The 212,818-nt window shown below is 35.1% G+C and overlaps 4 protein-coding genes across 9 annotated transcripts; 3 read left to right on the top strand and 1 right to left on the bottom strand.

Moving 5' to 3' along the window:
* Positions 1–68,671: 68,671 nt before the first annotated feature.
* ednraa (endothelin receptor type Aa) lies at positions 68,672–91,084 on the top strand. 3 transcript variants are annotated; one of them, XM_051110859.1, is made up of 10 exons: positions 68,672–68,846; positions 68,928–68,983; positions 70,085–70,324; positions 74,654–75,131; positions 79,769–79,896; positions 83,152–83,350; positions 84,508–84,660; positions 85,657–85,790; positions 86,175–86,283; positions 88,387–91,084. In XM_051110859.1, exons 4-10 carry the CDS (start codon positions 74,724–74,726, stop codon positions 88,522–88,524), a joined length of 1,269 nt encoding a protein of 422 aa, XP_050966816.1. In that variant the 5' UTR covers positions 68,672–68,846; positions 68,928–68,983; positions 70,085–70,324; positions 74,654–74,723; the 3' UTR covers positions 88,525–91,084. The 3 variants fall into 3 exon arrangements, with proteins under 3 accessions (XP_050966816.1, XP_050966825.1, XP_050966809.1); XM_051110868.1 differs by lacking the exon at positions 70,085–70,324; XM_051110852.1 differs by lacking the exons at positions 68,672–68,846; positions 68,928–68,983; positions 70,085–70,324 and adding an exon at positions 73,016–73,259.
* Positions 91,085–98,392: 7,308 nt separating this feature from the next.
* On the top strand, positions 98,393–109,105 carry tmem184c (transmembrane protein 184C). The gene is made up of 10 exons (XM_051119160.1): positions 98,393–98,928; positions 100,357–100,487; positions 100,610–100,646; positions 100,909–101,114; positions 101,665–101,739; positions 102,390–102,483; positions 102,837–102,949; positions 103,239–103,338; positions 105,730–105,901; positions 107,609–109,105. Exons 1-10 carry the CDS (start codon positions 98,812–98,814, stop codon positions 107,905–107,907), a joined length of 1,344 nt encoding a protein of 447 aa, XP_050975117.1. The 5' UTR covers positions 98,393–98,811; the 3' UTR covers positions 107,908–109,105.
* Positions 109,106–109,754: 649 nt separating this feature from the next.
* prmt9 (protein arginine methyltransferase 9) lies at positions 109,755–120,508 on the bottom strand. Of its 3 annotated transcripts, none has more exons than XM_051117258.1 (13): positions 120,410–120,508; positions 119,150–119,352; positions 118,835–118,983; positions 118,411–118,647; positions 118,140–118,307; positions 117,100–117,202; positions 116,449–116,558; positions 116,112–116,304; positions 115,417–115,600; positions 112,955–113,627; positions 112,721–112,874; positions 112,484–112,606; positions 109,756–110,186 (listed from the first exon to the last, which is right to left on the bottom strand). In XM_051117258.1, the coding sequence occupies exons 2-13, from the start codon at positions 119,345–119,347 to the stop codon at positions 109,911–109,913; spliced, it is 2,568 nt and encodes an 855-aa protein (XP_050973215.1). In that variant the 5' UTR covers positions 119,348–119,352; positions 120,410–120,508; the 3' UTR covers positions 109,756–109,910. The 3 variants fall into 3 exon arrangements, with proteins under 3 accessions (XP_050973225.1, XP_050973215.1, XP_050973207.1); XM_051117250.1 differs by lacking the exon at positions 120,410–120,508 and adding an exon at positions 120,103–120,298; XM_051117268.1 differs by lacking the exons at positions 118,835–118,983; positions 119,150–119,352; positions 120,410–120,508 and having other exon boundaries at positions 109,755–110,186; positions 118,140–118,341; positions 118,411–118,641.
* On the top strand, positions 120,508–200,436 carry arhgap10 (Rho GTPase activating protein 10). Of its 2 annotated transcripts, XM_051117332.1 has the most exons (24): positions 120,508–121,094; positions 145,267–145,362; positions 145,586–145,647; positions 150,027–150,098; positions 150,269–150,370; positions 151,811–151,921; positions 155,725–155,829; positions 156,435–156,564; positions 156,671–156,777; positions 156,884–156,978; positions 160,022–160,103; positions 161,620–161,659; positions 161,782–161,850; positions 162,148–162,222; positions 167,519–167,603; positions 168,633–168,691; positions 172,349–172,454; positions 176,078–176,237; positions 182,462–182,600; positions 185,261–185,420; positions 194,419–194,523; positions 197,930–198,021; positions 198,424–198,493; positions 199,345–200,436. In XM_051117332.1, the coding sequence occupies exons 1-23, from the start codon at positions 120,941–120,943 to the stop codon at positions 198,450–198,452; spliced, it is 2,235 nt and encodes a 744-aa protein (XP_050973289.1). In that variant the 5' UTR covers positions 120,508–120,940; the 3' UTR covers positions 198,453–198,493; positions 199,345–200,436. The 2 variants fall into 2 exon arrangements, with proteins under 2 accessions (XP_050973289.1, XP_050973279.1); XM_051117322.1 differs by lacking the exon at positions 198,424–198,493.
* The last annotated feature ends 12,382 nt before the right edge of the window (positions 200,437–212,818 follow it).

Here is a 212,818-nt window from a genome sequence, read left to right as displayed (position 1 = left end):
CCTTTTTCAAATCGAGCCATTCTCAGAGGCCTGTCTGTGTGGCGTCACATCGACAGAGGCCGTTCCCACAATAGTTGATTGACATGAGCATCTTACTTCAGACCCGCCTTAAATTAGCTGTCCAACCTCCATTGTTTCGATGCCGGAGCAGGGAGGTAAGTTAGATAAGAATATCTCAGATTGAGGTGTTGTGTTGCTGGATGTTATAATGAACCTAGCGGTCGTCATTTACTCCCGACATCTAAACCACTGAAGATGCAGTGGATTACGTTTGTTTGTGAATGGAATGTGCCTCCCGATCTACATATATCCGTCTATGTTTTCGCAAATCATTTGTGATCCAGCTTCACTTACAGCAGAAGTGAGTATAAGGGTTTTTTTTATGAATCTTTGCGATCGCCTTTCCTAATAATGTGCTAGTTAGCAAGTTTAGTGGCTAAACGCGGCTAAATGTGACTAAAGTAAACAGGCTCGTCACTCCACAAAGAGAAGAGAGGGGCGGGGCGAGCAGAGATCATTAACATTTAAAGCAACCTCGACCAGAACAGGATGATTTTTGCAGAGCTGATTTTGGCAAGGTAAAAAAGGTGTTTTTTTTACACTACCATTTAGAAATTTGAACCAAAGCATGTTATAGACTTTTCATTAAAACTCTAAAGAATCACATCAACTTGTGGAAATGGGCATCCGATGACCCCTTTAAAATAAAGTGTTACCGAAAGTACTTGTAATATAAAGTAACTACGTGGGGTAGGGTTAGGTGTACGGGTAGGTTTAGGGTTAGTACCTAGTAATAATCTAGTTATTGTAATTGCTTTAATAAGTACATAGTATGTACATGAGAAACAGGACTGTAAAATAAAGTGCTATCGAAAATTCAGCTTTGCCAGCACAGGAATTAATTACATTTAAAAAAAAAAAACATTTAAATAGAAAAACAGTCATTTCACAATATTACTGTTTTTACTGCATTTTTAAATGCAGTCTTGGTGATCACAAGAGACTTCTTTCAAAAAAAAATCTTACCAACCCCAAATTTTGAACAGTAGTGTATGCATATAATTATATAATTTATAAATGACATGTATCTAACTAAAAAAAGGACTGCTGTATTATGAGGCTGAAGAATAAAAGCTAAAGGCATTGTTAAGAATATACACATGCGTCACAAAAAGGCCTTAAATAGACTAGCTGCAAAATTAATATTACTTGGGGTGCTGCAGTTAAACTGCTTCACTGAAAAATGAGGAGTGTGATTAGGCACAGGAAGAGACAGAGAACAAGCTACTTGTATTTACCAGCAAAAGAGACGCTAACAGCAGCTGAGCTGATAGCAAGACTGACATGAAAACAGGCTGAGAATTATAGCTGAATTTCAGCATTTTTGCATCATTTGCTGCTGGCCTGCTAGTAAGACAAAGGCCTTTCATAACATGACGATGGTGGCATTGACAAGCTGCCTGTGTTGCTGTGAAGAACGTCTCACTCTATCACTTTAAACCTTTTTAAAAGATAAATAAAACTGGAGAGGAATGCCAGAATTACACAAGGAGTTCAAATGTAAACAAGGGAGCCAGACACAGGAGGTGAGAGAGAAAGACAAAGAGGGAGAGTGAAACATAGCAAATGTATTTCTCCTCCACCCCTATTTTGATGCCCGTTTTTTGAGCGCATAAATATTTGATGAAATGGGCCGAAACCGAAGCCATATAACATTCCTGCATTCCTGATGCTCGCTACCCCCGTAAGCCATAAACATTAAAGGCATGATTGAGTGCATTAAAATGAACTCATTGGAACAGCACATTGATTACTTGATGGAGAGTCCCCCTACTCTGATACAATGAATAGGGCCAACGGAATATTGCCTATTGCGTTTGCATATGGGAAAGGACGCGGTGTGGTACGTGCGGGTGGGGAGGGGGGTGGGGGTTTAGGCCCGGGACACATGCTTTTTCCCCGGCGCGTGCCCTGGCATCATGCTTTGTCCCCTCAAATCTATCTTTTTAAATGATGTGTACATTTGGTCTCAGTGGGAAGTTAATTAGGTCCAGAGATTGCTTCAGGTATTGTTCAGGTAATTTAAAATGTCAGAATACGCAGGATGCCTGGTCTGACCCAGGCGCTCTCGGTACCTCTGCAATATCAGGAGTAGCTAATTATTTTCCTTCTTTTGGTCGGCAGATTTGCTGGTAGAAAGAGAACAGAAAAGGAATAATAATTGGAAATATTAATGAGGTGGGTTTGTTGGACCCAAAAGACTTTTGTAATATCTCACTGCCAGTAGAATGTTTGCACTCATGGTGAACCTGCAGATATTTCGCCTAGAATTAACTGCGGTTGCTGTAAAAGTGTCACACTACCGCTACAATAGTCGTCAATTCTACCGTCACTTGTGGAGTGAGAGTACGGCTACTATTGCACCACTTCACCCAAAAATGAAAATTCTGTCATACCTGCATGCTGTTATTTCTTCCATGTAACAAAATGAAAAAAACTTTACTTAGTTTTTCTTTATTTCCATACAATGACACTGAACAGTCCCATACAGTTCATACACGCAACCACCCGCAACAACTTTTTTTTTTTATTTATTTAATTTATAATGCAAAGTTGAATTTTCAGCAGAACAAAGCATGCTAACTGTTCTGTCTTTGGCTGCACAGACGAGCACAGAGCACTATTTAGAATCCCAGCCTCAGATGAGACAAGAGAGCAGTGGATTTATTGATTTATTTACTGTTTATTACACTGCTGCCACACAGATCTAATACAAACGTGATTTCTTTCCCAGCTGTTTACCTTCATAGACATAATTATCTGTTTTTGTAACCCATGTGAGTTTTTAACACAAACTTTGAGTGTATTTGAGAGTTTAAGCGCAATAAGACAAGAAAGAGAACTAGTACTTACATGCTGTGTGACAGCCACTTTCTGTGCGTGTGCTTTGGATTTGTGTGCTCAGAAAACCGTATATCAGAAGTATAAACTATACACTTTAAAAAATGACTGTGAATTTAATTGTAAAAGACTGTAGAAATGCTACAGTAAAAAAACAAACAAACATATGCATATACTTTTAAAAAGAATGTATAATTTACGGTGAATAACTGTAAACTGACATTTCCAAAATTCCCAGCGTTACATGTCAAATTTGATGTTTTTGCTAAAATAACAATGTGTCGTCAATTTTTCTTATCAGTTTTGTACATTAGGGTTGTATGTTACATCTAATGTTTTAAAATGAATATTTATTGCATTATTTGAGTTTCATGTGTGTTACCATGATGGCATTTAGTGTTTTTGTGAATGACACTGTGCACCTTCTATATATATTTTAATATTTAAAAGCTGCTTGTGATGGGCTTTGGTTCATCATTTGACTTTCTCATCATCACCTGTTTTTGGTGGTTATCAGTGTATTACAAAGGTACAAAACAGATTTCAGTACTTCAATAGGTTGGTATATTAACATCAGAATTATGAAATTACGGTATTTAAATGTAAAATCTAAGTTAAAACCGTAAAACCAAAATAAAACCACAAACATTGCTAATGTATTTTTTTACAGTAAAATTCTGGCAACCACAGCTGCCAATTTTATGTTGTTTTTTTTTGTTTTTGTTTTTTTATAGTGAATATGGTTTAAAACATATGCTTTCAGTGCGATATACATGACAATCAAAACCAAACAGATGTTTTTGGCAGAGTATCTGAGCTATGAGCCATAAAGGCACAGCCTTCTTTTGGAAAAGTGGGCGGGGAGTAGCAGCTAATTTGCATTTAAAGAGACATGCATGGAAATAGCATGTTTCTGCCTCCACTCAGAATAGCCCCTGGTCACTATCTGTTGTCCTTGTATATCAATTTTAGGTGAACTTTAGCTTAGCTGTTTCTTGCTTGCCTCTCTATCAGTAGCTGTTTATAACATCCAGCTACATGCTACATGCTAATAGGAGGTTCACACTGAGGACTTGTGTTCTTTCAAGACCACAGTTTTGCTTCCTCTGGTGTTGCTTATTTACATTATGTCTCAGAGATAATTATCAAGGCACTGGCCTCTGTCAGCTGTAAGGTGCCTGTTCTGTGTGTAGCCACCAGAAGCAGACATGAAGCTGTGGCTGGAGGACGAGCCTGAGGCAGTGGATGCTCTCAAAGACACAACAGCTCCTGCAGTTCAGCTCTTACTATAGATCTGCACTTACAGAAGTACAGATACTAGAACAGCTCAGATATACTAAAATATCTCAGCCTTTAAGATAAAATAGCCTTCTATGTAACACTTTATAATAAGGTGCCATTCATTAACTTTAGTTAACTGCATTATTTAACATCAACTAACAAGTAAGGATTTAAGGATTATTAGAAACTAAGTAGTATTGGTAACACTTTAGTACAGGGACCAATTCACACTGTTAACTAGCTACTTATTAGTATGCATATTACTAGCATATTGGCTGTTTATTAGTACTTATAAAGCACATATTCTGCATGACCATATTCTACATCCCTAACCCTACCCAATACCTGAATTTAACAACTACCTCACTAACTATTAACAAGCAGCAAATCAGGAGTTTATTAACGCAAAAGTCATAGTTAATGGTTTGTTAATACAGAGAATTGGACTTAAAGTGCGACCGAAGTATTGACTAAGGATTTATTCAAATTAGTTAATAATAATTGTATCATTTATTAATAAATTCAATTTCATTTCATTTCATTAATAAATAATATAAATGTAATTAATAAATTAATAAATTATTTAACAATTAATTTAATAAATGTACCAATTAAATAATTAAATTTTATTTAAAATTATTTTATCCAGTTTAAAAAAAAACGTAGAGAAAACATATATATTAGGTAACACTTTAGATTAGGAAACACTATTCACTATTAACTAGTTGTTTATTAACATGCATGATCATATTCCAGATCCCTTAACTACTACAACTACTTTACTTACTACTTATAAGCAGCAAATTAAGAGTTTATTGAGGGAAAACATCTAGTTAATAGTGAATGTAAATTTTATTTTAATATATTATTTAATTTTAATTTTAATTTTAATTTTGAATCCAGCCTCTATGCCCAGCAAAATTAATTACTGAGGGAAAAATTCTAGTTAATAGTGAATGTAAATTTTATTTTAATTTACTATTTTATTTTATTTTATTTTATTTTATTTTATTTTATTTTATTTTATTTTATTTTATTTTTGAATCTAGCCTCTATAAGCAACAAATTAAGAGTTTATTGAGGGGAAAATGTAAATTTTATTTTAATTTTTTATTTTATTTTATTTTATTATTTTATTATTTTATTTTATATCTGATTTAATTTAATTTAATTTAATTTAATTTAATTTAATTTAATTTAATTTAGAATCTAGCCTCTATAAGCAGAGAATTAATTATTGAGGGAAAAATTCTAGTTATTAAAATATTAATTTTATTTTATTTTATTTTATTTTATTTTATTTTATTTTATTTTATTTTATTTTATTTTATTTTATTTTATTTTATTTATTTTATTTTTGAATCTAGCCTCTATAATTTAATTTAAAATCTAGCCTCTATACGCAGCAAATTAAGATTTATTGAGGGGAAAATTCTAGTTAATAGTGAATGTAAATTTTATTTTAATTCATTATTTTATTTTATTTTATTTTGCTTTATTTTATTTTATTTTTTATTCCAGTCTTGGAGACAATGGACAAACAAAAACAAACATTTCTTATGAGCTATATTATTTCCATAGCGTTGTGTTAATAAGTGCAGTACGCTAAGTTTCAACCTCGTTACTGAATTATAGATCCACTGTGTGGAGTAATATACATTAAGATATTAACAGAACTATCTTTGAACACCACAACAGATTTACTACCCAACTGTCCATAACCATAACTTCTCAAGTACAGCAGTTTATACACACTAAGGCTCCCTAATGTGGCTTCACAAAAGCTGCCCATTTACTGTAACAGAACCCACACCATCATACAGTATGTAATAGGTGGATGTCATTACAACAATCTCCTCGTTTTAACCCTCTTTGAGTGCCTGTACAAGAATTCCATCGGCATAACAAACAAAAGAGCAGCAGATGGTTAACTCTCCCATTGTCTTCTCTGTTTAGCGAGGGGAACACCTATTCAAGCTGCACATTTTTGATCTTCAGGGAGAAAATGGCAACGATTCTTTTATATTCAAATGAGAACATTATCATAAGGCGCCCGACAATAGCAAAGTCCCCTTCTGTTAGTGTCTCATTTGAATAGCTTATATCTTCAAGACACCTCTTCAGGAGATTCATTTGGGCTTTCGTCCCCGGCACGGGACACCTCTGTAGCTGGGAAGTGTCACGCATCCAACTCTGTAATTCATCATGAAAGAGTCCCGTTCAAAGATGAGCGAAATAACTGTCAATGCGGTAATGAGTGATGCAAGCACGGAAGATTAATTAGGTTAAGTAGCCACATACTTGTGAGTCAAATCACATCTTCGGGTGTATATGGGCACCAAAACACTGATAGGGGAAAACTATCCATCTTTTGTCAAATGTTTCAAAATGGGGCTGATCTGAGGGAAGTCTTTTTGTGGCACCTGTGGCAGTCTCGTACGTTGGAGACAGAGACAGAGAAGCCGCCCCCGATTAGAGATGGAGACCAAAAGAGGATCAGACGCAAACATGTCAGCATCTTTTAATGTGTGTATCAAGTCTTTCAGGCATCTCAAGGAAGCCAAACAAAACAGAAATGACAAGCTGGTGTTTGGCAACTCGGAGAGTGAGAAGGCAGGGGTGGGGGGCTACAGAGAAAACTTTTATTTCTCCAATCATTCTCCGCAGGGAATACATTCACTCTACTGTCATCTTCTCAGTGAATTACAATTAACCTGTCTTTCTTTTACTTTTTTTTGTCTTGTACGTCCCCTCCTCCCTTCCGTACGGCAGGGGAATCGTTGAGGTGTTTCCGTTCAACCGTTTGCTAATTTCATTTAAACGCTATAATTAATGTACATGATTTAAAATCACTAATTATAGTTAAATGACTACAGCATCTTCACAGCGTGCCTGACACGAATACTTGACCTGCAGATTGATCGTGCAATCAGTGTAAGGAAGAGCCAGGGAAAAAAAACTCTAATAATGAACCAACTGAGCAGCCGCATAAAATATCTAGGCATAGATACAGCCTAAATTAAAATACGTATTAATAATGGGTTTAGGGTACACTTATGCAAATAATTGAATCAAAAATAATGCTTACATGCTCAGTACAGCATATAGCATATATATACACACACAGTATACAGCACACATATGTACTTTGAGTGGTAAATGTCAGTGATTAATGCAAATTAATAGTTAATAGTTCAAAATTTATTTAAAAGTAGGGTAACACTTTATTTTACGGTTTCTGAACTAGTTGCTTATTAGCATGCATATTACTAGAATATTAGCCATTTATTAGTACTAATTAAGCACATATTAATGCCTTATTCTGCATGACCTTATTCTACATCCCTAATCCTACCCAATACCCAACTATTAATAAGCAGCAAAGTATGAATTTATTGAGGGAAAAATCGTAGTTACTAGTGAATAAGTGTTCCCTATTCTAAAGTGTTACCAAAATTAGATTTTTCATTAACAAAATCCAGTCTATTCTAATTGTATTCATATACATACATATACATGTATTCATATACATTTTATTTTAAACATTTTTTTAATGTTTATTTTTCACCCGGTTTTATACATGAATTTTAATGTGAACAATGTGAATTTTAACATGTACAATGTGGATTTCCAATGTGAATTTTCAAAATGTTTCAACAATGTAATTTTTGGGGGAATTTTGTAAGTAATTTTCATTTATTTATCAGTCTATTTTTTTTTTTTTATTTTTTTTATCAGTTTATCAGTATTTTTTTTATGCTTATTTATTCAATAACTGTGTGGGTGTGTAGGTGTGTGTGCTATTAAGTCATTAACTCAAAGGCATTCATTGACTCAATAACTAACAATAAATAAATAAATAAATAAATAGGTATTTCTACTTCCAAAACTCAAATAAAAAAAAAATAAAATAAAATAAAATTAAAATTATTATTATTATTATTATTATTATTATTATTATTATTATTATTATTGTTAAATTAATTAAGGAAAAATTATTAAATTTATAAATAGAAATATAAATCATTTATAAAACCAAATCAAAAAAGTCTCTAACATGCTATTGACTCAATAACAATCAATCGATCAATCTATCAATCAATAAAAATGACTATTATTAATAAACATTATTAATAACATTAATAATTAAAATAATGAATAATATTAAGAAAATATTAATAATATTATTAATTATGAAAAATAATAAATAATAATAAACAATATTAATAATTAAAATGTCCCTACATTTGAAAAAGGTATTTTTCCTTCCAAGATTCTAACATGCTAATGACTCAATAACAAACAAACAAACAGACAACAACAACAATAATAGTAATAATAATAACAACTACTTTTATAATAATAATAATAATAATTATTATTATTATTATTATTATTATTATTATTATTTATTAATTAATTAAAATAAAAATATCATCTATAAAACTAAATGAAAATGTCTCTACATTGTGACTGGGTATTTTTCCTTCCAAGAATCGAACATGCTATTAAATAAATAAATATATTTATTACTATTTATTTATTGCTTAAAATGATTAAATATCATCTATAAAACTAAATGAAAATGTCTCTACATTGTGACTGGGTATTTTTCCTTCCAAGAATCAAACCAGCTATTGAATAAATAAATAAATAAATGTATTACTATTATTATTAATTAACTAATTAATTAATAATTAGTTACAATGATTATATATCATCTATAACATATAATCTTAACTCCAGTACTCAGGGCCCACTGATCTGCACATGTTTCTAAATCTGACACACTCAGTTCAGTTCATGGATCTTTCTTCTAATGAGCTGATGATCCGAATCAGGTGCGTTAAATGAGGGAGACATACAAAATGTGCAGAAGACTGGAGTTAAGAACCAATAATCTATAAAACCAAATGAAAATGTCATCTATATTGTGATTAGGTATTTTTTTTTCTAGGTAATTATTATTATTATTACATTTTTATTATTTATTTATTACTTAAAATGATTAAATATCATCTATAAGTCCAAATGAGAATGTTGCTACATTGTGACATACACACTGTAACATACACAAACGGCCCTTTATTTGATCGGTTCCCTTTATTCCTGTTCCTTCGGTTAAGCCCACCTTATCACCCTTGTCTCCCTCTTCCTAACCTGGCTGTCTCTGGCCTGTGTTCGGTCTGGGCTGTCCTCTCCATCAGGAAGCAGTGGGTCTGATCCAGCCTCATCAGGCCGCTCCTCCAGGGCTGTCACTGAGGGCGGGGCAGGGGACTCACACCATATGGCTGACCGAAGCCCCGCAGCCTCCCCAGGGGCGATGAGAAAGCTCACTCCTGATCAGAGCTCAGAGAGGGAATCAGGAAGAGAAAACAAGACAGAAAGAGAAAAAGAAAAATGTACAGACAAAAACTATATCACTATTTGGAAAGCAAACTTCAAATGTTATGTTAAAAAATTTCAGTTCAGTTTCGTAAATGCATTTATTTATTACAAATAAACTTTACTTTCAGAAAAATCAGGAAATTCTCACTGGAAATCGTTTTCGAATGATACAAATGGACCTGTCTGCACCCGTTCCGACAACAAGCTGTTCCCTCAGAGAGCCATTACGAGTAAAGTTAGGGAGCCCTCATCGTCTGGGAGCCACTCAACAGGCAGCGGCCCATCCCACTGAATCCAGCTGTTCAGAGATGAGCCACCTTGCCAGAAAATAACCACCCTGACATTTTGAATATGCTTCTGTGGGGCTTAGCAGCACCCCAAATATTTGCATGCCTTTTGTCTCCAAAGGCAAAGGAGATAGGGGAGAGTCAACAGCGTTCTCCTCCTGAGATAGACACGTCTAAATGGAGCTCACATCCCCACACCCCCGACAGGTCTCTCATCGCCCCGTGAAGCTCACCTCCTGGAGGGCCCAGTGATTGAGAGGAGCCCTTAGCCCAGCTCTTTTATCCTGGGAACGCTGCTCTGACCCCCCTTTTTACTGCTGCCACTGAGAGAGAGAAAGAAAAAGAAAGAAAGAGAGAGGAAAGAGATGGGCAGGAAAACACATTGGATCATTTGATCAGGATGTTATGAGCACATACAACAGCAGACTCTTACGAGTTTATTATCATGATAATTATAATTATTATTTAATAATATTAGTAGTATTAATAGTAAATTGTTATAAAATAAAACTAAAACAAAGTAACACTAATACAGATAGATTGTGGCTAATTAAATATGGCATAATCAAACTGAATAATAAGTAAAATAACTTATTGTTGTGGTTAATATTACATTACAATAATAACAATCATAATCGTAATAATAATAAACTAATACTAATACTAAAATGAATACTAATACTATATCATTATAGTATTATTTACTAATAAATAATCATTATTATTATTTAATATTAGTAGTAGCTGTAGTAATGTTGTTGTTTTGTTGTTGTTGCATTCAGTTTAATTAGTTAATAATAATAGTAACATTGTGCTTAATTAAATAATACCTAATTATTGGCTAATTAAATATGGCATAATCAAAATGAATAATAAGTAAAATAACTATTATTGTTGTGGTTAATATTATATTACTATAATAATAATAACAATAATTAAAAACTATTTCTAATACTAATACTATAGATTGAGACTAATTAAACATGGCCTAATTGAATTATTATTATTATTATTATTATTATTATTATTATTATTATTTTTATTATTATATTTTTATTTACTATTATTATTATTAATATTATTATTAAAAATGATAAGTTTGCCTAAATAGGTAGGTACCTAAATAAATAATGTCTTATTAAACTGAATAATAATAATAATAATAATAACAATAATAATAATAATAATAATAATAATAATAAAATAATAAATAAATAAATTATTAGGAATACTAATAATAGGATTAATAAATTAATAGGAATACTAATACTTTGAGTATTTAATACTAATACTATAGATTCTGGTTAATTAAACATGGCTTCATTGAACTAATAATAAGATTATAATAATAATTATAATTAATTAATTATATGAATTAATTAATTTATTATTATAATTCTGTGTAGTTGATAATATATATATATATATATATATAAAAATAATAATAATAATAATAATAATAATAATAATAATAAATTGCTGTAAATAATAATAATAATAAAACAAAGTATTTAATACTAAAACTATAGATTATGGCTAATTAAACATGGCCTAATTTAACTAAATAATAAAAAAGTGACAAAAAAAAAGTGACAAAAATCAAAAATGACAAAGGACGCTTATGTTATCTAAAGTAGCAACCTGTACCTAACAGTCATCTTTGTCACTAGAGATGGCTGTATCATTATCGGTATGAATGGAATCAGTGCTGGCAGTGAGCATTAGTAGGACTGAGATTGGGTGCTAGTATTTATATGGTTTACAGGGACACCTATTGGCCGGGCTGTAGAAAAATATGACAGAGCAGATCGCATGTCTGTGTCACGAGGGACCGGGGGAGACAGTATAACACCAGTGTGAGAATGCAGGACTGGATTTCATTCAGTTTAATATGCAGCATTAGACCATCTTAATCCTCATTCACAAACACTGAATGTAATAAACCGACTTTCACAACCTTTCATCACTTCAGAAATACTTCAAATTTGTGTCTTTGTATTGAATCAAAATGCCTTCTTTAATTTGATACAACAATTCTAATTATTTCTGTAAAATGTTTGATTCCCCTCTATATTTGTATTAAAAGGTATTAAAAATAATACTATTCAAAATGAAAATAATAAAATAAAATGCCATTTTGCATAATTTATATTTTTAGATTAATATATTAATCTGGGAATATAATAGTACACCATAAATACTTCAAAAACTGTTATTAAGAATGACAGAAATCTTTTTTTTATCTAAAGAATTAAATAAATTCATATGATTTACGTCTAATCATGTCAGCCCAGTGACATGTACATATCACCCTAGGACATGAACAAATGGTATTAAAGATTGATATCTTACAACTGTAAATGTATTAATTAAATCATAGGGGGGAAAATCATGAAGCACCAGAATCATTAATTAACCTCTTTAAGGAACGAATGCTTAAGAGAACCTACTCACACACCAAAAATGCTTGCCAAACATTAATCAGTTAATTCATATTCTATTTCTTAATACTGCTATTTACTATTATCACTAGATTTGAATGTGTCACTATAGTGAAAATAAAAATGTTACAAAATAGAATTTAATATGGAGCAATGATGCTCACTGAATTTTTAATCGTTTAATTTAATTTAATTTAATTTCTCCTTATTTTCATTTCATTTTTAACTGCTTTCATTAGATTTGTACAATATTTATTTGTTATACATACATTTTTCATTTTATTTTATTCAAAATTTCATTATAATTGTTATTGTCAGTTTTGCTTTTGGTAACATTTGTTTGCTCTTATATCTGATGATGTAGAAACATTGTTTCTGAATCTGGGTCTTTGTATTATTGAATCACAAAGATTTTCATTGAGTATGCATAACCATTGTTTACAGGGGATATCGGGACTAGCTTTAGATCAGTTCCCTGACCCTTTCTTTCTTTATTTATTTTTTCACTCCAGAGACTGAGAAATTGGAGCAAAAGAAGCTTTCGGAGAGAGAGAAAACAGAATGTCTCCCAAACGGGGCGTTTTTTTGGGATCGTTCTTGTTTTGCTCAACAGGTGTCATTGGCACCTTATCGTCCAACTAAATGACAGAGGCTTCTCTACACGCTTCATCTTCACCTTTCTTGGACGTGCTACCTCAGAAAACACAGTGTATACAATAAATGGAATAATTCATGAGCTGTCATTAAAAATGAAACTTTCTCTCACTTTCTCTCCTTAGACTGGAGATGAGGTTTGGAATTCAACATAATGGACTCAAGATGCTCTGAAGTTTCCTTTCCTGTACCTTCTCACCCCCACTAGCGATGATGGAAGCCTCCAATTCCCGTTTGCCTTTCCCCAGAAAAAAAAAAAAAAAAAAAAAAAAAGAGCCACCTTCACATTAATTGCAGCAAGACATTCTCTGTTTCCCTCTCTAACTTTTTTTCTTGTCTTTTTAGTTTGACACTGTTTCTTGCTCTTACTTCTCTCTTTCCTTTTGATATTAACTGACACACAAGTTGTCCAGTTTTTAAGGCATCAATGATAATCCAAAGGCATTACTAACATATTAATAAATGCTTCAGAAGTGTTTATCATTGTTCATGTTAAATAATGCAGTTAACTAATGTTAACAAATGGAACCTTATAGTGAAGTTTTACCAAAAAAGTCCTCCTGTCAGTCCCAAGGACACAAATGCTATGCATTTATTGACAATCAAGGCTTTGTAACACAACAGTGATTTAACATCACCTATTTATTTTAAGAACAATTTCCAGCTGAATGCATGATTTCAGTACACCTTATGAGTGAAGCCCGACGATTCAAGGCGCCTCTATCAGCATAATTAGAAAAAGCAAACATGGGATAGAAGCTCCCAGCCCTGTCGGATATTTCTGCGACTCAATTATTCATTAATGTGAAATTGTGCTTGTCTCAAGTGCAGCTTTGTCATTTCCTCTAGTGACACAGATCCTGGTCGATGTCTGCCGAACCCCCACCCCCCACCCCTCAACTCCTGTGCCAATTTCCTCAGCAGACAAAAGTTGTTTAGGAATCTATTTCCGCCTTGGTAGCATGGAAATTCTTGATTTGTCTTTATCCTAAGACCATTTGTATTACACAAGACTGCAATAAATAATAAATTGTGTATGACAGAGCATGGGAAAAAATACATGCCAAAAATACATGCCATAAGAACAAATGGCTCTGTGCTACAAAATATGTTGTGCTCTGGCTTTCACAAAGTGTGACTAATAATAATAATAATAATAAGTATTTAAGTATTTATTTATTATTAAGAATTTACAGATAACAAATGTATTAAATTATTATTATTATTATTATTATTATTATTATTATTATTATTATTAAAATTGCTATCATTATTATTGTTGTTATTATAAGTACTGTATCCATTATTGTGTATATTTTATTATTGTTATAATTAGTAGTAGTATTAGCAATGTTGTTAAAGTAACATAATAATGTTAATGATAATGATAATGTTATATATGTAAATAATAATAATAATAAAAATAATAATAGTAACAGTAATAATATTAGTATTATTATTCTTTGCAGATAACAAATATATAACATTATTATTATTATTATTATTATTATTATTATTATTATTATTATTATTATTATTAATTATCATTATTATTTGTATTATAAGTACTTCATCCATTATTGTGTATTGCTATTATTATTATTATTATTATTATTATTATTATTATTAAGTAGTATTATTAGTAGTATTAAGTAGTACTGGCAATGTTGTTAAAGTAACACGTAATAATAAAAACATTATTATTATTGTTGTTGTTGTTAATATTAATATTATTATTATTTATCAGACACACTTTGTAAAAACTAAACCATAATATATCTCTGCTGCACAGAACCATTTTTTTAATGGCATGTATTTTTTTTTTCCCCCATGTTCTATCATATATTTGTATTATAAGTTATTATAAGTAGTAGTAGCAATGTGGTTAAAGTAACATGTAATAATAATAATACTAATAATAATTATAGTAAGTATTGAACCAATTATTGTACATTGCTATTATTGTTATTAAAAGTGATATGTAGCCTAGTAGTAGAAATGTTGTTAAAGTAACGTGATAATAACATAATAATAATAATAATAATAATAATTATTATTATTATTATTATTATTATTATTATTATTATTATTATTTAGTCACACTTTGTGAAAACCAAACCACATTATATTTTTGTACAGCAGAACAATCTCTTAAAAAATATTAAAAATAATTTTTTCCATGCTCTATCATGCATTTATATTACTGTTAATATAAGTAGTAGTAGCAATACTGTTACAGTAACATTTAATAATAATAATAATAATAATAATAATAACAAAAATGTTATTATTGTTATTATTATTATTATTATTATTATTATTATTATTATTATTATTATTATTATATATTAACTGTACTACATTTATTTCATAAATGACAAAATCATCTAGACTATAACTTAAATCTATTATCCGTTGTTCCTTGGACTAATGTGGTTGAGCCTAATTATAATCTGGTCTGCAGACATTATTAACAGAGAATATGCCTTTTTGGTGTCTTCTAAGATGGCCACTAGGAGAGGCAAATGTGATGTAAAAGATATTTCATGTAAGAGTCAATGAATAAAATAATAGGGGTATGAAAGGCTCTGCAAATGACCCTCAGTGGAAGAAATTTTCTACATGTTTTAACCTCTCATTTTAGCTGGCATACTTTAATAAGCTCTTATTTAAATGTATTCATTAAACATGGTCTGAGGACTTTAATGTATTTTAAATATAGCCTTCAGTTTCTCAGATAAATGACTATTTAGACAAGAGAGTGACATAGAACAATGTTTTTCAGCAACATATTTAAAATCTGATAAAACTCCTAATTTTTGTTGGCACCTCTCCATAACACTAACACGGTTTTATGTTTGAATATAACTGGAATGAATATGCTATTGAAGGTAACAGTGTTTGTGAGTAATTGCCATTGTTTTACAGTAAGTTGCAAATTTGCATGACATGCAACCCACAACAATAAAAGACAGTTTAATTGCAAACCCCTAATGATGTTCTTCGTGGTTCCTCATGTACATGAAACATCGTTGAGTGTTGAGTGAAAATGCTGCACAGTGTCAGTTCATGCATAATTTGTGCCGCATATGTTAAAGGTGCAGGTGAGTGTCTTTTAATGAGAATTCAGCAATACTCAAGGATGGCTACAAAAATAGCGCTTACACATTTTGAAAGAAAATGCCTTGTCAGATATTATTTATAATTAGCCAGCAGACAATTCTGTTAAAAGTTTATGGCAAATATTTCTGATGGCAATCTATCAATCTACTGTAAAAAAATAAAAATAAAAATAAAAAATGTGGCTTCAACTTAAAATTGTATCTATCATAAAAAAAAAAAAAAAAATAGATAGATAGATAGATAGATAGATAGATAGATAGATAGATAGATAGATAGATAGATAGATAGATAGATAGATAGATAAACTGTGAAAAAAATGTTGATTCAACTTAAAATAGTTTGTTACCTGGCTGCTTTAAATTTTTAAGTTTAGTCAACACAAATATCTAAGTTGTCACTTAGTACAACTTAACATTTCAAGTTGACTAAACTTAAAATTTAAAGGCAGCCAGGTAACAAATTATTTTAGGTTGAATCAACATTTTTTTTACAGTCTATCTATCTATCTATCTATCTATGTATTCTATATTTCTATATTATTAACTTGTCAGTTCTACAAGGCCACTCTGTAAAGATGTAATTAATTAACAGTTAAGGACAATCAAATTCTCTGTAAATTAAGACTGCACTGCAAGTTCCATGCTTTTTTTAAATTTAATAATAATAATAAAAGTTTGCTTGGATGTCATTTGGAGCATAAAACTGTAAACAACAAAACTGATTATACTAGCAACAATTTCTATAAACTGATTAAAAGTACAAATTAAAGATAAAATGATGCCATCTGGTAGCCTTGTGTTGACCGAAACAGTCATTTTCTTTCTCTCTCTTTTTTTTCTGGCATCAGCGGGAGCCAAAGAAAAGAGATCTGGGGAAGATAGGTTAAGATACGTTGATGAATAGGGATAAAAGAAGGGCATAATCGTATTCCAGTATATTTAAGAGCGTATCTTGGGGTTTTTAAGGAGCTGGCAAACCTCGTCCCCAACGTTTATCAATTATTACTTATCTTGGAGGTTTCTATGCCCAGGGATCTAAGACAGTTCTAAAGGTTTTTTTTTTTTTTTTCCACACTAAGCACAGCCCATTAGAGGCGCATACAGAGTCTCTGAGGAAATGATTGTTTCTGTGACACTTCCAACTGCTCCATCTCCACTGGAAAGTGACCCAAGCATTCAGAAACAGCCAACAGAATTTTTACGTTTTTTAAAAAATTGGCTCAAACCCCCTAATCGTCTAGTAGGTCAGATGAAAACAATGTATGTTCATATTTCAAATATTTTAAGTTTTCTAGCAATAGAGTTAAAATGTTGAGAGTCTTTCTGTTATTCAAGTGGAATCCTTCCAAAATAAGACAAGCTTCATAAGCATCATAAATGCATTGAGAACTGTAAAACAACCACTTATCTATGATTAAGACTCTATTTTTAAATGAACCTAATTGTCATTTAATTACACATGCACACATTAATTTTGCAATTTTTTGTTCGATATGGATCCACTTTCTTTTTCAATTAGGCAACGAACAGCGTATTTACATAAGTACAAGGGTCGTTCATTATTCATCATAATTAAACCATTTCCCTGTGTTGCACTCTTGACCACCTGTTGGCATTCGCGCTAAATATTTAACGGCATATTTTTCTGCCCCCTTTTTCTTAGTTCTAGCTCTTTGATGTTTTGCTCCACATTCATCCACTTTTTTGCATGTACTCAGCGGATAAGCCAAGAAAGAATCTGAGTCGTCTCTTACAGACTCGAAACTTTGCATTTTAACTTTTGTCTGGAGATCCCTTTTTCCCCCTCAATATGAAATATCATCTTTAATAAAAGTGGAAGCGGGGAGAGAAACACGATAAATCGGCTCTAACCACACAGAGGCGCAGGTCTCTGGGAGACTGATTATCATCGTACCTCAATGCTAGACTTCTCAATAATTAGAGGATGTGCTGCTTTGCTGCTTTGGCCTTGATTGTTCTCCCAGGCTAGGCGTCAATTACCACGGCCCTTGTCTCTCCCTGTGCTCTTTGCCTTCCGGCTGCCGGAGAGCTTTGCACATGAAAGGTCCATTAACGTCCTGCAATTGCGTCATGGGAACGGACACAGAGCAGATTTGGTGAACGAGACACTGGGCTCGAGCTTGTGTCATCTGCCTAGCTGGGGGTACTGGAGGTGATAGAATATAGGGATATGTAAAGGGGAATAAGGAGTTTATGGGTTAGAAAAGATTTACGTGTTTCTGGTTTTGCTGCTGTTGCACATTCATTAAAATCCTGCTATAATGGTTTTTTTAATCCTGCGCTTCAGTTACTAATTTACAACATCAAAGCCATCCACTGTCAAATGATCTGCCAAGACTATACCTAATTACTGTATGGCACAAACATAAACACAAAACGCTTGCATCATGTATGCTACTGTTCAAAAGTTTAAAGTCAGTAAGAGTTCGAAAGAAATGAATGCTTATATTTAGCATATATTTATTTATAAGGAAAGTGATCAAAAGTGACAGTAATGGCAGCTATAAAGTTAAAAAACAATTTCAATTTCAAATAAATCCATCACGGTTTCCACAAAAATATTAGCACTATTTTTAACATTAATAAAAAAATAGAGCTGCAAGTTAAAGGAGGAGTCCACTTCCAGAACAACAATTTACAAATTATTTATTCACCTCCTTGTCATCCAAGATGTTAATGTCTTTCTTTCTTCAGTCATAAAGAAATCATGTTTTTTGAGGAAAACATTTCAGCATTTTTCTTCATATAATGGACTGCTACGGTGCCCCAATTTTGAGCTTCCAAAATGCAGTTTTAATGGGGCTTCAAACGATCCCAAATGCGGTTGTAAACGATTCCAGCTAAGAAAGAAGGGTCTTATCTAGCGAAATGATTGGTTATTTTCATAAAAAACAAACAAAAAAAAATGTATATACTTTTTAATGCCAAACGCTCGTGTTGTCTTACTCTGCTTGGACTGTTTTTATTCCAGTTTGTGACAGTTAGGGTATGTCAAAAAACTCCCATCTCATGTTCTCCCTCAACTTCAAAATCGCCCTATATCGCTGTTTTACCGTTTTTTGTTAAGGGTGTTTTGATCTTCTTTGCATGTTCACGTTCCAAAGACTGGGTTGGTACTTTTGCAGCAATGTAGGATGATTTTGAAATTATTTTTGAAGTTGAGGGAGAAAATACGATTGGAGTTTTTTGACATACCCTAACTGTTTTGAGGCAGAATACACAAAAATACACAAAAAACGTGTATTATACCCCCCCCAGGATGGACACAGGATTGGGTGGGTTTTGATATAAAAACTTGGCAACCCTGATACATTGCTAACTGTGTTTAAAGTAAACTTATTTAAGCCTTGCCAGATGAAACATTCAAGAGACAGAAGACGTGAATGAGAACTCGTGCACGCAGTGAGAAGATTTGTGTGTGTGCTCGTCCGAATCTTGTGTTCAGGTCTCAGGTCCCAGACAACGTCATGTGCTTGAATAGACAAATTCACACAAAAAAACTGAAAAGCCCTGTTTATTTTATATGTATGTTTTCTCTACTGTATTTTCCTGTGCTGTTGCTTAGTTAGATTCTTTGTTCTTATTTTCTTTATTTTTTCCCTAAACATAGCACATACCGAACCGTACCAAAACCGTGACTCTAAAACAGTGATATAAAGCAAACCCTGAGTAATTTGAACCGTTAACACCCCTAATATTATGATTTCTGAAGGATCATGTGACAGTGAAGACTGAAGTAATAGCTGCCTAAAATCCACCCTCAGAGGAATAAATTACATTTTAAAATTTACATTAAAATACATTTTAACATTACATTACATTTAATATTACATTTGTAATATTATTTTTTCCAAACACTAAAAATTCCAAATAATTCCTAATAGATTGTTACTTTATAACACACAGTTATCAAAAATCCTGACTGAAAGAAGCAGAGATGAGAAAGAAAAGAAAACACTCAACTGTTTAAAATGGGGAAGTGGCTTTCCAGTTGTACATGACTGATGTTTCTATAAAATAAAAATTACCAAAATGTCTATGAAGCTGTACCCACATTCTAAAGACCTTGTGAGACCAGTCTTGAAACAATGGTTATTCTCATCCATTCAGTCACAGTCAAATACGGCCAGATTTCCAACTAATTCCAGATAATAACATTGTGTTTAATTAACATTAGACAATTAAAGCAGTAATTATTAATCATAGCTAGCTCCCCACAGGCACAAGACACAAAGACGTTTTTAACTCATTATTGGAGTTCCTCCAGCGCTCATTTTGAAGACAATTGTCCTCACAGGCATTGAGTTCAATTACATAATAGCACTCTTGTTTATATCTCCATTGTAGAACCTGTAGCGGTCAGAGTTCAAATAGGATTCTGTACAATAGTGAAACATTTAAGTCCCGAGAGAAACTCAGAATATCTCCATTACTTTCTTTTCAATTTTGAGATGATTTCACACCGCAAGTTGTGTACATATAATACCTGCTATGTGATTGCCATCTTCTCTTTGGCTGTCTCTGGATTGCTCTATATATAAATAGAAATCATTGATTGGTCCGATGATAGCTTTGATTCTTATTAGGGGCTATTCTTTCTTTTTTGTCATGGGAATAAGCTGTGAAATGCCACAGTGACAGCTCTTATTTGCCTCAGAGGCTCAATGGGTCTGGCTGGTCCAAGGTTATGTGACCTTCCTCCACACAGCAGAGAAAAAGAGAAAGAGAGAGCCTGCGAAAGCCAGTGTGAATAGAGGATCTGAGTTCATAACTCTACCACACCACCTGCTGTAGATCAGGATTACTGAATGGGCTTGTCAATCATTTGTCTGGAAGCAACATTGGTTACGAGATGATGACATTATTAAGAAAATTTCACGTCAGCATTCACAGAAGCTGTAAATTTGCTCGGATGGATTGGCATTAAGGGCTTTTAAAAACATAGAAAAATTGTCAAATATTTCACTGCTTGTTGAAGATTTTCTAAATCAAATTAACTTCATATACACAAAGCAATTTGTTCATATGATGTAAACAAGAAATGTACTATTCCTCTGAGATAAAAGTTAGTTAAGTTCCAAGAGTCCTGATATAACAGTCCAACAGTTCTTGGAACTTTCATCCGCTTTGAAAATTATTTTTTGTATCACTCCTCTTGTCAGACACAATAGTAGGTGGCAACAATGACTGTTGTTATGAGTGAGTATTCTGAATCATTCATTTAACTGATTTGCTTAAACATGCTGATTTAGGAACAAAACAAGTAACTCAATGCAGCCGAATACTTTCCTACATCCAGTATACCTACAGTAGGTTTAAAAAAAAAATGTACATGACATAAGTTGTACATTTGGATTTTATAGTATTCGTTAAACAGTAAGTGAAAATTACCCAAATGAAGTAGCATGGATGTAACTGACAACATACAATGAGTTTGTTTACATGCACTCTCATAATGTGATTATAATGGGATTTTGGCAACAACTTTACCTCATGTAAACACAATACTTTGATCAAAATAATGCAATTAAGCTCATAACTGTAGCAACCACAATCACATCAAACTATGTTTTGATCACAATTTTAATCACAAATAACAGCCATGTAAATGCCTTAGGCCTGGGACACACTAGACGATTTTCAAATCTTAACCGAATTTAAAACTTTGGGAGACCACAGACATAATGACAGTGTCTACCGATTTTTAGCCGTATAATCCTGAATGCACACACTAGAGGATCCAGCTGGACCACGAGACCACACACCTGTCTGTCGATTATAGGAACAATTTCACAGGACAACTGACGTGGTCAAGTGGCTCTCCTGACACGCATTCTGTTTTAGAGTGAAAAACAAAGGAGAAAAAAATATATATTGGTGATGTTCTTTCTCAGTACTCTGCTTTCATGGCATCTTTGTTTCTGCTAAGTTTCAGCTATAGAAGCACTCAACATCCGGTAGGACAGGTGACGCTTGCTTGCTCTCATTGGCTATCGCGGTTATGCATCAGAGGCAGCCCGATCAAGGGTCGTAAATTTCAAACATATTCACCATTTGAGTTTGGGGACGCTCCATCTCAATCGGAAGCAGTTAAATAATTGTAAAGACACCACACAATAGAGGATTCTTTGGACAAAATTAGGCTTAAAATCAGATTTAAAAATCTTCAAGTGTTTGGCCAGCCTTAAACGCAAAATTACAGCTCTGGCCAAAATACACAGACGGATGTACACGGATGCCATGTATTTTTCACACAACTTCATGAATGAACTCCGTGACATTATTCTGAAGTAGTCCTGGTTCTACAGGGGAGATAGAGGTGCTAAGCATCCTCAAACGAAAGCAAGAGCACCTGCAGTTGAGGCTGCAAAAATAGGATATTGGTGAATAGGGTTGTGCCGATAGACCAGCTTTTCCCAACTCCAGTCCTCGCGCCCCCCATATTTTGCATGTCTCTCTCCGTTAACACACCTAATTCAGATTACCAGCTCGTTAGAAGAGAGCTGCGTGCATGAACTGTGTTCCGACTGACATGATCCCTACACAGTGTTCATTGCTGAGCAGGGGAAATCCATTGAAGTTTACTTCATTTCGGAACGTTCCTTCATGGATTTGCGCTGCACCGCTGCCTGTAGCGTCTTCACACACAGACAAAACTTACTAGAGAAGTGTGAAATGTGACATCATATACCTCTGTAAATAAATACAATTTAAATTCATGTCTCGCAGTCTTTAATGCCCTTTGAATGGAACATATACACTCGAACTGGAATCATGGCAGAATATCCGGTGATGTCGAAGTGCAGGGCACTTCACGGACGAATAAAACAATTGCCATACATGATAAAGAGATACATACAAAATATGCCATTGGGAAACGCTGCTATCGACGATAGTATCGCGTATTGGCGATGGATATCGCTCGATAACAAGACAATTATTATTATTATTATTATCCATCAAAAAGAGGCTAGGTGCGATGGAGAGACGCTTCTGGGACGCTTCAGGAACTTGCTGCGGGGTGGCTGGTATAAACACAAGCATTGACTAAAGTGGCCACGATCAGCTCTGGTGGCTGTGTCAGAGCCATAACGCGCTGCAGACGTGTGCAGTATAGGTGGTCTGCTAAGCTGGTATAAACACAAGAATTGACTACTAAAGTGGCCGTGTCAGAGTCATAATGCGTCACAGACGTGTGCAGTGTGGTAAGAGATTTATTCATCATACAGTGTAGATAGCTTAACTTATAATGCAAGTGTTTTTTAAAATGCATAAACTTGCACTAGACTAGGCTAGGCTAGTCAGTAATGGTGTTTTTGATAATGTAAATATTCTTTGCTCGTTTTCTGTAGCAGCTTTTTGAATAACTAAGGAAATGTAAGCATTAAAACTGACAACTTCTATTCAACTGCTATCATTTTAAATACAAATTAGGTTATATTAAAAACATTAGTCTGCTTTTAGCCTTATGCTGGTGCCAGTTTCAGGCAATGAAACTAAGTAAGTAAATAATTAGTAATAAATTAGCATGATAACATTGCGTATCGACGATCTCACAGGTTGACGATAAGACGATATGAAAATTGAGCATATTGCCCAATACTATCGGTGAAACAGATCTAGTTTCAAATGCTCTAATGCGTATATACGCTTGCGCTCAGAGGTTTCTCTTTACAACATGTCTTTGCAGCGTTGAGCAATGTAGCCAATCACTGACATATTTGTCTTATACTATTTGTTCAAGTACACATTACTTGAATGCAATGGCCAGTCAGAGGTGTTTAAGTTCAAGCATCCCCTCAACACTCAAAACATTTTTGGTCAGTGCTAAGTTACACACTTCTTAGCGAATAATCATAAAAATGAAATGAACTGGAGTAAAGAGGTTTGCATGTGTCATGCAAAAATCTTACTGTGATTAAGTCCTTGCTTTGATTATTGGAAATAAAATCATTATTGGCGCACATATAAATGTAGTCAGTGACAGTTAATCTGGATTTCATTCACACTACACTCATTCATACTATATAGAGCATTCTTTTTAAATGGCCACATAAGTATAGGGAACAATTCTCACTATTAACTACTTATTAGCATGCTCATTATTTACATATTTGGCTGTTTATTAGCACATATAAAGCACCTGTTTTGCATGACCATACTGTACATCCCTAATCCTACCCAATACCTGAATCTGCTAACGAGCAGCAAGTTAAGAGTTTATTGAGGCAAAAGCATAGTTAATGGTTTGTTAATAGTGAGGAATGGACCTTAAAATAAAGTGTGACCAAAACAATTATAACTCATGTGATTTTTCAATCATGTGCTTTTTTCCAAATATGGCCACATCTGTGATTACCTACCGAATTACAAAATACTCTTGCTCGTAAGATATTGCTTAAATATACCAACATTTTCATTAATGTAAGATGAATTTAATAAATATTTATTCCAAGCTCAGAGTTTAAACAATTCAAGCTCACCCCTGTAATGAAACATCAGCCATATCTACAGAATACAAGAATTACCCATATCCTACATCAAAATTAATAATCGTCAGCATCAATAATTTAGATTTAATTCTTTAAGTACATGCCAAGTTGAAGCTCCATTAATATGAAAACCCAATAACCATGCACGGTGTTTAATACACTCCCCAATTAAAGCCCAGTCTTATCAGCAACATGACAGCCCATCAATGCAGAAGCCCAAGAGCACGAATCCTTCCAGTGTATCAGAACACCATAGCCTCGTTCTATCCCTCCCCCACCTTTTTTTTTAAGGTGATCAATTTCATGGCCACTGAGCTGTTGAGAGCACCCCGCCTGAATATTTTCCCCGCACTAATAGATGATGATGATGCTGTCCGTCAGGGCGCTAATGAGGATCGTGCTAATCTTAATGCATGTTTGGGTCTTGGCCTAGCAAGAGGGCTCTTGTTGCCATCTGCATGCTCCGTGGAACTGCCATAAAGCTGTACAGATGAACCTGAAATCAAGGCCTTTTTAGTCAGAATGAGTGTTTGGAATATCAAAAGCTGTTGCGGGTAATTAAATCCTTTTTAAACATCTGAATGCATTGTTTTAAATATTCAGCATGATTTATTTGCTTGTTTTGTAAAAAGTGAAAACGTATGGATTGATTCAGTGCATTTTTCTCTTGGCTTGTTGGTATAAGAACATGATTTAATGATCAACTGTAAAATTAGGCAACACGTCTCCATGTACTCAAGTGTCCTCCTGTCACGATACGCGCCTGATGCCCACCGACTGACAAAAGCACAGCCGTCCGTCTGAAACAGCAGCGCCCCAGTACACCGTCTGAGCCATACAAGACGAACTACTCTCAGTTTCCATAACATTTCTTGTTTCATTATCCTCTCCGGAGCTTGTCAGGGGGAAAAAAAGAGAAAAGATCTGAACCTTTTCCTTTCTGCATTCGAATTTACATCTTTTGCTCATTTCTCAGAGTCTGCCCCTCACCAGGAGGATTCTAATGAAGGGGAGAGTGAGGGCTCTGCTGGGATCCCGGAGAACCTGGAGACAGGAGAGAATGCAGGCCGGTGACGGCACGGCAGCCACGATTTCCATATGAGTACAATCAGTTTGCCGACTTTTAAAGTGAATGTTTAAGTAGCCTAAGAGATAGGGCTTTGATTTGCCCTCTGATCAAGCCCGAGACGTCTCATTCAGAGAATAATGATTTTCCCCCCTAATTTCACTGTGTTTCCTTCTTATCTCTGAGCTTACAGGTAGTGTAAAACCCAGTGGTATTGTCTTCCCAGAGTTCTGCGGGTGAGAAGGGCCTTTCTTCTACCAGATTAGAGATGGATGTGCGTGGAGGGGAGGGAGATGAGAGAAAGAATTGCAAATGGAGATTGGGCTAGTCATTAGATGCTGGACAGGTTGTCGGGGAGGAGGGCCAAAACCTTTACTTGCGTGCGTTTCAACCGCACGGATAAGAAAGACCTATTTTCACAGGTTTCTGACAGTTGATATTTACGTTAAATCAATCCAAAAAAGCAACTGATTCAAAGAGGATGAAGAAAAATTGAAGTGAGCCTTGAATGACTGAATGTGGTGCGAGGAAGAAAAGCAACAGAAAAATTTTATCAGATGAACTAGATTAAGAATGAGGTTGACAAAGACAGGAATGGTGTCTAAATTTCTCTGTTTTAGCACAGGCCAAGGACCCTAAAATCATGTTTTATGGTTTAGGCCTGTCCTACAATATTATATTTTCATATTTTTATACTGTCACAATGTGCACTACAAAGCAGAGTCATTAGAATAAGCATTATTGATGTATGTGGAAACAAAAATAATACACTTTCATGTGGGAGAGACAATGAAAGCTGAACTTTAGTTAATATTTATAATATATTAGTTAATATTTTATTGTGTGTAAGGTATATTTTACATTTTTTTAATGAAATTTGCTGGAAATCCCTGATTTAGCATGTACCCAACAAGATAACACTTTAGTATCTGGAACAATCCTCACTATTAACATACTAGCTAGTTAACTAGTAACGTATCAACTAGTTATTGGACCTTAAATAAAGTGTGACCAACAAAACTTATAGAAGTCAGACAATTAATGGTTTAAAGGTAATGTTTTACAAAGATCTATTTCACTAAAATTAATGCATTAATTAACATAAAGTAACAATGTATAACATTTTCATCAGAACTGATCAATCTAGGCCAGTGTTCATTTATAAATATACTTCTAGTCATTTATTATTAGTTCATCTATAAAACTGAATTAATGAATGAACTAATGATTATACCACTTAAATTGTCTTAAAATGTATTAATATATGTAGAAATTAATGTTTATCAAAAACTCAACATTACTTTGGAAGTGTAATAGGTTACAGATTACAAGTTACACTATTTAAAATGTAATAAGTACACTGTAAAAAAACAATTTGTTGAGTCAACTTAAAATAATTTGTTACCTGGCTGCCTTTTTAAGTTCAGACAACTCAAAAAAAGTTTATTCAGCTTGAAATGTTAAATTATACTATAGATATTTGAGTTGATTCAACTTAAAATTTTAAGGCAGCTGGTTTACTTACCCATCTGTTAAGTTTAGCAAACACAAATATCTAAGTTGTTACTTAGTACAACTTACCATTTCAAGTTGACTAAACTTATTTGAGTCGACTGAACTTAAAATTTTAAGGCAGCAGGGTAACAAATTATTTTAAGCTGACTCAACAAATTGTGTTTTTTATTTTTTTACAGTGTAGTGTAATGATTACATTTGATTACTTTGCTATATTTTTTATAAACTTAACAAATAATTTATTAATTATTTTCAAACATTTAAAGCAGGCAGGTTTAACCGTACAGTGGTACTCAACACTGATTACTGTCAGACTTTCAAAATCCTTCATCACTTGAATTAAGATTATAATAATTTAATTTTAAACCACAGCCACCACGAAAATAGACCTTAGCACCTCATTTTACTTTGAGATCATGTTGAGGTTGAACACATATCATAACAAGATAAGTTTAATAGCTATGATACTGTTTTTGAAATCAATTCTTTGCATAGCTATGACAGGAAACACTGGAATCTAACAGTGCCTTGGAGGAAAAACAGTTAATTTAAAAAAAACAAAAACCATATACATAAATGCAAATAGAAAATAACTTATCAAATAATCATGTGTCCTATTCTTAGTCCTAAACTCCTGAAACATTGGCGTCTCATATTTTAGAGCAGTCAATGCAATTTTGGAAAGAAAGCAATCAAATCTGTATGTGTAAATACATTTATGCTGTAATTAAATTACGCAACTCTGTAAAAAATGACAAATAAGAACAATCTATTGTGCACAAGAAGACCTTCCATTTCTGAGATCCACAGTTAATCATTTAAGTCACACGGAACTTTTTCCAAACTTTCCGCTGGAGAAACAACCTTCACCGACTCAGTGTATCAGAGTTGAACCAACAGACCTGTGCAGTTTTGCTGCAAGCTATTACTCTTTCATACCCCCTCTCTGTTTCTGTGGAAAGGTGCCTCACCAATTATTTTGAGATGGATGCAGGGATGCAGAATGACTAGAAGCATCAGGTTCTCTTATATTTTTTTCCAGCGGTCCATGCCTTAGGTAAGGGCAGAATGGCCAGAGGCTACGGTAGCTCTCAGGGGACACGTGGGGCTCATAAACTGTGAAACTGACAACTCTCATCTATTACCTCTGCTAACTAGACCTTTAAGAACCTTGACAGTCTGTGCTACGTGCCTCTTCCACCCTACCTGATATTTTTCCGCAAATATGGATCTTAGAAAGTTGTTCGCTTTCCAGTACAGACTCATAATCATGCATATCGCCTTAATCAAATCCTCCATCAAGGACGTGTCTGCTTAAATGCATTTTTTTGAACTTAAAACTCTCTTTTTAAACATCCGACGCAATTTTCTTTCTATACACATTTATATTTACAGCTTAATGCAATGTAAATGCTGTAAATGATGACAAATTTTATTGTGCGCATCCTGTAGCTGCAGTTTCTAATTGAACTTCTGTCTCTGCCAGGTCACTTCCAGCGTGCCGGTGGCTGTTCGCTATAGGCTAACACCTTAAAGCCTGGGGTAGCCGCGGCTGCCGTTCCCCTGGTGACGGTGCTCTGAATCCTACAAGCCTTGCAGGATGCCTGCAGGAATGTTCCTTCAATCACAGGGAGTCTCATCACTCTCCTGTGCGAGAGGAAGCTGCTCAGAAACACTGTCACCTTCACTTAGCCCCACGCACAGACAAGTCCCTCTGCGGTCTCTGCTTGTAGATTCTCAGACAGCAGACACAAACACACATAATCACACATACACACACTCTGTCACACAACTGTCTTTTCACTGGAACGGCAGTAGTAGGATATAATGAAATAACCTGACACACATGCACACACATTGTTAAGAGACTTTTTGTGCAAAAACAATTGGCGTTAAATCAAGATAATTTACTGGAGATTAAATATATACACAGCACAGTTAGACTGAGACAACACAATTAAAGTCAATTCAAACTGCCGTTTGCAGCACTTTGCTTACAACAAATGTGACAAGTGAAACTAGATAATAAATGAGAAAAAAATGTAGGGATTTTATGAATCACAGACTGACTGGGTTGTGTAAAGTGGGTGTTACATACCATAATGTTATGTGAATTTACTAAACAATTAGTTATTATTAAAACATTATTAGCTACACGGTTGCAAAAGATATATCGTTTAGCCTTTTTTTTCCTGTAATAACAAATTAATTGTTCACAGCAGAACCAAAAATATGCATTAAGAAAGTAAAAAGGGTCATATGTGATTTTATACTGACGTTATGCTTTTATAACTGTATTTACAACAAAACAGTAAGCAGTGGTTTTGTTCTTATTCAGTATGACTTTTTATAGAGTCATTCTAGTAACTAAACATAGTTAAGAGTGTTGGGGAGTAACTAGTTACATGTAATGGAATTACGTAATTTAATCACAAAATAAATGCAACTGTAAGCAGAGTTACTAAGAAAAAAAAAATGAAATTACAGTTATTTATGAAAATGTTAATGATTACAAAGAGGGTTGCATCTGAATATTTCACACACATACAGATTTGATTGATTTCTTTCCAAAATTGCACTGACTGACTGATCTAAAATATAAGATGCCAATGTTTCAGGTGTTTAGGAAACAGAATAGGACACATGTTTATTTGATAACTGTTTAATTTTCTGTTGGGGTTTGTGTATATGCTTTATTGTTTAAATTAACAGTTTTTTCCCCAAGGCATCATACCAGTGTTTCCTGTCATAGCTATGCAAAGATTTGATTTAAAAAAACAGTATCATGGATAATTAAACTATATCTTATGATTCTGTATTCAACCTCAGAAACGATCTCAAAGTAAAAAGAGTTGTTAAAGTGTGATTTTGTGGTGGCTGTGGTTAATTAAATTATTAATTATCTTAATTCAAGTGATGATGGATTTTGAAAGTCTGACAGTAATTAGTGTTGAGTACTACTGTAAGGTTAACCCTGCCTGCTTTACATTAATACAATAACTGAAATAGTTACACTACTTATTATATTTTTAATAAGTAACTTGTAATCTGTAGCCTATTACATTTCCAAAGTAACTTTTCCAAAACTGATAGTTAAACCAAAAATGAAAATTTGCTAAATATTTACACACCCTCAGGCCAAGATGTAGATGCGTTTGTTTCTTTGGAACAGATTTGGAGAAATTTAGCATTACATCAGTTGCTCATCAATGAAATTGGTGCTGTCAGAATGAAGGTTCAAACAGCTGATTAACAATAAATAAATAAATCCATCACAGTCCACACGACTCCAGTCCAACAGTTAACATCTCATGAAGCCAAAAGTTGTCTGTAATGCACAAATCCATTATTGAACCCTTGCTTCCAGCTTAAATAAGAGTCCTCTATCCATAATTTTACTTTCTCTCTCTAAATCAGGAAAGAAATCAAGGACTGTTTACAAGAAAAAACAATCTAAAACTGTTCTAAACAAAAATGTTGGTGGATTTTGATGTGAGAAAACAGCGGAATGGATTTTTTTTTTTTTTTTTTAACTCATATTTTGGCCAGCAGTGATGGTTTAAACTTAAATACATATCAGATGTTTGGATTCTGACGGCACCCATTCACTGCAGAGGATCTTTATTGGTGAGCAAATTATGTACTGCTAAATTACTTCAAATCTGTTCCAACGTAGAAACAAATTCATCTACATTTTGAATGGGAGTAAATTTTCAACAACAGTAAATTTTCGCTTTTTTGGCTAAACAATGCACTACTTCATTTTTGAGTTGTACTGAATTTGTTGAACTATTCCTTAAAAGCTGACATGAAATGAAATTTACCCCATTTAGTTTTTAAATGCAACTTACTGTGAACAATTCATCTATGCAAGTTTTTTTTTTTTTTTTTAAGAATCATTCACTATAATACAGAAAGAAAGATGTTGCTTATTTCGTTCCAATGCTTTAAATCTAGAGTCCTACAAAAAACAAAACTTAACTGTCACCATCCCGCTAGCGGGGCGCCATCACTATATTATAATTAAATCTAATCATGACAAACTGTATATCGTTGGAAAGGTCTAAGACTTCTAAATAGATATTTTGCCACTGTTTTTTGTTACAAATTATGTAGGAACAGTACTAAATTAATTTATAACAAGAGTGCACCTCAAAAATCTTAATCTTAACAGTAGTTCTGACCTTTGTCACCAAAAGTCTTTTTTGTTGTCTTTTTCCCTATCATGTTTGAGAAAATATCATAAATGATATATCAACTGAAAGTTTAAAACTTCAAAATTCATCCTTTGAAACCCATTTTAAAATCTGATGTTACATTACAATGGAAATGGTATTTAAAATCATACTAGAAAATGTATTTGGATAAGTTTGGATAGTGCACTTTCACATCTATGTTCAAAAATGGGGGTGACGGTTGAAGGGTTAAAGCAATTTTGGATTAAAAACTATTTAGTCAAATATGTATTTTATATAAAAATAAAAAACAGAGTACATTTTCTTTACAGCAGATTTAAACTTCTGTAACTTTTTTCTGTTTAATTTTTTAAATATTTCACTTAATAATCAACTTTAGGTCCGTATTCAAAAGCGTTTATGAATTATAACAATTTAAGTTTGGATAGTGCACTTTCATGTCTATGTTCAAAAGTGGGGGGTGACAGTTAAGGGGTTAAAGTAGCTACTCATTACAATAACATTATTTACATTAGACATGCATTTTATTATCACTTACAAGGCAGAATATGCAGCATTGAACCATAATGATACTTGCGCAAGATTATGTTGCATGTTGTCAGCAGTAATTCTGCAACTCAAACAACAGCATGAAATCAATGAGGCCGAGTGGAATGAAAAGGCGCAGAATAATTGGCTGACAATCAATGGCGTTTTGAATATAAGTCTAGATTTGGCCATATCAAGAGCATCCAAATTAGACTTTATTGGTGTATCTCAGGAGATCAATGCTTACAAGGTCATGGTTTTATCTGGCACTACTCATGTCATTAGAGGCATTTTAATAATTCATGCTGCCCAGAGGTACCGACAAGAAAAAACAAATGAAGATTCACCAAACCAGGACAATGTTAATCCCTGAAATACTGCCACTGCGGGACAAATCTGTTTGTCATGTCAACTCGGACGGAGCCAAATCAATATCAGGAGTGTACATCACTGTCTACACTTTTCATTTTATAAAGCTCTGTTATGTTAAGGTATTCTGAGAGGTTGTGACCCACACAACTTAAAAAAAAATACAACTACTCTTGCCTTAGGAGAGATTATAGCGAGGATTAAATGTGGATGGGCTCTCTGCACTTCATTAGAAAACATATTGACCTCCGTAAGTATCTAATTAGTTGAGCTAATCCACAAAATCAATACAAATTTAGACCAAAAAGTTTAGTATTTCTATTGGCAGGGAATAAGACGGACAACAGGGGACGCGTCGGGAACGTTGATAATACGCCGCTCCATGAGCACAGGGAGCAAGGAGTGAAAATAAAAATGGATGTGAGAGATGAAAAGACGGAGAACTAGGAAAAATACAGATTGCCGTTTCAGAAAGCCGCACATTAGAAAGTGACAAAATGACACAGATAATGAATAAAGAAATAGTCTTACAATTGAATGTGAAGACTAAGAGATAGAGTAACATTGAGCTTTATTGATAAAAGGCTGAATTATTTAATAGAGCAAGAATTTATTAAAGACGAGAGCTGTGACAAGTGCTCTGAAAATGGGGACAAGTAGGAACTGGATACAAGCCTCATGTTTCCATTCATTGTAATTACATGCGCAGTCCTTGCATATAAGACTTCGGATATACAAATAGTTATCATTTGAATTACACAGTACGTCTTATTAAATATGATATAATTTTTATACGCTCACCAGTGTTGAATCTAAGAGCTTTGGATAGAATGAACAATGTATTTTGTATAAAGCATTTATACGAATAGCTTCTGTGTTTGGTTTAAAAAGAACTCTCACTACGGCGCATTCAGTCACAAATGGCGGGATGCAAAAAGGACGGCATGCTTTAAGAAACCAGGATGGCACATGGTCAAAATCTGGGGTGCGTGTTAAAAATTCATCGTAAAGCAGATGTACAAAGCACTTTTCTGTGTCGCACTCCCTTTCTTTTAATACGTTCACGGCGATTAACAATCAAGGCAGAAGCCTCATTAAAAAAACGTCATTTCAAATAAAATATTTGCGTGAATAATGTGCCGTTTAATTGGCCTGAACCATATTAAAAGAAATGAAGGTTTTTTGTAATTAACGCTCTTTTGAGGAACGAGACTGGAGATAAAGGAATGGTGGGATTACACCAGAGACCTGCAAAGTGAGGTCCCACGTGACACACGAGGCGATGGCAGGATGTTACATTTTATATGAAGACAAACACACCGCTCTCAACAGGAAGCTCTGTCATGTTCCGCAGCGTTGCTACTGTAAGAAGCGTGTGTTGTGTAATGCATCTTTTTTGCTTGAAAAATGGACATTTGTGCTTTCGCTTTGACTTCCCGTGCTTTCATCAGTTTTTCCAAGATTTACGAGTCAAAAAAGTAAGGAAAGTCGTGAAGAATAGTACATGAGAAAATACGACTAATGTTTCTTTAATGGGCTGCTACTTGGTTTCACCTTATTGCAAATTCCGCTCATAATTTTATAAGGATTTTATGATGTAATTCAACTTTTTTTTTCATTTGAATTTATTTGACACCTTAAAAAATACTGTTATGCAGTTAATTTTCAATTAAATCTCCACAAGAAGTTATCAAAGAAGTGCCAACTCTTTTTCATACTTCAACTGCTAAGGGAAACACTACTTTTTCTTATTGAGAAAAAAAAAATGATGATATATATATGAATGTTTTCAACATATTTTAATCTTATTAGAACACAGTGCTCCCATAATGTAATATATGACATATATTGCCCGAAATGAAGGTTATATTGCCATATATGTTACCTATAAGGCGATATATAATTTTCAAATATGTACAGTTAAAAGTCCAAAGTTTCCATACACCTTGCAGAATCTGCAAATGTTAAATCTTTTACTAAAACAAGAGGGATCATACAAAATGCATGTTATTTTTTATTTAGTACTGACCTGGATAAGATATTTAACATAAAAGACATTTACATACAGTCCACAAGAGAAAATAATAGTTGAATTTATAAAAATAACCCCGTTCAAAAGTTTACATACACTTGATTCTTAATACTGTGTTGTTAGTTGTTCATGAGTCCCTTGTTTGTCCTGAACAGTTAAACTGCCTGCTGTTCTTCAGAAAAATCCTTCAGGACCCTCAAATTCTCTGGTTTTTCAGCATTTTTGTGTATTTGAACCCTTTCCAACAACGACTGTGTGATTTTGAGATCCATCTTTTCACACTGAGGACAACTGAGGGACTCATATGCAACTATTACAAAAGGTTTAAACGCTCACTGATGCTCCAGAAGGAAAGGAGGAAGGAAGCCCAGGGGTGAAAACCTTTGAACAGAATGAAGATGTGTACATTTTTCTAATTTTGCCTAAATATCATATTGTTTTTTCATTTAGTACTGCCCTCCAGAAGCTACAAAAAATACTTGCTTCCCAGAAGACAAAATTAGTTCAATTTACCCTGATCTTCAAATTCAAAGATATTCAAAGATGTAGATATACGTTTATATGACATATATGTCTGAAAATTTGTTACACATATATAAACATCCATATTTGTATGGGATGGATATATATGTTAATATATGAAATTGTTCCAATTTCTGGTAGGTTTCATACATGTTTTTACTTCACATGACAATACATTTCATATATGGAAATTTAATATAAATGAGATAGTTAGAAATAGCTGAAATAGTTAGGATAGCTGGAGTGAAAGAGAAAGTGAGGAGTTCTGCACTCATGTTGAACCAGCTTGTCCTCAATTTGAGTTTCAGCAGCTTAGATTTGTACAAGTTAGTTGGCATACCATCTTTACGATAACCCCCGTGCTCTGCCAGTCCAGTACAACACTGTTTGTAGTTTTCACCATGTGCTTTGGCAACTCTATCAATATTTAGGCCCACACCTCTCTGCACACACACATAAAAGTCAGTGGATGGAGTCTGAGTTGTTGCCACCACTCCCACTGTTGCTAATTACCACAGTTTGCTTTGTGCAAAGCCCGGCTGCTATTCTGATTGGATTTGCTTGACAAATAAATAAATGATCATCATGAAAATATAATGGCCACCCCGTAACCTTTTCCTGAAGTTTGGTCTGAAAGCAACGAAGGACCCAGCGGACATTCCCACAATCCTTTTGTTCTTCCTTTTGCGTTTAACCTGGCTTGGCTCTCACGCCAGATCCCATCGTGACATCACCTATGCTCTCCAGCCAACTCCCTGCCTTCCCATTTCTTCACATTGTATTTATTGAACTTTAAAGCATTTTTTTCCTCAACTTTCCTAATCTAATGTCCATATGTACATCAGATTAGTCTGTTTTCATTTGCTTTAAAAGTTATTAAATTCCATTGCAAACTTTTTTTTTTTTACCGTTTTGAGGTTTGTTGTAATACAAAAAACAAACAAAAAAAAAAAAAATCAAGAAGTGGACTGTAGATCATTGCTTTTAATACCAACTTCAATAACTAATAATGTATATATACCAAAAAAAAAAAAAAAATGGACCACAAAACTAGTCATAAGTAGCACTTCAAAATTATAAATTTTTATTTTATGCCAAAAATCATTAGGATATTAAGTAAAGATCATGTTCTGTGAAGATATTTTGTAAATTTCCTACCATAAATATCAAAAATTGATTTTTGATTAGTACTATTGCTAAGAACTTCATTTGGACAATATGGCGATTTTCTCAATATTTTGATTTTTTTTTTTCACACCCCTAGAGTTCAAATTTTCAAATAATTGTATCTCGGCCAAATATTGTCCTATATTAGCAAACCATACATCAGTGGAAAGCTTATTTATTCAGCTTTTAGATGCATGCAAAAATTGAGCCTTATGGCTGGTTTTGTGGTCCAGGGTCACAAACTCTCACCTTAAAGAGAAAATTAAAATCATGGCATCATTTACTCACCCTCATGTTCATTCTAAACCTTAATAACTTTCTTTTTTCCTGCAAAACAAAAAGGACGATATTTTGGATGACAGTCTTTTTTCCATACAATAAAAGTCAGTTGCAACTAAAATGGTTTGGTTACCAACATTCTGCAAAATATCACTGGCAGAAGAAAGTCCGTTTGGGACGACATGATGAGACAAAAATTCTGTTTATGCATTTATTTTTACTTGATCTAAGTAATAAAAATGACTTTTGAAAAAAATAATAATAATATGACCTTTAGTGTAACCAAATATCAGATTGATTTAGTCAGAGCAAATATTGTTTTTGAGCTTAATAAAACCAGTTAAAAGAAAAATTCCCTCAAAATGAAAATTGTCGTCATCTATTAACCCTCATGGCTGTTTTAAACCTATATTACTTATTCTTCTGTGGATAAAAAATAAAATAATTTATTTTTATTTTATTTATTTCTTTTTTGAGGAACGTTGATCAAAGCGATCCAACAACACTGGACCCCAGTTTTTTTTTTTCATTATAAAGATTTTATTTTTGTAAAATATTCTATTAATTAATATTATGTTGTAAACATATTACCAGATTTATTTTTTGCAGTTAGATTAGTTGTTACTATCAGACATTTTTTTTTAAATAATGCTGAGTATATAAGACATAACTGAGCTCTGCCTTTGGTCACTGAGTGAATATTTTGGATAGCGTTTTATTTTTATTTCTTATGCCCCTGGCTTCCTCTAAGTATGTCAGCTCTCTCTCCCTTCCTGTCAAGTGTGAGCGATATGGAACAGCCTGTGTTAGCATGTCGTTAGCATCGGCGCTTCTGTACTTTCAGGTACTTTGAGCCTGTCCCTCTCTAAGCCATTTGGACTCTTGAAGGAAACCTCCTGTCAGTGGCTCATCACTCTCAGAAGCTCCCTCAATTGTCTGTGTCGGTCTTGCCTGCCACTAGTTACTGCCGGTTACTCCGGTGACCCCTTTGCAGGACCCTGACCGTTAGCCGACGAGCGTGTGGGCGAGCGAGCGAGGCACGAGTCTCTTCCTTCAGCTCCACCATGACTTTCTGGACTCGCTCGCTGCACTAATTAGCTCTTTGGAGAGTTCTCCTCATGGAAGCGGGGAAGGAAAGAGCGAGCGAAGAGCGAGGGAGGGCAGGGGGGAAAGAGGGAACTGTGGCAGCCGTGATGGAGGTACTCCATGTCAGAGAAGAAGGGAAGAGATGAAAAACTTTCAGCCCGATAGATGTAACTCGGCCCGTTTTTTTCTCGAGTGCTCGCAAAGAGCGGTTCAATTATAAACGGGTAGGTTTAGGCAAATCAAGACGGGAACAAAGTCTTCCGACTCGCCAGGCGGCTCGGGATCGGAACGGCGCCCGACGACCGTGCGGCGCGGCCCGAGGTTACCTGTCCCTGATATCTCAAAAGCCTGGCCAGGTAACGAAGCCGAAACGTGGCCGGATGATTGGTTCGTTCTGAAGGGCCCTGGCCAGCATGAAAGATTCACCCCGGCTTTGTCTTCTGGAGTGTAAATATTGTGCTAGCGGAATATGAAAGTAGCGCAACACTAAGGTACAAAAAACATAGGGAAAAAGATCAAGAGCGGGTCTTACATCAAGGAGGACCCCGAGGATGTCTTTGTTGTCAACTTCAGAAGGGAAGAGAGGAGCAGAGGAGGAAGCTGGCAGAAGGGGAAAAGATGCCAGAGAAAGGCTCAAAGGAGCATCTCTGGCCAAGGTGATCGGTATTCCTCGGCAGTCTGCCTCCTGGCTCTGAAGTGGGGGAAAGAAGCTGGCAGCCAAGCCAGAGGGCATAACAGCACAAACACCTTCAGCTCTGCGAACTCACATACATACACACAAACGCATTAGCTCTCGTAACGCTCGCACACATTAGGGCTAGATGTACCTCTGTACTGACTCTGCATATTCATAACGCTCCCTCGAATGCACCGTAGACCCAGACCGGGCCACAAACGGCACTTTTAGAGTTGACATATAGTTTCATATTCATGTTGTAATCTTCCACCGCTCTCTTCTTTTTCTTAAACAGTTACTCTGAGAATAATTTTCCTGATTCACACTCTTTGTGTGCATATCAAAGCAGATTTCATCGCTTTGAACGGTAGAAACCAAGCAAGTTTGTTCTGTCGATATTTACTCAACTTTAAAATAAAAAATGCAAACATGTTGTCTTAGAAAATGTGTTTGAAATAGAGCAAAAAGGATGAATATTCACCTGTGCAACGGTAGCCTTGAGTTTCTGAATAGGTATAGGAATCGATGCAACTAATTAAAGTGTTGTTTTTAATTCAAATCTCTCTCTCTCTCTTTTTTTTTAACGCTACATAAAATCTTCATTATTATTCAGTCTCTTTCTTTAATGCGGATTCGAGATTTGTCAATAGAATTGCATCTTGTGCCGTCTTCAACGAGCACCTGTGAGACCACTCAGAAAACTTGGAAACATTCAAGGCTGGGACGAAATTCAATACCTCAACAACGTCAAGAAAGAATCGTTACGGCAACTCAAATTTGGCTTCAATTGACATTCAGTTTAAGCAGCCGAGCCTCAAAGTGCGGACGGCACAAAATCTCTGCCATTTTAAAGTAGAATCCAAATGCCGACATCCCCGCATCTGCATCCCAAACTCTGCCCAAGTCCTCGACTCAAGGTTAACACACACGGAAATGAATTCAATAAATAAAAAGCGCCGCAAACAATTAGCAATGCATCAATAGGCCGATCAATAGCGATGTGGGTAATTATCACTTCAGGGAGAAGGGATATGGCCTTTCCTTATTGATGCTTCAGAGGGTAGATTAGAAATACATGACGCAGATTTCAATACATTAAACCTGAAAAATAACAGCTTCTGTAGCGGAGCTGAAGTTTGGGTTCGCTTAACTTCACTGAAAACACCTATACAGTATTTATTTGAAGTGAGAAAAGTCTCACACTGATATTATACTCCACTATTGTATTGTAGTATTGTATATTGTACATTGACGTTGTTTATAAAAATGGCTATCAATATCAATACTGAAATTATAATACTTGCATTTTCAGTTCTTCAGAAGTCCTAACCTGTATCGTACATCATTAAAACACCTCGGCGTATCTAAGTAGAGTGGAAACTGCCATTATGTCTTTGCTCGGCCTATCCAAGATAAATTTTACATCCATTTTATGCTTGTTACAAGTTGTTGCACAAGCCTCTTTCACACTAATTGAAAAATAACAGGCATGGAAAATGTAAAAGACCATGTAGTCAAATCCCAAAGCACTTAACCATTCACTGGACTGCTGTCTGCATAGCCTTTAATTGGCAGTCTGTGTTATTGAGCTTCAATTAAACATTATGAGAGGATTGTCTAGAAGAACTGAGGATGTATAATTCATCTTTTTTGTTGTACAATGTAACCACCTTTTTTTTCTTTTTTTTTTTAGCTAAATGTCCATTTTTTCTGAGACTCAGTTGACTGTCACAACAATGCAAGACTACAGCATTAGAGCTTCTTAATACAGTTTCTTAGAGAGTCAAAATCAGGTTTCTTAATGCATGTATGTTTTATTGCACTGAAGTCTATTGTCATAGAATCGATACATAGTGTAACAAACATGTTAAATAAGTGAGACTGGAGAGTGCTGTAACATGGCGAGCTGTAACATCATCAGTTTAAAAATTAGAAATGACGTGGTTAAAAAAAAGATGTCGTTGTGTAAAAATATAGACTCTTTGTACTCGTGGACACTATTATAAACCAGTTTTGCAATCTCTAAATTAGTGTAATTTACTGGATTTCTAATAGACTTTAATTTGATGTCAGTAAATCTGGGGATATTATATGTGTAAATAAATTTAGCAACACTACCATAGAGAACAATTCTGACTATTAACTACACTAGTTGCTTATTAGCATGCTTATTATTAACATATTGGCTGTTTATTAGTACTTGTAAAGCATGTATATTTTGCATGTTGACCGTATTCTACATCCCACACAATAACTAACTTAACTACCTTACTAACTTTTAATAAGCAGCAAATAAGGTGTTCACTGAGGCAAAAGTTGTAGTTAATGGTTAATTAATTGTGAAAATTGGACCTTAAAATAAAGTGTGACCATAAATTTATGTGTATAAATGAATTTGATTACTTGCAGTTGTTACTTTAAAGAGATATTTCAATAAGACTTTACAATGAGGTGTCACGTGTTAACATTAGTTAATGTACTCATGAACAAACAATGAACAATACATTTATTACACTATCTATTAATCTTATAATGTTAGTTGAAAAATACAGTCATTCATTCTGTTCATGTTAGTTTACAGTGCATTAACTAATGTTAACAAACTTGTAAATTTAATAATGCATTAGTACATTCTGAAATTAACATTAAGTATGATTAATAAATTCTGTAGAAGTATTGTTTATTCTTAGTGCATGTTAACTAATGAACCTTGTTGTAAAGTGTTACTGATATTTTTACATGATTTACCCTATATAAAGAAATTTTGGGGGTATATATAAATGCGTTTAGGTTAATTCAGCAATATTAAATAACATTTTAACTTAGATGTTACCACTTAACATTAACATTAACATTTTTTTTTTCCTTTGGTAACACTTTACAACAATGCTCCATTACCTAATGTGGTCACACTTTAATTTAAGGTCCAATTCTTGCTATTAACAAACCATTAACTATGACTTTTGCATCAGTTAACTACAAATTTGCTGCTTATTAGTAGTTAGTAAGGTGGTTGTTAAGTTTAGGCATTGGGTACGATTAGGGATGTAGAATATGGAGATGCAGAATATGTGCTTTATAAATGTGAGCCTGGACCACAAAACCAGTCATAAGTAGCACAGGTATATTTGTAGCCATAGCTAAAAATACATTGTATGGGTCAAAATTTTTCTTTAATGCCAAAAATAATTCGCATTTTAAGTAAAGATCATGTTTCATGAAGATATTTTGTAAAATTCCTTCTGTAAATATATCAAAACCTAATTTTTGATTAGTAATAGGCATTGCTAACAATTTCATATGGACAACTTTAAAGGCAATTTTCTCAATATTTCGTTTTTTTCGCACCCTCAGATTCCAGGTATTCAAATAGTTGTTTCTCGGCCAAATATTGTCCTATTCTTACAAATCATACATCAATGGATGATACATACATCATGCATCTTTCAGATGATGTATAAATCTCAGTTTCACAAAACTGACACATATGACTGGTTTTGTGGTCCAGGGTCACAAATAGCCAATATGTTACGAACAGGCATGCTAATAAGCAACCAGTTAATAGTGATAATTGTTCCCTATACTAAAGTGTTATTGTTAATGTTTTAAACAAACAACGAACAGTGCATTTATTACAGTATTTATTCATCTTTGTTAATGTTAGTTAATGAGGAATCACTTTACAATAAGGTTAATTAAACATGAACTAAGAATGAACAATACTTCTACAGTATTTATTAATCTTAGTTAATGTGGTAATACTTTAGTATAGGGACCAATTCTCACTATTGCTTATTAGTATGCATATTAGTAGCATATTGGCTGTGTATTAGTACTTATAAAGCACATATTCTGCATGACCATATTCTACATCCCCAATCTTATCTAACACCTAAACTTAACTACCTTAATAACTATTAATAAACAGCAAATAAGTAATTTGAGGCAAAAGTTAATGGTTTGTCAATAGCGAGATTTGGACCTTAAAATAAAGTGTGACCATAAATGTATGTGTATAAATAAATTTAATGCGTATACATTAGTTTAGTGTTAATTACTTTACTAATTTGCTAATAGATCATTAAAATTTGTGTTTGTTACCATTAGTTAATGCACTGTAAACTAACATGAAAGTACGTAAACCTAAATGACTGTATTTTTAATAACTAACATTAACATAGATTGTGGTCATTGTTCGTTCATGTTAGTTAATACATTAACTAATGTTAACAAATGACACCTTATTGTAAAGTGTTGCCTTTAATGAAAACACAGTCGTTCATTGTAAGTTCATGTTAATTCACAGTGCATTAACTAATGTTAACAAGCACTACTTTTGATTTTAATAAAACATAAATGTTGAAATTAACATTGACTAAGATTTATAAAAGCTGTAGATGTATTGTTCACAGTTCATGTTAACTAAAGTAGTTATCTAATGTTAACTAATGAACTTTATTGTAACATGTTACCATTTTTTCAGTGTATTTTATCCACTCACAAAACAGACATAGGCTTATCATAAATCTCAGCTAAATTAGATGCTTTTATATGAAGTTAGATATTCAATATTGACCATTCTTTCCTCGATGAACCTAATTAAAATGACGGGAGGCAGACGGAGATCTTACACAGGATATCATCAATTGAGCTCATAATTTGCAGACTAGTTGATCAGGAAGCAAAGATTACCTTAATCCGCCAAAATGATGAAATCAAAGTGCAACGGGACGGACAGGAGTCTGAAATGAAGCACCACTTTGAATTTTAATACGTGCATGATCTTAGCCAGAGCTCAGAGTGCAGATTTAATTCATCTTCACCCTACCAAAAAGGTTCACTAGATGGAGCAAAGACACCTCTTTAAAAGCACACTTCCTTCTTTCGGTGGATTAGCACAACAGCGAAGGCTTTGCTTTCAAGGTATCTTTCAGTGTGCTGTGATTTTGAAATGTTTATTCTTCAGCGTGTTGTCTTCTGTATCTTGTAAAACTTCAAAGACGCACGGCGGGAGAAATACACATGTCCTCAAATGCTCAATAGACCTATTTTGAAGTGAATTTTTGATGTTGAAAAAGGCATATCACTTGGATTGAGAAAGCTGTCAAAAAAAGCAAGAGGTAACACAGACCATTTCAAATTGAACATTGGCTCCTAGAGACACTTTCAGCAAAATAACCGGACGGGAATAATTCAATACGCCGTGCAGGCCGTGCTGCCTTTTGATTGACATCGACTTTCTGATATTTGTTTGTACCTCATCGTGCAGATGTTGAGAAGTAAAAATGCATAAATGAATCAGGAGGAGGATCCTCATGAAGATAAGCAAAAAAGAGCAGCTCTTCTAATGTCCTGCCAGCTCATCTTAACTCTTTTCTGATGTGTCGTCGATTGGCCCACACTTCAGACACACTAATGGATAATCAAGATCAGGCTTTCTTTCTCATCTGTGATTAGTTTTATATCTCTCCCAGCCTTCGCATTTAAATTCTTTTATAAAATGGATGCCTCGTCTGGTCAAACTCGCAGAACTTAAATATACCTGTCAAGTGGTTGCGAGTGCTTCTGAAAATGCGCAATTCTCAAAGGCTTTAATTAAAGTGTGCGGCAGTGCGAGAGTGTGTGTGTGGGTCTTGCTCTGGGACCCCGTGAGTGACTTTCATCATGTCTACTCATAGTGCTCTTGATGATGCAGGAGAGAGACGGAGACAGAGAGATGTCATTCACTGCTGTTGATTTCCTACAGTCACATAAATTCTTATCTTGATTGACCACACAATCTGTTTCCCAGTAAAGAAACTATTTTTGTTATGAAAAATACACATTTTTAAAATGTAATTAGAAGAGACGCTCTTAAAAATGTCTTTTTTTATTTTTTACTACTACCAGTCAAAAGTTTTTGAACAGTAAGATTTTAATGTTTTTTAAAGAAGTCTCTTCTGCTCACCATCCTGCATTAATTTGATCCAAAATACAGCAAAAGCAGTAATATTGTGAAATGTTTTTACTAGTTTTCTATTTAAATATACATTTTAAAATGTAATTTATTCCTGTGATCAAAGCTAAATTGTCAGCATCATTACTCCAGTCTTCAGTGTCACACGACTCTTCAGAAATCATTCTAATATTGAACTTGCTGTTCAGGAAACTTATTATTATTGCTGTTGTTGTTGTTGTTATTATTATCAATATTTAAAACAGTCGAGTACATTTTTTTCAGGATTCTTTGATGAATAGAAAGATCTAAAGATCAGCATTTATCTGAAATAAAAAGCTTTTGTAACATTATACACTATTACCATTCAAAAGTTTGGAGTTGGTATATTTATTTAATTATTTTTGGGGGGGAAAGAAATTCTAGAAATTAATACTTTTATTTAGAAAGATGATAAAGACGTTTATAATGTTACAAAATACTTCTATGTTCTTCTGAACTTTCTATTTAAAGAAACTTGAAAAAATTCTACTCAGCTGTTTTCAACAAAATAATAATAATAATGAATGTTTTTTGAGCAGCAAATCAGAATATTAGAATGATTTTTGAAGGATAGTGTGACTAGAGTAACAATGCTAAAAAAATCAGCTTTGAAATCACAGGAATAAATTACATTTTAAAATATGTTCAAATAAAAAGCAGTTATTTTAAATAGTAAAAATATTTCAAAATTTTACTGTTTTTCTGTACCTTGGATTAAATAAAAGCAGGCTTGAGCAGAAGACACTTCTTTAAAAAACATTAAAAAATTTTACTGTTCAAAAACTTTTGACTGCTAGTTTATATTTCAGATTTTACCAAAAGGCAAGACCTCTAATTAACATTAAAAATACCATAATTATTACGATATATATGTAGTAAGGATTATAAATGATTAGGTATTAGGAATGATTACGATCACACATAAAATATGCAAAAATTAACATTTAGAATATGATCCTGTGTGCATTACTCACAAAGACTGTATCTGTGTTGTTATAATACTCACTACGTTAACAAAATAAATGAATAAAATAAAAATAAAAAAGAGAACTGCACAACACAGCTAAAACACAAACGAAATGTACTTATTCAGTTAGAAATTGTTAGAAATATTTTTAAAGGAGGCAACTCTGACACCAAGTGGTGAAGATGCCAAACTACATTATGTTTGAAAGAGTAAGTTGCATTATTTCCTCATGTTTTGGGTTACATTAAGCTTTTTGTCATGGAATATAATTAGTTAGATACTAGATATTAGAAATTTGAGGAAGGCTCTGCAAATATGTTTTTTTTTTGTTTTTTGTTTTTTTTTGGAGCTATGCAGATGAAAGTATGCAGGGCTTGAAACATCCAGGCAAACCGCCAAATGCAAATACAGACTTCAACCCCTCCATAAAGGTTAAGATGTTCACATGCTTCTCTCTTTTAGTTGGATTTCAGGAAAATTTGAATGTAGGTCATCATTTTCTCTTTTCCAAAACCTCTTCAGTTTTTACATAACAGAATATTATAAGGGTTTTTGTTCTCAATGGGTTTATGAGATTTTAAGTGATCCTAATTGTCAAAAACATGAACTTAGATTTACAATTCTAAACAATCATGCTTCTTTTGTTGATAGTGAACTTGATGCAGAAATTGCTTTAAAAAGAAACAAAGCAAAATTTATTTTTTTGCATATTTACATTCGTTCAGCTGGACATTCATTAATTCAGTTATTTGATAAATCTGGATTTTTTTTAATCAATTATTTCAGCAATATGCAATTGGGACATGTGAATCTAAAAAATAACGAAATACAGTGGTCTTGAAGATCTAAATCTGTTTTAAACATTATTTAATTCACTGATTTATTTAATATTCTTGTTTTACTTATTTTCTTTCTTTTTACTTAATAATATAATAATTCTCATTTTTTATTTACTATTACTTTTTCAAAATATGTAGTGAAATACAAACAAAGATATTTCAGTAAAATTTTACAGATATTTTCTGTGTGAACTGCAGTCCTAGAATTTAAGGCTAATGCTTTAAGGCTAATGCTTTTTTAAATGGTCTATTATTTTAAATAATTTATTAGCATATTCTTGAAATCATCTCATCAGTAATTTTCATGCTTTAAATAGCAGTGCCTCAAAGTGCCGTCTACTTGATGTAAAATTCAGCATATGGAATTTGTTTTAATAATCATCCACAGCCACATGTTTTTTCTAATACCAACAAAGAAAAACTTATTAAAAAAAAAAAAAAAAAAAAAGGAAAGTAGATTGCATAACCATTTTACTGCCTGTCCATCAGTGCCAGTTACACAATAATTTGTTTTGCTTTCAGGCTCTATAAAGAGCTTTGCCAGAGAATGCAAGCAACAAAGTTTTCCATGTACCTTTTACATTAGAGTCATCAAATACCCCAATAAAAAGATCTCTGCTGCTTAATGTCAATTGTTAAGAACCTTCTCCAATCCACCACTTACAACCATTACAAAGATTACATGGTGCAAATGCAGGTTTGAATAGTCATCAATAATGGATAGCAGGCAGATCATATAAAACACCTTCTCTAAGCTCCATCTGAATATGTCGGGTTGTTTAGAAAGGAATAATGCAGATTATAAAATGTCCATTGCTCTTCCACTGAAACAGACAATATGAGCCTTTTGAAATCGTTCAAGTGATTTAACACTGTTTGTCTATTTGAGTAAATTGCTATTCAGGTGAGGTTCCGTCTCGGACACTCTTGAATGTGGAGCAAGAGGATTTGTAAACAAGGCTTGTTGGACATTTATGGTAATGTTAGTAGTGATTTTGTGACATATTAACGCATACATGATTGCTTTGGGCCCGAATAACCCTATGAGGCTGCGTTTGTAATGACAGGCTGTACTTGAAAAAATCTAAACATTGGAAATATTTACATATCATCCAAAATTGATTACTATAATAAGTCTGCCACACAAACGGGTCACGTGTGAATGTTTTATCAAGAGGAGTGCAAATTAAGGAGCAATTACAGACATGTTAGCAATTTGTTTTTGTCTTGTATAAACATTGTGATTATAATTATTCCAATGCCTTTAAAACTCTCCCAGCCAATGTGAATAATTCCATTAATTCCACATTTTATTAGACTGGATAAGTGATTATAAATTAGAAGAATCAAAATATATGTTGCAACAATGAACAGTTTTACATATTGCATTTTACGAATTAAAATGTAATTTATTTCTGTGATGCAAAGCTGAATTGTCAGCATCATTACTCCAGTCTTTAGTGTCACATGTTCCTTTAGAAATCATTTTAATATGCTGATTTGCTGCTCAAGGAAAATTTCTTATTATTATCAGTGTTGAAACCCATGTTGAACATGTATTATTTAAAAAAGTAATTATAGTTACTAGTTACATTTTACAAATAGTAACTGAGTTACGTCATTATAAAAATAACTAATTGCCAGGAAAAGTAACTATTGTGTTCATTCAAAATTGTCAAACAACTTGGATGCCACCAATATTAAATATGGTAAATGAATAAAACATTATACACTAATCTACACTATTTTAATGTTGCTGTGGGACAATGTAAGAGACATCTTCCAGGGGCTAAATATCACATTATTGGGGCCGTTTCGACATGAAAAACATCATAATAACAAGAAAACAATGTGCTTTTGTAAAATAAATCAAATAAACAGGGTGCGCTCTCTCTGCCATCTCAGTCTCCATCACCTCTCTTCACAAACACATAAATAAAACAACCTGAATCTCCACGAATACGTGCCTCACAGACATGAGAAATATAAGTATCCACAAGTTTCCTACGCCCCATGTGGCCTTGCGTCAAAAGTGGGAGCGTCTTCCGGTTCAAAGTAAACAAGCGGGACGTGACACTCATTTATTCAACAGTTGACAGGAGTGACGTGCAAATGAAGCCTCTTGAAGCACCGAAACTTTCCTCTGACTGTTTTGGGAAAAGATTCAAAGATTCGAGAGTGTCAAAAACAGCTCAATTTGGTGGTTAGTAAAAAATAAAGCAGCCAAAAGCCTGTGAAGCTCCGTCAGAAGAAGCATTTACCACAATTTCCATAGATCGGTCCATGTTATATGCACAAATAAAAGCCTAACCATGTGTGTGTTTGTTTTGAATTTCTCACTCTGATAAATTAATTTACCCATTGAACAGTGCCATTAAATGCCAGCATGAATATCAATATGATATAATAGAAGAATAATGTGCACATACATTAATTGCATATGGAATATATTTAATTTTCCTGAAATAATTTGTATTCCTTATATTACTTGTACGACTGGGTATTTAAAAATGTAATCATTAAATGTACCCAATGAAAATGCACTCGCTAAGTAAGATCTGGGGGTCGAACATTAGGACACGCAAAGTGAATTGTGCACATGACTGGACAGAAAGTGAGGTTGTTGTATCCACGTTCTTTTTTACAGTAGCGCCCCCTGGAAACTTGTGGATAGAAAGCCTAAAATGTCTACTTTTAAATAAAGCAAGTCACGTCGAAAACAAATATTCTGTATAATACCAACGCGAGCTCCAGTTTTTACCATCTACCATGGTCTCTAATGTAATCATGAGTACAAGTGGCTCCGCTTTTCAAATTTTAAACATTTACGTGAGACACGTGGACATGTATATAAACACCCAAATCATCTCTGTAAACAAACATGAACATTCACTAAGCTAATTTCGGCTATTTTTTCGTTTCTGGAAGAAAACACGCTGAGAGGAATAAGCCACAATTTACTTCAGAAGAAGAACTCAAAGCAAAAATTATAGAAACGCCACATTTTATTGTCAGTAACGGTAACGGCGTTGTAATGGGGGAAACAGTAATTTGTCTGATTACTCGTTACTGAAAAAAGTAATGCCGTTAGTTGCGCCACTTATTTATAACGCCATTATTCCCATTACTGGTTGAAACACACTAATAATGATATTTAAAACAGTTGTGCTGCTTATTATTTTTGTACAAACCATGATGCATTAATGCATCCTTACTGAATTAAAGTATACATTTCTGTAAAAAAAAAAAAAAAACGTTTTAAACGTTTAGTGTATATTGAAAAAAAAAAAAGTATCATGTTTCTCTGTGGTGTCTATATTTTGGTAAGAACCACAAAAGCCCTCCTCAGGTTAATAAAAACCACACATGTGGCTTTTCATCATTCCCTTCTCAGAAGTCAAAGACAGAAGCGATGGGTTCTGCCTCGCTCCGTTGACTGTTTTCTTTTGTAACTCAGTCACCCGGTGGAGCTCTCCCGGGACCTGCGCTTGGCTCCAGAGCATTGCCCCTTGGCTTTGCTCGGGTCAGTGGGGCCACTGTTTTCCTTGGAAGTCTTTTGTGGGATTCTGCATCCACGCTGGGATTTCAGCCTTGCAGAAAACAACCCCAACCCTGTATACTTCATATAGATACTGTATGTCTCCAATTACTGAGTCGATTTGCCCAAAGTCATCCCATATACACATATATATGCATGAGCAGCTAAGGGTGGATGGCCATTTTAACAAGAACCTTTAGGCCACCATGGAGGGAACTTCTAACTAGAACAGAAAGGACTCTCAACTTGTGTTTATTATTAAAGGGCTTGCACCGGCCGCTCCCAAGTGCTTTAGCTTCTCCAAGAACTCAGTCTTCTGATGAAGGACTTTTTGATGTTTTCTTTCTCATTTCTTTGTTATAATAATGTGTGGGGTCTGATTAGTGTCTTGACCAGTGCTCTCTAAGGGGAGGACTTGGTACTGGTTGTTCGACTGGACAGAAAGGGTTAAGAAGTAGAGAACAAAAGGATAAAAATGTGACATGTAATAACTTTTTATGCAACATAGGCTCAATGCAAAAACGTGCCTCTACATACACTATTGAAAAAAACTCAAAAAACTCACCTTTACATACATTTATTTTCCAATTGCACTTTCCAGCTGAAATGAACACTAATGGCGGGAATACACTGACAACTTATATTTGTCACACAAATAATAATGTCTTATTTTCAAACAATTCACTGCAAAATGCTAACTGAAAGGGTTACTTGACCCAAAAATGAAAATCTTGTCATTAATTACTCACCCTCATGTTGTTCCAACCATGTAAGACCTTCATTTCAATTTTTAACATTTTAGATTTTAGACATTTTAAATCCGAGAGCTTTCTGACCCTGCTTAGACAGCAACACAACTACCACATTCAAGGCCCAGAAAGGAAGTAAGGACATCATTAAAATAGTCCACGTGACATCAGTGGTTCAACCTTAATTTTATAAAGCTACGAGTACACTTTTTTGCGCGCGAAGAAAACAAAAATAATGACTTTTATTCAACAATTTCTTCTCTTCTGTGTCAGTCTTCGATGGGCGTTCACAAGAGTTCCACAACGCATGCATGTGCTACTGCTGACGCAGGAGCCGGCGGAGGTTTGGAATGACATGAGGGTGAGTACTTTCATTTTTGGGTGAACTATACCTTTAAGACCTCAAAACACTTAATTTGTAAACTAACACATTTAGACATTTGCATCATATAACTAGCTCTTAAGCAACATAATATCATGTCACTCCAGGAACATTTTTTTTTCAGTGGGCCTGGGTTGGTTTTTATTAAAAAGCACTTTTAATTGGTATTTATGTTCTTTTAATGGTACAAGCATAATTTAATAAAATACAATCACTATCATAATAATTCTTATTCTTATTAGTGTTAATTTTCTCAGCCATTAGTGACAGGCTGAATGACGCTTTAATTTAAGCCAAACATCTCACATGGAGATCGTTAAACTTCAGCTTACTTGCTTCTGTACTGAAGAGAGAGGTTGCCAGATTGCAAAAATTAAGCAAAACATCAGACAGAAAGGCTATGTTCACATCGCTAGATTTTTGGGACTGACAACCATTTACTTTACAGTTTCGAAACGTCCAATTAACACGACAACTTACACTTGCGTCTCAAATACTGTCTGTATGAACCTACCTGATCTCATGATAAAAATATACCTGTGGGAATATTTTTGCGAGACGTGAAATACATACCAATAGGTACATATCACTGCAGTTTCCAATAGAAATGTCCACTAGAGGCGGTCAAACAGTGAGCACTTGTAATTGTTTTCATACACTATTATGATTACAGCTCCACATGTTTCATTTTCCAAACATAACAAGCTTGCTCTGTAGCTCAGCCGACATTGAATTAGACTTAGGATGAGGAATCCTTGGGTACGAATCCTGTGAAAAACATGACTCACGATGAAAGAGCTAAAGGATGAGAGATCAAAAAACAAGCCGAAAAACAATGCTTGTGATTGTGTTTTTACATCACAATTGCTTTTGTTCATACTATTGGGTAGGTTTAGGTGTAGTGCAGATGGTACGTTATTTTAAAACTTCACATCGCATTAGAGTTACAGCGCCACTCAACGGACATTTTAAGTCAGAACTGCAGTGACACGTACAAAACCAACATCACATAAAACTTACCATATGTACATTCATCTGTTCTGGGGAAAAAAGCAAACACTCTTTTAGCGCCACTCAATGGATATTTCTGTTGGAAACTGCAGTGATATGTACTTATTGGTTCCCATGGGTAAGTTTTCATCATGAGACCAGGTTGGTATGAAAGTGCAACAGGAGTCCAGCCTGTATTCCTTACCAGTAATCATAGTGACAGTGACTAAAGTAATATCAAAAATGGTGACATCCATGAAACTGAAAGTCTTATCACTTTCTGTCAAAACAAGAGTCCAATCGAGCCATGAGTTCAAATCTTCATTAACCGACAACAGTTTTTACATTTGAGTGTGGAGCAGCACATTTTGGTTGCGCCCAGAACACAAAACAGACAAGAGCAGCTATGGTGGAGAAAAACTGACTGAATCTAAAACTATTTAGATGACAAACATCTCGCATCTCTGTCACTTTAAGTTACCGAAACCACACATGAAAACACACAGTAGACACACGTTTGTGCAGCAGACACAGTGCGTGTTTTCTGAGAATGAGGTTGAGTCCTGAAAATTTACGGGTGTGAGTCTGGTTACAGAATGCGCTTGTCATGCCGTAAAATAACCATATTGTGTGTATTTAAGGGCTCAAATACAGAACTGACAACCTCATTCTGCTGCTGTGTGAATGTGGCCAAAATGAATCCTTTTAACACAGAAGCTCTGATTTGGAAATTTAAACTTTTGATATCTGGCACGCATGAAAGCTCGCATAGTAGAGGAATGTAGCAGTATAGAATAATCCCGTCTCCTTTTTTTTAACAATAATGAAAATAATATGAGATTTTGATATAGTTTTTTTTTTTTTTTTTAATTACATTTTAGTCTTGACCTTAGTATTGACCTTATTGTCATCACTGTCTCATTTTAGTCATGGAAAAAACATTTTAACAAACTTTTTGTCATAGTTTTTGTTAACGAAATGAAACACTATTTCTTTAAGTCTGAATATAGGGTCATGTGGAAAAAAAAAAAAAAAAAAAAAAAAAAAAAAGAGGAAAAAAAGGAAAAAGCTTGTTACAACTTCCACCCCACTGTGAAGAAATCCCAGGGCTCATTTTATGTGACAGGTTCCCATGCTCAGTTCGGCCCTACTTAGCAAGAGATGACGATGGTGCCCCATTGAACAATACACACAGGAAGAGAAGCTTTGCTCTTTCGTCACACAGACAGAAACGAAGAGAGAGACTTATTGTTCCAATTTAACATAAATCTAATACAGACGAGAAACTCCGGACAGGCAGACGCACACACTGTCGATTCTATTTCCTTTTCTGCCCATTATAAACCAACCACAGACACACATCCAGAGTCTACACTAACTTATCAGTGAAAGCAAACTGCACATTTCAACAGCTCTGACGTCGATCGTTATTTGTTTTACAAACAGACTCCTGTCAGTCCGGCGTGTCTTGTATATGGTCACTTATCACCCCAGCTTTCTGAAAAAGGGTTATCCGCTACGGAGAGTGAATTACTGCTATGTGTGATCCGTTCAGCCTGACTGTGTCCAGCCCTCACTGAACTGGCTGTTGGGTTGAGGGCCAAAATAAATAGCACATGCTATATTGCAGCAGAGAGGCATGTAGACTGATTTGGATCTACACGTTAAGGGAGTGTGAAGTCCATATCGGCGTAGATCAGCTGGATTATTAGAACAGCTGGAATGGCCACGGTGAGAGACGAAGCAGCGGCCAACATTTAAGGCCATCCAGAGGTCAACGACAGAGGTCTGATAGCGTAACGGCGCCCGTTACTCGTGTCTGTATCTGAGAGAACACGCTCAGACAACCTGCCACAACTGTGTAAATACATTTATTCATGTTGGCCAGGAAGCTGTGATATAGAGTACGGAAGAAACTGGGGTTTTGATTTTGAATCAAACAGTTCAGCAAAAGAGGAAAGCAATGAGAGCTGGTAAAAATAACTCGTGAGTTGCTGTTGTAGCGTACTGTAGCTGTTCTGACCGATTTATTTTCCACAGTCAAATCAGATAGCAATAAAATGGCTTATATGAGTTTAGTAATGAATAAAATTGCTGCTTTAATCATTTTCTTTCTTTCATAGTAAGGTCAATTTTGCAATTTTGCAAGATATTAACTTATTTACTTAATCTTGGAATATTTTAGTATTTTAAATATTACACCACTGTTCAAAAGTTTGGAGTTAGTAAGATTTTTTATGTTTTTGGAAGAAGAGTGTTATATTCACCAAAGCTGCATTCATTTAATGAATAAATAAATAAGTAAGTAAAAAAAAAACAGTAATATTTAAATTAGAATTTAATTAAAAGTTTAATGTAATTTAATTTAATTCTGTGATGCAAAGTTAAAATTTCAACAGCTATTAGTCTAGTCTTCAGTGTCACATGATCCTTCAGAAATCATTAAATTATGCTGATTTGGTGTTTAAAGGAGAAGTCCACTTCCAGAACAACAATTCACAGATAATTTACTCACCCCCTTGTCATCCAAGATGTTCATGTCTTTCTTTCTTCAGTTGTGAAGATATTATGGTTTTTGAGGAAAGCATTTCAGGATTTTTCTCCATATAATGGACTTCATTGGTGCCCCAATTTTGAACTTCCAAAATGTAGTTTAAACGCAGCTTCAAAGGGCTCTAAATGATCCCAGCCGAGGAAGAAGGGTCTTATCTAGTGAAACGATCGGCCATTTTTTTCGGGAAATAAACATTTGTATACATTTTAAGCACAAAAGCTCATGTAGCACAGGCTCTGCGATCCACGTTCACATACTTTTAAATCATGTCGAAAGGTCATGCGGAATGTAGGCGGAACCACAGACCCAGTGTTTACAAAGCAAACGTGCAAAGACAAAGAAAGTGCAAGTAAGTCAAACGCTGTTTTACAAACAAAAAGGTACGATGTCGGACGATTCTGAAGTTGTAGGAGAAAATAACATGGAGTTTTTTGACATGCTCTACCTTTTTGAGCCGGAGTACACAGACGATGAACTTGTGGTGATTCGAAGACATGATTCGTAGTAGTGATGGGAAGTTCAGATCATTTTACCGACTCAGACCTTTGAGTCTCGTTCAGCAAAATAAACAAATCTTTTTTCGAGTCATTTTGTTCATTTTAGCAAAATCAGCATCACATGACAGCCCCATAAGATGAAAGAACGACTCAAAAAACCCGAAGACTCGAAACAGGTGAACTAATTCCAGTACAGAACCTAATAAGATGTTGTGCATGCGTGACTGAACGAATCACTCCCCGAGACGATTCGTTCTTCCCGAGTCACATTAAAGATTCGTTCAAAATGAACGAATCGGTCAAGAACGACCCGTGGACGTGCATCCTAGAGTCTGTGCTACACGAGCTTTTGTGCTTAAAAAGTATACAAATTTTTATTTTTCGAAAACAATGATCATTTCGCTAGATAAGACCCTTCTTCCTTGGCTGGGATCGTTTAGAGCCCTTTGAAGCTGCATTTAAACTGCATTTTGGAAGTTCAAATTCGGGGCACCAATGGAGTCCATTAAATCCAGAAAAATCCTGAAATGCTTTCCTCAAAAACCATAATTTCGTTACGACTGAAGACAGAAAGACACAAACATCTTGGATGACAAAGGGAGTGAGTACATTATTTGTGAATTGTTGTTCTGGAAGTGGACTTCTCCTTTAAGCACCAAATAAGCATATTTAAATGATTTCGAAAGGATCATGTGACACTGAAGACTAGACTCATAGCTGTTTAAAATTTTACTTTGCATCACAGAATTATATTAAAATACATTAAATTAAACTTTATATAACTTATATAATATATATATATATATATATATATATATATATATATATATATATATATATATATATACACACACACACACACATATGTTTTGTTTTCAGGACTTTTTTGATGAACAGAACAATTGAAGCATTTATTAAAAATAGACATTACGTCTTTACTCTCATTTTTGATCAACTTAATGAGTCCTTGCTGAATAGAAGTATTAAAAATAAATAAATAAACAAATAAATTGAGAGAGAGAGAGAGACCAAAATAAAAAATAAATAAATAAGTACAGTCAAAAACAGTTATATTGCAAAATATTATTACAATTAAAATAACTTTTTAGTTTCTATTTTATTTTAATTGTTTTATTTTATTTTAATAAATGTAACTTATTTCTGTGATACGAAGCTAATTATAGCAAATATTATTCCAGTCTTTAGTGTCACATGATCATTCCGAAATCATTCAAATATGCTGATTTGGTGTTTAAGAAATATTTCTTTCTGATTTTTTTAAAGAACGGAATGATTTAAGTATTTATCTGAATTAGACATTATGTCTTTACTGAAGTCCTTGCTGAATAAAATTATTAATTTCTTCTAAATAAATAAATAATAGAAAGACAGAGACAGAGAGAGAAATAAATAAAATACAGTCAAAAATTGTCATACTGCAAAATATTTATACTAATAAACCAATAAGTAAACATTTTCACTAGCTGTCTCCAATTACTGAACCCCGCTGTACAGAGCAAACTGCTTCTTTGAAAGTCCTCATACAGTCTTCCTTAGGCTGCTCTGAGGATTTAAACATTTAGTTCTTGATGTGAGATATTTGTGCAATCAAAACAACACTTCTGAAGAATGAATGTTCACATGTACATAATAAACAGTTTCAGACGAAAGAGTAATTCGACTTATGCACGCAAACACGTAACAGAACTCAATGACTTCCAGACACTAAACAACAAAGAGAGAATTCATAAAACTTGTTTTTCTTGGAGGAAATGCCAGCTACTCATTTTTTGCTTTGTTTGACAACCATTATTTTAATCTCAGAAACTAAAGAACCAAATCAACCAATTTTCACAACCACTAAACATTTTGTGCTTTTTTTTTCAGAACATGTGAAGGAGTGAAAGTTCTCAGAGAAAAGAAAAAAATATATAATCTTTTAAAGGGTGATTAACAAGAAAGCGATTCATTTTAGATGCCTGACTATCATTCCTTCAGGAACTGAATGATTTAGTGGTGAAAGTAATGGCTATTGCTGAAGCGACATCTGGATTCAATTGAGCTCGTAACGTGGGCTAAAGTCCTCGTATGGCCGAAGGGTTCAGCGGTTTGGAGGATGTGGCTCAGTTCAGCAGAACAATATAAGGAAAAATGAATTGCTTCTAAGATTTCTCCATTGAGTGTTTTGCATAACTGATCACACCATTCCTCTTGCATCTCCCATTTGCAGATAAGAAAAAAATGACTCAGTCACTCTTCTATTCGTACCCACAAAATAAGCTGCAATGCAGAGAAAACTGTTTGCTATTTAATCAAACGTTTGGCTACGTTAGACTTTCAGCTTAATAAAAGATTATTTGTCATTCAGCAGACACTTTCTTATCCAAAGCAACTCACAGCACACTTAAAGAGTAAACTGGGGTTAAGTGCCTAGCTTGACAGCACAATGGTTGTGACTCATGGATCACCACTTCCAGGTTTTGAACTTACAACCTTCGTTGAACCTTTTAGTTACTCTAGAACCTCCACTAAACGTTTGATCTAAATGTACAAAGTTGTATAAGTGAGAAAAATAGATAGCACTGCTGCAGAAATTTCATTTAAACCTAATAAATACACAAAAGCCTATTCTTTAGATTTCGTTCCTTAAAGGGATAGTTCATCCAAAAATAAAAATTCTGTTATTAATTACTCACTCTCATGAAGTTCCTTCGTTCATTTTTTGGACAAAAATTAAGATATTTTTTATGAAACTGGAGAGCTTTCTGACCCTGCATACACAGCAACGCAACTGACACATTCAAGGTCTAAAAAGGTAGTAAGCACATTGTTAAAATAGTCCACATGACATCAGTGCTTCAACTGTAATTTTATGAAGCTACGAAAATACTTTTTGTGTGCAAATAAAACAAAAATAACAACTTTATTGAAAGAGCAGGTCATATGGGTTTTCGAAAAAAAAATTGCAGTTTGTAACGTAGCTATCATTCAATGTAAACAAAAGAAAGAGACGATTCTGAAACGTCTTAATGAGTTGTCATATTTTTTAATCTTCTGCCTGTTACAGATATATGTCACTAGGTAACACATTTGCATAATCCCCACCTGCCCGCGAAATACGAACACAACACTCTGACTTGCCCACAGACACTTCCGCTACACTGTAAAAAACAATTTGTTGAGTCAACCTAAAATAATTTGTAACCTGGCTGCCTTAAAATTTTAAGTTCAGTCAACTTGAAATGTTAAATTATACTAAGTGACAACTTAGATATTTGAGTTGAATCAACTTCAAATTTTAAGGCAGCTGGGTTACTTACCCATCTGTTAAGTTTAGCAAACACAAATATCTAAGTTGTCACTTAGTACAACTAACCATTTCAAGTTGAATAAACTTATTTTAGTTGACTGAACTTAAAATTTTAAGGCAGCAGGGTAACAAATTATTTTAAGCTGACTCAACAAATTGTATTTTTTATTTTTTACAGTGTAGTTAATTTTTCACATCATGTCGAGAAGACTCTGTTCTGCACTGTCAAAGTGAGTTTGTTTTGTTTTCAATGCCAAAAGATGATGATGTAAAGAATGAGTGGTTCAAACTCGTTTTTTTCCACAATACCACAGCAATACAATCCGAACCTTTTGTTGTGCTCATTGTTTTATCAAGGACTGCTTCTCTAATCTTGGGTTTTATCTTCGTTGGCTTCTAATCGTCGTTATTTGGACTAACAAACGTCTCCGAACCACAACCTGTAAGTAAGATTGATACGTTAGCTGTACATTTTCAACTGAGTGCTCAAAATAGCAAATTGTTTGTGCTAATATGTGACGTATACCTAGTGCAGCTTTAGGTTTCCAGATAAACCACGACATTACTGTCTTACTGAAGTTGTTCTGATAATTCTCTGTGAACCCACTATTTCCCAAGAATGTTTCGTTTAATGTAGATTGTCGTTGTTCTAATTACTTCGTGTAATAATAATGTAGACATATTTTGGTTTACAAACTTGGAGTTGTTTCATCAGTTAGTCACGTTAGCACTCAGCTAACGTATCCATCATTATTGCTTTGTTATGTGTTTACAGTTTAGCAGCTAAACTTTAGCTGTGGGCATGATTCACTTGCAAAAGTGTTCAAATGTTTTTGTCATTATTTTAAGAACAGATTTGAGCACTATATTATTGTTTTGGTGCATGCTTTGTCAATGGTTTCCAGGGTTGCCAGGTTTTCACAACAAAGCCTGCCTAATTGCTACTCAATTTCGAAGGGGATCCCCGTTAAAAATCACATTCCGGGGTGTAAAATACACATTTTTTGTTGTGGTTCCCATGGTAAGGGGCTAAATATGACGTTATTTGAGGTTGCTTCAACACACAGACATCAAAAACAACCATGGACTTGGCAACACAGATGGTAGTGCTCGCAAACTTGCTTGAGTACTCCTCTTTGTACCAATAACAACAGGCTTGGCTTGCTGACCAATCAGAGCAGAGTAGGCTTATGAAGGGAAGGGTTTACAGACCTTGCACTCAAAACTGATTGAATGAATCGTTTCAAAATCATTGAGAAATGACTATGTATAAATGTATATTCTGAGAAAATTACAATGTTTTCTGCCCTTGGATGCATTTAAACTTCTTGTAGACTCCAACACAATATTAGGACACTTAAAATACCATATCACCTGCTCTTTAACAGTGTCTTCTCTTCCGTGTCAGTCTTTAAAGCGTGTTCACGACAATACCACTAAAGTTGTTATTCTTGTTGTCTTTGTGCACAAAAAGTATTCTCGTAGCGTCATAAAATTAATGTTGAACCACTGATGTCACATGGACTATTTCAATGATGTCCTTACTACGTTTCTGGGCCTTGAATGTGGTAGTTGTGTTGCTGTTTACGCACAATCACAAAGCTCTCGGATTTCATCAAAAATATCTTCATTTGTGTTCCAAAGATGAACAAAAGTCTTACTGGTTTGGAACGACATGAGGGTGAGTATTCAATGACAGAATTTTTATTTTTGTGTGCACTGTTCCTTTAAAAGGAACTGTATAGGAAAGGAACAAAAATGGTAAGGAAATTCTGAGATAAACCACAAAATATTTTAAATCTGTTTAACAGCTGCAGTATTGTAATATTTTGATTACGGTCCAGACAGAGGATTTCCCAGCACTTCATTTAAGCAATTCCTTGGGGACAGGCTCTTTAGTCATGTTGCCCTCCATGAAAAAGAACAAATAAATTAGAAGACAAGATGAGTAACAGAGCGACTAACTTCTCTCTCCTCTTTTCTCACCCTAACATTAAAACCGCAACAAACTGACACAACCACATTCAAACTTTGATACTTTCAAAATAAATTTCTCATAATGCTGCTGCTGATCATCGTTCATCTGATGACTTCTTGAGTAATTTGTTGTAAACAGCTACAGGAAATGATGACTGTAGTAAGATGCATGACATGTTTTCAGTGAGGTCAGTTCCAGGACGGGGTGTTTGTGTATGTTGTGTGTGTGTGTGTGTGTGTGTGTGTGTAAGCAACAGAAAATAAAAGAGCCACTGGAATTTAAAGTTTGAGAAACATTTGGGCACCACAGTCATGAAGACGTTTGTGCAGTTATGGGCATGATATCAATTATGACCATCAGGAAAAGCAAATAAAGTGTTTTGCAACACAGTGTCACCTTAACTTGAAAGCTCTACAGTGTTAGATTGGGTACATACACATCCTTTATAAAAGATACAACACTACAATGTTAACATATCATAAGCAGCAATTAAAATCAATCCACTTTACTTCTTGCTGTCCCAAATCAAACTGAAATTTATCTCAGCAAACCTTTCAAGTGCCCACCCAAGAACAGGAAGCACATCCATTTTTGTGAACACAGCGGACTATGTATAAAAACACAATCACTCAACCATATTCCTCTCTGTCAACATAGAACAAAGTGTGTGATGCCACTTTAACTTCTCTTACGCAGTTGATCGTAAAACATAGTGGAGGCTGTCTGATATTTGAACGCCTGTTTGGATGTTTTTGGTCATTATAAAGATGAAGGAAGAGATAGTGATGCTTCTGTGTATAGTTATTATACTGAGCTAAACAAAGTGGCACTGAGAGCAGCATGTCCCAGGACAAACTGACATTAAAGGAATAGTTTACACAAAATGAAAATTCTGTCATTAATTACTCACCCTCATGTGTCACTAGCAGTCGTTTCTATCTATGCAGGGTCAGAAAGCTAGTTGTAGTTTAGTGTAACAGTCTTTGGGCACATAAGAAGATATGCATTAAAAACTGTGTTTATAAATTAATTTTTATCTGATCTGTATCTGCAGTCACATCATCCTTCTTTTAGACAGACATCTGCTCATTAGTACCTTGGGATATGTGCTTGGAAAGGGTTATGAAGGGTCTTTGACATGCTAGTGCTGGGTCAGAGATTATTCCAATGCTGGAGGCTAACTGCTAATCACTGATTGCATTTGCATATGCTTTCAAACATTGTGGGCTGCCAACAGACTGCATTCATGCACCCATAATGCACTGCAGCAAGGTTAGAGAAACAAAGATAAATCCAAGATGGACAACAGAGTTTTCAGAGTAAAATCAGAGAAATATGTTTTTTGATTCCAAAAACTACTGAAAAGTGTCATGCAATAATAATAGCGCAATTAAATGTTGCTACCTCTCCAGATGTAGCTGTGGGAACTTTGTCTCAGGATGTGAAATACGTACCAGTAAGTACATTTCACTGCAGTTTCCAACAGAAACGAACACTAGAGGTAAAACAACAAGCACTTGTAATCATTTTCGCACACAGTTATGATTACAGCTCTATATGTTTCACTTTCCAAATGTAACAAGTAGAGGTCGACCGATATTGGATTTTACCAACAACAATAGCTAGGTTGGACCACACTGGCCAATACCGATTAATCGACCGATAGTTTTTTAAATGGCTACTGAATGGAAAATAAACAGTGGTCTACTATTTAAATAAAAAGTAGCCTACTGAACCATATTTTGTAAATGAATAAAAATATTAATATTAATTATATATTGACCATTACAGTTAATTCATAGTTCATTCATTTTTTAAGAAATTAACATACTCTAACATAGAACCATACTCTATTTTACAGCTTTTATCAATTTTAATGTTACAAATGGACTCATATTGTAAAGTGTTATCATTACATCTACAGTCAAGGTAAAGATCTAGATAAAGACCACAGTATTGAAATTAGATATATATGGATATTGTGTATTTCACAATTTAACTGCTTCTATTCTAGAACATTTGTGATTATCTAATCAAAATATCAAAATATGTTAGTCACATACCCGGCAAAAGCACAGCGCCACGTCTAGAAAAACTCGCAGCTATCCGGTTTTACCAAAGTCCCTTAAAGGCCCTTTAAGTAATTTCACTCGACAGCCATCTTCGAAACGCCTTTTGGGCAGGAAAGTGCAGCTCCTATTTATTTAAATGGGAAAACATCAAATTCTCCAAAACTGTTCACCAAGCTTACGACTAATTTCATATTTGAAATCACCAATGAAATCTAACAATAAACTGCCTCATAAATATCATTCCTTATGCTCCAATAGTGTTAAAAAAGCTTATTTCACAGGCGAAATCCTTTCTGGGCCTAGTCCTAAAGCGCATGTCTCAGAACGCTGACTGTTTCTACAAGCCGTGTCTCATTTCGAAGGATGCGCCCTCCGGAGGTCGTATCCTTTGGAGGTCACATCCTCTGTAGGATGCGTATGCGGAGTGTCCTCAAGCCTAGAATTAAATGAGATGGGCTTCGTATGATGGATGGAAAAGAGAAAAGGAAGTATCATGTTGCTATGACAACATATTAACAGTCTACACTGGACTCGACAATTGTTGTGTCACGCCGCGGCCGCCTAGTTGCGCTCTAACACTAAATAAATAACAGAAAATTATTTCTAAACTTGGAAAGTAATTTGAAAAGAAACTGTTTTTTATTTGTTTTATTTTATTGCATATTTAAGGAGCTGCAGCATAAGTGCAACTGACATTTGTTATAGAAAAAAGCAGAAGAAAAAAGGAGGACAAAAATGTATTAGTTTTACTTTTTATATGTAAACAGCACATCGTCGCTTGTGTTTACATCTGCATCGCAATGTATTTTCAAATAAACGACTGTTGGTTACGGCGACGCAACGAATTGTGGCGTATGTAGCCTTCGAATGCAGCCTCCAGAGACTTTACTAGTCAACGATTGGCTCTTTCATTAAGAAGGCGGGGCTTCGCGGCCATAATGAGCGTTGCATCTTTCTCCATTCAAAACTATATGAGTGACAAGTTTTGGGTATTCTATAGTCTTTGGTATCACACACCGGATGCATCGCGTTCAATTCAAGCGGCGGTCTAGAAGAGTTTTGATCACCAAACAGGCAAAAGTATACTGCTGTCCTTTCTCCACTAATGCAGTGTACACACTGTTTCAATGTTTTAAATCCACCTCTGAAGTGTCCCGCTCTGTGCAACGTGCAGTGTCACGTGTCTAAACAATCTACACGTGCTGTCAGTGATTTGCCCACTCTCGTGCTGTATAACAAGGGTTATAGGGACTTTGCTGTACAACAAGGATGTTCAGCCGCAACGGATTTAACCCGGAAAAACTATCGGCATGGATTTTTGCCGATAACTGATAGTTCCCTCAATCAACTATCAGTGCCGATTAATCGCCAAACCCGATACATTGGTCGACCTCTAGTAACAAGCTCGTTCGGTAGCTCAACCAGCATGGAATTTGACTTGGATACGAATCCCATGAAAAACATAACAACAAAAGAGCTGAAAGATGAAAGAACGAAAAACAAGCTAAAACGGCATGGTTGCAATTGTGTTTTTACCTCACATTCGCTTTTGTTCACACTATCGGATAGGTTGTAGTGCAGATGGTACGTTATTTTAAAAGGTCACAGAGCATTAAAGTTATAGCGCCCCTCAACGGATATTTCAAGTGAGAACTGTGGTGACATGTACAAAACCAACGTCACATAAAATGTACTAATGTACGTTGATCTGTTCCAGGGGGAAAAACCAAACACTCTTTCAGCGCCACTCAGTGGACATTTTACATTGAATATGTCACAATATGCTCATGGTGGTACGTATTTCACGTCTTGTGGAAAAAAGTTCCCACGTGTACGCTTTTGTCATGTTGGGGTTTTGTGTTTTCTCTCTATAAATGCTACATCAGTGCCTGTTTATCCCTGCCCACCGATTTGTTCATGTAGTGTATATTGAGAGGGAGAACCAAATGATAAGATGGTTGTACAAAAACACATTCTTTGCATTGCCTTCTTTTTGATCATAACAATAGGAAAGAGTGGATGAACTTTTTTTAATGCAGACAGTGTCAGTAAGAACTTGTACCTTTGTTCACTTCATTTTACAGTGGATTCATTTATAAACGCAATTACACACAGGATTTTCAGTATTTAGTTTTCTGAGTACTTATGCATTTTTAACCTAAATCACAGCAGCATCTGAGGAATGTAGGCTGTCAAACATACACAACTGTTCGCCAATCATAGCAGTGGGCTTTACTTCCAAGTCTACAGTCCTTCACACCTATTCAAACAGAGCGTTCCAATGAGAGGGGTCAAAACAGGACAGAAAACAGCCTATTACTTCTAATTTTTTTATTTAAAAATCTTGATAACATTATAAGTGCACCTCAGAGAACAGAGCAAAATAATAAAAAAGCGCAGTTCATGACCCCTTTAAATCTTCATTATTCTGCTAGAGATGCTAGAGGGATGACAGTTTAGTTCAGATATGTACGCACGTTGTACTCATAAAACAAAACTGAAGTCTTTTTGTATTGGGTTGCACTTCCTTCTGGTACCATCATTGGCTGAGGCATGCTGGGAAGTTGCCAACTGACGAATCATTGCCCAGAGCTGTGGTAAATCAGGCAGAGCAACAGAAGTAAAGCAGAGCCAATGTTGATTAACTCACATAAATGTTCTGCGCTCCTTTAAAAAAGCTGAAGGGGAGATAAAGTCATTGAGAATGCTTTCATAACAGCCCTCTAATGACTTTGTGGTAATCGTCCATGTGGTAAACATCAAAACTTAACGTTACGCTGTGTGCAATCAAGAAAAAAGGAAAACGAGACACACAGAGAGTGGGAGAACATTGAGAGTGAAGTGTATTTTTGTTTTTACATAAGAATGAGCTCCGAGGTCCATGTGTAATGGGAGAGAGGGAGAATTGCGAAGAATAAGAGAGTCTCTGTACTCGTTTCGTAGGTTGGGCCCCATTGACTGATTATGCTCATTTGCCACTTGTTTGGATCTGCGGCTCAAGTATGTTTGGGGTGTTGCTGATTTCTAAACAGCTGCAGGAAGTCATGTCCTACTTTATAAAGAGCAATTTGCACAACATGTATTAATTATTCTTAATATCAGATATGTCAAATATTGACGTTAAATCATTTTAGACACATGAGAGCAAAATGAACAATATTCAAAAGTTTGAGGTTGGTAACACAGTTTTTGAAAGAAGACTTACATGCTCAACAAAGCTGCATTTATTTGATCAAAAATAATGTTAAATAATTTTACAATTTAAAAGAAGTGTTTTTGTTTTAATATATTTTAAAAAGTAATTTATTCCTGTGATGGAAAGCTGAATTTTCAGTAACCATTATTCCAGTCTTCAGTGTCACATAATTCAGAAACCATTCTAAAATGCTGATTTGCTTCTCAAGAAACACACACACACACACACACATGTTGGGTTTACATGTTTTATGGGGACATTCCATAGGCGTAATGGTTTTTATACTGTACAAACTGTATTTTCTATCGCCCTACCCCTACCCTACACCTAAACCTAGCCCTCACAGGAGACTGTGCACACTTTTACTTTCTCAAAAAAACTCATTGTGCATGATTTATAAGCCTGTTTCCTCATGGGGACCTCACAAATGTCCCCACAAGGTCAAAATTTACTGGTATTACTATCCTTGTGGGGACACAACGTGATGAATACCAGGTGCACACAAACACACACACACACACATATATATATATATATATATTTTTTTTTTTTAGAACAATTGTGATACAACTTTTGTTTTTTCGGGAAGGTTTGATGAATAGGCATTTCAAAAGAAAAGCATTTTATTTGAAATAGAAATCTTTTGTAACATTATTAATGTCTTTACTGTCACCTTTGTTTAGTTTAATGCATCCTTGCTGAACAAAAAATATTACATTATTTTTTAAAAAAAGTAATAATATATCTTACTGACACCACACTTTTAAACGGTAGTGTACTCAAAGTGACAAAAAGCTGTAGGTTATACTAATTTCATCAGTTGACTATCTACACATATCTGATACTTGATACAAAAGCATACATAGACCACATGGATGCAATTACTGAATTAAAACTAAAACTTCCCCTTGAGTGATTATGCTGATCACTCAGGTTTTGCCAGCTGTGTTGATATTGTATCTCAGATGCTATTTCTATAACTGTTTGCAGATGCTTCAAGTCGACCTGTTCTTGCTGAGGTGACGTTTAAGAAGCACATAAAAATGCTCAGTAGTTTTTGAAGGTGGTTGAAATTTATTTGTTTAGAACTTAGGAATGAAACGGGAACTCGAAACATGCTGCTGAAATGTTGTTCAGGGTCAGCGGCTAATATTCAGTAAGTAGACATTTATTTATAGTGTCCCTAGTTTCCAAGAAATCATAAAACTAAAAAGTTTTGGTTCCCATACATACAAAGGGGAGTCATGAAACCATAAAACAAACAGTTTTCAAACTGTGGGTGCTATTTGGTCTGATTTACTGTAGTTATGAGCCAGTTCTTTCGATGAATTACTCAAAAAAGATTTACAAAACCAGGAGGCACCAGTTGGAATCAGTCTGATGAATGCTTAACTGAATTAAAGAGATCCAAAAATAAAAATTCTGTTATTAATTACTTACCCTCGTACTCGTTCCAAACCCGTAACTCTTTTTCATCTTCTGAACACAATTTAAGATATTTCTGATGAAATCCAAGAGCTTTCTGACCCTGCAGACGACAATGTAACTGACACGTTGAAGACCCAGAAAGACAGTAAGCACATTGTTAAAATAGTCCATGTGACATCAGTGGGTCAACCTTAATTTTATGAAGCTACGAGAATACTTTTTGTGCACACAGAAAACAAACATAACACCTTTATTTAACAATTTCCTCTCTTCTGTGTCAAATCTTTAGAAACACTGTGATCACTGTTATCACATTTTCACTCTAAGGAACATACTAAGGACAATACTGATAGACTGCATGTGGATTGTGGACTGTGTTGTTGGATCAGGTGGTCAGTATTACAGAAGCTCCCCAAGGGAATGTCCTGGGTCCTTTCCTGTTTACACTTCATACAACAGACATTAAATACAGCACTGGGTCATGTCACCTACAGAAATACTCAGAAGACACTTTGATGTGTGAGTCGAGGGTACACATGAGTCACTGAAAAGCTCAATGTGGAAAAAACAAAAGTGGTGGTTTTAGACTTTAATAGAAAGAGGAAACCTTTCACCCCAGTTTCCATCTGTTGGGAGGATGTTCAAACAGTGGATTACTCTTAAGTTCTTGGGAATGCACCTGAACAGCAGGGTTGACAGGTCTATTAACATCCAGTCAACATATATAAGAAAGGGCTTTCCGGGTCATTCAACATACGCAGAACAACAACACATTCTATGCAGTTTATGGGAGAAAGTGACACTTTAATGCAGTCGTGTGCTATTATTGGACAGAGAACTGCTAAGGAAGTCAGGGTCTTTCTTGGGAACTAACTCACTGATAGTGGTGAATGACAGAAGAATGCTGTCCAAACTTTTAAACATTATGGATACCTCCATAACAAGAGCACTTTCAGGTCTAGAATGATTATGCCCTGGTGCAGTTCTGAGAGATAGAAAATCCTTCCCGTCCACTGCCATTAGTCTGTACAATTTATCCTTATACTAATGCTAGTCATATATTTGCATTACAACCACTTCCTTTTAGAACTACATGCATCACATATACGTACATACAAAGACATACACTCATTTATTTGTGTGTGTGTGTGTGTGTCTGTCACTTATGACTAATGCTAATGAAAATTTAGCTTTGCATCGCAGGAATAAATTATAAAGTATATCAAAATAAAAACCATTATTTTATATTGTAATAACATGTCACAATATTACAGTTTATATATATATATATATTGATCAAATAAACGCAGCCTTGATGAGCACAAGAGACTTAAAAAAAAAACATTACTCTTACTGATCCCAAACTTTTGAACGGCAGTGTATATTTTTAAAATGTAACTTATTTCTATTTATTATCAATGCTGAAAACAGTTGTGCTTCATATTTTAGTGGAAACTGTGATGCATTTTTTAATGTCACTTTTAATGACATTAATTTCAAGTACCGGGTTCTTGTATAGAACTTTAACTTTCTTTTTATAAATTTGTTTAATTTATTTATTTTGGGACTTATACATTATTATTGTGTGGTTTGTGCTGCATTATGTATAAAACACTACATGTAGTTTACATTTTGCTATTGCAATACAATTCAATTTGAACCCCTCCAGGCTTACTGGAAAGACTTATAGTGTATAGCAATATTATAGTATATTTTTGTGCATGTCACTGTAAATTGTACACTGTTCTTTCTGTTTATATATGTTTAGATTTGCTTTTGTATGGGTTTTTACTTCAACTGGACAAACTTAAATTACTAGTCTTTCATTTATTTATCTGCAAAATAAATAAAGCCTCTGCTGGCACAGAGAGAGCGAAGCGTTTCGTTGCTTTGCTAGTTCATGTTCCACCTTTCCGACTCCTCCTAAAAGGAATAATTCATTCCTTTTCTCTAGGCTGTTTTGAATTTTCATTTCAAACAAATGAAAAGCTTGTGTTTTCCAAACTTTCGGAATTTTGGCAAACACGACTGAAGCCTCTGCTAAATAGAAGTTTAGAAAGAGTTTTTTGGAGGATGAGCGGTTATTAAGTCCAAGATGTCCCCCGAGTATTTTTTTAAGAGCTTGCGCAGCAAGCATGCCCCAGATATAGACGTGTGCTCAGACCTTATCGCTTCTCGCAATGAACATGTCTGACAAAAGGCAGATTAGGCAAGGGGTGCATCAGGAATGTGTCTCAAAGCCATACTGACTTTTCTTAGACTTGTGCTATCAGTTACCTCGTCATTTTCTGTGTTGGCTATACGGAGTTTGAGTTCAGCCAGCAACAACACAAAAGCTACAACCAGGTAAAATGCTAAAATGGCAGACCATAATATTTATTTTATTTTGATGTTGTGTGGACACAATGCTAACAAAGTTCTTCAAAGGTGACTCACGCGTCCAGCTCGTGACTCACTCCTGTCCAGCTGACCTACAAACACATGTAAGTAAATAAGAAAAAGCTATTTTTATACTGTTGAAGTTGTTGTAAACATATATTAAGCTATTATACGAAACCACAGCCATTCTGAAGACTAGATATATACAAGACGACTTACAAAAAGACATAAACTATCATCTAAAATGATTTATCTTTTTTTCAGCTCATTAAAACGGTTCTTGTTTAAAAAGTACTTCTTTTAAAAGCAGTAGCATAATCTAGAGCATGTGCTATTGTGTCTCTCCCTAGTAACACAGAGCAGATAATAAGAACACTTCTCATGACCTTAGACCTTCTGGTGTCATAGCCAAATGACTAATGTAAACGCTTTTGCAGATCCTCCATAAATCATGCCATTTCTAGAACAAAAGAAGGCTGAGTCGACAAAGTGATGATGTTGGAAACTTTAAATGTAACTACAAATTTTCTTCTGAAGTCTGAATAATTCTCTACTTTAAACAGCTGAAAGCAGAATGAATAGTCATGTTGTTCCATCTCTGTTTTTATTTTCTTTCTGTGGTGAAAAATGAAAATTCCGCCATTAATTACTCACCTTCCTGTCGTTCTAAACCCATAAGACCTTCGTACATCTTCAAAACACAAATTAAGATATTTTTAATGAAATCCGAGAGCTTTCTGACCCTTGCAAGGTAGTGAGGACATTGTTAAAATAGTCCATGTGACATCTGTGGTTCAACCATAAAGTTATGAAGCTATGAGAATACTTTTTGTGCACAAAGAAAACAAAAAGGACTTTATTCAACAATGTTATTTTTGTTTTCTTTGCACACAGAAGTTTTCTTGTAGCTTCATAAAATTGTGGTCATGTCACACAGACTGTTTAATGATTTTAAAGTATAAATCTACTTTACTTAACTATTTTATATACTATATGACTCTTTGCAATATTCTAATTCTCAGTACTTCAACACAAACTATTCTCAGTGGTTCTGCAGCCCATCATCATACACCCTGTGTCAGCATGTCAATCACAGTCACCGCACAGACAATCAATCTGGCCTTCTTTCCCAATCGCTCTTCCTCTCCCTCCCTCCCTCTCTCTCTCTCTCTCTCTCTCTCTCTCTCTTTTGTTTTTGGTGCAAGTGCCCCAGTTACGAAACCGCGTACATCCCACTCAGTCAGAGGTTTGAGCTCCTGCTCCCTCCCACAGGGTATGTACCAATATGCACGGAGCACATTTTCACAGATGCCATCAGAGAACAAGCATATGAATTACCAGGCAGCCTGCCATCTTTGAGTTCAGACAGAATGCCATTAATACCAGATGAAGAGCCCAAACAACAACAGCACAACAACATGAAAGCCCAAAACAACTGGGACCAGGTAAAGGTTTCATCATTTTATATATTAATGTCTTGATTAACAAAGACTCCAAACTCAACTCTCTCTCTCGCACGCATACTTTCGTTCTCGCTCTCCCTTTCCCCCAAAAGTTGTGACACCATTGAAACTACCGGCAGACTTGAGGGACTCGGCGAAAAAGGATCCTGTCAGCAAATCACGTTACGATTAATAAAATATATGCCACTGTTGACCATGACTTATTCAAGAGCTATTATAAATTCATGCCTACAATTAAAGAAAACACAATCGTTTTAAAATTGAATGGCAATAAATATTAGTATTACCCAATTAAGTCACAATTAATACTAAGCAGGCTGATTAGCTGCAAATGAACACTCCAATTAAAAGATGCACGTACAAACGGAATGAAAGGGGGATTATGCTGCCCATAGCATCTGGCCGCATAGAAACGTGAGGAGAATATCAGCTAGATGGACAAAGGGGAACTATAAAGAGATAATATATGGTGTCTCTGTGAAAATTTTAAACTATCACTGTTTAGTCTTTGTACACTCTAAAAAATGCTGGGTCATTTTTTTTTTTAACCAAAATGCTGGGTTCAGCCTGCTGAATCATTTTATTGGGTTGTTTTTAATATTTTTACCCAGGTGCTGAGTTATTTTTTTTTAAAGCCAAATGCTGGGTTCAACTTGTTGGGTCATTTTATTAGGTTATTTTTTATATTTTTACCCAGGTGCTGGGTTATTTTTTTAACCCAAATGCTGGGTTCAACTTTTTTTTCATTTTATTGGGTTATTTTTTAACCCAAATGCTTTTTTTTTTTTTATTAGGTTTTTTTTTTTTTTTACCCAGGTGCTGGGTTATTTTTTAACCCAAATGCTGGGTTCAACTTGTTGGGTCATTTTATTAGGTTATTTTTTATATTTTTACCCAGGTGCTGGGTTATTTTTTTTAACCCAAATGCTGGGTTCAACTTTTTGGGTCATTTTATTGGGTTATTTTTCTTTTTTTTTTTTTACCCAGGTGCTGGGTTATTTTTTAACCCAAATGCTGGGTTCAACTTGTTGGGTCATTTTATTAGGTTATTTTTTATATTTTTACCCAGGTGCTGGGTTATTTTTTTTTTAACCCAAATGCTGGGTTCAACGTGTTGGGTCATTTTATTGGGTTATTTAAAAAAAAATTATTTAGGTGCTGGGTAGATTTTCTGTAACTCTCTGTAAATTGCTGGATTATGTTTTCTACCCAACCGCTGGGTTAAGCCTGTCACTGACGAAACAACCCAGCTGCTGAGTTACAGTCAGAGCGCAGGATTTTTGAGTCCTCTACAGGAGAGAGCGGGTCTCAGCGTTGCTGATTTGGTGCACATATTAAAATAAAAAACAGTTATTTGAAATTGCAATAATATATCACAGTATTACTGTTTTTACAAACGTTTCGATCAAATAAATTCTTGGTGAACATAAGAGACTTCCTTTAAAAACATCTTAATAAAAAATCTTATACAGACCCCAAACTTTTGAACAGTAGCTTGTGTGTGCATGTAAAACCTCTAAATCTTGACATTTTTTAATTAATTAAATGTGATGAACATTAAATCATTGCTATCTGCCAAAATCTGTTTTTGACAGGTAATGATGCACATAATATATCAGCTGATTATATTAACATACACTTGATTTAATTAACATATATCATTAGATGAAGGCAACAAAACAATTAGTGCTTTGTAAATAAATGCCTACCAGTGAAACAGCCTACAAGCTGTCAGAGAGGGCCAATCAAACCTTGCATTCAATGTAAAAAGATGAGATAAACCTCTATCTTAACACAACTTGATGAAGCAGCTATAAGAGCAGGCATTAGCACTGCTATAAAAAACGTGACCACGACCCAGTGAGTTTCAATAATATTCAGGTCAGTGTTTTATTAGAAACAAATACAGTTGCTGTATCAGCTTATTTAGGTGCCTGTTTGCAGTGCTTGATAGCAGCCTTCCTGCACTTAGACCCCATATTGATAATGGCCCATTTTACTAGGCATCGCCGGTTGCATAATGGACAGTGATGCAGTCAGCCAACAACTTTGCTTTATATGAGCTTGTTGTCCCAATCGACCTTCTTGAAATCACGCTGCCAGGGCACATAATGAAAAAGTATCTGAAACAGCTTCAATTTATGTAAGGCTGGTAAAGCAGACTTGAACCCAAGACTTACTCAGGCTTTTATATTCAGATAAGCATCTGCATTTTTTCCCCTGAGTCCGACCACCCACATTGTGATATTTCGGGCATAGAAAGTTCAAGGGATATTTGGCTCTCGATCCCACTGCCACCGTCACCGTCCCCCATGCACCCCCTCCTCCTGCATAGCTGTCAGTGTCGCATCTAAAGGAAAGGACCGGTAGGTGAGTTTGTCAGATGCAAATATCGGCGCCGATCATTTGGGAGAAGGTTACGACACGGCGGCAGGAGTTCTGTCAGGGCGAGAGAAGGAAAACGACAAAGAACGGGGGAGAGAAACCTCAGGAGGGGATTCGTAATTCCTCCTGATGCTTCCCAAGCTTCGTTTGACTGTAGACAGTCAGGCAGGCTGTGCCTCACCAAGCGCTGGTGTTTCCTTTGGGGCCCCCCTCCCGGCCGAGGGGGGAGGTGGAGAATTGCAATCCCACCCCGTCAAAGTGCTCTCTCTTAAACACTCACGTACACACACGTACACACACACACATGCAGCAACTCTCCACAGGAAAAGCTAGAGACAGAATGCGCAGCCCCTTCACAGCAGCTTTGGTGCGTCGTGGCGTCCAAATGGGATCTTGCTACACTTTGATAGTTGGTTAATTACTCATATGATACCACACAGATGTCTGGGGGGCTCTAGCCGAATATTCGTCTCACTAACTCACTGACTGACTGACTGACGGGATCCTGGGGAAGGCAGACATTTAAGGAGCGGTAGGTGAAAAACCAGGAGGCATTTATAATTCATAAGTGTAGCAGTTTACGTGCCGTTAAGGATCCCTTTAGTGCCTAGCTGATGCTAAACTGAGATGCTACTTGAAGGGCTGTCTACTAAATAGTTCCTTGTGTACCAGGTGGTGGCAGGGACTTTGAACAGGAAACACATCTTGGCTCAGAAGTGTTCCTTTGCTGTCAAGATAATGAAAGGGGGTTTCAAATGATTCCAAACAAGATGAGAGTTGATTAACTTTTCTCACTTGCGACTCCTGTGTACCAGCAGGCTACGCTGGTTATAGATTTAACCTATTTGAAAGACATCCATATCATTTCTTTATTAAGAATTTTTGTAAAAAAGCATTTCTCAGCATATGTTTAAATTGAAAATATGAGCTCAGGGTTATTAGAAAATGTGATAACACTATAGAATAAGGTCCTATTAGTTCATGTTAGTTAACTAGTGCATTTGTTACAGTGTGTAGTCATCTTTGTTAATGTCACAACTGTTCAACGGTGAACAAAAAATGATGCATTAGAGTTTTTATTAATCTTTGATAATGTTAGTTAGTGAAAATACAGTTGTTCATTGTTAATTCATGTTAATTCACAGTGCATTAACTAATGATAACATTCACAACTTTTCATTTTAATAATGGATTAGTAAATGCTGAAATGAACATTAACTTTTTGTTAACTGTTAACATCAAACTTTTTGTTTCATGTTAACTAAAGTAGTTAACTAACGAACCTTATTGCAAAGTGTTACCAGAAATACAAACTTTTAGCATGAACTAATATTAATAATTTTCGTTTTTTTTTTTTTTTTTTTTTTTCATTGTTAGTTCATGTTAACTTTCAAGTGTTACTGTTACCATAAAATATATCTGAGTGATTTACAACCATGTAATTGTTGTTAAGACGTGGTCTTTGATTTTCATAATACTAAATCCCCTATTGTGAAATTCCAAGACATTTTTATTAAGTTCGGGGGAACTGCTCTTTTGAATGCCAAATGCAAACCAGAGCGGGAATGTTTTAAAAATTAGAAATGAATAAAAACAAAAGCTTGATGCTGTGCCACTAGCACCATGCCAGCACTGATGGGTACTTGCCGGGAATGACAGGAAAGGCAACGTCTTGTCCCCGTAGCGTGACAGTAACTCGTGCTGGCACTCTCCATCTGTGCTCCTCCACTAAATCCCTTTTGAAGTTGTGTTGAAGTTTTGCAGATCTAGTGTTATACTTTTAAGTAATTCTCTTTGATTTTGTTTTATTCTGAGGCCTGCGTCGTATGTCTCTTTATTTTGTGTGCTGGAGCTGCGACAAACTGAACTCCAGATTGCTTTACAACACAATGTGGTTTTGATGTCCTGTTGTTTCTTATCCCACAGCTGTGCTAAATAGCCGTAATCAGGCTCTTATCACCTCATCTGGAAATCAAAGAGCGAACTGTGTTCCGCCATGGGCATTACGACACTACAATTGTTTTTGCTAATGGCCGTCCTGGCCACCGTTGGAATATGTCACAATAATGGAACAGAGGAAGCCTTTCAAAACTCTACTACCTCCAAAATCATTGTGCATAAAGGTCTCCAGCCCACCACCAGAAAATCCCTTCTGGATAACAATACCAGTGCGAAGCGGCATCCACCCTGCAAGGAACCCACTTCCATCAAGCTCTGTTTTAAGTATATTAACACAATTATTTCCTGTGCCGTGTTTGTGGTGGGAATAGTGGGCAACGCCACCTTGCTGAGGATTATTTACCAAAACAAGTGTATGAGGAACGGGCCCAACGCCCTCATCGCCAGCCTGGCTCTTGGAGACCTCATCTACATCACCATAGACATCCCTATCATTGTCTACAAGGTAGGCACCGATCTGTTTCTGTATTATTTTTGATTGGTAGGAAGCATGACATCATGTTGTTCTTTTCACAAAGCAGACCAGCCTATAGAGTACAATACAAAAGAGAGTACTTCAGCGCAGGAAGGGAGAATAAGCTGGCAGAGGAAGTTGGGAGGGGGCTTAGATGCACAGGGCAGGGACGTACAATTATATACGGTCATCCAGAGTTTATCTCTAGGGCCGGCCTATTACGGTTACTGAGGTTTTTGTGATGAGTGCAGCCGGGATATGGCCTGATAAAATAAACAGAGGGTTTGAAGGGCCGTCATCCAAATGAACAGCCCTGTTCTGACTAGTGCTTCATCACTAGCCAAAGTCCCTTGTCTAATTCTCGGCTCATCAGTGAACACGGTACTTGACAGTGAACAGAGGCCTGTGTTAGCAGACGGGTCAATGATGTAACATTCTCTTCATTTAACCAAAAATAGATGAAATATGCAATGCAGACATACAATGATTTAAATACACTTCTTCAGTAAAGAGTAGTTTTGCAATTCTGTATTAAAAATATGCTTTGAGGTGTAAGTCAAAAAAATGTCGTGTTCTAATATCATAATAAAGAAAGAAAAAAATGTTAACACTTTACAATAAGACGTCACTTGTTAACATCAGTTAATGTATTAACTAACATGAACGAACAATAAACAATACATTTATTACACTGTTTATTAATTTTTGTTAATGTTAATTAAAAATACAGTTGGTAATTGTTAGTTCATGTTAGTTCACAGTGCATTACCTATGCATGTTAACTAACACAACTAGTGATTTTAATAATGCACTGGTAAATGCTGAAATTAGCATTAACTAAGATTTATAAATGTTGAATAATTGTTCATTCATAGTTTGTTAACTAAAGTAGTTAAACTAATAACTTATGAACCTTATTGTAAAGTGTTACCCAAAAAAAATTATTTTGGCAACGTCTCTTATTATTTCTTATGGGATGAAAGAGACTCATGTGGTGCAATCTTAAAACTATATGTGGTCCAAACAACAAGCAGATAAAAAAAACACATTAAACAGAAAATGATATCATAGAGGACCCCTGCGTATCCTTATGATTGTGTGACAAGGTCAATGTGTTGACCTTTTATGCACAGTTAGTTCATGTTGTAAAATGTCATGTGGTGTGACCCCCAAAATGTACTGACATTTTATATTAATTCATGATAATAAAAAAGATATTTAAAAGGAAAAGAAACAAGAAAATAATGATTGTGCAAACTCCTGTATTCAGTGTGTACAAAACATTATTTACTTTATGTACACTTTTTATGTAATTTTATTTTTGTTGACTATACATTTTACTTGATGGATACACCACAAGATATTTTAGTCATACTGGATCTTTTCTTGAAAATGCTATAAAAGTCTTTTTTTTTTTTTTCAAAACAAGCATGACTACAAAGAGTGCATTTCTAAAACTTGCCAATGTTTTAAAGGGGTCATGAACCAAGAAATCAAAATTCTCTTCATCTTTTGAAGAGGTCAGTGTACTATAAAAATGTCCTGTAAGTTTCAGAACTCAAAACTTTCTTGTTAGTCTAAAAAAAGCTTTTATTGAAGCCAATCTGCTGAAACAACAGGTTGTGGGATGTGCCACTTTATGACGTACTAGTGTGGCTAAACACCACCTCCATTAAAGAAGATAATTCACTTTATTTATAATTCACTTTAACACATTCTGTTGACTATAAGTAACGTTGCACCTACATATCTACTAACTCTCACTAGAGTACTAGTAGAGTATTAGTAGAGTGGTAGGGTTAGGGTTAGATTAAGTTGACATGTACTTGCAAAATTACTTATAAGCAGTAGAATATCTGTTGGGAGACCATCACAAAAAAGACTTACCAGATATTAAACAGACAGTCTACTAATACTCTAATGAGAGTTAGCTGACAGGTGCAGAATGTCCACAAGGGATCATCAAAATAAAGCGTTACCAAGAAATCAGTGCCTGCTTCTACAACACTTCCTGTTTAGCCCCGCCCCCCGATTAACACATGTGGTGTAAATAACAAGAGGCAAACGCAGGAAACCAAATGATAAAAATGGCTCAGAAGACAACAAGACGCTGTTCAGTGCCAAGTTGCGAAAAAAACAGTCTTTGCATTCCTTTCCTTCTGATTCTAACACTAGGAAAAAGTCAATAAACTTTATTTTTAATGAAGTTCCAGACCACTTCAGTAAGAACTTGGTCCTTTGTTTACTTCATTTTACCACAGACTCATTTTCAAACAAGGCACAATTCGACACAGGATTTTCAGAAAGATTGAAACTAAAAGACAATGTTGTGCCTGCTATATTGAATCTGACAGTTAGGGTTGGGCGATATGGCAAATAATTAAAATCTTGATTTTTGAATTTTTTATGATTTTTAACTAATCAACTTGAAAACGTAACTACAATATGATTCAAGTAACTTTTTCTTTATTAACCCTCTAGTTAAAGAACAGTCTATTCCAAGTGCACCCCACATGATGTAAATGTTAAACAAATCGCTTGTTAAATATCTTTGCAGAAACTATGTATGAACTACAACTACATCTTGTACGAACTTGTCTTATACATATTATGTGCTAAGAAATAATACAAGGAAAATGCTTTAAAAAAAAAACCCTCAAAGGTCAAGGTAATTCAAATTCAAAATTATTAACTATAATAGTCCAAATGCTCTGTAAAAACAATGAACAGCAGCTTTCAGCCTGTCATCATGATGCAACCATGAAATATCAGACATACATACAGGTTTTTTTATTCTATTGCACTGCTTTTCCATTGTTTTTCTGTGAACATGGACACTTTGACTGTTGCATCCACATCTCTTGCGGCGTCTAACGCACGTAACGGCATTCTAAAATGCGACACTCAAACTAAAAGAAGTTCACTCCCATCTTCTTGCATGCTTTTTCCTATTCCACTGCCCGTGTTGTATCTTTGTCAACACAAATGCACTTTCTGTGTGAATGGTGCCTAGAGATATGAGCACGTCACACATGAGCGGTTAATCACATGCGCCGACACATGGTTGGACTGTTTTTTTCTTTACGGTTATCATTGGCGTATTGTCAAAGTGTCTAATTCTAACATTTGGTAACATTTTCCTCGATTTATAAAAAATAAAAGCATGGCAAAACATTCAGTTCAAATTAATTGATAAAAACTGTTTTTATTACGTGGTGCTTTGTCTGTTATTACAAATCGTTTGATATGTACTGAGTACTTATGCTAAATCACAGCAGCGTCCATATGAAGGAAGTAGGCTGTCAAACATACACAACTGTTAGCCAATCACAGCAGTGGGCGTTTACTTCCGAGTCTATTCAAACGTTTAAGTGTTCAGATGAGGGTGGTCAAAACAGGACATAAAATAGCCTAATAATTCTGAATTATGATGTTTTTGGATCTAAAAATCTTGATAACATCATAAGTGAACCTCAGAGAACAGTACAAAATAATAAAAAGGCAGTTCATGACCCCTTTACACTATTTGTTTTTCATTAACTTGGATTCTCTTATACTTTCATCACTGACCCATGTCATATTTCCTATCTGTAGTCTGTCTTTAGAAATTATTAATTGTTAAAACACTCTGTGAAATGAGTTTAGCACTGAATGTTTGTCTTCCAGTTTTAAGAAGTCATAAAGTCAGCTATTATGTTTTGCAAAATTCATTTTGAGGGACTTTTCAACAGGATATTGGGTGGAGATGTAAGATGAACATAGTCTTAACAGTTTCGAGATCAGAGATCTCGAGTGCTGCTCTATTAGGTCGGAAGGTGACAAATGAAAGCTCATATGAAAAAACATCAATGTTTTAAAACGGAACTGTGACATTTAGCATGTCTTGTTTTGTGACGCACAGACTCATGTGTACTCCAGACCACAGCCTTTCAATATACATCAAATACACAGGCAAACACACTTCTCCAGCTGTGCCACTGATTAAACTCTGTACTCTCATACAAACAGGGCCAGGATACACCCACGAGGAGTTTCCTTTCTAAACCCGAGCGTAATCTGCATACTTTTCCTGTTTAACAAAAGGCAAGGTCCTCTTAGAGAACCTTGTCAAGGCCACTTAAATGATGTTACTTTAGAGGCCCAAACCAACAAAAAAACTTCTGATGACGCAAATGACATTACAAAAAGGGGTACACTTCAAAAAAAAGAGACAGGAGGTTTTTGTTTTCAACACTACTGGAGTCTCGCAAGGTGAAGACAAGCAAAAGTATACAATGACCAAGAAAGTGCCTGGGCTGATACACAAGCAACCATTGAAACGGCTCTAAAGCCATTTCATCAAGACAAGATGTGTGCCCCTAAGGCCAAAGACGGGAACAGAGAGTAAAAGCAAAAAAAAATCTGCTTCTTATTTAAGCAAATTCCGGAAATCTAGACTGCTTCAATTATGGTTAAACATCTCCATTTCTTTCTTTCCTTCTTTATAAATACATGTCCAGACATACAGTAAGCGCTTAAAATAAGTAAGAACATGTTCCTCGTCCACATTTAATTCATCTTAATGCACTGTGTTCTACTAGAGTGAACGGTTAGCTGAGGAATCATGAATGATTCTATTTTTCTTGCAGCTACTTCTCGCAAAATGGCCATTTGATGACAACCCATTTGGACTCTTCCTGTGTAAACTGGTGCCTTTCCTTCAGAAAGCGTCTGTTGGGATTACAGTACTCAATCTGTGTGCTTTGAGTGTGGACAGGTAAATCAAAACTTCACTATTTGGATATCAAAGTGTACACATTAAACATTGCTGACATATTATGTTCATAATCTTAAAAAGTGGTTCTTGACAGACCTGTTTCAGGTCTGAATCAGATGTGTTTGATTAGTGAGACGCTGAAAATGTTGGGGGATGTTGGGGGAGGTCAAGGACCAGGGTTGAGAAACAAAAAACAAAACAACACCAAAAAGTTAAAATACTGACCACTTTCAGTGTTTTGCTTCTTGCTTTTTCTAATTCACTATCATTGTGAGTTTTTCTCCAGAAAATCATATTTAATTAAGGAAATAAAGTTTGTAAACTCTTTGTCTACAAAATCTTTTCTAATTTGACCTTTAATCTTTGGGTCACCGTGAGGTTCAGGTTCAGATTTCACTGTTGAGGTCTTAAGGTCAGGGATAGACAAAGGTCAGAAGCTGGCTTTATGTTTTTAGACCACGTCACGTTTTAATCTTTCACTCCTCTACCTACTATAAAACCAAGTTATTTTGAATCGTTTAGTCAGTATAATGCAAAACAATGTGGAATCCATCTGCAATTACATTCATTTTTATTCTGACACCAAAATGCAAGTCATTTGTCAAGTAACTTATATTCTTTCTATTTAGTTTATCCACCATTATTTTATTACAATTTTCTGAGGCAAAAAAAAAAAAACACTTGTTTTCTCAGTTTTTATTTTTTGTTTGTTTTTTCTTTAATTAAGTTTTCTACGATAAGAGAAACGGCCGTATTTCCTGAATCATCTTGATCAGGGTGGTTTCCATCGAATCCAGCAGGAAACATTAGTGTATTTGATTGTGGTTTAGGGGAAAAGGCGGGGCGTTAGCCTGTCAAGTTTTTGTACTCTCCCCAGTTTATAAGGTCAACTCTAATGGGCACCTCTCATTAGAAAGTATTTTCCTCATCAAGAGGCAGAAGCCACCTGCCCACCTCTACCATAATTGTTACCATAAAGAAGAAGAACCGACGGCTAATACAGTCGAGGTCAAAAGTTTGCATCCCCCTTTCAGAATCATTAAAAATGTTAATTATTTTACCAAAATAAGAGGGATCATACAAAATGCATGTTATTTTTTATTTAGTACTAGCCTGAATAAGATATTTCACATAAAAGATGTTTACATATAGTCCACAAGAGAAAATAATAGCTGAATTTATAAAAAAAATGACCTGGTTCAAAAGTTTACATATGGTTAATTCTTATCACTGTGTTGTTACCTGAATGGTCCACAGCTGTGTTTTTTGTTTAGTGATAGTTGTTCATGAGTCCCTTGTTTGTCCTGAACAGTTAAACTGCTTGCTTTTCTAGTCCCACAAATTCTTTGGTTTTCCAGCGTTTTTTTGTGTATTTAAACCCTTTCCAACAACGACTCTATGACTTTGAGATCCGTCTTTTCACACTGAAGACAACTGAGGGACTCAAATGCAACTACTACAGAAGGTTCAAATGCTCACTGATGCTCCAGAAGGAAAAACCATGCATTAAGAGCCAGGGAGTGAAAACTTTTGAACAGAATGGGGATGTGCACATTTTTTCTTATTTTGCCTAAATATCGTATTTCTTTCATTTAGTACTGCCCTTTGGAGGCTACAGAAGATAGTTATATGTTTCCCAGAAGACAAAATAAGTTAAATTTACCCTGATCTTCAAATTGAAAAAGTTTTCACCCCCCCGGCTCTTAATGCATGGTTTTTTCCTTCTGGAGCATCAGTGAGCGTTTGATCCTTCTGTAATAGTTGCATATGAGTCCTTCAGTTGTCCTCAGTGTGAAAAGATGGATCTCAAAATCATACAGTCATTGTTGGAAAGGGTTCAAAAACACAAAAATGCTGGAAAACCAAAGAATTTGTGGGACTTGAAGGATTTTTCTAAAGAACAGCAGGCAGTTTAACTGTTCAGGACAAACAAGGGACTCGTGAACAACCATCACTAAATGAAAAAAAACACAGCTGCGGACCATTCAGGTACTAATACAGTATAAAGAATCGAGGGGATGTAAACTTTTGAACCGGGTCATTTTTATAAATTGAACTATTATTTTCTCTTGTGGACTATATGTAAACATCTTTTTATGTGAAATATCTTATTCAGGTCAGTACTAAACAAACAATAACATGCATTTTGTATGATCCCTCTTATTTTGGTAAAATAATGAACATTTTAATGATTCTGAAAGGGGATGCAAACTTTTGACCTCAACTATATCTTGTCGTATGATTATACAATAAAACTAAACTAAAATTCTATCCTTTGGCCAATTTAAGATATTGTGTAAGAAAAAAAAAAAAAAAAAAAAAAACAATAAAAAGAAATTAAATTACCTTTTGACACATTACCTCAACATAATTTCAGCAACTTTCGATATATAAAAAGAAAAGACTTTATATTTAAAAACATCAATATTATATCCTTATTATCTTTTAGACAATGTTATTTATTTATTTATTTGAATGAATGAAAGACGTTTCATTGTCATCCAGCACTATAAAAGCAACAAATGTCTAGCAGCTTGTCGCAATTTTTAAAGCGTGAATCACTTGAATCAAACGTCTGGCCTTTATTTCACAACCGCACAGCAGCTTTCAATTAGATCCTGAATCATGCCGAGGAAATGTTTAGCACATCTCGTCCGATTCGTGTTCCCCATGTTGCGTGAGCTCACATATCATGTCTCTCTCTTCCGTCTGAGTGTTGGCAAAGTGGATACATCTCCACTTATTAAAATATAAATGCCCCATTGTTGTTAAACAGGAATATTCAAATGGGTCATAAAAAAAAAATATAGTTACGTATAAAATCTTGATGCACCGTTTTACAGAAAAACCCACAAGAGAAAAGATATTAATGAAACAAACAAGCAAACATGACTTTGAGCAAAGGGAAACACACAGCCAGGCAAACCAGTGACTTTATCCAAACAAACAGCTGAAGTATATCTGTGAGCATTTTAGTAATATGAATATTAAAATGCAAAGCAGTCTTTTCATTAATCTTAGATCAACCTTTGCAGCTACAAACCAGTAGCTGAATGTTGCCACAGCTGCACAGCAATATTTTTACAAAAGCTTTCCCACACAATAGGAATCTGATCAGTTAAGCTTCACAGGTGTTGACATAAAAAAATGTTTAGTGCACATGGAGCTTCAATGTTATGTCTCGGTTTTGAAACGCTGAAACAGATGAGCAATCATCTGAGAGTTTTGTTAACGGTTGTACCTTTTGTGGTTCAGGTACAGGGCCGTAGCGTCCTGGAGCAGAGTGCAGGGGGTCGGAATTCCCCTCTTTACCGCAATTGAGATCTTCTCCATCTGGGTCCTGTCCATCATCTTGGCTGTGCCAGAGGCAGTGGCCTTCAACATGGTCACGTTCACCTACAAGAACCAAACCATCCACACTTGCATGCTCAAGTCTGACATTAACTTCATAAAGGTACGCTTCCGGATGGAAGTCTTGCAGACGTCTTTTCCCCTCATTCACATAAACACTCAAACACATTGTAATAAACAGTGCATCCTGTCCGGTTGACCCCGAACAGGATGCTATGCACTATTTCTGTGATCTTTTACAAACTTTGATCCTGTGAATAACAACATTTTTTTGCGTAAATAACAGACAATACAGGGGGATAAGAGTAAACTCTTTGAGTTTTCCTCAGTTCCCCATGCAGGAGATATCTGGAGATTTCTTTCCGTTTGTTCGAGTCCAAAGAAGTAAATTGATAGCAGACCACAAGTGCAATTACAAGCTGATGTATCTCTCTCAAGCAGAGCCATATGTGTAGATGAGAAACAGAGGTCATTGTCTCATACGAACCCTGCCATTAATCACAGAAACAAAAGGCAATTCAGACGAGACTCAATACAGCACAATTCAATTATAAATATTAAATTAACATCGTGTTCTGTTCACTTTATGTACTTTTTATGCATAACAGCTAGGGAAAATGTAAGGTCAGCTAATAATTATCACAAAACAAATCCAGCAGGGCCATCAGGATGTGACATAAAAAGACTTTCCTGTTTAAAAAAAGTAGTTTCCACTACTTTTCATGGACTATTTTGCTAACATACACCACAGTTCAAAAGTTTACTGACCTGGCAAAATTTTACACAGTAGTGTATAACATATTTAGCTAGAATTTAGTCTTTTTATTGTTAACATCTCTTTATTTTTCTTATCGGTTCATTGCTCTTCTGGCTTCTAATCAATGCTGAGATCTGCTGAGGCCATTTTTGCTACTTTTACCACAACAAATTAACAATTTTAAAGTGGTTATGAACTGACAAATAAAAAAATCAAACAGTAACGTTGCACCACGTAAGTGTGAGTAACTGTTTTTATTACGTGGTCACTACAGTCCACTAATCGTGGACTATTCAAGCATTCTGATGAGGGGCCTATTTTTTGTAAATGTATGTTTTTTGATGTAAAAATCTTGGTAACATTATAAGTGGACCTCAGAGAACAGTACAAAATTTTAAAAAAGGCAGTTCATGACCTCTTTTAAAATTGCTATTAAAAGAGTTGGTATTTTCATATAACAAGGATTTTAATGGATAGTGTATATTTGTTTTATCTTCTCTCAGCTCTATGCAGATTGGAAAGACTGGTGGTTATTTGGCTTTTACTTCTGCGTGCCACTGGCCTGCACAGCTGTTTTCTACACCCTCATGACATGTGAAATGCTCAACCACAGAAATGGAAGCATTCGGATTGCCCTCAGCGAACACCTTAAACAGGTAAGAAGCTACCCTTAATACTAATGATATGATAAAAACATACTAAAAATTACTGAACAGTAAAGGTTTTTGCATTTAGACTGTATTAATGTTTTTATGAACACTTACAGTTGAGGTCAAAAGTTTACATTCCAGAACGTTCAAACGCTCACTGATGCTCCAGAATTAAAAACCGGAGGGTGAAAACTTTTGAACACAATGAAGAACATTTTTCTTATTTTGCCTAAATATCTTTTTTTTTTTTCATTTAGCACTGCCCTTTAGAGACTACAGAAGATAGTTACATGTTTCCCAGAGGACAAAACAAGTTAAATTTACCCTGATCTTGAAATTCAAAAAGTTTTCACCCCCCTGGCTCTTGCATCATGTTTCCTTCTGAAGTAATCCGTGAGCATTTTAACCTTCTCTAACAGTTGCATATGAGTCCCTCAGTTGTCCTCAGTGTGAAAAGATGGATCTCAAAATCACACAGTCATTGTTGGAAAGGGTTCAAATACACAAAAATGCTGGAAAAGCAAAGAATTTGTGGGACCTGAAGGATTTTTCTGAAGAACAGCAGGCAGTTTAACTGTTTAGGACAAACAAGGGACTCATGAACAACTATCACTAAACAAAAAATAACACAGCTGTGGATCATTCAGGAAACAACACAGTATTAAGAATCGAGGGGATGTAAACTTTTGAACAGGGTCGTTTTTATAAAATCAACTATTATTCTCTCTTGTGGACTATATGTAAACATCTTTTATGTGAAGTATCTTATTCAGGTCAGTACTAAATAAACAATAACATGCATTTTGTATGATCCCTCTTATTTTGGTACAATAATTACAATTTTTAATGATTCTGACCTCAACTGTAGATGATATCATATTCTTTTTAGCCTGTCCTGTATGCACTATTGTAGTAAAGCGTTTGAAAGCTACATAGCAATATGTATGAGAGTATACAACACTGAAAATACTGCTGTTCTAATGGCTTGTTTATGCTCTGCAGCGGCGTGAAGTGGCTAAAGCAGTCTTCTGTTTAGTGCTGATCTTTGCTCTTTGCTGGTTCCCTCTTCATCTCAGTAGACTGTTGAAGAAAATGATTTATGTTTCAACTGATGAAAGACGTTGCGACCTATTCAAGTGAGTGAGCCTTTGCCGATTTTGACTCTTAATGGCAGACTGGTTTATTTTATACCTTACATACTTGTACTGCTTGTGCAAAAGGTATCTTTTTCCAACCTAAAAGTTATAGTTTGTACTCTAAAGTGTTTATACAGTTGCGCTCATAAGTTTACATACCCCTTGGACACTAAGATTTGTACCATTTCAAAAAATAAATAAATTAAAATATTAAAAAAAAATAAGTAAATAAAATCTTAAACAGTAAATCTTAGGTTTTTATGATCTTTCTTCGTATTTTTTTTTTTTTTTTAATTTAATTAATAGATAAAGCAAAGGGTATGTAAACAGAACTGAAGCAGAACTGGATATGCAACAAAATTAAACAAGTGTCCAAACTTTCAGCTTCCTGTTGATCATGGATTATTTTGGCATGAACTTGGCTACTGTGAACTCCTGCATCAACCCCATCATCCTCTACTTTGTGAGCAAGAAGTTTAAGAATTGCTTTAAGGTGAGTTTAAAACTGTTTGCTATGTATATTAAACTGTCACTGCAAACAGACTCACACAGAAGAGTGAGTTTCCTTGCGTCTTCAAAAAAAATGGCCAGAACAGAACAATCTATCAGCAAATGGTTGATTTACAAAGACAGATGTTTAGGGTACTGTGAGTCATTCTCAGAGAGAGATAAGCCATGCCCGGCCCTGGTTGTCTTCTTACTGAGCACAGTTTACCGACAATGATGTCAGACCCTAAGTGGGCTCCTTCTGAGTAATGAGGATGATCCCAAAGATACAGTGCAGCTCAAGTGTTTGTGAGACGAAGCAAAACAACAACAACTCAAAGTTCACAGACCTAAATACAAGCAAACTGATGATTTGTGCAAGAGATGGTATGGGTCCAAGAGAAATATGCAAAGTTGATTTACTATAGGCCAAACTTGGTGGTGCAGATAAGAAATACTGATCCATAAACGCATTCATCTCTAATACAATACAGTGTCCCTAGTTAAAAATAAATATACTTACTTTATGCTAAGTATACTACAAAGACATTTACATATTTATATACTTAATAAAAATACCTTGCAATTGTACTTAGTGTACTAGACTGGTATACTTAAAGTCTGCTAAATTGCAACAACTACAATTGCAAGAAGTTAATGCACTTTAATTGTGCGGAAGTATTGCTGAAGTATAACGAAAGATATACTTAAGTATATTAGATTGTACTAAACTGGAACTATTGCAAGTATACTTATACGTACTTAAATATCTTGCATTTAAAGACTGATATTATTCAAAGATCATACAATCCTCATTAATAGTGACATTAAAACACATTTTAGGCTTAATATTTAAAAAATATGCATTGTGTAGGTTGCATTGGGTTGCTGTGATTAACTTTACATTTCGCCATTATTTCAATGATATGAAATGGTTGCACTTGGTGAGCTACTGCTGCTATCTGTTGCTATTTTTACCGCAACACAACTTGGAACGCACAACTCGGAAAATAACATAGTGACGTCCACAGCTACCGAAAGAACATACAGGTGGCGATGGATATAAGCATAGGTTTAAACCAAATGTCGTATCATCAATTTTTCCCCACAGGGAGTCTAAACACCCCCGGATATCGAGTGAAATTCATGCTGAAAAACTTCTTTAGTGACTTCGGCATAATGACTAGTGTTTGCATGTTTACATCCTGCTAGGATGGCATCTAGCGTTTATTGTTTCTGCCATTTCTAACCTCTTCCAGTAGCTGTGGTCTCAAAGGCATCAGGGCTAAAGTAGAGAGAGTAAAGACATGGGTTTTATTTGTCCACAGGCATTCTCCCATTCTTTTCTCCTCTTCTTATTGCTAGGAAATCAGTGAAGACTAGGGCTGCACGATAAATCAAATGTGATTGTCATGCGTGTCCCGTCAGTAAAGCCGATTCTGTCATTAGCAGTACATTTCCATCACATGCTTTCAGTTGGAGCGGCATTTAATACACAGAGCCATAGATCACGTTCATAATCGCAGATGAATCGCATTCGATTATGAACACGATATTGCATCGCATGTCAGTGATCTACGGCTCTGTGTATTAAATGCCACTCCAGCTGAAAGCATGTGATGGAGATTTACTACTAATCAGAACCGGCTTTACTGACGAGATGCGCATGACAATCGCATGAGATTTATCGTGCAGCCTTCGTGAAGACTTACATTGCCCTTCGACTGCAAATTACAACTTATTTTTCGAGTTGTGTTGCAGTAAAAATAGCAACAGGTAGTTCTAGTAGCTCACCAAGTGCAACAATTTCACAATTTTCGAAATAATGGCACTCCCATAGTTCGTAACAATGTGGATTTTTAACATAAATCATGATTTATGTTATTTTAAGCCATACAAGTCTTAATACTCAGGGTTCCCTTTAAGCCTTTATAGCCTTAATATGCCACTGTAATCATAGTGAATGCATGAAATGGTGCTTTATTGTCTTTAGTGTTCATTTCAGTTGGAAACTAAGTACATTTTTGCCCAATCTAGGTAGGCATGTTTTCCAATGAGCCTATGTTGGTACAATCATATGATTTTTCTTTGTTCTTTATCATTATTTTAGTCCTGCTTGTGCTGTTGGTGTTACACCAGGAACCAGGTATCCAGCTCAGGACCAATGAACGGCACCAGCATTCAGTGCAAAAACCATGAGCCCGGCAACCTCAACACTGACCGGAGCCTCCGCAAATACAGTGACTGAGAAGTGAAGGACTCGCTCCAGACAATCTAGATGCTTAAAAGCGGACACCATCGTGTCAAACTTTGAGGTGGAAAACATTGTAACCATTCATATGAAACTAAAGTTCCTGTGCTCGGCGCAGCATCAGGTTGTTTTTATATATAGCTTCATGGACCTGATATATTTAAAGTCTCCCGCAGATCTCCAGCAGCTGTTCCCAGACTTTCAAAGGGTTGTTTTGTTGTGTGAGAAGTGGTGGGAGTGAAGACCAACAGCGACAGGATGCAGTTGAACCTAACAGCCACAAATTAACCCTCAACAGGAGTTTGACATGTTTTCCTTTTGTAAATGCTACACTATGAACATGCTCCGGATCGTCACTGTCCGACGTGAAAGGAAGTTGCAGAAAGGAAGAGTAAAGTGGCAAGGGTCAATCTGTGTTTGCTGTGTTCCTTCCTATAAGCTTTGCCAAAGAAACTCCCAGCTTGCTGCTGAGGAGGCACCTTATCTTTCAAATTCAATGTCCGGTTGTTATTGTTAGCACACTCAATGCAGATATGGAAGCAAGGCTAGTTTGTAAAACAGGAACTTTCAGGTTGCCTTAATCTTTATTTAGTTGTTAAATGAATCATATTGTGCGCTGGACGTCACCTCTGTTTTTTTAGTGAGGTAGGAAGATAATCAAAATAAGCCTTTGTGTTTGAATGCCAAATTAAGTTTACTGTATATATGCTTGTTTAAGATAAAAATGTAAGCTCAGAATTAAATTAAATATCAAAACATGAACCTAATACAGCAAATGTGAAATGAACCAGCTGGATTCAATTCTAGCAATAAGGAGGCAAAGGAAACTTTGACCTTGCTGGGATTTAAGAGTAATTTCTAGGAATGCATCCAACTGCAACAAATGCTGTGTTATAGTGTAAAGAAAAAAAAAATGAGCATAAGGGCGCGGGAAAAAGGGGCCTTTCTGTAATCAAAACAAAACGCCCAAGAGATACAAACATATCTTTGCTTTTTTTTTTTTTTTTGACACTGTGAATTTTCTGTGAAGAGAACTTATACATGCTATTAACCTTGCAAACATTAATATTATTACTATTTAATGGCCTCAGTATTTGTATATCATCTGTATTTTAAGTTGATGTATTTGCTGTTGTAGCAAAAACGTACAGTACTGCTCAAAAGTTTCGGGTCAGTAAGATTTTTTTATTTTTTTTTAATTAATATTTTTCTTCAGGAAATAAAGATGCATTAAATTGATCAAAAGAAATAGTATTAACTTCATTAAACATTACAGGAATATATTACATTTTAAAACATTTTCAAATAAACTGTTTATAACGATTACAAAATTACTATTATTTACAAATCTAACAAATGCAGCTTTTTCTAAAAAACAAACTTTAAAAATCCTACAGGCCCCAAATGTTTGATAGGTAGCGGATACAGAATTTTAAGAAATTCATTTTCTTCTCAGTGTTGAATCTAATATGAATGACATTATACACTTTCTGACAGAGACCTACACTGTAAAAAAACAATTTGTCGAGTCAACTTAAAATAATTTGTAACCTGGCTGCCTTAAAATTTTAAGTTCAGTCAACTCAAAAAAAAGTTTATTTAACTTGAAATGTTAAATTATACTAAGTGACAACTTATATATTTGAGTTGAATCAACTTCAAATTTTAAGGCAGCTGGGTTACTTACCCATCTGTTAAGTTTAGCAAACACAAATTACTAAGTTGTTACTTAGTACAACTTAACATTTCAAGTTGACTAAACTTATTTTAGTTGACTGAACTTAAAATTTTAAGGCAGCAGGGTAACAAATTATTTTAAGATGACTCAACAAATTGTGTTTTTTATTTTTTACAGTGTATGTAGGTCTTGTTAATTTGGCGTGTTGATAAATATAAAGAAAATGACATTTTGTAGTGGAATCTGATTTCACAGATTATCCTTATGTTAAACATGTACTGGTCTTCAATATCACCACTGAGTGAGGAATGTTGCACATTTATTATAAAAAAAAACAAAAAAACAATAGCTCTGTTTACTCTGTATGCTAGACTATAGATTGTTTTACATATCATGAATGACTGGTTAAACAAAACACATTTCTTCTCATAGACTGTTATAACTTCAGTTAAATTTTCTAGATAAGCTGCTAGTTATTTTAGAGTATTGGACCAGGCTATTGATTCAACCACTTAAAGCAATGTTATCTTATCTCTAAGTGTAATGAGGTTTCAGTCCTAAAAGGAGAAAGGTGCCTTGTGACAGCTGTCTGTTTTTGGCCTGGGAAGAAGCTCCAGCTTGGGAGTGATTTATGATGTACTTTGACTCACCGGGCAACACGGCCCCTCTAGGTCATCTGTGTCAACCCAGAGGATGTGAACCGGGCACACTAGAAGATTAGATGTAAACTATGGAGCTTATACCATCATCTGTCTGCAGTGTCAGTTTAGCAAGTGTTTATTTAGACAAAAGTACTCTATACTGGTTTGGACAAATAAATGTGTTTTTTATTTGCCTGTGTGGACTTTTCTAAGTAAATAAAGAAGTGCATATAATGGAGATGATTTTTTTTTTTTAAGCACAATAGACAAATTGTTGGTCTGGTCCCAGACATGATTCCTCTGTAATAGAACATTATTTGCTTAATGCAGAATTACATGCGCTAAGAGTTACAAATTTCTATTATTTATAATGTTAATCTTTTTTGACTGATGTAACATTGCAACACAATGTTCTAAGCTGAATATAAACCTACTCCACCAGCCAAAACTAACACGGACTTAATAATTTACTATGAAAATGTCTTTTTGCTTGTTTTAAGACATTCTTTTATCACACATGAAATTAGATATTGAATTTAGAGGACTGAGACAAGTCTGTTTTGAGACTCTTGCCAAATTATTGAACATGTGAAAATATGACTTATCCAAGGTTTGAAATACTCTTTCTCATGCTTATGAAACTGTCTTAGGGGAGAAGAAGGAATGGTTTTAGGTCCGAGGAATTTGGTGGGAACCTCTGAGCTTGCCAAGGAAGAAGCAAATGAAGCTCAAAGGCAAATGAAGCACAAAAAAACAACTAGAAATGATAAGCCGATGTGTCAAACGTCTACAAAAATTCAAACATCACTCTGCTGCTGTATGTAATTCAAAACGAAGGATTAAAAAAAAAGAAAAAGAAAAATTTCAGAATGTGTGTGCTCTTTTGTGCAAGCAGCTAAAATTTTGATTAAATGTTTGCTAAAAATTCTCCATAGCTCAGGATTTACTCTTTCAAAAAGTGCCATATAATATAATATACCATGGTCTGTCTAAATACCTGATTCTGATTTGGCTGGCAGGTATGCATTAAAACCGTTCAAAGGAGAAGTCCACTTCAAGAACAACAATTTACAAATAATTTACTCACCCCCTTGTCATCCAAGATGTTCATGTCTTTCTGTCTTCAGTCATGATGAAATTATGGTTTTTGAGGAAAGCATTTCAAGATTTTTCTCCATATAATGGACTTCATTGGTGCCCTAATTTTGAACTTCCAAAATGCAGTTTAAATGCAGCTTCATAGGGCTCTAAATGAGGAAGAAGGGTCTTATCTAGCGAAACGATTGGTAATTTTTTTTGGAAAATAAAAATTTGTAGGCACAAAAGCTAGTGTAGCACAGGCTCATGACTCTACGTACTATTGAACCACATCGAAAGGTCACGCGGAACGTAGGTGGAACTACAGACCCAGTGTTTACAAAGCGAACACGCAAAGACTAAGAAAGTGCAAGTAAGTCAAACGCTGTTTACAAACAAAAAGGTACAACGATGCTGGACGATTCCGAAATTGTTGGAGAAAATAAGATGGAGTTTTTCGCCATACTCTACCTTTTTGAGCCGGTGTACACAGACGATGTACTGATGTGATTCGTAGTAGTGATGGGAAGTTCGGATCATTTTACCGACTCGGACCTTTGAGTCTTGTTCAGCAAAATGAACTAATCTTTTTTTTGAGTAATTTCGTTCATTTTAGCAAAATATAATTAAAATGTTACGTGTTACTTCCCTAACACATCTACTGCTTACACAAACTTTGATCACACTACAAACAAGACAAAACTATAATGCTATAAGAAACAGAAAACATTAATTCATTGTTTACCTGGGTATTTAGTCTATGATTAGCTCACCTCACCTATCTTGGGTTTGAGTCGTTCATTCATCACGTGACAGCCCCATAAGATGAACGAACAACTCGAAAAACTCAAAGATTCAAAACAGGCAAACTAATTCCAGTACAGAACCTAACAGGCTGCGTGACTGAACGAATCACACCCCGAGATAATTCGTTCTTCCCGAGTCACATTAAAGATTCGTTCAAAATGAAGGATCATTCAAGAACGACCCATCACTAATTCGTAGCATCTTAGACACACATCCCAGAGCCTGTGCTACAGAAGTTTTTGTGCTTAAAAAGTATACAATTTTTTTTTTTTTTTGAAAAAAATGACCGATTGTTTCACTAGATAAGACCCTTCTTCCTCAGCTGGGATCGTTTAGAGCCCTTTGCAGCATTTAAACTACATTTTGGAAGTTCAAAATTGGGGCACCAATGAAGACAGAAAGACATGAACATTTTATATCATTCAGTATTAATGCGCTGCTTTAATTGATGCACACAAACCAACATCACTCGCATGCAAACACACACATTCACACACAACCTTCTTGGCCTCCACGCCGTGCATTAAAATCACTGAATGCACAGCTAGCTGTGCATTCATATATATATATATATATATATATATATATATATATATATATATATATATATAAAATCACACAATATCACGCGGGCAGCAAGGGGAATGTGACACAAGTGCTGATTTTGTCCCGATCTATTATAAGATAAAATGTGATTTTATACAACAGTTCAGTAAATAAGAAGTTTGATATTGTGTTATATTTTTTGCAGAGAACATATTACCTTTGAAGCCACAGCAGAAATGTCACAGAAATGTCGCAGAAATGTTTTGGTTACCAATGACTTACATGGTATGAACAAAAAATACTGAGATGTCTCTCAAATGATCTTCTTTTATGTTCCATAGTTTACATTAGGCTGTTGCAACCTAAATGTTTATTATGTGTAATAAATTTTATGCAGAATCAAATAAAATATTTATTTCTAAAGCTACAATTTGTAATGTCTACTTGATACTTAATACAAAAATAGCTTTAAAAAATCTTTTGTGGGTTTTTTCACAGTCAAATTTTGCGATGAATTAGATTAATTAATCAAAATATCATATAATTAATTAGATTAAAAACTTTTAATCGACTGACAGCCCTAAACATAATTATATATAATTATATTTCTGGCTTTCTGAGCCTTTGAGAGCTTTCTGAGGTTTCTGGGCTTTGAATGTGTCAGTTGCGTTGCCGTCGAGGTCAGAAAGCTCTCAGATTTCATCAAAAATATCTTAATTTGTGTTCTGAAGATGGACCAAGGTCTTACGGGTTTGGAACGACATGAAGGTGAGTAATTAATGACAGAATTTTCATTTTTTGGGAGAACTGTCTCTTTAAATTTATCCTGCCCTCAGTTAAGGTCTCTCAACAAAGCACATATGTTCTGAGGAAAAACAGCATTATATTGTAGCTCTCCAAGGCCAAACTCTCCCATACCAGCAAACATAGATAAGCTCTGACTTTATCCTAAGGTTTTTTCTTAAAACTGTGCTCTGCCATGGATTATATTAATAACATACTTCTAATATTACATACCACCACTGATATTATACTTAAAAAGGCAAGAAACCAACAGCATTTGGATCAAATCTGTGGACAAATTGGCCTTAACTGTGAGAGCATGCAGTGCAGTCACCTCTATTTATGAGAATGAGGTAACCTCAAACCAAAACCTTCCAGAAACGTATGCGATGAAAAAACTAATACAAAGTAGTAAGAGCGCAAATATGTATTAAGGTTTGTTCATTGCATATGAGCATATATGGTTATTTTCTAAGCGTATTTGATTTAATTGACTGCTAATGAGGATTGGAATCATTTGTGTACAATTTCTGTCATAAATCTGGGCAGATGTTTGAGATTAATAAATAATCAAATATTATTTTCTTTTTATTCTGTCCTGAGGGTATCTGGAATGACACCAACTCACGAAGATCAAAATTCACACATGTACAAAGACATAAAGCCATGAACCACGTTCCAATAACTCTCCTCATTTAGCCCAACGCGTACTGACGTTTAAATTACATCCAAACCAGCACAGAAGCAGAACTCTCATGCTGAGATGTTAACTATGGACGTCACTCAGTGTTTAAACTTTAAATGTGTATCCAATTTTCTCAAACACACCGCCTGTTTGTCTTCCCTGCCCCGACATGGCAGAGTCCCGCATGCCATTTTGCAGCGCTATCCCTCTAAGTCATCCAACAAGGCGCTCACATGAGTGTGGCAAGAGCGATTTCTAATTTATAAAAGCCAAAAGGATCGATTCAATATTCATGAACAATCTGTCCCATCACAATGAGCCATTTCTGTAACTGGGGGGGCAGTATGATGACAGTGCAGCGACATAAAGGAAAAGTTCTGCCTCCGCGTATTCAGGACTACTTTAGCCTACATCTTTCTCAATCCACAAACAATGCATTAACTCTTTTTTTTTTTTTTTTTTAGATATACCTTATTTTTGTGAATGGATGTTGACATGCTGTTGCATTTGTTCCTTCCCAGATAAAAAAAGAGCGAGGGAGGAAAAAATGAGTATTGAGTTTTACAAGTCAAGCTCCTGCCATTGCTTTCATCATGGAAAGTTCAAGCTGTAGTTGATTTTCTATGTAAAAGACCATTAAACTCGTCCTCCACATTTGGTGGGTAATTGAAACAAGCTAGTGAAACTGCACTCTTATGTCTTCTGCGGGACTGCTGGATCTGGCAATGGGAGACTGTTTGAGCTTAAATCAGCCTTACCTAATTATAAACTGTAGCTATTCTTCATTCCACATTCAATTTTGATTTGAAAATTGTTTGGATGAGCTCTCTGACTTCATAAATGTATCGTTTGCATAAACTAAACATGTTTTTTTGTACAAAGATGATGTATTAACAGGTCTTTTATATGCTTGCACATGTTTACTGATAAAGTAAAATAGTTGTTTAGCTAGTCCACTAAGAAAAAGGCATTTGCCCAGGGTTACAGTGTTACTCTTCAACACTGGATACAAACACAATGTACTGATACGTGCTGATACGGCATTTGTCGTAATTAGTTTAGCACAGAGAAGAAGAAAACAAAACTTTTTCCTCACACCCCAGGAATCTTAATTAGAAACAGTAATTTGACGACTGTTCTGTTGTTCAGAAAAACGAACATAAACATGTAGAGAATTCTTTCTGTTAAAAAAGAAAACAGATTTAGAGACTGTCTGGTTTTTGTTCAGGAACACTTCATACGGAACAGGCGAATGGATTACTGGGATACTCCTGCACCGAAAGTCTTGCCACACACTGCCATCTAGTGAACCACCTTGAGCCTGAGCAGTTTCACCTTTTGTTTCACACAGGACTTTGACGTGTTCTTAGGGCAGTCCTAAAGTAAGTTTAGCTCTATAGATTTGGTCAGTTACCCAGATGCACGGCCATATTGGCGATACTTGGATGTAAACAACAGCATGGATTGCATCGGTAATGTACTACTGGATATTCGTTCTGCTAATTCATGCTGTCTAAACCATGGAAAAAATGTGTGAAAGCTGCTAAATCATATAGAGAAGGACTTAGTAAGCAGGAAAGGGTGCAATATTTTGACAAACTAAAGTTAATAAGCTCATAAAGATGCGTGTGAGCAGTATTAATTAAGATATTAGCCTAATATTTCACCTACCCGACTGGAAATAATAAGAACAAACAGGAATGTTGTCAGTATTCTTCCCTGGAAATTCTGGTTTAGTTTGGCCAACCACATACGCATTTTGTTCCTCAGACAGTTTTTTGCACTCTTCTCCTTGATTTGTTATAACTTTTGGCGGTCTATAGTATTCCAAATGTTTATCCCGGTCCGACCAATTAGTACACCCCAAAACACGACAATATTTGACCGATTTTAGCAGCAATAATCAGCGAAATATGCAAATTTTGTTCGGTTCAGTGGCATTGTTTACACTCAGTGCTGCCAATATGGCCAACTGATGACGCATTTTGAAAACACTCTATATTAGCCTTTATTAATCTCAACATATTAATGTACTAATCTTTGCTTTTCACCGAAGGATCTTTCCTTTTTTTTCAAAGGATTTACCAAAATACCATGAAATATTCAATACACTTAAAGGCCGAAAAATCAAAATTAAAATTCTCATAATTTACTCACCTTTGTGTTGGTCCCATATGGCTTTCTATCTTTAATTTAACACCAGAGGAGATACAGTATTAGCAGAATGTTGGCAATACAGTGAAGTGAAGGCTGTCATTTTAGAAAAAGGACAAAAAACATCATGTAAGTATCCCATAAAGACCTGTTACATAAGGTACACAAATGCTAAGTGATGATGAATATAAATTTCCACAAAATAATCAGTCTTTATGTAAAAATCTAAAGGTGCCACAGGACAACTAACTAACTCAAACTAAATAAATAAATAAAAAGAAAAGAAAGTACTATAATTTCATGTCTGGTTAATAAATGTATTTTACAATCAGGTTAAATGACAAAAATTGTATTATTTGCGGTATAATTGGCAGGTTGTTTGGTTTAATTTTATAAAAGCCATCACAAGTTTTTGACCTTAATATTAATAAAATACTAAAAACTTTATGGCTGATAATATGAGGAGGATTGTTCACCCACAAAATGGGTCCATACTGTCTGATATGCGTACACTACCTGTCAAAAGTTTTTGGACAGTAAGATTCTTAATGTTTTAATTAGAAATTATTCTAATATGCTGATTTGCTGTTCAAGAAACATTTATTATTATTATTATTATTATTATTATTATTATTATTAACAATATTTAAAACAGTTGAGTACATTTTTTCAGGATTCTTAGAAAGATCCAAAGATCAGAATTTATCTAGGAAAAAAAAGAAAGAAAAGCTTTTGTAACATTATACACTATACCATTCAAAAGCTTGCAGTCAATATAATTTATTTATTTATTTATTTTCCTTGGGAAAGAAATGATAGAAATTAATACTTTTATTTAGCAAGGACACTTTAAATTGATCAAAAGTGATGATAAAGGCATTTATAATGTTACAAAAGATTTCTATTTAAAAAAAAATGCTGTTTTTCTTTCTATTCATTAAAGAAACCTGAAAAAATACCACTCAGCTGTTTTCAACATAATAATAATAATAATAATAATGAAGGATCGTGTGACTGAAGTAATGTTGCTAAAAATTCAGCTTTGAATCAGAGGAATAAATTACATTTTAAAATATATTAAAATAGAAAATAGTTATTTTAAATAGTAAAAAAAAAAGTTGTTAGTACGGTGGTATGTATATATGTATTTATTTTCCCTGAATTCGTTAACAATTATTTTCGTAGTTTTAAATTTATGTTATATTTACCATTTTGATTTACAATAGAGTGCTTGATTATAGATACGTTTATACTTATTTATAGGTTAGCTGACACATATGAAAACAAGTATGAGCCACTTACTGCAAAGCAACACTGAGTTACGCACGTCGAAACAAAATGTTTTAAAACATTCACCGTATCCTCCTTACTTAATTTTGTTTGTTAATTGTATACGGCGTCAAATACTCTTTTTTTCATGCCATAGTTCGCCTGTTCTCCGATTCAAGTGGTGGCGCTAAACGTTAAGAAATGTTTCTTAAAACAGACGAAGAACCCATAGTGACGACAAGATCAACAGGAAGTTCTAACCAGCTTTGTTTATTAACTTCTCGCTGTAGTTCACTTCTTATGGAAGTCTTAGAATTTTTAAATGCGTTTTATAACTTGTTTTCTGCTTAAAGATAATAAAATATGATCGTGGGCTGACTTTATAGTGGACGCGATTGCGAGCGGCTGTTAGATGCAGTGATGTTTGTGGGAGCGGAAAGCATTGGGGGGAATCAGCTGATTGTTTGACGCGCTAACAACACTCATGATTCATCTAGATCATGTTTATACGAATCATATGCATCTAAACCAAACCGCAGCAGTAGAACTGTCTGCCAAGAGCTTAACTCGACTTTTATCGGTACCTGCCTGTGTATCAAACTCAATCGGAGTGTAATGTTAAGAGATCCGTGACAGCAGGAAAGATGCCGTGCACATGCGGGAACTGGAGGAGGTGGATTCGGCCTCTGGTGGTGCTGCTGTACATTCTGCTGCTCCTGGTTGTCCTTCCTCTCTGTGTGTGGGAACTTCAAAAATCAGGGGTCAGAAGTCTTTTTATAACTACATACATTAAAACATTTAGCAGCTGACTGTCAGATGTGTTTAGAAATACTGTTAACCATTTTGATTATAGAACAAGAGGTCTCAGTCATGAAAATATGTTTTAATCTGGTTTACAATGTATTGTTATAGCAAATAAATTGACATATTGATTGAATAGTTTAATATCAATAAGTAATGTTAAAAGACTCCACTCTATAAAGATTCTATTATGTATCATTATAATGTGATTCATAACATTTTGTTTTATAACACCTGTATTGTTCTGCTATCAATAATGTGAACTACATGATATGCTGAAAGGACAAAGCAGCTGTTATTGTTAACTAAAATAGAACTATTATAATTATTTATTACTGTTCATTAAGCTAAAATAAAATCCAATATACATATTAGATTAAAAACACTTGAAATAGAAACCTTTTGAAACATTATAAATGTCACATAAATGCTGATTTTTCTATTCATCAAACAACTCTAAAAAAAAAAAAAATGCACAGCTGTTTTAAATATTGATATTAATAATTATAATAACAATAGACTAGAAAGACTGGAGTAATGATGCTGAAAATGTAGCTTTGATCACAGTTACATTTTAAAATGTATTCAAATAGAAAAGTTATTTTAAGGAGTGAAAATATTTCAGAGTTTTACGGTTTTTGCTGTACTTTGGATTAGGGCTGTCAACGATTAATCGCATACAAAATAAAAGTTTGAGTTTGCCTAATATATGTGTGTGTACTGTGTATAATTATTATGTATATATAAATACAAACACTTTCATGTATATATTTAAGAAATATTTACAAGCGTATGTATTTATTATAATTTTTATATAATTTATATTATATATAAATAAAATCATTTTGTATATTAATAACATATTTCTCATATATATACACATTAATTTGTGTGTATTTATATATACATTATAATTACACACAGTACACACACATATATTAGGCAAACTTAAACTTTTATTTTGTATGCGATTAATCGCGATTAATCGTTGACAGCCCTACTTTGGATCAAATAAACAGGCTTGGTGAGCAGAACAGACTTATTTAAAAAACATTAAAATATCTTACTGTTCAAAAACTTTTGACTGGTAGTGTAGCTGAAATATAAAAAAAAATTAATTGAAGTACTAAAATTACTAAAACTAAAGCTATATATAAACTACTGAAACTTTAACTAAACTTAAACTGAAAATATGAATGAAAATGTAAATATTATGCAGATAATACTAAAATAACAAAAGCTATGATTGAGGGTTAGAGTTGCCCAATAAATGGAAAACGTACTATTTAATTTAAATCTTTATTTTATTGTTAAAATTAGGCATAATGGCGTTTTTATGGTAATTTTCACACACTGATGGTATTTGTTTTCTCCTTGTAATCTCATAGGTTAGTACTCCTAATAAGGCATGGTTCATCGCTGGGATATTTGTGTTTATGACTATACCCATCTCACTGTGGGGGATTTTGCAGCATCTAGTACACTACACCCAACCTGAGCTACAAAAACCTATTATCAGGTAGTGTTGAATAGATAATATTATTTTCAAGGAGTTTATTCTATGCAATATTAATTGACATTATCTTCTGTGTGATTGTTCTGTCAGATTCTCACATATTCATTCTGTTTTTTTCTCCTCAGAATATTATGGATGGTTCCTATATACAGCCTGGATAGTGTGAGTATCATGTGATCACAATGATAAATGTTGGTATTTGAATCACAAATAGCTTCTTTGATGTTTGGTCACCAATTAAGATTGCCTTGACTTGAACACTGGCCTTTTTCTGTTTGACAAATGGTTAATGTGAGGCCTGATGCTGCAGATGCTCATGACTTGGATTACTTTAGGAGCCGGACCAGAAAAGTCACTCCCTTTACCAAACTCATGTGCATCTAATCTTTCCTTATTTCTTTGGTCCCTTATTCTGTTTTCCCAGTGGATCGCATTGAAGTATCCCAACATTGCCATTTATGTAGACACATGTAGAGAGTGCTATGAGGCCTATGTCATCTACAACTTCATGATCTTCCTTCTCAACTATCTGGAAAACCAGTATCCCAGTCTGGTGCTGATGTTGGAGGTGCAAGAGCAACAAAAGCATCTCCCCCCTCTTTGCTGCTGCCCGCCATGGCCCATGGGAGAGTGAGTGTTTGCACAAACATTGATAGGATAAGAAAGTGGGGTAACTTAAGGCAGGATGTGGTATTTAATGCATATCTGTAGAAGGAGAAAGTCAAGACATTATGGCAGATGCTCTCATCACCTGTTTACCATCTTCTCCTTTGGAGCCTTCTTTAAAGTGGAAGATGGGAAATGAAAGTCTTTGTTTAGGTACAGCAGGAAGAAATTTCTTCTAAATTGCTTGCAGAGTGAACACTTTCTTGAGGTTGTTGGCTGCTTTTAGCTGTTGCTGCTGACGGCAGCAACTTTTAAATTTACGTTAGGCTGTGGTGGTAATGTGTGAAAAGTCTGTTGATTTAAACCAGCAGCGTTTTGAGCTAGAAAAATATGTTTGTGTTTAAAAAGAAGAAAAAAAAATCTCCTTTAGAGAACAGTAGAGCTCTGTTATATGCCTGTGAGGTTCACTTTAATTGATTTTATGCAATGCAAGGGAAACGTTATTTTTTTTTTCAGTATTTTTATACTGAGAACAGCACATTTACTTAACTGTTTTTTTTTCCTCCCCTAACAGAGTGCTTTTGCTAAGATGTAAACTGGGAGTTCTGCAGTACACAGTTGTGAGACCTGTCACCACAGTCATTGCTTTGTAAGTGTCATTCATTTTGTAGAGGTTAATCAAGCGTTTAATATCAGTGTTGTTATATTTCGTTCAAATGTTTGGGTTGGTAAGAATTTTTAATGTTTTTGAACTCTCTTATGCTCACCAAGGCTGCATTTATTTGATTAAAAATACAATTAAAAAAAGTCATATTGTGAAATAAGATTGCAATTTGAAATAGGAGTATTCTCTTTGAATATATTTTAAAAAATTAATTTATTCCTATGATGCAAAGCTGAATTTTCAGCAGCCATTACTCCAGCCTTCAGTGTCACATGATCCTTCAGACATCATTAATGTACTGATTTGTTTTTTTTTTTTATCTTTCACTTTCTATCAATGTAATGCTTCCTAACTGAAAAAAGTGTTAGTTTCTTTATAGTCTGTTGAATGTTAGTGTAATTTCTGTACACGAAAGTGCATCAGCAAACCCCTGTGGTCAACACTAATGGCTCCATGTGTTTCTGTGCTCTGATGCTTTTAAACGCAAGACTAAATTTAGTTTCCTGATGCTAAAATTACACCCTCTATTATAGACTCTGCTTTTAAATGTAGTCCTAAATTAAGCATGTAACAGTTCAGAATAAATCTTTGTCTGTTGGTCAGTGATTTGCATCATTTCTCTCTTGCCAAATTAGGATTTGCCAGCTTTGTAAGGTCTATGATGAAGGCAACTTCAGTTCAAAAAATGCCTGGACGTATCTGGTTATTTTCAACAATCTCTCCCAGCTTGTAAGTACCTGTTTTGTCCTGAGTATTATGCAAGACTGTCACATGATCTTATTTCATGAGAGCTGAGTGAGTCTGCAGTTCCACCCAGGAACCAGGCAGCAGTAAAAGGAAGATAAAATGTAACTAAAGCCCTATTTGCAGAGCCATTTTTTACCCCAGCTCATTCGTTGGGAAGTAAAACAAACCAGACCTTGTGACATCATTTGTGTTTATGTTTCTCATTAAAATGAAAAACTTCCAGAGCATGAACAATCAATAATCAATCAATAATTTTTCACTGTTGCGTTAAGGTAAACTGTAACCTGACAATCTAATGGTAATGTGGTAATGGTGCACTTTTTTTCTCTATATAGTTTGCCATGTACTGTCTTGTGCTGTTCTACAAGGCTCTGAGAGAAGAGCTGAGTCCCATCAAACCTGTGGGAAAATTCCTCTGTGTCAAACTGGTGGTGTTTGTGTCATTCTGGTAAGCTTAGGACAGTATATTTTAAAAATGTACTGTAATGTATTGTTTCTAATTTGGAAATTGATGTTAAAGTAAAAGAAATATCACGTAAAAAAGTAAAATGTAGACACATTACAGTAGAAATTTTGTAGAAAAAATATAGACATGATATATCATAATAGACAGTAAATATATATCAGTAATGTATGTTTTTGTTTTTTATGTATGACCCTTGACGTGATTTATTTAGTCATTTTATGATAATTATGCCATGCCGTAATGTTTTATTTAATTGTTTTATCTGTCTTAGGCAAGCTGTGGTCATTGCGCTTTTAGTGAAGGTTGGTGTGATCTCAGACTCACACACTTGGGACTGGGACAATGTGGAGGCTGTAGCCACTGGCCTACAGGTATGTACTGTACTTTGACCTCAACACTGAACACTAAACTCAGTTTTGTAAATAAGGCTTACAACTAGAAATGGGCAAGTGAGACTAAAAACTCATATAATATTGTTCCTATATCAGGGGCATTTTCTCTGAGGAGGCAAGAGAGGCAGTGCCTCCTCAAAATATTGGATGAGAAAAAATTTGTAGTACAAAAATAAACAACGTTGTTGGCGCTGATAGCCTAATGGGCAGCTAACCCAGCATACAGCACCGTTGTGCTCCGGGCATCCTGAGTTCGAGTCCCGGCTCATGGACCTTTCCCGATCCCGCCCCCCTCTCTCTCTCCCACTTCGGTTCCTGTCACTGCTCCTATCAATATAAAAGACGAAAACACCAAAAAGAAAAAAATAAATAAATAAAACAATGCCAGTATTACAAAAACTAAACTTAAAGGGGTCATATGATGTTGCTAAAATGAACATTATTATGACTATTTGGTGCAGTGTGTTTATGCGGTTTGAGGTTCAAAAAACACATTATCTTCCACTGTACATTATTGTTGCTCCTCTCTGCCCCACCTTTCTGAAACGCGTTGATTTTTAGAAAGCTCATCGTTCTTAAAAGCGTGGTATGCTCTGATTAGCCAGCTATACAGTGTGTTGTGATTGGCCGAATACCTCAAGCATGTGACGGAAATGTTACACCCTTTACCATGTTGTGATGTCGTGTCCCGGTGCAATTAGACAAAAACAATAAAACCCATTATAAATTAGGCATTTGTTGCATCCAGTGAGGACATAATTACTGATTATAATGACTTAAACCGCTTAACCGCTTAAACATAACACCATGTCTGCATTTGTGATCATAGAAATGACATACAACAGGCACTACCTCACATTGCTCAGAACTCGCGTTTGAATAGTCAGTAGCAAATTCTTTAAATATGAAAATGTACTTAGAGGCTGTGAGTCAGAAGTGTCAGACTGTTCTTGCAAAGTTGGAATCGCCCCACTTTATAGAAACAGCATTTGTGCACAGCCGGCCATGTAGGCTTCTCTCTCAGGTTCAGGAAACAGTCCTCCGTAAAATGCGTGGCACACACTCGAATATTTGCATTGTACTGTTCTAGAGCAGTGTTGTAAATATAACTTAACCACTTATTTTTAGTTGTGTACTCATTTGGAAGGCCAAACAAAGTATTTACGCTTTCGCAACGAAACACACAGCGTTTCCACAACATGGCAGTGGCTGCAACAATACTATAGCGAGAATAAAAGTTACGACGACTTTTTTGCGTATACATTTGGGCGGTGTTATGCAAATCTTCCCACACAGTGACGTAGATTTGTGGGGGTGTGTTTGAATGAGTCTTAACTTTTATACAGAATATCTCTTTGGATTTGAGACTTTACAGATCCTATATATGCATAAACAGCTTGTAACACTCTAAAGACAAAGGAACCATCATATGACTCCAACAGCGACACCAGCAGGTAAAGTTACAGCAGAAGTCTGCGTCTCTCTCACCTCCTGTGAGACCACTGAGTTTTAACAGACACCGTAAACATGCGTTGAGTTTGGTGGGGGGTAATTGAGAATGAATGGAGGAAAATCACGTGAGAGGAGGCAGTGCCTCCATAACAGTATGATTGGATATAACTGATTATGGTTGGTTGTGATTGGTTTGTGCGATAAATTCCACCTCTTGTGTTTGTGATCTGAACTTGTGTATCTGAATCAGTCTGAATGAACAGTATAATGGCGTTTATGGGAAGACTAATTCAAAAAAGTAGGTGAACAACTCACACACTTAGGTATAACCACTTTGTTGCATTAAAATAAGACTTGAAATGGCCTGAAAACATGATCTGTGGAAGTTTTTAGTGAGTAATCAGCTTGGTGAGGTTTAAAGTAAATCTGACCAATATTTACCAAGCTTTGATGACTGTTGATACAAAAAATTCAAAAATAGTTTAAAGTTAACTATTAAAAAGAATAGCTGAACATAAGTTAACAAATAAAATATAATGTTTAAATTGTTACTGCTTTGAAGTTATTATTTTGTAATAAATGTAAAATGCTAAAAAACACTAACTTGATGAGATTCATACTTGGCTTTTATAAATAGAATATTAAGTACATTTTTAATGTAAAATACTAAATTTTTTTCTTCTTTTTCGGGTAGTTTAAGTAATGTTTAACCAAGAAAATGTGACTGGGACATGAATTTAGATTTGATTTTAAAACAAAATAAAGACTTTCAGAACACCACCGCAAACCACTGGTATATATGTGTGTGTATCTTCAACTGGCTTACCATGTATACAATATACCATTGTTACTGCAGCACCATTAATGGACACATAGAAGTAACCTTAAGATTAAAGGTCTGTTTTTCTGTTCTCTCAGGACTTCATCATCTGCGTGGAAATGTTTTTGGCAGCCATTGCCCATCACTTCAGCTTCACTTACAAGCCCTACATACAGGAAGCAGAGGAAGGTTCTTGCTTTGATTCCTTCCTGGCCATGTGGGATGTCTCAGATATACGGGCTGACATCTCAGAACAAGTGCGCAATGTCGGTAAGTCATGACACAGTCTTTTCTTATTCGCAGTGAATGATTTCAGGGTCTAGGATCTTTTTTGGCAAAAAGATTCTTACAAAATACTTAACCTACATTAAGCAGTCATATCATACATTTTCCCCTTCAAATGTCTACTAGTAATGCTGGTCTAGGTTTTTTGCTAGGTTTATATTCCTAAACTTAAAGGAACACTCCACTTTTTTTGAAAATAGGCTCATTGTCCAACTCCCGTAGAGTTAAACAGTTGAGTTTTCCAATTTTCGAATCAATTCAGCCAATCTCTGGGTCTGGCGGTGGCACTTGTAGCATAGCTTAGCATAAATCATTGAATCTGATTAGACTGATAGCATCTCGCGCAAAAATGACCATATATAACAACAATATTTTTTCCTATTTAAAACTCGACTCTTCTGTAGTTACATGCGCCTGCTGCACCCATGGTACGGCAGCAAAGTTCCTTGATTATTACGCCGGAATGAGAGTATAGTTCCTAGTCATATCAGACTAGAAAATCACAACTTTTCATTTTCTGTCTGTCTTAGTCCACGATGTAACTACAGAAGAGTCGAGTTTTAAATAGAAAAAAAATATCGAAACTCTTTGGTCATTTTTGAGCGAGATGCTAACGGTCTAGTCGGATTCAATGATCTATGCTAAGCTATGCTAAAAGTGCTACCGCCAGACCCAGAGATCGGCTGAATGGATTTGAAAACGTTAAAATTAAACTGTTTAACTCTAGGGGGGTTGAAAAAAGAGCGTATTTTCAAAAAAGCAGAGTGTTTCTTTAAAAGATTAGTTCACTTCCAGAATAAAAATTTCCTTAATTTACTCACCCCCATGTCATCCAAGATGTTCATGTCTTCCTTTCTTCAGTCGAAAAGAAATTAAGGTTTTTGAGGAAAACTTTCTCCATATAGTGGACTTAAATGGTGGTCAACGGATTGAAGGTCCAAATTGCAGTTTCAATGCAGCTTCAAAGGGCTCTACACGATCCCAGCCGAGGAATAAGGGCCTTAACTAGTAAAATGATCTGTCATTTTCTAAAAAAAAAAAAAAAAAAAAAAAACTACAAATGTATATACTTTTTAACCACAAATGCTCATCTTGCACTAGCTCTACAATGGGCATCTGCTGCTTCACGCTTTATGTAATCACGTTGGAAAGAAAAGCTCCATCTCATTTCCGCCTCCAACTTCAAAATTGTCTGAAATCGTTGTTTTACCTTTTTTTTGTACAAGGCGTTTGACATTCTTTGCCTGTTCACTTTGCAAACACTGGGTCGGTATTGACTCAAGCTAGTGCAAAATGAGCATTTGTGGTTGAAAAGTATCTTTTTGTTTGTTTTTTTTTGTTAAAATGACAGATCATTTCACTAGATAAGACCCTTATTCCTTAGCTGGGATCATGTAGAGCCCTTTGAAGCTACAATTTGGACCTTTAACCCATTTGCTCCCATTGAAGTCTACTGATTTGAGAAAAATCCTGGAATGTTTTCCTCAAAATCCTTAATTTCTTTTCAACTGACGAAAGAACGTTATTACTATCTTGGATGACATGGGGTTGAGTAAATTATCAGGAAATTTTAATTCTAGAGGTGAACTAATCTTTTAATAACAGGAATCAATTTGTGAAATCTGTGTCAATACTCAGCCTTATTGCAAACAGTTATGCATCATATTTATGTGCCTTGTTTCATGTTTTCAGGGAGAACTGTCATGGGTCGGCCAAGGAAAACGTATTTCGGTGAAGAGGCTTCCCAGGACGAGAACACAGGACTGCTGTCAGCTGGTTCTCAGGACCCAGCCATTGAATCATCCTCCACCCCTCCATCACCCAAGGGCCGTTACCAGGGCATGGGCCACACCGTAACCCCCCACTCCATCTCAGCTCCTGCCAACCTTGGCTGCGTACCATGGGAAGGAGATGTGGATGACATCACGCCTGTTGTGCTATCTGGCGATCATACAGACCAACAAGGCTCAGACTATGCAGCAATCACCTAACAGTGAGCTTCAGCTACCAAATAGTTAAAGCACATCAACCTAATGTGCGTCAACTACCATTTTGAATATATGCAGCTGCCGTTAACTCTGGTAACTATTGATACTTCTGGTTAAAATGTGTTGGTAGCAAGAACCTATATAAAGGACTTGGGAAGAGCTGGTCCTCCGCTTTTATCTCGGTTTGGCATTATTTCGCTGAAAACATGACCAAATTATAAACTGACTTGAGAGCAAAGCACAACAATTCCCCAATACCGGTTTTAATTTTTCATATCATCAGATAATGGTTCTTTTAAGACAGCTTTATGAATGTTTATTCTAAGAAACACTATGTATTGTTATAATAATAATAATGCTACATCAAAATAACATTGACGTCCATTTCAACAAGTCATTTTTAACTTTTTTTTTTTTTTTTTCACATTTTTATCTGTTAATGCAAAAAGGTTTTTTGTTTTTTTTTTTGGAGCAGCACCTTGATCATGGACAGTAATATGAATTTGGCAGTATGCAATGGAGATTTGCAATATTTTCTCTTAGAAGAATATATGCATGTGGTAAAGCAACTATAGTTTGAACATTGGCTCTAAAGCACAAAATACTAAAGCACCCATATCTCTGCTTACTTCGCTTCAGAGCTAAGCAACCTCACCTGGACTGCTTGCCTTCAGAACAGCTTCATGTAATTGTCACAACATAAACGCAGATGTTGGTGTTTGTTCTTTTAAAAAAAAGAATTTGTTTTAATTGTTCTTAATTGTTTAGTTTATTTTTTGGTTGTTTTAATAATTAGACAAGGAAAATTAGGTTTAAACCCTAATTTAGTAAAGTAGCGAAAATGTAGAATACTGACTTTAAGTTTACCTCGGGAAATGATGCAATGTGTATATATCAGCCAAAGTTGTCTTATTGCTGTTAAGGTTTTTTTTTTTGGTTTGTTTAAACAATCTGTCAGTTTTTAACATCAGCTGCACATGAGATATAAATGTCAGATATGGTATAACAGTAAAGGCAGATTGTTTTACCATTACAGATGTGGACCTGTGGGAAATATTCCCATATATTTGTTTTCATGAACTGTTGTGTGTCTCTCTGGTCCATTCAGAGAGATGCATCTTCTGCAATGGTTTGTACAGCTGTTGCATTGCCTTATCTAACAGTGGTTGTCACAAATCATTAAACTTCACATGGAAATTTGTATTGAGTATTTCTGCCTAATTTCCTTCCATCCAAGTTCAAAGGCATAGTTCAACCAGAAATCATCGTTTACCCACTGTCGTGTCATTCCTAATCTGTATGGCTTTTTTTCCTCAGTTTTTCTAAATCTGTTCTCATGAAGAAACATACTCTACATCTTGGATGGCCCGAGGGTGAGGTAATTGTTACCACATTGTCATTTTTGGGTGAACTATTCCTTTAAAGGGACCCAAAAAAATTCTGTTATTAATCAGTCACGCTCATGTCATTCCAATCTTTGGAAGACAAATCAAGACATTTTTGATGAAAGATAAAAGAAGAAATAATTGAAGCAAGTTATTTTTGTTTTCTTTGTGCACAAGAGGTATTCTCGTAGCTTCATAATATTAAGGCTGAACCACTGATGTCACATGGACTATTTTAACAATGTCCTTCCTACCTTTCCTACCCATTGCTTTCTATGCAGGGTCAAAAAGCTCTTGGATTTCATCAAAAATATCTTATATTATTATATATATATATATATAATATATATAATATATTTGCATTCCAAAGATGAACGTAGGTCTTACAGGTTTGGAACGACATGAGGTGAGTAATTATTGACAATTTTCATTTTGGGGTGAACTATCTCTTTAAGTATACCTACAAGAAGCCACGCACAATCATGGTGAAATTATTTTAATGTAAAATGTGTGCTTAAAAATGATACATTTGTTTACCATACAGCAATTAAAAAATTGCCCAGTAGCAGCAATTCACTGATTTTGGAGTGTTTTATATCAGTACAGGATGTTCATCCCTCATCATGAGTTACTAGTCACAGGCTCTGCCTCCCTGATGACATCATCAGCCCCCACCCCATCTTCTTTAACAGCTGTAATGGAGATGCTGCTCTTGTGTAGCTGGATACTAAGCTTGACCCATTCTCCCCTGCTGACCATCAGGGGCTGCTGGAGGACCACCGCCGCCTGCTTCCAGTGAGAGTCTTCACTGAAGGAACTGACGCTCTGCTCAGAGTCCAGATGGATCTGGTACCAGAAGGGAATGGCAGTAAGCTTGCCTGAAGTGCTGACCTGTACCTGTCAAATGCAAAAGAATAAAAAGCGGTTTATTAGGAAGTCATGGGGCCACTTTGGGGCTTTAAGATAGCTCAAAAGGATTTAAAATAAAACAAAACAAGATTTAAAATAAGCTTTTTTTCCCCCTCTGTTTTTTTTTTTTTTGTTTTCTATTTTAATTTGTTCAATTTTATTTAGCTTAATTTATTTTTATTTCAGTTTTAGTCATTTTAGTAATTTAGCCTTTAGTAGGGCAACGTTTCTTAATTTTCTTTTATTTTTCTAAATGTCTAATTTTAAAGATTTAAAAAAAAATCCTATTTTGGGGGCAGCCGTGGCTTAATGGTTAGGGAGTCGGGCTTGTAACCGAAAGGTTGCAGGTTCGAGTCCCAGGTCCCGCCGGGATTGAAGGTGGTGGGAGTGAATAACCAGCGCTCTCTCCACCCTCAATACCACGACTGTTAAGTCAATGCAAAGACGCGATAGACATCCTGCGACGCGATTCGCGAATGATGCGTCACAAATTGAGCATTTCGAGCAAGCTGAAAAATCTGAACTTTGGCGAATATTCACGCTGCGTTAACCAATCAGGAGCATGCTCTAGTAGTGACGTGATTACGACGTGGCGAGCGGAGGCAGAAATCTGAAACAACAATGGAGGACAAAATTATCATCGCTGTATGTGCATACACAGAGATGTACGATACATCTTCGTACTTTTATAGAAACAGCAATAAAAAGGAGTGAGGAGGTCGGACAATCTGGTAAGAGATTCTACGCTGAGTCTACGCCGTTTTTCAACCCTCCATAGCACATAAAGCACAGCTACCCTCTCAACAAAATCCATGTCAGCCAAAATGTTCAACGTCCAACTACGCGCGAATTGTGCAAGTCGCGTAAGTTGTAGAGACTTGAAACTTGGAGGAATGGTAGTACTCAAAACACCTACATCGTAGGTCTGACGGGGGCGCTACAATGATCAAAAGTATGAAACCTCTCATAACCCATAAACCTTTTCAGATTCTATAGTGAGCCTGGCGAATTTTTCAGGTATTTTGCTTTTTTTGAAAAACCTACTTTTGCGAACTATTCCTAGGTTTCTCGCCCAATCGGAACCAAACCAGTGTAAAAAGATTTTCTGGAGAGTGAATATCAATAATTATTAAAAAATAAAAAAATAAGTGACTCATCGTCACAAATTGATGCCAAAACGTTTGAAAGGGGCAGGGCCACTTTTAGTAAAATGCCTATAACTCCTGAACGGAATGAGACATCTCTGCCAAACTCGATCTCAATGAAAAACAGGAAGATTGGCCACTTGGTGGTGCTATAAGTGGGAAAATGGCTATAACTGTACAACCATTTGTCCTATCAGCACGAAAGTCGGTTTGCACGGCCTTGGTCCGAAGCGCCACAGGTGTCTACAAGAACATTCGCTTATCTCAAAAAACATGGCCATTATTGGCCGATGAAGTTTGAGCACCTGCTAGACAAGGTTAACGGAGGCCGATTGGACCGAAACCGATCGGTGAGCCTGTTCAACTCACGGCCCCCACAGGTCTGAGAGAAACTTAAGAGAAATCGGCCACCGGGGGCAGCATCGCCTTTTTCAAGGGCGTAAATGATTGTGCGTTGCACCGTTTTTCGCACATACGCGCGATATTCCTATCTTGCGATAGAGCTCCTCATTCCGGACAACTTTGCCTCTAGAACCACTGCTGTCAGTCAAATTGTTTATTAAATAATTGAGATGTAAAAAACCTACTTTTGCAAACTTGTCCTAGCTAGTCCTAGGAAAAAAACACTACAGTACAATTCTCTGGACTCACTAGGCCAATAATTATTAACAAAAAGTTGAAATGTACCCTTTGAGAAGCTATAATGGGGTTGTTTAAAAAAGGGGCCTGTCCAAATTTACTCAAAATCCTATAAAGCCTAAAGGAAAACTCAAAACTTCATGAAACCTGCTGAACACTAGTGTCAGGTGATTCTAAACAAGCATGCAAAGTTTTATGGGGATCGGGCCACAGCTGGCACTATAACAGTCAAAAACATTAAAAAACATTATATTTCTATGGTAAATTACCTGAATTTGCCAAAAAATTTCTTTTTTTAATCATTGAATTAGGTTGGTACAGCCTTGCTAAATAATGTAAAAATGTATTTTTCCTTATATGCCTAAATGCCTTAAGCACTTGAACCCTGGTAATATTTCTTCTAATACACGATTATTGAATTTCTACTTTATTTCAGTTAACAAAAATTAAGTTAGTTAACAATAACAACACAAGCCTGAAAAAACATAATCCAAAACTCACTTTGACATCTTTGTTGGTGTAATTGGCAATGCTGTTCATGAGGTCCAGTGTGAAGAGTTCTACTGGTTCACTAAGATGTGTACATTCAAGTGTGGACAGGTCCAAAAACATATGAACAGGTACCTGAGAGAAGAAACAACCATTACCAAGACATTTTAATCCTGAAACACTTTAATTCTGTAATTTACTGAAAGCACAGATTAAGCAGAGTGTTGAAAGAGCCTTTGAAGAACTTACTGTGAATTGATTGATGAATGGAGCAATGTTGAATCCGAGAGTCGGTTCTGTTCCCTGAACAGCACTTTCCTGAAGCAGCGTGTCTGACTCAACAAGCATACCGTGGATTACAATGCGCTCTGGAAAAATCTGTCCACCGTCCTCCAACAAACACCTGAAATGTTCACAACAAAAACTACTGTTTACGAACCTAAAAAAAATAAGAAATATCCATACTATGTTTTACATTCTTACCTAGCTAAGGATGCTTTCTCCAACAGTTTCTGTCTTATAAGGCCACAGGTCTCTATGCAGTCAAGTATGATGGCGCTCCAGAGCTTCTCGATGGCTGGCCGCTGGAGAACCGCAGAATCGTCCTCCACATGACTTAACCAAAACTCCAGTGCGCTTTCAGGCACACCATTTCCTTTGGCCAGCAGTCTCAACAAAGTCTGATGATGCTCCTTCTCCACTGAGCTGTAGCCTTGAACCAATCCAGGGCTGATTTGTTCGTATTCAAAGCCTAACTGGGCTGCCATCAAAGAGAGCACAGAAAAGCCCTCGGAGACATCGAGCACATAGATCGGATCGAGAGACTGTTGTGACCTCCTAGTTGACTGAAGAGAAACCAGAAGTTTGCTCATGGCCCTCTGGAAGCTGTTATTATATGCTGTGTTGTTGAGGAGGGCGATCTCTGATGACTCCAGCATAAAAACGCAAGATGGTTTCTCATGGTTGGTTTGAAGGCCAGCCAGAGCACTGCACAGCTCAGCCTCAGGGTTTGCAGTGAGGGTCTTGGGAGGTCCGTCAGTTACATTGTCCATATGGAATTTGTGTCCATCTCTAATGATAGCAACGCAGCATAGCCTGAGATACGAGTCCTTACAGGAAACGTCCACCAGTATTTCATCACCACGTTTCACAGTGTCTGAGGGACAACATGAATTGAAGTCAATTATAATTGAACACACAACAACAAAAAAAGTGACGGATGAAAAAACAAATTTCTCTTTTTTTGTGATTATTGGGGTTAGGTCTGTTATTGCAGTCTCACCTACTCTAGGGCACTATGATTTCCGTGATGCGGAATCTGCCAATTTTTGGATGAATAAATCAAAAGAAGGTCAGTACACTTAAATCAAAGCACGATTCTATAGTGTCTGTGAATGTTAAGCTGCAAAAATGCTTTAAATATGAATCCTGCATGTTCTGTGTGTCTCTATGTGAATGAACGGCGCGGTTTTGTTTACTACACGCATACTGAAGCGCAAGTGACGATCGCAGTGGTTTTCAGCCTCTAATGCCTCAATATGAGTACATGAACTCAAATATAATCTCTAGAACTGCTCTCAGAGTCACTTCATAAGGATTTTACTGTTTCTTTTGAGAAAAACTAACTTTATATTGTACACAAACGGAAACTAAAGATCTTTACAGCAAGCTGTCAAAATAAAAGTTCGGTTTAACGTGAAGAAACTGTGATAGAAATATATTACTTAATGTAATGATAATACCACTACTAATAACAAAATTATTTTTAAAACATTATTTTTTTAAGGAATATTTACCAGAACTTATTTACCAGAAAAATGTAATGTATTTCTAAACAACAACAACAACAACAATAAAAAGATTATTTAAATCTTCATTTAAAATAAATTTATTTATTAGAGATGCTTTTGATTATTCAAATTTTATGAAAATGGAATCCAGACAAATAATGGAAAACACAGAATTTGGTTAAAAGAAACCCTGCATTTTAGAAAAAATAAATAAATAAAATAATAATAATATTTCACGTGGCCTTAAAGGTGTAATTTTTGTTAAACATTCAATAAATTGCTGTTGTGTTTTTGCTGTTGTGTTTTTTTTTTATTTAACCATTAAAACAGTCTAGAAAATTAAAATGAAAAAAAAAAATAATAATAATTTGGAAAAAATTAAAACTGAAATTGGAAAAAAATAAAATGGAATTTCAGAAAAATCTAAATGGATTTCTAAGCCCCAAGTATTATCCAGTACAGAAAAGCTACCCATAAACTGCAAAATCAATAAGTGGTTGGCCGGTTTATTTATTTATTTATTGCTGTATAAATGGACAGATAAAAAAAAAATAATAAAAACTATCTGCAATAAGGTCCACAGCTAATCCATTAAATCAAAATTCTGGCTATGATTGCTCCATAATAAACGGTAAATTGCTCCCATAAAAAGCTTCTGACAATAATGCATCAAAAAATTAATTGGCACAACTAGTTCTAGAGCAGTGGTTTTCAACCTTTTTGAGTCCAAGGCCCACAGTATCCACAACAATATTCAGAAACCCCAGACATAAAATATGATTGTCCACATATTAAAATAAATATGTACGTATGTATAATAAAAAATTTAAATAATTACTTTTTTATATTCAAGATATTTGAAGAATGAATGTTCAAAGTTCAGTTTCCATTACTTTTTTGGTTGATACTGGATATGGTTAATGAATAATATTATGTTTGTCTGTGCACAAATATTCTTAAAAAAAGGTAAATTCACATGCCCTCATAATCAAAAGCAACAGAACATGCTCTGATATACAAAAGTCCTGCCCTACATTTTTTTCCTCAATCGAAATGTTCTACATCAAAGCCTACTTCAAAGCCCCTAGCTGAGAACCACTGTTCTAGAGTCATGGTTATCTTTATACTTCACATTCTCTATATTTTGTAGCTTACTGAATTGACTTTGTATTGGATAGATGGCCTGCTCCCAGCATGTGTCTTCCTGTGGGCCAGTGGAAAGGTGGTTCTCCTGGTCAAGGTGTAGCTCAAACCATACTGCCAGAGCATCAAGAATACCATCCTGAATCACATGCAGTCGCATCTGCATCACCTCTCTGGAGCAAAGACCTTCCAGCTCCTACAAAACAGAGAGTGCTCAGCACCACTTATTCTAATCATGCCACTTTAGGTATTTCAGTCATGTCGTTTCTCTCCCACCTGCCCAATGTTCACTGTATGTCTGCATTACGCTACTGTTTGAAAGTTTGGGGTCGGATTTTTAAATGTTTTTGTTTCTTATGCTCACCCAGTGTGCATTTACTAGATCAAAAATACAGCAATATTGTGAAATATTATTACAATTTAAAATGACTGCTTTCTATTTGAATACATTTTAAAACGTAATTTATTCCTGATGACAAAACTGAATTTTCAGCAGCCAGTGTTTAATGCTGAATGATGCTTTAGAAAGCATTGTAATATGCTGATTTGGTACACAATAAACTTTTTTTTTCAGGATTCCTCAATGAATAGAAAGTTACATTTAAAAAACAGCATTTATTTAAAAATAATATTATAAATGTCTTTACTGTCACTTTTGATCAATTTTATTTCAACACTTCAGCACTACATACAACTGAGTTCCGTACCTGCACATTATTGAAGTCTATGTCCAGAGCTGTGAAAGGCTGTGTGAGTTGAATATATCCTCCACGCAGGCGGCTCAGTCTTTCAGTGGTGTAGGGCTCTGTGCTCTCCTCAGTGTCAGCGAGACAACTAACAGGACTATAGATCTGTCCTACTGCAGACAGATCCAAACCTCCCACTGAAGACACACACAGCCTGCAGAACGTTGATTCACTGTAATCTTTCTACTCAAGAGCCTGCTTCTTTGGTAACTGTGTTTACATTTTAACTTTTTAAAGAGAAGTGTGACATAAAATGTATCAATGTGTCACTTATACATAATTAGCTTTGGTGGCTCACCTGTGATGTCTACGGATCTCACGGCACTGCACAGCGACTCCAAACACAGTTGCACCAGCAGGTATTACCCGGCCTGTTTTTGAGGAACTGGACAAAGGTTCTCGAGTGTTCTGTTGAAATAATTCAATAATCAATCAGTCATGAAAATCAGTCATTTTTTTCTTTTAAATCCACATTATTTATATAAATTTATAGCTGATACATACAACTGTATACTTTCTAACCATTATGCTAAAACTGCTACTAAAAACTTATATTCTAAAAAAGAACTTTAGAACTGATTCACCAATGTGTCTCAAATGGCCACTAGGTGTCCCTGTTGCCCAAAAATGTTAGAACTTGAGGCTACTCTCTAATACTGATATGCGAAAAGCTTATAATATTTAATGTAAGGCTTTAGAAGAAAAGATCTGGTTGTAGTACGGCATAGTATTTAATCTTTTGCCAAGCATGCTATCAACGTTGGTGTAAGACAACTTACATTTTCAAAGACAAAAATCTCTTAGTCACTGACCACAGCCGGATAAACGTCGGATCAGGCAGGATAAAGTCATTTGTATAAAAGGATTACACTATAATCAGAGTTGAATTTGTGGCATCACGTGACTTCACTGTAGGTTTGCTGATCAAATCATTCAGAAAGTGACTTACAGGTGGAGGTAAAAGTAGATGCTTCCACGCATGGATCAGCGTCTCAATGATGCCCTCACCAAACAGCCCTGCATCTACTGTCTCTGTTACAACCAGTGACACTCTAAAGAATGGAACACAAATTTATGAAAACATCTGCAATTTAAGTTCACATTTTTTAGAAGCAATATTTTTACAGATAATACATAATTTAAAGTTTTGGATCAGTGTGATTTAAAAAAAAAAAAAACTAATAGAAATTAATAATTTTTAAACAAGGACCCATTAAATAGTACTGTTGTTCTTTCTATCAGTGAAAGAATCTTATAGCAGCTTCCAAAAAATATTAAGAAACACAACTGGTTTTAACATTAATAATAAGAAGAAATGTTTCTTGAGCAAAAAATAAGCAAATTACAATGATTCATGTAACGATCATGCTGCTGAAAACTCAACTTTCCTATCACTGTAATAACACTTATTAAAATAGTTACTAAATTCTAACAATTTGTCACAATATTGCTTGTTTTTTTACTGTATTTTTGATAAAATACAGCCTTGATTAGACTTTTAGAAACATTAAAGAGAACCCCGGATATTAAGACTTATATGGCTTAATATAACATAAATATGTAGTAGAAAAATCATCAAAGATTTATGTTATTTTAAAAAAATCTACATCACTTTATACACATTTTGGTCTATGGAAAGTGCTAGTAGCTCACCAAGTGCAACCATTTGACATAATCAAAATAATGGCACATCACCTAAGTCCAAAATATGTATAAAACAATGTGGATTTTTTAAATAACAGAAATTTTCATGGGTTTTCTACTACATATTTCAGTAAGAGACATCATTTATGTTATATTAAGCCATACAAGTCTTAATACCAGGGGTTCACTTTAAAAAAGAGTCTTGGTGGCATCCCAAACACTTTAAATGGTAGTGTAAATTACATTTAAGATTATCATCAGACCTATGCTTGGAACCAAGCACCAATTTTTTCAGTTTAAAAACATGTCAGTATGAATCTGGTTACTGTATAAATGAATATTAACCTCTTTGGAATGTCTTTTGGAATTTTCATTTCCAGAGACTTCAGGTGAACAATCTTGATGCTGTCTGCCATCCCATTGGCCGAGAGCACCTCGCACGCCAGCTCGTACATTGTCTTTGACAGCTCACAGGCGTAGACCTCAGCAGCGCCTGCCGTCTTCGCACACATACTGACACGGCAACCAAACAGCATCACCACACACACTATATATCAATTGAAGCAGACGTTTGTTTAATAACAATGTTATGTAATAAGTTTCTGAAAAATCTCACCCGAGGATGCCTGTGCCAGTTCCAATATCCAAAACCGAGCTGCATCCTTGCTCAACAGCTTTTTTAATAGCCAACTGATACTTGTGGTTCCGCCCATGGTCGTTGAGCATTAAGAAGTGCCAGCGTTCCACCAACCAATTGGCAACACGGTAAAAGTTCTCTTTTGCCTCCGGGAAGTCAGGTCGGAGTTTAAGAGCTTTGTAAAAATGGCCAGCAGCTTCATCCCGAAACCCCATTCTGAAACAAAACAAATCAACAGGATTATGTTTTCTTTGTTTTTTTTGTTTTTCGTCAGGATGCATTATTTTCTAAAATATCTGATTTTCTAAAGTTTTGTATACGTAATGTATCTTGAGATAAACATGACTTTATCACGTAACAAATACTAAACCACTGTAATAATTGTAATAATATAATAATAAACCTAAATAGATGCTCTCCCATGCTGTTCACTATAATCTCATCCACTGGAAACAACTCCATAGCTTGTTCATAGCAATTAAAGAGGTCCTGTATACGTCCAACAGAGTCCAGCTCATCGGCCCATTTAAACAGGGTAAATCTAAAGGACTCCTGTAAATATAAAAACACACATTTACTGGCTTTGCAATAAGGTTCTGAAGCTTTATCAACTATAGATACATAATTTAATTTCACTTTACATTGTTACAGCAAAAAGACTGATTAGGCAGACCGGTTAAAAAATTAAGGAAGCGTGGAGGGGAAAAAAACAGCTTACATTTGCAAAATCTTTTAGACCTGGGGCAAGGTTAAGAGCCAAAAGGTAGTGAACAAAAGCAGTGCCATAGTCCTGGCTGAACAGACACTGCTGGGCACTTTCCAGTGATCTTGACACCAGCTCATTTCTCGCAGCATCTTCTCTCTGAGCTCGTCTATGACGCCTCGTCCTCTTTGGTCTTGTAGTGGCATTAGGCATGTTTTCTGTGAATGACAGAAGTGATCATGATGTATGTCACTAGATATAGTTGAAAAAACTGAATTATAGACAAGGGATGTTTCTGGAAAAAAAAATATCTTAATAAAAAAATATTTCCACCATTGTCAAATGAAGAAATCATTTGCAAAAACAGATAACTAAATTTTCAAAAATCATGTTTTTTTCATTTTGCATTCCTAATAATCTCAATCAAACTGCAGTTGGGTTATTTTGATTAAGTAAAAATAACAAAATAAATACATAAATGCAGCTGACTAACACAACAAAACAATAAAAACATGATTTTTGGACATTTTTGTTATCAAAATAAACTCTTCAAATATAAACATACAAATGATTTAGTGTGAAATGTAATTTCAATTTATTTCAGATGATCTGTGTAAACTGGATATTTTGGAGCTAGTAGCTATATTTACGTATGTAATGATATAACATATAATGAATAATTATTAAACATTAATTCATATTTAATCCACCCAACGTTTTAGTTAAAAACTACACGCATTAGGTATAGCAAACGTGATGTGGCAATATGAAAAATAAGGTTTTACATATATAACATCACTAAACTTTATAGTTTTCCTCCACAGAAATAATAAACCAGAATAACCGCACGTTGATATTTAATATGCATAATTTAATATTCCATTTAACACTTTTCAAAAATATTTGTTTATAAAGTTTCCAATCTTTAGATTGAAGATGCTAAGGTTTATATATGGTTCTATATTTACCCGTCTCAGATTTGCTAGTTGAGATCGCTGCACTGTATATTTAACAATTTCCCTGTGGACTCCAGCCTGTCGTTGTCATTAAACCACAAACTGCGCTTTAAGCATTTTTTTTTATTGTTTTAACTCTACATTTATGAGCTATTTTCAGAGCTGCTCTGCTTCTGTACTGCAGGTCCGCTCTGCAGAATCAGGCGGACGGAAACAACTTCCGCTATTTTAGAGTTCCACGTAAGATTTAAACCCACTGCTGATAAGTCATTAGTATTATCGCATTTATGGAGTTTGTCGAGAAACAAAAAAATGATACTTATGCCGAATGATTTATTCAGCTGGAAAAGATGTATATTTCCATAACGACGCTGCCCGCGGGCCGTTATTCCCCCAGATATCCCGGTATTCCAGCCAAGCCAAGCGTGATGACGTGATAGATTGAAAAAAAGCTAGAGTCCTGCACGCGGGAGGAGACTCGCACTCCACTGTCATTCGCGGAGCAAAACCTGACCTGAAATTATTACCTTCATTTTAATAGATATCCGTTTAGCGTAGAGTTGTTTTAGCTAATTTTGCGAGAGTTTAAACCTGAGACATAGTTAACGTTAATCTACCCGAATCCAAGTTTACTTGTGCGACTTGGAAAGAGTTTTATTCCCAAGAGAACTTCCGACGCGTTTGGTCTCACTAAAATAGCCAAGGACGCGTTAGTAGAGGTTTTTTAGTACAGCTTTTCGTTCCTTTTTAATTTTGTGTCTTTATTCGACCAGTTTTGATTCATTCGCTGGTCGCTTTCTAACGGGATTTAAACGCTAGCTAGTCTGTAAACTAGCTGAGTCCAGTAAAAATGGGTTTACACCCGTTGGAGTTCAGTGAGTGTTACCTGGACAGTCCTGCTTTCAGGGACAAAATCAAAGCTCATGAAGCAGAACTGGACAAAACCGGCAGGTTTATCAAAGAGCTGTATAAAGACGGAAAGAATCTCATCAATGCCACAAAACGTAAGTGCCATGTCATTTGATCTCTGCTTTTAAACTTAATGTGTAGTCTATAATTGTGCTTTAAATGAAGATAACGCTTGCCATTCAGTCAACATGTGATCCAAAGTATGCAAATATCAGATAATATCAGCAACCCAAATTTAGTTAAACAGGTCTTGTATTTTTGTCAAGGTCACTGTGTCATTTCTGTTTACAGTTTTAACCCCAGACCTTGCTAGAGTAGTTTTGCTGGTCTGGAGAGTGTCATGGTTCTTCTGGTGTAGTGCAGGGAAAATGAGCTTGCGTGGCATAACGTTTGCTGACCTCATCCAGTTTTTGGGTTATGATTTATATGAACTGTGTGCAGATCATCAGGTGGCCTACAAGTCTGCTTTTTGCTCTGTTTACATTAGGGATTGTTGTAGCACTTATGTAAGTTATTTTGAAAGGACACATTACTGAGTCAGTTTTCTCAGTCTGGACAGTCATGCATCTTCTTTTGTGGCTTATCACCTCTGTCATGTGACCCTCCCCTTCACTTCCACGTGTAAAGTTTTATTGTAAACACGTTATGAATTTATTATGTCTTGCCTTTTTCCTAGCGTTTAGGACAGGGCAGAACAAATTGGCTAAAAATCAAGCTTGCGTATTACGCCTTGGATGTTCAGACCTTTTTTGGATATGTTTGAATTATTAGGATCTGCAGCGTCTGGGTAGAGTTATCTTTAATGTGAGTGTTTGTTCTGATGGCAGGACATTTTTTTGTGCAAATGAAAAGGGTTTTATGCTGAATGTTTCTTTTAGATTTTGTGGTTCATTCCTCTTTATTTTTTCAGTCCTGTGCATGATGCGCTAATAGTGTCACATCTTCTAGATAATTTAATATGGCTAAATTAAGATGTGCAGGACAGCAGGCTCATGGTACATAAGCCCACACAACCACTGCCCACATAATGATGATGGCTTGGCTAGCTTAGTTTAGTTGGCATAAAATATAGGAAACATAAAGCAATAACCAATAATAACATACATAATCATTGAACTGACCATTGGCAGGCCCTTAGGTTAATGCAGTTAACTCATGAGTTTCCTGCAGGAATAGGAAAAACAAGCAAAAACTTTATCCATCAACTTTTTTGTTTCATGTAATGTTACATAAACACATAAAATGCTGTCGTGCAGCAGGTATTGTGTTCGGTGACTGCAATTCACAATGCTTTAAGTAGTGGTATTTGTGTACCTATTTTTGAATTTAGTCATTCTGTTCATTCATTTTTGAATGCACACTTTATACTACAGACAGATAAATGATGTCCACTTGCCATTTTGTAATATTTTTACCATGGTAATTTTTTGCAGGTAATGATGCTGCATTTTATAATAATAATAATAATAATAACAAAAACAATAATTTTGCATAAAAACAATTAAAAAAATATTTTGTTTAACCAAAAAATTGTATCTTTATTTTTGACTCGTCAAAGTAGACACCTTTTGAAGATTGTTAGCATTCTTTCTACAATGGAAATCAAGTATTTCTATCGGTGGAGTTTGAATTAAGGTGTTCTAAAAATTCTGATCTGTAAATGTCTGTAATCTGTGTACAGAAGCCAGTTTGAGCATTGTTCAGTTCAGATCATTTGCTGTGGTACTTATGTGAACACACGTCAAAGATTGACATGGAAGAGAAGAAATTGCTGAATAAAGTTGTAAGTTTTGTTTTCTTTGCGTGCAAAAATATTCTCGCAGCTTCATAAAATTAAGGTTGAACCACTGATGTCACATGGACTATCGATTATCGATGTCCTTCTACCTTTCCTGGCCTTGAACGTGTCAGTTGTGTTGCTGCCTGTGCAGGGTCAGTAAGCTCTCAGATTTAATAAAAAAAAAAAATCTTAATTTGTGTTCTGAAGATGAATGAAGGTCCTGCAGGTTTGGAACGACATGTGGGTGAGTAATTAATAACAGAATTTTCATTTTTGGGTGAAATATCCCTTTAAGTCTTAGTCTTGGAAGTATTCGCGGTTGGTCCACATACAACAGAGCTGATGCAAAAACCAAACAAGTCTACTAGGTGGTACTGCTCGTGTGTCCAGCTCGTCCATGTGCGCCCATCCGCATTTGAAGATGTTTATTTTTAAAGTGAATCAGAAATGGAATCAGCCAAAAGTGATCTCAGTCCTTTTGGTGTTCACAGTATATTGGACTCAAAAGAGAACCTGGTTGTTTTCTTGGTCTGCTTCAGCATTAAAGTGATCTCCCAAGTTCTGTGCAGCATTGACATGCTGGAGTCTGACCAACTGGAAAATTTGAAAGATGAAGTGGACAGGGATAGGGAGTGAGGAAAAGCTGGCAATCCCTGATCCTGTCATGGTCAAGAGTCATAGCCAAGTCAGAGCTTTAACAACGCATTACAGTCAATTTTAACTAAAAGGGAACATTATGTAAAAGTTAATTCCTTTTTGTTCCTTTTTTTTTATAAGTTATTTTTCTGGGCTTTTTAAAGCACTGGGAGGAGAGAGGGCAGCGGGATCGGCAAAGAACCTCAAAACGGAAACTGAACTCGGATCGCGCTATATGTTGACGCACTAACCACAAGGCTTCTGTTTTTTTAATATTAAGTATTGCTTTTTCTGAAGAAATATATAATGTTATACCGTGGTCTGTCTGAATACTTGATTCTGATTGGTTGCCACACTCTTAAAAATAAAGGTGTTTAAAAGGTTCTTCACAGCGATGCCGTAGAAGAACCATTTTTGGTTCCACAAAGAACCATTCAGTCAAAGGTTCTTTAGAACCATCTCTTTCTTACCTTTTTTATAATGTGAAGAGTCTTTTGCCACAAAGAACCTTTTGTGCAATAGAAAGATGTTAAAGGTTCTTTATAGAACCATGTAACATCTGACGTAAAATGCAAAGTGGACCGGGACCTCATTCACAAATCACAAAGAAATCACAAACAGACCTGCGAACGAACCTCCGGAGGTGCCTCTGAGCTCAGTTATCTTTTGGATCCTTATAGCAGTCTCTGAGATCACTAGGTTTGTTCACATATACAAGCCGAACCGCTCCAAGAGTGTTTAGAGGGCTCAAACAAAGTGTGAAAACACCCTGATTGTATTTTTGAAGCTGTGTGGATGTGGGTGTGCGTGAGACTGAATGTGAAAAGTGAAGTATACCCGTTACAATCCCAAATTGTCTTCTTCAGAGTACATACTTTACTGACGTAATGCTGGCAGAAGATTTTTAAAAAATTTTTGGATTCATTGCCCATTGGTTTTGCATCATCCATGTGTATACCACCATGAGGACTAGTGGTAGTGTAACTAGGTAATAAATCAGGATGAAAGGATGTCAAAAGAATACTTTTTTTTTTCATAAATTTTGTCGCAAATGAATTAATAATGTGTGTTAGTCTTCAAAAGCAGTTTATTCATAAATAAATACCTGTAAGAAATCCATTGTCTTATCATAACTCTGACTGGTTGTGTGCAAAATTGTCATTATGTGTTGTTGATAGATAGAGGTTCATGATTTAGGATGGGCACCTTTAGTTAACACCTTATCTTTGGTTGATCACTCTCGTGAATGCAGTGAGCATCAGCTAGCTTGCAAATCAGATAGGCTTCTACTTACATGACATGAATGATCTAAACGACTTATTAGCAATGTGACTGGAATGTGCATCCTTCAGACAGACAGCTGCTGTGACCATAATTAAGAATTATTGCATACAGTGGAATTAAACATTTCAATATTAGTGTTGGCCACCTTATAGGCCTAGTAACAAATGACATTTGATTGTTTTCTTATGTTTGTTGGCAACAAAACAACATGAGAAGAATTTTGGCCTGATAGTGGTCACCATGTTAACAGAGTTTTGCTTGGCATGCATACATGCTTCAATTCACTTTTTACTGACATTTGACTTTCTTGAAGCAGGCAGCATCCGGAGCATTCCTTAATGTTGTAGTGATTGGCTTTGCCCCAGCGGTCACTGCTCAGTTGACGGACTTCAACAATACAGTCTCCTATACAGTGAGAACAGTTCACAGGAAAGGGCTGCAGTGAACTAATTGCGACACTGATAGGCATTAAAACATCAAACTTACCCAAACAAAACAAGCTAATGCCCTACGTGCCATTTCAGAAAGTGTTTCACAATAGGCAGGGGCCTAGTATCATTCTTTCAAGTGACTTTCAAGTGTCATCTTGAGCAGAATTGGCCGTGTCCCTGAGGCAAATAACCATGCAAGGGTCCAGTTGTTCCGCCTGTGCTTGTTTTTCTTGTGCTATGCTTATGTGTGCTAAAATTCATGTGTTTGATAATGCCATTGATAACGACCACTAAGGTTTTAATCTTAGTTTATTCTTTACTGCAGTACTGATTGGCAGCAATAGCAGCAGAGCTTGTTTTTAGCTATAGAAGCAGAGTGTATGTGTGTTATGAAAGCTGAGAGATTTTATGTCCCTCCATTGAAAGTCTACAGTATGCAACCAAATCTTTGAAAATTTGAATAATTCAAAAACACATAGGCCAATTTGTAGACATCATTTGCAGCTGTGTGCACATAGTGATTGCAGAAAAACACTGGTAACAAGTGGAGGTAAACGGGTAAAATTCATGGAATAAGAAAAACAACTTGTGCCTTTTGATGTCAAAATCGGAATGCAAATAATTTTTATAGAATACTGTCGTCAAAGACACCATGAGGCTAAACGCATATGTGTAAATGTACATACTTTAGATGAAAACTGCTATGATTAATCTACTTATAAAGCCTAAATTTTATTTAGACAATAGGTCTACATAATAGTCACATATTCATAGGGGACGTATTGTATTGGCCCAATTAATAGGTTTAAATATTATTCAGTGCTGTACTTACCATTCACATTTTCACATAACATTTATTTATTTATTTTATCTCGCAATTCTGACTTTTTTTTCTCACAAATGCAAGTTTATATCTCCTAATTCGGACTATATAACTCAATTTAACTCAAAAATAGTGAGTTTTCTGTCACCAGAAAGGCTCCGCCCACAAAAAACGTCATCCCTGTTTTGGATCTGTAAGACTATCCCATTATCTAAAGTCAATTTCGGTGAATAACAGTGCTTCTCACTGGGTGACAAGCTCTTGTAATATGCGGACGTTGCATTTTGAATATGCGGACGTGAACATTTTGAAAATGACATCTAATCAATATATTTTATAATCTTTTTAAATTTAACTATTAACTATTGTTTTTAAATTTTCTACTGTATCCGTGTAATTCCCTAGCCGTAAAGGCTATCTCTCCGGGGTTTTCTGAAAACATGATGCGCGTGCATCCCAAATGTTTACAAACCTATAATTAGTCTATTATAAAAATGATAGTATGAGCCATGAATCAAGTATATGAGTATGAATTAAATGTAATCCAAGACTTCAGAAGAGAAACACTTATCACTTAGGGATTTTTTTTTTTTTTAAACATAAAGCACATTAAATATTAGGCCTGGGTTTTGACACAAATTTCACGATTTGATTCAGTTCTGATTTACAAGCTTGTGATTGAATTTGAATCAATATTGATTGTTTTGGATACTGAATATTGGATTTGGATATTGGATTTGAACTCAGGTGCTACACAATCTGTTACTCCACATTAAGTAGCACAAAAATGGCGTTTATGGTTTGAATACTTCAATAAAATGGACAGAATTTAAAATCTGAGACTTTGTTTCATATCAAAAGTAACAAAGCACAAAGCTTATTACGATTTATCGTATGGGATGCGAACTACAATGTTCCATTCATTAACTGAAAACAGGCTTGAATAATCGATTCTTGGGATTTAATAATAGATATCGTTTTGTAACGAAATTGTAAATTGATTGTAAATTAAGAAACCTTTTTTTTTTTTTTTTTTTTTTTTACCTAGCCCTATTAAATATGGTCTTTATATAAACTTTTGAGTTTCCACATTCCACAAGATTTTTTTATGTAACATGAATCCACTGATTAATTTATAGCAGTCTGCAACTAGGGAAGTTTTACTATAACTCAAGCCTTAATGCCTAATTTTTCCACCTTTTGGAAGTCTGGAAGGCTGTATTTGGCCATGGAATCCTTGATTCAGAGGGACGTGTGACAACCAGCCTGTCATCTGCTGTGGAACAGGAATCCCTCAGTGGATGAGAAGGACTCAGAGGATGCGCTCCTGTTTTTGTCTGTTTCCTCTGCAAAGCAGCCAGTCTTTGTCACACAACCTTTTGACTTGTCCTCGTATCCTCCCCTTTCCCCAGAGACGATGTGATCCTTGTTCGTCTATGTTCATAGGAAACAAATAGCGGGTTTTGTATTCCACAGCCAATAGGCGCCTTTACGGTAATAGGGGGGAAAATACATACATCAGCTTCTGCAGGATTTGTTTTTGCTCAGCTAAAATGTTAAAATGATTTCCACGTTTTAGGATACCAGAGGCAAAAAGCTGTACACTGAAGTCTTCAAAGCAAAGCAAATAGATGGTTTAGTCTTTGCTCTCTGCATGTCACATTTTAAGTTTTATAAGTGTCTGTGCGATGGTCTCAACTCTTGCCAAGGATTGAGTTTGGCAACAGTCTTCCAGTTATCTCAACGCATTGTCTGCCAAACATCGTCATAATATTTCATTAAAATGGAATTAAAGTGGATATGAGATCATGGAAAGGGAAGGTTTACTTTTTGAGGAGAAGAAATGAAAGATTGAGCTTCATGTGTTGTGCAGATGCATGTGTCATTTTATTGTTGGTGTCTATGCAACATCATCACCACAGGCCTTAGTAAGGTCGTTTTATGTTCATAAAAACCGTGATGTGGGTGATGTACAGTCCATTCAATGGGTTGTTCTGTCACGTCTCATTTCCTTTTCCATGTTTACCAGAATTTTTTGTTTGTTGGAAACTTTTTTGAAAGGCGTCTTTTAAATATTTCATCAGCTGAATGACCAACAGCTAGGTGCACAACAGTACAAACATTGAACAGACTGTATTTCCATTCACATAAAATTAAAGGTGTAGTTCACCCAAAAATGAAAATTCTGTCATTAATTACTCACCCTCATGTTGTTCCAAACCTGTAGGATCTTTGTTCATCTTTGGAACACAAATTAAGCTATTTTTTATGAAATCTGACAGCGTTCGGACCCTGCATAGACAGCAACGCAACTACCACGTTCAAGGCACAGAAAGGTAGGAAGGACATTGTTAAAATAGTCCATATGACATCAGTGGTTCAACCTTGTGTCATGAAGCTACAAGAATACTAAAGTTGCTTTAAACCCATAACAGGAAAGTTGGTTCGAAAAAAAAGTTCCTTTTGATGAGGTATGCCTTTTCAATTCACTTAGAACACTTTCTCAGACTCTTATATCAGTTTGTTCTAATGAATTAACATATGTTATTTCACTAGCTTAGCAAAGCTTATATTTGTCATGGCCTTATCGCTCTCAAGTGAGTATTCAAAACCAAAGACTGCTATCTCAGTTCAACATGTAGACGTGTATCAGCCCTGGAATGGCTGCAGTGGTATTCCACAGGAATGATCATATCTCTAACGCGTTTGTGGAATTACTGCTGAAACTGAGCCCAGAGGGTTGAGGATGATGTCATGTTCTTCTGACAAAAAAATACTGTGCTTAATAAACTTGGAGAGATTTAAGCCAAAAGAGGCCTTAGGAGAGGAAAAGAAAGAAAGGGCGAGCGAGGGATAGAGGGGAATAAGAGAGGTCTGGAAAAGATCATCGAAAGCAACAGGAAAGATCGGACAAAGAGATGGCCGTATAAACACAGTCGTGCTCGTATATTAGTTTGATGGCTAGCTGTGCCCTCAGTGTCACATCAGAGCGGTAATATCAAGAAGACACAAGCCTTAAACATAGGATATTTTGGGGGGGTGTTGTAATTTTTAAAAACAAAATTGGAAAACATATTAGACTGTTCAGACTGCATACTTCCTACATAGGATGCTGCCTTTTTGATACTGAAAGAAATTGTCTGCCAAATTTTATTTTTTTTTTCACCCCAGTGAGCTTCTCTGAGCTTTTTTTTTTTTTCATTAAGATTACAATGCATTAATGTGTTACATCAAGGATGCATATAATGCTGTAGTAGATTACGTTTAGCAAAATAAATCTGTACCATCATCTTCTACTCTATGGAGCTTATTAAGTATCAAGATGATTAAAGAGCAGGTCATATGGTATTTTAAAGTGTCCTATTGTGTTGGAGTCCCCTACAACAGGTTTACATGTATCTAACGTCAGAAAACATTGTAATTTTCTCAGAATATACACAGTAATTTCTCTATGATTTCGGAATGATTTGTTTGATCAGTTCTGAGCATAAGGTCTGTAAACCCCTCTCTTCCATAAGTCTACTCTGCTCTGATTGATCAGCTGGCCATCCCTTTTGTGACTGGTACAGAGAGGAGTACTCAAGTCCGTGGTTGTTTTTGATGTCTCTGGGTTGAAGCAACCTTAATAACATCATATTTAGCCCATGAAATGCGAATTTACCAGGGGAGCCCTGACAAAAAAACAAACAAAAAAAAAAAAACGTGTTTTTTTTTTTTTTTTACCCTTGAATATGATTTTTAACAAGAGACCCCCCTCTAAACACATTTGGGCTAGTTTTGAGTAGCAACTGGGTGGGTTTTATTGTGACAACCTGGCATACCTCGCTACCATTGGCAAAGCATGCATCAAAACCGTAATATAGTGCTCTAATCCATTCTTAAAATAATGACATAAAAACATCCGAACACTTACGCAAGCAAATCGTGCCAACAGCTAAAGTTTAGCTGCTAAACTGTAAACACTTTACAAAACAGTAACGGTGGATATGTTAGCCGAGTGCTAACGTGACTAACTGATAAAACAACACAGTTTGTAAACCAAGCTATGTCCACATTCTTTATTATTACACAAAGTAATTAGAACAACGACAGACTACATTAATCGACATATTCTTAGGAAATGGTGGGTTCACAGCGAATTATCAGAATTATTTCTGTAAGACAGTAATATCTTGGTTTACCTGGAAATCTAAAGCTGCTCTAGGTATACATCACATGTTAGCACAAACAACTTTTTAAGCACTTAAGTGAAAATGTACACATAATGTGTCAATCATACTTACAGGTTGTGGTTCGGAAATGCTTGTTAGTCCAAATAAAGAAGATTAGAAGCCAACGAAGATGAAAGCCAAGATTAGAGAAGCGGGGGAGGGGGGGTGGGTGTACCGACGAGGTGGGGGATTAGCCAAATTTAAGCGATGCAACACAGAGAGCCGCTTCAATGATCCACAGCGCGGCGGGTATAAAAACAAGCATTTACTAGAGTGGCTGCTTCAGAGCCGTAATGCGCTGCAGACGTGTGTGGTAAGAGATTTATTCATCACACAGTGTAGATAGCTTCACATATAACACAAGTGTTAAAATGCATAAACTTGCACTAGAATAGGCTAGACTGATCAGCGATGATGATTTTTGATAGTGGTAGGCTGCTTTTAACCTTATGCTAGAACTGGTTTCAGGCAATGAAACTAAGTATGTAAAATAATTAAATCAGTTAGCACGATAATATCATGTATCTGCGCTTTCACAGGCTGAGGATGGGACTCAACACTACTGTAGCGTATTATTTATTCACCCTCCATGCATCCTAGGTGTATATTCTTTCAGATAAATGCAATCAGAGTCTAATAATGTCTAATAAAGTGCATCCATCCACCAAGCATGAGAGCATGTTCAAGTTCACGCCCAAAACAAAGTAAAGACTTTGAAAAAGAGCATAATAGGACCCCTTTAACACTGAGTTAAGCTACCCTGTCTTTGTCCCATTTTTTAGTTATGCATAATAAGAATTAATATAATTGAATTTTAACTTGGGCCTCAAATATTAGGCATTCTGTGTATTTAAAGATAAGTTGTTATCAGCCTGAACACTCTTTTGTTTTGTGTTTCCCAATTCTTTTTCTCTCCTAATTCTTTCTCTCGCCCTCTCTCTCTGTCGCTCTCTTTAAAGTACATCAGTGATAACATTGGATTTTCTTCTGTCAGTCATGGCATTTTCAATTCACCTTTGTGAATTAGTGCTTGGGAATTAGCTACTCTGTGTACTGTACTGTCTACACAAACTCATATTGTTAAAATTACAGAACCATTGTTAAGAAGCTCAGAGTTGTTTAAAAGAAAGAGCACCATTTGAGTGACATTTTGAGACTGTGTGAACCTGAAGAACAAGTCATGTGCCTTGTCTTCATTAGTTCAGAATGGACTTGACCTGAACCTTCCCATAAACTCCCATAAAATCCCTGTTACCACAAAGCCATCTCCATCTGTTCATTTTTACTATTATACCCCACATCCCATTGCATTTTTTCGTTACGTAAGGCCTTCCCCCTTGAGATTTTGGTGCCCTTTAAACCTGCACTCAGAATTTAGTTCAGTAAAGGTCTCAGTTGCTTTGTGTCCTTTTTTGCAGAAAGAGGAGAGCGAAAACTGAAACTCAATTATTATAGTAATAGATGACTGTGTCTGTAAGACTGCAGAGATGGGCCTCTTGACCATTTCCAAGATTTCTCCCAGCATGCCTTAAAAGGACTTGGTTAACAGCACTGGGGAACGTCTGTGTGGAACACTGAGATTGCACTGGTATTTATTCAGACCCACTATTCTTATTGAAGTTTCATTCTCCTGACCAACCAGCAGCTCTTTTCTGTTTTGTGCTGGTGCTAATGATAATGCATTCTAGAGGTCTTCTTCGAAATCTGTTCCCAACCTGAATTACTTCTTACCCAAACCCGATGCATAAATGAATTTTTCAGTTGTAACAGGTGGATTAGAAAAATAAACGTGACATCTCAATAAAAATGAAATCGATAGCTTGAAGGAGAAGTTCACTTCCAGAACAAATATTTGCAGATAATGTACTCATCCCCTTGTCATCCAACTTGTTCATGTCTTTCTTTCTTTGGTCGTAAAGAAATTATGTTTTTTGAGGAAAACATTTCAGCTTTTTTCTCCATATAGTGGACTTCTATGGTGCCCCGAATTTGAACTTCCAAAATGCAGTTTAAATGCGGCTTCAAACGATCCCAAATGTGGTTTTAAACTATCCCAGCCACGGAAGAAGGGTGTTATCTAGCAAAACGATTGGTTATTTTCATAAAAATAATACAAATTATATACTTTTTATGGCAAACGCTTGTCTTGTCTTACTCTACCTGTTTTTTTTTTTCTTTTGTATTTTTTTTTCTTTTGTTTTTTTTTTCTGGTTCATGACACTTAGGGTATGTTGAAAAACTTCCATCCCATGTTCTCCCTCAGCTTCAAAATCGTTCTATATCACTGTTTTACCTTTTTTGTTAGGGGTGTTTGATCTTCACGTTCACTTTGCAGAAACTGGTTCAGTACTTCTGCAGCGATGTAGGATGATTTTGAAATGATTTTTGAAGTTGAGGGAGAAAATATGGTTGGAGTTTTTCGACACAATACACAGAGTTTAGGCAGAGTGAGACAAGATGAGTGTTTGAGATGAGAAAGTATTTAAATTGTATTTTTTTAATGAAAATAACCGATCGTTTCTTCCTCAGCTGGGATCATTTACAACCACTTTTGAAATTGATTGAAGCTGCATTTAAACAGTCCATTATAAAGAGAAAAATCCTGAAAAAACATAATTTCTTTACCACTGAAGAAAAAAAAAGACATGAACATCTTGGATGGCAAGGGGGTGAGTACATTATCTGTAAATCTTTGTTGTGGAAGTGAACTTCCCCTTTATCAATTCACTATTTTAGTCTGCAACATTATTTATCTCCAACGGAAGGGTGTCTAATCTACACAAGAAATTATCACACAAAGCGAGTGGCTTTTACTGATGGCTCTCATATCTATGAGGTGGATTTCTGTGTTGTTCCTTTTTTAAATGTGTTTCTCAAAAATGCACTTAACGTGAATGCGCAAGTACACATCTGGGATATTTAAAAGAATCTATTTGAAAAAAGCTAATTTATCTTAAATTACCTGATACCTGAGGCCACTAATAGTGAACCAAAACCTATGTGCAAGGCTTTCACTCGGGTCTTGGGTCAGGCCTTGGGTTTTTGGATCGAAGTGGACCCGAAGAATCGAAGAATCCTCTTCTGCTCATCAAGCCTACATTTATTTGACTCAAAATACAGCAAAATCAGTAATATTGTGTGAAATATTTTTGCTATTTAAAACAACTGCTTTCTATTTAAATGTATTTTAAAGTGTACTTTATTCCTGTGTACTTTATTCCTCATTACCCCAGTCTTCAGTGTCACATAATCCTTCAGAAATCATTCCAATATGCTGATTTGCCTTTAAAGAAACATTTACAATATTTAAAACTGTTGAGTATATTTTTTCAGGATCCAGATCTTTGAGAAAATTATAGAGATTAATACTTTCTGTGTACAAAGATATCTGAAAAAAATCTGCTCAGCTGTTTTCAACACAATAGTAATAAATATTTTTCAAATCAGAATTTTAGAATGATTTCTGAAGGATCATGCGACTGGAGTAATGATGCTAAAATTCAGCTTTGAAATCACAGGAATAAATTACATTTTAAAATATATTCAAATAGAGCATGGTTATTTTAAATAGTAAAAATATTGCAACATGTTAGAGTTCTTTATGCACTTAATTGGATCACATAAATGCTTGGTGAGCAGAAGAGGCTTCTTTAAAACAAAACATTAAAAATCTTACTGGTAAAAACTTTTGACTAGTAGTGTATGTTCATAAATATGCTAAATTAGCTATCTAACTAACTAAAACAAATCAATCAACACTAATCTACAGGTCATGCAGATCAAATGTGCTCCTTTATGTACTGATTTTTAGAAACGTAATAAGGAATGAGTTGGCTTTATCTGGCTTAGCTTCTTCCCCTTAAGGAAGAAGATAAAGATTGACATGGAAAGGGTTTATGATCTGTTGATCTGCATATTTCCTTCTCTGTTTTTCCCTCCCCAAAAGTTCTTTAAGGATACACTAAGGCTACATTCAGTATTTTGTTAGCACGTCTATACTCTAAGCTAGGGCTGGACAATATGACCTAAAATCAAAATTATGATTAAAGAACGATTATTTTTATTTTATTATTATTATTAATTTTCTTTCTTTCTTTTTTTTTTGCCCTCCAAGTTACAGATGTGAATCTGACTGGTGATCGCTGTTGCGTGTGATCTTCCTCTTAAGCCGGGCTCACACAACAGGATTTTTAGCGTGATTTTGCCCCGATTTTCCCTTCCCAAGAATCGCAACAAAAATCTTCTCGAGCACCTCGATCAGTCCCGATGTTCGGCGTGGATTATCTGGTAATGTGAGATGTTCACAGATCGAATCTTGCACCTCCCGTTCTGCTCTCACACAAATCGGGGCTGCCCTGATCATAGCAAACATGTTTGATATTCAGGTTTTTAAATTGGGATGATTAAGTCAGTACTTTCACAACAGCCAATGCGTGACCGAAAAGCTGCTCTGCGGTCCATTGGATAGTGGGGATGGAGGAAACTGCTTCTTATGTTTTTGTATTAACACTTTCTGTATTATATGTTGAAAACATACCACAACCGCATGGAGCAAGGAAAGCTCCGGAGTGAATTCGTCTCAGTTTTCAACATACCGGGTGAGTGCATAAAGCTGCTAGCAGGCTAACTAACATTTGTAAACATTAGTTGCTGGAATGACTATCTGTTGCGTAAGATCACGTGAGGCGCTTCCTCCGTCATAATAATCTTAATAATATCTTGTAGTGTGGGATGCGCCACAATTTCCAAATCTTGTGTGTGCGCGTTTAAGATTTCATAAGGTTAGGATTTTAAAAAATCCTGTGTGAGCCCGGCTTTAGCGATCTTGTCCTGTCACTCTGTATGTGCAAATATTTACTCTAGGTTCCTCCTGCCCATTCAAACAGAGCACCTCTTCGCGTCTAAAACGTGAGACGCCTCACTCGGGAATGGTTTAAAAAATAAGCACAGGGCAGAATGCCTACTTCGCCATGTTGCTGTCAAAAACAAAAGTTGCTGTCCCACCCTGCTACTGTAAACAAAAGCTGGCAACGCTTGCCCCGCCTCCGTAGTCTTCTGACTGGTCCACTGTTTTGAAACTGACAACAGCGCTGTGTGTGTTAACTTGAAACGGCATCTGAGTTTCGGTTACATTTCGATGAATCTTCCAGCCCTACTTTAAGCTCTAATCCAACAGTGGCGTTAGACTCTGCACTACCTACTATTGACAAAGTTCAGCATGATTGAGTTTTATGCATCTTTTTGCTGTTTGCATCAGCATACTGCTACGCATATGTATATTGGTGGCAGCCAATGAGTGCGAGGATTCTCTTTGACGTTTGGTGAAACACCATGGGTGTAACGTCATTTTAACTTGGCAAAATACATTGACGGTATAACCTGCACTGCATATAATTAACACACTTTAAAAAAAAAAAAAAAGAAAGAAAGAAAATTATTACAGGTATAGCCTTTATCTTGCATTTCTTAATCTGCACCAAACTACTTTGTTTGATTAGACCTCTTCGTCACAACCAAAACAAACAGGCTAATTTTTCTGCATCAGTCAGTCTTTGAGTAAAAAGCAACCTAAGATTAGTGTTTACCCTTAAATCTCCATAACTGCAGTACTGATTACTAACTGTATGAACATGCTGTAGGCTAGCTGGTTTAGAAGCATGCTGAGACTTGATTTGCTGTGATGACCCCTGAACTAAAGCACACATGTGGGTGCAATCAGGACGTCATTGTGAGTTACATCACTTTCCCAAATTAAGTTTCTGTTTTATATTCAGTATGTGACTCAATGGGGAATTTCAGAGTAAATTCAAACCATACTGCTCACAAAATCTGAATCCAAAAAAGGACCCTTTCTAGATGGTTTTCGTATCGTAAATGGTGAAACTTCAGTTTGGAAATAAATCAGTTATCACTGTCTTCACTAGGGTTGTACTAGTCTATTCCCATGTAAGGGTTGTGCATGAAATGACATGACTGAATTACTTTAATTCTCTTTCCCAGGCACAAAGTTTTTCAGAAAGACTGCCAGTGCCATTACTGTAAATTGCTCGAGATAATAAGTGTATGCTAAATGACAAGTTACCAAGTGTTACTAAGTATGCGTTGGTTCACAGTGGATATGAATGATTGCAGTGATTAAGGCTGGGTGTGTTTCTCAGCCCAAAGGCAGTTTGGCTGCTGCAGTGCATGCGTCTTTATTTCTTGGTCATCCTTTAAACATCTGCGAAATGCCTTCAAAGAAAAGTGTGTCAGAAGAGTCATACCATACTGTCTCGTCATACTGATTGTACACTGAAGCATGTGCTAAAGTACAAATGTTTTAAAAACGTGGTTTCCTGTGATAAGCAATAGGAGGGGCATTTTCCTGCGTTTCTCTTTCTTGTTTTCTGGACTCAGTGACGTATATGCAGTAGATGAACTAAGATAAACCACAAATCATCATCAGCAGGTTTAGTAATGTGGATCTGTCATAGTAGAATTAGCTAATATTTCTTTAATGTATTTTCTGCAATGTTGGTGCAACTGATTTTTAATCGAGAATTACACAAACTTGATAAACCCACCCTTTGTTATGAGTTGCTCATCCAGTGCTGTTCAACCATGCAAGACAGATCAAACGGTGCACAAATTACAAAGGAGTGAGAGGTGTGTCTTGCAAAGACATTTGTGTAACCAGACACTGAGTAACGCTATTACACAATTTAGCCTGAGACAGTGTCTTGTGTGTGTGTGTGTGTTCTGGTACTGTAGGTTTACTGTGTGAGGCCAATTGTATATATGGCAAATGTGTATAAAGACATGGGTACTACAACGTAAACACGTCGTGTGTCTTGTTGTTTTTTTTGCAACAAATTAAACAAAATTCTCCCGTAAACCTCTGTACACTGGAAAAAAATGTGGTTTAGTATATGTCTGCTTTATTTGTCTTTTGAGAGAGGTATTAGAATGGGTTTCGTTCATACTGGATGCCAGAGGGTGCCCTCATGCAGAAAATCCACATATGCGTCAAAGAAGTATCACTGATGACGTTCCATTCCAGATTCTCTAATATGAATAAAGGCATTGCTATTGCTGTAACTGAATGAAAACAAGATATAACATTAAACGTTTTGAATGATGAAATGTAAAGACAATGATAATTGTCCTTACAATGATAACTCATCTGCAGTTATATATTGTTTTTTCTGTGTTCTTCAAGCCATCTTGTGTATTTTCATAAGCCATTGCTAATCGACATACATAGAATGAGTATAGAATTTATTGTCTGCCTCATTCTGTGATAAGAATCCACATCAGCTCACATAAGGAAGTTATTTTAAACACTCGACTGTATTTTATAACTTTTGTTTTTATAACTCTTTTGTTGGACAACAGGTTTAGAAAGGCTTACAATTGCATGTCATTAGAATGGAAGATGCTCTGCGTGTGGTGCTTTTTCAAATATAAGCAGGAAGCATTTTCTCATTTCAGCATGTGAAATTGTTGGCACACGTACGGCAAATTCCGAGAGAAATAAGGAAACAAGGAAGTTATTTAAATGCAAAACCGAAAAACCACAATTCACAAGCACGTATTGAAACGTTGATGTCATACTGAATGGTTCAATATTATATTGAGAACTGTAACGTCCTTATTATAAATGGTTCTTTGTGTCTGGCTGATATGGCCAATAGTATTATCACAATATGTATTTTTGTCCATATCATTCAACATCTAAATTTATCACAATATTAATGAGGAAGTAAATACATTCCACATGTTTGTTAGACCTGGAGAATGAATGTAAACAATTTTTAGGGATGTAACGAAATGAAAATTCTAGGCCAGGATGTAACCAAACCAAAACTGAAAATGCTGTTATAATTATTTCTTATTTTATTAAATAATATAATTTAAATTTGTAACACCTTTTAAGTTAACTCGATAATTTTAATGATACTGAATTTAAAAACACACACACAAGGCAATAAAATATAAAAATATAGCTGCAAGCCGCAATTACTGGGGTTCAAGCACTCAAAGCATTTTAGCATAAAATGAAAAAGACATTACATATTATTTAGCAAGGCTGTACCCACCTCAACAATTTTTTTTCCTGTGACCTCAGATTGAGCTCTTACATAAGTGTTCTGAGTTTGTTGGATATATCTCATTCCGTTCAGGAGTTATAGGCATTTTACTAAAAGTGGCCCTGCCCCTTTCGAACATTTTTGGTGGCCCTTTGCGATGGTGAGTCGAAAGTTCAACCTTTTTTCCATAATTATTGATATTCGCTTTCCAGAGAATAAACCTAGCACTATTTTGCAAATAAAAGTTTTTTTTAAAAGTCCTGAGGCTTGGTTTTTGTCCGGCGTAAGCCAAGGATTCCAACGACATAAGACATTTGAGCCTGCGACAGACAGTTTAGGAGTAATAAACTATATTTCAAACGTTTGTTCGCTGTAGTGCCCCCGTCAGGCCGATTGGGGCGAGTCTTGGTCACATTGTAGGTGATGTGAGTACTACCATCCCTCCAAGTTTCAAGTCTGTAAGACGTACAGTTTGGTCTGGACAATCATTTTTACGTGGAGATTGCTGATCTGTGACCATTCTAACAATTACAGTAGGGGTTTAGCGCTACATGCTTGAACCCCTGATAACCACAGTTTTATTGAAAGTAAAATGCTTTTTTTGGACCCCAAAATTTCAGTGCATCCATAGATGGGTGGTTTTTTGTTTTGTTTTGTTTTTTTCTTATTCATTTTTTTTGACAAGTAAACACAACAGAGCAAGCTACCTTAATTTAGAGAAATTCCACGCTATTTATTTGACTTTTATTTTTTTTATCATAAAATGTTTTCTAATGAAAGTAATTAATAAAACACTACCAATTTAATCAATGTTTTAAAATGGAATCAAGTTGAATCGTTTGTTATTTTTGCACAACAGAACTTATAAACTGTGTAAATTAAAACATGGATTTAAAAAAGATCTTGTTGCCAAGCTTCATATATACTCATAAAAGACAAGTAGTCCATACAACTTCATCATGTGCATATTTAAATTTGGCACCTCATGATCAGTTACTATAGATGTATGGGAACGAATAACATCTTACGCCAAACCGGATGTGACACACCTTGAGCTGTTATATTTTTAGATCTATAAATGAGAACTGTGGCAGATGAGGCACTGAATAATGCTGAAAATATATGACTTCAGAAGGCTTATACATGAGTAGTATGAACTACTATTTGGGTACTTGGGGGTTTTTATTGTTTTTTTGGAGCTCGACAGCTCCTAGTTACCACTCACTTTAATTGTGTGGAAAAGAGCAGCATGAACATTCTGCTTAACCCTTATTTTGTTAAATAGAAAAAAAAAGAAAAATCAAACAGTAATGATGTACAGTAAAGCTACATTAATTATTTCTTTTTTGGATGAATTGTTTCTTAAAAGGGTGTCTTTGGTTTTAAAGTCACTGGTGTTGCAAGCTTTGTAGTTTCATTTATCAGCAAAGTGTGTCTTTACTCTCATTTCAAAGCATAATGTCACTTTAAATACAGACCTCTGTGTTTAAAACTAAAATACGTGTCTCTGCCAGTGCGTCTGTTTTGACAATAAGACAGCAAACCCGTATTTAACATCTCTGTAATATATAGGTCAACGTGACGGAGTTGTCAGTTTCTTGGAACGAGTGGCTTACTGCTAACATTTTAAGGTCTACGTCATATATTTGTTATCAAAGCTGTGGCTTGTGTTTGGTACAGAAAATTGCAATGGTCTCTGAGTCTTTGTCATAAATTTGACAAAATGTTTTGCTTGGGTCAGCACCAGGGTTTGGCTGTACTTGGAGTTTGACATTAGAATCACTGTTTCCAGGGTGTGTTGTTTTTGGTTTGTGTTTTCAAAATGCTTCACTGTTGAAGGAATTCCCTCGGATCGACCAGGGAATTTTTAGGGATTGTCAGTGGGCTGAACCTCCATATGTGCGTGCTGTCAGCACACTTTCTTGAATTTCCCATAACACTAGCAGATGCCCTTTCTGATTGTACATCCTAAGACCCTTCAGTCACATTCCATCCAAACCTCCAAAGCGAATCAATGCTTGAAGGATTCCCCATGAGTGAGTAGCAGACTTCAATGCCATGAGTCAGGTCTCTGACTGTCCTATTTGTGCCTGCTGGGTCAGCGTTGTTGTTTAGAGTCCAGAGCATACGGGGTAGACCACTTCTCAAGTTTCTGAACTTGCTTAGATATCTTCTTTCTGTGTACAGTAGATCTAAAGATTGGTGCTTAGTTTAGTCTTTAAATTGTTCACTTACACTATCGAGAGTCAAATACTCAGTTTGTTTACATATATCATATTGTTAATATTTCATAATTATGTATAATTGTATAAAAATGTCTGTTTTTTTATTGATATGTATATTTGTATTTAAAATGTGTCATATTACATGATTTCTATTGAGCCACAATCTGATCTACTTGCATTCTTCATGGCGCTTTTAGTTTTGTATTACACCACATTTTGCGTGTTGTAGCATGTGGCAACTTCTACAGCGACGTCTTTATGTGTTTACAGAGCGATGCCTACCTTACACACACAAGGAAGAAAGGAAAGAATACCGTTTCCTGTCATTTCTATTTTGAGCCTTGCTGAAAAAAAAAAAAAAGCTCAACAAATGGTGTGTTGATTTAATCTAGTGCCCACTGGCTGCCATTTGCCCTTCCTAATGCCCACTAGAATTACAGTGGGTAATCAGCCTCCTATGCACACAGTGAATCTGATATCGGGGCATCGTTAGACAGATGTAATCTTTACAGATGGGTGGATGACTGCTGTGGAAACGTTTGCTGTCAAGGATTTAGACGCTGATACATCTTTTTGCAATAAGCAGAATTATCAGACCTCACACTGTGCTGAATTTATTGGATCCATCCATCCATATATAAATACATACATACATACATAGAACTGAGACCAACAATTATCAGACCACAATCCAGATCCAGGGCCAAAGTTCTGGATCATTAGTCATTTCATGTTATTAATAATAATATTATTAAATAATAATAATAATAATAATAATACAAAATACTCCTAGACTGCACTTGATTTGTCCAGAATTGTATGTTACAAAAAGGAACTGTAATGATAAAGTAATTATACAACAACAACAACAACAAAATTATACTTTATATTTATTATTTATACTTTATGTCTTCTTCTTCTTATGTTTAGTGATATGTTAAACAATATCTGCACTTCTCTCAATTTATTATGCAATTTAATGCTAACTGATTAGAATTACAGTATGTGTAATTAATTATAGATGAGGCTTATGAATAGGGCTGGGCAGTATGGTCAAAAATATTATCACAATAACATTTTTGGAAACAGTCGATAACGAAAATGCTCACAACAAATTTTAAACGTAGATTGTTGCTCCTAAGTTAAACTCTTTTAAAACTACTCTTTATGGTCAGAACTTGACAAACGCTTCACGTTTTTGAATTCTTTACACTTCTCCAGTCGTTTTTGCTTAATAACATAGTTAATTTCTTATTAAAGTAAAAGTAAAACTGGAAAAACAGTGCGCATGAGAAAGCGATTACACGCTTTTGTGAGCGTTAGCAACTGCACACAATTACAGATTGCATGCTTCCCATCCGAAAAACACCCCTCCCGCTCACCGTGATTTCTGCCTTTGTGTTTATACCAACCACCTCGCGGCAAGTTTCTAAAGCGCCCCAGAAATGGCTCTCTGCACTGCATTGCTAAAGTTAGGCACCTAACCTATTTTTGACGGATAATAATAATAATAATCGTCTTGCTATCGTCAAAGGGTCAGCAACCGGCGATATCTATGACTGTTGTCGATACACAATACTATCGTCTGTCGGCACAACCCTAATATGTGACCCTGGAAGCTGAATAAATAAGCTTTCCATTGATGTATGGTTTGTTAGGATAGGGCAATATTTGAAAATCTGGAATCTGAGGGTGCAAAAAAATCAGAATATTGAGAAAATCACCTTTAAAGTTGTCCAGATGAAGTTCTTAGAAATGCATATTACTAATCAAAAATTAAGTTTTAATATATTACAGTAGGAAATGTACAAAATATCTTCATGGAACATGATCTTTACTTAATATCCTAATGATTTTTGGCATAAAAGAGAAAACGATGTAGTGTTGGCTAATGCTACAAATATACCCGTGATACTTGTGACTGGTTTTGTGGTCCAGGGTTACATATAGCACCTCAATACTATATTTAAAAAAATTTTTACTGTATGGAATCTAGATATTTTTTTGAAAAACAGTAGTCTAAATACATAATTATATTCCATTACTCCATTTATACATGTCTACATTAATAATACAATAAAATTCAATATGGATATCTGACATTTCTGCCACAATACCATGGTGCAGGTAGTGTTACTATCGTAAATCCATGGTAAACGATGCCGAATTGTGAATTGAGAAGCCTTTTGACTGTCCCGTTGCGCACAGAGTTTTCTTCTCTTTGTCATCTGGCCTTGAACTAGCTTAAATTACGAAGTCATTTGTGTTCTTTACTGAATTCAAGCACTTCACACTTGTCTTAAAGCGCTGTTTAGAGCTCACGTGACTGAGACTTATCAGTGTGTAAATGCATCTCGCTCTGCGCTGCCATTTGAACTTTGAACCGTGTGGATAAACGATCCTTGTGGCATGCTTCAAATGAATAGCGCTGTTTAATTTTGTTTTTGGCGCATAAACATTATATCGAACATTTATCGAACTCTCGAAATTTATATCATTTTTATCGCCCAGCCTTACTTGTGATTGTCATCCCTCATAACTACATTATTATTATACATAGCTTTTTTTCACCACATTGTCCAAGGTGTGTTTATTACAATGTTTATAACTTGCCACACAGTTGCCTTCAATGTATTTTACTTATAAGACACAGACTGAATGTTACATAGAGATGTTCGTTTAGAATTAAAAATGTAGAGACCGAGTCCTGTCCTGCCGTGCCCTAGAGCACCGTGTTTATCATTCCCATTTATCTCTTGACATTCTCAGTCCGCTCTGTCCGGGGCTCATGTAGTCAGCAGGTCCACCCTGCCAGACTCACATGGTTGAGCTTTGTTGTATGGTAATCCACATTCACATCAACCTGCGCAGATGAGTCGACCAGGCGTTTTTAGTTTGGACTGGGCAAGAGGGTGGAGTAAGCAGCTTAATGGGTAGCTTTGAGGCCATAAACAAATATAGGTCATACACAACCAGTGTTGTCCACACATCTTGAATACTCCTTTTGCATACTGTAAACCACAACATTTCTGATTACTCGGTCAGTTCTAATAGTCTTTTTATTCAGGTCATTTTATTCTTGCCCCAGACTGTTACAAGCCTGAATGATTGAATGGAATCAATTGGAATGACTTTACAAGTGGATTACAAGGATACAAGATTGACAAATATGGCAAGCAAATTTGGAAATCACCACAGTAAGCAGGAGAAGATGCGACGGGGCATTTGGTGCCAGCTCATTTCACACGGACGCGCCCAGCTGTCGATGTTGACGACACTGTGGTGCTGGATACCGCTCATAGTGTTCGTCCTAAAATATCCCAAGTACTCTGTCCCACGGACCCCAGTGAGAGTTCACTTATATCGGGATCATCCTTTGGGAATCCACAGAATGAAATTTTCTCCCTCTGATTTAAAAAATTCTCTTCCAGCCTCATGTTCCAGGCAAAGTCCCACCTCTCGCTTTTTTGTTTTGTTTTTGTTTTTGCATTGGAGTTTCCAGATTGAGGGGAAATTCTCGATATCTGCTAGCAACACCAGCTCCTTCAGGATGCTCTTGGCAACAGAAGGGTCTAGCAGGATGTTTGCAGAGCGTAACTTTCATTATGACCAACTCATATCTCTGAATGGGTGGTATTGTTAAGCTATTCTTCGGGAATGCATTTCTGTGCTCCTGAATAGAGGCCAATGTCATCCAAATATGTCCAGTGTGATGCAATAAAGGGATTGTGTGTGCCTTCAAGGTCATGTCACGGTTTGGATTACATACATTACATTCAAAAGTTTAGGGTTTAGGTTGTTGTTGTTAATATTTTGTGTGTGTGTGTGTGTGTTTGAAAGATGTCTCTTATGTACTGTATACCAAGGCTACATTTATAATATTCTTACAGTTTAAAATAACGGTTTTAATATATTTTAAAAGGTTAGTATTGCTGTAATGGCTGAATTTTCAACAGCCATTACTCAATCTTCAGTGTCACTTTATCCTTCAGAAATCATTATATATGCTGTTTTGCTGCTAATAAGAAACATTTCTTATTATTATCAATGTTGAAAACAGTTGTGCTATTTAATATTTTTGTGGGAAAGTGATACCGTTTTTTTAGTATTCATTAATGAATAGAAATTGTAAAAAAAATGATATAAAATAGAAATATTTAGTATGTTCTAGCTGTCACTTTTGATCATTTTAATATCTTCTTGTTGAATAAAAGTATTAGTTTAATAAATTAAAATTGTATAAAATTGTATTTTAATTTATTTTTAATTAGATTTTATTGAAATTTAATTTTAATTTATTGAATATTATTTATTGTATTATTTTATATTATATTTTATTTTATTTAATGTTTTGTATTTTTTATTTTATTTTATTTTTTACATTTTTTTTTTCATTTTTAGATTTTAATCTTTTGTTTGTTTTATTTTTTTTATATTTTTTTTATTTTATACTTTGGATTTTTATTTTATTTTATATTTTATTGTTTTATATTTTTATTGTATTTCATACTTTATTTTTAATTTTATTTTTATTTTATGTCATTAGGTTAATGTGTGGCACACCTTCCTGGATGAAAACAATGGATTTTATTTTATGTTATTTTATTTTATTTTATTTTATATATATATATATTTATTATATATATATAATTTTTTTTTTCCATTTCATTTCATTAGGTTAATGTGTGGCACACCTTCCTAAATGGAAAATAATGGAAAAACTGAAATATCCACAAATAAAGCAATATCTCATTTGCCTTTGGATTTCAAAGCTTAAACTCTTTAACTTTTCTGTCTCTGATTTGCAGAGCTTTCATTGGCCCAGAAGAAGTTTGCTCAGTGCCTGGGTGAATTCAAATTTGAGTACATCGGCGATGCCAAAACTGACGATGAGAAGTGCATTGGTGAGTTTTTTTTTTTTTTTTTTTTTTTTTTTTTTTTTTTTTTTTTTTTTTTTTTGCCCTTATTTTAATACTTGACTGCTAGTGTGATATGGGTGAGATTCGTGCGTATTTACTGTTGGTGATTCATCTGTTTATTTCAGATGGGCAGCTCTCACGCTGAGAAATATGTAAATAGTCATACATAGATAAAATTTGCTCATTGTCTGCATGTATGCCATTTCAGATGAATCATTGCAAGAATTCTCCTCCTTTCTCAGAAACTTGGAAGACCAAAGAGATCTGATGGTGAGCACAACCAGTTGAGACTTGCATTAAAAACACAGTTAATACACATTACTCAAATCCGTTCAGACTAAAAGATATTTTTAGAATCATGGTCATTTGCATGCAAAAAAAGCACAAACTGTAGTCAACATAACATTGAGTTCAATACATTCTTCATAAAGTGACATCAGTGATCTGTTGGTTCCTGCATGCTGCAGCACTTTTTGAGTCACAGCTTTGCCACAGGAAGTGAGTTACATTGCCATCAGTTATTTGTGTCCTCTGTCTCAATGACTCTATGATTACACAAGACGGCTGCTTATGTTGAGTCATGTCACATTAAATGAGTTGTTCAGGAACTGTACATTAAAGCCATCCAATGGCATCTGAGTTAAGTACCTTACATTTCAAAGACTAATAATATCTATAGTTAAATTGCAAATTGCTTTTATGGTGTAAAAGTAGATAGATTCCTTAAACTTTTTTAAATGTTCGGTTTTACCTGTGACAGATCCCCTCAACTGACATAAATGTGTGATTTTTATTGCATTCTTAAGGTATGAGATGACTGTATATTCTATGGTTAGCTATCTAGGTGGGAAGGGCTCATGTTGCATGTAGGTCATGTTAGTATTTATTTAGTATGCATTAGAGAGCCTGAAGGCCCTGCCCATGACTCAAAGTGCAACAGCTGACAGTTGTTTTGAGCTGAGATTGGAGCCCCACCCGTTTGTAACACTGCAGCAGGCCAATGATGTTGTAGCCCCTCGGCACACCAAAGGCATGCGTGGAAGGGGTGGAGCCTACAGGCCCTGACGGGGTCCGAAAGACATGCTTATCGTAGTGCAGTGGTTCTGCATCTGTCGGAGTGCTATCATACAGTGGGTTTCTTTTGTTATTTCATCACCTCATTTCAGGCTAAAGATATGTTTTTATATGATAATAAACATTGTGGGAGCCCTCTTGTTCAAGATGATTACTATCTGAAAAACTGCTTTGAATTCTCCGATGTTGTTTATTACTTCAGATAGGGAAATAAAGTGTTGCTGAACCACAAAGTAATCATTTACAAAATCATTTACTTAAAAAAATCATAACAGAATTGTGTAGAGCTGCATCCATACTATTGTACAAAAGCCCCTGCAAGGATTTCAACGCGTTTGCATTTGCTCACAAAATTTTTGCATTTCCCTCAGAAGCTTTGCATTCACTAACAAAACTTCTGCAATCTCTCATAGTGTTTTGTGTTAACCCAAGACAAAACTGGTGATGGAAATAATACATTTCTCGACGTATACAAAACTTCTTTGTGGTAAAGCATTGAAATTAGGGCCGTCACTAACGATTATTTTGGTAATTGAGTAATCGGTCGATTATTCTGACGAGTAATCGAGTAATCGTATAATTAAAATTAATTTATTTGAGGTAATAAAAATAGACCTAAGCAAACAATGGCCTTTAAGGGTGCGTTTAGACTTGTAGTTCAATCTCTTGGTTCATTTGGTCGGGACCAAAAAAGAAAATGATACATTTGTGATCCTGGACCACAAAACCAGTCTTAAGTCGCTGGGGTTTATTTGTAGCAATAGCCAAAAATACATTGTATGGGTCAAAATTATTGATTTTTCTTTTATGGCAAAAATCATTAGGAAATTAAGTAAAGATCATGTTCCATGAAGATATTTTGTAAAATTCCTACTGTAAATGTATGAAAACTTAATTTTTGATTAGTCATATACATTGTTAAGAACACTATTTGAAGAACTTTAAAGGCAATTTTCTCAATATTTTGATTTTTTTGCACCCTCAGATTCCTGATTTTTAAATAGTTGTATCTCGGCTAAATATTGTCCTATCCTAACAAACCACACATCAGTTGAAAGCTTATATTATGTATACATCTCAGTTTTGAAAAAATGACCCTTATGACTGGTTTTGTCATCCAGGGTCACATTTGGTCCTGGTCCGCTTAGCGTTCACACTGGCATTTTTGACAGAGAACCTAAAGATACAGAACCTAAAGGCATACTTATACATTCACAACATGATTGGTCACGTTCAATAACATATATTTCGTGACAGAACTCACCAAACATTCCAAATAAAAGGAGAAGGTGCATGAGACTTAAAGCCGTGCTGTGGTATGGACTAAGCACACACTCGTTGTGTGTATATGATTTTATTTTCACCACCTGCAAACTCACAAAGAGCTCATAAAAGGCACTTTACCTCCTCGTTGCTCCACGTTTGCCCTCTGCTCATTTTGTTTTGGATAAACCGCTTGTTCCCTTCGTGAAATCATGTTGCATAGCATCGTATCTTGTCGTTACTTCCTGTTTTTGGTTCATTTATAAGTATTTGGCCTGTGTTGCATTCATAATTTATTGAAACCGCACCAGAGTTCGTGTTACACTAACAGAGCAATCGCATCAGAGTTGTTTTAATCAAACCAGTCATGACAAGTGTGAACGGACCCTAAATGACTTAAAATACATATATAATAGCAATGAGACAATAATAATTGGTTCAAAAAAAGTATCGAAAGTTATCATATGGTTTTATTGAACAAAACTAAAAATACGTAATGTATTAACAAGCGATTCAATTTGAGTACTCGATTTAAAAAAAAATCCTTGATTGTATTTTGCTCATGACCAGTAATCAACAAAACACTGGAAGTGGCGCATTCCACGGACAAGAATCCATGAAACGCATTATTAGACCATTTTCCAAAGCTGCATAATATATTAAACCCATTAAAAAAATCATAATAAATGATAATGCTGTTGTGGTTTAACAAACACTATGATTCAGTTAAATAAAAATATGCGATGCAGGTTTAATATATGCGCTTTAATTATTTCCGTGCGTGTAGGTTATGAACGTGCATTGCATAGCGGCTCCATTCACAGTAAATGCTGCTCCACACAAACTGTTGTCATTTACATGGAGCTTCTCAAACTCCATCTCTGCATATTGTTGTGAGTTTGGGTTTATTATAACATTCATCTGGGAAGGTATTTCATCAGATTTGAAAGGTAAATCATTTATAAATCTACGCAAACACAGGAGAATACATTAACATCTTTCTCAATATGATAACCGTTCATCGTGATTTCAAAATAAAAGATGAAACCTTTACTTTTTACTAGAGGTCGACCGATGTATCGGTTTTGACGATTGATTGGCAGAACTTGGCAGAGTACTTTGTACTGTACATTTTGATGTCTATATATTCAATAAATGACAGTGGCTGTAGCATTTTTGTCATAAAGAAATGGACAAATATTACATTTTAAATGTTCATTTAAATTAAATGTTGTTTAGTCAATATTAAACAAGGATTAGACCGCACAGTGAAGTATAAAAACGATCGCCAGGACATTGGCGCCCTCTGCAGGCATTTGATATAATGTCTAATATACATTAGCTCTATTGTTTGTAATACATTATGTATTTTAACAGTTTTGTTCAATAAAACCATATGATTACTTGCTTTTGATACTTTATTTGAGCTGATTATTGCTTCATTGCTATTATGCATGTATTTTAAGCTGTTTCAAAGACTATTGTTTGCTTAGGTCTATATTTATTACCTCAATTTTCAGATTACTCGATTAATCGTCAGAATAATCGACCGATTACTCAATTACCAGAATAATCGTTAATGACAGCCCTACAATAGAACTAATGTATATTATGCATTATATCAAAGGCCTGCATAGGGCGCCAATGGCCCGACGATTGATTTCACACTTTGCTGTGTGATCTGCTCCTTGTTTAATATTGACCAAACAACATTTAATTTAAACGTCCACTTAATCTTTAATACTTGGCCAAGTCAATACAACAGAAATGCTACAGCCACTGTAATTTCTTTAATATGTGGACATCGAAACGTGTAAACTCAGAGTGAGGGGTTGAGCTTTAATTTTGAAATCGCGATGAACAGTTAGCATATTTTCAAAGATGCTGATGTAGTATTCTCCTGTGTTAGTGTAGGTTCATAAATGATTTATCTTACAAATCTGATGAAGTTGCACACATTGCATTCCTAATTAAATGTTATAGTAAATCCAAACTCATAAAAATATGCAGAGATGGAGTTTGAGATGCGCCACACATGTAAATGAGAAATGTTTGTGTGGAGCAGCCATTCTGATATGCACGTAACCTACGCACATAAATAAATTGAACTGAATTGCAGCCTTTTTGAATTCACAATAGCACTATGCTTTATTATGGTTTCTGAATGGTTTTAATATTTCATGCAGCCTTCCGGTTAAATCGATGAATTTGTTTGTGCAAGTTTTGATTAAAGTAAATCATCCTGCTACTGCTAATGTTTGGTAAAAATAAATTAAATGATGTCCTATATCCAACCAATTTTCTTTTCACAGATGAGAAACATCACAGAGACACTGATGAAGCCTTTAGAAAAGTTTCGGAAAGAGCATCTCGGCTCAGCGAAGGTAAAAGCATAGCTCTTCTCGTCATCTCTCACATGTTTGCATTGATGTAAAAGATATGGAAAACTGTGCTTTTATTGGAACCAGTTAAGTATTTGAAAAACTTGCTTCTCGTAACATGCGTTTAAAAATAGTAAGTTCCTCCATTGCATATGTTCTCATGCTATCTTCAGGCAGAGAGAAAGAGGTACGAGAAGGAAACAGAGAAGTACTACAGCTCACTAGAGAAACTTTTAAACATGTCAGCAAAGAAGAAAGAGCCACAACTACAAGAGGTACTTCACATTTCATTCTTCCCACACACAAGATGGATATGTAATGCAAACTGTTTTTAGAAATGGTACTTTCCTTGTGTATCTCAGAGGAAAAAACAAAAAAAACAAAAAAAAACAAAACAAAAAAAAAAAAAAAAAAAAAAAAAAATATATATATATATATATATATATATATATATATATATATATATATATATATTTTTTTTTTTTTTTTTAAATGTAAGGTCAGTGGTTTGCTATATTCTTTACAATACTGTTTGTTGTAGTTATTTAGTGTAGAAACTCGAAGACTGGGCACATAACCTACAGAAGACGAAGTTTTGTGATTTTTGCTTTTTTTGTTTTGCGTAATTAAAGGTTTGTTATTTCTACCATATTTATAAAGCTAGACATCTCACCCAAGTTCTTTCTAAGCCTGGGAAAGTATAAGAGTGCAGTGTATTATCCTGCTTAAATTTTGATCAAGCAGTGTGGGGGCAACATAACCTTTTATGGCATGCCCATCATGCCTGTATTGTATACATTGAGCATAAATAGCACTATAGACTGTTGATATTTTTATGGTGGGCCATTACGTTACTGAAGACTGTATGACGTGTGTGTGTGTGTGTGTGTGTGTGTGTGTGTGTGTGTTTGAGTCAAGGGCAGTGGTTTTACCATTGGGCTGTTTTGAGTCAGACTGTTGTGTATGATTCCTATAAATGATGAAGTTCTTTGTTCCCACAGTAATCTCTCCCACCTGTCCTACATTTACATTCCAAAAAAGGCATACAGTTTAATGCATGAACTTAATCATAATAAACAAAACAGTGCATCTGTCAGTTTATAAAAAAATCTGATGATTATATTTCCAATAAGTAATATTATATAAAGATCTAGCTAATGTTACAAACACCATTTGGGTTAGACTGTTGGCATCCATTTCTCTTGTTTACAAGAAACTGTGGTTATTAAGATGTCAGCTGCTTGAATTTGAGCGTTATTCCTGTCTTCCATACACACCAGAATGCTTAACACACAGAACAATAGCTTAAAGAAGTCTTTTTGGTAAAGCCTTGAGACTTAATACCGACATTACTGTGTTAATTTTTGATGGAGATCACAAAGAAATGTTACTAAGAGACATCGGTGTGGTACACTGTATTTAACTGTATTTGCACACCTAATAACTATAGTACAGTAGTTCGTGTTTAGTACTGTTTATTCAGACACAGTTACATCATCTATGTTGTTTCTTGCTTTTGAAAGATTCCATTTTCAGAATAAGGCCTGTAAAGACAAGCAACACACAGTCAAGTAAACACAGGAGAAATATGACAGCTTTTTGAAAAAACATTTCTCTACCTGCATATCCTAAGTCACTTTTTATTTGTATGTAATGATTTCTCTCCCTGTTTTCATTTCAACTGTTATGGTTCTTTTCCTTCTGTCCGTCTTCAGGCGGACATGTCAGTGGAAGTGATGAGACAGCACTTTCAGGAGTCCTCTTTGGAGTATGTTTGCAAGCTGCAGGAGATACAGGAGAGGAAGAAGTTTGAGTGTGTCGAGCCTGTGAGTGCATGACCTTTCGTCCAGATTGTCATTCAACTTGATTTATTTCAACATTGTTTGCCGTCTTGTTTGCCTGTCGATATCATCTGACATTCTGTTACTTATCACGAAAAAAGAAAGGAAACACATTTACTGAAATATACTTTCAATGCTGTGAAGCGATTGTACAGCACCAGAATAAAAGTTACAAATATACATTACTGTGTATACAGTACATACACTGTTTCATAAGTACTGCCATAACACTTAAAGCTGTTGTGTGTAATTTCTGCACCACTACCAAACCGAATCGCACAAATGAGGGCTATGTTTGGAATGAAGTAAGACTATTTCTTTTGCCTGATGTAGACAAATTTTATACAAAACTGAATTAAAAATAAGAATCTCTTTACTTATAAAATGATAACTGGACACTACATATATACAGATAGGTTAAATCATAATAACATTGTCAACCATAACCATGTAGACCACTTTGGAGTAGATGTAACAGTTACATCACTTGCAGCTGTGCGCATTGTGGTGGCAGAAAAACACTGGTAACAAGTGGAGGTAAAAGGGTAAAATCCATGGAGTATGTGAAAAAATGTGTTGTTGTGCCTTTGAATGTAAGAATCAGAATGCAAATAATTTTTATAGAAAACTGTCATCAAAGACGGCATTTGAAATTAAACGCAGACGATAAACAGATGGACTTTGGATAAAACCGGCTACTTTTTTCTCACAAATGCAAGTTTATGTCTCCTAGTTCAGACTTTATAACTTGATTTAACTCAACAATAGCAAGTTTGTCAATTCTGAGAAAAAAAAAAAGCCAGAAGTGTGGGCTATAAACTCATGATTCTGAGCCGAGGGCGAAAAAGAGAATGACGAGTTGATTTTTCTTATTAGAATTGTGAGATATAATCTCGGAATTGTGAGAATAAAGTGAGAATTTTGTAATACAGACTCAAATTTACCTTTTTTATTCTTTTATTCCATGGCTTCCTTAGACTTCTACTTGAAAACTGTAATTTTCTGCTACCAGATAAGCTCCGCCTAACAAAAACGTCATCACTCTTTGCAAACACCGAAATTATTCTACATGTATATACACTACCATTTAAAAGTTTGGGGTTTGTAAGATTTTTTGATTTTTAAGAAGTTTGTGAAAGTCTCTAATGCTCACCAAGGCTGCATTTATTTGTACAGTACAAATACTTTAATACTGTGAAATATTATCACAATTTAAATTCCTGTGAAATGAATATTATTGTGACAGCAAAGCTGCCATTCCTGCAGTCTTCAGTGTCACGTTCAAAAATCTTTCTAATATTACAGATTTGCTGCTGAAGAAATGTTTCTTATTATTATCAATGGCGCTTTTTGTGAAAACCATGAAACATTTTATTTTAATATTATTTAATACAGAACAACATTTGTATGAAATAGAAACTTTAACACTTTATTTAAAACCTTTATATTTAATGCATTAGAAATGTAGTTTTAATGCATTAATTATGCCTTGTAATGCACCATATAATGCATTGTATAATCTTATGAATAATTGTAACTACGGTTATAATACATTATTAATACATAAATACTAGTTGTTACAACTTTAAAAATTGTAACACATTAAAACACATGGAAAACAAACCTACAAATATTATAATGCATTTTAAAATTAGGTTACAGTTATTTCTGAAATGATGTAATGCATTACAGTGTACATCATGAATACCTTTATAATGTATTATACATAAAGGCTTTAAGTACAGTGTTACCAAAACATTTTAAATGTACAGTAGTTACTGTGACTTTTAATCAGTTTAATGCATCCTTGCTGAACAAATCTATTAAAAGGAGAAGTTCACTTCCAGAGCAAGCACTTTTTACTCACCCCCTTGTCATCCAAGATGTTCATGTATTTCTTTCTTCAGTCGTAAAGAAATGTTTTTTTGAGGAAAGCATTTTTCTCCATATAGTGGACTTCAATGGTGCCCACGAGTTTGAACTTCCAAAATACAGTTTAAATGCAGCTTCAAAGGGCTCTAAACGATCCTAGCCGAGGAAGAAGGGTCTTATCTAGCAAAATGATTGGTTATTTTCTCAAAAAAATTGACAATTTATATACTTTGGTAACCTCAAATGCTCATCTTGTCTATCTCTGCATGAACTCTGTGTATTCTGCTCAAGACAGTTAGGGTATGTCGAAAAACTCCCATCTCATTTTCTCCTCCACCGCTGCAGGAGTACCGACCCCATGTTTACAAAGTGAACGCGCAAGGAAGGTCAAACCTTTACAAAAAAAGGTAAAACAGCGATGTAGGACAATGACCTCTCTTGAACCGGAATACACAGAGTTTGCGCAAAACTAGACAAGATGAGCATTTGAGGTTAAAAAATATATAAATTGTCAATTTTTTTTAGAAAATAACTGATCGTTTTGCTAGATATGACCCTTCTTTCTCGGCTGGGATCGATTATAGCCCTTTGAAGCTGCATTTAAACTGAATCCATTGAAGTCCACCTATGGAGAACATTCCTGAAATGTTTTCCTCAAAAAACATAATTTCTTTACGAGTGAAGAAAGAACATGAACATCTTAGATGACAAGGGGGTGAGTAAATTATCCGTACATTTTTTTTTTCTCGAAGTGAACTACTTCTTTAATTTCTTTCAAAAAAAAAGCTTTTGAACTTTAATGTAACCTACCTGATATCAAATAATTAAATGTAGTATATTTGGTGAGCTTTAAGTGCAACATCGTTACGTTTGGTACAGTTAACACACAAAAGCTTCATATAAATATTGGTGTGTCCAAGCTGTTTACAAGTGGGGCGAGTATTCTTACAAATTGACGCACATTGTGTGTACACAGTTTGGTAGATTGCATAAGCAAATTATCCTTTATACTGAATCTTAAAGTTTTAGCAGAGCAAATATTTAAATGATTACTTTCACGTTTACTTTTTATGGACATCTGTATGACTTTCTACTTGAAAATGTGTCTTTTATTACATAGGGATTTATTATATGACATGAAGATTGATTATATACACTACCAGTCAAAAGTTTTTGAACAGTAAGATTTTTAATGTTTTTTAGAGAAGTCTCTTCTGCTCACCAAGCCTGCATTTATTTGATATAAAAATACAGCAAAAGCAGTAATATTGTGAAATATTTTTACTATTTAAAATAACTGCTTTCTATTTGAATATATTTTAAAATGTAATTTATTCAAAGAGTGATCAAAGAGTTATAGAAGTTATTAATTATAGAAATTAATACTTTTATTAAGCAAGGATGCTTTATTTGATCATAAGTGCTGATAAAGACATTTATAATGTTACAAAATATTTTTATTTCAGATAAATGCTGTTTTTCTGAACTTTCTATTCATCAAAGAAACCTGACAAAAATTCTACTCAGCTGTTTTCAACAATAATAATAATAATAATTATAAATGTTTTTGAACGGCAAATCAGCATATTAGAATGATTTCTGAAGGACTGGTGTATGTGACTGAAGTAATGATGCTAAAAAATCAGCTTTGAAATCACAGGAATAAATTACATTTAAAAATATATTCAAATAGAAAACAGTTATTTTAAATAGTACAAATATTTTTTATACTTTTACTGTACTTTGGATCAAATAAATGCAGGATTGGTGAGCAGAAGAGACTTCTTTTAAAAAAACATTAAAAATCTTACTGTTCAAAAACTTTTGACTGGTAGTGTGAACTTGAGAATGTCTATCCCAGAAGATGAGTTGTCATTTATTAATTTCCTTAACTCCTCTCTTTCTCTCTCATACAGATGCTGGCATTCTTTCAGACTGTATTTACTTTCTATCATCAGGGATATGAGTTGGCCAAAGACTTTGACCATTATAAAAAGGCCCTTCAAATCAATATTCAAAACGTAAGTAATAATGGTTTTGACTTTAATACAGAACTTTGGATTTATTTTTTTATTTCTGTAATCTGTATTCCATTTGGTTTCAACACTTTCATTGTATATATCCAACAAATATCATTCTTCATGATTCTCCAAGATTAATTAGTCTTCACTCAGCTTCTTTTGGTTAGCTCTGTTGGCTTGCAGAGTGACATGGAAAGAGAGGTACTGAGACAGGATACAGCAGCATTTTGAAAGGGCCAAGGCTTCCAAAGGAAACTTAAAGGCCTTTGTTTGCATTGACCTTCCATTGTTTAACTTCTAAGCCGGACATTTGTGAGCCGACTTCCCTCCCCTGTCCTATTTGATTGGACCACGTCACGGTCCTCATTGATGTTTGTTTTTAATCAGTTATAAATCAAGTGTGATGGTCAGGGTCAGAGTTCTGAGGATGTATAGCTTGAAAACATGGTTCTTAGATTAGCGTGATTAAGCACGATGATGGGATCTGGGAAGTTACTCACTGTGTAATAAGCCATCTCAGTGAATTCCCAGGTACCAGGCTCTCACAGCATCTGTAAAAGTTAGTTGTTGATTTTACTATGATATGTTTGTGCCTCTGCTTTCAGACAAGAAGTCGTTTTGAGGGCACACGCTCTGAGGTGTACGAGTTAATGAAGAGAATCAAAGAGTCGCCACAGGAATACAGACAGACCAGCCCCATCAGCAGTGAAGGCTATCTTTACGTACAGGAGAAACGTATGCAACACAAATTTAATTAGTAACACTGAGGTGCCTGTTATCTTTTACTGACTGTCATGTGCTCCGTTGGTTGCATGGCTGATAGTTATTGCTATTTCCACAGGACCTCCTCCTTTCGGATCCAGTTGGGTGAAACGCTATTGCACGTTTGTTAAAGAACAGAAAATTCTACACATGAAGACATTTGACCAGAGATCAGGCGGGAAGCTGGTAAATCATCAGCACACTTGACACATTAGTCATGATAATCACATGGCCCATAATATATAAATGTATAGCTGATCTGCTGTTCACAAAATGTTCTGTATCCATTCAGGGTGAGACAGAATCTGTTACAATCAAGTCTTGTGTCCGCAAAACCACAGACACTCTTGACAGGAGGTTCTGCCTAGACATAGAGATCACAGATCGGTATGTTGGTCATGCGACCCCAGTTGTGATGGTAACTGTGAATAAATTTAATAATGCATTTGTGATTCACAAGAAATCAGGTAATTTAATTAAAGATTATTAGAACATTACACAAAAAATAATTTTCCGGCCTTTCAAAAATTTCGTATGAATTACTCATTTTTCTATATTATTACCAAATCTTAGACTTAAGTCCACTTCCAAAAGATTCACATATAATGTACTCACCCCCTCGTCATCCAACATGTTTGTCTTTCTTTCTTCAGTCGTAAAGAAATTATGTTTTTTGAGGAAAACATTTCAGCGGTTTTCTCCACATAATGGACTGCTATGGTGCCCTGTTTTTTAGTTTCCAAAATGCAGTTTAAATGCGGCTTCATACGATCCCAAATGCAATTGTAAATGATCCCAGAAACAATTGGTTATTTTCATTAAAAAAAAACCAAAACAAATTTTAAATACTTTTTAAATCTCAAACACTCGTCTTGCCTTGCTCTGCGTAGTCTGGCTCAAGACAGTTAGGGTATGTCGAAAAACTCCAATCATCTTTTCTCCCTCAACTTCAAAAATCATTTCGCATTTCGGAATCATCCTGCATCGGTGCAGAGGTACTGACACAGTCTTTGCAAAGTGAACATGCAAAGAAGATCAAACACCCTTAACAAAAAAGGTAAAACAGCGATATAGGGTGATTTTGAGGTTGAGGGAGAAAATGAGATGGGAGTTTTTTGACATACCCTAACTGTCATGAACCGGAAAAAAACAGTCCAGGCAGAGTAAGACAAGACGAGCGTTTGACATTAAAAAGTCGATAAATTGTATTATTTTAATGAAAATAACCGATCTTTTCGCTACATAAGACCCTTCTTTCTCGGCTGGGATCGTTTACAACTGCATTTTGGATCGTTTGAAGCCGCATTTAAACTGCATTTTGGAAATTCAAACTCGGGGCACCATATCAGTCCAATATATGGAGAAAAATGCTGAAATGTTTTCCTCAAAAAGCATAATTTCTTTACGACTGAAGAAAGAAAGACATAAACATCTTGGATGACAAGGGGGTGAGTACATTATATGTCAATCTTTGTTTTGGAAGTGGACTTCTCCTTTAATACTTTTAGGGGACATAAGCTCAGATCAATGAGGCCTACAGTTAGTCAGTCAGTCAAAAGAAATACGAAATCTGTGCTAATTGAAAGAAAATAAGTCGATAATGAAAAAGACGGAATTCAATATTTGGTAATAATATAGTGCATATCAGGGTCAGAAATTAAGGGCTTGTTGCAAAAAATGGCACCAAAATGAACAAAAATGCACCATAAATTCAAGACAAAGGGGCAAAAAAATCCCTGTACACAGTTAAACAGCGTATTACATTTGTCGCGATTAAAATGAAATGTGAAAATGAATGAAAAGTGTCAGTTCACGTAATTACATTTAGATTTGCTCACACTGCATCAGATTGCTTTTTACGTGCTGTTTTGTGCACCGTTGAGCCCTGACAACCAAAGTGTTACTGTTGAACAAAGGGATGCATTGGCCAATCAAAGGCGCTTAGATTAGTCAATGCTGAAAATGCCAGAACTGTTAATGAATGAATACACTTGCGAATTCCTAATCATAAACAACACAGTGCAGATATATATAATAAAAGATTCATTTTGTAGCTTGAATGATTATAACAGGAGTTTTTGCATAACTTGCGTTAGACTTGGTTAACATCATGGACTGACATGTTTGTCTATAAAGCCAGAATGTGACGTTCCCAAAATGAAATAAAAACATTTTATATTGTTATTAATAATCATTACAATATAAAGAGCACTAATCTACAATAATGATTTTTGTCATAATATTTCAGCCTTATGAGCTCCTTTTTTTACTAGTATAATTTAGATACAATTTCAAACAATCTATTGTTATTGACAACACTTTAAAATATTGATTGGGTAAATTTAAGTAATTGGCATGACAAACGTGATTTTTATAATAATAAAGTGATTATAAAAATTGCCATCACAAATAAATGCCCCTGAAAATCAATTCCAGTTTCCATTGCCACTTAATGGAAAGGTTCATTTCTGATTCTGGTGTGTATAGTGGGGAAAAATCCCAGAGTACAATAATTATAATTTTTTTTTTGTGCAAAGTCAGTAGGTTTTTGTCCAGTATTATAACATTAGCTAGCATTTTCATGAAAATCCTCTGTGATCAAAGTGACCAGAATACAATATGATGGTTAAAAAAAGTCATGTTTTAGCAACTTACTCTGACTCGCCTGTAAACTGGTACTATTTTGCTTAAAAATAGGAAGCACATCGCACATAATTACTCCTTTATGATTGTTATGATTTAAGAATTTAACTTACGGTGATAATAAACAAGAATGGAAAAACATTTGAACTGTAAATCCCTCTGAAACTACTGGGTTTAACATTTAACATTAACAAATGAGATTCATTAGCACTGCGTCTTGTACGTCAGAGGATAAGGGAAATCAAAATATTTTGATCATCCAGGATACACTAAGGGCCCTCGTTAATCAAAGCCAAAGCTAACCTGGGCAGAGTTTATGAGGAACGATAATTATGTTCATCATGAGGCTGCTTAGTGGAATCTTTGCAATGGCACATCAGCACATCAGAATGTTTCCAAATTAGGAGGTGAATCAATCTCAATGTGAATGTGCCCTTGACTTCCATAATCTAATGTAATTTCGACTAAAACATTAGAAAATATAGGCTGGGATGTAATTCTGTTACATGCATGTATACATATACATGTGTAAAATACTCTTCTAATTCTTTTATTAACTCGTACACCTCAAAATATGTGCCCTTAAAATGACACTGTCTAATGTAGAGGCATAACCTAAAAAAAAAAAATGGAAAGACTGTTATTACATGTTGATAAAACAATTACGGAGATGTTCATAAACAAATCATGCACAATAAGACCAGTAATCTACAATAAAGTAAATGAGTTGAGTTTTGATTTCATATGTAGCAGCAGGGTAAGTTTGTGCCGTTGTTTGTTTTTTTAGACCGAGCACAGTGCTGACGGTCCAAGCACTCTCAGATGATGACCACAGATTCTGGATGCATGCGATGGGAGGAAAGGAGCTGGTGCGTCAATCCCTCACTTCAGCTTTCAAAAGCTACACTGCTATTCAAAAGTCTGGGATTTGTAAGATTTTCAGTGTTTTAAAGAAGTCTTTTCTGCTCATTGAGGCTGTTTATTTGATTAAAAATACAGAAAAAACTGTAATATTGTGAAATATTATTGCAATTTAAAATGGTGGTTTTCTATTTTAATATATTTAAAAATAGATTTTATTCCTGTGTTGCAAAGCTGAATTTTCAGCATCATTTCTTCTGTCTTCAAAGTCACACGATTTATCAATGTTGCAGCATTAAAAAGGACAGCATTTATTTCAAATAGAAATATTTTCTAACAATATACACTACCATTTAAAAGTTTGGGATCAGTAAATGTTTATTCTTTCTTTTTTTGAAAGAACTTAATACTTTTATTCAACAAGAATGTGTTAAATTAATAAAAAGCGATAGCAAAGACTTATATTGTTAGAAAACATTTATATTTTTGAATAAATGCTGTTCAATATTCATCAAAGAATCCTGAAAAAAAAAAATATATCACAGGTTCCAAAACAAAATTTGGCAGCACTGTTGCCAACATTGATAATTCTAATAATGAATCAGCATATTAGAATGATTGCTGAAGGATCATGTGACACTGAAGACTGGAGTAATGATGCTGAAAATTCAGCATTACAGGAATAAGTTATATTTTAAAGTATATTAAATTATTTGGGTTTTTTCTGTATTTTTGATCAAATAAATGCAGCCTTGATGAGCATAAAAGACTTCTTTAAAAAAAAAACATTGCAAGTCTTACTGATTCCAAACTTTTGAATGGCAGTGTATATTCAATAAGAACAATTCTCTGATTCTCAGTTGAATAGCCTGAATAGCTTTTGGAAAGATAACTTTTAATACATCTAATACAGTGTTTTTTTGTTTTGTTTGTTTTTAAGAAGAAGAAGAAATTAATTATTTTATTCAATAAGCATTAAAAACAATAAAAAGTGAAAACTATTACATTGTTTCAAAAATCGAATTAAAAAACTATTTCAAATAAATGCTATTCTTTTGAACTTTTTTTGTTCATTAAACATTTATACAATTATTATTATTGTTGTTATTGTTATTATTATTATTATTATTATTATTATTATTAATTCATTCATTCATTCATTTATTTATAACTAAGCACCAAAGCAGCATATAAGAATGATGGAGGATATTGTGGCACTGAAGACTGGAGTAATATCTACTGAAAATTCAGCTTTGGCTTGACGGAAGTAAATTACACTATATAGAACATATTTATTTTAAATTGTAATAATATTTCACAGTATCACTTTGTTTTGATGAGCATAAGAGACTTAAAGAAAAAAAAACCTTACAGACTTCAAACTTTTGAACAGTAGTGTATACTTCAAAGCGTTTAATGGTCGTTGATAGCGTCTTGTTTGGTACATAAATTCTGTACTGTTTGGTGTAGTGTGTTTTATGCTGGTCTGGTTTGTGTTTTCTGATGTTTATCTCTCACACACAGATGCAGTATCTCAACCGGACACATTCACGAGAAAGAGGAAGTGAGTGATCGCAACTTAATATCAGATCTTAGAGTTTGCCTGTTGTTGTGCTTATGCACAAAAATATTATTTGTTTGTTTGTATTTATTTATAACTTAAATCATGATTGTGTATTTTCACAGTTGATGCCCAGTTGGATGACGTGGGAATAAGCTTTGTGAAAAATTCAATAAATGCCATTGAAACCAGAGGTAACTTTCAGTGTAAAATATGCAAAAAAGGAATGCAAAATACATCATGCAGGATTTACATTGTCTGTCAGAAAATAAAGTCGCCCATCTGCTCAACCGTCAAAGTTCATATAGTGTAGTAACACATTCTAAACACTAGAGGGCAGAATAATCTAGCAGAATAATCTAACAACCTGTTGTGCTTTGTTCCGAGTAACACATGAGAAGCTTAATGTGCTCGTGTTTAGTTTCCCACATCAGCTGGGATGTGAACAGAGTCCCTAACTGCTATTACTAAACATGTTTTTATTTTCACAGGTATTAATGATCAAGGTCTATACAGAGTTGTCGGCGTCAGTTCAAAAGTACAGAAGCTCCTATGTTTAATGATTGGTAAGTTGTACCTTATTTGATTGCTCTGTAATTGTTCCTCAGATTTAGGTCATTTACTTTGAAGCCATATAATTTTATCTAGAGCCAGTGTCCTGTTGAGTCTCATTGGCATTCAGACATTCATCTTGTCTGGTGTCTGTCTGTACGTCCCTTTGTCCTGTCCTTTAGGTGACACCTGACTCCATTACTGCAGGCAGGCAATCAGATTTCCGGACACTCACTCTCTCTCTCTCTGTCTCTCTCACTCTCTCTCACTTTTTCTTGATCCTATTTCGCCTCTGCCGAAAACCCAACACACGTTGATCACCATCTCTTGCTTAATTATCATCCTGTCCCATACTCAGCTTTCTTTCTTTTTCTTTCTTTCTTGTCTCTCTTTCGCTCTCCTGCAGTCGTAGCATGAGCTGGTATCTCTCTGCTCTGAATGCTAAACGCTGTGTCGAGTCGGCAGGCTGCCTGAGCCCCTGCTGCTACATGAACTCAGCCACTCTAGAGTCTAATAGCCATTAACACTCTATACGGATCCACTGTCCTCATCTGAGAACAGCCTGAGCCCTTGTAGTTGGCTCATGAACTTAAAACCTGCCAAATATCCTGAGCACAACCAACTATCCATCTCGTTTTCAAATTCGGAGCACTCATTCACAAGCTCTGCATGAGTTGGATTATATCCAGACATTCTCTTTATTAAGTCTATACAGTTATTACGTAAAGAATTGTGTGAGTAAACCTTTATATCATAATGATCCAAACTAAATTCCATACATTAATATCTTAATATCCACACGAGTCAGTGCCACAGTGATGTAATCGTAGTGCTAAATGAAATGTCTGTATGCCAATTGCTATATTTGTTTTCTTGACAGACTTTTTCTCACTGAAGTGACTCAGGAGAATGAGCATACATTATGTTGTGTTTAGATGTCAGTAGAATGCAAATTGAGTGTTAAGATGAAACCACAGAGTGCTAATAAGATGTCTGAATTGGAGCTGTACAACACTTGAGGACCTGTTGTGCTCACAGGGACATTGGTTGAAGATTCAGGTAGCTGTCATGTCATTTTAATAAAGCAATAAGCCATGAGAGGACATGCGATTGCTAGCATTCATCATTCACTTATTAACAACATTTGCAGAACATAGTTAGGATTATAATAATGTCTAATTTAAGCAAAATAATCACAATTAAATAAGCCATTATATAATGTGTAACATTAAACTTTGCATTTATTAAAAGTGGCTTGGCAGTAGCATGAATATAGAATATAACGTTAGCCAAAGGAAGTTAAAGGAGAAGTTCACTTCCATAACAAAAATTTACAGATAATTTACTCACCCCCTCGGCATCCGAGATGTTTGTGTCTTTCTTTCTTCAGTCGATAAGAAATTGTTTCTTGAGAAAACATTCCAGAATTTTTCCATATAGTGGACTTCAATGGTGCCCCCAAGTTTGAACTTCCAAATGTAGTTTAAATTCAGCTTTAAATGGCTCTAAACGATCCTAGCGAAACGATTGGTAATTTTCGAAACCAACTGACAGTTTATATACTTTTTAACCTCAAATGCTCGTCTTGTCTCGTCTCTGCGATGCGCATGCGTAGTCTGTGTAATCCGGGTCATTACAATTAGGGTGTGTTGAAAAACTCCCGTCTCGTTTTCTTCTTCAAAGTCAATATCGTCCTACATCACTGTTTTACTTCCTTTTTTTTCTAAAGGGCGTTTGATCTTCTTTGCATGTTCACTTTGTAAACACTGGGTCGGTAACACTGCAACGATGTAGTACACTTTTGAAGTTGGGGAAGAAAACGAGATGAGTTTTTGACATACCCTCACTCTCTTGACCATATTGAACCGGACTTAGACAAGACAAGCGTTTGAGGTTAAAAGGTATATAAATTGTCCGTTTGTTTAAAAAATGACCAATCCTTTTGCTAGATAAGACCCTTCTTCCTCAGCTGGGATCATTTAGAGCCATTTGAAGCTGCATTTTGGAAGTTCAAACTTGGGAGCAGCATTGAAGCCCACTAGATGGAGATAATTCCTGCATTTTTTTTTCTCTCAAACATAATTTCTTATCGACTGAAGAAAGAAACACACGGATATCTTGGATGACAAGGGAGTGAGTAAATTATCTGTACATTTTTGTGTTCTGGAAGTGAACTTCTCCTTTAAAGGAAAAGTCCACTTTCGGAACAACTTACAAATAATTTACTTACCCATCCAAGATGTTCATGTCTTTCTGTCTTCAGTCGTGAAGAAATTATGTTTTTTGAGGAAAGCATTTCAGGATTTTTCTCCATATAATGGACTTTACATTTTGAACTTCCAAAATGTAGTTTAAATACAGATTCAAAAGGGCTCTAAATGATCCCAGACGAGGAAGAAGGGTTTTATCTAGCGAAACAATCAGCCATTTTTTTCGGGAAATAAAAATGTGTATACTTTTTAAGCACAAAAGCTTGTGTAGCACTAGCTCTGGGACGCGCATACTTTTTTTTTTTTTTTTTTTTTTTTTTTTAAGGAAAAGTATTAGCATAGCCTCAGGAACTTGGGGAGAACATAAAAATAATGCTGCTGGTTTGTTTTCAGTTTTTAACACGTTGAACAGTCATATTAATGACATAAATGTATACTTCTTTACCTAAAATTGCTAATTAAGATAAGTACTGTTTTTAACTCTCAATTCATAAAAGAAAGTTTCCCAAAAATATTGCACGAGATGAGCATATTAGAATGATTTCTAATTAATCATGTGACACTGAAGACTGGAGTAATGATGCTGAAAATTTAGTTTTGCCATCGCAGGAATAAATTACATTTTTAAATATATTCAACTAGGTAACAGTTGTTTTAAATTGCAATAGTTCATTGTATTGCTGTTTTTACTGTATTTTTGATCAAACAATGGCAGTCTTCTGCAAAACTTCTATGGAAAAAAAAAAAAGGATAGTTCACAAAAAAAGAAAATTAATTACTCACCCTCATGTCGTTCCAAACCCGTAAGACCTTTGTTCATCTTCAAAACCCAAATTAAGATATTTTAGATAAAATCCGAGAGCTTTCTGACCCTGCATAGACAGCAATGCAATTGACACTTTTAGCTCAGACAGGACATCATTTCTCTCGTGAACGCGTGCCGAAGACTGGCATGGAAGAGGAGAAATTGTTAAATATAAACATTGTTTTTGTTTTCTTTGCACACAAAAAGTGATCTAACAGCTTCATAAAATTAAGGTTGAACCACTGTTGTCACATGGACTGTTTTATCGATGTCCTTACTACCTTTCTGGGCCTTGAACGTGGTAGTTGCATTGCTGTCTATGCAGGTTCAGAAAACTCTCGGATTTTATCAAAAATATCTTAATAAATAGTGGCGTCCCATCGTCATCACAGACATGTTGGCCAGGGAGTTAATGCAGGTTGGAGCAGGCTGAATTCAGCAACGTGGCTGAATACCATTGAACTTGAGAAATATTTCATGCCTTTGCAAATAACACAAAAAGATTCAAGCTGTTTTGAGTTGGAATGAATTGACTTAAATGACTAACATTTTGTACATATGTGACCTTAGACTTTTCTTATTGTCTGCTGTGTTATATAAAAACACACTTAGACATTACCATGGTAACAGCTAGCCAGACATAGAGGTGACTGTCAGTGCTTCAAAAGTGTCAAAGCAAAGAGTTACAAACTCAAAGCAGACTGTATTGCACATTACACATTTGCATACTCTTTGTCCATCCTCCTATGAGGAAACTACTACAGATCCATAAACCCATATAACATGAACGTAAGGACAAGAAATGAAAATGCGTCCCCACACCTTTTTACCCATCTTGCTTTTTTTTTCTTGCTTGTCTTTCTCATCAGGCTTGATCTATACTGAGAATCCTAATCAGGTCCCTAATAAGGCAACAATATAATTGACTTAGAAAAGTTTTTCAATGAGTTTATCATTTGTTTCTGCAACTTTTAAATGTGTTTTGTGCTTAGTTTTTACTGTACCATTTTTCTGTTGTCCCAGACATTTCAAAATGCACTACCGTTTAACAGTTTGGAGTCAGTAAGATTAAATATCTATGGAAGCCCATTTCCGCCACTGAATAAAAAAAAATAAAAAAAAATAATTAAATAAATAAAAGAATAAAAAAAGATAATTGTGACTTTTTAATCTCACAATTCTGACTTTTTTTTCCTCAGAAATGCATGATACAAACTCGCAATTCTGACTTTTTTTTCTCTGAATTGTATAAGATATAATTTGTAAGATATAAACTCGTAATTTCGTGTTATAAAGTCAGAATTGCAAGACATAAAGTCACAATTCTGATTTTTGGTCTTAATTGAGCGTTTGTATCTCGCAATTCTGACTTTTTTTTCTGAGAATTGTGAGATATAAACTTGCAATTGTGTTATAAAGTCAGAATTGCCAATTATTAATTCGCAGTTCTAAGAAAAAAGGTCACAATTGTAAGATTGTAAACTTGCAATTCTGAGTTTGCAAAAAAAAAAGATAGAGTTGTGGGTTTATATTTTGCAATTCTGATTTTATAACTCGCAATTGCGAGATGATATCACGCAATTCTGAGAAAAAAAGTAGGTAACACCTTAGAATAGGGAACACTTATACACTTAACTATGACTTTCCCCTTAATAAATTCCTAATTTGCTGCTTAGTAAAAGTTAGTAGGGTAGTTGTTAAGTTTAGGTATTGGGTAGGATTAGGGATATAGAATAAGGTTATATAGAATAAGGCATTAATATGTGCTTAATTAGTAGTAATAAATGGCTTATATTCTAGTAATAATCATGCTAATAAGCAACTAGTTAAGAAACCATAAAATAAAGTGTTACCAAAAAGTCATAATTGTGAGATTTGAACTTGCAACTGCAAGAAAAAAGTAAAAATTGTGAGATAAGTTGCAATTACCTTTTTTTTTTTTTTTTTTTCAGTGGTGGAAACGGGCTTCCATACATATACATATATTCAAATAGAAAAGTACATTTTAAGTTTAACACTTGATCAAATAAAGCCTCATTCAGCATAAAAGACTTCTTTGAACACGTAGAAAACGTTTTTTTAGAAAAAAAATAAATAAATAAAAGTAACGACTTTTTAAACATTTAAGGCAGTGAATCTGAACAAAATAATCGTTAATCGTTTCTAAAATTAATGTTTTTTTTGTTTTTTTTTGTGACAGACATACAATTATGGCATTTGTGGCATACCAAAACTGTAGTTTTTGCAATAGTTTTTAAAGATTTGAACTTCAATTCTTTGTTTTGTGATTTATAGATGAGAAGAGCAGTGAAATAGATTTAGCAGCCAGTGAGGACTGGGATGTCAAAACCATCACCAGTGCTTTAAAACTTTACCTGAGGTAAGTTAAACTTTCTGCATTTGTTTTCTTCTTGCAGATAATAAACAGCATAGTTTGTGTTTCTGTTTGTGTTTCTGTTTGTGTGTGTGTGTGTACCTGGTATTCCCTGCATTATGAGTCCCCACAAGTATAGTAATACCAGTAAATTTTTATCTTGTGAGGCCTTTTTTTTCGTCCTCATAAGGAAACAAGCTTATAAATCATACTGTTTTAAAAAATTTAAATAACAAAGTGTTGTCTGAGGGGTAGGTATAGGGTAAGGGGATAGAAAATACAGTTTGTACAGTAGGAAAAAACAGTATAACTACGGAATGTCCCCATAAAAATAGAAACCTGTGTGTGTGTGTGAGAAAGAGAGGGAGAGGGAGAGAATGTATGTAAATGTTCCTTTCACTAAATGTATTGATTGTAATTTAACAGAATTCATCATGCCCATTCATCATTAACCCATTTGCGTGTTTCAAAAGAATCTTCAGTGTGTAGCTTAAATTCGTATGTGAACACACTCATAAAGAAACTTACACTTCATTTCCGAATTGAATTGAATTGAATGTCAAATAAAAGTATCAAGGATAAATGAGTTTATGTGAGCTATGTCAGAGTTTTTTAATGATTTGTCAGATTCACAGTGGGACATTCCTTTCAGTGACAAAATATAATTGTATGCTGTTTTATTCAACATTTAATTAATATTGCTTTTAATTAATTTCGGTAATTGATGTGTCGCAATAGAATAGCACAAGGCAGCTTTTGTAATGTAGCAGCAGCAGAGGTGTGTGTGTGTGTGTTGAGTTCCTCTGCAAGCATGAATGATATTGGTGTGCTGGGCTCATTTTGGGCTAACGGTGCTGGGACGTGTGCCAGAGACTGAGCGAAAGTACCTTCAGATGAACTTGGTTATCACCGTGTATGTGTGTGTTTGTGTGCTCATCTAATTTCTTGCAGTGATCAGCCACATTAATCATAGTGTTGTGTATATAATAATGCCCAATAAAGCCGATAAATCTCACCCCCCCTCTCTCTCTCAAGGAGCCTTCCAGAGCCACTAATGACATACGAGCTGTATAAGGAGTTCATCGTCCCTGCAAGTAAGGTCTATGTCCTTGCTTAGACAATAATCAAGCAATACCCAATCAATTACTTGACAAATGCCATAAACTTAGAATATGTGCATGTCTGTGAGAGAAGAGCTTATGATTTGTGAAACACTAAGGTGGGGTTCAATGCTTGCTGAAAGTATCACTGAATTACATTTCAGTGAAGGACTTTCAAAATATGAAAATGACATCAGCAGAGATGTGGTAGAGGAGGTTGTTGTAAGTCTGAGAGGTACTATAAGTCAATAGTGGCAAGCCTATTAATGCTACATGTACCAAGGCAGAAGATTTACTAATTAGTTTTTTAGTGTTTATGAGGGGCACGTGTACAGAAACATGTGACCCTAGACCACAAAACCAGACATAAGTAGCACGGGTATATTTGTAGCAGTAGCCAACAATGCATTTTATGGGTCAAAATTATAGATTTTTCTTTTATGCCAAAAATCATTAGGATATTACATAAAGATCATGTTCCATGAAGATATTTTGTACATTTTTTACCGTAAATATATCAAAACTTATTTTTTGATTAGTAATATGCATTGCTAAGAACTTCATTTGGACAATTTTAAAGGCGATTTTTCTCAATATTTTGATTCTTTTGCACCCTCATATTCTAGATTTTCAAATAGTTGTATCTCAACCAAATATTGCCCTATCCTAACAAACCATACATCAATGGAAAGCTTATTTATTTAGTTGTATAAATCTCAATTTTTAAAAACTGACCCTTATGACTGGTTTTGTGGTCCAGGGTCACATATTATATTGAAGTTCTGCAGCAGCCCTGGGGCCGGTTGCACCAGCTAGAAGTAAAAAAGCTGGGTGTAAGCCCTACGCTGGGCTTTTCAACGTCCAACTTTATGATAAATATTTTCACCTGTTGTACCAGCTAAAACTATGATCAGGCGCAACTACGCCCGTTGTAGACGATGCGCGTCCACGCCAACACATTCTCCCGCAGTAATAGCTAAAACAACATCCACGCTGCAGTGGCTACAACTACTAATATAAAACTGAATTGATCAAGACATCATAACAAGTGAAGCCATCGTGAAATAATTTCATTAACTAAATATTGCGTCTGCGTTTTTGTATCTGAGGTCTCCCTTGCACATTCCCATGACATATTTCTTCAGACTAACACTAAAAATAAAGCCAACAGGTTAAGTAAAATATAATAAATATAATACAATGCTTCTTTCTAGAATAATTTTTTTTTTTCCAGCCGATTATTGAGTTTGTGTACAATGAATGTCTTTCCTGAGGTAAATGTCAATTTACGTGACGTGCATTTTACCCTACTGACATCTTTCTGTGGCTGAAAAAACACATTTATAAATTGTATTTTGTGATAGCATTGACAGAATTTGAAAGCTGATACGGTATTTCTGATTAAAAAGTAAGCATAAAACTTGCTGTGACTATTAGATGGCAGGAACATAGGTCAGTACACTTAAATCAAAATGTGATATGGACTAGTGTCTGTGAATATTAAGCCACAAAAGACAATTTAAGTATGAATCCTGCATGTTCTGCATGTTTCTGTGTGAATGAATGGAGCAGACGCACGGTTATGTATGCTAAACTCATTCTGAAGCACGCGTGATGTGTAATTAGAAATGCTTTTGATTATTACATTTAATGAAACCATTAAAATGGATTCCAGAAAATTAAAGGAGAAGTCCAAATCCAGAACAAAAATTACAGATAATGTACTCAGCCCCTTGTCATCCAAAATTTTCATGTCTTTCTTTCTTCAGTCATGAAGAAATTATGTTTTTTGAGGAAAACATTTCAGGATTTCTCTCCGTATAATGGAAACGTATGGTGCCTCTGAGTTTGAAATTGTAGGACGATGTAGGACGATTTTGCAGTTGGAGGAGAAAATGAGATGGGAGTTATGACATACCCTAACTGTCATAAACAAGAATACACACAGTTCATGCTGATTCACTTCCTGGAATGGAATTGGAATTGCATGCAGCTGACAGGAAATGGAATTGGAATTGAATTAGAATGTCAGGAAACAGAATTGAAATCAAATAAATTCCACTAAATTCCACTTGAGATATTTAGGCCTGAGAGATGCAATCTTAGCGATGCCAAATTTCAGGAAATGATGATAATTCGATGCAATAAAAAGTGAATGAAATACATGAATGAACATGACTCTTTTTTTTTTTTTTTTGTGAGTTGAGACATATATTATGTGGTAATCATATATTGAATGTATAGTACATCCAGAAACTTATCACCACTGTCATTCAATTATTAATTCATAATGTACAGTTCTCATTTTTATTTACTTGCATTTGATCAACTCTATTTCATACATTACTTGGTATTTGTAAAGCTTCATAAATAAAGTTCAAATGTATGTCTCTAAATGCAATCACAAATAAATGCTCAGAAACAGCAATAAACGGAATTCAGTGGAATTTCCCTGAATTGAATTTCACTTCCTGTAATTCCAATTCAATTCCAACTCTGTTTCCTGTAATTGTTGTTGAATTCCAATTCCAATTCCATTTCCTTCTTTGAATTGGAATTGTTGAGTTCATTCCTGAATTGACCCCAACCCTGGTTTCATGATTTCAATTAATTAGACATGCTTTTTGATTAATAAAATGTAATTTAACCATTAAAGTTAAAAAAAAAATAAATAAATAAAAATAAAACGGGAAAAATACGGAATCCAGAAAAATAAAGCCGAAAAACAGAATTTGGGAAAAAATAAAAGAGAATATGGTAAAAAAAAAAAATAAATTACAATAGTAGTAATTATAATACAGAAATATGCTAAAATTAATAGAGTAACTTTATTCAAATCTATTCAAACCATCTGTACATGACTATTACTTGTACTATAAATAATATATATTTGTTTGACTGTTTTTAAAAAATATGCGAGAGCAGAGTCTTTGTCAAGTCTAAGTTTGTCACAAAGCTCTCTCCGTCTCGGAAATACCATGCCAATATTTATTATTTTTTCTTTTTCTTTTCCTTTTTTTTTTTAATATTTATATTTATTCGTTTTATCCCAAACCCTACATTTGTTTTTTGGGATTTTCTGTACTTGCTAATGAATAATCGTGATCCATGATGACCGAACGACACAGTAGTGGCACACTAGATGCTGTATAACCATCACTTCTGCATTTGCCCATGTGTATTTCCATAGTTTCTACAAGTGGAAGCCAAGGATAGAGCGTGTATTATGCCATTGATAGGCGACAATGACAAGTCCGAGCCATTATTTGAAATTTGAATTTCTCTGGATTTACAAATCCTTGGGAACTTTTGGGATAATATAAGTATACAACTGCATGAAATAAAGCACGCTGTGCAAGTGGTTTTTGGATATTTTATTACAAAAATCATACATGGGCCTTTAAAATAAATGTTTATGTTTAGTATTATTAAAAATAGATTTAAAATAAATGTATATTTTACATTTACTTTTTTTTTTTTTTTTTTTTTTAAGAATTTATACATAGGAGTAATTCATATTTGTCTATAAATCTAAGTATTTAAGCATAATCATGTAGGTTTCATATGAATAAATTGTAATACTGCATATTCCATTTTCATTTTATTATTTTATTTATATGTATTCATTTATTTATTTTTCTGTCTACACAGAGAGCGCTACTCCAGAATCTAGAGTTCAGGCCATTCACAGTCTGGTTCATAAACTGCCAGAGAGGAACAGATTAGTGCTCAGTCTGGTTACCAAGCATCTTGCCAAGTGAGTGGAAACTGGTTTTTCTCTGTCTTTCTATCTGTATACACATTTTTTTTGTGTGTCTACATTCGCTGTTTTCTTTCTCCAACCTTTTTACTTCACTCAGCCATCAGCCACTATTTTCTGTCATTATTTCCAACTTTTTCCCTCTCTTCCGTCAGTACACAAACACGCACCTTCCTACAGTCAGGACCCGTAGAAACGTCTGTAGGCTACCTCTGTTGCTGAGCAACAGAGCAAACAGACAGACAGACAGCACTCTGGAAAAAAAAACTGAGAGAAAACTCCACATGGACTTTCGTACTCTCCATGCTGTTATCTAGATCAAAACTTTTTTTTTTCTAGAGAAAACAAACCCTGCCCCTCTCCTTTTCATCCAGCAACTGCCCACTTAGAGAAGAGAGTTATGAAACAGCTTCTGTAAGAGATTAGATCGGGTTAGAGATTTCCAAATAATGTTAGCTATCATTACAAGGCTTCACCTCAGGCTTCACATTTTTATATAATGTGAATGTAAGCAAATTGAAGATAAGCGCATAATCTCCCCTAACCTCCGGCAGTCGGTGACTGGGCAGACGCGTCTCCTCAAAATATAGAGTGGGATTTGCTGGCAGTCAAAGATGTGCAATTGGAAATTAAATTCAGGTTATCCGCCACTAAATTCCTCTTCCATCCACTCCAGCCCTCGCAAAATGCTTTAGGAGTTGGCGCAGTTGCAGACCCATCAGAGATGGAGAGGAAAAAGCCTAATGTTGCCATGTTATCTGAATTGGAATTAGAGAGGTGATTAATTGTTGTATTTATTTTCAGAGTGCCCACTTTAAAAGTGTTAACCTGACATTTGAGACCTGTAGTTTGTTTACATTGTTCTGAAACAGGGACAAAGGGTATTAGGAAGGTTACTTTGGAAATGTACAGTAATAGGTTACAGATTACAAGTTAGCCTATTTAAAATGTAATAAGTAGTGTAGTATTTCTGTTACTTTATTAATGTAACTGATTACATTTGATTGTTTTGATGACTTTTCTGAAACGGTTAATCCTTCATTGCTTGAAATTAGGTTATAATTAATTTTAAAGCACTGGCACCACAAAAACACACTTTAGCACCTCTTTTTTACTTTGAGATCGTTCTGAGGTTAAATACAGATTTAAAATAATAACAAGAAGTGTTTTTGAAGTCTTAGCAATAGCATAGCATAGCAATGAGAGGAAACACTGGTGTCTAATAGTGCTTTGGAACCCACACACAAAATGTAATTTAAAAAAGAAAGCACATAAACTCAGTAGGAAATAAAACAGTTATCAAACAAATGTGTCCTAATCTCCTGAAACACTGGTGTCTTATATTATAGTCTTGGAAATTGCAATTTTGGAAAGAAATGAATTATATCTGTATGTGTGTGAAAATATTCCGACGTAAACCTCCTTTGTAATCGTTAGGATTTTCATAAGTAACTTAATCACACACATGTAATTTAATCACACATTTTTACAGTAACTGTAACAGAATATAGTTACATTTATTTTGTAATTAAAATACGTCATTCCATTACATGCAACTAGTTACTCCCCAACACTGGGGACAAAAGTGTTCAGACCAAATGTTGTTATTATACACCAGTTCTGTGTTTGCGAACAGTGATGAGTTTTTTTGTTGGGTGGAGCTTATCTGGTGGCAGAAAATTACTGTTTTCAAATACCAGTCTATGGAAGTCATGGAATAAAAGAATAAAAAACGTAAATTTTAGATCATATTTCAAAATTCTGACTTTATTCTTGCTAATAAAAAAAAAAAAAAAAAAAAAATAATAAGTAAAATCAACTCGTTCTCTCTTTTCCCTTTGGCTCAGAATGGTGAGTTTATATCCCACCTTCTGAGTATTTTTTTTTTTTTTTTTTTTTTTCTCAGAATTGACAAACTTTCTGTTGTTGACTTAAAGGGGTCATCGGATGTCCATTTTCCACAAGTTGATATGATTCTTTAGGGTCTTGATGAAAAGTCTATAATATACTTTGGTTAAAAATTCTCAGTGGTTACAAGTTTACCTTGTCAAAATGAGCTCTGCAAAAATCATCCCATTCTGAGGGATTGTTCCTTTAAATGCAAATGAGCTCTGCTCGCCCCGCCCCTCTCTTCTATGTGGAGTGACGAGCTGTGCTCGGAGAGATTGTTTAGTTAGCCGCATTTAGTGCATTTAGCCGCGAAACTGGCTAACTAGCACATTATTAGGAAAGATGATTGCAGAGGTTCATAAAAAAAAAACCCTTATACTCACTTCTGCTGTAAGTGAAGCTGGATCACGAATGATTTGCGTGAACGTTTATGTAGACCGGGAGGCGCATTCCCTTCACAAACAAACGTAATCCACTACATCGTCAGCAGCTCAGATGTCAGGAGTGAATATTATGTAGACAAGTTGTTTAAATCAAATTTATGCTTTAAAAGTAGAGTAATCATAGCAGGTTTCAACCATTTGTCTGTCCATTTAAACATCTGCACTTAGCTTCAAATTGTGTATTTGATGACAGTATGCTATAAAAACTCTTCTGATTCTGACATCCAAAGGCTCAATAATAAATTTCCTATATAAATAAATGTTAATAAATGTTTCCTTATTAATTAAAATGTTAATGTGTTTTTTCATCCCCATTTCTGAGTTTTCAAAGGAGTGTCACGTTTTTCAAAACAGGCATTTATAGCCATTTGCAGAGGAAGAAACACATTGTGGGTCTTATTATCAGTGTTGAAAATCATTGTGCTGCCTAATATTTTTTGTGAAATTTATAATGCAATTTTTCTGTATCCTTTGATGAATAGAAAGTTTAAAAGAACAGCATTTATTTGAAATATACGTCTTTTGATGCATTTCTTAAATGTCTCTTTTGAACAATGTCTTGTGTCCTTGCTGAATAAAGAACATTAATTTCTTGAAATTTCTTTAAACTTACTGACTTTGTCTAATGTCATTAGACAAAGCTAATGTCATTCATACAATATGTGCCTACATAAACCAAACTAAAGGTAGAAAAAACACCAAATGATCCAAATGAACTAGGTGTAAAAACACACTTAGACTTTTTTTTTTTTTTTTTTTTTTTTTTTTTTTTTTTTTGTCCAGAGGATGATAAAGTTACTCTTTTAAATGTTTTAAAAATTGGCTTGCATGGACAGTATGATGAGTAATGAAGTTTGACTAAAAAAATTCCCTATCTTTAAGGCTGATAGCCAGAAGGATGAAAAAATATATATTTGAGTCATTCAGCATGCAGGTTTTAATTTTCACCCCTGTGATCTTTAAATTACTAAATTAAAACTTCCAAATATCTTGTTTTCCAGTTTTTGACATCCTGCCAACCCTATCCTCCCTAATGAAAGTCATTTATGTAATGGTTTTTGCCCACCTCTTTTTTTTTTTTTTATAATTAACAGCCAGAGTAAATTCAGAGATATATTGCAGTGAGACTGAAGACGCTTATGAAAGGTTAACAGCATCTAGTTTCACAATCTAATTCATTCTTGCTGTCTTTCATGAAAATAAATGATGTGCAATAATGTCAATCTTTTTTCAATCTTTCAAGTTAATCATAACTACTACTTTTTTTTTTTTTTTTTCTGTGTTTAGTGTTGCCGACAACAGCAAACAGAACCTGATGACAGTGGCGAACCTGGGCGTAGTGTTTGGCCCCACACTCATGAGGCCGCAGGAAGAAACGGTGGCAGCTATTATGGACCTCAAGTTTCAAAACATTGTGGTGGAGATTCTCATAGAACAGCATGAAAAGGTGAGCCTTGTAGACATTCAGTGTGGATGAATGGCCACATCTCAACACCTACAGTAGTGCCAAAAATATTGTGTAGATTGGCAGCTCACTAAGTTCAAAGACACCACTGGTACCTTTCACATAGTGAGTGAAATCTATTTGATTTTGAACTTTGAAGGTCTTGCAGTGCTAAGGTTGCTGTACTTCTCTCTACAGCCAGGAGGGGGAGCCATGTGTGTTTTGACTGGCCACTGCTAAGTTAGCTTCTCTTTCTGATGGCTCAAATACAGTTGGACCGCCATACTCATTTGGCTAAAATGCAGGTTAAAATGCTGATTTAATCAGCTTTAGATGACAGTAATCTGGTTAATCCTAAAATGGGCTTCATTCTGAGGGACAAAGGGAGAAAGAGTGAGATTGTTTCATAATCGCTAAATTATTTAGCCTACACTGAAACAGGCTGATGAATTGCTTTCATACTATGCACAATGTTGTGCCCGATGATCATATTTCAGTCCAGTAATTAAAAATAAACGCTGGGATCTGTTAGTCACTTTTGCTGATTTGAATTTTGCCATTTGATATTCTTTGCAAAGTGACCTTGGGCTGTAGGAAAGGTGTTTAGGAAATATAAACTATTTTAATAATAATAATAATAATAGTTTATTTTATTCCTTAATGTAAGCTAAGGTACTTAATGCATGCTTAGTATATGCCATTATGCAAATATTTCTCACTATTTTTGTGTATAAAAAGCACTTCCTGATGCAACATCCAAAATTTCGTACACGGGCAGATTGTTTAATATACAGCATTCCTAGACAAAGTGATATTGCGGATGACCTTGATGTTGTTTTGATGTAAGTTGAAATAAGTGAGCGAAGCGTTGAGATTCAGGAGAAGGAATGACTCTGCAGAGCAGCAGACTGATTAGCTCCTCTCCAGACTGCTGATACCCCCAGATGCACTCAACAGACAGTGTTTTGCATTCAGGTCCATCTGTAGAGAGAGAGAGAGAAGTTGGAAAAGTTGCGAGACAAAGAAGAAACGAGCGGGGGGAAAGTGTGTAGACCGAGGGCAAAGAGAGAGAGAGGGGTGAGAGGGTAACAAGAGAGAGGCAGGGCTGGATGGAGAAAGAAGCGGAAGAAAGTCTGAGAGAGTGAGAGAGAGAGGAATGGGCAAAGACTGAGGTGGAAAAAGAGAGAGAGAGAGAGAGCAGGCTTTGCTGTCGTCTGCAGAATTTCACAGCAGTATCAGATTTCTATCCCTTCTACCAGCTCTCTCATTCCTTTGTTCATCCCTGTCGAGACTTCTACACTTCTGTTAACCTCCATCACTCACACCGGCCGTCTGGGGTTCAAATATAAACATTGTGTGACTATAATGAAGCCGAAGCTATTATGAAAACATGTTTCCTGTGTTGTCACTGAGCGGCTGCCACTCGTTCAAATGCACGTCAGTTTGAGCGTCTCTCAATGAACTGGGCAACATGCCTGGGGGTCTCTTATTTAGGCTTAACTCTCATGAGAGCTCTTTTGATGTCTGTTTTATCAGCATGCTGTTAATGAAGCTTGTAGACACCTCTTATTTAGTGATAATTCACCTAAAAAATGTAGGTGGTTTTTCACATTCATTCGTTCTCGTGTCATTCCAGAACAGTTTATTCTGCTTTTTCTATCAAATGAACAGTTTTGAAAAACTTCCATGCTGCTCTCTTTCAAATCAGATCAGGGGTTATTAAAGGATTAGTTCACTTCTTAATTTTCTCACCCCTGTGTCATCCAAGATGAAGACATTACAGGATTTTTCTCCATATAGTGGACTTCAATGGGGATCAATGAGTTAAAGGTCCAAATTGCAGTTTCATTGCAGCTTCAAAGGGCTCTACACGATCCCAGCTGAGGAATAAGGGTCTTATCTTGCAAAATTATTAGTCATTTTCTAAAAAAAAAAAAGAAAAATTATATACTTTTAAACCACAAATGCTTGTCTTGCACTAGCTCGACTTCACAGATTAAGTACCGACCGTGTTTATGAAGTGAACGTGCAAAGAAAGTCAAATGACCTTTGCAAAAGAAAGGTAAAACAATAATGTTGGATGATTTTAAAATTGGAGGAGAAAATGAGCAAGGTTTTCGCCCCTACCCCACCCTTTTGAACCGCAGTACACAGACAAAGAACTAAGAACTAACTATGTGTGACCTTTCCATTGTGATTACAAGTCGCAGAGCGCATTGCAGAACTAGTGTTTTGATCAGCATTTGTGGTTTAAAAAGTATCTACATTTATTTATTTATTTTTTTAGAAAATTACCTATCATTTTCCTAGATAAGACCCTTATTCCTCAGCTAGGATTGTGTAGATCCCTGAAGCTGCATTGAAACTGCAGTTTGAAGGAGAAGGAACTCAGGGTAGTGATATCTGACGATCACATAAAATAATGTGCCTTTTGGAGGGAGTGTGGAGAACAAGTAGCCATCTATACCCACATCTTTTGGGACTGTCCTATTCTGCTTCCTTATTGGACAAATGTATTTGATTTCATTAATAAACTTTTTGAGGTTAATTTGCCCAGAGACCCTTTCATAGCTATCTTGAGAGTTAAAACAGATTTGATAATAAGTGAGAAGAGAAGGTACCTCCTACGAATACTTCTAGTTGCAGCAAAGAAGAACATTACAATTAAATGGCTTCAGAGAAGGTCTCTGACACTTGAGGAATGACTACAGACAGTGAGGGAAATCTATAGGATGGAAAAAAATAGCATACAGTTTAAGACTCAGAATAAGTCTGTTTGCTGAACAATGAAAACCCTTAAAGGAGAACTCCACTTTCAGAACAGCTATTTATAAAAAATTTACTCACCCCCTTGTCATCCAAGATGTTCATGTCTTTCTGTCTTCAGTTGTGAAGAAATTATGGTTTTTGAGGAAAGCATTTCAGGATTTTTCTCCATGTAATGGACTTCATTGGTGCCCCGATTTTGAACTTCCAAAATGTAGTTTAAATTCAGCTTCAAAGGGCTCTAAATGATCCCAGCCAAAGAAGAAGGGTCTTCTCGGGATCGGTCTTTTTTTTGGAAAATAAAAATTTGTTTACTTTTTAAGCACAAAAGCTCATGTAGCACAGGCTCTGGGATGCACGTCCATGACACTACGTACTATTGGATCTCGTTGAAAGGTCACGCGGAATGTAGGCGGAGCTACAGACCCAGCGTTTACAAAGTTTACAAAGAGTTTTTCACCAAACTCTACCTTTTTGAGCCGGAGTACACAGACCATGAACTTAGACGTGATTCGTAGTGTTGTGGACGCGCATCCCAGAGCCTGTGCTACACAAGCTTTTGTGCTTAAAATATTTTTTATTTTTCAAAAAAAAAAAAGAAATATGACCAATCGTTTCGCTAGATCGGGCGGGGGGCAGATCGGTTAGTCAATCCCGTCAATTTTGAATATTGTGATCCCATCCAAAGCTGGTGTTCTGCATTTATCAGTTTAGACAGTTTTGTTATAGTGGTTTATTGTTAATTATTATTTGTTATCATTATTATTATTATTATTTTCTTTATTCTGCTTGTCATGCTGTAAAATGTGGTTATGCTACACAATTTCATGTAAAATGTCATGTACAAATCAAAATACTATGTAACTTCGCACTACACGTCTTGCAAAAAGATGTTTGTTAATAAAAAATAAGTGAAAAAAAGAAAAGAAAATAGACCACCATTTGGAAAAAAAAAAATGGAGTATTTTCCTCAAAAACCTTAATTTCTTCACAACTGAAGGAAGAAACATGAACATGAACATGAAACATGACTCCAGACATGAACATCTTGGATGACATGGGGGTGAGTAAATTATCAGGAAATTATTATTCTGGAAGTCAACTAATCTTTTAAGGCCCAGACTCCAAACCAACATCAAATAACTAGCATGACCGAAAGCTTAATTGACCGAAAGTTATTGCCTTCCGACACCTAGGCCAAAAATTTGTCCTGAAAGGAGACATAACACACACTGTTTCTGCTATCTCACGTTAATCTTGAGTACCTATAGAGTAGTATTGCATCCTTCATATCTCCAAAGTGTCTTTAGTTTTATCAGATTTAAAGAACGATACAGCTGTATCACTTCTCTCTGAAAACAGTCAAGCTCCTGGAGGCGTGCCACGGAGTTGAAGAGTCACGAACATGTGCAGCTTTTGCATAGCGGTCGTCTGCAAGCTGTGACATTGACATAAATAATTCCCTAAACACTGGGTTCTTTAGGAAGCTGAACAAGGTTATCATTCCCTCACAACCAAACTTTTCTTGAGCAAGTCCTGTCCAGTACTGCCGATGACGTCTGTAACTCAAATGAAGCACATTTTTGGGCGTCTTCCTACTCTCGCTGGATGATGTATTCGCGCGCTTCCGGGAGAAGTGCTTATAAAAGGAATTCGGCCCTTTATGATTTCATATTGGGCCATATTGGTCTTTACAAAACTTGTACGAACCCTTATACGAACCCTCCCAAAAAGAGTTTATTTGGCACAGGAATACACTGTCATACGTTTTTTGGAACTTTGCCATATTTAGCATGAGAATTAAACTCTTTAACAACGTAAAACTAGTCATAAGTCACACGGGTATATTTGTAGCAATTGCCAACAATACATTGTATGAGTCAAAATTGTTATTTTTATTTTATGCTAAAAATCACTAGGAAATTAAGTAAAGATCATGTTCCATTAAGATATTTTGTAAATTTCCTACCGTAAATATATCAAAACTTAATTTTTAATGAGTAATATGCATTGCTAAGAACTTCATTTGAGCAACTTTAAAGACGATTTTGTCAGTATTTAGATTTTTTTTTAGCTTATTTATTCAGCTTTGGAAGATGTATAAATCTCAATTTCACAAAATTTACCCTTATGACTGGTTTTGTGGTCCAGGGTCACATATATGCTCTGAGTTTGTGTGAGAGGAAATAACTCTTCACATCAGCAGATGGCAGGAGTCTATATTCGTTATTCAAAAGGGAAACCGTAAGAGCTAATACTGCAGATACACACTTCGTAAATAAAGCAGTAGCTTCATTGTTTGCTTGCTTTTGTCAGTTGTTTTCCTCTAAAAAGCTGCTGACAATGGTGTGATTAGTGTCACAGTACAAAAAAACGCTGACCTTATGTTGCCCTCCTGCCGATTTGGTGCATCATGACCTTCAAGCTCTAAAAAGGACAAATCACATAATTAAAAGGCTGCATATGACATATGTGTGCTATATTTCAAGTTTTTTTGATGCCAAAAAACATTACTAAGACTGGAGTTATAACATGAGAACACTATACCCTGAACAGCATAAACAATTAAATTATCTAATTGTCCAAATTTAGTCAACTTTATTGTTGTGTTGTTTTATTATTTTTTTATTTTGTTTTATCTGTTTGGATCTATTTATTTATTTTACATGCTGGTGTTTCATGAGAAAATCAGTTCACTGCATCACTACTTTTAAGTAAGATTAAATCTTTTTCACTGGAAATCTTGGATTAAAAATCGTTTCATAATCACCATTCGCTATATGTGACCCTGGACCACAAAACCAATAATAAGGGTCATTTAAAAAAAATAAGATTTATACATCATCTGAAAGCTGAAAAAATAAGCTTTCCATTGATGTGTGGTTTGGCCGAGATCTGGAATCTGGAATCTGGGGGTGCAAAAAAAAAAAAAATACTGAGGAAAATTACCTTTAAAGTTGTCCACATGTTCTTAGCAATGCATATTACTAATCAAAAATTAAGTTTTGATATATTTGCGGTACGAAATTTACAAAATATCTTCATGAAACATGATCTTTACTTAATATCCTATTTTTGGCATAAAACAAAAAACAATAATTTTGACCCATACAATGTATTGTTGGCTATTGCTACAAATATACCCATGTGACTTATGACTGGTTTTGTGGTCCAGGGTCACATATAGAAAAGAGCAGCTTGAACATTCTACTATAAGTTTCTTATTTTGTATTTCATGCAAGTCAGAAGGTCATACAGGTTTTGAAATGCATGAGCATGGATTGACTGTTCCTTTAAGATGCAGCACATCCAGAATCTTTATTTGTTTTTACGACCACACATTCGCACTCGCATACATAATCATCTTTTCTCCGCAGGCATCGGCTCTAAACAGACTGTTTACTTTGATTTTTACACAACGCTGTCTAGCCAGCAAATCCCACTAACTTTTTGTTCTTTAGATATTCGGGGATGCTCCAAGCAGCTCTCCATCCTTAGGAACTACACCCCTCTCTGCGCCAACCAGACAGTCCAAGAGGCTCAGCCGGCAGAATCGCCCGCTGGCTGTATACAACCCGCAGGTGATGGATATTCAAACAGGTATGAGACACTAATCAGCTTTAAGCACTATAAGGTCAGAGAAACACCACAAGGAATAATAGTTGCCACACATTTTTGCTCTCAAATACGTGGAGCCTGTATTAGCAGAATATAGGGAAAAGTAAAGATAAGCAGACTCACACAGACTCTCATACATATTGCACCAAAATGACAGAAAATACTGGAAAGTCTGCAGATTCCATCTGAGCCTGGAGATACAATATATAATATATAATATATAAATTATTAAACCATTACTTTTTCTTTAATATTAAAGAGATAGAGCAATTCATAGATATAACTGTTCAGTTGGATAATCCTGGTGGTAAAATCACCATGTTTTACAGTTCATCTGCAGTCCATTTGCAGTTTATTTCCACATGGAGTTTGACCGTTTTTCTCAGTGAGGCTTCATGACTATGTAAGACTACTGCACACTGAGCAATCAGATGTGATGCTCTGCTGAAACATGCTGATTATCCATTGTCACTCTGGGCTACAGGATGTAGTTTGCCAGTCCATATTTAGGTGGATAACTGATGCCTTAGTGGCCCCGAACTGCTTAGAAATGTGTCTCCCAGTGTTAAACTCTCTATTTGGGTTTGATACGCCCCCCCAACAGGGAATGATGTCAGACTGGGATCGATGCAGGATTATCCTTTGGTTTTTGAAGAAAGGATTTTTATTTTTAGTACAGACCGTATCTCCAGTTTCACTTTTCATTTAAACGGTTATGAAGTTTTTATGTCTTTACTTGTACTTCTACACTAAAGCTGTGCAGGTGTACTCAAACTAGTATTGGCTTTTTCACAAAGTGAATTAGCACATCGCAGAGCTTTCCAAGAAGTGTTGGGTTTTGAAAACGCTGCAGTTTTCAGGGTCAGACTAACCACACTTTTCCACACAAGATAGTAAACACTGGTTATTTGTTTAGTAGAGATCTCTATAGAAAGAGGATGTTGCAACTGCCAACATAAACACGCTAAGGTGGAAAACTGTATCTTTGTGCATTCATAGTGGATTCATGAAAAAGCCAAACCATCAGCGTTTTCAAGTTTAATGGACCTCTGTGCATATTAGTTTTGTGTGGGATATGTAAAACTTGGTGTGGCCACCCTTATGTGATTGCATGAGCAGTTAAATACTATACTTTATACAGTATACACTACCAGTCAAAAGTTTTTGAACAGTAAGTTTTTATATGTTATTTTAAGGAACTCTTTTCCAAGCCTGCATTTATTTGAACCAAAGTACAGCAAAAACAGTAAAAAATTTTAATATTTTTACTTTTAAAATAACTGTTTTCTATATAAATGTATTTTAAAATGTAATTTATTCCTGTGATTTCAAAGCTGAGTTTTTAGCATCATTACTCCAGTTACGTGATTCTTCAGAAATCATTCTAATATTCTGATTTGCTCCTCAAAAAATGATTATTATTTTTATTATTATGTTGAAAACAGCTGAGTAGAATTTTTTCTGGCTTCTTTGATGAATAGAGCGTTCAGAAGAACAGCATTTATCTGAAGTAGAATTCTTTTGTAACATTGTTAATGTCCTTTATTATCACTTTTGATCATTTTAAGGCATCCTTGCAAAATGAAAGTTGTCATTTCTATCATTTCTTCCTTTAAAAAAATCTTTGGAGCTTCCTATTCATCAAAAAATTATGAAAAAATGTACTCAACTGTTTCAAATATTAGTATTAACAATAATAAAAAATGTTTCTTGAACAGCAAATCAGCATATTAGAATGATTTCTGAAGGATCATGTGATACTGAAGACTGGAGTAATGATGCAGAATATTTAGCTTTGATCACAGGAAAAATATATTAAAATAGAAAGCAGTTATTTTAAATATTTCCCAATATTACTTATTTTGCTGTATTTTGAATCAAATAAATGCAGGTTTGGTGAGTAAAAGAGAATTCTTTACAAAATTCTTTACATTAAAAATCTAACTGTTCAAAAACTTGACAGTTTTTGACTGGTAGGGTACATTGGTAAAATACTATAGGACCGAACAGGGTATAAAAGTGACTTTAATGCAAGTATTTTTTGTTGTTAAAATATACAAACTTTTATATTACCTCGTAGACTTGTAAATGTATATGGCAGCAGTCATGTTAGTTGGCTACACAAAAGTGTTAAAACCAAAACAACCTGTCAGTTTCAAAAATAAAACATGTCAATTAATTTCTACAAAGGCATGAAGAATGCAAAAGGATGAGAAAAGGATAGAAACATCACCTCAAGATTTTTGATAGAAGGTGCAATTTGAATCTTTACACTTGAAAAACTTGTTTGAAACTCTTGAATGTGAAAACCAACATGAAGACAAAAAAAAAGGTTTACACGTTTGCATAACTTTGTTTAATTTTGATTAAATTTTGATTAATCGAAACTTTGTATACAACCAAACATCTGAACACATGCACACACACAGACTTGCCAAGCTCATTTCTCATTTCTACTTAGAAAGCTCATTTCTATGGAGTATTCACATAACGTATTCATTAATAGTCTGAATCGATGTCAAAAATGGTCTCTCTCTCTCTCTCTCTCTCTCATTATGTTGTCTTTTCTTTTTGTCTTTTGCACATTATTTTTACCTTACCATTCTTTCTGTGTCTTGCTGCTTGATCCCTTGCTCTGACAGTCTCTCCATCCTCTGAGAATCCAGCCTTGGTTAATGATGAGACATCAGTGGGCAGCAATGAGTCGGTCTCCTCCCAGTCTTCGAATGCCTCTGGAACGCCCCCTGAGAAATCTAAGAATCATCACGCCACCATTAGCACATCCCTGCCAGAGAGCACTGGGTATGTAGCAAAGACTCTCCTTTCCACCAAAACATATGTCATAATAAGTATTTCTCAAGTGTTTCAAATATGAAAAGGCAATGTCATGTGATTTAGACTCATGAGTTCATTTTAACATATAATGAGTACAAAATACACCACAAAAAAATTCTTAATATAACACTGTGCAGAATAGCCAATCTAAGAATGGCGTCAGGCGTCACACTGACAGAGGCCGCTCCCACAATAGTTGATTGACATGAGCGTCTTACCTCAGATCAGCTGTAACAGTCCGACCTCCATTGTTTCGATGCCGGAGCAGGGATGTAAGTTAGACAAGAATATCTCAGATTGAGCGATTGAGGTGTTGTGTTGCTGGATGTAATAATGAACATAGTGGTCGTCATGTACTCCCAACATCTGAGCCACTGAAGATGCAGTGGATTACATTTGTTTCTGAAGGGAATGCGCCTCCCGATCTACATAAATGCGTCTATGTTTGTGCAAATCATTTGTGATCCAGCTTCACTTACAGCAGAAGTGAGTATAAGGGTGTTTTTATGAATCTCTGCAATCACCTTTTCTAGTAAAGTGCTAGTTAGCAAGTTTCTCGACTAAACACGCTAAATGGGGCTAAAGTAAACAGGCTAGTCACTCCACAGAGAGATAAGAGGGGCGGGGCGAGCAGAGCTCATTTACATTTAAAGGAACAACCCCTCAGAATGGGATGATTTTTGCAGAGCTCATTTTGACAAGGTAAAAAGGGTGTTGTTTTACACAACCGTTGAGAATTTTTACCCAAAGTATATTATAGACTTTTCATTAAAGTCCCCCCCTGTAGTGAAAATCAAGATTTTTATGTTGTTTTCTCCTTAAAACTGTAGTTTCCCAAAGGCTTTCCCAGAAATGCGTCACAAAATAAGTAACTAATCACGTCAAAGGATAGATTCCTATCATTAGCATGCAACATATACCAATGGGATTTTCAGCACAAAACCAAACATTAAATAGAGCATTTAATAGAGCACAACCGCTAGGCGCTAACTGCTAACTTGAAAAATAACCCGCGGCAACAGTGTAAAAGTAGCCCGGAGTCAGACGCACCTCTCCCGCATTGCCGTCTGCACTTCACTCGGATATGCTCGCGGGCGCGAACTGGAATCACAAACTAGGCTGCATTCGAGCCTTCAAGGCATTTTGAGGGCACAGCATCGTCAAGTTAGTAACTTTAACAAATGTTACAGTATCCACTGTAGTTGTCCGCTAGCAAAAACATAGTTTATCAGTCATTATCCATGTTTCGCCATTATATCGCGTTTACTACAGTTTAGTTAGTGGATCACAGGGCTCTGGCTGGTGTGACTGCATGGGGCGGGGCTAATTTGAATATTCATAGATCCACATATAGTAAATGAGGCGAGGGGGGGGTAGAGTTACATTTAGGCTGTTTTAAGGCATGAGAAAATTTTTTACAACAAAAAACATTGAAATATGTCATTTTGATGATCAAAGTTCAGTTTTAAGGGATACAATTTTTGACTACAGGGGGACTTTAAGACCCTAAAGAATCATATCAACTTGTGGAAAATGGGCATCCGATGACCCCTTTAAAATCAACTGAAAATAAATAAAAAGTAAAACTGAAATAATAAAAAACTATAATAGTATATGAATAATACTAAAATAAGGCTGGTCAGTGCTAATCTAATCTAATCTATATTGAAGCCACAACCTGGCCATTTCTTCAACCCTGTGTGTGTGTGTGTGTGTGTGTGTGTGTGCTCTGTTTCTAAGATCAAGCCTGTGCTTGTCAACTTGAGTTAGTTCTCCGGCTGAGAGTCTTATGCTGTGCCAGTGTTATTTGCCAGAGGTTTTGCCTCTGGTTTCTCAGCTCTTTCACAGCCCTTCAGATGCTGTGTGTTTGTCTGGGGCTCTTGTGTTGAATCCTAATAGGGGCCCACCACATTCTGCAGAGTCACCTGGTAATAAACACTGTGTCCACACATCTGTTCACTGTTGCTACCAGTCCACTCCAAATTCGAATAGAGTTTGTTCTCACTCATTTCCACAACCCAACAACCACCATTTGATCCTGCAGCCCCTTCATTACTTAATTACCACTCATGTGCTCACTTTCCCCTTTTCCCCTATACATTAGAGTTACTCTTACTCTTTGAGCACATGCTGCTCTCTCTCTTCTTGGCCTGCAGTCCTGTGCGCAGACGGCGCTGGTCTTATGTAACCCTCTGCTTCTCTCCCTGCCGTTTCCCACTCTCTGCCATCAGAGGAAGCGGCTCCCTGTGCGCCTGTAAATCCTGCCTGCTGTTTGTCCGAGGGACAGGTGGCCACGGCCCTACCCCGTAAACACTATTGACACAGAGAGATGTTCGCCTTGTTTACCCTTCTAGCGGGCGCTGTCGCTTACAGAGCTACTCCTGTCCATATGTCACAAGGTTGTCACCTGTTTATCTGTAAATCTCTCAGCTCCTGGCCTTGAAGCAGGAGAGCATAGATCATAGTGATGCTATAGTAGATATCTAGTTGAGATGAATGCTGGATTGTGCTTTGTCACACTTAATGAAGTTTTAGTTGCTGACAGGTGATGATCACTGTGTAATTGTTTAGACATTCTTTGTGTTCTTGACTTGTTAAGGGAGGTAATGTAGTGCGGCACAGACTGTTTCTTTAATCAGGCATATCCCTAACTGGCATAATTTGGAAAGTTGTTATCCTTAGATCAATCTGTATTTGCATATATACATGCAAAAGTGTCAGCAGCGCCCTGAGACCGGTATCTATCAGGGCTGTTTTCTTCTTCTGAGGAGGCAATGCTTCCTCAAAACATTGGATGAGAAAAAAAATTGTAGTACAAAAATAAAACATACCAGCATTACAAAACATTTAAAAGTGGGTAAATCACTAATTTTTCTGAAGACGCATTGTCTGACAGCAACACCAGCAGGTAAAGTTACATTGAGGATCCACGTCTCTCTCGCCTCCCCTGAGCCCATTGAGTTTTAACAGACCCCCGAAAGCATGCCGTAAGTTCGGTGGGGGGTAACTGAGAATGAGTGGGGGAAAGTCATGTAAGAGGAGGCTATGCCTCTGTCGTGTTATGATTGGATATGACTGGTTATGTTTGGCTGTGATCGGTTCATGCGATAAATCCTGCCTCTTGTGTTCATGCACATTCCATCTTCGTGAATCAGTCTAAATGAACAATATAATGGTATTAATGGGAAGACATTAAAAAAAGTAAGTAAACAACTCACACACTTAGATATAACCACTTTGTTACTTCAAAATAAGACTTAAAATGGCATGAAAACATGAGTTTTTAGTGAATACATTTTAGTGAAATTGAAAGTAAATCTCTGTGTCTGTGACCAATATTTACTGAGCTTTGACGACTTGTGATCCGAAAAGTTCACAAATAGTTAAAGCTTAACTATAAAAAGAATAGCAAAACATGCACTGCTCTCCAAAAGTTTGGAAACGCCCCTGGCAAAGTGTGTTTTTGGACCATATCAGCATAAATCCTTATCATTTTTTGGTGCAAATACATTAAAAGTAACTTGACATTATCATTGAAGAGCAGCAATAATAATTTTCATTTTGATTACATAATAATGGCAATATATACATGTCAAAGTCAGACATCCCTCTTTGCCAGCTGTGATGCCTGGTTACTGGTTTAAACTTTGCCCAGGTTTTTAAAAGATTTTTGGGTCAGCACCTTAATAGCTTTAACAATTAATTGCCAATTAAGTTTAGAATACAATGAATCTAGGCCCAGATTATGCAGAGCTGTAATAGCTGCTAATGGTGGATATTTTGATGGATTGAAAATGTAAGTTTTTTTCTATGTATAAACTGTTTATGTAATAAAATATGTTTTTGTAGTTTGTGTTGTCCCTTATCAGGTCAAATGATTACCTTTTTTTTAATTTAATAATTTACATGATGCACCAAGTAATTGATCTAATTAATCGCACATCAGTTTTGGCTAAAAAAAAACCCCTCAGTTGTTCAAAAAATGTAATCTGGATCAGAATTATCTGGATTTGGAAATTCCATGTTTTGCTAACCAGGATCTTTTGTGCCAGTTTTTCAAAGCAAAATTGGATTGGATCAGATCACCCTAATTCAGATACACACTTTTTCAGATTTCCAAATCTGGATTACTAGTGCTCTGTGGAGCCCTTATTGGGACTTGGCGATGGGGAAAAAACAAATGGATAGGGAGAAAAAATGCCAGTGTTTTGCATTCTAGTTTTACATTTGTATTTACACAAATAAACACTTCTGGTCCATCTCTGATGATTGTGGCAATGTAGTTTACAATCAGTGGAAAAAACAAACAAACTTTAAATTAAATATAATATTATTGTTTGATATTGACAGCTGTTTGGGGATTTATTACATGTTAAAATATTGTATTTTTTTTTTTTGGACCAGTTTTAAAGTTTTATTACATTTTTGTACTTAAACTTTTTTTTTTGGATCAAAAGTATCCCAATCTTACTGAATCTTTTGAACTGAGGATTTAATCCACTTTGGATTTTTGGATTTTGTGATCCAAATTCAGAATCCCTTATTTTTTGTTTTTCAACCCATTTTCAAGATTTCATCCAATCCAATGGCCAAAGTCTGATCAGATTACTTTTAAACAAATGACCCCCAAAAAATCAAAGTCATTATTGTGTTGCATGAGAAAAGCATTAAATAGACATTACAAAAAATTGCTTTAGAAAGAAATATTTTGTCTCAGCATTGCATAAATAATAATAATCAGAAGAAGTAGCAGCATTATAATAATACGTTTAAATATTTTTAATGAATAACAAAATATAATATTATGATAGGAAACACTGGAATTATATTCTATTCTTTTAAAAAATGTGGATGTATTCGGTAAAAAAAGCAGCACTGTTGCTCAGAGATGCACACCAGTTCTGCTGTGGCTTTGCTTGGAACTGCTTTTGCTTCTAAAATTGAGCACACAAACAATACTGACAATAACTGAAAAGAATATAATATTACTTGTTTATTGAATCGTTGTATAAAATCAGTATCACACTTGCAATCATGCAGATATTCAGAAGAAAAAAAAACAGCATTTTGCTCATGTGATATTGCTAAACTATACCATATGATACAAATATAATACAAAAACCATACAGATTTTTCATATCTTGAATTTTTTGGGCATATAAATGCATTCTCATATAGGCTACATCATGCAGCCTGTCATTATATATCCAATGTTGCATGTGCTTGCTATTTACAGATTGCTTACCAGTAAGCAAAATATGGAGTTGAGTTGTTAAAGTCATTCAGTGTTGTTTGTTTTGTTTAGTTTTTTAGTCCTTGTTTAGTTTTAAATCATTTTGTGCCTCTTCAAATAGGATCCTTATTTGAGGATCAAAAAATAAGACGTAATATGCAATTCTGTGCCTAGTGCTATTTTTAATATTTCAAAATGATTGTGATTTTCTTGATTTAGCTTAGTTGTAATTGTAAAAGCATTTTTTGGGGGGCCAAACCATTTTCCTGTGGTTCTGCCGGTTGCCAGGGCAACCATATTGAATTTATCATTTTTTCCACTTCATTTAGCTTTTCTTTAGAGTTTGACGAGTGAGATAAGAGTGTGTAAACACTTTTTTTTTTTCTGGAGTGACTTGTTACCCTGGTGACATCTGATGTTTGATGTAACACCATTAGCATAACCTTGATTTGAAATGTGTGTGAGCGTGAACGTTGTGTATGGAGCAGCGTGTGTGGTGTATTAGCTGGGACTCACACGGCTGGTGTGAGGCGTGTGTGTGTGGCTGGTGTGAGGTTAATGAGTGGATTTGCTGCACTGCAGCGCTGCTGGAGTCTCATGCTGATGTGCAGCAGCTGAGGACTTACAGACCCACTGCAGAGTCATAAATCACTGCATCTCTCTCTCTCTCTGTACATACTATACATATATATCTCTTTCTCTCCCTTTCTCTGTTCCTCTGTCTCTCCTGCTGGACTACACTTCTCCTCATTTGCCCCTGTGCTGCCACTATTCCTGCTCCTGTAAGTCCTTCACTCCGCTCACCTTCAGCGCACACACATTTCTCTTGAGTCTTCATTCTGTAGAGTTCCCAAACCAGTGCTACCGAAATCCAATTAAGAGTGTGGCTTTGTTTCAACTGTTATCCATAGTTTTTCAGATAAGTTTAGCTCTCTTGAGTATTTATGGCATAATGTGTAATGTATAAATAAGAAAAACGAAGTGAAATTTTTAAGTACATTGAAGTTCATAAGATGTTTTTTTTTGTTTTTTTTGTTTTTTAAAGCAAGAACACATTAAAGGAGAAGTCCACTTCCAGAACCAAAATTTACAAGATGTTCATTTCTTTCTTTCTTCAGTTGTAAAGAAATTGTTTTTTGAAGAAAACATTTCAGGATTTTTCTCTATATAATGGACTGCTATGGTCCCCTGATTTTGAACTTCCAAAATGCAGTTTAAATGCGGCTTCAAACAATCTCAAATGCGGTTGTAACAATCCCAGCTGAGAAAGAAAGGTCTTATTTAACGAAACGATTGGTTATTTTCATAAAAATAATACAATTAATATACTTTTTAATGTCTTGTCTTGTCTTATTCTGCTTGACCTGTTTTTTTCCGGTTCATGACAGTTAGGGCATGTCGAAAAACTCTCTCAACTTCAAAATCATTCTATATCGCTGTTTTACCTTTTTTGTTAAGGGTGTTTGATCTTCCTTACATGTTTACTTTGTAAAGACTGGGTCAGTACTTCTGCCATGATGTAGGATGATTTTGAAATGATTTTCGAAGTTGAGGGAGAAAATATGATGGGAGTTTTTCAACATACCCTAACTGAACCAGAATACACAGAGTTCAGGGAGAGCAAGATAAGATGATGACAAGGGGGTGAGTATATTATCTGTAAATTATTGTTCTGGAAGTGGACTTCTCCTTTAAATTGATGAAAAGTGATAGTAGATGTTTATAATGTTGCAGAATTTTATATGAAGAAAATGTCTTTTGAACTTTGTTTATCAAAGAATCATTTAGCAGCAACTTTTTTAAAAAGGTTTCTTCTGAAATCATTTTTGTCATATAGTTGATTGAAAGACTATATAATTATTATTACTATTTTTGTTGATATTGTTATGGAAACACTTTACAATAAGGTGCCATTTGTTAACATTAGATAATGTATTAACTAACATGAAAAAATGAACAATATATTAATTACACTTTATTAATCTTTGTTAATTTTAGTTATATATATATATATATATATATATAATTTTAGTTGTTATTTTAGTTTATTTATTTGTTTATTATTATTATTATTGTTTTTTTAGGTAAAACTGTTAAATTGTTGTAAACATTATTAAAAGGATATTGATTGAATTGTTTGCAGATGAATTGTTTTTGCTATGAATATAGCCATTGCTGCTGACATGGTGCTAAATCATAAATAAATAAAAAAAATTGAGCAGCACAACTGTTTTCAACATCCATATTAATAATTCATTAAAAATTCAGCTTTGCAATCAGGAGAATAAATTAAACGTTAAAATCAAACAGAATTATTTTAAATTGTAATAGTATTTCATAATATTTGTTTTTACTATATTTTTATCAAATAAATGCAGCCTTTTGTGTGTATATGAGACTTTCAGAAAATGTCAATATCTTACAGACCTCAAATATTCCACTGTCTGCCATATTTGAACAAATTTCTTACTTTTTAAAGTTGACCTATTATGACACTTTTTACAAGATGTAATATAAGTCTTAGGAGTTTCCCAGAATGTGTTTGTGGGGTTTCAGCTCAAAGTACCCCACAGATCGTTATTATATCATTTTAAAAATGCCTATAGTTTTTAAAAATGCCCTAGTTTTTGTGCATGTCTCTTTAAATGCAAATGAGCTGCTGCTCCCTGCCCCCTTTTTCCAGAATAGGGCTGTTCAGCCCGTACGTCAGATAGTTTGGTTTTAATTATCATGTCTTTCGTGTTGAAATCATACGTTTTAAACCGTATTAGTTTAAGCTTCTGATATACGGTCTTCTGAGCGCACACATCCGAAACACGCATAGAAAGTGGCTGTCACACGGCATGTGAGTACTAAACTAAGTTATCTTTCATGTCTTATTGCGCTTAAACTGTCAAATACACACAGGTTTATGATATACACAGATGTCTGTGAAGGTAAACACCTGGGGAAAAAAATTGCGTGTTTATATTAGATCTGTGTGGCAGCAGTGTAATATACAGTAAATAAATCAATAAATCCACTGCTCTCTTGTGTCCTCTGAGGCCCGGGACCCGTTTATAGCACTTAAACAAAGAAAAAGTAAAATTTTCACAATGTCCCCTAAATTGCTGATAATAGTAAAAGTAATTTGAATAAATATGTTCAGAAAATATTATTTCAATATACTCCAAATACTTTTTTTATGGCGCGATTAATTATTATGAGTGGCAGTGTTATCATTTAATGTTGACTTCTGCAGTTCTTCTCCTGCATTGCCTGACCCTGCTGTCGGCTGTTTCTGATTTTAAGTGCTCATTTGCATTATTTGCATTTTTTAAATCCCTCAGATTCTTAGGGACGTTGGGCAGTTTTCTTTATAACCTTCACTTCTCTCTTCCTATCTGAGATTGTGAGTCTGTCTGAGCAGCACAGCCTCTCTAAGAGGAATAATGATGAAGGGGTTTGTGTGTGAGGAATGCTGCAGAGTCTATCTGTTTTTTAACTCTTCTCTGTTGTCTCTGACGCTCAGCTGTTTGTTGTGTAATTATGTGTCTGATGTTCATAAATGGATGATTTACCTCTTCAAAAAGTACTTTAGAAGCCTAAAATTATGCAGTTTGTGAAATTTAACAGACTGTATCAGTCACAACATGAGCTGCATTTTTATATTGACAGGGTTTATAAAATTGGCGTCTTTTACTTTGAGGATGGTACAGTATAAATTCTCTGTGGCATTTTTTTGTTTCACAGAATATGCACTGCCACTGCTTCATGGATGAATTCTGCCTCCCCTGCCTCAGTTACACCGGTGAAACCCGGATCAGTAGGAACTGAGAAGAATAAACCTGAGGAAAGGTAAGATGTAAACACACTTGTCCCCTGAAGACCATGTATTATACACTCATCCACACCCCCTTTCTCATAGCATGTAATTAATTTGTTCCAATCTGTTAATTTAAGTGAGTTTGGCCGGTCTTGGCTCAACCTTTCCCACACACTCTCTCTCACCGTCTCATTGATTCTTTCACTTGCACTCCAAGTCTCACTTAAGCTCTCAGCCTCAGGCTATTAACTCAATCACACATGCATTCACTCACTCGCAAAGTCTTCATCTGTCATTGTTTAGCCTCCGACTCGCACACTCACCAACTTTTCCTTTCCTCCTACACGCCAGCACAACTCTCCTCTCTCTCTCTGTCATCTCTACTTTCTCAGCTCTATTTCCGACTCTACACCTGTACACACACACACACACACACATTTCCTCTCAGTCTCACACTTTCCAGGCAGGGGCCATTGCAGTGATCTATAGTTCTGATCCAGACACAAAGATGCATTAACTTTCCATCCTATAAAATGAGTGATGCCTAGTGGCAGGTGATCAGACTCATTCAATTTAAAGTCTTTCAATCTGTTAAAAAGCTGTTGGCAAAAAATGACTGCCCTTCAGGAATGACGTCTTTCTTGTGTTGCAGTTGTAAAGAGCACATCTCTTTTAGAACTCCAGCAGTAACTTTTTGCATTCTGGGTGTCTGCCTGGGTCGTGTATTAACTTTAGGACACATTGTTATGAGGCAATATATTAAACATTCAGCAGACTGTCAGGCATTGAATGGTGTTAAGTGTTAGTGAAGAGAGTCTGGAGAACAATGTTACTAATTCCTCAGTAATAAAATACTGGTTCTGTTAAAATCATTAAAATAAATAAAATCTTGAGTAGTCATTGAAATAACGTTAACACTTTACAATAAGGTATCATTTGCAAACATTAGTAGTGTTAACAAACACAACTTTGATTTTAATAATGCATTAGTAAATGCTGATATTAACATTAACTAAGATTAATGAATGCTGTAGAAGTATTGTTCATTCTTAGGTCATGTAGTAGTTAACTAATGTTAACTAGTGAACCTTATTGTAAAGTGTTACCAAATTAACAATTGAAGGTTACACATTTTATTAATTCCAATGGCTTTTTTCAATACATTTTGAAGTAATCGAAAAAAAAAATAATAATTTAAAGCTCATGGGAATTAATAAAATCTTCAAAAGGGAATAAAAAGTAATGTGAATTTAAGGGCTGCCCCCTAATAGTTGACTAACCATTAGTCGACGAGAAGAGGCTTGGTTGACCAAAATTTTATTAGTCGCAGAAAAAAAAATTCTGCAGGAAGTTTCTAAGTCACGCAGTCCGTGACTGACAGATTGTTAATGGCTGGTCTGTGTGGTAATAGAGTACATCAGGCAGGATATCCAAATGCTCACCTATCATTCATCGACCTCAAATATGGCTTTTCATCTGAAAGATGTATGTAGTAGCAACTTCAAATGGCCACTCAATCTAATGTTAACCTAGAAAAATGTGCGCTATTCAAGTGTCTGTGCAAAGTGTGGAAGCTGAATAGTAGCGCGTTTACTGCATGACAGATGGAGGCGCTGATGCGGTTGCTTGCCCTTAAAAAACTGTCATTTTTGGTCATACAGATAAAACTAATACGTCATTCGAATATGTAAAGACTGTTTATTTTTGTGCACTCACAATAACAACGAAACGTTGCGCTTTTGTAAAATAATAAAAGCAAACAGTATGTACTTAGTTCCTAGTTTTGGTCTCTGTGAACTTGCGTGAAACTCTGTGTATACTTGCCTTACAGACATGAAAAATATATCTATAGAGAGTGAAATGTCTGCTTTCAAATGAATCAATTCAAATAGAAAACAAATATTCTCAGATTATGTGATCCACATGTATACAGGCACATCACTACCGCAGAGATGACAAGTCAGTGTCGCTGACTTATCTCCTAAGCCAAAAACAAAGAAAGCGCTAGTTAATCAATAAATTATTAAAACGTTAATGCAGTCTCCTTGCTGTTTTTCCCAGACAAATTCATAATTATTATATTTGCCAGCGTGCTGTGGCAAGCTTTCTTGTGTGCTTAAGCGCTTATTAGGCTATGTAGGCAATTAAAGGCTCATTATTATGATTTATATGGTTTATTAATAAATGTGTGACTAATAGTTGACTAATGCTTAAAGTGAACGAGTCGACCATAGAAATCTTTAGTCGAGGGTAGCCCTAGTGAATTTCAAGGATTTTATTGATTCCTTTGATTCCCAATTAATTTTAAAGGTTTCATTAATTACAGTAATATTTTTAATACATTTGGAAGTCACAAATTAATATCTTTAAGGCAGCCATGTGTAAGTTCTATTTATTATTATTAATATTGTTATTATTATTTTTATTATTATTATTAATTATCTACCTTGAAATGTCCGTTTTAAAATCATTCTGATGGTACACTGACTTCTAGTCATAAAAATAAAAACAAATCTTTAAAATGATTCAAAATCATGAAAATTAATCAAATATTAAAGGAATAGTTCACCCAAAAATTTTAATTGTCATTAATTACTCACTTTCATGTTATTCCAAACCCATAAGACCTTTGTTCATCTTCAGAACACAAATGCTTTCTGACCCAGCATAGACCGCAACTGACACGTTTAAGGGCCAGAAAGTTAGTGAGGACGTTGTTTAAATAGTCCATGTGACATCAGTGCTTCAGCCGCAATGTTATGAAACTGGGCAGCACCACACGCGTACGTCGTGATACGCCTTGAACGTGATAGTTGTGTTGCTGTCTATTCAGGGCCAGAAAACATTTGGGTTTCATCAAAAATATCTTAATTTGTGTTCTGATGATGAATGAAGGTTTTATGTGTTTGGAACGACATGAAGGTGAGTAATTAATGACAGAATTTTCATTTTTGGATCAACTACCTCTTTAAAGTCATTGGAAATTGTGTAATTGACTTTAAAGTGCTGTATTTTGTAAGATTATTAAAATATGCATGCCGTGAGTATTAATGTTTGGACAAGTCATGGAAAGAAACGTCGAAATTCATTGGTCAGAAAGTGTGGAAATGCTTTTGTGCTTTCTAGATGTAGTCCAAATCCAGTCCAAAATAACTTTAAGTAATAAATAGCAGGATATGCCTGGATGCTGTCAAAGCTTACTTGAAAATTTCTCAGTTTTTTTTTTTTTTAAATCATATCTACTCATTGATGACTATCTTCCTTCTCTTCTACTTCAACACTCTGCTCTGGGATTTTTACGGACAGGCGTTAATCACGCAGACTGCTTTCATTGATAACTTCGCCAAGTCCACTTTACTTCTAGATGGAAAGTCGTGTCCTAATCCCCACCCTTTCGAATAGCGAGAGGCCCACTAACTGATTGCCTCCATTTTTCAGTGTCACCCTCATGAAAGCAAAGGCTGTGTACCCCTGTGAGGCTGAACACGATTCGGAACTCTCTTTCCAGGTTGGCGCAATCTTCCATGACGGTAAGTGTTAACGTTATCACTGCCACAGGCACTCACCCGAATCCACAGACATATTGGATTTGGCGGGTCCTACAAGCACTAAAAAAAAAAAAAAAAAAAAAAAAAACTGATCTTGTATCAGCATAGGTACAGGGAGAGAAATGGGGCAGGGGGTCTAACATCCCCTAAAATCAAGAACAAGACAGAGATAAAATAACAAGGAAATGAGGGCCATAACCACTGTCAGAGCTCTTTTTTTCTGAAGCCATTATCTCATCAACTTCAGACGAAGCCTGGACTCGTCTTACAAATAAAAATGATTTTGAGCTAGTCAACTGAACTTAAATGTGAAATTTTAGTGTATTGCCATCCCAAATAATAATTCATTTTCTAATCTCAATTCTATGAAATTATCTAAACCAGCAAAAGCATCACCTGGCAGGAAATGCTGACGTGAAAAAAATGAAAACCCAATGGAAAGCCCTTTTTAAAAGTATGTGCATTTAAAAGTAAAGCCAAGAAAGGCTTTTTATGTCAAATCTTATATGCATGCTTGCTACAATATGAGAATGGAAATCAGTTTGCATAATTTATGTGACTTCATATATGATTTTTTTGACGTCTGCATGTTCCTTAGCTCATAATTTGTGTTTTTCACCATTTTCTGTCTTTCGCCTGGACGTCATTCACCTTTCATCATTCATCAGGGTTTTCTAATGCATTACATTTATTGAAATGACAGCTTGTCCTCTATCATTCGACAAAATCATAGTAACTACCTGTACGGACATCCCACCGCTACCTCATGCAGGCTTGCACACATTACCAATCGATGGTTCAGTACTTCTCTGCCTTTCCTGGCTCATGTCTAAAACAATGCTCAGCATCCTCAGTATGCAGTGATAATTAACATTCACAGTTCTTAGTATCATCAGTATAGACATCTCTTTTTGAATGCTACTCTTGCATTAAATCATTGCTGTTCTCATCTTAAAAAATTGCTTTTCACCTGTTATTCACAAATCTCCCACCTCTCGTGTTTGCTTATTAAACACTTTGGCTAATTTAATAATTCTTTCAGCTCTGTTTAACACATTTTGAACGCGTTCTGCTTATTTTCCTCCCAAAATGAACAGCGCTAATGCATAAAAAGTCAGGGATTGGCTGCGGTTCTTAAAACTTTCTTGTGTTATTGTGTAATTTACATTCATCATCCATGCTTACCTATCCACATAACAAAAAATGTCTTCCATCCGATGAGGAGTTCTTGCTTGTCTGACATGCAGTGTGACAGAAGAGCTGCAGTAAGACTTTTACCTATGTGTCCGTGGTTTTGCTCTGCAGTGACACTCTCCAGGGAGCCCGGATGGCTGGAGGGTGTGCTGGAGGGAAAGCGAGGACTCATCCCTGAAAACTATGTGGAGATACTGTAACTCCGAAAAGAACTATCCTCTTTATATACATGGTATCCATGGTCTCGGCGGCTCTTTCACAATGGCACTGCTTGTCGTTTCTCCATCCTTTTCCACACTAAAGACATCGAGAGACAATATATACTCTATCCAAAAACACAGATGTTGCTATAGCACAGGAATTAAGTTCAAGTATAAGCTAAAATGTGCTGTATACATACAAAGAGACTGCTCTTTTAGAGTTTGGAAATGTAAATATAAATTTGCGTGGGAAAATATGCATCCGTGACTGTTGTGACTGTTGTCCTTTTTTTTTTAAATTGCATGTCTTAGAAGTTTAGCCAAGTAGCTTGCGTTGTTGTTAGCGTTAGTATACTCAATACTCAAAAAAAAGCCTTGAGTATCTTTGTATTTAATATTATCAAGTTGCATTTAATTAGCAAATATGAGGAAACATGTAACGTTATGACAGTGCAGTGAACGTTATCAGTTTTTTGAAACACTAGAGCGCTTATTAGACGTAAATTTAGTGCTTGTCAGATATTGATATGCGATTATTAAATCTTTCGCATTGATTAAATCTGATGCTGTGCCTTAAATTTATTACGCATGGCATGTGAGACACATTCTGTATATAGGTTTGAATGTTATGTCGAAGAGGAGACTGATAAACAAAAAGGTAACCCAAATATTGCCAAGTCTTACAATCTGTGTTGTACACATAGAATTATTTTCATGGAAAAAAACTTAAAAACCAAGCACTTTCCCTCTTCAAGTGGTTAGAAGTTTTAAGGTTTACCACATTCGTTTTGCAGAAACCTAAAAAAACAGGACTTGACTGATGTTTAATGAGACCATTTTCATTTTTCTAAGAGCTTTTGTTCCACGGGTTCATATCTTTGCGGTGAGCGTATCTGTGGTGATTTGAGACAGTGATTTATGACCTCTGCAAAGGTCTTGGCATTTTTTTTGATGTTGAATCTTTTGTTGATCAATGTTAAATAAATAAAGTGTTTTATTCTTATATCTTGCTTTTCATTTTTATTTATATGCCAAACTAAGTGTCTATAAATAATGGAAGCCATATGCTGCAGGGCTCTGTGGATCCCCTAATGTGCTTACTGGGAAATAAGCTCAAACATTTGTGATATGTCTGTTGTTTAATGAAAAATAAAATAACATTGTGTGTAATTTTCTTAATGTCAGTTAACGTAATTGTGCAGATGTGCTCCCCTCAAGGTCAAAAAGACTGCTGAAGAACTTTAGTTTGTCTAATGAGTTCAGAACTTCATTACCTGATTAGTATAACCTATAAATCTCCCATAAATGTTTGCATTCATTTAATAGGAATCTTGGCCATGTGAGTGATAAACAGCAGCCACTTTCACACATGAAACCCGTTAAATTATAGTAAAATTGCTGAATCTTTTCAGGTAAATGTACCACATCTGTTGTTGAAACATGCGGTGGCTTTCCGTTATTTATCTGTATTGCTACCAAAATGCCATTAATAACTCGCTGATGCCATTTTTTTTTTAGAAATCCATTCAGTGAAACAAGCTTATTCTTTTCAGTTAAGGTTGGTTATGTTTTGTTACTACATTTATTTTAGTTTCTGTCCCATTTAATGACATTTCTTTCCACAACCTAAAAAAACAATGATTTTTTTACTCCTGGTGTGCTGAATAAGATTCTTTAGAGATTTATGATTGGCTTAAACTCTTAAAGGCAATTTCATTTTTATTTATTTTTATTTTGTTTATTTTATTTTATTATTATTATTATTAATTATATATATATATATATATATATATATATATAATTTCATTTTTTATTTGATATTTTATTATATATTATATTATTTTATTTTTAATTGTATATTTAATTTGATATTTTATATTATATTTTATTCTTTTTATTTTATTTCATTTTTTATTTATTTTGTTTCATGTTTTTATTTTATATTTTTATTTTATTTTTGTTTTATTTTATAATATATTTATTTTATATTATTTTATTTAATAGGTTGTTTTGTTATTTTATATTATATTGTATATTATATTTATTTATTTTTTATGTCATATTTTATTATTATTATAATAGGGCACCTATTATGCAAAATCCACTTTTACATGGTGTTTGGATATAAATGCGTGTTGGCAGTGTGTGAACACAACCAACCTACAGTGAACCACCTACCCACTCCCTATTTTTTAATCCCCATTAAATCAAACCAGTCTCATTAGGCATGCGGTTTTGATCCTTAAAGCAGTATGATGTCACATTGTTTAGGCCCCGCCCATGGCCGCTGACTGACAGTCCTGCCTTGCCATAATTTCTGCCCTTAGCGAGTTGTGTTTGGTTGTTTGGATGTAAAACTGAACATAAGAGTCTTATGCACCTCAAAATCTACCTAAATATATGTTTATCTGTGCAAATCATCTCACTAATGACTGCTTTGTGAATGTCATGTCGCTGTAGTGCTTAGCTAACGTTTTAACCGTGTTTGTGTTATCACATGCTTTTAAGATTAGTGGCACTAGAAAACACGTTCTCCTTGTGTTGTCAAGTGGTTGCTGACAGGTCAGCACAGCACGAGCTCTGTTAACATCACACTGTTTCATCCCACTATCGGTGTGTTTGGCTTCCCATATGTATGCTAAACATACGGTTCTCTCGCTCTCAGTCATGCTGCTTCTACCAGCTGTTTATTGCTGTAAGTATGCAAAGCAGAGATGTATGCTTTATGCCTTCTTCTAAAGACGGGGTGGAAATATATGCAGCTTATTTGCATTTAAAGTGATACACACCAAAACAGCTCTTTTTTAGACATGCCCCAAAAATGACATTTTCCACATGTTATAATAAATGATCTGTGGGTATTTTTAGCCCTTTAAACAGGACATCAGAAACCCATTTTACAGAAGATTTTTTTAGATCTTCCTAAATGTCTGCAACATACTTTGGTTAAACTTCCTCAATGCACGTGTGAAACAACACCCTTTACCTTGTCAAAAGCAGCTCTGTTCACAGCGACCCATTTTGGTGCATGCCTCTTTAAATGTTAATAAGCTCTGCTTGCCCCACCCCTCTCTTTTGTTTTTTGATCTGTTACCATCAAAAACAAAACGAATGTGTTCTCGGTGGCAGTAATATTGGGGGAAAATGAAAAATCTTATGCCTGTTTCACACCACAGGCTTGACCTTCGTGTCAAATATGCTAAAACGGGACAGTCCGTCAGCAGTCGTGGGCGGGGCCTGTGCATTATGACATCATACTGCTCAGAAAATCAAAACGGCTTGATAATTGACACTGTTTAGGTTTTTTCAGGATTTCAAAAAAGAAGTAAATGGATTTTTCTTAATGTAGGGTGGTTGTGTCCACACTGCTAAGAGTGAATTTTGCATCCGATGTCTCCTTTAAACAATATTTTGAGGATTTATTGTCATTTTATTACTGCCACCTTGTCATCAAGTGTGAAAATTTCGACTTACGTTGACACTGAATTTCTGTTGTATGTAAATGAACTGTTGTGTATTGCATACATTGCATTTAAAGCAAACTGGCTTATTCTCTCCCACACACTTCTAGCCCTGGAGCTGCTCTGGAGCTTTTACATTGAACCTCTCCCCCTTTAAGTGGATTAAATCCTCATTTCCTAGCAGATTTGGACCGCCTCCTCGTATATTGGGCTTGAACTGGAGCACACGGCAGTCTAGGTCCTTACCGTACACTGGATGGAGTGCTTGAAAACAAACCATTTGCATCAAAATAGACTATTTTGTTGGAGCCACAGTACAGCGGTTAGGACACACACATTGTGTTTGGAGCAACTGGGTCGGCTTTAGGTTATTTCCTGTTTTCTGTTCCCATTTCCTTTCATGACCCCATCGTACACACATGAAACGTGCACATTTCGTGCAGCATGACTGCTGTTTGTTCAACTGCACTTAAAGGGATTTTCGTGGTTCCTGATCCTGTCAACATAAAACGTCATTCGCAACCCATTTTACCTCAGTAATGTGATATATTTCTCACTAAAATGGGATGTTTAAAAAGATAGTTCAACCAGAAATAAAAACTGTCATCATTTACTCCTCATGTTGTTGCAAATCTGTATGAATTTTGAATTTCTTTCTACTGTAGAGCATGCTAAAGAAATGTTAAAGAATCTTTCTGGGTTTTGCCCATGCAAGGAAACTCAGTGGGGACCAAAGCAACAATAAACCCAATAGACTTTGAATGTATGGAGAGAAAAAAAATATATATAAGTAAGTTTTCAAAGGATCTTGTTTTGTGTTCCCCATAAGAAAGTCAAATAGGAACTACATGAGGCTGAGTAAATGATGACAGTTTTTATTTCTGGTTGAACTATGCTTTTACATTTTACAGAATTGTATTTTTTGGGGTGAAATCCAAAGTTGACTTGGCCATATTTGCAAAAACGTTAAAAAAAAAAAAAAAAATTCAGCATGCAAAACCAACTCCCATCTATTTGAATGGACAAATACTAAAATCTCAATGTCTGGTGGCCTATTTAAGCTTACATTAAACAACATTTCAAACTATCAATAAAATTTGCTATAAAGTGTATAATAAATATTGTTTCTTGCACTCAAATAGCACTAAAAGAAAGCATATTTTAGGTTGATTTAGAGTGAGTTTCAGGTTTTTATGAGACCAGAGCTTCTAACGGCAGTTGAGGTAGTGCGATGACTTTACCAATTGGCAATATTTATTTTATTTTACATTATTTTATTGTTTTATTATTATATATTTTATATTTAATATTTTTAGTTAAGAATTGTAATTTTATTTTATACTATTATATTTTATTTATTTATTGTTTTATATTTTTTATTTTATTTTTAATACATTTAGTTTTTTATTTTATCCTGTGTTGTATTTATTTAATTTTTTATAATATTTTTGTTTTATATTGTTTTATTTTTATATTTTTATTTAAATTTTATTTTTTAAATATTTAGTTATTATTTATATTATATTTCATTTAATTATAATTTTATTTTTATGTTAGATTTTTATATTATATTATTTTATTTTTTATTTTTTTATTTTATTTCTATTATATTTAATTATAATTATTATTATTATTGTATTTTATTTTGTTATTTTACTGTTTTATTTAATACTTATTTTATTTTTATATTATTTTTTATTTTACATATATTTTTAGTTATATATTTAATTTAATTATTAATTTTATTTTATTTTTATTTAAAATTTAAGGATTTAATTATGATTTATATTATTATTTGATTTAATTAATTTTATTATTTTTTTATTTTATTTAATATTGTTTTTTTATCTTTTATTTTATTCTGTTTGCATTACTAGAGCTGCAGCTTTGCAGCTTTTGTTTTGTTTGTTTGTTTGTTTTTTAAATATCAATACAAATGCACCATCTAAAATATATACATACACACACACACACACACACACTGTATGTATTTTTTGGTAAACTATCCCTTTAAACGTCCTGTTTTGTTGATTATGTTTACCTGCAGCACTTTTCACCAACTGGAATGAACCCAATCTGAATTCAGATTTGGAACGTTGTGTTTAAATTAATCCTAAATCTATTTTTTTTTTTTTTTTTTTTGTATAAACATATGCATCACTGTACTTTGTACGTGTGAAAATAATTTTGGAATCTGATTTAAAAAAAAAAAAAAAAAAAAAACAATAGTTGGATTTAGGCTTTTACAAATTTCATTCTGAGCCCAGATGGATTGGATAGATTGAGGTGTTTACTTGAAGGCTTTTCAGTCTGATTGAGCCATCAATCTGATTATAAACTGATTATTTAGGTGCATGTAAATGTAGCTATTGAGAAATATATTAAATGACTTAAGTAAAATGATTTGTGCACAATTTGGTTTTAGGTGAACCCTCACTTTACTGAGAAAATTACTCAACGAACTGATTGAACTCTAAACAAAAAAATAAAAATAAAACTGGTCTCTTTGTACCAGGTAGAGGGGAGAGGTTTGATATAGTTGAAAATAGTCACCCAAAAAGGTTATATTTTCATAAAAATGTCTTTCACATAGTGCGCACCGAATCGCTCAAAGTAAAACCAGGAATGCATAAATACTAAACAGGGTAATTTCTTGAATTTTGATTTCTGGACAACTGAAGTAAGTCACAGCCTCTGTCTAATTAGCTTACAAAGCACCTCCGGACTTGTGTGTGCGTGCGTGTTATCACACTTCAGTGCACTGTACACATCATTAGCGTGCAAATGTCTTCCAGACTGCTGTGAGATGTGTGTCCCTGAATGCGTGTGTTTGAGTGCCACGTATTACATAATTATCATGACATGGTGGAGCCACAGACATCCAATAACTAATAGAGCAGATGATAGGACGAGACATGGGAGCGGGCTAAAAATAGGCAACGTGTCGAAGAGCCGGGTGCTTACATAATCAAATGAGCCCGAGCTAATGAGATGGGCAAACTCACCCTCCCGCCATCCCTGTCCGCTTCATCTCACTTTCTCACCCTCTGGCTTTCTTTTTCTCTCCCTCTGTGTCTCCCTTTCACTTCTGTTTCCTTGGATGCAGTTTAACCACAAAGTTCCCATCTGTCCATCTTTTTTTTTTTTTTAAACATGGTCACAAGTAAAGACCAAATCACTATTTGCATCGTGTCACCTCTTCCTGTCTCTCTGCTTGAAAGAGTGAGACAGCGCAATGCAGCACTGCATCTGATCTCAGATGAAGATACTGCTGTGTACTTTTGCTTTATCCACCAAACTGTTTTTATTTTGTTTCCTCCGGCGCACTCAGTTTGCGGTCAGCATGTCCCTCCTCCTCGTTGTATACAGTACAGTGAAGATACTACACTTTCTTTGTTCTCTAAGGCAAGACACCACAGGCAAAAACATTTTTTTTAAAAAAGCACAGGTCAATTTTGATATATGTTGTTTCAGACTAGTTGAAACATTTTATTCCTAAAAATATTGGGATTTTTATTTTCCTGCCTACAGACTTTTCTTCTTTTTATAGATTGATGAAAGAACATTATTTACTCACACTCGTGTTGTTCCAAACCCGTAAGGATAAACCCGTAAGATAAACAAAGGTAAGACCTTTGTTTATCCTCGGAACACAAATTAAGATATTTTTGATGAAATAGCTTTCTGACCCTGCATAGACAGAAATGTAACAACTGACACGTTCAAGGCCCAAAAATGTAGTAAAGACATTGTTAAAAAAAAAAAAATGCATTTGACGTCAGTGATTCAATCGTAATTTATTGAAGCTACAAGAATACTTTTTTGTGCGCAAATATAACTAATAAATATAGCTGCAAGCAGCAATTAAGGGGCCAAGCTTAATCAGAGGCAAAATAAGGAGCTAAGCATGGCATGGAGCAGCAGACCAACTGCAACAGTGAGTAATTATAGCCATTTTACAGTCAAATACAGTCTCTAGTAATATGATTTAACTGTGGCACTGTTATCAAATCGATGTGGTGTGTTCTGTGTAAGGTGACAATAGCACACAAACAGTTTTGTGTCAATATGTAAAAGCTTTGCAAAGATTCAGCCTCAGACATAGTATGGCATCATGCCTCAAATCTGTTGTGATGCTATACAAAAACGATTTTGCCTATCAACACAAAATCCATAACTTTTTGTCAGCACAGTCTGAAGATAATCTGAAGAAAATGGTGAAAATCAGACCAGCAGTCGAGAAGGATTTTGAAAAAGTAGGTTTTCAATGTAAATAAAAATGGTGGACAGAAAGTTGTTGACTATGGCATAATTGGTATCTGCTGTATGTTGTCGGCATGACACAAAGAATATTTCATTACAAAAGGCTAATGCAATCAAAAGCTATTAGCATTTTTGTAAATTTCATTATTAATGGTTAATAAATGTTTTATCACTCTTGACCAATAGGTGGTGCTGTTACCAAATTGATGTGGCATGGTCAGTGTGAGGTGACAATGGCACACACAAAGTTTGCTGTCAATATTTTAAAGTTTTGCAGAGATACAGCCTCAAATGCTGTTTGGCATGATTCCTGCAAATTCGTTGATGTGTTAAACGATAATCGTTTCATGTATCAACAGGAAATCCACAACCTTTTGTCAGCATGGTCTAAAGATGATCTGAGCCAAATTAGGTGCAAATCGGACCAACGGTCTAGGAGGAGTTTGAAAAAGTAGGCTTTCAACATGAATCAAAATGGGGGACAGGTAGTGCGACTGACTACGGCAAAATTGGTATCTATGTTCTCGGCATGACCCAAGGAATATATTGAGATCATTACAATAGGCCAATTTAATTAAAAGTTATTCCCAGTTTTTGAAAACTGGGCATTGTTCAACTCGGCATACTGCACTAAATATAAATGGACCAGGTTTGTGATTTGTGGCCAAACCATTGTGAAGTTATAAGCAAAAACAGCTATTTTTCATATCTCCTGACCACTAGGTGGCGCTGCTCCGAAACTGTGCAGGTAGCCTCAGGTCATACTTGTTATAACACACGCCAAGTTTGGTGTCAATACGCCAAACCGTTGTGGAGATATAGCCTCACATCCATTTTTGCGTGCTCTTCGTCAAACTCGTTCACGCGTTATTCAAAAATGGTTTGACTAATCAACTTTCTTTCCACAATTTTTGCCATCATGGTCTGAAGATGAACCAAATTTGGTGAAAATCAGACAAACCATCTAAGGTGAGTTGGAAAAAGTAGGTTTTTCGAACTATTAAAAATAATGAAAAAACTAAACCTTATGCATTTTGGCATGAGCCAAGGATTTAGAGGAAAGGTTCCTTCTAGGTTTAAAAGTTATTAACATAAACATGAGCGAAATTTTGGACAAGTGGTGGTGCTAGAGAGTTTGAGTTAGGGACTCCAGACTTACTATGGTTAATGTTGAGACTGTCCTCTATCAATGTGCCAAATTTTATTTCCCACAAGTGGTTCTGTGGGCTGCCATAGACTCAAGCGGAAGAAATGGTACAAGAAAAAAGAATAGTAATAAGAAGAAATCTACAATATGGATACAAGACGTGCCTTGGTCCCTAATAACGACTTTATTCAACAATGTCTTCTTTTCCATGTTCGACGCATGAAGAGTATCACAATGCGTGTGTGTGTGGTGCTGCTAATGCAGGAGCTGGCATTTTGTTGAACAGTCGTTATTTTTGTTTTCTTTGTGGACAAAAAGTATTCTCGTAGCTTCATAAAATTGCAGTTGAACCACTGATGTCACGTGGACTATTTTAACGATGTCCTTACTGTCTTTCTGGGCCTTGCACATTTCAGTTGCGTTGCTGTTTATGCAAGGTCAGAAGGCTTGTGGATTTCATCAAAAATATCTTAATTTGCACTGTGAAGATGAACGAAGGGCTGACTGGTTTGGAACGACATGAGGGTGAGTAATTAATGACAGAATTTTCATTTCTGGGTGAACTGTCCCTTTAAGAATACTCACTTCATACTCGCTTTTCTGCGCTGAATGCAGCTATGTATGAAATATAATCAAACTGTTATGCATTATATCTCGGGTGAATGAGACGGAAAGGTGGGACAGTGAAAAACAAAACAGAAAAGGATTGAGTGTCTGCAAGCAGAGAATCTGGGGCACAGAAGCCGCCATGTGTGAAGCCACAGCCCTGAAATCTGCCTGATCCAATAGATTCTGTTTATCTGGCAGGACTACACAGCTTGCGCTATTGGCAATCTGGGAGAGATTTGGAGTGGGCTGCGGATTTGCGCAAAAGAGCAAAAGTAATACTGTCTACTCTCACAGTCTGGCAAACAAGCACATTTTTTAGATCAGGCTTCTAACGAGGTTAATGGCGAATTTTCTCTCTGGGGACGTGGAGGTGTTACATTGTTAATGCTTATATTCTTTGTCAGAAGATCTCGCTCTCTCGTGAAATTTTCCGAGGATTTTGCCATCGCTGCTAGACCAGCAAATGCAGACGAGACTTGTGCTGTTTTCTTCACATATTACCATAATAACTTACTTCCTCATTCAGGCTCATTTCCCCCTGGAGAAATATAATTTGCTTAAACTAAAATCTGCCAGAGGTTTAAATTATGACTTTGTCAGTCAAAACTACTCTTCTCTTTAGTATGTGTTCTTGTCTCTCTCTCTCTTTCTGTTTTCCATTGGGCTTTGCCACAAACTGTATCCAGGTATTTTTTTTTTCCCCCCTCATCCATTCCTTTTCTTCCTACTGCTGCTGTTTCTTTCCACTCACTCAGCGCCCACTCAGATGTCTGCAGCATCCTATGATCCAATTCACTGTCTTCCTACTGTTATTCACTACAGTTGACCCCTAAATCTCTAAACCAACTACAGTATAAGCAGCAACGCTTAAAGTTCATCCATGCGTACGTTTCTTTTTTTCCGTTTTCCATTCATGTCGTAATTATTAATCAGAATGTCAGCTCAATATTCCAGTGAAATGACAGGCTGACTTTTGGCCTGCGTGTCCCTGTAAGCTTGCATACATACAGTATCTGCCTCCATCAAACCAACAACTATGTTAGTAATATAGAAAAATAGAAACGATGTAGAGAAAAAAAGGTCTGTCGCTTCTTTAGTTTTATTCTGACCTTTGTTATTTAAAAAATATAATTTTGTTCATTGTTAATTCATGTTAAAGGGACAGTTCACCCAATGAAAATTCTGTCATTAATTACTCAACCTCACGTTGTCCCAAACCCATAAGACCTTCATTCATCTTCACAACAAAAGCTTTCTGACCCTCCATAGACAGCAATGTAAATGACATGTTCAAGGCCCAGAAAGGTAGTAAGGACATTGTTTAAATAGTCCATGTGAAATCAGTGGTTCGACCATTAATTTCATGAAGCTACTAGAATAGTTTTATTATTATTTTTTTTTTATAATTTTATTTTTGGGTGCAAAGAAAACTAAAATAACTTTATTCAACAATTTCTTCTCTTCTGTGTCAGTCTTCGATGCACGTTCACGACAGCAGGGGTTTTCAGTCTTTTAGATGCCAAGGACCCCCAAATATGATCATCATCATGCGAGGGACCCCCATTCTAAAATGTATAAATACCCACTTTACATTGTGATAAATTCATATTATAAGCAAGTCTAAAATATTGTTCGGAAAATATGAATTATATCTATAATATTTGTTTCTAATATTTGGAAAATATTTATTATATTTATAATATTTGTTTCTATTAAATTATTTTGTTCTAAAACAATTAATTCAAATGTATGTTAAAATAAAGTACAGTATTTATTTATTTAATCAAAATGTTATAATTTATTTCATTATAATTTGTATTTATTTCTTTGTTTTAATTTTTACTAATTTATTTTAATCCATTTCATTTTTCTTTTTTGTATTAACTCATATGTAATTAATTCATTTTTTTTTAAATTAATCATTTTGTAATTCTTATATAATTGTATATAACTAATATAATTATAATTGCAATAATAATAAATATAATTTTTCCTTTTTTTTTAGCACTTCCTTGTGGCCCCCTGGAGTTTGAAAACCCCTGCACTAGAGTATCACGATGTATGCGTGTGATGCTGCTGATGCACTGGTGCGACCACCGCGTTGCTCAACACATAAGTGCTGCCATTTGAAAAAATGAACTGAGCTCACAGACTACAACGCAAACTTGTCCGAGCTCAGAACAGCTTGACTTGGAAACCAAAGTTGATTTCATGACACTGTTACAGTACAGTCAGTGAGAATCATTCAAATTCTGTCTAGAATTCTTTGTTATAAACAGCACTGACATACATCAAAAAACCAGAAGTAGTAACGCTAACTATTACCATGGTGTTGTGACAGAAATAGTCAAATGTTATTAAATTATTCATTTTATGTTTGCACATCCTTTTGAGAGAGAAATTCAAGCACTTTTCAATTACTTTTAAGCATTTCACACAATTAATTCCAGCACTTTAAAGCTCTAAAATGATACAGTTTGAATGTTATTGTTAATGGGATGACCAAAATATACTTATGCTTATGTAAAATAAAATAAAATAAAATACATCAAATTACCAGCACTCATTGGCTTATTAGTCATTCGTTTCTACTTTTGGCTTTTGTATTTTCAAATGATAAAATCACTTATAAAATATCAAATCATCAAGAAATCTTGAAAAGAAAAAAAAAAAAAAACTTTTAACTTGTGACTAAGTTGTTGGTCCGTTCCATATAATACTATAGAAGAATAATGGTGCATTTAATAAGAGGAGAATCTGTACATTTTCTATGCAAAAATTAGATTTTGCACATTACTGTTGTTATTAAAAGTAAATTTTGTATGCTTTCCAACTCAAGCTTTACTGTCAAATCTGTATAAACATGAAATAAACAAGAAATGAACATGTAATATTATTGGTAACTGCACTTATTAATGCAAAACAATATTAATTTTATGATTAAATAATCTATATTTTTAATACACCCACACCCCACCCCCCCAACGCTACCAAATCTGATCTTGGCGGCACTCTCTGTAAAACTTGGTGGTGCTGGTGCCACTGCTCCAAAGACTATAGAATTGCAAAGACAGTTCACTTTCAAACTTATGAATGGGAGAAACAGCAACGCGTAATATGGCAGAATAGTCCCGCCTTCTAAATGAAAGAGTCAGTCACTGATTGGTCAAATCATTGCATCACCGCAGCGGCTGTTAGAAGTGCCGGTTCCCATAGAAACCTGAGGCTGGACTGGCCAATGCGCATGCGCAGTCATAAACGCGTTGTGGCTGTGCATGCGCATTGGCTGGTCTAGCTTGAAAAACAAGCTGTTTAAACGCTATTTGAGCGTAAGAAACAACATTCAAATTTAATTACGAGTTCAGGGAGCAGTTTTTGAGATTTAAGGATTCCCCCATTCATTTAGATAGGACTTGGTCTTGGATCCCCGAGGTGTTGCAAATATGGCTGAGTGAACATGCTTTCCTTGAAAGGGACTTTGACTGCTCTCAAATGTTAGTCTGGAGCCCTGAGACAGTGAACTAAGAGAAATGGGCGTTCTAACATCAGAACGGGTCTTGCATCAGCAGCACTGCTACTCTTGCGAACATGTGTCAAAGACTGCCATGAAAGAGAAGAAATTGTTGAATAAAGTTGTTATTTTTGGTTTCTTTGTGCACAAAAAGTATTCTCATAGCTTTATAATATTACAGTTGAACCACTGGTGTCACAAGGACTATTTTAACAATGTCCTTAGTACCTTTCTGGGACTTGAACGTGTTAATTGCGTTGCTGTCTATGTAGGGTCAGAAAGCTCTCAGATATCATCAAAAATATCTTAATTTTGGTTCCGAAGATGAACAAAGGTCTACTCACTGTATTTAAAAGTACTGGTGAAAGTTAAAATTAAAAGCCCTTAAGTTAAC

Source organism: Labeo rohita, chromosome 1 (assembly GCF_022985175.1).
Source record: "Labeo rohita strain BAU-BD-2019 chromosome 1, IGBB_LRoh.1.0, whole genome shotgun sequence".
In the NCBI taxonomy this organism is placed as follows: Eukaryota; Metazoa; Chordata; class Actinopteri; order Cypriniformes; family Cyprinidae; genus Labeo; species Labeo rohita.
Note: the sequence above shows the minus strand (reverse complement) of the source record. Positions and strands in the feature narration are given on the sequence as shown.

Coding starts and splice junctions, on each gene's coding strand:
- tmem184c (XM_051119160.1), top strand. CDS start 98,812: ATGCCGTGCACATGCGGGAACTGGAGGAGGTGGATTCGGCCTCTGGTG. Junction 101,740..102,389: donor GTCACCACAGTCATTGCTTT/GTAAGTGTCATT, acceptor TTGCCAAATTAG/GATTTGCCAGCTTTGTAAGG. Junction 102,950..103,238: donor GTGGTGTTTGTGTCATTCTG/GTAAGCTTAGGA, acceptor TATCTGTCTTAG/GCAAGCTGTGGTCATTGCGC.
- arhgap10 (XM_051117322.1), top strand. CDS start 120,941: ATGGGTTTACACCCGTTGGAGTTCAGTGAGTGTTACCTGGACAGTCCT. Junction 150,099..150,268: donor AGCATCTCGGCTCAGCGAAG/GTAAAAGCATAG, acceptor TGCTATCTTCAG/GCAGAGAGAAAGAGGTACGA. Junction 162,223..167,518: donor GCTCCTATGTTTAATGATTG/GTAAGTTGTACC, acceptor TGTGATTTATAG/ATGAGAAGAGCAGTGAAATA.
- prmt9 (XM_051117258.1), bottom strand. CDS start 119,347: ATGCCTAATGCCACTACAAGACCAAAGAGGACGAGGCGTCATAGACGA. Junction 118,308..118,410: donor ACTGGCACAGGCATCCTCGG/GTGAGATTTTTC, acceptor TTGCCGTGTCAG/TATGTGTGCGAAGACGGCAG. Junction 115,601..116,111: donor TAGACTTCAATAATGTGCAG/GTACGGAACTCA, acceptor TCTGTTTTGTAG/GAGCTGGAAGGTCTTTGCTC.
- ednraa (XM_051110868.1), top strand. CDS start 74,724: ATGGGCATTACGACACTACAATTGTTTTTGCTAATGGCCGTCCTGGCC. Junction 75,132..79,768: donor TCCCTATCATTGTCTACAAG/GTAGGCACCGAT, acceptor TTTTTCTTGCAG/CTACTTCTCGCAAAATGGCC. Junction 86,284..88,386: donor AGTTTAAGAATTGCTTTAAG/GTGAGTTTAAAA, acceptor TCATTATTTTAG/TCCTGCTTGTGCTGTTGGTG.